Here is a 231,734-nt window from a genome sequence, read left to right as displayed (position 1 = left end):
GAATACTGTGGCAAGAAACAGGAGATAATTTAGTTATAAAAACACAACTAACTAACTATAAGAAATTATTTGTCAGCATGTCAGTATGGATGAGTGACAGTGTATGTGGAAATGGAAAGAAAGAACCCCGGCTGACAACGCTATTCAGTGGAGCCAATCAGTTACAGGCAAATATGTGATTTGCGTGCCCAGACGTGCAAACACACACTAGACACCCACGTGTCTAGTTTGCTATCCTCCAGTAAACTCCTGCAGGACAAAGTGCAGCATATCCAAAACAGACAATTAGACCCATGATTTTCTAACATTGTCAGATGAGTAACTCATCTGACAGACTGCTGCATTACACAACAATACTAAATAGGTTCATTTTCAATGTGCTATGAAGATACTAACTCAACAAATTTAAGCAATGTCCCCCCCACTGTCACCGGAAAAAGCATAAACTCAGTTACTTAGAAAACAGATAATTTTCAAATTCAATCTTTCAAATAGCTCAAATATGATCAAGCACACAAATTGTTTCTGTGCAGTTTAGCACACAATTTGCCTGCACCCTAAAGAGGCTGGAGAAGAACATCAAGCTTGAAAAACTAGAAATATAAAGGTTGGGCTCCATGTGACGTCCATGTGATTCATTTTACATTGTTTTACTCAGACATTTGATCTGTGCAGGATTTGTTGCTGATGTTGATATTTTGGTGATTTATGTACTATAAAATACAACATATTGAATGATAATAGGTTATTGAAAGACTGTGTGAGAGTACTGGACAGTTTAAACAAGTGCAGGCTAAACTGAGTAGTTAGAACTGGTGCAGGGCAGCCTGTGTGAGTAGCATTATTGTTAGATGACAATTTTGGAAAACCTGCAGGATGACGTCTGGTGTCAGAATAGTTTTAACAAAGCTGAAGTAAAAGCCAAAAAGTGTCACATGATTTGTCACATGTTCGGTGAACACAGAGGGTGCCCAGGGGAAGAAAATTTTAGGACAAATTGAACGTCATGGAGTATATTTACATCATGGTCAGTCAGCTGCGTGAAGGTGCGAGAGCCCAGGCCTTTATCCCAGCGTCCCACACACAGCTGGGGCCCTAAAAGGTAAATGAAAAACATTTTTTTACCACTATATCTTGGGTATATCAGCTGAGATTAGTGGTCACTCTCAAATTCCGCTAACTATGGCAAAGACAGTATAAAATGGGATGCCAAATGACAAACAAACAGGAATGTCTTTTTGAAAATTGCCTTTTTTTGTTCAGTAAATTCAAAATGAAAACATTAAAGGTCATTTTAAATTCACTAAGTGACTCAGTAAGATGAGATGCAAGCTAATCCAGAAAAGCTGTCTCAGCAGTTCATAGTCATAGTGGATTTATGACCTGAAACTCTGGCTGGATCTGAATGAAGAACCCAAAGGACCGCACAACAAGATGCAAGTATCCTGGAAATATTTCTGCTTTGCCTGCATATCTTTTTGATAAGGAAAAAATATTTATTCCCATCCTAAAAGTGGACACATCCCTAAAGAATGCTTTCACCAAGCTTTACTTTCACATTAATCATTGTTTTGAGACTCATCCCAGAGAGTGATACAGACATACAGAGAGAAGAGGTGCTGAGCAGAGTGTAGCTAATTGTAAAATTTGTTGGCAACTAACTGAAGCAGGGGATCTCAGACAAATGGCTGTGAAGCTTTTCCATGCCTGAATCACATGCAAGGCTGTTTTTTAACTGTGTACTTTTTGTTTGGACTCAGAGGACAAAATACAGGGAGTGCAGAATTATTAGGCAAATGAGCATTTTGTCCACATCATCCTCTTCATGCATGTTGTCTTACTCCAAGCTGTATAGGCCCGAAAGCCTACTACCAATTAAGCATATTAGGTGATGTGCATCTCTGTAATGAGAAGGGGTGTGGTCTAATGACATCAACACCCTATATCAGGTGTGCATAATTATTAGGCAACGTCCTTTCCTTTGGCAAATTGGGTCAAAAGAAGGACTTGACAGGCTCAGAAAAGTCAAAAATGGTGAGATATCTTGCAGAGGGATGCAGCAGTCTCAAAATTGCAAAGCTTCTGAAGCGTGATCATCGAACAATCAAGCGTTTCATTCAAAATAGTCAACAGGGTCGCAAGAAGCGTGTGGAAAAACCAAGGCGCAAAATAACTGCCCATGAACTGAGAAAAGTCAAGCGTGCAGCTGCCAAGATGCCACTTGCCACCAGTTTGGCCATATTTCAGAGCTGCAACATCACTGGAGTGCCCAAAAGCACAAGGTGTGCAATACTCAGAGACATGGCCAAGGTAAGAAAGGCTGAAAGACGACCACCACTGAACAAGACACACAAGCTGAAACGTCAAGACTGGGCCAAGAAATATCTCAAGACTGGTTTTTCTAAGGTTTTATGGACTGATGAAATGAGAGTGAGTCTTGATGGGCCAGATGGATGGGCCCGTGGCTGGATTGGTAAAGGGCAGAGAGCTCCAGTCCGACTCAGACGCCAGCAAGGTGGAGGTGGAGTACTGGTTTGGGCTGGTATCATCAAAGATGAGCTTGTGGGGCCTTTTCGGGTTGAGGATGGAGTCAAGCTCAACTCCCAGTCCTACTGCCAGTTTCTGGAAGACACCTTCTTCAAGCAGTGGTACAGGAAGAAGTCTGCATCCTTCAAGAAAAACATGATTTTCATGCAGGACAATGCTCCATCACACGCGTCCAAGTACTCCACAGCGTGGCTGGCAAGAAAGGGTATAAAAGAAGAAAAACTAATGACATGGCCTCCTTGTTCACCTGATCTGAACCCCATTGAGAACCTGTGGTCCATCATCAAATGTGAGATTTACAAGGAGGGAAAACAGTACACCTCTCTGAACAGTGTCTGGGAGGCTGTGGTTGCTGCTGCACGCAATGTTGATGGTGAACAGATCAAAACACTGACAGAATCCATGGATGGCAGGCTTTTGAGTGTCCTTGCAAAGAAAGGTGGCTATATTGGTCGCTGATTTGTTTTTGTTTTGTTTTTGAATGTCAGAAATGTATATTTGTGAATGTGGAGATGTTATATTGGTTTCACTGGTAAAAATAAATAATTGAAATGGGTATATATTTGTTTTTTGTTAAGTTGCCTAATAATTATGCACAGTAATAGTCACCTGCACACACAGATATCCCCCTAAAATAGCTAAAACTACAAACAAACTAAAAACTACTTCCAAAAACATTCAGCTTTGATATTAATGACTTTTTTGGGTTCATTGAAAACATGGTTGTTGTTCAATAATAAAATTATTCCTCAAAAATACAACTTGCCTAATAATTCTGCACTTCCTGTACTTGTGTTGACACTGTAAACTTGTGTAGTTCTCCTTTTCACCTCCCTCACCTGAATCAATCAGACAATCAATACAGAGTCTGACCCATAAGCAGAATCAAGGGTGCAATCAATCAGAACTTATCAGGGTCCACCCCAGTGCAGGAGTTGGTCACCCATGATGTTTTGGGGAAGTGAATGGGGTAAAGTACAGACTGAGGGGAAAAATATACATGCTTCAAGTAAAATATAGCATGCTATTGGCTGCACTGGACTGTGATAAAAATCATGTTTAAGGGTCTACTTTCTCATCACAACTGTTAGCAAGTATTGTGATTATTAGTAAACATAAAAACAGCCATTTTCAAAAAGTCTAACTGTGGTTAGATGGGAAGGAGCTCACAGTCTTTATTTTGTTGATCATTCCCCTGCTCCTCCTCCTCCTGCTGCTCTGTTTTAGTGGATTTTGAGTGTTGGGTCCAGTGCAAAGGCCAGTGATAGGATAAACCAAGTCCACCTATTTACGAGTGGTTTAATTATTTACCCAGAACCTTCTACTGACCCTGCTGAAGAAAAACTGAGAAATGCTGCAGAATTAGTCAAAGTAAAGCAAAGGAATCAAACACTAGATTATATTTGTAGTCAATTTGTAGAAACGTTTATAAAGTCAGACAGAACAACTCCTGATCAAGTTATATGTTCAACTTAATGCTTTGGAAATTGCTGTCCAATATGCATCTGTTGCTTGAAGCATAGACGCTGTTTCACTACAAATAAGATATGTTGAGGTTCAGCTTGGAGGAAGCAGTGAAGAGTGCCCAGTAGCTCTGAAAGTTATAACAACTTTTTTTTCTTAATTTAAAAATATAATATCTCTATCCTGCCTCCTTTATCTGGATTTCCGATATCCAGTAAATCTATAGGTTGCTGTTCTGTTTGGAAACAAGAAAACACTTGTGTAATAACCATATGATTATTTATATTTTTGTTTCTTATCAAGAGAACGACCCCACATAATAGCATATGTCAATACTCATACACATTAGATAATAAGCCCGAGTTGTTTGTTGGAGTGTGTTGTGTTCATATGAGTGGATGGGTGGGTGGGTGGGTTGGTAGGTGTGTGGCTGTTTGTTTCCCTGCCCCACTTCTTCCGCTGAGAGAGCAGATTGGCTCTCTGAGAGGAAACTCCTCTTTACAGACTGAATACTTGCAGTTACAAAATCAACTAACCTACAAACTCACCTCAACTGGTTCTAAGCTGACAAGTGTAGGACTTCATTTTTCCACATAGTTCAAGAGTCAAGTGTGTTGATTTAGACCAGAAATGAGTCACCAAAACCAGTTGTGGTGGATCCAAACTGTAAAAGCTGTAGTAGACCTCTGAGTCTTTACAGGACAGTCTTGGCCAGACATAACTTAAGTATAAATTACACTAAACAGTATTGAATAACGTGTGTCACTAGGATGTTTAATAGTTCTACCCACACACGTTTATTACTAATGCAATGAAAGGTTTCCCAAAATGGTTTTTAATCTCCACATATAGTTTTTCCAACATTAAAAGGCCCTTATAAAATTATGATATGAGAGGCTTAAAGTTTAAAGTTTAAAACGTTAAAAAAAAGTTTAAAAGCTTCCACTATCTCTAGCATGAGAACAGGAAGCTACAAAAACTAGGCTATAATAAATAAATGTGTAGAACAGTACATTCTCATTACTACATGCATTGCTATTTGGTGTGTCGTCATGCACAAGATGCCAACCCTTAAGTGTGACGCACAACACTTCGTGGCCAGCAGGTCAAAGACCTGTTTGTTTTAAATCTTCACCTTGTCACACACTCCGGTTCAGTCTAACTGTCTCGCATAAGTGACCTCACCGGACGCAAGCTTCTCAGTATCGGGTCATCAGCCATGATGCAGCGGGCATTGTTCAGCCGGGGCGCCCTGCTCGCCCAGCAGACATCAGCGGCCCTCGAAGGTCCGCTGGCCGCGAGGAGCGCGCCAGTGCTGCTGCGCCAGGACCGCTCCATGTCCTCCGTCACTATACCGCCGCCGGCATGCATGCTGCGACCACTGGAGGTGCCTCTTCGTTACCTGTTCGGACCGGGACCGTCGAACGTTCCTCCACGCATCTTAGCTGCAGGGTCCAGACCAATAATTGGTCACCTGCACCCAGAAATGTATGAGGTAAGTGCTTTTTGTTTGAGTTAATTTATACTGGAAATTCAAATTATTTTTATCTGGGAAATAGGAACGGCTTCCTAATGTGGTGAATCTGGACTAGCTCTGTAAGTTTGTGACCAGTGGATATTTTTGTTTTCCATCTTTGCTTTGGCAAGGCCTAATCATCATTTTTACCACTAAAATTGCTTTATTAGATTGAAATTTTTGATTTTAAGTTGTTTTTGGCACACAAATAACTCAGACCAAAAATTCTTCTCTGTCTTTTTTTCATGTTAAAATTTATTTTTAAAAACAACAACAACAAAAGACCAAATGTATCCTTAGGACATAAGCTTGTGCGTAATTACGCACAGCCCACCTGAGCGTCAACAGTGACCATTCCTGACAAATTAAACTTGAAATTATTTCCAATTTTCACTTCGTGTCACAGATCATGAATGACATCAAGAAAGGAATCCAGTATGCCTTTCAGACAGAGAACAACATGACTATAGCTATGAGCGGCTCCGGGCACGCGGCTATGGAGTGTGCGGTATTCAACACGGTGGAGCCCGGAGAGAGCGTGCTCATAGCCATCAACGGGATCTGGGGAGAGCGCGTTGCAGAAATTGCAGAGAGGATGGGTAAGCGTTTACGCACAGGTTTACGCACACTTAATAAGTACACTACATTGATACCGATTGTTTAACTATTAGCCAATTTATGTATTTATTCAGTAGCTTACAGAGAATATGTTTTTATCTGTAGGTGCCAATGTACAAAGAATGGTAAAAACGCCTGGAGGATATTTCACCAATACGGAAATTGAGCAGGTATTTAAAGATATTGTTGAAGGAGAAATTATTACTATAAAATAAAATAAAAATATCCGCCCGAGCCCATGATGCTAAAGGTGAGATTTTTAATCCTTACATATTGTTCAAGTCTTTTCTTTCTGCCCTAACTTTGATGAATATACCTAAAGCGAGTATTGTAAAATGTCAGTGTTGGTCAAATAAAGGAAAACGTTGGTTTTAGGGAATCTTGAAATTGTGAAACTGTACTTGCCAAGTGTGTGTGTTTCATGTCTGTGTGCACAAAGACACAAAAAATACACGTCTGTCTGTATTTTTGTATGGGCCAGTGGTGACAGAGTTAAAGGTTGACCATGACACTGTCCTCTGACACTGTCACCAGAATTGTCCTGCTGGTCTGTGAAGGATCGTGGAGGGGATCTCAAAACAGTGAAGTAGTAAAAACAAGCTTTGCAGTATTCAGTGATATTTTGTGCACAATTGGAAAAAAAACCTAGAGTGGTCAGAGGGTGAATTTAGACATGGTGCCTTGACACAAGATTTAAAATAGGGTGGTTAGCACTGTTGCCCCACAGAAAAAAGATTCCTGGTTTAAATCCTGGCTGGGGTGCATGTTGCATGGTCTCCTGGGTATTCTGGGATCCTCCTGCAGTCCAAAGACATCAATGTTAGGTTAACTGGTGACTCTACACTGGCCATAAGTATATGAGGTATTTGTTATAATGAATAGTTAAAGTGTAACTTTCAGTTCAAAGCACTTTGAGTGGACAGTAAGACAAACTCTAAATAATGGAAAATATGTTACATTTACACCTGCAAGCATGCCACCCATGATTATTAAAATCTATTTATTCTGCCCTAAGTGAGATTAGAACAGAGACCAAGACCAAAATAGGCCTGAAGGGCGTCATGAGATAATAAAGGCACCTGAGCTGCCATTTCAGAGAGTGTGTGAACACATGTGCAGGTCCCACGCACTCCTGTCACTGCTGTGAACAAACAGACTAGTTTGCAATAAGCACATTTTGTGTTCAAAGTTTTAATTAATGTTAAATGAATATTGTTAATATTCATTGTTATGGTATTATATAATATATGGTAGTGATTGAGATTTTTTAATCATATAGCAGTGATGAGTGTTGTAATGGTTATAAAGAGTTGTATAAGAAATCCTAGCATTTCAGGATGTTCTTACCATAGTCACTTTCAATAAAATATATTCAAATCATTATGGCTGTTAGTGTCTTCATGCCTTAGAGAAATGGTATTATGTGATAGTAGATGTTTTTTTCTACAAAAAAGGGTGCTATAAAACTTCTGAAACATTAACTAAGGTTTAATCATCTATTTATGTCAGACAGGCTATCGATACATCCTAAATAGAGCTGTACTTTAAAATTTTGTATATTGTGAGGGAAAGCCTGGCGTGGCTGAAACAAATCTGTGAAGGCATGAAATTTGAACAGTATGTAAGGGTTAAGTTGGGTAAATCACTAAGATTCACTTACACCATGCACACATGATTAAATTTGTCTTCACATCTCGCCGTAGGCCATAAAAAAGCACAAGCCTGTCCTGTTTTTCCTCACACACGGGGAGTCCTCTGCTGGTCTGTGTCACCCAGTTGATGGCATTGGAGACATCTGCAGAAAGTGAGCCTCCCACCACATCAGTCTAAAACAGCGCATAACAGATTATAGTGTCATATTTCTCACTCCTCATTGTTACATCTCGCGCAGACATGACTGCCTTTTCCTGGTCGACACAGTCGCTTCACTCGGTGCGGCACCAATCTTTATGGACAAGCAAAGTAAGGCGGTGATGAAAGATCAACTTCCTCTCCTACCATCAGATGCGCCTGTGTGGGATTTAATCCGTCTTTTATTGTGTTTCCAGATATTGATATCCTCTACTCTGGTTCTCAAAAGGCTCTGAATGCACCTCCTGGTACAGCACCCATCTCTTTTAATGACAGAGCATGGTAAGGAGGGAGACGGTGGAGTGGTTATGCATGCATCTTATCCTAAATTGTTACAAATATTTAAAATAAAAAACACACAAAAAAGCAAAAAGTAGTTCAGGCAATGCTATCTCCTCTGCACAGCCACAAGATGTTTAACAGGAAAACAAAACCAGTCTCCTACCTCTTTGATATGACACATCTGTCCAACTACTGGGGCTGCGATGGCAAACCAGCAAGGGTGTAAGTCCACAGCAGATAACTGATTACAAGCTGATTGTTGGTAGTTCCAAATACCCTCTAAACTTTAGTTTAAAGTTAAATGTTGCAGGAAAACTCCTAGAATGAGAAAAAAAAATTCAAAAATATTATTCAAGCTACTAAACCTTGAATTGTAAAAGTGTCATTGTGTCATGTGGCTTTTAGATACCACCACACCGGTCCAGTGTCTGGATTCTTCGCCCTGAGAGAGAGTCTGGCCATTCTTGCTGAGAGGGTAAAGGGATATTTCCCAACTTCTTCAGTCACATTTCTGAACAAAAAATCTGTAATTTCTAGATACTGTTATTCTTTGTATACAACACAGATTTCCAAAAAGGTTTCGGAAACTATGCAAAGTACAAATAAAAACAGAATGCAATGATTTACAGTATCATAAAGCCATTTTTCATTCACAGCAGAACACAGAAAACATATCAAGTGTTTAAACTGACAAAATGGACCATTTTATGAAAAGAGGGTAATTTTTTAATTTGATGGCAGCAACATGTCTCAACAAAATTGGGATAGGGTACTGTTTATCACTGTGTAGCATCCCTTCTTTTAAAAGCCGCCTATAAGCGTCTGACAACTAAAGAGACCAAGAGGAAGGCTGCCCCATTTTTGTCTAATATCATATTCTAGCTCCTCGACCGTCCTGGCTCTTCTTTGTCATGTCTTTTGTTTCATGATGTTTAGTCACAAGTCTGGACTGCAGGGCTCTGCTAATATGAAGCCATGGAAACATATGTTGCTCTCTAAGATGCTCTTTTTATACCCAATCATGTTACTGATCTGTTGCCAATTAATGCACAGTGCCCCAGCTTTTTGAGAACTGAGGATGTGAGTTGTCTTTTGAAATTATCTAACTGAAAAGTATGTTATACAGTCAGTATTTTAGTGAGTGAACTGCCTTCTCTTTTATGTTTGTGCTAATTAATGGAGTAAATTATGTGAGGCAAAATGTGCATGCTTCCTTTGGTAGTTACATGATCTTTTAGACTCCAGGCATCTGAGTGATCCCAGTCAAACAAAATAAATGTTATAATCGTTGTCTGTTTAGTAACCTCTGAGTTGGTATTACTGACAGGAACACTATCAATGATCAAGTCCCTACCCTTTTAGGTATTTATTTCTAAACACAATAAATCTTTGTCTCCCTCTAGGGGCTGGAGGAGTCCTGGAAGAAGCACAAGGAGGTAGCAGCCTACCTGTACAGAGGACTGGAGGATCTGGGCCTCAAGCTATTCGTCCCCGAAAGAGTGAGACAGAAATGCAAGAAAATAGCATCGTGGTGCCATGAAAACATAGATACACAGAGAGAATAAAGGGGATATTTACATGAAACAAAATAATAGAGACAAACAAAACAACACTGTACAACTTAGCTTTATATTTGTGTTGCTTTTAAACTCACTGGAGCAGTTTTCCTTGTGTTGCGACGAAAGCCATTTTTTATATGTGTCCTGCAGGATTTGAGGCTTCCCTCCGTCACCACCATTGCTATCCCTGAAGGCTACGACTGGAGGGAGATGCTGACATATATCATGAAACATCACCACATGGAGATGACAGGAGGACTGGGCCCTTCCATTGGCATGGTGAGTTAATTTTACAGTCATTATTGGTGGTAACTAATTCTGATGTGTAGTAGTAGTTTCAGGGCGTTCTAGCTTTTCAGCTTCCTGTCCTGTTGTCCTTTTCTCTTAAATTAACATGCATATCTTGTCTTGAATCAAACTAATCCAGACAAACAAAGATATAATGTTTAAGGACCATTTCCAGGTACTGTGTGACAGGTTTAATTACAATGGCTTTTTAACAACAGCAAAGTCATCACTTTGGTGTCTGAGCAGCTTTCTGAATCATCCTGCTGAATTGCTGCAGAGTATACTCATGTAATGTGCTTTCCATCTCTCATTTAATTAGGTGATGAGGATTGGATTGATGGGATACAACTGTGAGAAGACTAATGCTGACATGGCACTGCACGCCCTGGCAGATGCTCTGAAAAACTGCAAAAAAAGCAAGCCTTAAGAGCCTATATTCCTAAACCACTGACTATGTACTAATTCATTAGGGAATTTAAAGAAAAGAACACTCAGTGTCCGTATGAAGGACAGTTGGAACTGTGCATACATTTTGGGAATGCTTTTATGACTACAGGGATTTTAGAAAAACACAGTTTTTTCTTGTATAAGTAGGCTAATGATGAAATAAATAAACAGATATTATTGGGCCCATGGTGAGTGCACTGAAAATGCAGAGGTGTGGACTCGAGTCACATGACTTGGACTCGAGTCAGACTCGAGTCATTAATTTTATGACTTTAGACTTGACTTGAAATAATGTTCTAAGACTTGTGACTTGACTTGGACTTTTACACCAATGACTTGGGACTTGAATTGGACTTGAACCGGTTTACTTGAAAAGACTTGATATTTTACCCCAAATATAAAATTTAACATGCATATTATATAGAGATTGAAAATGTGACGTCATTCACGGGTAGAACCGCAAAGGATTCTGGGAACTCGTGGCAAGCGGTACTAGCGCACGCAGGCTTTCAATTAAAATCAGTCACACAGCGATAAAAAGAAACACAAAAATGTCAAGAAGCTGTTGTATTATTAACTGCAATAGCCGGTCGCATGACAGCCACGGGAAGCCGACGGGTAAAGAGATCGGTTGTTATCGGATTACGTCGTTGAAGAGAAATTGTTCGAGCCATGTTTCCGAAGTAACAAAGATGCGACTGGATTGCAGCCATTCAAAGACCAATTATAACGTCCCAGAACCCTCCAGCTCACAGGTTAGTCTGCTCCAAGCATTTCCACAAAGGTCAGTCTGCTGTTGTAGTTAATGCGTCATTTTTCTTAACATAATTGGTGATATAGGTTACAAGCAAGTCTGGCACTGAACAGAAATTGTCGCGCTATGCTCCTTTGTTTATTGTGCATAAATAGTGAATTGTCCTGACAGAATATTGTGTTTCGCTTCTGTTATTATGGTACATTGACAAAAACATATACTTTTATTCACAGGATAAAACAGGTTTTTGTATCACTAATTGTCCAGTGCGATTACAGCATACAATATTATTGTCACTGCTACATTTCTGTGATGCTACCAGAAATTATTTCCACTGCTAATTAATTACCGTTGAGCTCAAAGGTCCTATTAATAAACGGTTAACGAATGTGTATTTATGACGACGATTTGTGAGACTGGTAAACTTATGATACGTACGATGGTCTTTACTTTCTACACGGTGCATTTCAAGGTCCTGCACCCATCCGTCGGTAAACTGTACCTGGGCTTGTTGCAGTGACCGGAAGTTACTAAACTTCATGAGTGTGTGCACTCACTCCAAGAAGCGTATAATTATAAATATGCATATAAATATGCTAAGATGAGATAGCTGACTTCATCTAACTAGCAAATGTTTTCCAGGCTACGTTGGTGATGCAGTTTTTTTTTTAAATTATATTTTTTTTAAAATATCATTTATTTATGTATGATATTTTTGTCATGCGATTTTAAAGCCGGTCCTACAAGCGCATCCAAGAATAACATGCAGCTTATCTCAGAACTGTCGGTGAAAATTATTCTTGGAGCTAGGTTTAATTGAGCTGCATTTTAAAGAGGTGCAATTTCACAATTTGTGTATATTTTCTAAGTTCACTATTTTGTCATGTGTTGAGAAAAACACAGATTTAAAAATTACATGGTCTAATATTTACATTTAGCATATAACTGCAACATGCTTTTTTTCGTTTTTTTTTTAAAGACTCGAAAGGACTTGAAATTCAAAATTTCAGACTTTACTTGGACTTTTACACCAGTGACTTGAGACTCGACTCTGACTTGCCTGACATTACTTGAGACTTGACTTGAGACTTGAGGATAAAGACTTGAGACTTACTTGAGACTTGTAAAACAATGACTTGGTCCCACCTCTGTGAAAATGTCAATAAAGTGAGCTTTATTTTATCAAACACCTGTTCTGCATGGTATGCTCTGGAGAGAAGAGGAATGACAGCTGGACTGGTGTGACAGAGGAGGACGCTAGGGACAGGATGAGGTGGATTCAAATGATCCGTTGTGGCGACCCCTAAAGGGAGCAGACGAAAGAAGAAAAAGAAGGGAGTACTTCTCTGTGCATACTACGTTTCCCAGGATGCCTTGCGTAAATCTACATCATTCTGCGTCAACACCGCGCTGTGCGTGGAGTGACGTTTCTGTAGTACTGGCTAAGTTTGGCTGTTCCGAAACCGACTGTAATGGCCTGTCCTGTCAATAACACGGGTAGGTTTTTTTTTTTTTGTTTTTTTTTTTGTTTTTTTTTTAAATTGAAAAAACAACAACAACATTTTAACAGTTTAATACTGGTAGTATTATTCTCAATCGTCATCAGCTCCTGTAAGCACAAGCTAACTGTGCTGACTTTTAATGTTACTTATAAAGGCTCAGACGTTTATAAGTGTAGTATCTTTGTTTTCGTGTCATTCGAACTCTCTTTGCACTTTAACTCAAGCCAACTGCACAGTTATTTTTCTATCTTTAACTTAACCAAGCTAACTTCAAAGTTAGCCTCGTTAACAGTAAACAAACTACCACCGGAAGGACCGAGCTGGTCCTGTGACGGTCCTGCGAGGACAAGTCCTCAGTTTTATCTTTCATATCAACAGCGTTTAGATTTAAGGTTTCGATTTACATGAGAGGTTGTTGTAAAACGAAGACCTTCGTTTGCAGCAACATTACGCCACCTAGTGCAGGGCTCTAGACTTTTTTCTTAGGTGCACCAGCACAAATGTGAGGTGCATCCAAATTTTTCAACCGAATCTCTTAACCCCACAGTTTTACATGTTCACTTGAAAAAAATTCTGTCCATACAGACAATATTGATTTGTAATTCTTTATTTGGAGCACAGTTCTACCAGAAAGATAAGTTACTGAAAAAGTGCTTGTGCTTAAGTGCTTTGGCACTCTTTGGCAATATTGTAGGCAATGTCAAACGTAATCATCATCTCGGACTCCTCTGAAGGCCTGTTTGCTGCTGCCTGCTGCAAAAAGGCATGGGGAGAGGGGACACTTGGGTAGTGCATTTATCACATCATATAATGTGTTTTCAGGATACACTGTGCGTTTTTAGCGTTTCGATTTGGAACGTATTAGCAGGACTGCCATGGTCTTTCCAAACTCATGACAGTAAATGCAGTTCATCATGTTGTCAGCTTTACTGTATCTTAGCCAGGGAAACGGGTCAAACCACTCTCTTTGAAATACACTACATATACACTTTCCCCCTTTTACTTTCAGTGGGGTCTGGCTCGGAGTCGATCGTATGTGGCTCACTATCTGATGCCGTCTCCAGACCAGTGTTAGGCATAACCTGAGAGGTTGATGGTTCCGTGTCAGAGCACTGGCTGTGAATTTCACATGGATCGGGCCTTAACTTAATAAAAAAGTTATAAATCGTTCTTTTCTCATTACCCACAGCTACATCCACAGCCTAGGCTACTTACTAGGACTGGGTATTGTCAATGATTTATATAATCAGTACGATTCGATTCAATTTTGACTCTGACTGGTTTAGACCACGATATGGGCAAAATGTGTGTCTGACCACACAGAGACTTTCACAGTTTAGGATACTTTTTTTTTTCTTTTTTTATTTGAACGGCTGGTCGCACCGGTTGGACCTAGGATTTTTTTTTTTAGTTGCACCATTGAGAAATTAGGTCGCATGTGCAACCAAATTGGTCACACGCTAGAGCCCTGAGCATCCAAAATTGCTTCAGTTATCTCTCTCTTTTTCTTCCTGTGGGACACCACTTCTGCCTTCTTGCCCTCCATCATTAAACCAAATGAGCCGGTCACGCAGGGCTTTGGTTTGACCAGCGATGTAGCATATTCAGAGAAGATTCATCATGCACTTTCAAAGTCTTGTCACAGGACAGCGCAACTGTAGTGTAGGATGCAGTGTGATTTTTTTTTTATTTTTTATTTTTATTTTTTTTTAAATTATTATCATTATTATCATTATTATTATTGAAGGCTCGTTCCTCCTGGATGGAAATATATAAATGTGTTTTAAAAGCTAATAAGGCTCCCTGACTGCATTAGTGCCCTTTTATTTTCTATGACAACAGCAAAGCATTGGACAAAGAGGTGGATTTTTTTTTTGTTTTGTTTTGTTTTGTTTTGTCTTGTCTTGTTTTTTTTTGTTTTTTTTACTAAAATTTCAGCTGAGCAGCACGGTGGCATGGTGGTTAGCACTGTTGCCTCACAGCAAGAAGGTCCTGAGTTCAATTCCACCATCAGGCCGGGGTCTTTCTGTGTGGAGTTTGCATGTTCTCCCCGGGTACTCTGGCTTCCTCCCACCGTCCAAAGACATGCAGCTTGTGGGGATAGGTTAATTGGATAATCCAAATTGCCACTAGGTGTGAATGTGCGAGTGAATGTGAGTGTGAATTGTTGTCTGTCCCTGTGTGTTGGCCCTGCGACAGACTGGCGACCTGTCCAGGGTGTACCCCGCCTTTCGCCCTATGACAGCTGGGATAGGCTCCAGCGCCCCCCGCGACCCTGAAAAGGATAAGCGGAAGCGAATGGATGGAAAATTTCAGCTTCAAGAACCACCTCCTACATATAAGATTCAGTAACAGAAATCCCACAAGAAACTACTAAGGAACAGTGAGGCATAAACCCTTTATGAGAGCAGCTCCCAAATGTGGGTCACTGCTCGACCTGGATACCTCACTGTGACCTGACCTGCAGGTCTGGAGGCATTTTCGCAGGAGTGGCTCAACGAGGCCAAAGAGAATTACGCAGCAGAGCTGACCTTTAGTGCGCTGAGACGCAGCAGTGCAGCGAAGATCTGAAATAACTTTGAGGTCCTGCACACAGCTGAACGGTAAATATTTTGCAGTTTAGATGCGAGTGCTGACCATGTGTGCACAATCAAGCATGCGCTGATTAATGCATGTGGAGTTCTTTGCTCTAATGTGAGACTAAATGAATACAGCACATTTGAATCAAGATCTGTATTCAGTGCATCATTACGGCCCTATTGTTGATTACTATTGATTACATTGTTGATTACTAGCCCAGACACTGGGTTTGTTTTCGGTCATTATCTTGCTGTAGGCACATACTAGGCACATACCAAAGGGCACTGCAGAATGCTGTGGTAGCTGTTTGGGTTCAGGGTGCCTCTTACTCTGTACAAGTCACCGACCTTGGATCCAACAAAACAGCCCCAGACCATCACACTTCCTCCTCCATGTTTGACAGTTGATGCCACACACTGTGGAACCATCCTTTTGCCTACTCGAAGCTGTACAAAGATCCTGTGTGATGAAGCAAAGGTTCCAAATTTTGATTCATCAGTCCATAATACCTTCTTCCAGTCTTCAGTACTCCAATAGCGGTGTTTCATGGCCCAGGCAAGTCCCTTTGTTTTATTCTGGCATCTTAGCAATGGCTTTCTTGCTGCAACTCGTTCTCTCAAACCTGCAGTTCAAATTCATAACGGTTGTGAACAACAGGGTTGGGACCAGAGTAGATGAACTGGATGGACAACCAACTTTGTCAAGTCAGCATTTGGCTTAAGTCACTTTGCTATGTCATTAAAAAACAACATCATACAGACTGTGTCCACTAAACTAAAATCAACACTAATACCCGTTAAATGTAAATTTTAAAGGGTACTTACAAAAGTCAGTCCACCTTTACAACAAATTCAAAGAAAAAAAAAGTTGCCTTAAACCACAATTATGAACCAGTATGCACGATTGCAGCTATACACACATATGGAAGGAGACACTACATAAATATTTGTCTCAGATTGCAAAGGCAAATCACGAGAAAAACAAAAGATATCACTCTGGGTGCAGAAGTGGACCCATGAGGCACGTGTGCTACATTTTCTGCACGTTTTAAATGGTGCCGTTGAAATCCACCAAGTGAACAGGTGAAAAAACACAGAGCTGGTAAAACATAAGATCAGCTGTGAAACTATATAAGGGACTGGTAAATTTTAGAAACCAGAGAGACAAGTGGAGAAGAATCAAAGGTGTTTAAGTTGGAACACTGAGGGCAGCTAAACGGGTTCTTCAGTTCACTTAACAGAGTCTGTAGCATGGGTGTGAAGATAAATTAAATTCTATTGTTTAGGAGGAGCACTAACTCTAGCTGTGTTTTCAAATTGACGTTGCTTTAAAATAACACGTTAAATGCCTGTTGCGTTGCCGTATTTTTCTCGCACCTCTAAGGGAGGACCTAAGACACCAAGCAAGAATAATAAGAGAGGGCGTGTAGGTAAATAAAGTGATTTCGTTCAGAGACTGGTTTAACATTCATTTCTCAGAATGGGCACTGCCTACCCCAGCCACCACTTCTTGTCTCTAATGGAAAAATAGTGAATTTCTTTTGATGTGTTTACTGTTTCGCTCTCGTAGCGTGCAGCCTTAGTTGACTTTCTTCCACGCTCAGCCCTTTCCCTATGATGATACACCTCAGCTGCACTTTTAGAAGAAGATGACCTTCAAGGCTTTCTGTCCACAAAACCAGTAGGATGTCGTTTAGCTTGTTGAAAGGACATATTTTATCAAATTCCATGACCTGTTTTCTTTTTCTTTTTTTCTCCACTAAATCCTACTGAGTAGTTTAGGTACTTAAACCTGACCAGACTCACACTGCAAACTCAAAGGAAAAACAGAACTTAAAGCAGAAAGCTCCTCTATGCTTTGGCTCAGGAATTGACCTTCTTCACATTGAAGTGTCCCTGTGTGACACGTGAATGGCTCATATTGTAAGGTGCTTCGAGGTTTTAGTGAGATTGGAAATTTCCATTTACCATCTTGTTTGACTTGCCTCTGCTTTATCCAGAATGCCAATGAAAGGGACCAGATTATGTTCTCATATTGTGTTATTCATAAATGCAGCTTCACTTATTTCCAAATCATCAAAACCTTTTTTGCAGTTTATTTTACTTGATTGAGAGGTAGTGTTTTAAAATGAATTTTTATATTATTGGATCACATCACATTGTTCAATTCCTCAAATTGAAATAGCCAGTAATGGTGAAGTTTATCTTGTGATAAACTATGAGACTTTTGATTTGGTAATGTGGTACTGGAAAGTATCGTTAGTTTAAAGAAAAACTTTTTTTTTTCCACCAGGAATATTGCTTTCAGATAATTAACAGCACTATGCATGCTACCTTACTGCCACGCTTTCATTCCCTGTTGTGTAATTTCAATAGAACATGCATGTTTCTGCATAATAATTGTTGCTTAGCTGGTTTCAGGTTGTTTTGTAGGTAATGTTCCTCCAGCAGTATTGTGTTGTCCATGGATTCTTCCACTGGTTTCACCTGGTTGTAAATACCCTAAGGTATCAGAAGATGGTGGTAAACTTTAATTCTCAAAGCTCAAATAAAGAGGTGTTGTAACATCTAAAACATGGCTGAACATCACAAAGAAAATGGGAAACGGTGAGTTTATGGAAAAAGCAGCTTTGCTGTAATGCCAGAGATTTGTAGTGCGCTCGAGTCACCATGAAGAGTTCCACTATGCAGCGGATATTCCCCTTCACAAACTGGCACATTTACACTCCAGTCATTTGCCTTATAATCATCATTTTATTATTACAGCTTAAAAAGCTGTGACATTGTAAAGAGTTGGAAAATAAGGGTTACAGTTAATAAAATAATTAACAGATGTCTCCTCCTTCCTATGTGGTGACTACAATAATTTTGCTTACAGTGCATCCAGAAAGTATTTACAGCACTTCACTTATTCTACATTTTATCAAGTTACAGCCTTTTTACAACATGGATTAAATCCAGTGTTCAAAATTCTACCTGGAAAAAAAATGTGGAGAAAAAAAAAAGTTAGCTTGAGCCCCTTTGCCAGTAATTACAGCCTCAAGTCTCTGAGCTTGATGCTACAAGCTTGGCACACCTACTGTTGGGGAGTTTCTCCAATTATTCTTTGCAAAACCTCTCAGGCTCTCTCTCTCTCTCTCTCTCTCTCTCTCTCCATATAGATAGATAGATAGATAGATAGATAGATAGATAGATAGATATAGTTTTGTTTTCTTTACCCAGTCATGTTTGTTGGCGGTTTGCTTGGAGACAATGCATGCCATGTACATCATGCTTCCTAAAATTGATTAAGAGTAATTTGTGGATATTATCAGTCTCAGTAAATCTTAATTTGTTTTTAATGCTTTGTTCCACTGCATTGAATGACGTGACAAATTTAGCTCATCTTTTTTTGCTTGGGAACATTTCTCTCTGGTAAAGTCTGCCTGTCCAAGTATCTGGCTCTCTATTATACCCATTTCTCTAAATGTGACATATTTTCCTGGGATTTAGCCTCAGACTTCTTTTTCTTGCTACAAAATCTCCACATTTGTTGAAACTGGCCAAAAAGCTCCTTCTTTTAAAGCCATTTTGGATGGAAGCTACTGTTTGGCATGTAGTGTTGTGTTTTCCTTCTTCTGGTTCCCTAAAAATAGATGTATGCAAGTTTGAACGTTCCTGTCGGAGGTTTTTTCCCTGCCTCTAAATGGTCTTTGAGTCTGCACGTAGTTAAACAAAGAGCGTGGGTTATTTTACTTAACAAAGTGTGTGCAGTTTGCTTTTATCTCTGCCCATCTGATACACAAAAACGTGTTCTGTGCTTGACTTTCTGACTGTTTTTTTTAAGTAATAAGAAAAAATTCTAGTGGAAGTTTAAAGAGTTTAAAAATCCTAATCTTTTTGATTAAAGAGAGCTTCTGTTAAATATATTTGGTATTAAACATTATCATGCCATGACATTTTTCTTTTAACTGAAGATGGTTCAGATTTTAAGTCTATCTGCCCAAGGAGCAAATCAAACAAATCCAGTTTGAATCCTTCAGAAAATGATTCTGTTACATGATTACATGATGAAGCTTCTTTTTTCTTTTCTTTTTTTATAGTAATGCTGCGTAATTTGTTTGTTTGTGTCTTGTGCTTTATCTTTTTAACCATCAGTGGAGCTGAACCCCACCCTCCTCCCTCTGGAATGGCTTCTGGGCACCTGGGAGTGTGATGAACCAGGAGAGGGCTCCTTCCCCACCATAAAACTTTTCCGTTACACAGAGACGCTGCATTTCAGTCATGTAGGACAACCAGTCATCAACTTCATGTAGGTTATATGAAGAAGTGGCAAATCAAGTAATAACAGATATTTATAGATTGGAACATTTAGTCAATATAACTGCAAGGTCACTGGCTGTTCTGCACGTCAGAATATCTTACGAGTGAACTGTGTGACTTTGAGTTCAGTGTTTCAAGAGAACAGACTCATAAATTATGCTTAAGTTTAACACGCTGGAAAATGTCTTTTGTGTAAGTTTTAAGTTTGTGTATTTCATTTAAATTCAACTGGAATAAAATTAATAAAATCTGCCGATAACAAGAGCTCGTCACCGGACGTCACATGATCTTCCACTGATGTCGTGTTTTACAGGTTCAATGCATTTCATGCCGAGTCTAAGAAGCCCCTGCACAGAGAGTGCGGGTTTGTTCGAATGCAGCCGGGGACTAACAGAGTGGCCTTCATCATTGCACAGAACTCAGGTGAAATTCACGTCATTGTATTCACTTTTTTTTTTTTTCATCAGATTGGACTCTGGTTCAGTTGTAAAGGTCATGTGATGTGATGAGTCCCGATGTACCTTTTGTAAATGTGCATCAGCCTCGCTCGTCATCACCAGTAACCACCCCACAAGCCTGTAGGCCCTACAGCCTGATGGGGTGTTGTCGTCACAGGATTTTGAAACTGATACCATTGATGTGTCCACCAGGAGGCTGAGGGGTAACACTGGTCTCAGCACTGGTGGCCACCAGTATTTTTAAATGAAGGTGAACTGACAAAATGTTTAAAAATGTTATTACAGTGCTGGTAATTTTCTTTTTTTGCTCTGGATAAATCCTCTTTAGGGGACCAAAAGTGTCTCTCAGTGCAAAAAACAACACAATGTCTGGATTGCGTTTGGCTGGCTTTTCCTGATATTCAAGCTTACAGGGCCGAGTAAATGTGTTTTACTCATCTGTGTTTTCCTGCTATGACATTCAATAACCACAGGAAAGAAAACTATTTCAAACAGTATTTTTTCAAAGCTTACTGCAGTGATAAAAAGCTTTTATTAGATCACATTTGTGGCAAATTAATTATTTTTTTCCAGTGATTTACCCTTCTTTCAATACCCACACGATACCCCTTGTGTCGTCTGCTGCAGGTCTGGTGGAAATCGAGGAGGGAGAGCTGACAGGGCAGCAGCTGAGCCTGCAGTCCCTGCAACTAGCCCGAACCTCTTTTGCAAAAGAGCCTTACGTAAAGCAGGTAAAGACGCACTCACTGAGCTGCAGAAATAAGAGGATTAAATATGACACTTGGCCATCAAACCTCTTGTGATCAATAAAGTGACTCCTGCTCGCTTTCCCCTCTTTAGATTTGCAGAGTGTTTCAGCTCCGGTCTGACGGGAAGCTGGAGCAGACAGTTTCTATGGCAACAGACAACCAGCCCCTGATGCAGCACTTGCGCATCACCTACCGTCGATCGTCTTGAGCAAGCAGGAGGGCTTCTCATGCACTGAAATAAGTTTCCAGATATAAAAATATATCTGGAAACACTCGATCAATAATTCCAGCTGTGCAAGAAAAACAAACAAATCTACAGAGATATACCTCTATACTGTTATGTGGTAAAAAGGCTGTGGTATAACCTGTTGAACTGAAATAATCAAACTTAATCTTAACCACTAGTTAAACATCACAGACAATATCAGGATGTTCATGGTGTATATTTAATCTGTAAAGCTATTTCAATGTGAAGATAATAGAAGTACTATATGTGACTGTCACTGCACTATCATAAAATTGTAAGCTAAAGCAGCTGGAGACATTGCACTGTCCTTTGAATGTGGGCTTCAGGGGTTTTTTCTTTTACTGAGTGGCACTATGTAGAAAAAGAAAGGACTATTTAAGGCCACTGTTTTCACATATGTGCTCACAGACATCCATGTCTGCGTGGGGGCAGCTTCGTGTGCTGGATAAATTAAATTACTCATTTTGTCTTTGCTTGTTTGAGTCTATTAATGCGTTTCTGTCCTGATGGATGATACAAATCTGATTAGCGTGTGTTAATGCACTGCAACACACAACATCGGCGCTGGAAACACGAGAAGACACTGCAGGCTGACACACGATGACTGTTACAGCCATGGTTTTTAAATAGAAAGCGCCATATAATGTAAACAGAGCTAAGATTGTGGAGCACCTTGAGGAACCGTTAAAGCTCTGATGTCTTTAGTTGCGTGATATTATAAATCCTCGTGTAAAATTCTATTTTTCGCTCCGTTTTCTTGCCTTTGTAAGAAGAGGGACAAATTGGGTAAAGGAAGCGACTAATTCCCTGCAACAAAGGGGTCCTGTTAACACTTTTTCCACCAGTTGTCTGCCTCAGGTTTTCAAAATTATCTAAGCCGCTTCTTTTTAACCAAATCCAACTATTCCTCAATGACCCAGGCAGCAATAAACACCCTCACCTCGTCACCCTACAGGGCTGTTCTTTACCACCTCGTATTCCTCACAGCAAGGGTAAGGATGAGCCTGTTATAACAAAAGCATCACAAAAGTCCCGTCTGTGAAGGTTGAAGTTTATTATAGGTTTCATAAAAACTTTTAGACACATTTATAAGTTCACACTTAAAGTGACACCCATCACACACAATCATCCTAAACAGCTGCTGTAGTGGCGTCCTCATACTGCAGTGGTTTGAAATACAAGTCATTAAATAAAAAAATAAAATCATAAATAGACTATTTACAAATCTAAAAGGAAATCAGTGTCCACAAAAATATGCACATTCAGTATATATTACCATTCCTCGAGTTCTTTGGCCAAAAATGAGCGCAATGAGATCCAACGTTTCTCTTCATTATTTTTAAATGGATCATATTTGTAAAGAGACTCTGTGCTTTGGTGAAGTACAATAGAGTTACTCCATGAAGTGTAAACAGTTGAATCCACCTGACATTACTCTTGAGGCGTGAACTCACTTTTTCCAGACTCAAACCTCACAACAGGACCCAGCCAGCTGAGCGTCAGTTTCATCACAAACACAGTTTTCGCCTCTTTAAGTGTGAATATTCTGAGAAACACCACATTAAAACGTCTGAGTGTTTGTCTCTGGAGTATGAACAGCCTCACGTTACAACACTGGAGAAGCCTTGCTTACTACACCGGTTAAAGCAGTAAGATAATACATAGAGGCGGAGTGATATGCCCTTAAATGTCACGGTGACTACTCTTTGGATGAAGGGTAACCACTTCACGGGCTCTGCCGACACTGAGAGAACACAAACATTTGTTGGTCAAACATTTGCTGATGGCCATACACAGCAACTGAAATCTACCGGCAGGCTCAATCCCCATCAATCACAGCGACCCTCTCCACTCCAGCTTTTTATTGACAAGTCTGAGATTTTAATCCCACACATGACACCCCCACCGTCCCACCTCCCACACGCTGTTCGTTCACGGCTCCTTCATGATGTAGACATACATCGTCGTGAGGAAGCACTTGAGGGACTCAAAGGCAGAGGACAGCCAGTTTTCTTCAGGGCAAAAATCCTTTTTCACCACACATTTTGTGATCTCCACCTTAACAAAATGAGATAAAAGGGATATTTAAAAACAAACAAACAAACTTGTTAAATTTCTTGAAGTATAAATATTAAAAGGGAAACTTTGTGCTTCCATTTATTTTCTGATATATAAAAAATTTTACACATACACTTTCAGAATGCACTGCAGCAATGGTGGACACTCATATTGAACAGGAGGTGTTTGTGCAAGTAATTCCTATGAGCCAAAAAGCATCAGATGCTTTGCACACTCCATTTCAGATGAGGGTTTTTTTTTCCTACTCTTGAATCTGTATGATGTCACTGATAGCAGACTTTTGCATCAGGTCTGGCTAGTCACAATTGGGAACAGCCAATCATAAGAAAGGAAGAGAATTAGATAGCCGGCGAACTGAGGAGCTACTACGAGGACTGATCTAAGGTCAGTAAGGATTATTTTTGAACTGTGAATCATGCAAAACTACCCTGGTACAGTCCACGAATAGACATAGGAGCTGGAAAAGAGCAGACTAGATGCATTTTAGAGAAGAACAGAGTTTTTAGTACTTAAAAATCACACTTAATGTGTGATTAAATTGCAGTTATTGGAATTACCTTTAAAATCATAAACAATGCTGCGCCGTGCTACCTCATTGAACTCCTTAGTCCACATAACCCTAGGGGAGCTCTAAGATCATCAGGACAATTACTCTTAGTGCAGCCTAGATCCCAGCTAAAGACCAGAGGTGACCGTGCTTTTGCCCTGGCAGCCCCGAGCCTCTGGAACAATCTTCCTGCTGCTATCTGCGCCTCTGATTCCATCTATTCATTTAAATCTCAGTTAAAAACTGTTTGACCGAGCGTTTTCAGTTAGTGCACATTCCCTATATTATTTTACCCTCATGTTATCTTCTACTAATGTTCCACTGTATAAAAACTCCCACCTTATATTTATGAATACTCAGTAATTGTATCCTCTAAACTATGCTCTAATGTTTTATTTCTTACTTTGTACTTTTTTTGGGGGGGGGGGTACTCTCTTAGAGCCTTTTATCTTCTATCTTATGTTTTAACTTTGTTGTGAAGCACTTTGGTGTACCTTCGGTTTTAAATGTACTATATAAATAAAGTTGCATTGTATTGTTACAAATAAAATTAACTGTTTAAATGAAATTTCATATTTTATTTTCCCCAGTATGTGAGGATCTCAGTATTTTAATTCTAGTCTATAGATGTCATTAGTATTACAGTTTTTGTTTTCTACCTGAATTTGTGAGTCTGAAAGAAAGAAGTTGTAAAATTAATGTTACTGAGGAAATCAAATGAGTTAAATGTCATAATGCCTTTTTACTAGTGGCATTTCTTATTGCAATCTGTTGTCTCTTTTGTCAGTCCACTAAGAGTAAAAATACTGTCTGACTCGGAAGATGCACAGACACACATACACTAAAGTAAAATAAAACAGAGTTTGAATATTATTTAAATCAAGCATGAGAATGATCCACTTTACAGCAGAAACTTTTCATCAAATCATCCAGCAGGAAGCCAGAGTAAGCAAATAGCATCCCCATATCTCAGACTGCTGAAAGACGACTGAAAGCTGACGGAGCTTCATGCACAATCAGCATGTTTGTCATGCACAAAGCAGTGCATCAAATTCAAATCCCCACCCCACCCCTGCACACACACACACAAAACTAGCAAATGCAAATCGCTGTTGTATCTCAAATGTCAACTTTTTATGCATTTCATGTTTGCCCAAAATTTTGCTGAGGCAGAAACTTACCCATCCTCCCCGTCGCTTCAGCCAGGGAACCAGGAATTTGCGGACAAACTGTCCCAGACTGTCCACTAAGATGTGCACTGTAGCCGGATGGCCTTGTCTGACACAGTCCACTGCCAGGGCTCCAGCTACCGCAAACATGGACACCACCTTACCCCATGTTATGCCTACAGGAAAAAACAGACACCAGTGGATTATGTTTAATTATTCTATATCTGTGTATCTGTGCTTCCACAGTTCAAGCTGATCTGGATTTTGTTTATCTGCAGCCACCGAAAATCAAACTGCCATCTTTACCCCACTATAAACATCCCCTCCCACACAAAGCAACACCCATCGCTTTCCAGCCTCATATTCTGTGACCTGACAGGAAGCACAGAGGGCAGTTGGTGCACCTTGTAAATATGAAAGTCAACAAACTGGTGTTAATGCTATCGATAAGGCCACGCCAGGCTGTAAAATAAACAGGTTTAGACTGCACTGCCACTGACGCAGTTTCAGATACGGGAAGGTCAACAGGTTCAAAACTGAACTGTGAATGGAGCAGAAGCAGCGGAGCTGAAAAAGACCAAGTATTTGTCCCGTTACCCAAGAGGCACCGACCTCAAAACAGTCCAATATGATAAATGACGGCATCCGGCCACTCCAGGCAAAGTTTCCAGTGCAACGAGGGATTGTTATAACGAACGTCATTGATGCAGTGCAGGGCTTAATGGCATTGGCCCCCTTTAGCCCTGCTTGCATTGTCATGGTTGCTCCTTAGAGCTGAGCCACAGCCTCTGAGTGTGGCTATTAAAGGATAGAGCTTAAATGAGATAACTGTCCGTGGAAGCTGTCAGAGCACGTCATGTCTCCCTCCCTACTGAGAAGCGGGCCAAGAATAGAGACAAGATTGCCGGGGATAAAGCTGGAGGAGAGGAGGGCGGAAAGAGAAAGAACAGAAGTGGGAGGCAGGTGAAGATGGATGGAGGAGAGATGAGCCGTGTTGATTTTACTGAAGGCGACCACAGAACAGATGACTGTTTCCAAAGGAAGATATGTAGATATGATCCACAGATGCCATATAAATGTCATTCCTTTATGTCCACCACAAAGTAATGACTAACTAAAAGCTTAAAGGGTGGTTTTAAAACAATCTCGAGACTGCAGGAAAAACACACATGCCTTTTTTTTTTTCTTTATTTATAGTCAAGTTCCAACCCGTCCCAGAGGGCTGGGGCTGCCTGGGTTCACCAGTTTGTTGTTCTTGAGGAGGAATCCCACGCCGTTTCTAAAAACGATACCCTCGTGACGTCAAAAAGAGCAGACATTTATCCAGAACACAAGCATGAAAATGTCATTAACCAAGTCTGTGTTTGATCTTTCCTGGTCCCGCGTCAAAGTTTTACCAGACTCTCTAATCTATTCCCGAGGCGCATACAGAGGACATAAAGTCACTCTTTATTTGGATCCTTCAAAATGTCTTTCCTTCTTTGGACGGTTTACAAAACACATCTGTTGTCAAGACAACATAAATAAAAGAATTTTTAAAAAAAAGGCACAAGACCAAGACCAGCATGATCGACTTCACCCAAATAGACTCAACTAGAATTTAACCAACAGGCTTTTTGACACATTTGTTCTGCAATGTTGTCACTAGATTAGCACAAATCACTCCTAGCCAGGAATAACAGGAAGAACCACTTGGGCTGTTTATCCAGAGGTAACAACTGTGAATCAAGTAAGAAATTCCACATTCAAGCCAGAGCCAGCTGCTGTTGTCCTAAGCCATCTTCTCCTTGGTTTTAATCTAATGAACCACAGGAATAGCTGACCATATGTTTTTATTAAATAAACAAGTACATCAGAAAGGGACAGCTGAGGCAGAGCAGTTTGGTGACAACCTTGGACACATGCAGAGGAAGGATAGTGGATATACTGGGCAAAGGGTGTTGAACATGGAGCTGCCAGGCAGGAGGAAAAGGGCAAGACCGCAGAGAAGTTTCACAGATGGCACAGTGTTATTTACATGACTTAATATGGGAGAGGCTGTGACAGAGGAGGATGCTAGGGATAGGGTGAGATGGAGATGACCTGCTGTGGAGCCTCCACAGGAAGAGCAAGAAGAAGAATAGGTGCAAGGAAGAAGATGTTGCTAAGCTACATCAGCATAGATTGAGACAGGATGACATTTAGTAGAGGAAGCAGAGGATGTTTATCTGTTCCCAGCTCATTAACTTTGAGTCTTTGTTAGTTATTCCAAAGTTCACTTTTTAAAAAAAAAAAAAAAACAAACAAACAAACAACTAGATCTTATCAAAAAAAGAGTAAATAAACACAAATTAAAATAACAAAAACAACAAAAATATTTTCACCTATTGGCCAACTTATTTTAAAAATTTTGGCTGGTATCTCCTTACCTCAGTCAATGCACTCTGGACTTATAACATTTATTCCTAGAACTGGGAAACACCCTTTAGACCCAAGTGGTTAACGCCCCATATCTTTGCTTAATTCTGACCAAAAAATCTTGGCAAAGGTCTTAGCGGGTTGATTAAAAGTAGTAATGGCGAAAATAATACATGGTTTTGGTGACAATTTTATTAGGTTGATAAAGATATATGATTCGCCTTCAGCGCGAATATTGACGAATGGGCTCATATCAGATCTATTTCTTTTACAGAGATCCACAAGACAAGGCTGTCCCCTTAGCCCCGGCCTTTTTGTTATTACTATAGAGCCTTTGGCACAAAAACAGAGAAATAATGTAAATATATTTGGAATTTTGATGGATAATAATCAACATAAGCTTCTATTATATGCAGATGATATGTAGTTACTTATGACACAGCCTGGGAAGTCTATTCCAGCCCTATTAGAATGTATAGAAAGCTTTACGCTGCTTTCAGGGTATCACGTCAACTGGGATAAATCAGAGGCAATGCCTATGTCAGGACACTGCCCTCATACTTTATTTAAACAGTGGGAGTTTCGGTGGTCCGTGAATGGTTTGAGGTATTTGGGGATACAAATTACCTTGGATTACACTAAGATGGTTCGAGCAAATATGGAGCCAATGTTTGAAAGAATAAAAATGGAATTTGGTAGATGGTCCAGGGTACGTCTCACAATATGGGGTAAAATTAGCTGTATTAAGATGATGACTGCACCCATGACCTTTTATATTTTATTAAATATTCCAGATCTAGACTAAGATCTAGACTTTTTGATCCAGCAGTTTCTTTGGGGTAGCTCACCACATTGTTTAAGTATTAAGAAACTTCAAGCGAGTGCAAAACAAGGAGGTTTTTCATTGCTTAATTTCGAATGGTATTATTGGGTGATGAATGTGAAACAACTTAGAGCTTGGTTATCTACTGTTAAACCCATTTGGTCCCATATAGAGACGGAAGTTAATGGCGGTATTTCTCCTTGGAAGGAGCTGTTTGATACCAGTCATAAACTTACCCATCCTATAATTGCAAATGCGAAGACATTGTGGTGTAAATTACATAGGGCGGGTCGCTGGGACTTTATTAAATCTCCTTCGACAACCTTATGGAGTAATAAAAGAATTTTAATTGGAGGGACATCGGTTGACTGGTTACAGTGGCGTAAGGCAGGCATCATTTATGTATCAGATTTATTTGACTGTGGGACCAAATGTTTTTTAAGCTTTGATAAAATTGTGGAGTTATACAAGTTGCAGCATAATCAATTCTGAAGATAAGCTCAAATACATAGTTCATTATCGAAGTGGCTGGGAACCCCCTTGAGTTGTCCTGTGGGCAGCCCTGTGGAAGTCGTGCTCTCAAGATCATCCTTGGGTAAAGGTATCACTTCTAAGATTTATCATTTATTGCAAGAACGGTCAGCTGACCCGCTCCTTAAAGTTAAGGGCTACTGGGCCCAGGACATGGCATTGGACATATCCTTCAGTTGAACGGGATTCATGTTTTCAAAATGTTAATACTATGTATAAAGAAACAGGCAGTAGATTTATTCAACTTAAGATAATCCATAGGTGGCATCGAACACCGCAATAATTGTATAAATGGAACCTGGCCCCTACGGACGAATGTTGGAGATGTGATGGTCAAAACGCTTTGATTTTACATATCTTATGGAGCTGTTCGGCACTTCGGGATTGGTGGGAAAACATAATGGAGGTAATTTTCAGTGTTTTGAAAAGGAGATTTGGTATCTCACCAAAACTGTCCATACTTGGTATAACCACAGAACTTTCTGATGGAGATTTTTCCAGTTATACAAAAAGATGGGTTATTCAGGCTCTTACTACGACCAAACAGGTCCTGCTAAGACATTGACGGAAAAAGAACCCCCTCCCTATGAAGAGTGGCTAATGACAATGGCTAAGTTGGCGTCTTACGAAAAAGTGACTTATGGTTTATTAGATAAATTGCATCAATATGATTGTATTTGGTCCATCTTCACAAGCTGGCTTTCTGTAACTTGAAGAACAGAGGAGTAATGACAGAGTGGTGGTGTGGGGATTGGTTTGCGAAGAAAGAATAGGATAACTTCCCTTTGTTTTTGTTTTGGTTTTTTTTGTTGTTGTTTTTCTGTTTGTTTTTGTTGTTGTTGTTTTTAAAATTATTTATTTATGCATTTAAGTTCTGCTATTGAAGTTTAAAATGAAATAAATAAAAATTGTTGATGATAAAAAAAAAATTATGGCTGGTATCATCCCAGAACTCCACTTGTGTAGCCTGCAAATTTTTACATAAGGGTATTAAAGTAAGGCTGTGTCTATGTTAGACTGGATGTAATAATAATAATAATAATAATAACAACAACAACAACAACCACCAGATGAATTATTTGCCAAAAACAACACCTGAACTATGTGAGGACACAATTACAAGATTTACTCAGAGTTCAAAAATAAATAAATAAATAAATAAATCACACCACCAAAGAGCACAGCTGGAGATTGTGATTTTCTTTGTGCACAACAGCAGTTGCTTCTGTATCAGTACAAAATTTAAGAACAAAAAAAAAAAAAAATCAAGAAAATGCAGACAAAATTAAGCACCAGAATTATGTTACATATCTTATAATTGGCTAAATGATTCTTCTTTCAGCTTTAGCCTTATTTGGAAGACTTCACCACAGCGGACAGATCAGCACACCTACATCTACACTCGATAACTATCCTGAAGGAACTCACCCAGGGATTTGTGTCTCCTAGATTTTGAATCGTCTTCGTTAGCACACTATGGAGTTAGCAGCTAGCTTTCTTAGACTAACAGTGACTACAATTCAACCTCATACAGCCATCCGGCCTTCATTCTATTTTCTTAAATGCCCATCCAACCAGACTCAAGCCTGTCCCGGCTGACAGCGGGTGAGAAGCATGCTACCCCTAACGTAACATACACATTGTAGGGTTACAGAAAGAAACCAGAAGCAACATGGAGGAAAACTCAAAGATAACCTAAGAACATGTAGGCTCAGGAAGGTCAAAACTCAGAAAAGCCAAAAACCAACTAGAGAATCTAAAATCTTTTCTTAGGCAACACCATTATCCCCTGCCGCTCTGCATTAATTTTCCTTCCTGTGCATCGTTTTGAGAGGCCCAAGATTGGACATGCTGGCTTACACTTTAACACTATGCTACATTAAGCCATCCATCCATTTTCTACTGCTTATCCAGTTCAGGTTACACCCTGTGCAGGTCGCCAATCTGTCACAGGACTACTCTATATTAATTAAAGAAAAATGTTTGAGTTCTCTTAGCAAGACACGACAACGCTACCAAGAAGCCCTTTTATGTTCAGCATCCACATCCCAAACTTGGGCTCAATTTAGTAAACTAATGTCTAAACATAGAAACTTGGATGTAGGACTAATTATGTGTTTCAGATGGAGTCTCACTCCACCTACATCTGATTCGCACCCACTCACTCTGAGCCGAATGAGCCTGGTGAAAGCTGCAGAGGTTCACAGTCAGTGCCTCCATAAGCAGTCAGCAGTGAAGGTCACTTCCTGTGCTCTTTTAATTTCTACTGCGATGCATCATCATCATCAACACTGAGCTTCATAACAGCCTTGTACCTGCTGAGAAAATCTCTGTTGCTACACCGATGAAGGCATCCGAAACCATGTTCTCCATGGCAACAGAAATGTTGAGCTGCCGCGCCACGTTCCTGTACAAACTGGGCTGTATACACTCCAGCTCATCGCCTAGGTAACAGAGGGAGAGCAGAAACAAAAAAAAGAAAAGGAGAAAAGTCTGTTAGGAAGTGAATCTGAGCGAAGGAGATTAAAAACAGGTGAACGTGTACCACGTCACACATTTTAACCTGCTTGAATATTGAATTCAAACATTTCACGTGACAAGAGTTCCCTCAGATACCCGTGTGCTGAGAAAAGATAGATGTGAAGAGGAGGGCTGGACCGCTGCTGCCTGGTTTTGGTTCAAGCTGTTCTCACACATGCAGATATAATCCTCGACTCATCATTTGGTCTGAGCTCATCAGAGCTTCAAATGCTCAGTACAGGCTGTATAGACATGTGGAGTATAAGCCTAATGTGTTGCTTTAATATATTGCAAATGTAGCAAATACTCCAGACACAGGATCATAATGTAGGTGATCAGCAAATTCAGTCTCTAATCATTCGCAATTTTCTGGTTTCTTTACCATTCTCTGAAAGCAGGTGTAAATTCAATACAGCCGTTGCTACTTTCTGACATTTTATGGGCCAAACAAATAATCAATTAGTTGAGCAGCTAATCGGCAGATCGTGAAAATGGAATGCATGTTAGATTGCAAATGCATGAAATGTAATGTCAATCATTTCTGAGATGCTTAAACACAACATTTCCTTTCATTTTAAGTATGGTTGTTGGACAAGAAGAAGAAAAAACATCCCAAAGATACCCATTATCCTTTTTTTTATGTCATGCTATTTTCATGACAGCACTAATAATGAAGCAAGGCAATCATAGTTCAGAGGTCATCGATAAGGTGGCATTTATGGAAACTTACCAAGACAGAGAAGCACCATAGACACTTCAGCCAGCGCTGTGTTTGAGGGAGAAAAATGGAGTTCAGTTTTAGACCATCCCAACCCGTTTTGGTTGAGCCTCGACAAGATGTAGTCTCTGCACAGCGCCTTAGACTGGGTCACCAGCTCCTTCTCGGTCAGTGATCGGTCAAACACATCCAGGACCTCTGCAGCAAACACTGAAGACCTGCGCAGGACCTCCATGTCCTCATGCAGGGTGAGGGGGATCTGTAAGTCAGAGAGCCTCTGACCTCTTTCAATCAGCTCAGAGTTCAGTGGTGAAGATAATATGGCAGCTGTGAGGAATAGGAGTAGATGAAAAGAGGTCAGATAAGAGGAAAACGAAGCAGGTGATTAAAAATCCCTGCTGCTACTACACACTTTTTTTTTAATTCACAAGAATGGTGGGTGAGTGTATAAAGACATTTGGATTCTAAAACAGGAGCAGAAACTTACATAAGAATATGATGGAGGCGTTATTGTTGTGAGTCACATGGTGGGATAGTCAACTTATTGCTACACTTCTTGGATTATGCAACAACAAACGGCGATACCACAAAATGACTGAGGAAATATTTTGTTTCCCAGTCTCAATATAACACACACACACACGCACAAACCCATCGAGCTTTTTTCACTGCAGTCACAACTTAACCCTAATTTTAAATCCCTGAACCGCTTTAACACGCGAGAAAAAGACCACGCTTACCATCAGCATATCCACATGATGACAAACACCTGCGCCTGATGTCGCAAATGCGATTTATCCGATTTATTAATTAGCAGACGTTTCAGAGCGAATCTCTGAGGGCTTTCAAACAAAGCTGGACTGTCAGAGCAAGCGCATAAAAACTCCTCCACTGTGCAGACAAACCGGCCCAGACAATCAAGCAAACAACGGGCGAAGTTCTGCTCTCTTTTCCACGCAGCGGATAGTGGGTCCACTTGCTTCTCCGAGACGCACCGACGGAGGGGAGGGAGGCGGGTGGAGGACGCCTACCTGTTGTTCCACCTTGCCATTGGCGCGCGGTGGGTGTGCTCGTTTCAGAGCCGGGAAAAGCCCGGATAAGGAGTTTGACAGCCGCCGCCTCCCTCCCACCACAAGCAGCTTCTCACCCCGGCGGACAGAGGGAGACAATTCAACTGTAACTACTTTCATTCACAAATCTGAGGGGCGATTAGCTCGGCTTTAATAGAATAGCCAGTTCGTTTGAATTTCTTCTAATATTCAGCCTTCAACACACTGATGCAAATCACCATTATGCTGTGATTTGAGCACAGGTGTGACTCAGGAGACGATCACCTGCCAAAGTTTATGTAACTGTTCCTGAAGCCAGAATTGTGCCACTGTCAATCCCCTGCAGAGCTCCTTCACGCCGCTAGATGTCCCGCTCTGCTCGTGGGTGTTGTTTGGTAATATCTATGTAGATTTACTGCATTACATCCTGATCTTTTTATTTATTTATCTATCTAAGATAATGAGATAAGATAGGATAACTCTTTATTGTCATTGCACTGTCATACTTAGTACAAATACAAAGAAATATTTGCTACAGTCATGGAACACAAAAGAAAAAACTCTTAATGTCTTTATATTTTCTGTCATCTATTCAGTCAAAGAAGACAAGATATTTTTTGTTGTTGTTGTTTTCTGCTGTGTGTGTGTGTGTGTGTGTGTGTGTGTGTGTGTGTGTGTGTGTGTGTGTGTGTGTGTGTGTGTGTGTGGATGTGTGGATGTACTTGTTTAAACATCTTTTTGAGGACCAAAAATTAGTATCCCATTATACTTGTGGGGACAACAGTCACTTCTGGGGACATAATGCCGGTACTCACAAATTTGAAAGCGTTTTTGAGGCTCAAAAATTGTTTTTTAGGGTTAGGGTTACAATTGGGTTATGGTCAGGGTAAAGGTTAGGGTTAGGGTTAGGTATTCATTTCTGATGGTTGCAGTTTTAGTAAGGGGCTAAGGAAAGCAATGTCCTCACCAAGATATGAAAATGTGTGTGTGTGTGTGGCTTTTTTTATTTAGTTTGTTTGGCTTTTTAGAAAACAAGTACTCTAAGTAGGAATAAATATTACAATGTAAACTATATGAAAAATAACAGGTGAAAGGCATTGGTTAAATGTAAGTTTTTTTTATTTGAAAAGACTGTAAAAAAAAAATTTAAAGTATGTAAAATTAAATATTTTGTTATTTCATTTCAAACAGTCATCCTCAAAAAAGAGAAAAGAAAAACTGTTATTTGCTACTTTGCTTTTAAATTGCTCGTGTGTTTTTAAATTATAAAAACTAATCCAAAGGATTTTTTTGAACTGGCTTCATTAATTTCCCTGCAGTGTTGCTGTTTCTCCTGTGTTTTGAAGACCTGAGCCATTTATCCTCTTAAAATATCCACAACTGAGAATTACATAAAAGCAAAACAGCAATTTGTGCAAACACGGATTCAAACAATGTGGACACAGGAACTCAAGAGAAAACTGGATTTTAAGTGTAGCAAACTGAAACTGTTAAAAAAAAAAGTTGTAAAAAACAAATACAAAAATTCAGTATTGTGATAAATGTTAGTGTGAAGATGCTCTGGTTATAAAAGGGTAAACTACAGCTGGATGTGAAACTATGAACGGTCTCTTGTATCTTTGCTTTTTCTCTTTTATCATAATTCTATATTTCAATCGGTTAAAGATGTAATTTTCCTTACATGTTGACTTTTTTGTATAAGTGTAGCTGTAGTTTTAACCTACGTCCTTTCACATTTCCTTTTTCTTTTAATCCCTATAAATGAACCGAATAAAGAGAAAGATTTTATTATTTTTTATTGTAAGCAAAATGCACAGAAAGATGATTTGCAAAGTCAAATCTCAGCAGAGGATTGCAAATGAGCTCCTGCTCAAACAAGGACACCATGCCTCAGATGATCACACTACACATGCTTAATGTTTATGTAACATCTGCCAAGTTAAACTCTGACAGTATAAATATTCCAGACATGAGGACTAAATGCTCAGAGGCCAAAGGAACATCGTGTCACTGTGTTTGTCTAGACAGAAAGATTAGAGAAAGACCTCGGAGTGAAATAAAATCCCACGAGAACCAAAGTGATACAAAAAATAAACAGAAAACATTTTTTAATGCCAAAAACATAATTGCAAAACTTGACACTTGACAGACAAAAAGCAACTTGGGGACCTTTTTTTTTAGTTTGATACAGCTCTGACACATAGTCAGTCTGAATAACTTCTTGCTGCACATTATGTAATTTATTTGTTATTCTATACTCTTGTGGAAAAAAGAAACATCTTGTCCTTTAGGTCTTCAGCAGAAGGGATTGAAAACTACAGTTTCAGGAAGACAAACGCACAGTCATAAATGTACAACACACACATATTTTGAATTTCTTCTTCTTCTGTAACTCAGAAAGTAATCACACACCACTTGCACTTTTACCCCCCTTTAGACAAAAAAAATGAAATTAGGAATGACGAATGATGGCCGTTCCTCCTCAAAACCAAGCTAATAATCTGCAAACAGATTAGACTTCTGCATGGTGATTCCCTGAAAGAGTGTTTACCTCTCTTGGCATGTTGATTGCTGCTGATGCAGGCTTTATTCACATAAGGATTAGATGAAGCATTATAAAGTTAAGTCATTGTTTTCACTGGGAGTGCACTTACTTGTCCAAACTCAGGTGAATGGGAACATATGATCTCAAAAGATTTTCGGTGTGGCTTCTTGGTTCAGTCAGTTTTGCACAATAAAGTAGTTTTCAAGGCTTTAACATTTAAATGCATGATCAAAAAGAAAAAATAAATAAATACATTTATAGGGTCAGACACCTGCAATAACTTATTAAAAGTCCAACTTAAATACTTTTCTATATGTAAAGGGAATCAGAATAAGTAAAGTGAGACTATAATGTGTTTTGCAGTATTTTGTATAGTGTTTTTTTTTTCTAAATTACAACCTGTATACTGTTTACATGATCAAAATTAACTGAACAAATCCAAAACAATTAATAAATAAAACCAAGCTTGAACTCATAGCACTGAATGGATTTTTCTAGAATACCCACAATATGAAAAGGTTTTGTCAGGCTTTTGAAATTCCTCACCTAAAGCTTGCCATTGAAATGTTACTTAAGATCTCAGACTCCAGTTATCTTCCATTGCAGACAGGCACCTGTCTTAGTTATTAGCAAAACAGTTGCCAGATAAGTGATTTTATTGTAAGAAAACAGTGATAAGAAAGAAAAAACCTTTTCACACATATGATCAGTATCACAAACCTGAATTTTCACATCCATGGGGAGGGGAGAAGAAAAAGAAAAGTGCCTTTCAGCTCCAGTGTTTGGTAATGTCTCTACAGTTTTGTTTAGATGGGCTGCAAACAAGCAATGGATTAAAAATGATAATGTTGGGGTATATATACATAAACGTAATGAATTACATAACTCGGCCACTGCTAACCACATGTGAACTCGACTGTGTTTCTTCACAAACAGCACAAACTGCTCTGGAGTGCCGGCTTCCACAAATGACAGAATCACTGAAGAGAGAATGTATGAGCATGGGCAACCATATGATTTCTTAAGCAATCCTCACTGCTATTACATAAAGCACAGAGCTGAGAATTTAAAGAATCCCCCCCCACATCCATTCATTCATTTTTCCACATCCAGATGAGGCCCATCCTGCCTAATTTTCCACAATTGGCAAAGTGAGGGAAACTATTATCTGCGCTGCGCAGTGGGACTGAATGTCAGCTTGTTTGCCGGTTTGTTAGCTCATATGCGATAAACTAAAGTCAGTGTTTAACAGTCACAGGACCAAGATGGACAGGGAGTGTGCTGTATTATTTAGGAATATGGCAGCAATGGAAAACAGCTGACCACGTCGCTGGAGACAAAAACACCAAGTCTCACATTCATGTCAGCTTATGCTTAAAAAGGGCAAAAACACTCCAATAAGCAACATGTTGCTCTCACCCTGCACAGTTAGACTTGGTTTGGATGATCATTTTAAGTTCAAGGTTTTGTCACATTTCCACCAATGCATGGATGATTTAACATATAAGTGTCATTGCATAGAGTTCTGGCTGCATGTGAAACTGACAGCGCCCATGAATTTAGCATGCTTTTAGAAGAAGTCCTTCACTTTTGTAAGAGCCCTGTCTCTGGGTGAAACTGAACTGTTAATATGTTAACAAGATCAGGATATTACACTTACAATATGATGCCTACCATGAATGTGAATGGCACATTCAGGAAGCCACCTGTCGAGTTTTTAAGGGGCTCTATCTGAAACTAAAACTGCCCATGTTGGAAAGTCTTTACTTTCTGACACAATGCGTTGCATTTCCAAAAGAATTTCACTTTTTTTTTCCACTTTATGTTTTCATGCTTTCACTTGAGTGCACTTAGTGTTAAAGTGTCATACAATATGTAAACAGACAGCACTGATTGCCTCTCTCCGCTTCCTTCTCGCCCTCTTTCATGTGCATGGATGCCTTTCATTCCTGCCTCTCCGTCTAATCTTGTGGTGCCGAGTAAATTTCTAACACTATCCAGGCCTCACGCCCAGCATCGCCGGTGCTTGGGGAACAGGTCAAACCAGAGGCACCAGAGGGCCTGTCAAATAGCTGCAAGGGTTGGGCAAATCCAAATGTGTCGTTAGGTTTGTAAGTGTATTGTGTGGGTTTGCAACCTTTAACCTAAATCAAGTATGAAGGATAACATTATTACGTTATCCTCATGTACTTCTTTACTTTATTTATTTCATGGCTTTTGGGAATCTGTATTTTTATATCAGTTCACTTTTTTCACATAACTCTGTTTGTTTTCTTGCATTTTACTGAACTTATTAAGTAACAATGGAGGTAGTCGCCTTTGGCTGTAGGTGTCTTATGCAGGGGGCCTTTAACTCTTTCACCCTATCGCCTTCACCACTTATTGATGAGGCAGTCCAATCACAGGCAGTCTCAGTGTGGACAGAGAGGAGGAGCCAAGCACTGAAACAGGGTGTGGTTGTGAAACTACAAAGTAGAGCCATGGGGTTTAAATTGAGCTGAATGAGCCCAGTCCCATAGTTGTCATAGCTCTTCTGTCACTTTTACTCATCTCCCTCTCCCTCTCGGTTTCTTTATCGGTCTTTCCTTAAAGCATTTTAGCTATTGTTGGTCTGTTTTCTGTGTAATTGTGTAAATATCATACATCAGAGGACAGCTGGAGGCTTCAACCCACGGAAAATCCCTTCATGCTTCTGGTTTTTCTGCCTGATCGCTCTCACGGGTGTCGCAGATCTGTTGAATTCACTGGATTGAGTGCTGCCGGCTGTGGCTGAGGAGCTGCTTTCCTCGCATACAGGAGTGCTCAGAGGGTGAGTCACTTGTTACACCTTGTAGCTTTTCACCTTCTTGTCAAAACTGAAGAATAAGCTTGAACTAGTTCAAAACAACATAAATGATCGTGTCTCGTTCTACAATTTTACTACCTGAGCTTCATGATCTGCTCATATTTCATTCACTCATTTGGCCACATGGGCCAAGTTCTTTGCCTCACCTGTTTGACTTGCTCTGTTAGTCCCAATGAGCATTTCATTGTTTAAAACCTGTCATCTGAAATCACGTTTCACAATTCTGCCCAAAATATCTATGAAGGACTTCTTCTTTTTAAAAAGTCTGAGCTGTGAAAGAAGTTCTTAAATTCGCTCTCATTTTTTCCTTGTATATCTGTTTGAAAAATTGGAGCCGAGGGCACTCAGGGGTGTTTGTTGAGGCCATCCAGCTGTCTCCTGTTTGTTCAGTCATTGAGTCAGCAGGTTGAGCAGTCATATTATTGCTCACCTGCCCAACCAACCTCTTTCAGCTCCGCTTTATCTCTTGTTCTCTGACTCTTTGTCTTTTTGTACTGTTCGTTGTTTTTTTTTTCCAGGTGTTTTGAAAGGGTAAAGAGGAAGCTGTCACCATGCTGCAAGAGGCTATAACAAGCGTTGTTGAGTTCCACAGTTATCTACAATCAAGAACTGGTAAGTGTCTTCATTTCTCTCTTCACACCTACAATCTGCTCAAATCAGAACATTTTATTTCGTCATCATCATCAGGTGTGAAACAGCACAAAAGTATGTATGACCTGAAGTGCCGGTGGACCCACCCAGATATTCCAGTATGGAACCATGACTCAAGGACTAAAAACATGCCTGTGTTTCCTGTATGCGGTTTCCAGATGCCAGAGTCAGAGATTACCCTCTGATGCAGAGCCCCGTGCACATGACGACCATCCTCCTGGGTTACGTTGCCTTCTCCGTGTACGTGGGGCCTCGTGTGATGGCAAATCGCAAACCTTTCCACCTCAACACCGCCATGATAATCTACAATGTTTCCATGGTTCTGTTGAATGCCTACATAGTGTATGAGGTAAGACGAAAAGGTATTTGTTTGCGCTCTTTTACTACAGGTGTGATGTCAGTGCTAAAAGCTGCTGGTGTGGTTTTCTTTTTTTACACTTAGTTTATGATGTCTGGATGGGCCACCACCTTCACATGGAGATGCGACCTTATTGACCGTTCCACCAGCCCACAGGCTCTTAGGGTAAGTCAGTAAATTTTTACAGGGGAGCTTTCATTGTCTCAAGCTAATAATTAAAAATTTTTTTTTTTTTTTTGGGTCTTTTAAATGTAATTTATTTTATTTCTGATTGAGTGTCAGATATCTGACATCACAGCCCTCTTCCTTTCCACAGATGATTTGGGTGGCCTGGCTGTTTTATTTTTCCAAATTCATTGAGCTTCTTGACACAGTAGGTGCATTTTCTTTTTTTTTTTCTTTTTTTTTTTAAATCTTCCCCTTATTATTTTGGCCTTTTGATCAGTTAACTGTGACTGATCCCATGTGTGCTTTTGCAGGTATTCTTTGTGCTGAGAAAGAAACAAGGTCAGATCACATTTCTTCACGTCTTCCATCACTCCTTTATGCCCTGGACGTGGTGGTGGGGCGTCAGCCTGACACCCGGTGAGCTTACAAATGCATGTAAACGCATTGTTTGACAGTGCAAGACCAGCACAACTTTTCTGTGAGATGTTGCATCTGTACATTAACATAATATTTTATTACCCCCTTCTTAAGCTGGAGGAATGGGCTCCTTCCATGCCATGGTGAATGCAACAGTCCATGTTATCATGTACACCTACTACGCACTCTCTGCTGCAGGGCCTCGCTTCCACAAATACTTGTGGTGGAAGAAGTACATGACCGCAATCCAGCTTGTACGTTGTTTTGTATTTTCCACAGCAAAAAATTCAAATAAATGGCATATCTGATTTTTGCCTACAGCTCAACTGTTTTACAAAAACTAATGTTTGGGAGGGGTGGTTGTTTTTCAGACGCAGTTCATTCTGGTCTCCATTCACATCAGCCAATACTACTTCATGGAAAAGTGTGACTATCAAGTCCCCTTTTGGATCCACCTGATCTGGATGTATGGGGTCTTATTCTTTCTCCTGTTCTCCCACTTTTGGGTGCAGGCCTACATAAAAGGCAACAGACTTCCCCTCACGCCCGAAAAGTCGAAACAGAACGGCTCAACCAGCGAACCGTTCACTGTGGTGGCCAACGGAAAGCACCTTCAGAATGGCAACAGTCACCACTGCACCAACGGCAAAATCTTCATGGGCAAAGTCAAGGAAGTCTAACTCTGTGACCCTGCCTGGAAAATGAGAGAGACACACAGACTGTCAGTTCGAATTAACACCATTAAATTCATCATTCATATCTACTGGCATATTGGACTGACATCAATTTCAGTATGCTTCATCTAAACTGTAGTTTCTTTGTAAATCTAGTCTTTTGTGAAAGCACATCCAGTGTTCTTGGGGCGTGAATGGTGATCTCTACCTGCCCACGTTGTGTTTGTAAGTTGTAACTGTGATGAATACTGTATGAAGATTGGTGCTTATTTTTGTCACTGATAGTATTCTTCGACTCGGGCTCGACCCACACTGCTGTTTTTACTAACATGGGCTTTGTTGCTTGGGAGTACGGCACAGTTTTCACACAAGACTAGAACATGTAAATAACTGCAATTATCTGTTAGCCCCCCACAAAGAATTTCACTGTAAATGTCAAATATTTAAGGTTTTTTTTCTTATTTTATTTTTTTATTTATCTTTGAAATAAAACTAAATTTAAAGGTCTGCGTAACTTGAAAAACAGTTATGGTGTGCACTGACCGAAAAGTGTTACACCTAAACTAAATTTCAATTTTGAGAGTTGTGGGAGAGCAATGTTATACTGTATATTACAGTTTTGTGTTGTTTTTAAAGTGCACATACACTGCTGTGCATGTTCATCTGTATTAATCCAGTCTGTTTTACAACTCTGTATGGTCTGTTCTCTTTGCACACTGTGCTTGAAGTTAATAGGCTTTCTATGCTGTTGGTTGTTTCTGAATTATAACTAAAGAAGTCTGAATATACTGAAACCCATCAATGTTTGCTGCTATTGATTACTTTAACGCAGGTGTCCCCAATCCCAGCCCGCGAGGGCCGGTGTCCCTGCAGGTTTTAGATCTCACACTGGGTCAAACACACCTGAATCACATGATTAGTTCATTACCAGGCCTCTGGAGAACTTCAAGACATGTTGAGAAGGTAATTTATCCATTTAATCCAGCTGTGATGGATCAAGGACACATCTAAAACCTGCAGGGACACTGGCCCTCATGGACTGGGATTGGGGACCCGTTTTAACGTGTATGTGCCCTCTGAGGAACAGAGGTTGGGCCTGTTATGCTGGTTTTAACTCTTGGTCAATTAAAGATAACATTATGGGACCTTTCTAAAAGCCAATGATTTATAAACATGAGCTTTCATAATCTGTACTCGTAGCAGTTGCACATCAATTTAAAAAAAAAAAAAAAAAAAAAAAAAGTTGACAGCAAAAACCCAGCTTATTTTTGCAATATGACGACATACTTTTAGGAAATTCTGCATGTGAACCCAATCAGCATTCCTTTTAAATAACTTAAATGCAAGCACTCAGTTCTGAATTCAGAGTGAGCCACCTTGTGGCAATATTTGGGCATTTGTATTTACATTAAGTGGGGAAAAAAAGTTCAATGAAATACATCCTCAGGCCTTAGATACTTGAGACACATCTACAAAGTTGGTTGCATTTTATCAACAAACACTACAGAATAACAGCAGATTAAGTGATCCGTTATAATAGATCAACTTTTGTGATGTAACAAAAGCCAGCTCTAGTCTGACAATGAACAGCAGATTTAGTTCTACATCATAAGCAGGATGTATTTGAAAACAACACACCAGTAAACTTTTAAACTGGTCCTGGCAACATGAAGCAACACAAAGGGAAGCCGATATGGTGAAGTGTTTATTTATAACCCAGGTATACAGAACATCCAGATTTTAAAAGAAAAAAAAAAAAACCTAGGCTATACATTTTAAAAACTGACTGACAAAAATCACTAGTACCACACACACGGCCATTAACACTTTAAACCACCAACTGGAGCATCACAGAACACCAGGTGGTTTCCTTTATTGTGGATAAATTAAGAAAAAATATATATCACAAATAACTCAAACTCATAACAGATGTAAAATCTCATTGAAGAAAATTATCTGATGGACTGATGAATGACGCTGCTGGTTGATTTCACCATCCTCTCTTTAGCCTTCTTCTTAATGGGATCCATTTCGAAGCTCTTCCACAGGCGAATGGTCTCATCTGCAGCAACAGTAGCAACAGTCGAGCAGTCCGGACTGAGAGTCAAACTCAGAACTCTGTCGTCATGGCCTTAAAGAAAAATAAACAAATTATACCAGGAGAAAGGAGGAACAGCAGGTTCTCAGTTCACTGGATGTGCCTTTATGTGGACGGGACTTGTTTACCATTGAGCTCTGCGACTTTACTGAGAGAGGGATATTTCCAGACAACAACATTGTTGTGGGCATATCCATGAGCAGAGACCAGCTCCTTGTAGTTGGGTGCAAACACCAGGGATGAGATCTAAAAAGTTGGATTGGATGAGACATGTAGTCAAACACATTTTAGTGGGAATGACCATTAAAACCGAACTGTGTGGAACAGGGATGTCAAACAGGTGCAGGGCCAGAACCGGCCAAGCAAAGTCTCCATTTAGGCCCACTGGACAGTTCTTGAAAGTGAAAGAAATGATTTTGAACTTGAACCAGCTTTTCCTATTGATAAAGACCTTCCACATTGCCATTCATTCCACACTATAGTAGCTCAATACTATATGCACTTAAATATTAATACAGAAATGTTCATTTTAATCCTCTACAACTATTTAAATCTGTTATGCATTAACAAAAAGTGGAAATTTTGGGCGAGACCTTTATTTTACAATATAGAAAAACTGAGAAATGCTGTTGAAATTTTATTCTATATTAAGAGATTTCAGAGATTAAATGTTTAAACTTCTTTACACTGCCAGAAAACGGAGTTTTACTGATCGGGGCCATTTCAGAACAATGTGAGCTGTATGTGGCCCACAATGTAAAATTAGTTTGACATCCCTGGAAGGATGCAGTTACCTGGGACTGAGTGTCAAGCGAACTGATACAGGAGCCACTGTTTACATTCCAGATACGGATGTGGCGGTCGCTAGTACCACCTCCAGATGCAAGGATATTGGGCTGCCATGGACACCAGGCCAGAGCCTAGAACAATGGAAAGGCATACACAAGTGGCAACGAGAATATTTAAACTTCAGTCTTCATTAAATTTTCACAAGGAGCAGGAAGGGAGAGGAAACTGAAAAGGAGAAAATTAGCATATTGAACTTCTGTTTGCTGCTCACCTTGACTGCTCCCTGATGTTCGCTCCAGCAACGGATCAGCTGGCTGTCGTTGCCAGCACTGCCCCCCTGTGCACGGGGCCATATGCACACCAAGTTATCATTGCCTCCACTAGCCAAGTATCGCCCATCAGGGGACCACTTCAGGCCGCACACTTCCTGTGCGTGAGCAGTCAGGGTGCCGATGTGATGGTCTGCCACCCTCACATCATGGTGGTGGATGTGTCCAGATCTGGAGCCACTGCAGGGGGTGGTGAAAGAGGAGAACACACACTTGAGTGCAAAAATGGAAAACACCAGGGAGATATCACCACTGTCTTTGGTAGGAGAAACATTTTTACCTGGAGACAACATGGTCATTCCAGCTCAGACTTCCAACCCTTGCTGTGTGGCTGGCCATGCTGCGCAAGCGCTTCTGATTTTCAACATCCCACAACTAAATGGAAATCAATACAATTTATAAAAAATATATATATAAAACACATGTTCTGATATGTCCCATATTCATTTGGACTCAAGTGGCACGATGATCTCCACACGGACCTGAACCTTGCAGTCACTGGTGCCAACAGCTAGGTAGCTTCCCTCTTTAGTCCAGGACAGGGAGCAGATGTAGTCCTCTTCACGCTCCATCTTCATGAGAAGAAGGATGTCTCCTTGAGTGGCATCCCACAGGTAAACACTGTTATGAAGAGCAACAGCGAGAAAATTTCTACTGCTCCAATCAAGTAGATTCAAATCTAGAGGGGGGAGAAAAAAAAGCCTAAATTAATATTGCATGTTAAAGTATTCTTAATTTACTAAACTAGGATGTTTATGCAACACTGAATTTCAGTTGGGTTCCTATTTATTAAACGGGAACATATATAAACAGGAAAACAACTTGGGAATGGTGTTGCTCTGAGATAGAGATCTCTCTCTCTCTCAAATGCTGCAGCGCATTCATGACGGAGCCTTGTCGTGATCTGGATAGCGTTTATACAGCCAGTCATGGACAACAATGGAAACAAAAATGACTTGCACTGCCATCTTAGCTTATGAGGTTGGAGGGCTGCTCCAACTTTCCTAGTAAGAAGTCTGACTTAAATATTCCAGCATGCAAGTCACGAATAAGGACTTCAAACCAAACATACAAGATTTGCTCTTTTAGAATCTATTGATCAGCGTCCATTCTCTGCCTTTCTGTAAATTTGTGGCATCATTTAAAGATTCATTGCAATTAAATAAAGTCAATTGTATAGAGATGTAAAATCCTCTTAAGTGCCCAACTTACAGAAATCATTTCTAAGATCAGGAGCATCCAAGATCCTGTCAGGAGTTGAAGATATGTATCTGGACTTTTTAATAGAGGCAGGGGTTGCTGTGTGAGTGTAGAGGACTTTTAGGTTGTTTTGGTAGCCTGTAAACAAGACAGAGCGACAATGAATAAAAAGAATTGCCTTCAATACAGCAGATATTTATAAAATGCACATATTTCTACCTTCTGGTGCATTAAGTGGTTTCCCTCCAAGATGGAGGATCTTTGCATCTTCAACGTTGTATCCATTCAGTGACACAGACCACGCTTTCTGGGTTTCCTTCAGACACAGGGAGCCACACTGATTGATATCCTACTTGTACAAATAGAAGCTTAAGTGTTTGTTACACAACTTACTGATGTAACTGATGTGTTTGTGTCCGCTGGCTCATTCTCCTTTGTCAGCAGGAAAGTTGCCACATCCATTTGCTTGCTGTTTCTGATGGGAATGAAACGATCACCCCCCATCTTGGATGGGGTTTGTTTCTTGTTTTTGCCTATGACCCATAAAAAAATAAATTAAAAAAAAAAAAAAAAACTTCCCAGTGGTTAACATTTGCAAAGCTTTCCCCGACATACGAGTATAAATGCAGACAAATACATTACCTGGCGTTTTGCTTGGTGTTTTTGATGAGCTCAGGGACACATTAGCAGACTTTCCCGGCGACAAGCCGCTCAGGGCGGATGTGTTTGATGAGCTCGCCTTTCTCTGCCACCTCGCCATGGGAGCGTTTGTGATCGGCATGTCCAGCTTCAAGATGCTGTGGATGTCGTTCTCAAACCCAAACTGCGCCATTTTATCAACGTTTTCATAGACCTGGACATCACAACAGATAAACAGTAAGTCCGTATCTGATTTGAAACAGTATAAAGGCTTACTGACAGCTACGATGCTCAGACTAATGCTAGGATAGCATCTGTCAAAAATGTCTTCATTTAAAAAGTAAGTCAGGTCCGATTGAAAAACTTCGCTATGCTTCTACTCTTGTTTTGAACGTTAGCTTAACGTGACCAAGCTAAACGATTGTGTAGCATGAATCCAATGAAAGAACGCGTTAGCACCATCGCTTAACCGATTAAAAATGATTTCACGTATAAACAAAACAAACTTAAAACTAGTGATTGAATTTAAAAGTATATTTCTGCAATTTCAAAATCAACACAATGACCTCACCTCGTCGAGAAAACGTGAAATGCAGAGAAGCACAAACTCTTGTCTCTCTCTCGATTTTGAATTTCGTGCGTATGACGCCACGACGTTTAAATGCCACAGAGCGCTCATGCGATTGGTTAGTTCAAGAAGCTGCAGTAAGCTCAGCGCATTGCTATGGTGACGTTTACGAATACGTTAACGTGATTGGTCAATGATACTTTCTTTAACGTATGAAAAGAAACCTCTCCACTTAAAGGTGTCGCCCTCTATCTGTAGTTTAGGTCTGCGCTGTATGAATTTAAAGAGCGACACAAAACTAAAGACCTGTAAGACGCTTTACTTTAAAACACGAGACCGCTATCAAGTATATTTTTCTGTATTTGAAGGCTAGTAAAATAAATAAATAAATATTGGGTTTTTATTTTTTTTATTTAAGAATCTAATATTGGTAAATATTAATTTCAGGGAGAGTTTAAATATAAATATTTGCTGAGTGATTAAGCAAAAATCTTCTCATAGTCTGATAATATATTGTGTCTTTGCTCTTTGACTGATGTGTACACGTTGGTTTTCAGTCACCTTGACACACCTGTACACAGGTCTGGACCACAGCTTAAAGGAGGCACCTCAAACAAACATCTTTAGTATTGAACAAATAAAATATTTATTGTTTATTATGCACTATCATTTAGATTTAAAGTCATTTTCTTGTTTGCTTGGCATTTGGTCAATTGATTTACATCGGGGGTGTCCAACTCTACAGTTTTAGATATCACCCTGGGTCACCATACCTGAATCAAATGATTAGTTCATTACCAGGCCTTTGGAGAACTTCAAGACATTTTGAGGAGGTAATTAAGCCATTTAAATCAGCTGTGTTGGATCAAGGACACATCTAAAACCTGCAGGGACACTGGTCCTTGAGGCCTGGAGTTGGACACCCCTGATTTACATGATCAGGATTTACTTTAAATAAAGTGATAACTCTGACATCACAGGTTAATGTGAATTCCAGATTATACTTTTATTCTGCTCTCCTCTTACCTGACATGCCAACAGAAAAAAAAAACTAAATAAAGCAGTAGGAAATAAAAAAAAGTAATTTACTTAAATAATCTCATGGCCAAGGAATCCCAACAGTGTTTGGTATAAAGAGACGTGCAACTACACTGAAAGCTTTTCAAGTAAAGATGCTGCAGTCACATTTTTAGTTCAAAACAACCAGGATTTGACACTTTGATCAGTCTCTCAGTAGCAAAACAACATAACATTTAAATATTCTACATAAAACAGAGTACTGTGCAATTTTAATGCAAAAAACAAAAGCTTATGTTTCACTGGAGCCAGGAATGTTACCTAAAGCTTGAATTACACATCGCAAAGGCCTGCTGATATTCATGGAGCTACGCTATCAGTTTTCATACAGAAATATGCTGGAAATATCATCCGTTTTTTTAGTATTATTACAGTTGTGAGGTATTGTAACAGAAGACGTCTACACAATTTCCCGATCATTTTCAGTCATTTCATTCATATCTCTGTGGTAATGGACAATTGAGCCAATGACACCTGTGGGGAAAGGAAAAACACAGATTATGGTATGTGACATGTTACTGAGTTCATGAATATGTGGTTTTAATCTCTAATGATACTTTTAATGATACTATAGTTACAGTCATTTTAGACAGACCACATGACTGGGCCACAAACACCTTTGAAAAGCAAAGGGAGTCTGTTTGACTTCACTTAATATTTAACTTTCTGAATCTTTCACTAGGACTCCGAGCAGAGAAATGCATGAAAATAAAGAGAACACATGACAGTTGTAGTTTTCTTACCTCCAGGGTGCCTGAAACCTGCATAGCAAGTGTGAAAAAGACAAAACACAGGAACATAGTTTACACTTCTCTTGGGTATAAGAGTCATTAAAATCATGTGACAGTTTAAAGTTAGGGCAGAGATAAAGGTCAGCACATTCTGTTAAATGACAATGTGCAACACTGGACTGCAGTCACCTCTTAAACATGCATCTTGTTGCTACATTAAGCAGTGAACTGTGAATAAAGGATGCACAACTTCATGTGCTGACATCTAAATGGAAAGAAAGAAAAATTCTCAATGCCCACCTTTTATTTTGTAGATAACGATGCTGACCATAATTAGTACACCAAACATAATGAGCGCCAGGAGTGGGACCAGAAGATGAAGGTGAAGAATTCCTGGAACTAAGAAAATATGTTAAATTTGTAACCCGACAGTCAACAAAAAAATTTCCGCTCCAAAACACGTATGTCCTGTATGTGGAGGTGAACTCTTGTAACTGCATGAAACAAAATTGTTTTGTTTAAGTACATGCCCATTTTTCTGTTTTAGCGTCATATATAACTGTGCAAAAGTCTTGAGCTGCCCCTTATTTGTTTATATCTTGTATTTCAAGCCAGACTCTTGTCTTTTTTTACAAGTGGTCATTAACAACAGTTCAAGTCCAGACTTTCAAAGTTTTTCTTTGGACATTGGCTGCTTGACCATTTTCAGACAAATCTGTTGTATTTTTTTTATTGTTTGATAAGGCCATGTAACACTGACTTATGAATCATTTAAGCATAAACTTACCTCAAACAATAAACCGGTATTATGTTTGCTTATAGAGCACTTATAACGAACTTAGCAAAGAACCAATTTTAAATTGTGCTTTTAGGCTCTTTGTTACAAGCAGCTGTTCCCATTTTTTTTTAGCTGATTCTGAACAATACAAAAGACAACACAGTATGACAGACATAAAATAGTACCGTCTCAGTGAGTGTGTATTTGTAAAACATGCTTGAGGCTCTGTCATGGTTATGGGTTGTATTTCCACAAGTGGTGTTGGAGATCTTGTCAACAATGATGAAATTATAAATGTAGAAATTTTGAGCCACCAACCCTTAAAAAGCAGCTTAATGAGACCAGTTTCCATTTCCAGCCTAAAAATGATTCCAAAGGAGTAAAAGCACACCAAAATAGAAAAACCCACAGTGGTGCACTAGAAGAAGCCCAGAGAACTATTCCTGAATACTACTTAAAGAAATGACCGGAAAGCTTGCCTAAGAGAGTTCAGCGCGTGTTGAAGAATAAAGGTTGTCATACCAAATATTGACTTTCAAGCTTCTTACATTTGGACAAACTGGTTTTGCCTTTTTTTTTTCCGTGCACGCTTACACATGTTTGAATAAATCGTTGCACCTACTTCAAATAAATGAGGGGTGGCTCAAAACGTTTGCACAGTACTGTACTACATTCCTTTACTACTACTTTCAAAGAGGCTTTTAAAACTAAACAACTGAAATGATTATGAGATACATTATTACGCATTTTCTGCATTTTAAAAAGATTAGCATTAAATAAATAAATGTCCTGTTTCTGGATAAGGAATTTCAGCATATCCTCAAATCAAATATGACACAGTAAGGATAAATTTAAACTAACTTTATTGTTTTCTACAGTAGCAGGCTAATCAAAGTTGACAAAGTAACATCGTCTTCTTATTCTTAACAAAGTCTGCCCAACTGTGATGGAAATGTAAGTCCTTAAATGTTCATTTTTTAGGTCTGTAATCACTGCAAAGGAGTTAAAGCTATCAGCTTAGTGTTTGTTCCAGATAATGACTCACTGTGAACAAAGGAGTCAATTTTGAAGAATAGAGGTGGTCATACCAAATATTGACTTTCAAGCTTGTTAGAAGTGCACAGATTTGTAGAAATGTACATTTCATAAGTCACTGCACTTATTTCCCATTTTCCTAGAAACATATAACAATAAATGAGGGGCGGCTTGAGACTTTTGAAGAGCAGTGTATCATTCAAGTATATGTCATTGAAAATATTTTTGTTATTTTTGTATTCAGACATGAATTACTGCATATTATACTTATGGGTTGCTTAGAAAAATGTTATTACAGTTATTGCTGGAGAATCTGACAAGTTTAAAAAGGGCAGTCGGAGCAGGAGTAAAAAAGTTTCTCTAAGTTCAACACTTTATTGAACTGATTTTGTTCCGCAGCGCTTAAAGCAGGCAGGAAAACAGCCTGAAGTAAAATATACCTGACTGTTTCTCAGAAAGGTTCAAATGCTTCATCAGCTTGACGCATCCCTCCTGCAGATGGAGTCTCTCTGCTCTTGTTTGCTGCACTTCCTGGTCCCAAACCGCTTTGATGGCCACCGCCTCCTGTACGTGGGCTGTCCACATGTCATTCTGGTTGAGAGTCAGGTACAACTGGCTGTCAGCAAATACACGATCTGCCCAGCGCAGCTTAGACCCTTCCCACGTGCATTCTCGAGAACGAAGAATGGTGTGGTTACCTGTTGAGAGTTAATGGGTTGTGGCCCTGGTGACAACAATCTCACTTACACAAATGTTCAGTTGTAAAACAAGACAATTTGATTTTCTTACGTATTGAAGAGGTCTGGTTGAAACTGATAAGAGATGTTAGGAGTGTGTCATCTAATACGGCTTTGATAACTGCATTGAATTCTGGGCTTTTGCCCATTAAAGGAATTCCATTGAGAAGGACTTGCTCTTCAACCTGCTGACTTCCTGCCCTCCTCCACTGCTGGATCTGCAGTACGACGGTATCTAATGTAATATGGGCAAAAACAAAAACCAGATATAAATTTTAAAAACATAAAGAAAAAAGGAAATGCAATTGTAGCTTTATGTCAAGAGATTTATTCTAAATGACACTTCTTCAGCTGAGAGTGTCAGAGAGTGGAGACACACACGCTGCAGTTTTTACTTGCAAGGGCGGTCACAGAGCGCTCACATCAGAGTGGGGGCCCTGTGAAGTGCGCTCTGTTACCGCTCTGGTCTTTATTTATATACAAAAGTAATACAATAGTGAATACATCTGTTCATAGACAGAGGAATGTTAGTGCGTATGTATGTGCGTATGCAGGTTTATGTGTGTGTTGTGGGATTCAGAAGGGAGTGAAGATAAGAGTGGTTCAGCTCTTATTATCGCTGTGGGAAGAAACAAAGAAAGAGAACAGAACAAGTTTTTGTAGTGAACAACAGTCTAACACATCAAAAGGTCATCATGCAGTAGTCTATCATATGCTAACTTATATCATTAAAAGCTTATACTGACTACTAAGTACAATTTTCTATTGACACTTTATTTATTTCTTGTTGTCTTTTATGGAGATGGCGTGAGAGATAGAACCACACACAATAAATTATCATATTATCATGTGAGCATTATTAACAGCAAGCTTTAGTTTCCTATGGACACGTTTCACATGGTGTCACAGGAGATGAAAATGTGTGAGCTGTGAGGAAAAAAGTTTTTTCATTGGTAATATGAAAATCTACTGTAGTATATTAATCTTTTTGTGTCATTGTAGAGTCATATAACCTTGTGTTGGGGGTGTGTGGAGGGGCGGGCTTTAGCACTCAAACAAAGATAGTGCTTTGTTTGACTAATATATTGCTTTAAGGTTTGGAGATGATCCAATGGGCAAACTGTAAATGGGTGCTAAAAAGGAAGATGAAAGTCAAATGCTTAGTCAGCCTAGGTACTCGTGTCCCACAAGTATATTGTTGCAAAGTGTGAAGACAATCCATAAGAAATTGTGGGTAATATGAAGTTTTTGCTGAACCTTGATCTTGACCCAATTTTCACCTAAATGATCTCGAGCTGTTTTTGGTATCTACCATCACACAAAGTCTGAAAATGATATCCCAAAAAACTTTGGAGCACTAGATTGCAAACACAACCAATTACATAATCCCTCCCTTAGAGGGGGAATAACCAAATCACACTGAACTGATGTATCTAACTTTCACTTCACAAAAGCAAAACTGAAAGCAAAAGCTAATAGCCTTAGTAAATATTTTGCATTTACCATACTTCTGCTTTCTGGAGCAGGATAGACATTTTATGTTAATCGCATGGTGTGAAATAACAAGATGCGGTGATTTCTACATTCTGTCACACAGTGTTTATAGTTGATTAAATAACCAACACTAAATCAAGTCAAGTGCAGCTCTTTGAAATGCTTTGCAGCGTCACATCCCTCGGTATATTTTGATTGTTTTTCATCTCTCCTTCTCTCTATATATATATGCATATTTTAAAATTCACTGCATTTGTCAAATTGATGCAATAAAAGAATCATGTACTGTGCAAGTTGCCTGTTTTGTATCTGGATAACTTTATACAATTCAACATAAGACGCCCACAGATAACTTTTGTTTGGTTGTTTCAGTTTCTGATTACATGGCCAGACATTGTTTTATATTCCTAGGAGTCCTGCACATACAAATAAAACGACCTGTGAAAGAATTAAATCCAGTCAAATCCACCACCCGAAGATTAAAGAGAATAACAGAAAATGGGTGGATTCATGCACTGTTTGAAGCTGCTGAAAGCCGTCCCTGCTGTTCTGTCAAAAGAAATTAAGCAATCCTATACATTTTATTTATTTATTTAATGAATTACAGTGAAACCATTTTTTTTTAAAGACGTGATTCCTACCTGCATCGACAGGAAGACTCCGGCATACGTGAAATGATAGGATCAAAACAAAGCGCAATGAATACATTTCTACACGCGTACAGGACTGTACTGTAGCTGGCGCTCGGTGTCAGATTCAGTGTTGTTCATCTGTCAAAGAAGCACAAACTCCACAGCAGCAGTGTGCTTTAAGCCATTTCCTCATTAAAATGGTGCTCGAAGGATGACCAATCCATCAGGCTTTAACAGAAACTACTCCACAGACACAACGACAGCAATAGTCGGATAGACCAGATCCTCTAGGCGTTTACGTTTCGGTTCACCTGACTTCAGGCTTCCGCCTTGCTTTCTCTTTTGGCTGTCCGGTGAGGTGGAGTTGCTGTTGGTGTGTGTGTGTGTGTGGTGGTGGTGGTGGTGCGGGGAGCATGTGGGGCAGCCAAAGGTCATTTAAGGTAGCTTTCAAAACAGCGAAGTTAAGAAGTCAGAGCAAAGGACTCGACTGATAATTCAAAACAGCGCTGCGTAACCATGGAAACCGTAAATAATTAAAATCAGAGCCATCACGTCATCTTTATTTATTTTTTTCCATCTGTATGTAAATATTGTAACTCAACGCATTTATAGATTCATAATAGTCAAAAGTTGCCGGACTGTCTCCTAATTTAAATCCACCGGTAAGTACCGTCACCGCCTATCACGTGACGAATTCTGAACCCTGACACGACTCTGACTTATTCAAGGGCTCTAGCACCTGTATGTTTCTATTACTTTATTCTACCCTGCTTGTGTTTCTACGACAGGTATGCACTTTTGGGGGAGACGCACTAAATTTAAGGTATTTATAGAGGGATAACCCTGAGCCTGATATCCCTGAGAGCAGATTTCTCCCTTTGCTCAAATCCTGCAGTCAGTCCAGTTTAACACAGCTGCTGTCTGCTGTCAGAGATGTGTTGAAAGTGTAAACAATGAAACTCAGTTTATATGCTTAAATTGACTTTACATATAGCACTTTTCTACTCTGTGTGAGCACTCAGAGCATCTTCTTACTACGAGTGTTATTCAGCCACACACAAACATTCGTACGTGTGCTTCTTTCTATGTCTAAGAACTTTGCCTAACATTTGCACACACATACTTCAATGGATGCATCTGGGGCGACTTGGGATTTAATATCTTGCCCAAGGATACTTTGACATACATGCTGGAGGAGCCTGACCTTCCAATTAGCAATCTGATCTGATTGTGAATTATGGAGTCAGTCCGCTTAACTTCAGGCTGGGTTGTGATGTCTCTGAGTTATCGAGTTTTACCCTCAAGAGAGGAAATGAAAAAAAAAGTCAAAACAAATCAGCAGACTGAAGCAAGCACAGGAGGAAAAAAAGATGTCTGCGCTTACTACTAAAATACATTTACTCCTCTTTGTATCATGGAATAACGAGGGACCAGACAGATCCTCATCGGGCCATTAAATTGTTCTCTGCCAATTTAGCCTCTTGGGGAGAGTGCATAAGAATTGCTGTAGTACAAACAGTTAACACAATACTTTAGCAGATTACAGTATGCATAGTCTTTAATCTTAAATTTCATTTTTTTTTATCCTTTTTGCTGGTGTACTGAGGAAAAAATGACTTATGGACCCACCTGTATATTGTATATTCTGCGGTTTATATGTTTGCTGTGCCATCAACTTTCAGACAAATGTTCTAATTTTGTCATTACTCTTCTGAAGAGTTAATATTTACATTTGTGCCTTGAGTTGACTGGTCAATGATTCTGGGAGGTGCAGCTTAGAAACATATTTAGCTGCTAGTTAAGCATGAAAACAACCTTTATTCTCCTATCCTGGCGGCCACACCTCTGCTTACCCCCGATAACATGTCAAGTAAGAATTGTATGTTCCTTTTTAAAAAAAAATCATATCTAACACGTTACACAATCACACTCATGCCGTCATAACAGAAACACATTGATTAGACACCGTGGGCTCAAATCGGCAGTGTCTGCTTGTTATGTTTTTAGAAATTTTAACTATCTGGATGCTGATGTTGTAATCAGGTCTTTTGTGGACGACAGCAGTGCCTCAGTCTTATGCAAGGGAATTCTTAAGATGGGCGGTACGTAGCACGCATGGGAAGTGGTCGTATAAACAACCTGCTGTGGTACTGCAGGAAATGAGCACAGAGGCAGGGCTGTTTTATGTTACATCAGACAGAATTACTTTAAGCACCCTTTTCACCTTGTATATGTAAAGTGGTGCTGCTCACTTTAAATTGTCATCTCTCCCTCTTTTGAGTCATTAATGTGCTACATAAACATCAACATTTTTACAGTCTGCGCCAAATAATTGCTTAAAACGCAAATAAAATAACAGACCTTCCAATCACAAGATATTCAATTCAGTTCTATTCAGTTTTATTTATACAGCACCAAATCACAACAACAGTTGCCTCAACGTGCCTTATATTGTAAGGTAAAGACTCTACAATAACACAGCAAAAAAAAACCCAACAATAAAATCTGATGATGATCAATCAGATTACCCTTATGAGCTAGCAGCTGGTGACAGTGGGAAGGAAACACTCCTTTCTAACAGGAAGAAACTACCAGCTGAACCAGGGGGGCAGCCATCTGCTGTGACTGGTTGGGGGTCCACAGGGTAGACAGATAAAAGAGGTGAGTAAAGCAGAAATGCTCAATGCATCATGGGATATGCATCTGGACTTATTTTGCAGTATGCAACCTTGCAGTGGAGGGGATCCTGATAGTCATACACTTTGACCTCACTGGCGCACATGATGGCAAGGTGGGGTAATATCTCACAAAGGAGTCTTGGCACTTTAATGACCCTTGCCGTAATTCAGAATCGTGGCTCATATGACTTTTAACTAATTACATGATGACAGGATGTGTGAGTGACTCAGAACCACCTCCAACAGGACTATCCCATCTGGGACTCTCCTACTAGAAATGAAACATCTTCATAAATCAAAAAGAAATCCAGGTGCCTTCATTTCAAGCACTTGGCTACCAGGAGCTGATGACTAAGAACCTACAAAGACATACAGTGCCCTAAAAAGACATGTTTCTTCACGTTCTTTGTTTCTTTTTCCCCCCTCTTTTTTTCCGCATATTTGTCACACTTAAAAAGTTAAGATCATAAAACAAATTTCAATATTAGATAGATATAACCAGAGTAAATACAAAATTAAGTTTTTAAATGATCTCATTTATTAAGGGAAAAATGCTATCCAAGCCTACCCAGCCCTGTGTGAGAAACTAACTGCACCCTTATTAAATCATGAATTAACTGTAACTGAATTAACACATTTTTTTTTGAAAAGTGAGCTCAATTTCACTACATACCGAGGCCTGATTGATGCCAGACCTGCTGAATTGAGAATATACTTAGACAGACCCTGTCAGACAAAGTGAAGTAGGATAAGATTTCAAAAAGCAACACACTGTGTCAAACTCAAGGAAAACATCTTTAATACAGTTATTGGTTGCAATCTAAAGAAACAGCTGACAAACAAAGCTAATAACATCTATCAGTCTGAAAGGGGTTACAGTGCTCAAATTAACCAACATGTTAGGTGTCGTGCTGCTGCAGAACAGTAGTAACAACTACCAGACCTCACAGTCACAGCTGTGCTGCTGCTGCAACCACCAGCTGTGGAGAAGGAGGAAGCCACAGAGGAAGATGAGATTAACGTGGTAAGAAAATAGATGAAGGGACATAATTAGGAAGGTAGGATTCAAGGATTCAGATGAAATGAATGGCTGCTCTGATCATGAGTCATTGCTAATAGCTTTTAAATGTGTAGCTTTTAATTGTCCCATGCTGCAGGGCAACTAAGAACTACCCCTACAACAACTGTACCAACCTGATGCCAGGCCCAATTGTTTTGTCCCAGTCCAGCTCTAACTGCATGTATAACATCTGCTGAACAGATTTTTAAAAAAAGAAAAAAAAACTGCACTGTGCAGTCTAACAGTTTTATATTCAGGTGTACCGTGTGAAATCCAATAAGTTACAGAATAAGAGAGGAAATAAAAACAGCTTGCATTTGAAATTTTAAACTGAATAATGCAAGTTCAACAACGGTACTCTCTTGTCAACTAGTAGTGTTACATTTATGTCCTGAGTTATATAAACCTTACCGTATAATTTGTTGATGCTCGTTTCCAGCGGCCTTCAGCGCCCCCATGTGGCTGATGTCAGTGTATGCCTCCACTGGATTGGCTGCGCGGTTGTCAGGAATGTTTACAGGAAACATGGCTTCCCTGTCTGTTGGAGAGCTTCAAGAAATGGAAGGTGAGTAGCCAAATTTTCAATGGTGCAGCCGTGTTGTGATCGATATAGCTTGGTAGCCTGGCGGAAATTTGGATAAAAGAGTCTTTTTTCATCTGAGCACGCTCCTTGATGTTTTTCTCTTGTGACTAACCAAACCTTCATCCTTGCTTTGCTAGCTAACAGGCTAATAACAAGACGCTAGCTGACGATATTAATTTAACGTCAGTTCATGCTATCTTTATAAAGGCCATCTACTGCGGCGTTTCAGGGTATGTTGAGTACCCCATAGTCATAGACGTTTATTTGTTTCCCCGTCCATGTAACATGTTTCAGATTCAGCTCGTAAAAGCTGCTAGCTGTGATACAGTCAGCAACCTAGCTGGCTAACGTGCTTAGCAATGTGTGTGTTCAGTAGGTAACGCGCGTTCAAACTGATTTAAAAAAATGAAAATAAAGCTGGGACACATCCCGCAACATATAATACTAATAGATAAAATCCGTTGTAGTGCTTTCACATTTTTCCACGCATTTTTCCACAATTTGAGCGCGTTGCAGAGCACAGAAATGTGCACTATCACGATCTTGTCATAGTGGAGACAGAGGGTGGCTGCTCCAGATAAACCTGGGCTTGGCATCATCCAAATGTGTGTGTGTAACCAGTCGGAAGCTGTGAATCTTTGTTGAGGTTTTGAGGCTCTCTTCTGTTTGCGTACTGTAGTGGACCGGAGGGGAGAGTCTGAGGAGTCTGGTGATGATGAAACCAGGAGGAAGAGCATCAATGGCGATGTGGACCCTAATCAGCCCACTGCTACAAGTAGGTCATCATCACCTCCTACCCAGCCAATAAATGTGTTTTAGTTTACAAATTAGGCATGCTGCTTGTGTTATTTTCTCACAAAAACTTTCTTAGATAAAATCTTTATGTGACAATATGTTTGTGATTGCAGTGGATGCTTTAATTTAATTTCATTCATTCTTGCTCATATTAAAGGTAAAGAAGAGTCTCCTGTTGACATGGACACCATAACTTTGGACCCTGAGGAAGAGGTCAGTTTAAGTTTTGAAGAACTTGCCTTTCATCTCTGATGACTTGTTTTGTTTGGAGTTTAAGAAAGTGAAGATTATAGTGTTAGAGTTCATATTAACAGTGATTTTTGGGATTTACAAACTTCTGTGTGTAAATCTGTATACAGGTGCTGTACCATAATGGCTAGTAACCATAGACTGCGTGATCTCTTATGGTGTCTATATTTCTTTCTAGGATGTCGATCTTGTTCACTGTCGTATTGGAAAGATTGAAGGACTGGAGGTGCTACAGAAGGCTAAAGTAAGAATTATTTAGGTGATGCTGTTGGCAGCAGTGTCATTGGCGTCTGAGGCGTTTTATTAGCATTTTGGTTTCATCTGCATTTTTAAAAAAAATATTAATCTCTAAAATAAGGACCTGTCACATGCACTTTAATTCTGCTCTTGATGGTATCCTCTGTTATTTTTGCCTCTCCTCTCTTCACGCAGACACTCTCCTTACGGCAGAACCTCATAAAAAAGATAGAAAACCTCGACAGTTTGAGTGCCCTGCGAGAACTAGATTTCTATGACAATCAGATCCGCAAACTGGAGAACCTGCACAACCTCACAGAGTTGGAGTAAGTGTGACAAAACTGTGATTCTTACGTAAGCCTAAACAAAAGTCTAAGATATCAAGGTATATTTATTCTGAGAGGGACTGTTGTTTTGCCAACCCACAGGCAGCTTGACATGTCATTTAACGTTTTGAGGAAGGTGGAGGGTTTGGAGCAGTTGACTCGGCTGAAGAAACTTTTTCTGCTTCACAACAAAATTAGCAGCATTGCGAATCTGGAGCACCTCACAGGTCTGGAGATGCTGGAGCTCGGCTCCAATCGCATTAGGGTGAGATACGAAGGGACTGTGCTGCACTGAGAAATTGTTTTGAACTCCTTATGTAAATAATGGGTTTTGTTTGCAAAATATAAATGAAGATTTGTTGGAAAATGTAAGTTGTGATGTGATTTTAAAGTGTTGCCTCAATGTTGTTGTGTTCACAGGTCATTGAAAACCTGGATTCACTTACATCTTTGCAAAGTTTGTTTCTTGGCACTAATAAAATAACAAGGCTTCAGAATCTGGACGCTTTACACAACCTGACTGTTTTAAGCATCCAGGTATCATCACGCATATTCATCACTTGATTACAGTTGCACACGCTCCAGGCAACCAATAATCATTGGGTTTGCATTTACTTGCAGAGCAACCGGATTACGAAAATTGAGGGGCTTCAGAACCTCATCAACCTGAAGGAGCTCTATCTGAGCCACAACGGCGTTGAGATCATTGAGGGGTTAGAAAACAACGTGAGTTATAAGCTTTAAGGCACACATTTCCAAGACACATAAAAGAAAATGGGGTTCCATACTGTTGAATTGTGCAAACATGTAACAGCAATGTTTGTTTTTCCGAACAGAAAAAACTCACCACCCTCGACATCGCAGCCAATCGAGTAAAGAAAATAGAAAACATCAGCCACCTGACGGAGCTGCAGGAGTTCTGGGTACAAATAGTTTGTTTGACATGTTATTTAATGTACAGCCTCAGTACAGACAGCCCATTTTTCACTGCTGACAGTTTGACAGAAGAAGAAAAGTTTCTTAGAACATTAACAAAATTTAACGTCGGCATGCATTAAAAGACAACCATCATCAAATAATTAATTACACCTTTGCTTGTTAATAAAAATGTTGACATTGTGGGTAGAGAACCGATAGAAGAGATCCTGCTGAGGTGGAGGTATGCGCTGGAGAAAAGAGGAATGAGACACCTGGGAGATGGGTAGAAAAGTGAAGATGCAAGGAGTAGAGGCAGTGAAGGTGGATGGGTTTAATTCCCCTGGGTCAGTTATTCAAAACAACAGTGCGCAGAGAGGTGAAGAAGAGCGTGGAGGCAGGGTGGGTGGATGTAATGAAGGCGGACATCCAGAGGGCTGGTTGGACAGAGAGCAAAAATGACAAAATAAATGACAGAAAATTCAAAGTAAGACATAATTAGTTGAAGTACTCGTGTATTTGTATCGCATAATTTTTTTGTTGAGCAGCACATTTAAAATGAAACTTTCTTAAAAGTCAATTTTTGTTGCTACGTTCAGTGTGTTGCTCTTTAAACAGTGGGTCAGTACAAAAAGTTTCAAAGTGTAGTTCTTATATTGTTATGAGTTAAACTGATGGTGCACCCTCACTGCTCTTGTTGTTTTGTAATATCTCCTCAGATGAACGATAATCAGATAGATAACTGGTCTGACCTTGATGAGTTGAAGAACGCCACTTCTCTGGAGACAGTCTACCTTGAAAGAAACCCTCTACAGAAGGATCCACAGTACCGGCGAAAGATCATGCTGGCGCTGCCCAGCGTACGCCAGATCGACGCCACCTTTATCCGCTTCTAAGCTGCAGCGTACGATTTACCTGCCAGCTTCACAGTGTTCTCCCTCACCTCCCTGCCTGTCCTGCCTACACAAACAACAACCTTTGGAATCACATTGGCCTCACTCGATTATATAGCTGCGTCACACATTCCAACATATAGCACACCCACTGCTCACTCAACATACATGTATGCATGTATGCACTCATTCAAACCTTGAATCTGTACTTTTGTGTGGAAGCTTTTATTTATTAAGGTGGACCTGTGAAAATGAAAAACTACCATACACTCATTTCCACATTTTTTTTCCTCTGCACCCTTTTCCCCCCTTGTGTTGTTTTGCATTTGGGATGTGCCGTTTTCATTCATGAAGTGGAGGAAATTATGAAATCAGTCTTATTTATCACACTATTGAAGTTTCACTGTTATTATAGCAGAGGAATTCTTAACATTGGAGGCATTGTTGTATATTTAAGGGATTTTGTGAGTTTACTTCTTTCATTTGGGCGGAGAAAGGCTGGGGTTTTTTTTGGGGGGGGGGGTTGTTGAGACATTAAGTAAAAGAACAATTCAGCATTAAAGGGAACGTCTATAACATAATAGAAGCTGCTTATGTTAAACCTTGGGATATAGCTCACCATTGCATTCGGCCTCAAAACTGTTCCACACTTAGTACCAACTGTGACAGTTTGAGAAGCCTCTAAAACGAAGCTCACTGTGCCATAATGACATCATGCTGACTCAGAGCAGCGCAGTAAAGGTGCAGTTTCATCAGTCCTTTTTAAGGAAAGCGGATCCTTTACGGCTTGATTTACCATTTTAATAAACTGGTTCTATTACTGACAGAAGGGGGATTTTTATTTTATTTTTTTGATGTCCAGCAGCCTTGTCTGTTCCTTGTTCAGAGATTTTACAGCTTATAGATCCATTTGCTGATTAACAAGAGTGACCTCTGCAGTAAAATAAAACTCATGAGAATGTAAGAACAATTAATGTGTCCACAATGATGGTTTTGTAATCGGTGGTGCCGTCACTTTTTTAGTTTATTTTTATTTTTTTAGCCTTGAATGCATCACTGATTACTATGACAGCGTATTAGGGCCACATTGAGAAAAAACAAAAACGTTGTTGCTCATTTTGAGAATAAAGATGACATTTCGAGATTAAAGGCGAAATGTGGAGATTACCGTTGTTTTGAGACCAACTGCCACGGTTGCACTACCCTCTAAAAAATGCCTTGTTTACATGAGTTAGTGAAACAAATTGTGATCAAACATACATCCTCTTTATTGGACGAGAGTGTAACCACTGGTAACCTCACATCTGTCCACTGCCAGTCATTTCGTGTTGTACAAATCAGCTCTTCTGAGTTTGTGTGTTTCTGTATAAACTTTTCAACGTCCTTAAAAGAAATCATTTCCTTCCTTGTTACTCGATTTTACTAACGCAGGGGGTATAAAAACCATGATAGTTTGTCTGGAAACAACTGTAACCTCCACATTTTGACTGTTTTTCTCAAAATGATTGATAATATTTTTTTCATAATGTGGCTGTAATACTTCATAGATTAAAGCTTGGTGATTTCTTTGGCTAAAAAAAATGCTCATAAAGTTTATTTGAACCGATAAAATCTAAATGTAGATTTTTCCTTCATTTACATTCTACTGGCTGGTTTGATCTCATGATAACTAATGTAAGATAGACTATTAATGCTGCTGGTACAGACAGTCTTTATAAACTACTAAACTACATTCAGCAGATGTGTGAAGACACTGCATTGATTCATTTGGCATTTAGGATGGCTTCCAAAAAAAAAAAGAATTTCTGTGTATTTATTGACAACATTTAATACAGGATTTTCTCAGATCAAAAAATACAATGTCTGCCTGGAACCAAAGTTAATAGATTACTCTTTGGGTCTCCTGTATATAGTACTCCTGTATATGCTTGAGTGCACTTGGTTTTATCCCTGGTACAATTAAAATGCGATGCATCTTTTATATGAAATATGAACTCCCCACCTCAGGGCTTTTAAGTTCACACATGATTACAGTAGAGAAGCATCAAATTTATGTGCATTAAATGAGAAGTGCTAAACGAAGTGCTCCCTTTGCACTCATAATTATAACCTGATTTTATTTGGATTCATTGGAAACCTTTGAATCGTTAAAAGTACCCTGAGTTGGCATTTAAATCTCCCACTGTAGCCTAAAACCCACGCTGAAATGTTGGTTTCTATCGTAGAACAGCTGTTTATTATGCTTATGATCACAGCCTTTTTAAATCCAGTTGCTTGTGATCGTGAGCATAAATTAACAGTAGAACAATTATCAGACTATCAGCACTGACGTTCTTGCTTAATTGAAATGAATGTAATGTTATTTTTATATTCAGCTTGACTGAAACTGGCCAGTGGGGTTGAAAGTATCACGTTGTGTATTTGTAAATAGAGTTTGGACATGCCATGATGTAGAAAGTCAGTTCCACCATCACCTTCCCTTTGTAAAGTGACATTCTTTTTCCTCTTGTTTTGTTTTCACCCGGCAGCACAACAGATTTGTGCGAGATACTTAAGATGACATGACTCTGACTGGTCACTGAGGGAGCAGCTGTTCAGATTGCTGTTTGCTCCTTGTTGTTAGGACTGAGTCTTCAGGTTTTGGGCTTGGTTGATGCCGTTTTCAAACTGAATGTATGAAGCAAATAACAATAAAATGACACTACTTAAGAAGCGGGTTTGTTTAGTTTTAATTTCAAAGATAAAGAGTCTCATAAAGCACAGTGTGAAACTTGATTCACCGTCAAATGATTATGTACCTGGGTATTAAAGGATCCTTTATTATGACAGCTGCTTAATAAATTAGATTTGCTACATTAACAGCCAAAACAATAACAACACACTATGAAACCCCGCAGCTCATCATCTGTCTGAAACAAGCTGTTTTAGCTGCATGGCCATTTAAGCCAAACTTTGGGTCTCCTGTGTATTAGAACTCGTCCTATTGGCTGCCCCCAGCAAACAGACGGTTTAAATCACAGGTGGGTGGGGCTTGCTATGCTCACATTTTAGGGGACATCAATCGTGAGTCATCATAGAGACTCAAGAACAGGAAAATATATAAAGGGTGTGATGGGGAGCACAAAGTCTGGCCTCATAGGGACTGCTTTTGCATACGAAACGTTGGCCATGGTTATTAGCAGTATTTGTCTTTTTGCATGCATTATGTATGTATCTGACAATAAGGAAAAGCATAATGAATTTCTTTTAAGTTAAAGTTAATGGACTTTGACTTTAAACAAACTTAATTCCTTGAAAATCTAGATACACTCACCTGCCATTTCATTAGTTACACCTTAAGATACACCTTGTTAGTTCCCTGTTTTCTTTCAGATCTGCCTTAGTTATTTGTGATTCAGATTCAACATGATGCTCAAAACATCCTTTAGAAATTTTGGTCCATATTGACATGACAGCATCACACAGTTGCTGCAGATTTATCACCTGCACATCCATGATGTAAATCTCTACTTCCACCACATTTCAAAGGTGCTCTATTGGATTGAGATTTGGTGACTGTGTACGCAGTTTGAACAGAGTGAATTTATTGTCATATTCAAGAAACCAATATGAGGTGATCTAAGCTCTAGTCTTCTATTGTTCAATTTGCCCGTACGAACTCTTATCTGACAGTAGTGGCACCCGGTGTGGTCTTCTGCTGCTGTGGCTCATCTGCTTTAAGGTTTGACGTATTGTTTATTAACCCTAGAGATGGTTATGTAGGAAAATCCTAGCAGATCAGCACCTTCTTAAATATTCAGACCGGCCTGTCTAGCACCAACAACTATCCCATTTCTTCCCCATTCTGATGGCTGGTTTAATCTTCAGCAGGTAATCTTGACTTTGTCTACATGTCTAAATATGCTGAGTTGCTGCTATGGTACTGCTATTGGCTGATTTTGGTATTTGCATTGACAAGCAGTTGAACAGGTGTACATAATGAAGTGACTGGTGAGTGTAGATGAGTGTAGATATGTTTACTGAATTATGACCAGGTAAATTATGAATTATGAAATATAGCCGTCTACACACAACATTATCATATGAATAACTCTGTGTCTACAGCACAGAAAATGTAACTCAGTTTCTGAATATGAATTAAAGAAAAGTTTATATTTTTAGCAAAACAGCAGGAAAATAAAGATACATTTTATTAACTTTTATTACTAATGTAAAAGGGCATATAATATAATATAATATAATATAATATAATATAATATAATATAATATAATGTAAAAAAAACTGTATAAAATTCCAACACGTATTTTTTACATAATAAGCCATCAACGGTAATTGACTTTAGATCATTAAAACTACATGACCCAGAATGCAGCACTATTGTTACGCATGGGGTCCGCGTCGCGCCGGGCAGGGGAAAAATTACGACTTTGCGCATGCGCCTCATCTATGTTGTTGTTTGTGGCGGTAAGATGGCGGCGCTCGGAGATACCTCAGCTCCGGGGGTGAACGGGTTAATACAACAATTCACAGCAATAACAGGTAAAAATAACATTTTAATTAGCGTTTATTTCACTCAGTGGATTTTTGTGCTCATATAGGAACACTTCCCTCGCCGGGTAAATCTTGAAATCCGTGCGCAGATGAGAAAACGGGCGTTAAGTGTTGCTCTTGCTCCTGCGCTGCCAGTGGTTTGCAGAGGGGAAAAAGCACAGGCAGTTATCAGCTAAACTCAAGTGAAAGACTCGGAAAATGAACCTTAAAGCCGCCAGCTTTGAAACTTATTTTTAATCATCACTTAAAAATGTCTGTTTTTCTTATTAGTGCTCGTTAAAGACACAATCTCGCTAACCTAGAGCGGTTTGTATGCTCTTTTTTTGCGTGGCGTGTTGCTCGATAATGTGGAATGGAGGTCGGCTGTTCAACATTTCCCTTCTTCATCACCACCAGCCAGACTTCATGTTGTTGCTGTCACTATGCCTCTGACTGTGGCCCCAGACACTATTTATTGGTCACAACCTGAGGACTCCGAGTGTCATCGCAGACATTATCTATAGTTTATCAGCACTTTGACACAGTGGACGGTGTTTTTTAAGTTATTAAGCGGCAAAGAAGAGGGAGACTCTGTTAAGGGGCTGCTACTTTATACGGACATGCGCAGTGCAGACCAGAATTTCATCGTCGCCCCGCGGCACTCCGCTTATAAATCAGGTTCATTCAGATGTGGAGTGTCCAAATCACTGTCACGACGTTGTGGACTGCCGCCATGTGTGTCATTAAGGCTTTTTGCATTGTTCAGGTTTTTTCGCACATTTCCGTTTATTTACCAAACATCGCGTTGTATATGCGGAGCATTTCCGCCCACTAAACCTTTTCTGAACTGAAACTGAACTGTCATGCGGTTGTTTGGCGTTAACTCATTTCACTATAGTGATAAAGCGTTAGTTTAAGATGTGCTTTGTTTGTCCTAAAAGTTGGGGAAACTCAGTAAAACAAGTAAAGCATTTTTTCCCATTTAAAATCAAAATAAATATAAAAGGTAAAATAAATGTGTCCATTGTCAAAGTGACATGTGGTTGCTTCTGTGACCACATATACGGAAAAACAAGTAATCAAATACTAAGATATTCCAAGGTTACCAAGTACTACTAGACTGTTGTCACATGATAATAAATGGCATTTAATCCCTTGAGTGAATAAAACACGTGTGTATGTACTCATAATGTTTAGTGAGCTGGTTATAACTTTACTTTGGGCCTTATGTGGAACAGTTATAGCATATGACAGAAGTTTGAACATTTAAGAATTTTTAATGAGGTCAGTGTTGCTGTTTGCCACCCTCTGTGCTTTGCTTTCACCCAGTTATATGATTTTATTCATACTGCTGACAGTGTTGTGAAATTATTGGTGAGGTTTGCATAAAGCAGAAAAAAGACTTGATCCAGTGTAATAGAAAAAAAAAGCGGACAAAAGGTTCACTGTCACGAGTTTGATGTGATGCTGGTGACACCTTGGTGCATTGGTTAGTACCGCTTTGGAATCCATCCTTGGTACTCCAGCTTCCTCTAATAGTTCAAAGACATGCTTGTTTAATGGTGATACTAAATTAGCTCTAGGTGTGAATGTGATGGACTGGGAACATGTCCAGTGTGCCCTGCCTTTCTATGAAACTTGGGATAGGCTCTAGCCTTATGTGACTTCACAAGTAGAAGATGGATACCTAGACTGTGATATACCACTCTCAGAAAAACATGAGCATTGTAATATAGCAAGTAGGGATTAAGGAAAAATTGATAGAGCGAAGTATGATGATATTTTGTGTAGTGATGTTGTGTGAATACAGGGACGCTAAATATTGATATTGTATTAAACAAGTTTAAATACCCTGGGAATACTGCAAACAAGGGGGCTGATCTAATGCACCATCATCCCGAGATAACATTAGCCAAGCAAAATTAAACTAAATCAACTGAACTGAAAAACTATCTAACACTGGTGACACTTAGCTTGACAAAGCAACTACCTAATTCACAGCTAATGGCTAACTCAAATGAGTAAAAATAGGACAGCGGCTTCCTTGTATATAAAAATAATGGCTGTATTTCATATTTTTCTAATCTGTGACCACAACTTGTGCTAACTAAATGTTTATGGCATTGGTGATTGCACGGGTTGCCTGATAGGTGGTAACTTTTTTGCAAACAGTAACAGTCTCACCTGGACTGACTGCAGTCAGCTTCAGAGAGATTGTTGGAAGTTTATGAATAATTGCGTCTAATTTATTCTCGTAGACCGATTGCTAACATGTTGCCATCGGTCTGAATGAGTCGTCAGCACAGCTCGAGGAGGACTGAACTGGCTGATCACTGGTTGTATTCTGGTAATATTTCTCACCCCAACTGGTTGCAGCAGATGGCCGCCTGGTTCTGCTGGAGGTTTCTTCCTGTTAAAAGGGAGTTTTTCTTTCCCACTGTCGCCAAAGTGCTTGCTCATAGGGTGTCATATGATTGTTGGGTTTTTCTCTGTATGCATTGTTGTAGGGTCTATCTTACAGTATGAAGCACTTTGAGGCAACTGTTTTTGTGATATATTAATAAATTCAATTAAAGTTGAATTATGAACAGGAAGGTTGCTGAGTGTAACTGTTAAATGTTCATTTCTGTGTATATACACAGCAACAGATATGTGATTTTCAACAAATTGTCACAGGTAATTGCTGCATTAACCAAAATAGACTGCATTTAGTTAACAACTTGACCCCAATTATTCGCAGACCAAAAGCAGACTTATGGCAACATTAATGCAGTTTTTAGTGACAGTGTTGGTTTGCTTGACAGTCTTTTATAGAAAAAATTTTTTTTTTTTAAATGTTTTATCACACTAATGTAATTAGGACCTGGCCAATAAAGTTGTTTGTTTTTTTTTTAGCACAGATACCAATATTTGATTTTCAGCCAATATTTTGTTTTGTTTAGGCAGTCAAAACAAAAAAATATTTGTGATGTGTGGTTATTTATGATTCCCTACTAAGATAATATCCATCCACCCATTCGCTTCCGCTTATCCTTTTCAGGGTCACGGGGGGCGCTGGAGCCTATCCCAGCTGTCATAGGGCGAGAGGCGGGGTACACCCTGGACAGGTCACCAGTCTGTCGCAGGCCTAACACACAGGGACAGACAACCATTCGCACTCACACTCACTCGCACATTCACAGCTAGTGGCAATTGGGATTATCCAATTAACCTATCCCCACAAGCTGCATGTCTTTGAACGGTTGGAGGAAGCCAGAGTACCCGGCGGGAACCCACGCAAACACGGGGAGAACATGCAAACTCCACACAGAAAGACCCCAGCCACTAAGATGGGGGCTAAGATAATATGACGATGCATTTTAAAAATAAACTTTTATTGTCATGAGAAGTGGTAGATTGCTCCTTGTACTCTGCCCATCTCTGCTTAGATTAGCAGGTTGTTGTTTGCGGTGATTCAAAATTAAGTTGCCATCAGAAAAAAAGCAGAGTGCCCTCTAGTGGGAAAACTATGCAACATCAACACTCATAACACGGTGGAAGTGCATTTTGTTCATTTTGACTTTATTCATTTTTATTTATCAGCATCTATGAGATTTCCAATACGGATATATTAGCAAATACCTTATAGCTGCTGGTTGAAAATATCGGTCAGCTGATATTTGGCTCTGAAATACAATGTGCCACTATGAAATTCTCAATGTTATTTGTTAATCTGTAAACATTTGTGAACGCATTGTGCTCATGGTTAGTGCCTACATATCTAACTCTCTTCCAGGGGCCACAGAGAGTGTAGGAAAACATATGCTGGAAGCATGCAACAACAACCTGGAGATGGCAGTGACCATGTTCCTAGATGGAGGCGGGATTGCAGAGGAGCCCAGCACCAGCTCCAGTTCTGCAGCGTCAAGCAGCAGAGCGCCCTCTACAGAGTAAGCTGTGACTTTTCTCCACAAGCCTAGGTCAGACAAAAGTAAAACAAAACCCACAGAGTTAGTTTGTCTGTTTTGGTCATGTTTTATTTCAAAAATGGAAACTTCTCAAATTTTCTGCTGATTGTTTATCCAAGCTTAGAATCTGTGTTTACCACAAGCTGACATGAGACGAAAAATAGCATTCGTTTCATTGCTTCCTTATCATACTAAATGTTGATTGTTTGTAATATGATTACAGATCTTTTACAGCTGATTGCTTGTCTACATAAATAACTCTGTATATGTTGCCTTCATGCCTTCCTCAGTGAAGTGCGGGCTCCAATTCCTCAGAAGCAGGACATATTGGTGGAACCAGAACCCCTTTTTGGAGGTATGTTGTTGCTTTTATTTGTCAGTCCTGCTTAAGGCAAAGAAATCTTCATGTAGACTGCCAGCTGTCTGTAAAGATGATGATGATTTTTTTTATTTGTTTACTTATTTATTTTTTTATTACATATATTCAGTGCCAAAGCGAAGAAGACCTGCTCGATCAATATTTGATGGTTTCCGAGACTTTCAGACGGAAACAAGTGAGTATTTTCCAAAATGTACAAGTTAAAGCAAATAAAATGTGGTAGTGCTGTTTCCTAACAATCACCATTAAAAGTCTGTCTCATATTTCTGTTGTGGCATCTTAACTTCCAGTAATGAGTGAATGAATGTTTTTCTGTTCCTAGTCCGCCAGGAACAGGAGCTGCGTAACGGTGGAACAGTGGATAAGAAACTGAGCACCCTGGCAGACCTTTTCCGTCCTCCCATTGAGCTCATGCACAAAGGCAGCTTTGAGACGGTGAGGAGTCACTCACAGGACACTGTACCCCACACCTTTATTCAGCCTGTGTGAACTTTCAGCCAAATTTTAGATGATGACTGAGTAGGTAGATGGTGAAAACCTGCAATGTCATGCTTCCTTGCTTGTGATCGCACACCGCTAATGCAAAAACCTGTTCCCAAAAAAGTTGGGAGGACTAAAATTTGTGTAAAAGCAGATTGCAATGATTTGGCATAACACCAATTTGACTGTTTGTAGTGGAAGAAACATCAAATGCTTAAAATCAGAAATTTTCTCATCTTCTGGAAAGGACACACTATGTTTTTCTCACTAGTTTGACTGCTTTGAATGGGCAGTTACTTCAAAACAGCATGACCCCCACCTAAAGAAACACTGGGAAATGCTGGATGATATATATACAGGTTTTAGGCCAAAATATGCCACCATTAAGGGGACTTAGGGAGTTGGTGCCAAAAATAGATATTTATAATTATTTAGAATATGTACCAGTATCATTTCCTAAATGTAGGCCGATATAAACAAAGACAGTAGAATTTTTAGCATAGTTGCAAAGAAAAATTAGATTTGATAAAAGTTCGACTTTATTTGACCTTGGAGAAGAGGTCAGAGGTCAAAGTAATGTGATGTTGAGAATCCCAAAAGATCATTGCCTTTATTTTTTTTACATTGTAAATATACCAGTAAGAAACCTAGGTCGTGTCCAAATTCATGGGCTGCATCCTCCTGAGAACCTGGCATTCGCAGTCTACATGGGCCGGGTCCTCAGAAGGTCGGGTAGGCCGGAAGTAAACGGCTGTGAAATTGGACGGTCTAGCCTTCAGATTTGCGACACCGCTGTCTCGGTGGAGTCTAATTAACTCAGCTGTCTGCTCCTTGCTATCTAAAATATAACAGGACACTGGTGTAAATTCTCGACCATCTCACACGTCTGTTTAATCAGTTTTCTGTTTGACGTTTATTCAGCTGTGTGAAAACCAAGTAGGAACCCACCCGGGGAATTAATAAAGTTTTATTTTACCTAATCTAATAACTTTAATTTCAGCCAAACCGATTTACTCATGAACAAATAAAACACCGAAAAAAGCCAAACAATAACATTTTTAGGTTATCTAAGTATATTATATTATTTTTAACCTGAGTAGCGAAAGACCGTGGTGTTCTGAAAATGATGTGCCGGGAGTTTGCCGTTCTCGGCGGCTCTAGTGACCTAGCGGCTTAGCTCCCAGTTAGCTATCGAGCTGGTGGATAACAGACGTCTCCGAACACGTCAGACAACTTTTGCAAATATGTGATATCTTGATAAAGCGAGCAGATATTTGAAGTTTACACAGCTACATTCTCCCCTGAAAATATGTTAAAAGTTTGTTTTGTGACCCAGAAAGAGTAATAAGAACAATATTAAAAACTTAGTAGTGGCCGCCATTGTTGAAAACTGGAATTGGCTGGGCCGCGCTATGAATTCTGGTATATTGTGGGCGACGATGGATACACCCAACCCATCCTTCAAATTCGGAGAGAAGGAGGACACATTTGTCGGCTAAATTCGGAGGAGTCTACGAATTTGGACAGCCTTCGTCACGTCGCTGTGACGCAATTGGCCTACAAATGCGGCCTCAGGAGGGTGCACCCCATGAATTTGGACACCCCCATAGTTTTAAATATCTCTATATAGAATTATTATCACTTTGACCTTCAGATCATTCTATTGACCTTGAAGGAGAGGTCAGAGGTCAAATGTGACATATTTTAAAACTTTATAAACTTTTCTATATGTTGACAGTATTTACCACAATATTCAGAGTCACAGTCACTAAGTCTTTTAATGGATTGTTAACACGACCCCACCCCTAATTTTTTTTCATCAGAATTCATACAAAAAAATTCAATAAAAATTTCATGTACACACAGAATTACACATAACGACACACACAAGAATGAAGAACAGAATTTTTCGCTTTCAGCATTTGATTTGTAGTCTTTGAACTATTTCCAGTTGAAATTAAGGTTTCAGTTCATTGTAAATAATCTTTTTTCTTAGTTAATTTTATTATTTGTTCTCCACCAAGCAAAAGATATGTTTTGCGTTTAAATCAAAACTTGCAGACTTAATGATTTCCATCATAAAGTATATTTGTCTTTGTAAATCGTGAATTCCCTCTAATTCCATATGTCTTTCTTTACGTTTATAGGCTAAAGACTGCGGACAGATGGAAAACAAATGGCTAATGATCAACATTCAAAATGTTCAGGACTTTGCCTGCCAGTGTCTGAACAGAGATGTGTGGAGTAATGATTCAGTGAAGACCATCATCAGAGAACACTTCATATTCTGGCAGGTATGAGGTTTTAAGAGCGCAGTGTGGTGTTTTCTGTGATGCATGGCGTTATTCGTGAGGGAATTTATTTAGTCCATCCATCCATCTACAATTTGGTAGTTAGGTGTTAGCACCATCATCTCACAGCAAGAAGGTCCTGCTTTTGAATCCACTGGGTAGCTCAGGCCTTTCTGCATGGAGTTTGTATGTTCTCCTTGTGTGTGCGGGTTTCCTCTGGGTACTTGCTCCTACAGACCAAAGACATGCATTTATAAAGTTTGGGTTTTTTGTTCTACACAGGGTATAAAATGCTTTTTTAAACCTGTAGGATATACTTCTATGATGCACGTTATATTTTTCCCATGTATGGACAAAATTTAACAATGGTATAACTTCAATTGCAGCTCAGTGTGTAGCAGTGCCACAATCAACACCTCTGGTTTATGCTACCAGAGCACTTAAATACCACCCTAATTCTTGCAATGAATACAGCAAGCCAAGCCAAAAAGTACATCAAGCCTACATGTTCACTACAATAACGAACAGATGTGCCTGCTTCCGAGCAGTTGAGACCATCATGCATGTCTGCTGTGTGTAGGTGTCACTGCAGTCACATGCTGCTTATAGCAGATGGCAAACGACTGGCTCGTTCGTGGGTGGGGCGAGACAACTGCTGGCATGTCATATTGTAAGATGTGGATTATAGTCTTTAGAAAATGCAGTACTCAATGATCAAAGGTGTTTAAATTTGCCATCAGGTGAATTAGCCATCATTGAGCAAAGATGGGAATAGGGCTGCTCGATTATGGCAAAAATGATAATCACGATTATTTTCACTGAAATTGAGATCACGATTATTTGACGATATTTATTTAACCCTTTAAGACCTACTATAGAACCAAGTCCACCAGAGCTTATATTATTTTTTTTACATGCTGTAGTGCCATTTGTGGGAGCATTTCAAGTTGCTATACATCAATACAACTGTTATAGCCCATATTTTAATAATATGTATGCATTAAGTCCATAGTAACTACATAAATTGCAAAAAAGTGCAATAAACTACAAAAAAAATTGAAAATTGCTTTTGTTTTGTTTACATATATTTCTACTTGGAGAAATTTAAGAGGTTTATCCCTCAAAACTTTAAATACAATAAAGTTGCAAAAAATAGTTTCCCACCACAGGAAATTTATTTTGAGTGTCTTCATAGTTTTATTTTGGAGATACAGCAATTTTTATGTACTGCAGGAAAAACAAAAAACAATCCTATGATGCAAATTTGCAAAGAAAACAGCATGTGCATCATTTCACTGTGGGAAGTGTTACGAACAGCTGATAGGAACGGCGAAGCGTGTTTCTGGAATATTATGTTTTTGTTCCTGCAAGCGCTTTTTATGCAATTTTTGCAAAGCTATATGTGGAACGAAACCGTGACCGAGGACAAGCTGATGGCATCAGATGTAAGTACAACTCCTCCGGTTTCATATGCAAAACAAATTATTGCGCTAGCTTACACGGTTCAGGTTCTACAGGGATTTAAAAATAGTTACGCAAAACGGAGCGTGCTGCTCTGACCGGCTTTAAAGGGTTAACGATGACTTTAAAAAAATAATATAAAATAGTGTGCAACACCACTGAAGTTTTTTTTTTTAAACTCTCTTTTCAACCAACGGCAGTCACTCTCCAAATAACTTGTGCTTAGCTTTCCGAGTTTCCCTCGGGTCCTCTTAATCAGCGGTCTCCAACCTTTTTTGCGCCACGGACGGTTTATGCCCAACAATATTTTCACGGACCGGCCTTTAAGGTGTCGCGGATAAATGAGGGAGGGGCTAATAATCGGCTCAGTCATTTTTAATGATCGTTGAAAGCCCAGATCGTAATCGTGATTAAAATTCGATTAATTGAGCAGCCCTAGATGGGAAAGTGTATTTTTAGAGCTGTAAAAAACAACAAAAGACAAAAAAAAAGAAGCAGTTTTCCACGTAGAGGTAAAAGGTTGGTTGGTATTGGTGAGTGAGGCTATGCTTTTCTGTTTCTGAAGTGGGGTGTGCCTGAGTAAAAAGTAGAAAACTCTGGTCCTGTTAGCTCTAAAGGGCTTAAAGTGAGAGTAAAAGTTCAAAATAATGGGCTATGGAGAGGAGCAGCACAGTGGTGCAGCTGTTAGCCTCAAGATGGTCCCAGCTTGAGCCTTTTGGTGAAAAGTTTTCATGTTAAAATGAAACATAAATGCAGGGGTTCTTCCTTTTAAAAGGAAGTTTTTTTCTTCCTACTGTCACCAAGCACTTGCTCATAAGGGGTCATATACTGTAATAACTGTAGGATCTTTACTTTACAAAATAAAGTGTCTTCAGACGACTGTTGCTGTGAATTGGCGATATATAAATAGAAAAGAATTTAATTGAATTCCTCACACAGTCCATAGAAGACATGGATGTTAGGTTAACTGGTAAATCTAAATTGGCTGCAGGTGTGAATGTGAGTGTGTCAGTCTCTCTGTGTTAGTCCCATGGCAGACTGGCTACCTGTCCAGGGTGTACACCACCTGGGATAGGCTCGAGCCTGACTGTAACTCTGAATTGGATAAGTGGAAGAAAATGGGTGGATGATGGAGAGTTGGGGAGGGAGGTACTTTTCCAAAGCAGTCCACCCGTCTTTGCATTATGCAGTGTGGGCACACTTTAAGTTCAGTTTATATTCTATCGTTCATTTTCTCCCTCTGCAGGTATATCATGATAGTGAAGAGGGACAAAGATACATCCAGTTCTATAAGCTGAACAAGTTTCCCTACATTTCGATCCTGGATCCACGCACAGGTGAGTGTTTGTGGAGGGCTGATTGATGATGAGGGTTTGCTGATGTACGAACACACTCACACCATTGAGTTGTTTCCAGCTGATCAAGAAAACAAACAAATATGTGATTTACTGGCAAGATTAAAGTACAGCTCTCACTCTGAGAGGCTTACAAAAGCAGTTTTTATTATAAATGCACAGGAAGATGATGTCTGCATGCATCATTTTGTAAGACATTAATAGTGTTATGAAAAATAATTTAAATGTCAGTAGTCTTCAAGTAGCTTGAATAACAGTGTTCATATCAGGAAATGGGATTAAAGCAATACTAAAGCGACACAATTGGCTATTATGTCACAATAAACTGTGTAAATCTGCAGTGTTGATCCAAACTGATGTGTGCGTCTCTCTCTCTCTTTTCTTATAATTAAATACTTAATTATTTCCTGCTTTTGGTGATCGGTTCTGTTCAAACCATGTTCACATCAGGTCAAAAAATGGTGGAGTGGAACCAGCTGGATGTGGCGTCGTTCCTGGAGCAGGCAACTGGCTTCCTGGCAGAGCACGGACAGCTCGACGGGCCATCCTGCCACGCACCTCCTGCCAAACGAGCTCGCTCTGTGGGTCTCTCATCTCATGTGTCACCTCTAATTCCCTCTATGTTTTTGCTCTAATAAGAGCTCCTCGCTCCTGCTGTGGCTCTGTTGGAATTTCCTCAGTCACACCTCTGATCAGTTTCAGAGGCATCTGGGATGTTTGTTAGGATTTTGCATCAGAGCTTCAGGGTTTGGATAAATGTCATGCTATGATCAGTATCAGCATATTTTAGTGCTGTGATATTTGATGTTGTCAGTGTCACGCAGCCATCCATATTGTTTAAAGTCTTTGTGTTGCTTTACTCAGATCTTTGTTACTTTTTTTAAACAATTGTACACTATTTTATCTTTTAGGAAAGTTTAATCGATGCCAGTGAAGACAGTCAGTTGGAGGCAGCAATCCGAGCTTCTCTACAAGAGACCCACTACGAGTCCTCAAATGTCCCCGAACCCCCCGATTCTCCTCGATCAGACGATGAATCTGATGCAGAGCCTTTCTCTGACAGCGAAGGGCCTTTCTCTGTTGACGGCTCAGACAGCGAGACGCCAGCACCCCATGAAGAGAAAAGTTCGACCGGCAAACACACTGCGACCCCCTCTGCAGCCACTGCAGCCCAGCAGCGTCTTCATCCTGATAGCTCCACTTCTTCCTACAGAAAATCACCGTACAAAGAAAACAACCACAGTCACAAGAAAGAGGAGAGCAAAAAGAACCACCTGGAGCCCTCGGCTCCCGGGCCTCGTCATCCCCAGCCTGATTCAGACTCTGGTGGGAATCACTGCGCCCCACTACCTGAAAGCGCAGGAACTTCAAAGATCAGCACCACCACAACCTGTGATGTGGACTGTCCTGAGGACAATGGTACGACAAATGAAAAGTATTTTAGGTTTCATGAGTGTGCGTGTGTGTGTGTCTATATGTCTGTTTTCGATGCAATCATAATAAGGTGAGCAGCAAGTTTGCTTTAAAAAAACAAAAGTCTAAAGGCCTTTGCGGACGTGCAAACTCTTTCCGAATATTTTGTGCACTAAAAGTTAATTTTAGGGCTCATCTATTCTTCAGTGTCAACTTATTTCACTGCATGAATTTGTGACTTTTATTCACATTTGGAAAAATAAACAGATCTGCCCAGACAGACTACTGCACTGTAGTTCAAAGTGCATCAGTACTGAATATACAATGATATGGAAATCGTAAAATAATGCTGTTTAGCCACAGACACAGCGCTAGACACTGCTCCGGGTCAATCAGCTCTCTGAAATTATTTCTCTTCCTCCTCAGTTGTGGTTCCAACTCTTTCAAAAACAGCTCAAACTGTCCCGCTGACATCCTGAGATATTTACAGAAGCGGTCGTGGTGCTGCTTCAGCTCCTTGATCAAACCATGAAATTGTCCCTACTACTGTCTTCTCATGATGAATTTGATGATGTTCGTGTTTAGAAACATCAGGACCATCATCATCATCATCGCTTGATGTTAATGTCATCTTTTTCACGTCACTTTTTTTTCAGGCGAATTTTCTGCAAACTGCAATGCTTTCAGTGTGCATCTGCGTTACACCACAAGTTTGGATCCAAAAAATTAGCTTTTTTCAACGTGCTCAGGGTATTAAAGCCTTAAGGTGTCTTAAGAGCCCACTTATGCCAACACATAAGTGGGTGCTGCTGGACTGACTCCTTTTAGATCAATGATGGCCGTGAAGTCAGTCCTAGTCAGTTGAATGTAGACAGACCCTTAATCCTACTGTACTATTTGGTCCCTTTGGCTGGATTTAGCATTAGTTTTATTGCTGGAGTGTGTGTGAAGATTTCTATCAAAATGTGTACCATATATGACCAGTGAAGACTGGTACTAAGCACTAGATTTTCTGACGGTTTCTACAGTCACATCCCTTGCAGAATGTGGTGGTTGTGTGTTGTTTTTTCTTGGCGGGACCCAAGTGATAAGTATGTTAGTGGTTTCACTCATCTTGTCTAATTACAGTCTGGTGTAATATCTGTGTGCGGGTACCTTCTAGTGGTTGTAGTTCTGGAGCATAGACAGAAAAAGCAATGAATGTAGCTTCTGTGACGTCACCTATTGTTTAGTAAAGTCCTGTCATAAAACCTCAAGCCGAGCATTTTCCCCCGTTGCCACCCTCACCGCCACTCCACTAGTCCGTATACTGACGTCTCTACTGACAGCTTAATAGTGTGAAAGCGGAGCGTGACAAGGCTGCTATAGGACTGAGTCGGAGGAGTCGCCCTCTGCTGACCATTAAATAGAATGCAAGTTTAATGCAAGCGCACACAGTCGTAGCTGTTAATTCAAAGATCAATCCATTGTTTATCTATGTGATGTGTGTTTTTTATGCTTTTTGACCAGTGTGTTCTGGCATTTTTAAGTATAGTGGCTTTTCAGTTCTGACAGCATCATCTTAGTAACTGTTTTGTTTTTAATAGGTCCCAAAGCCAGGTTGATGCTCCGCTACCCTGATGGACAGAGAGAGCAAATTTCATTGTCTTCTAAAGCAAAACTTTTGGTGAGTGAACCCCAAAATCGCTGATATTCAAGTAAAATAAACAGTAGTACATGTTTATAATGCCTAATAAACATGGCAACATTTTTTTAAATCTTTTTTTCCCCTACCTTCCAAATTATACTCTCTCTTTAAGGCCCTGGTAAGACACGTCCAGTCTAAGGGTTATCCTAACGAACGCTTCGAACTCGTCACCAACTTCCCCAGAAGGAAGCTCGCCCACTTGGACTATGACATCACGCTGCAGGAGGCAGGGCTGTGTCCACAGGAGACTGTATTTGTGCAGGAGAGGAACTAGCCTTCCAGACACACTCACTTTTCGCTTGTCTGTATCTCTGGTAGACCTCACCCTTTCACCAATGATGTGGGATGATGTTACTGGCCTTGATCCCATAACCTTTTGTTCTGGAGGTGGCCCTGGTTTTTGCCAAGACAGATAAGGGTGGATGGGCTACTTTCACCGCCACTCCACTAGTCCGAATACTGACATCTCTACTGACAGCCTAATACCTTTGTAGTGCTCTACAATTGGCCAGTAAGGTTTAATGGATGCCAGCAGTCTTTAATGTTTTTAATAAACTATATACTCTGCTCTGAGGCAAGCCTCATTTAGCTTTCAACACTGAGGCATATCAGAACAGAATATATATCATATAGCTCGTCTTCAATTAAAAAATGAAAAAAGAAGAAAAAAACACAAATAATAGATCACTAATTGATGATGGGCCACAAGGGACTTGTACAAAGAGACTTTTACCTCTCAGAAAGGACATTAAATCAGTCAGAGTTTATTTTCTAGCTCTTCTTGTTATTTTCTCTACCTGGGACAGGTAAAGGGAGGCTCATTCTTGTTTATTTTGACCCAAATTTGGTCTCTCACTCGGTCATTGTTGAAACAGTTGTAATTATTTGGAAGGCAGGGGCGCTAAGAGGCCATGTCCAAAAATTACAAAGTCGTGAAAATGTGTCTTTTGATACAGAAGGGAATGAATAAAAGGTGGTACATCTCATCAGTCACACCTACACTGTACAGAGATGGCTTAGAGAGACTGATATTTCGATGTAGTCATTGTTTCCTTTCTTTTTTTATATGCTGCCAAGAAAATATGCTGATGTTGAAATATAACCACCAGAAAACAAAAAGAGAGGTTCTGCTTCATCTTTTTCTTTATTATTATTATTTTGAATCGTTTGTGTGGCTTTAATTTAAAGTTAAAACCCCAAACGCTTGAACAGCTAACAGAGTAAATAACTTCAGATTCAGCTGGAACTACTGAGAACACAAATGTGTAGTGCACCTCACTTTAAAGATTAAGCATTTTTAGTGTGTCCATACTACGTTTTGACGTGTTTTATTCCTGGAGCCTTGGTGAAACCAGTAAGAGTATTTTACATCTTATGTGTAATGCACATTTCTCAAAAAAATGACAGGAACACTTGATCATCACAGTATAACACAGATGGTTAAACTTTTCAGTTGGTAACCACAGCTCCCAATGGGGATCCATTCCACCTGGTTTGGTCCAAATGAAGTGACAACAGCTGCACTGGACAGGCAACTCCCCCCTGCGCAGGGAAGGCCACAGACTATTGCTCCTGACTGATTTTCCTCTAGTTCTCCTTTTTGGAAGTGCCCTTGCCATCAGTGGCAGCATGAAATGATACCAGTTAGTCCAGCTCTTCTGTGATACCGTATGCAAACAGGCAGTTGCAAAGTTTTCTGTCTCCTAGTACAGCCTTGAAGGTGTAAATGGGTTATTGCACAAGGAGAACTAGACAGAGCCACAGAGGGGGCATCAGCTCAGCAGCAGGACTGGTATCTGGTTCTTGATGCGAGAAGGAACTGGAGGAGCACTGCCAAAGCCCTACAAAATGACTTCCACTGGAATACTTGAGCATGTTTCTGATAGAAACACTACCTGAGGGTGGCATGAATGCCCAGCAGTTTTTAGTAGGACGTGTGCTCACAGTACAGCACCGAGCAGCTCAATTGGTGATGGCCTGACAACACCAGAGCTTGCAGGTTAGCCACTGGTGCTCTGTTCTCTTCACAGATGAGAGCAGACCACCTTTAAACAACATGAAAGAGTCTGAAGACGTTGTGGTGAATGTTTTCTGCAACATTATCTAGTATGACAGGTTGGGCAGTGGTGGTCTCAAGTGGGATTTCCTTGCATAGAGACCTCCGTGTGTTAGCCAACAGCAGTTGGGTATAGAGATGAAATCCTCAGATTCACTTTACATCTTTTGCTGGTGCAGAGTGATGCCTTGCCTCGTGTGGGCAGTGTGTAGCCATAGTGGTAAAGGCATAGGTATCATGGCCCTAGAACAATATTTATGAGTCCCACAGATTATCTAGTACCTCACTTATGCTCTGATCCAGGATCTGGGAGAAGATGAACCAGGGCATCATCCACTGTCTGACCAGGAGCGTACCCAGATGTCTGAAGTGCATGGAGGCACATTGAGGCTGTAAACATTAGTGAGCCAGATTAGTCTGATCACTCTGATATAAATTTATAGCTTTTTTGTTGTGATTTGATGATTTTGGTTTCCCCTGGCTTTTGTTACATAATTTTGTTCTCAGCAAATTACAGTGTGTATCAGTAAAAACTTTCAGCCTGAATATTTTGTCATCAAGAACCAATGTGTGATTTAAGTGTTCCTGTAACTTTTTTTTAATTTAATTTTATTTTTTTGGAGCGGTGTATTTAGATTTTTTTTTTTTTTGTGCTGAGGCTGTTAAAGACTTTTCTGTGTGTCTGTTCAGACTGAGCAGGTTTGTGTTTCTTAATATGGACAGATGGTGGTGATAACGTACCTTAAATACCAACAATTCCCCGAACGCAGGTGAAAATTCCACTAAGACCAAAAAGACACTGACACCAATATTTTATAAGCAGTGTTTTAAGTTTTAACTGTTCAGATTAAAAAAAAAAAAAGTTTTAGGAAGTATCTTGATGCATTCTCAATCATCAAGGTAAGTAAATCTCCAAAAGTTGATTCTGTTCATCTGGACGTAGCGTTTCGTCACTTGGAGTCATGCACGTGTTAACTGGTGCAGGGGTTTCTGTGGTGGAGTATGAGCTGTTTCCTTCCCAGAGATTTTTCTGTGTTTAAGTTTTTCACTCAGGCGTCCAGTCCTGGAAGAAAAGAGGTGATGTTTCTTAAAAATGTTACAGTGATCTATGTCAGTGGTAACAATCATAAGGCCAGGGGACTAGAAGCAGCCCAGCAAAGATCCACTATCTGGTCCACTGGAAGACTTTGGAAAATATGAAGGAGGGCATGAATTTTGGACTTTTAGATGGATTTATTAGATTTAGATTTCATTCATTTTTCTTGCTGATAAAGTCTCCTCCATGGCCATTCATACAACGCCAAAGTAATTAAGAGACAGATAAACAATTAAATGACAGAAAAGTTCCATCAGCTATTAAAAAAAATTGTTGTTTTTTAAAGTGGGTTCACAAAAAGCAATTTTGAAATCAAATCTTTGAATTGACAGAAGCTTTGTTTTGTAATTAGAGCACAGTCTGAGCTACCAGACGTTGTCTAATTTTGCGTATTTATTTCTTGCAGTTTAAGCCCAAACAATATTTCTTTAACATAAAGAAAAACGAAGATATACTGTTGAATTTACATGGCTGCTTTTATTAACCCTCTCGAGGCAGGCGTTGCCGATTTGCAACAGTTAAAAACTAACAACCTGGTTACCCCACATACATATTTTATGAGGGTTTTTTTTTTACTCAGAGTACCACTGCAGGACTTGGTTGTGCATTAGCAACAAAAAGTTTAATTTGAGCCTGAAAGGGTTAAGACATCACAGCCAAGTGTGTAGGTAAACTTCTTTTTACTAACTGAAATGGGAGTTTCACTGGTCTGGATAAAAAAATGGGCTGTATGTGCTGCAAATTGAATGTTGGCTTCAAATTTTGTCCAATCAATCAAAACATCTTTCTTCGCAAATAAGAAATCTCACAGTTAATACAAGACTTGATGCTCCTGCATCACTGGCATCAACTCTTTGTGTGACAGGCATTATTTCCAGTTTGATGGGTTGACATATTGTTTGTCACACCCACCTAGAAGCAGTTGTCTGGTCTTTTTAAACTAATATGTGACCACTGCTGTGACTCATAGATTAGAATGAGATCTTTCCAAAAGAAAAATCCCTGAACAACACCTGAAAATTGTTATTAACAGTGCCTGGTGTGGGGGGCAGTGGTCAGAGGTGAAAGAGTACAGTGTGCAGCTGTGCAAACAGATGAGGAGTCTTGAGTCTGTTTCACTCCCCTCGCTGTGTGGATAATACAGTATGAGACAATCATTCTTTCACCTCCTGCTTTTTGTGTAAAGGACAAGGGTGAATAAACACAGGAGGGCGAAGGGAAATTTTATTGTTGACTAAAACAGAACAGCTAAAACCATTTCCCCCCACGAAAAATCGTTAAGCCCATCAGAAGTTTCGCAAGTCTGAGATTACTGTGTGTTCCAAAGTCACATCTTCAGAGTAGGAAACTCTTTAAAACATGCATTTTCTTTTTCACTTTGTCAGTCAGTCAGAGAAATTGTGTTTTTCCCCTGCTGAATTTCTGGTACCTCCAAATAAAGGAGCAACAGTTTAAAAGCCCACATCGAGTAGCAATGACCTAAATCAATTTCACACTGAAGACGAGTTGATTAATCGGTGCTGAAATTTTAATGACACAGCAGGACAGCAGCCCTTAGGCTTTGTTTGTTCAAAGGGTTTGTCTGTTGCATAAAAGGCTGGTGACCCCAGTTGTCTGATTACCTCTTAGCTCATTCTCAGAACGAATCAATAACAGTTAATAAACAGTGAGCCATTTTTGGGTTGAGTTTAGACATAAAGTTCAGTTTGGACATCACATGAACCAGTACTCAGACTGGGATTTTAGTCTTCTGTGTCCCCTGGGGAGCTTTTTCAGAGTTTGAAAACTTTATAGGAGCTCCAGTGAAGATGCTGTTGGTGCTTGATGTGTTGACCTTTGATTTGTTCCTTAGGAGTCCCAATTTTATGACCTCCATGGAGTACCCACTAATATTTATGCATATTTGGAGAGTTTTTAGACTCTTGCAGGTTTTGCACATTTTCTTTTGTACTCTTTATGAAATGGATTTAACTCAATCAACAAAAAGTTACAAGTTACTACAACTTGACTGAAATCCATTAAGTATTGCTCATAACAGGAAGAGATGCAAATTAGCTCATATAAGATCCTTGCATGTAATTGTGTATCCCAGAATGAAAACCTAGCATGGAGGTTCAGTGGCTTTTCTGTAGACCTGCAATAGATTGTGTAAAAACACAGATTCTGGGGAAAGTATACGAATATCTGAAAATGTCCAGGAGCAAAAAGAAGCAAGGTGCCACCATAAATCTTTCAATAACTGGCCACCAGTTTCCCAAAACACACCTGAGTAACTCACTTCAGCATGATCCTCCAGTCTTCCTATCATTTCTCTACAGGTTAACCATGACATCATCTGCCCTCAGACTTGAGTGAAATCCAGATCTTTTGCCAAGTATATCATGAATTGATGAGGGAACAAGCCTCAACTTGCCATGAAAGTGCCTGTGAGTCTTAAAATCACTTATGAGCCTCTGAAAACGGGGATCTGTTTAGAAAAATCGCTGAAATTCCTAAACATCTTGATTGTTTATTTAAACTCCAGTGTGGTGACATTGCCCAAAAACTCCTGGAGTTTCCTGGAGTTGACTGTATGACAGGAATAATTCAGAATGACGGCTGTTCAGGTATCAGAGAAGCAGCTCTGAATATGTCTCCTTCCACTTTAATGTCAATCTCTACTGAAGGTGCAATTAAAGTCACCATTTCTATCAGTGACGTAATAACAGTATGAATAACTGAGGAGCCCGATGTCTCTGATCCCTGATGGAGGAGATGGATGTTTTTCTACAAACTGACACTTTCTCAAAGTGTACTCATGTGTGGGCCTCAAGATGAATCACTCCTGGCTCATGTGTCACAGTTAACTCCAGTGTTGCCTCTCACTCAAACGCCTGCCTTGAACACGCCTTCACATCTTACAGTAGCACACAGCATTTCACCTGCACCTGAAGGGGTTATTGCATGCACAGTGGAACAAAACCTTAAAAACAAAGATGACCATAAAAAATACAACAAAGCATCTGCTCTTGAAGCTCACCCGTTTATGCAGACTACAGTACTTTGTTATTCCCCTGCTGTGTGTACTCTAGGAGAACAGCCATGGATGATAAGCTTATCTCCTCTGACTCAGCACAGTCAGAATGACTTAGCGAACAATAATCTCTGATACGCAGTCCTTCGCAATAATCCTACACTTCAGAAAGTTCAGTCACAAAGCTACAAAGACAAATAATGGTGTTCAAATTCATGTTCACAGCCACATATAAAAATATAGAACTGTGTGACGATTTTATTTGGTTCTGTTTTCTGATCTTATGACAAGAAACGGTCCTGCCTGCAAAAGCTGGACAGGTATGTTACGGGATTGCCAGGTGTGTTATCAAGCACCTCAAAGTCCTTTAAAAATGGGACTGACAGCAATAATCTTCTTTGATTTTTTTATAGAGTAAATGTTTAATTCTAGTGTGTGCGGCAGGAGTTAACCACCATGATGAATTAATTTCTGTTAGGATTAATAAAGTTTTGTAGAATCAAATGAAAGACAATTCATGGCCCAAGCAGTTCTGAGTGAAGTGTCAGCAAAGATTAACAAAAGCACAACATTCAGATTGAACTGCAGACTCACAAGACAGATACTGTAACGAGGGCTAAAATCATTCAAGATCAATTCCAGACTACATACCTCAGATGCCCACAACATTCATTTGTATTTCTTCTGGTTCATCTGAGTTCTTTAGGTTCATAACACAAAACAGGGCAAGAAAATAAACAACCCTTGCAGCAAATACCCCATCAGATCAGCTGCATGAGCAATATCTGTCCAGTGTATACCTAATAGAAACACACTCCGCACCCTAGCAATAGAAAGAGATGCTTATACACAGAAATGATTAACCTGGACTCCTGTGTCTCCTCCTGGGATTTAGTCCTACAATTAATACAATCATTCCACAAAAACTGAATGGCAGCCTGGCGCTACTTGGACTTCGACCCTCTCTGTATCACTGAGTGATGGATTTTCTTACAAGGAGGCCGTCATTCACAACACCACCTCCTCCTCCACCAGTCAAACACTACAGCCGCCTTCCCCCGGCTGTGTCCTGACCCTGTTTCTGCTGTGTCACAAAGCTGGAGTATGATGGCTCAGCTGGACGTATGGGGCAATCATGATGCCAAGTTTGCATAAAACATAAAAACTCACGTACTGTGGGAAGGAAGTGAAGGAACTGAAGACCTGGAGAGAAGAAGAACTACAAAACCTCACAAATGCTTACCATGCATGCACAAACACAGCCAAAGAAAGACAGTCAACCGGTGCCAGGTTCCTGCCATGCATCTCCCACAGATGTCCAGTGAAGTGCGCTCTGAGCATCATGACCCACATCATCACACTGTTTCGTCCTGCTGATTAGAATGGGAAGTAGTCATGATTTATTAAAATAAAGTTAAATACAAAATTATAATAACGATAAATGTAACTGATAATCTAAAGCACAGAAATATGTTTGTTATCAGCGTATTACAACTATTTGATAAGGTACAACTTTATTTGGCAGGAGATCAGTTTCTACTTCATAGATAAGTCTATAAAGTAAGCTTATCTTGATTTTGAGGACTTTAATCTCTCAAAATAAAGACTTGTGTAATCTGCAGACTCACCTTTGGACACATTTCAGTTTTGCTAGTTTATCTTCCAAGTCACATATTTGTGCTGATTACCTGAAAAAAAAGAAACATTTTACAATCTGTACTTTCCCTGCTTGTATTATTTAGGGGTACTTCCTGCAAGCCCACTCTAAGGTCAGCATAACACCTTAAAAATGTGCACTCAAACTTTCCCTACTCAGAACTGTCCTCTTTGTGGAATGGGTTTATTTTAGATGTAAACATTTCTCAATACTCAGGGGTATCATATTGATTTCTCAGCTGATGGTGAATAATACTGTATCAGAGACCCTGATAAGATGGCTGGACTAATTCCTCATGTTGTAAAGTAAATTTAACCATAGCAATATTAATACTTGCAATCACCTATTCCACAATTATGTGTTATTATATCTAGAGCTGGGAGCAAAATCTGCATAAATATTTCTTTCCCTCTTATTTTGCTTTTTTTTTTTTTTTAAAGAAAGAAGCATGGAAGATATGTGCTTTTTGTTCCGATTATCAATTTTATTCATGGCTGGCCCAATTTCAAAGTTGGATGGGTCCAACCTTTATCTTTAAAATTGATATAAGGGATAATTTAGCTACTTCTGCTACTCATCATCTTCACTGGACCTTATTCTGTTATTAAAAATGATTATTTTAGGTTTCCTATTTGAAGGAAACGGTTTCCAAGGCCTAATCCGTGGATCGACTTCCTTCGAGGCGTGGACGTCTATCAGCAGAGAATGTACCTTCACCTATCAGCAGAGAATGTCCCTTAGTCTGTAACACAGTCAAATATATTCTCAAGTAATATTCAAGCATGCCATTCAGCGTGTTAGTACGAGCTCGGGAGCAGCTTGGGAGAACAAGAAAACAGAGACTGCTTTAGATTGTCTTCCCAAAGTGACTCAACTTTATTCACAAGTACAACAGTTTATATAGAGGGTAAAATTCATGAGACAGCAGATTTATCAGTTTAAACCAGTACAGACCAAGATAAGGCAGCGTCTTCCTGCCCATGGGTGAAGAAGCATCCTTTGTGTAGTTTATCAGTTCAGCTACAATTGTGATTATCTCAGCGACATATTTTCAAGGCACAAAACGAAGAGTTCTTTCATTAGTGAAATCTGAAACAAACCATTTGGCCTTCAACAGGCGTCTAAAAGATTAAGAAACTAATCTAGCTGAGGGAGTGATCTCTGTGGTATTTCAACCTTGTACCAGCTTGTGATTCTCACACATCAATTCTTGGGTCAAAGAGAAAAATAACTAAAACAAAGGGGCCTTATTGAATGACAGAGTTTTCCTGCATAATGTCACTATAAAACAATATCCAGTAAATGCTACCATGGTACTAAAATACCTAACACTATTGTTCCTTTAAGTTTTACCTGCTTCAGCCAAGTAAGACATTTAAAGTTGCAAACGGACACAGCAGCACAGAACAAAAACTGCATGAATAAAAATGAATTTGGATAATAAAACACTGCAGAAGCAAGAAAGAAAAGCAGATGATGCAAAATAAAAAAATAGATCAGTTTTCACTTACACAGGCTTTGGCTGTGGACGCAGGATGGTGTGCAGTCCTCTGCAGAGCTGTAAAAATTAGGTTAATTAGTTAACAATAATAATATTTTATTTTGATTACTTCATTGTGAGTGGTAAATTATGTCTCCTAATTCCAGAAATACTAAGTAGTTTCTAGATACAGCAAATATTCTTCTTCTTCTTATCCAATATTAAAGGATGGTGTACTACAGTAATGTTGCTACATTAAGTATTAAATCCATCCAGAATCATGTTTTGGATCTTCCAAAGTTACACCACCGAACATGCATCATTAAACATGAAATGTATTATGAGAGGTATTATGTGATATCTCTACATTTGATGGCTGAGAATAAAGGAAGCGGTCAAATGTGCAAATCAGCATGAACCTTAGTGCTTGCATTGGGTAATATTGACTCTGTAAACACAGCTCCCAAGTGGATCACACAAACTGCAACTTTTCCAAGTAAAAAAAAAAACAAAAGAAAAGTTTGCAGGTTCTGATTTTAGAGGCTGAATAATTATGAATATTGAATGAAACTTTCATGCCACTTCTGGATATAGAATAAAGACAATTATATTAAATTAAAAAACAAATTGCAAAATAAAGACATTTTCTCAAGAAATACAATATTTTGTGTGCTATATAAAGTCTGGTGGCATTTATACTTCTATTCCACGTATTTACTAAAAAATTAAAATATTTTACAGATGTTTCCACAACAAATATTTCAGGACATCCATTCTTTCCTGCAAAACATCACATGAGTATATTAAATTCTCTACTTTAAGCAGTCCAGAGTTATATTCTGAACCAAAGTTTCGATTTTTCTTTCTTTCTTTCTTTTTTAAGTTAACTTCAGCATGACTATGAAGATATTCCATTGCAGGGCTTTTTACATGTGGAGTATTTTTACATTGTGCCATATATACTTTTATTCAGACACCAAAATCCTTTTCACGTGGCTGGTTAGTCCTGAGACCAGAATGCTTTACTGCAGTAAAAACTCCAGGGGTTTTTGTTATTGTTTTGTTTTTTTACTCTTAAATGTAGTTTAGACTCTGTGCTGCAGAATGTTTTGTCCTCTGACCAAACCTTTAACCCACCTGAAAACAAAGATTTTTGGTCCTGCACGTGTATCCTAAATATGCTCATCTCTAAATATTTCTGATTTCAAATTGTGCAAACAAACTGTTTCAGATGACTAAATGTTATTTCGTATTATGTGGCAATTTCAGATTGTCCATGAAACCTAATCTCTGTCTTTTGCACACTAAAGTACACACGTGCGCCCCCACATACGCACACATTAGGAAACCTGAGCAAACTCTGGCATTTTTATCTTTTGTCCCGGTCCACTCAGGTTTGCTATAAAAGCCCGAGCAGCCTCCCAGTCTCTCTGCTCTGCTGATCCGGAGACCCCACCGCCCAACATGAAGCCCCTCCTCCTAGTGGCGCTGCTCGGACTGCTCGGTAAAAGCTTTTCAGCCCCGCACTACTATATTTAATCACACACATGACATCACATTTTCAATCCAAACTGACATCCGTGTGTTTTAACAGCCAGCGCGTTCGCCCGACCCGGCTCTCAGAAGGTGAAATGGTGCGTCAAGTCGGACCAAGAATTGCGTAAATGTTTAGATCTCGCCGCTGCGGCTCCTGCGTTCTCCTGTGTGAAAAAAGAAAACACCCTCGAGTGCATTATTGCCATTAAGGTGAGCGCTTTTTACATCCAGAGCACCAAATTAACCACAAATACTCAATAATAGACTTTGACCAGGGCAGTTGTTATAATCGCAATGTAACTGAAGTGCTTCACAGTGCTCGGCTTATTCTGAAATGTTACTTAAATAAAAATAAGTGAATGTAATGACTTCATTTTATTGTTTTTTTTTCTTCACTTTCTTCGAGTAGGTTCATACTCGAACTACTACTAAAACATATCTAAAGTAAAGATAAACTAACTGTATCTGCTGTGGAGTGTTCTAGAAAAATAGAGTCGAGTTAAAAAATAAAAAAATAAAATCCGAACCAAATGATTTGACTTTAACTATTTCAATTGTATCTAAATATTCAATTTCATTTGGTTACATAAATACAATTTAAATGTTACATTTAATGGAAGCTTGTCAAATAAAATTTATTTGATTGGCATGGATTCAGTTTATACCAAGCACATTTTCCTTGATGATTATTTAGCTCATTAAATAAACATTTGATTTTATATATTTCAGCTTTACTCACTTTACTCAAAATGATTGCATCATGTTTGCTGAGGATGAATAACTCCCCCCCCCCCTTTTAAGTATTTAATGTGGGGGAAAAACTACCAATGCCTTCAACTTATCCAGTGAAATTCTATGTAAAAATGACTTGACCTCAGTCATACAGCAAATACTCTCCGGCAGGCTGGTGAAGCAGATGCCATTACTGTGGATGGTGGGGACATTTACACTGCTGGCTTGAACAACTATGACCTCCATCCCATCATTGCTGAGGACTATGGCGCCGGTATGTCTAGTCATCAGCTGTCGTTAGTAGCCTAATGAAATAAGCTCAAGCAAGAACATGTTTAGCGTTTTATTTGAATGTGATTTAGCTGTTTCAATAATATTATATCCATTTTTTTTTCATTCATTCAGGTACGGACACCTGCTACTATGCTGTTGCTGTGGCAAAGAAGAACACTGGATTTGGCTTCAGAGATCTCAGGGGGAAGAAATCATGTCACACTGGTTTGGGGAAATCTGCAGGCTGGAACATTCCCATAGGATCTCTGGTGACCATGAATGTTATTGAGTGGGGTGGCATTGAAGACAAACCTCTGGAGGAGGGTAAAGGACTTTTTGTTTCTGGTTAGCTAATAACATTTGACAGTTTTAGTGCATGTATGGTCAAAGGACAATAAGATCAGACCTTTTTATGAGAAACTGGACACCTGAGAAACAATTAAACACACTTATTTGCTTTACTGACAAGAATTTATTGACGGGATCAAAACTACAGGAAAAGTAGAAACAGACAGGGGCTACCTAGCTTCTTTTTTTATTAGTCCTTTATTTAACCAGGGAAAAAAATCTCATTGAGATTAAAAATGTCATTTCCAAGAGAGACCTGGCTTCTGCCCAGGGATTATAAAATCCTGTGCCTGTCAGCACTTCTTATCACTTATAACACTTCCTTTTGTTAAATATAATTTACTGAAGTTCAAAAACTAGTCTGTTTAGACTAGTTAGGCCTGTTAGACAGTTGAACAAATCAATATCCATCCATCTTCTTCTTAACCAATTCCAGATCACAGGGGCTGGAGCCTGGCTCTCAGGGTGAGAGGCGCGAAAGGTTGCCAGTCTGTTAGGGGCCAGGAAAAGACAGGAAAACCACCCACACTCACATTCGTACATATGGTCAGTTTAGAATTGACAATTAACCTAACATGAAAGAAACTGGTGTATGCAGTATCCCATGCAAGGGGATGCAAACTCTGCACACACAGTATAATATGAAACTTCTAAATGATAAAAATGCATATGGGAACTTTCATATTTGTCTTTAAAGGGAGACAGTGGTGACACTCTGGCTCTATTGTCAGTGTTTTGGTTTTCTTTTCTAAATTATGACCCTGGCCTTGTTTTTTGTTATGCAGCTGTGAGCACCTTCTTCCATGCCAGCTGTGCCCCTGGGGCAGCAAGAGGCAGCAAGCTGTGTGAACTGTGCAAGGGAGACTGCTCCAGGTCCCAGAGGGAGCCTTACTATGACTACAATGGAGCCTTTCAGTCAGTGTCCACTTTTTAATGCTTCTCATTAGTGAACATAAACGTCTACACATTTAGCCAAACCTTTTATCTGTAATAATATGACTTTTGTGACAGGTGTTTGGTGGAGGGAGCTGGAGATGTGGCTTTTGTGAAGCATCTCACTGTGCCAGGTCAGTATCACAACAACCTTTATCCATTCTAACATGTAAAGAAGCACTGAATCATAGCATTGTCAGGTTTTATTTATCAAAAAAAAAAAAAGCTTTACCAAGATTAAAAGTTTCATTTTGAAAAGCGACAGGGACAAGAGGGGACCTGATGAACATGCATGACATACAAATACAACTGTTGCACACTGCACAAGTCAAGGACAAGTTGAGCAGAATTTCAAAGCAAATTTCAGAGCAATCACGTTGACCAAGAATGTCATTTTCTCCATTGATTAAAATCGTCTTAAACGCCCTGAAACTTCTACAAAATATGGGAAAGGATAACTGTGAAAAACACTGATGTAAAACCTGTGTCATATCACACTTCCAGAATCGGATAAGCCATCGTACGAGCTGCTGTGCAAGGACAACACCAGAGCACCTATTGACAACTATAAAGTCTGCTCCCTAGCCAGAGTGCCAGCTCACGCTGTTGTTACTCGCAAGGATCCACAGCTGGCCGACTTGATCTGGCAGAGCCTTGACCAAGTTCAGACTGACCACGTAGGAAGTACACTGAATAACATCTAATTTCAGCGTATTCTGATTCCTTGTGTTTCAGCAGCCTCATTGCTTTCCTAATGAATCATCTCCCTTGCTGCCTTTTCAGAGCTTTAACCTCTTCTCATCTGAAGCCTACGCACCCGCCAAGAACCTGATGTTCAAAGATTCAACAGTGAGGCTCTTGAGGGTGCCCCCAAACACAGACTCCTTCCTGTATCTGGGTGCGAACTACATGAGCATCGTCCATTCCCTTAAAAAAGGTAAAGAACACAAGCAAGACAGGCAGAAACGCAATTGTTAGTCAGGTGTCAGTCTGGCTTATGTCTAAGTCTTTCTTCCCTCTCTAGAGCAGGCATCAGACGATGCATCCCCTGCCATCAGATGGTGTGCTGTGGGCCATGCTGAGACCGCAAAGTGTGACACGTGGAGCATCAGCAGTGTGTCTGGGGACACCACCTCCATTGAATGCCAGAACGCCCCTACAGTTGAAGAGTGCCTGAAGAAGATTATGGTAAACTCTGGAGGAAATATCAAAATCTGTTAATTTATTATTTTTTGTCTCCACTCTGTGACATTCATCTCTGCTTTGAATCGCCCCGCAGCGTAAAGAGGCCGACGCAGTGGCCGTGGATGGAGGTCAGGTGTTTACGGCTGGAAAGTGTGGCCTGGTTCCTGTCATGGTGGAGCAGTATGTGCAAGGTAGATAACAAGAAGAAGAAATAACACACACACAATCCTGTGTCTTATTTCAACTTTTTTTATGAGTAATATTTGTTCATTTTGTCTCCTCTCACAGAGTTGTGCAGCCGCTCTGATGGTAGTAAACTTTCATCTTTTTCCTCTTCTTTTTATGATATGGACAAATTTTTTTAAAAAGTCTCGAAGTGCATTATTTTAATTGTAACACAACTTCAATGACCTGTTGTGCTGATGACCAGATTTGTATTTTTATCCTTGGACTCTACCACTCTACTACTACAACTATAATTTAACTAGCTTTATATGAACAACCAGTTCAAGGAATCCTTATTTATTAGTTTATCCTCTGAAACTTCTGAAGCTTTGAACAACAGGTGGATGGAGCTTGTCTTCATTATATATTAAGGATATAGTCTCTTTATGGCATTACAAACAACCAAGATTAAAAAAACAATACTAAATAAATCCCCAAATTGAGCATTTACATAAATCTGGAGACCTAGCATTTAGCTCAAAGGTATTGCTTGTACATTGTTTAAAATGTTAGTGGCTCCGGCTTTGTAAGTGTCCACCATTATAATGAAAGATGACCTTTAAAAAGTGGATTAATTTCAAATTAATCAGTGACAAACAGAGTAGATTTATATGAATGTCTCTCTGCAGTTGAATCATCTGAAATGTCTACCTCTACTTCCCGTATCCACTCTCAGTCACATCCTCCTCATACTATGCTGTTGCTGTGGTAAAGAAGGGTTCAGGGGTGACCTGGGACACTCTGAAGGGCAAGAAGTCTTGCCACACAGGAATCGGCAGAACTGCTGGCTGGAACATCCCCATGGGTCAAATCTACAAAACAGAACATGACTGTGACTTCAGTGAGTGACTGCAAGCTTCTCCTTCTTTTACCAACAGAAAGAAATTTAAAGCCACCCACAGAAATCATGCAACTCCCCTTTTTCTAAAAAAGTTTGTTTAGATGACTCACGTGATGAATCTGTATTTAAACAAAAGCCACAATCTTCCATTAACCTTGACAAAAGAGAGGTTTGCTGATTGTGGAACTCTTTCTGCATCTCTTCTTCTCATCAGCCAAGTTCTTCAGTAGTGGCTGTGCCCCCGGAGCAGAGCCCAACTCTCCGTTCTGTTCTCTGTGCGTCGGCAGCGGTAAAGCTGTGGGAGACCAGGCCAAATGCAAAGCCAGCGCTGATGAGAAGTATTACGGTTATGCTGGAGCCTTTAGGTACAGCAAGAAACAGAATGGCATCGCATACAAGTTTGTGTATAAGGAGAAAGTTAGCAAAGAGACGGGAAGCAGAGGAAAACAATCTTGCTCAATCTTGCCAGCTACTGTTATGTTTTTTTTTTTCTTATATATTTCTTTTGTAAACAGCCAAGAATGTGTCAAGAGCTGAAGCATGTTTTCCTCCTAAAACCAGAACTTTTTAATCGTTTTTAAAATTTTTGTGAACTTTAGCAGTGATAAGGTGTAATTTTTAATTGGTTAGCCATTTACCCCCAACTTCACTCTTTGTCTCCAAAGTCATGATGTATGGCATATCATTACAGGTGTCTGGTTGAGGGTGGTGGTGATGTTGCCTTCATTAAACACACAATTGTGACAGAAAACAGCAATGGTAAGAGGACTGCACTGATCTGCACTACCTGCTCCGATGACATTACAACAGCTTCTAAACTTTATTCCACCTCTCTTTATCGAAGGTAACGGTCCAGACTGGGCTCGTAATCTGAGATCTTCTGATTACCAGCTCATCTGCCCTGGGAAAGGACCAGTGGAGATCAGTGAATATGCCACTTGTAACTTGGCTCAGGTGCCTGCACACGCTGTGGTGACGCGCCCAGAAAGCCACAGTAAGGTGGTCCGCATCCTTCAGGAACAGCAGGTTTGTGATAAAGTCTAAGATAGCTACTTGAAATGAAATAAGAGCTTAAAATAAAATTGTTGTTGTTTCAAAGCACTGAATTCCCAGTGCAAAAATCTGACATCAAGGTTCAACTTCTCTAGCCGACACAGATGCTGAGTCTGAAATAGAGAAGCATCCTTTCATTACAGAAGCTGCATACAGTTTGTTTGGCATTCTGTTTTGAGCACAACAATGAATTTTTAACCGATTTTTCCAAATAGTTGCCAATTAACTCTGACAACTTTAACATTGTCCCTTTGTAGGGGCTACATCTAAGACTCTACAGGCCTCAGTTAACAAGTTAAAGCTTATGACAGCAGAATTAGAAAAATACTGAGCAAATGTGGCTTGTTTGGAAAGAAAAAGCCGCTTCTCTCTACAGAGAACATAGCAGGACAGCTATATATATTTGCAGTGTTGCATCTGAACAAACCAAGAGACTTCTGGAACAATGTTCTCTGGGCGGACGAGACCAAAGTGGAAACGTCTGGCCTTAATGTACAGGACCACGTTTGTTGAAAATCAAACATATTCGCACAAACACCTAGTAGAAACTGGTGGTGGAGGGGTGTTGATTTGGGCTTCTTTCACAGCAACGTGGCACAAACACTTCAAGTTACTGCTCCCAAAGTTGATTCTACTTGCTACTGAATCATGGAGTGTACTTAGTTTGTCACAACTGCATAGAGTCCTGCGAAAACTTTCTTTTTGATATGACTGTACTTGCACTTGATCTCAAGTGGGGGGGACCTTGGCATTTCAAAAACCAATAGTTACAAAAGTTATGATGACTTCTGTTTTTCCACATTCTGTCGGTTTCAATGAGTAAAGTAACCAGTGTAATAGAAATCTAAACTAAATAACTGCTTCAAACCTAAATTGTGTTCTTAGGCCAGATTTGGAAACACCGGAACCGATCCTTCATTCAGAATGTTCCAGTCAGAAAATGGAAAGAACCTCCTCTTCAAGGACTCCACTAAGTGTCTCCAGGAGGTACCACTGGGAACAACCTATGAGCAGTTTTTGGGAAATCCTTACATGGAAGCCATGAAGGCAGTGAGACATTGCAGCGAAACTACTCCAGGTTTGTACTACTGCAGAAATTACTTAGCATTTAAATGTTACTTTTGTACCATCTTGTACCAGATAAAATAACATTCATACTCGACATTCTCCAATTGTTTTTGTTTGCCTCTCTTCCCAACAGATCTGGAAAAATCTTGCACATTCCATACCTGCCAGCAAGGCTAATGGAGATGTACAACACAGTGATTCAGCCATCTTACCCACTTACTTCCTGCACTTACCCAAACATAGTGTTTCTCCTGTCTCCTCTTCTGATCTTACTATAGACTTGTTTTTAGAAGCACAATTGACACCAAATATCATCAGTCCTGCCAATCAACAATATGTGAAACAATCATCTCCACATATAGCTATTTTTATGCTGCTGAAACAGCATGTTACACTGCATTTGTCACTAGATCAACTATGTTTTGTTAACACACGACTGACTTTTCTCAAATAAAGAGATTTCAATGCTCTTTCACGGTGAAAGCACAATTTCTGACAACGCTGATGGTGTTTTATCTGATCTTCTCCCTTAATGATTGTTACCAAAAGAACAAAAAAGAAAAGACAATATTATCACATTTACTGCGCTCGAGTGCAGGTTTAAAGAGCTGCTGTCTGAAGGTGCATTCAATAATAATGAAACATTAGGTGAAAAAACATGTAGCAGAATGACTGTCAGTACCGGTAATGTACATTATACAATTATAATACAATAAGTATAACTGTAGACTACATTTTATTAAAATGTGATTTCACTAGCTACCTTCAAATTGTTACCAGTCTATATTTAAGCACATGGATGTACAGTTTCTAACCGTGGTAGTCAGCTGAGCTGCATTTCCACAGGCTTCGCAGGCAAATGAATAAATAAACATAATTTGAGGAAAATCTGTTTGAGTGAATCGCACAGACAATGTGGCACCATCTGCTTTTTGGATACTTTGAAGACTTTTGGATAATTTACATTCAAATCAAAATCCTGTGGCATGAACAATGTGAAGCTGTTCCATCATAGAGACTTCACAGCAGGTTGGCATGTTCTGGAAACCCCTGTTAACACTTGGCTGGTGAACAAACACATGGTTGGATTAACCTAAACATGGGAAAAGGAGCTTTGGAATATGACTCCTATTTGACACAACTTAGTTCTATTCAGATATGCAGTATATTTAGGAATATTCACCCTGTACTGTACATGACAAAAAGAAGAAAAACTACATCAGTTAATGCTAGAGCTGATTTTTTTTTCATGAATCTGCTGAATACTTTTATACTTTATATATATATATTGTCAGAAAATAGTGAAACATCCAAGTTTCAGTCCAAAGTGGTATTTTTATATCTATACAGCACTGAGCAAAAGTCTTGAGCCATTCCTTATTTCTTTATATTTCTTTTTATATATCTTTTCATTGAAAAACTAGACCAAACATCTAGTTTGTTGCCATTTGTTTGGGTGAATCCACAAAAAAGGCTAATGGCAACACTGTACGACGGGCATAAAATAAATAGTATTCTTGGCGCAACATGAAAGTTTGGCATATCTTAGTGCGGTGTGCTGTGTATCCTTAAAGAAAATCTGTGGACACTGGACAAGTGGAGGACAGAAGAATGAGTAGCAGGTCTGAAAAAAGTATCAACAACAAATGAAAAGTTTTTGAAAGTCATCTTCTGAAGAAATCTGAAAATATTCCAGAAAAGACCTGACACAGGACCCGACAGACACATCTGGCCCTCAGTTGATCCCTCTGCTGTTCACTGAAACCTCATTAGAAATGGTCTCGCTGGAGGGCCGTCTGAAACCATGCTCAAGAAATGGAAGCAATAAGAAAAGGCTGAGGTATGCAAAACTGCACAAGAACAGGTATTACAATAAAAACACAACAATGACAACAAATATTTTACCACATTAACAAATACTAAAACTAACAATTTTTATTTTATTTTAGTTAGCTGTCCAAGTTGACAAGTTAATTTTTTTCAAGGTCTAGTTTTTATTTTTAGCTGTGTTAACTAAAACGAAAACAATCTTCCCCCATACAATATCGGTTTTTAGTTTCGTTTGAGTTAACTATAATAACCTTTCCAACAGGTCAGTAATGAATCCAAATATCAATTTTTCGTCAAATCATTGTGAGTGTGCACAGAGGTCAGAAGAGAGGTACAACAGTGAGTGTACACTGCCATCAGTAAAACACAGTGGAGGCTGTGTCATGCTTTGGGCTGCATTTTAGCCAGTGGTGAAGGGACTGATCCATTGATCTACCATGCAATACCACCTGGAAAGCATTCCATTGGCATCGCCTTCATTTTCAAGCAGGACAGTGATTCTAGAGACAATGGGAATGGTATATACTCTATTTGCATGAATGCTTGCACATATTTCATACATATATCTATATATATATACACACACACATATATATATATATGAGAAATGGCTTGAGACTTTTGCTCAGTACTGTACTATATTCCCTTACTACTACTTTGTTAAACAACTCAAAATTAATATCAGATACATTAGTAATTATTTCATGGTATTAAACAGATTAACATTAAATAAATAGAAATGATCAGATTCCCAATCAAACATGATGCAGTAAAATAAAGTTAAGCTAACTTCATTATCTTCTGCAACAAGAGGCTAATCACAGTCTACTCAGCAACATCATGTCCCAGCTGTGATGGAAATGTAAGTACTCAAATGCGCTTTTTTAAAACACCGTAAAAGAATTAAAGATATCAGCTTAGTGTTGTTCCAGATAATGGCTCACTTTGAATACGGAGGCCTCGGTTGATCAAAGGAGTCAAGCTCCTGCATCACATGACCAAGGAAATTGCATCAAATTTTAATTTCCCCGGAAGTTACCCATGCGACTCGGAGGCGTACCGGCTTCGCACAGGAGAAACATCGCACTATGGCCTCTCTCTGAGCCGCATCACACGATACTTGTGTATATACCTAACCGGCAATCCATCACCATCGACGCCTTGATCATGGACCTGCGGTCCAGAGGCTTTTCTTGGGGCCATCGGAGTTGTCAATAGTATTCCCGAAGGACTATATTATTTGATTTTGAGCACTGTCACTTTTGCACGCCTGGGGGTTTAAACCGAACTGACAGTTTAGCACTCTCCCCCATCTGCCGGTTAGCTAGCTAGCTCGCTAAGTCATTAGCCAAGAAGGGCATCATTTTTCTGTTGGAGTTAAAGGACAAGGAAACAGCAGCACCACCGCTTTCATTAACAGAAGACTGAGCCGAGGCTGATTCCCCGAGTTCCTACCTTGCAACACAGTAACTGTTATAATTCCTGGTAAGAAGAAACCCGGCGGTATGCTAGTTCCCCGAGCGGGGCTGCATTTTTGTGAAAGGCACACGGGCTGAGCAGGCCCTGACCGTCCACACACACCAGCAGAGCTAGCAGGCTAATCCTCCCCTGGGTCCCGGTAAAACTACTTTATCTTAGTGTTTTCCGTCAGTTCAGTATTTTTTTTATTTAGAGCTGACGCTAACCTAAAGTTACCTAAATTAACAGCGTTGGCTGTTTTGGTTTGGTTATCTCGGTGGGCTTCGTGGGAAAGCTATGGCTAACCCTAACCTAACGCTTTTTCGGTTCTCGGTTAAAAAAATAATGAAATGAAATCAATATTTACTGCGATCTGGATCGATTTCTTTAGTTTGTCTTGAATCTAAAGTCGGTGCCCTCAGTGCCAAAATATTAGGCCACGTTAACCATGAACATCAGGTACACGGTGTCGCCGGGCCTGTAACACCCCGCTAACCGCTAGCCAATGTTAACCAACAATAGCATGACTGTAACTTAACCTAATCGCTGTCGCGTGTTGCAACATTATTGACAAAGCTAACTACTTCACTGTTCCCGGCCTTTGAGTATAAATGTGTATTCTTATAATCAGCACAGTAAAACTGTTTGACCGGGCTCTGTGTACATTAAGGTTAAATGCGGACTCAGCCACGTAGCGTAACTAAGTAAAATGTCTGTGATGGTGGGACACGTAACATTAGCCGGCTGTGGGCTAACGATCCAGCCAACCTCGCCGGGGCATTTCTGATTCGTTAGCAGGCCATAAAAAATGTTTTACGGTAAATGTCAGCTAATACAAGACCGTTTACATTTATTCGTGAATCATAAGCCCGTTAGCCATCGCTTCTGGCGCGCCATATGGAAGCATTGAAGCCCTGTCAAAAAGAAGCATGGCACCAGCTAGCATCTGACGATAGTCACTGTGTCAGCAGGTGGATGGTGTATGACACGTCTCCTGCTATTACGGCAGTTTATATTTTTTAAAAGCAATTCTATCATTTTTTTGTTTTTTAGTTTCAACCCCCCGCAGCCGTCATTTACTCATGGGAAAACGGCAGTCAGTATTGAGTTTTGTATGGTTTATTTGCACAAACGGGAGGGAGGGGGGGGGGGGGCTTAGCTTCTGTTCACACAGTAAATGAACTTTGACCTGAGGTATCCATTTTCTTAGATTCACTTAAAAACAGCGTGCGTGTGAGCTTTAATAACTGACGAATTAGCATTGGTGTCTAAGGCAGGAATTTATTTGAAAGTAATTTGAACCCTTATCTACTCAACCTAAGCTTTGAATGGAAGATAAAACACATAATTGTGTTACCAGCTGATTTAATCAAGGATGGAGGAGGGAAAGACACTAATTGCATCCTCATATGAGCTCTGTAAAAATGCAAGGGAACGAGATTGGGGAGGTGGTGGTGTTATCACAGGCGAAACTGCAGGCCACACCCTGGCTGCTTGGTTAGATGTTGCTACACTAAAGGTTCAACATGTCTCCTTACAGTGATCTTTAGTATCCAACCTCAATGGCTGTAATTAGTATTTTTAACAAAGACCTGGAATACCAGTGCCTGCTTGCAAATGTTAAAAAATCACATTTCAGCTCAAAGTAATTTCATGTTCTTCTCATTTTGACATTATTTCTTGCTCGTCTTTCCCCCCAGGAAGGCTGGCACCACATCGCCACCCTAATGCAGTACCATAAAAGAACGTGAAATGAACAAACCACCACAGCCTATAGCGGGACCCACTTCTGTCCCCAATCCTGCCCCTTCCCCTGGATTGACACAGGTGAGACCCACTAACATAGTTTGTTTATTTATTTTGGTAGTTTAGAGTTTAGTAACCTTTTCCCCCCTCTCCCTCCTCTTCTGTTCTCTCCTATTAAGGCTGCCTACGGCCCTGGACAGCCAACTTCTCTTGTTTTTGCAACCCCTCCACCTCCACAAATGAACTCTGCACCACAGCCAAGACAGGTATTGTTCACAGCATGCTTTCTGTTGTTGATATGGTTGAAAACCCCTTTCTTTCTTGCTCTTTCACAACAGTTTCTGACATAGCTTCTTCTGCTGTAAGGCTTTGCCTCGACTTGTGTGTTATAACCGCTATTTGCCGTCCTTGTCCTTGAATGTGAATCTTGACTTCTTTCCTCTCTTCTGCTGTCCTAGTTTGCTACTGGGCCCCGTACTTTACATCAACAGGTACTAACACCCCTTACTTTTCCTCACATCCCCTCTGTCTCCTTAGTGTAATGCATGCTTTCAGATACAAATTGGGAAAGAAGATAAGATGAGTGTTTAGATCTGCCCTTCTAAACATCCATTTAGATTAGTTTACTTTAAAAAAAACATTCAAATCCAAATGAGCTCTTTTGCAACATTAAATTATTATTCAAGCCCTTAGATTGTGTAATCAACATTATGTAACTTTAATGCAAGTTACGTTTTGCAAGTGAGTCTATGATGTAAATTAAAAACAGCTGAAAATTCAACTCTACGCAGTTTTCTTTTCCAGTGTCCCCCAAAGTTCTTTCCTTTTTCCTCAGTCCTTGTTTTCCCCTTTCATCTTAATTTAGTACCAAGTCAGCATATCTTGCATCAGATCGTTTTTTATTTAAATACCTGGTTTGTAGACATGAATTGTATTATTGTGAAAATTTTGAGAAATGAAAGCATTTCTGATACGGTCTAAATTGTGCAGCAGGCTGTCATTTGAAAACAGCCCACGTCTCGCCACTGTTTTGCATTGATCACCACATTTGTCCTAATCCCACAGTGATAAAGGGCCTTGTTGCCACCAGATATTAAAATGAATTAAACTGCATGTGCCTGCAGCCCTTAATGTGATTCTTTAACCTACCAGAAGTAGGGCCCTGCAGGACTAGAAGGGGATCGTGTTTCTATAATGATCTGTCCAGAATCGATTGCATGTGCGTCTGTAGTTGTTTGAGCGTACCCATCATGACTGCGAGGCACACTGCTACCTCTCATACTCCTCCCTTCTTCCTGCAAATTCAAACATCCCCCTCATTGTGTCCGGTCCTCATTTTCACCTTAATCTTACTCCCTTTCTTGCTCTTTGCTCATGTGTTGTGCGGCTGAAGGGTGGATACAGAGCATTACAGGTAACAGCTTTTCTCTTCGTCCCTCCCCTGTTAACTTGTGCTAACTTCATTGTGGCAGGAAGTCATGACTTTCAGGATAATTTAAACTCCCAAGTTACCCAGAATTGAATTTAGTGTGCACATGTGCAGTTGCTGTGAGTGCGTAGATTCCAGGTGAAGGGTATCGGCGTGTGCGTAACTCGAAGCAAACGCACAGAAAAATGTAAAAGCAAGAATTAGGAATACCGTTGTTATGAAATGCACAGGCAGAACCAGAAGTTTGCTGCTGATATGATGCAGTCTTCATCTTTTTGTTTTTGTTCTTTTAAGAGCTACTATCAGAACCGACCCACCATGGCCACCAGTGCTCCAAGGGTACCGGGAAATAGTGGCCCTCGAGCTGTTGCACCAGCTCATGTCTACCCACCCGGCTCACAAATGATGATGATATCCCAACCTTTTGCTGGCTCTCCTCAAGGCTACTTCATTCCCTCTGGACAGGTTAGTGCACACACGAGCTCTACTCTGCAGCCAGCCCAAGTAATCAATACATACTTATCACTTTTTAACACTTTTATTTGGATAACATTACCTTCTGAATGAATTGAATTTAATAGTAACATGTTGAGCTTATTGCTCTTCATTATTGTTTGTATGTTTAATGTTGGAAGGTTGCAGTATTCTTCATGTCAGTTTGGTGTCTTTAGTGTCAGATTTCATTTTAAACTTGAATTCAGTTTTATTTATTTAGCACCAAATCCCAACAGCAGTCATCTCAAGGCACTTTATATTGTAGAGTTATCCGGCAACAATGGAGAGAAAAGTCCAACAATCAAATGACCCTCTTGTTGACAGCAGAAAGGAAAAACTCCCTTTTAACAGGAAAAAACCTCTGTCGCAATCAGGCTCGGGGAGGGGCGGCCATGTGCCGTGACCAGTTGGGGGTGGTGGGAGGAAAACAGGACAAAAGACACTCTGTGCAAGAGAGCCAGAGATTAAGAATAACATGATTAAATGCATAGTGGTGTATAAACACACAAAGCCCTCTTTCACTAGTACGTACTCGGATCGACTGTTTTTAGGGTTCTCCATTAGGTGGCGCTACCAGGTACTTTTTTAGTACCTGGTACTCGGCTGGGGTTCCAAAATGCTCTCCGTTGATCCGAAAATGTGATGTCAATAGACTGCATGCCACTGTTTGACTGGTCAATAGTGTCACTGTAAGTCATGAGAGCATCTCCTTCACAAAAATCAAAATGGCCACTTTTGTAACCCGGCAACAAGGATATACCTTCACCTCGATGTCCTCCATTGTTGTGTTGTTTGTGTCGGGTACAAATAACGCTGTAGGCCCTTCGACCACGTTGATATAACGACCCTATGCACATTAGGTGGTACTCAGGTGTAATGGAAAACGACTGAAACCAAGCCGAGTCGTGCCAAGTACTTACTAGTTGAAAAAGCGCTAATAGTGAAGAACAAACACTCAGTGCTTTAGGAGTCCTTCTGATGGCTCATCCAAAGTGTCTTCTAAAGAGTTTCATTATACCCACCTTCCAGTCCTTAGCAGCCACACCCAAAACTGAAGGTGACATCACAGCCGATTCTGCAGGTTGTTCACCTCACAATTTAAACGTATTTATTTATTTTGTCATAATCTCCCACTGCTGCTGCCATCACAGCTGAGTTGAGAACACTGTATATAATTGTGTTGGTTTTTACTGTTTTAATGATAACCTTACAAAAGCTCAGAGATTCACAAATTGTACAGACGACATGTAGTAACACGAGACTTTTGTAAAAAAAAAAAAAAAAAAAAAAAAATCCAAAACTTGGCAGTTTCTTTGCTTTCGGTTTTGACTTCTCCTGTACCAGCGCTAGTGTGGAAATTCGTCTGAAGCTTGTGATCCTATGTGAGGACGGGAGAGACGCAGTTTGGAAACCTGTTACGATGAGCTACATTAATATTTGAAAGTCCTCTTAATAGAGGTTTTTGGAGTGAGGATCTCAAAACTTAATTGTTGTTTGTCTTGTTTCTACAGTACCGACCTCCATACATGCCTCCTACCCAGCAGTATCCCGTGACCAGCGGCACAGCAAACTTCTATACTGGAACTAGCCCTGCTGAATACCCTCCTTATGGTAAGGGTTTTTAACCCCAAGACTCACAACAACCAAGCCGAACCACAAACGCGTTCAGTTTAAACACAGAACTTAATGGAGAAGTTCTAACCCGTATTTAAAACCACATCCACATGCAGAATTCCTCATCTGTGAAGTATTCCTGAATGTGGGGTGGTTTTGCTTGGCTGATTGGGTTGTTTTCTTGTTTCTATTTTTTTCTGTGATGGGGGTTAATTGTCTTTGTTGCTGTAGTATGTCTGTCTCTGTGTGTGTGTTTCTTTTTCTTCGTTTTTTTTTAATATGCCTTTGAGTCCAAACACTGCTGTATGTGCATGTAGTTGGGCTTAATTCTGCTTTGGCCTGTGTTCATTTTCTGCACCTTACGCTGCCTTGTAGGTTCCATGAAATGGCTTTGAAACTGCAGTTTTCTCCTTTTTTGCATGTCTACATACAGCAGCAGAAGCGTTGTGTGGGAGCTAACGTTGCCAGAAACCCTATTTAAATATGAATGAACTGCACTTTTTAAGCAGGAAACGCAACTGCTACAAAAACTGATTTGCTTTAGTACATTTGTACTAATGCACAGATATTTTATATATACGACGTATAGATAAGTGGGGGTTTGTTGGCTCAGTTAAAACCCCCATTGTATTTACTTATAAAGACCCTTGTGTGATGGTAGTGCACTTCAAAATTTGTACTATTTGAAACTAAATATATGCCAAGAGCACAAGGTAAGTGTACAGTAGAGACATTGTTCATTTCATGGGACCTTCTTAACACCCTGCTTCCTCTGGATCCTCTCATTAACACATTCTGCATCTGTCTCTTCCTGCCCTCTCCTTCTTTCCTCCCTCTCCCGTCCCTCACTCCCTTCCTCTCCTTTGCTGCGTTGGTTCAGAGCCCTCTCTTGCCGCGAGGGAGAGGCGGGGTGGCGGGGGGAGAGGAGGCGGGCGAGAGAACGGCCGTCTCTCTCTCCACGGTGCGCCTCTCGCCTCCCAGCGCTACCCCGGTGAGTAGTGTGTGTGCTTTTGTGGTGGTCAGCAGGCTTCTGTGGCACTTCCTGTCTCTAACCGTGTCTTCCTGTCTCTGATTTCGTACGTGTAGGCCACGTACACACGACGATGGATGTTATTTAAATGTAGTTGTAGCAAATACAGAGAAAAACTTTAACTGAAACTTTTAGCTTGTAGCCTAGTGATGCCTCTGTGGTGATGACAGCTTATGGCTTTTTTTCCCTCTCCATTTGTTTCTTGTTTAAGAAGCTAAATAAATGGAATTTTGCATACAAAGCGTCAAAAACCAACTTCCGTTTGAAGTAATTTTCTGTACAGCAATACTACTTGTAAATGTTTAAATTTGGCTGGATGCTGAATCGGTGGCTCCAGCTTCTGGTGCCAGCCCATTAAATTGCTTTAAAAAGTCTGGACAGATGTGAATGTAAAGAGCAAATGGCAGTTATGCCTCCTTACACAACTGAATGTAAAGTGGGCTGTTTGAATTCATCACGTATTGTAGACAGAAGTAGTAAAGTTTTGTGTAGTAGTCAAATTCAGCCATCATTAATTCATAGACTTTGTTGTTAACTTAATATATAATGTGGATCAAAAACATAAAAAATAAGCCCACAAATTAGCCTTTAAGTACACGTTTATATCTGAAACCACACTTTGTGTACACGTACAAATGTTTGCTATTGCACCTTTACATTTTTTCCCCCCAACATTTATCAGCAATGGTAGAAAAAAAAATCTCAATCAAATGAAACAAGTACATACAGATTTTTATTTTAGTTTGAACTCTTGAAAACTCTTGTTTATTCTGAGTTGTTTTTATGATTTATTTTGTAATTTCTATTCTTTGTTTCATTTCAACTTTACAGCTGGAGCATACTATCCAACTCCGCCTCAGTATCCCCCATCTGTCCAGCCTTCAACGGTCATGCTGTCCACCCAGCAACAGCTACAAGTCCCGCCTCCTCAGCAAGCCCCTGCACAGTCACAAGGCCTAATGAAGAGAGAACGCAGACCGGTAGTATGTCCCAACAAAAGCACAGCACACCTCTTGAATGAGGTCAAAAATGTTGAATGGAGAGACACTGTATTGTGTGTTCAATGTGGAACTTTCCCTTTTAACCTGAAAACAACAATAGTATTTGTCATGATGGGGGTCAGCAGCTGTAGATCAGTAGTGGCAGGATGGTTGCACATTGTTTGTATTTTAATGTCATTTGCCTTTTCTCTAATAGATAACAATACGAGACCCCAACCAGGGTGGACGCGATATCACGCACGAGATCCTGTCGGGTGTAATGTCCTCCACCACACCGACACCACAGGTAAGACTTTACTTTGAAGTGACTGAGTTAAATAGAGTAATGATGGTGTTGTACATTTGTCTTTTATCAGAAATCTAAAGTATAGTTGGCTATCTTGTACTGACATGTGGTACTCTGTGTTTAAAGTAATACAGTAAAGCTCAGAACTTCATTATGTTTTTCTCATGTTCATTTTGTCTTCACTTCACTTCACTATTTGCTTTAGAACAAAGTAATTTTTTTTCAATGTGAAGCCAACGTTTTGCTTTATATAGACAAAACAATGGTAAGTTATAAAAAGACAACAAAAGAAGATGTTGTTAGGTGAGGATTGCTCTCACTTTTTTATTTTTATTTTTATTTCCTCTTACTTTAAAAAGGAAGGAATATGAATTTATCTGTACATAAAGGCACCGTTGTGGATTTTTTTTTTTTAAGTACATCTGCGACTGTGTTGATGTCTTTTTTTTTTTTTCTCTCTTTTTTTTGTCTTCATGGTACTTTCTAATAGTCAGCACAGCTGAGGTCAGTTTCACTAAGCAAACTATGCTGAGTCTAAGCAAATGCAAACAAAAATGCACTGATGCGTTGAGCTATTGCCAAAGTTGAAAATTGCTAGTTGGAGGGGAAACGGGCAACACAAACGAATCACTTTTTAAAAGAGTTGAGTGACACTGCAGCCTTCAAAGAAACAGGTCTGAATCAATACCACCTCAGACAATATCCACCAAATGTGAGGAGAAAAAAAACTTGTAACAAACTGCACCAAATGTGTTGATGCTCATTGTTAAAAGCCCGTCTAGTGGGTTTTCTATTTTATTTATTAAAGGCCGCTATTGCTTTGTGATTGCAGGCACCGGATGCAAGTTCTGCACAGGTCAATGGGGAAATTGCCCAGCCTGTGATTGCACAGACGAGAAGAGGTGAGAATATTTTCTTAAGTTTGACTCTGTGAAAAAGAAATGACTAAATTTTTTTCTCGTCATTTATTGTCACGTCTCTCGCTGTCCAGATGATAACACAGAGCGTCCTACTAGTGCTGAAACCCCTCCTTCTCTTGCTGCGGCAAACGCTGAGCCTGTGTTGGAGAGCAAACAGGAAGTGGACAGCCAAATAGTGCTGCCTACTGAGTTAGCTGCACAATCTGTAGCCCCCGTAGCTACTACTGAGGTGCCATCCACACTGATAAAGGACCAGCAGTCTCCTCCTTCCCTTCCTCCAGGAGCAACGTTGACCACTACTCCTACTGAGGCAGTAAATAAAGTTGGCACTACCGTTTCTGATACAGTAGATGCTCCTCATGCAACCTCACAGTCTTCAGAAGCACCAGAAGCCCCTGTGAAAATAGAGGAACTACCGGCTGCTCCAGCTCAAGCTGAGAAGGGTCCAGAAAAGGAAGAAGCAAAAACAGAGGAAGTGAAGAAGGTGGAAAAAGAAGAGCAGGTGGCCACCACAAAGTTGGAGCCTGCAGCTGAGGCTGCAGCAGCAGGTTCTTCCAATCTTGAAGAAGAAAGAAAGAATAAAGAAGAAATGGCTACAAAAACGGCAACTGAAGTCTCCCAGCCTCCCCCACCTGCACGGGAGCCTGCTGGTCCACAGACCCAGAACGCCGTTCTGCGCTCTACCCCCGAACCTGAATCCACACAAGTTGAGGCAGCAGAGCCTGTTCTCCCCAACGGCCTTCCTCAGGAGACCGAAGAACTGCCCAAGGATAATGCAATTTCAGACACTACGCCCCACAAACAGCCAGACGCTTCTCAATCTCAGGAATCCACACCTATGGCTAAAACGGCAACAGCAGCCCAGGAGGTGAAAGAGGAGGCTGAAGAGAGGGAGGAGGAGGAAGAGTGCAAGAAGAAAAGTGAGGATACCCCTCCTGCGTCTGTTAGCTGCCCAGAAGAATCTACTATGCAAGGTACAGTTAATCCCCCCCCTTGCTTCTCAGGCTGTCACATGCCTAATCTTGTTTTATCTGAATTTTAATGTCATCACTTTGTCTTTCCTTTTGAAGCTGCTACACATGTGCAAAGGAAGAAAAAGAACATGAAAGAGTTTAACAAGAAGGAGGCCATTGGGAATCTCCTGGATGCCTTCACAGAGGTTTGTGTTAAATCAGACGACAGTCCAAAGAGCTCTTAAACTGGGTGTCCATCTTTTACTCTCAATAAACAACAGATTCTTAGAAAACTTGATCTTTTCTTTCTTTTTGCAGGAACAGGGTGCCAAGCCTGCCTCTGAACCCATGCCCACTCAGGCCAACCCTCCAGCTCCAGCACCAGCTGAACTTCCTGTCGAAGTGGCAGATGAGACCTGGGAGCAAAAAGAGGACAAGCAGAATGCAGAACCTGACAAGTCTAAAGCCACACCTGAGCCAACTGAGCAGAAATACCAGTACAAACAAGGTACGCTTTGAAAGCTTAAAAGGCTAAAAAAAATCTTTAAATGTTTTAATCTTTTCCCTAAAGCTAAACTGATAAAACTCTGTACATACTTTGGTCTTAGGGCAAATATAATTTATTTCAGCATTAAATTTTAAGTCTGTTTTTTCCTTGTGCCTGCATTTATATGCTGGAAGGATGAGGCCTTGTTTGATTTAAGCACAGTGTGAAAATCTCTTTATGGTGATTTTAGTTTCTCTCATAGTTTTGCTCATGTGCCGTCATCGTTTTATTATTTTAGTTTCAAAGAATCTGCACTGACAGAGTGGATTATCACAGCCATCTTTCAGCTGTGCCTTTACTGTAGTGTGCCTTTAATCATGTGCCTTTGCATATTTCCTGTACGTTGTGCAGAAGAATGGAAGCCGATAAACCCGGAGGACAAGAAGCGGTACGACAGGGAGTTCCTCCTGGGCTGCCAGTTCATCAGCGCCAGTATGCACAAGCCTGAGGGCCTGCCTATCATCAGTGATGTGGTGCTGGATAAGGTAGGTGATGTTGAGCTTTGTGTAAAAGAACGCAGAAACGATACAAATTGAGTTGAAGAATATGGCAGTTGTTTTTTTTTTACCCCTCATCTGTAAATTTTGACCTCACATCATGAAGCGCACCACAATCTTTGAGGCGCTTCAGCCAGTCGTGCAACTCCCGATTTTTGTAACCCGATGCGTTGTCCCGGGCCGTCACAGCTTTGTTAAAGGCTGACGGGGTATTGTTGTCACTAGAGATGGCACGATACCACTTTTTTATGTCCGATACCGATATCATAAATTTGGATATCTGCCGATACCGATATGAATCCGATATAGTGTTTTTTAATCAACAAAACAGTTTTTTTTTTTTTAAATATCTTGCTGCATTTTGTATAAGTTCATACTCAAGTTTAAAACAACAACTACACTAAAGCTATTCTGTTATACCTGTATGCAAAAAAAATATTTCATAGTTCAGCAATACTGATCAATCTAATAAACTTAAACCTACACCATCCTCCCTATTCTGGTATTTTAAAGAGTACTTAGCATAAATATTAAGCAACCTAACTAATAGGGTTCCAACTCCCAGCAACAACAAAAATAAATAAATAAAAAATAGGGAACCACCCCTCACGCTCCACCTCATGATGCTTAATCGACGTAATCAACCTTAATTTGATGCAGTGTGAAAAAAATGCACAGAAATCAATTATTTTTCAATATATTAAAATATTAAATAGATTCAACATCTTTCTTCAACAAAATTGCAGACTGCACAGATGGTACCTTCCCAAAGGAAAAAGTACTATAGCTTACTAGGGTATATATATTAGACTTAATAGTTACTATATACAGTAATGGACTTCTATTCATTTTGCATCAAATTAAAACTTTGGGTGTCAGATAATTATTTATTAAAAGCTAGACATTTTAAATGAGAATAAGAAAGAAAAGTATGTCTTTGTGCCCCCTTTTCCCTGTTAATGCCCTATCGGCCCCCCTGGCTAAACTTTGCTAGATCCGCCCCTGCACAGTTACCAGCGTCAGCTACGTAGAAAAAGATCCTGGTGTAGAAAGTAATATTAAATACATTCTAACAACAGCTTATCAAGCTTAAACGTGCTGCTGTTGTTTATCCGCTGGTTTCCTCTTTCTGGTGCAAAGTGGGCCAAAAACAAACCAGAGACACGGACTCCCGACAGAAAAGCCGATCAGCTGATCATTAAGCAGTTTCATGATTGAAGTAGCAGCAGGAGAGGCAGTCGCTCCATATATCGTTTGTTAAGCTTAACGCAGGAATGCTTTACAAACATTCAGAGATGGACTTACACACTTGCTTTACTTCTCTCGGGGATAACTTTGTCGGAGATGAAATGCCGGGTTGCTAGCGAAGCTCCACATGCTATCCAGACCACGACAGGTCCCGCATGCGGCAGCCGCTCTATCACGTGATGCATACTGCTAACGTTCTGAGGCGAGTTACGGCGCGTTGCAAGTTTTGCGAGGTGCTTTCGTGATATTTAATGGATCGGATTACATTTTTTATTTTTCTCCGATATCCGATCCAGTAATTTAGGTCAGTATCGGACCGATACCGATACGTAATATCGGATCGGTCCATCTCTAGTTGTCACCACACAGAGCGAGCGAGTGGGCGGGTGTAAATGCGATAATGAGGCGATGTAGGATTTTGAAATTCACATCAGTAGGTGCATCTGCTAAAAATCTCCAAGTTTGAATTTCAGTGACCTTGTCCTAAAGTTCAAGGTCAGAGGTGAAGTTTCCTGAAAATCTTGTGAATGCAAAAACTCGAGAACAAAGTCAGGATTTTCAAACTGATACCATATGTTGATCTACTAGGAGGCTGAGGGGTAGTGCTGCCGACTGCCAGTATTTTAAACTTTGTGTGAAAACACGGGTGATTTTTCCTTTATTTATTTTTGCCTCTTTAATTGCAGGTGAACAAGACTCCACTACGACCTGCTGACCCATCTCGCCTGATGAACACTGGTCCTGATTTTACTCCCTCATATTTAGGGAACCTTGGGAGCAGATCAGTGGGAGGACCTCGTGGCCCGGTTAGCTAATTTTACAGTTTTTAAAAGACACTTTAAGCATTAACTTGCATTATAGTTAATAGGTTTACCAATTGTGTCGTCAGCACACCGTTTTTATACTTTTGCACTTGAGACGTGATGCCCTGAAGTAAAACGATCTCCCTCTGTGCCTGTCTTCCTACAACGTGCTGGAGTACTTGTCTGATGTTTTTTGAGATAAAGAGATGTATTATGAGCTGACATGACACAAAAGTGCAATGAATGCCAGCAGTTGTGATGTTACGTTTGGCAGACAAGCTGTTTGCAAAGGCAGCGATCTCTAACGTAAACTTTTTGTTTAGTGAAGTTTTTTCCTACTAGCTTTTTAAAATATTTACGCGTTTCTCTCCATTTAGCCATCCGGGCCCCGTCGCTCTCAAACCAAAAAAATTATCACCAGCATGTCGCTAAATGACGACGTGCAGCTCAGCAAGGCTGAGAAGGCCTGGAAGCCCTCTGTGAAAAAGGTCACTCGTGGCCGTGTTGATGAGCCTGAAGAGGAAGACCCAGAACAGGCCAAGACTCGAGAGCTGTTCAAGCGTCTGCGGAGCATCCTCAACAAGCTTACGCCACAGAAGTTTCAGGAGCTGATGAAACAAGTGACAGAGCTGACGATAGACACTGAGGAGAGGCTGAAGGGAGCCATCGACCTCATCTTTGAGAAGGCCATCTCAGAGCCCAACTTCTCTGTGGCCTACGCCAACATGTGCCGCTGCCTTATGGGGGTGAGTCTAGTGAAGGTTGGATGTTGTGCTTTGATCACATGCTCTAGTGATGACTTCTTTTTAGTGCCACGTGTCTGGGCCACTGAACTTTTTGTGATGGTATTGAGGAACTGAAGGAGCATACTCTCAGCTACATATTTGTTAAATGCAGTTGAATAGGAAAACGTGCGTTAAAACCCCCTGGTGACATTGAATGTTGTCTTCCACCAGCTGAAAGTCCCCACTTCAGACAAGCCAGGAGTTTTTGTGAACTTCCGCAAACTGCTGCTCAACCGCTGCCAGAAAGAGTTTGAGAAGGACCAGGATGATGATGAGATCTTTGAGAAAAAGCAAAAGGAATTGGAGGCTGCCAAAGACGTAAGAACTGTCAAAACCACCGTTCAGATTTAGAGTAAACTTGTCATATGACTCATACACTAAGAACAAACTTGTATCCGCCTGCAGGGTGAGGAGCGTGAGCGCTTCAGGGTGGAGCTGGAGGAGGCCAGAGATAAAGCTCGACGCCGCTCACTGGGCAACATAAAGTTCATTGGTGAACTGTTTAAGCTTAAGATGCTGACAGAGCCAATCATGCACGACTGTGTCGTGAAACTACTTAAGAATCATGATGAGGAGTCTCTCGAGTGTCTCTGCAGACTGCTGTCGACTATTGGTAAAGACCTGGACTTTGAGAAGGCAAAGGTAAGTAAAGCATGGACTAACACCGCTATATGTACACGTTAAGATGTCTCCTGTGATGACCTTGTTTTTGTGCCACGTGTCTGGGCCACTGATCATTAGTGATGGGTTGAGGAACTGAGGAGGCAGTTCTCGATGTATCATTAGGTACACACAGTTTGTCATTTGGTACCTGTACCTCATAAAATTCACTCTTTTCTGTGTCCCCGACAGCCTCGCATGGATCAGTATTTTAATCAGATGGACAAGATCATTAAAGAGAGAAAGACTTCATCAAGAATCCGCTTCATGCTGCAAGATGTTTTGGACCTCAGAAGGGTAACTGTTAAATCATATTCAACATTTTAGAGCAATAAAGAACTGATAGCCAGCATTTATCATGACTTGACTTAGTAGTGTATGTATCTCAGTGTTTATATACAGTACAATCTGAAGGGTTTTGTTTTGTTTTTTTACAAGGCTATCTACATAGCAGAGACCACACTCTCAAACTTGTGGTGCGCACCCAGTTGTTTTGTTCTATAAGCAGTGCTAAAATAAGACAGTGAGTACTCGGTTCAGAAAATGGCGTCAAGGGTTACTGCTGGTAGGTTTCAAAGGGGTAAAGGGTTAGTTTGAAAAAAAATTTTTTTTTTCTGTCCATGAGAACGGCATCATCAGGCATAGATTTGCCAGCAAGCAGACCCCTGACTTTTATTTTGAAAGTTTACGGTGTTCACGTTGCAAATCACCTAGGTCCAGTTCTTTCCTTCTCATATTTCCTTACCTGCTGGATATCAAGCCATGTCACTGGTGTGGTGGTTCTTGATAACATTCAGCTGCTTGCCCTTTCAGTATCTCATCTCCAACATCTTGGCCTGCAGTTGGCAACGACAATTTTTGTTCCGCTCTAGAGATTTGCTGTGAACAGGAGGAACACTGGAAAGCGGTTTATGTTGATCATACTGAAGCTGCAGAATAGAACAAGGATTTCATTTTTTCCCCTTTTTCTTTTATGTCACAAAGGGCTTAAAAATGAAAATCTTTGACGCACGTAAAACTGTGTTATTCAGGGTGGATATGCTTTCTGTCTCAGGTTCTCCTATCAGAACATTTGTACTATTACAAATGTAATCCAAAACACAGACAGGAAACACCCCAGAGTGGCTCACGGGTGTTAATTGTCTTCTGTCTCTGATCCACAGAATAACTGGGTGCCTCGTAGAGGAGACCAGGGTCCTAAGACAATTGATCAGATTCACAAGGAAGCAGAGATGGAGGAGCACAGGGAACAGATGAAAGTCCAGCAGCAGCTCATGACCAAGAAGGAAAGCAGAGACAGGTTCACGGGAAACATGGGCAGCCGAGGCCCTCACACACCAGGAGGTGGCCGGACCAGCCAGCCTCAGGATGAGGGGTGGAACACAGTCCCCATCTCCAAGAACAGACCCATTGACACCACCCGCCTAAGCAAGATCACAAAGGTAACGTCCGAAAATTCATGTGAAGGCTTGAGCTCTTTCTCAGGCCTCTTGAGAATGAATATAACTTTTTTGTTTCCCTGTAGCCTGGTGCTATGGATTTCAACAACCAGCTGTTGGCTCCGGGTGGCAAAGGCATGTGGGGCAGCTGGGGAAAAGGCAGCAGCGGAGGAACTGGAGCTAAACCAGCGAGTGGAGACCAGGGTAAGACCTTCAGCTTTCTTCTAAAGCACAGCATTGCTTAGTGGCTGTTTGTGGTTTGGCTCTTAATCTATTCATTTCCATCTTTCTAGACTCTGGGCGTCCGGGTACCAGCACTCTCAACCGCTTCTCTGCCCTACAGTCTGGGTCATTGATGTCTGCAACAGACTCTGATCGCAGAGTTCCTCAAAGGTACTCAGAAGCACCAAATATTTTCTCATTAATTGGTCTGCTTCTGCTTTAGTTGAGTACTTGATTCACAAATTTTAGTTTATCACTTGTCATAGGCACTCTTATTTTTTACTTTATGTTTATGTCACGTTTTTCAAAACACATTTTACTGGCATCTAGTTGTGAGGTTGCAGATGGCGACCACTTGAATACTAATCTTCCTCCATCTGGCCTCCCCTTTGTATACAAGAGCCTACTGCGGTCTCAAAAAATACAAAAATTTTAGTGGTACATGATTACAAATTGATTGAGTGTGTTAAAATGACCTCTTTGTGTCTCCTTTTACCATTAGGTCGAGTTCGAGCCGCGAACGTGGGAGCAACAGGGACAGGAGCGACCGCAACAGGGATCGATTTGACAGATTTGATCGCAGCGAAGGACGGGAAGCGAACCAAGTCACCAAGAGAAGCTTCAGCAGAGAGTCGCAAGAGCGCGGCGGGAGGGGAGGAGATGGCAGGTCTTCAACTGAATCTGTGCGCCGCGTCGCCAGCATGACAGACAGTCGGGACAGAGGAAGCAGGGATCGGGGAAGCAGAGACCGAGGAAGCAGAGATAGAGGAAGTCGGGACAAGGGTAGTGACTTCGTCCCAGGTATGAAATAAAGAATTAAAAAGAGTTGAATAGAGAAAGATGTGGTTTAAAGAAAAGGACATAAAGAACAATGAGCTTCAAGTTGTATTTTTACCTTTTTCTTCAGTTAAGCGTGAGAGCGCTCCCACTCCTCCTCCATCTCTCCCTAAACCTGCCTTGACTGAAGAGGAAGTGGAGAAGAAGTCGCATGCGATCATTGAAGAATACCTCCACATCAATGATGTCAAGGTGCAGACTTGCCTCTAACAATCAGAGTTGTACTTCCATGTTTAAAAGTGAACCGTGTTAACAGCATTGCTTTGTGTCACTCTGGTGCTGTAGGAGGCATTGCAGTGTGTGGTGGAGCTCAACAGCACATCACTGCTGTACGTGTTCGTGCGGAACGGCTTGGAGTCGACGCTTGAACGAAGCACCATCGCTCGGGAACACATGGGCCTGTTGCTGCACCAGCTTATAAAGGCAGGGACTTTGCCCACGCAGCAGTACTACAAAGGGTAAGCGTGTAACAGGAAGAACGCCGCCTGGTTTCAACTAAAATCTACCCTCGATGGATGTTCTCGAGCAGATGGAATTAAAGCCGATTCTTTTGCAGGCTACTAGAGATTCTGGAGGTAGCAGAAGACATGGCCATAGATATACCTCACATCTGGCTCTACCTGGCTGAGCTTATTACTCCTATGCTCCACGAGGGAGGCATCCCTATGGGACAGCTGTTCAGGTGAGAGCTTAATGTCAGCGGTCACATTTCAAATAAGTGAAAGCAAACTCGAATACTTTGACTTTAGAATATAGTCTGATGGAAATGGACGTTTTTAAACTGTAAATAGTGTTGGAATCATTTTCCAGAGATTCTTTTGTTGACGGTGTTTCTCGGAAATAAAGATTTTAAGCTAAATTTAAAACTAGGTCACTTATTTCCAGCTTTAAAATGAGATAAACTGAATTATAATCCAGCTCTAAGAAAAATGGGAGCTTAATTCAGTGCATCTGTGTCTTCAGGGAGATCTCAAAGCCTCTTGTGCCTCTGGGGAAGGCCAGCGTGCTGCTGGTACAGATCCTCAAGTTGCTTTGTAAAGAAAAGGTAACCGAACACACTCGTTTTATTACCTTGTGTTGCACATGTTTTTTGGTTTTGGTTAAAAAAAAAAGAGAGAAAGAAAAAGAAATAAAAGCCACAGATATTTGATTATCTGGCCCTTTTCTCCCCTTAAGACCCCCAATAAGGTCGGGGCTTTGTGGACAGAGGCTGGGCTAAATTGGAACGACTTCTTGCCCAAAGATGAAGACGTCAACAAGTTTGTCACCGATCAGGTACGTGCAACACGTTCAGGTTTTAGACGATAAAACACTTGTCTGCACTTTTGGAGTTTTGTTTAGTGGTCTAAAAATGTTAGGATACGTTTAAAGCAGCTATAATTGGTCTATTTTGTAACAACAAAGCTTAAAATGGTAACGAGAAAGCAGCACATCCTGCACAGCACCAAAGACAAACACAGCTGGAGTCTACCTGGTGGGCAGAGATGAAAGCAAGAGAGATTTTTGCTTGTGGGGATTTACGATTAGAAACAAGTTACTCCGTGTCTTCAGGCTTTTTTCTTTTTTTTTTATTTTTTATTTTTTTTACACATTTAATTGTGTATTTCAGAAAGTGGAGTTCACCGTGGGAGAGGAGATGGAGCCCAAAGAGGCCAGTAAGAAGAAGGTCCTCAGCGGAGAGGAGATCAGCAAACAGCTGGACAGACTCCTCCAGGACAAGGCCAACAATCAACGCATCAGAGACTGGATCGAGGTGTGTGTGAGGCAGTACAGAGTGTTTTCAGACCTGAACATTTTGTGCGTGCTCTTATTTCCCAGTGTTGTTCATGTTCCCCCTCTCCAACTGCATTTTGTTTCCTATTTTCAGGCTAACTTGGACGAGCAGCAGACTGCTTCGAACCAGTTTGTACGAGCATTGATGACATCAGTGTGCCAGTCTGCTATCATATGTAAGTATGACTAATACACCACAAGCTGCCTCTATTTCTGTGTGTGTGTCTATGATTTAGTCTTTTTTCTTTTCACAACGACCCAAGCTCAAATTCTGAAGTATGGAAAATATAGTTGTTGTTTTTTTTTTTTTTAAATAAATTAAAACGGATTTATTTTATAGTAAATTTTAATAGCGCTTACTTTTAAAAATCACACTTTCTGGTTTAAAAACTTGTTCACTTCGTTTCAGGTGACAACCCGTACAAGGTGGATGCACAGCAGATCGGCCAGAGAGCCTCTCTGCTGCAGAGATACCTGTACGACGAGCAGAAAGAGCTGCAGGCCCTGTACGCCCTCCAGGCTCTGATGGTGCACATGGAGCAGCCTGCTCGTGAGTTTCCCCACTTACAGTGAACTGTAATACTGCCGAACATACAAATCTGATTGGTTCACTTATAAATATTTAGATACTGAAGCATCTGTTAAATCCAGGCGTCAAAGTCGCCAATGATTCAAAGTGTCATTTTAATGTGGTTTCCTCAGCTGTTGCGTCTTTTTGGCAACATAAGCAAATGATCCCAAATTTCATGAAAGTCAGTGGAGACGAAACTGAACTCAAGGCTTACTGTAATGCGGTGATACTGGTTTCAGTCGTGCAGCTGGGCTGATTATAAGGTTGGGGGAACTTAAAGAAGTCACATGGATGAGTGATGTGATGCACCTCCCACTGATAATGTCGCTCAGCTTTCTGAGATTTCTTTTTTGTTTAACCTGGATTCTTGATCGTGCATCGAGACACAGCAGGAAGATACCATAAATCGGTTCAGATAATGGCACAAGATGGCAAATTTATTGGCCTTTGTAAATTATTAGTGATAAATGTTCTCTGGATGAGTCTCACTCCCTCCAAGTCTGTCTTTGAATTATTTCAGAGAAGTTTTTTTTTTTTTTTTTTTAATGTTACTAAAGTCCAGTAAGCTTGTTTAAAGAGCACAAATCAAGCAGAAATCTTTCCTGTGAGCTTGTTTCAAATTCAGCTGACAGTAGCTGTCGCTCAGAGTAATCGAGCAGGGACATGTAACGAAATCAGCTGTTTGCTGGAAATTCAATGCTTCGGTTCTTTATGTTGCTGTCTATTTTAAAAAGCCTTCACGTCACTGTAAGCAGTCTTGTTGGCATATACAAAGTTCATGTTTCCCCAAAGAAAGGAAAAAACTTAAAGTCAGTTTTTAAGCGAAAACTACAAAATCAACTGTTACAAAGTATCTTTATAGATTTGCATTATTGTATCTACTTTCTAATCAATCCAGTCCTTGTTGACCACTTGAAATAATTTTTATAGATCAGCAATGTTATGTTGTCATTTTTGCTTCCCAGATCATTCTTTAAAAATATGTTTTTAATGTTTGCGAGACTTTTTACCTGGATAAATAAAGGATCTGTAAAATTCCCTTTGCCAGACACGGATTGCTGCTTCTTAGATGTTTAATGTTTACCTCTATGTGCTGTTGGGTGCAGCTTTTGGGGGGGGGTTAAAAACAAAAACAGCTGCTGCTCTAAAGTAATGTGTAATTGGTTATGTGATGATCACAGGCATTAAAAAATGGACCTTGTTGGTTTGTCTGAAACGCAGCTCCTTATCAGAAAAGATCTGCCTGTATTTCCAGGTTGTTTTTGTTCAGGGTGAAAACAGATAAAATCATCATGTGTACAGCAGCTGTGTATTCAGGGTATCAAGATTTAAAGATGAGACTGAAGGTTTTTGTAGTGTTGCTGCTGGAGGGCCTGAGTCATTTTCCCTGAACACAGAAATGGAAGTGGTCTATTTTGGAGGAAAACACATTCTTGGGGTGATTTTTTTTTTTTTAATTTATTTTTTAAAGTGTTATGAACTGGATTGGAGGGTTGAAACAGAAAAGCCTAATCACTAAAAGAAACGTGTTAATTAGGATTTGACCTACTGATTAGCTCTTTATAGCTTTTCAAGTGTCCCTGACTCAATGCAAACAGAAACAATTTTAAAATGGAGCTGTTAATAAAGCTTCTATAATGCTCTAATTTTGTCTCTGCAGACCTGCTGCGGATGTTCTTCGACGCCTTGTATGATGAGGACGTCATTAAAGAGGAGGCCTTCTACGAATGGGAAACCAGCAAAGACCCGGCAGAGCAGACAGGCAAAGGCGTGGCCTTGAAGTCGGTCACCGGCTTCTTCACCTGGCTCCGCGAGGCCGAAGAGGAATCTGACAAGGAGTAAAATACTGAACTAAAAGCTGCCGCCAGAGCTCTGCAGGCGACCACGGAGAGTCATGGACAGTATTGCCAGAGAGGCAGACTCGAATCAATCCTCAATGAGGATAAATCTTTATTGTGTTCCTTTTTTTTCTTCTTTTTTTGGAGGGATGGACTCTGAAAAACAATCATTTCTTTTCTACCTTCCCTCTCCTGCTTCCTCATTATTTCTCCACCTGCTTGTCACAGCAAGTGTCCTCATCAAAGCAAACTTGAAAATGCAGGTTTCAGCAGGATTACTCATTAGCGAGGTGTGAAGTATCCCACATCACTACGAAACTTTCTATGTCAAAGTAAAGCAAACCAACTGGCTGCTCTTTCACCCCTCTAGACGATTCTAATGACAAACAACCTTTCTGATCTACAAGAGGAAACAGCAGGGCGTGAAGTGTAGCGGGCGGGTGGGTTGGTGGAGGGGGGTTTATCAACATGCCATAACATTTGTTCAGTCCCGACACGGCTCTTATGTCCTTGTCCTTTTCCGGAGTGTGCAGCATGACTGAAGTGTGTTCCTATTAACGATCCAGTGGACAAAACGTTACAGTGTACATGAACTAATCTTAATTTGACGGAGTTTTTAAAGCAAAGGTTGTCTATTTTCTCTCCTTTCCTATCATGATAAACTAGCAGAGGACAGAAACACAGAGGGCTGATGTTGACCTTTGACCTTGACTACTAGGGGGTGGTCTTAATGCTTCCTCTTTAAAGCCATTCTCTCCCATCCCCCAGTAGTGAACCACACTGACTGACTCTTCATCTTTTACCTCTTCTGTACTTAAACCTGAGCTGTTGTAGAGGACACTTAACGACCCAATCACCGTTAAAACTTGAAATCTACAGAAAATTGACTTGATAAAATATATAAAGTTTAAAAAAAAAAAAAAAAAAGACACAGAAATGATCCGAAAGCCTTTTCTACTTTAAGTGGAAACTAGTTTCAGGATTTCAGGAGCGTTCTGTAAATATATAATAATAATAATAATAATGATGATGATAATAAACTTTTTCAGTTTTATTTTTCAGAAACAAATTGCTGATGTAATTGCAGTGTCTCCTTATCCAGCAGAAACCGCAGTTGTCCGGATGCAGAGAGGTGCTTTAGATAATCCATTGATTATTAGTTTTATTTGAATTTTGTAAATATTTTCTTTCCTTTTTTTTTTTTTCTTTTTTTTCCGCTTTCGTTATTTAAAAAAAAAATTATTGCTTCTTTTGCATCGGAAACTGGAAAGGTAATGGAACATTGCAAATAAAGGACTTATTAAGTTGCTGAGCCGAGTTTTGGTTTTTGCCTCTGATGATGATTTTACGTTGAACTAAGGCCACTCTCATCTGAAACCAGACCAGTTTATTTTCAGTTTGTATTTTTGTTTTTGTCACGTGTAAGTTAACACAGGGTCAATGTGTGTGACAGCAAAACGTGTTTGATGAGATGAAAAACGAGTCCCTCCACTGTGGTTTTACTGATCCATATTGCAATCAGTTTCTAGTTTTGAAGATTTGTCCATGCAGACCTACAAATATGGGAAAAGTGCCTTAGTACCAACTGAGAATGACTTCAACACCACAGTCTGAGTATTGTTACTGACCGTGTTCATCCTTAGATGACCACAGTGTACCCGTCGTCCGGTCAGGGCAAGTGGCTTTATTGTCATTCCAACCATGTGCAGTACACAGTGAAACAGGACAACGGTCCTCCAAGACCATGGTGCTACGTATAACAGACAATAAACACAGGACTACATAATAAAGTGCAGGTGTGCAAAAGCTGCAAAAAACCAAAAACGGTGCAACACCAGGGACGATCTGATTTCCTCGTGTCAGCATTGTTCCCACATCATCATAATTAATGTTGTTCCAGGTTCAACATTGCAAGTGACCAATCACCTTCTTGTGACGTCATTCCTTTGCGACTTCGAAATACCCGCCTTCGAGTATTTCGAAATACAAGTGAAGAAGCGAAAAACCGCCGCCTGTCCGCCGAATTTGAAGTCAATTTAGGATACTTTCCTTTAATAAACGGTAAGCATTATACATATGTTCCTCACTTGGCTTGCTGTTTGTTTGCTAGCGATAGGCTACTTGACGACAGCATTAGCTAACCAGTGTTCTCTAGACCAGCGTTCCCCAACTTTTTGGGTGTTTCGTGGCCCGGGGGTTGGGTCAGGCAAAATTGCAGTAGCTCCCCTGATCATTTTACAAACATAAGTGAAGAGAATCTGGACTAAAAGGCCTAGACTTATGGTTGTGTGCTGAATCTATGAATCAAACTATCACCTGGAAACATAATTAACTGGTCCATAGCTGTGAAACTGGACATGAGTTCTTGATTCTATGGAGATTAACAGTAATCCAGAAATTTACAAATTTGTCCCAGGGACATCGCGTAAATGTTGTCCCTGGGACATCGCGTAAATGTTGTCCCTGGGACATCGCGTAGATGTTGTCCCTGGGACATCATGTTAAAGTTGCCAGAGACATACCATATGAAAGTTTAGCTTCTTTTAGCCCCTGTTTGTTTTATATTATTTTATATATATATATTTTTTAATATTATATTTAATATTTACATTGTATTGCAAAAAACCCCACAACAAGTTAAAATGAATTAATGAATATTGACTAATTAAACCTTCGTTATTTTTCCACCAGAAATGGACGACATAATTAGAAGAAGTGTTCTGAATGACGAAAAAAAAAGAACTGGAAAAGACACACAACTTTGTGTGCATGTGTCACAATGCCAGGAGGACCCATTCAGTGTTGTGTTAGAAAAATTGAACTCATTAACCCTTCATGGACATTATAAATGTTTAAATGTTGCCTCAGGTAAAGACAGGAAAAGAGACTATTACAAATTCAACTGCATCAGAGCTGGGAAAAAAAGTCGAAACAGCTACAGAGCAGTGGGCTGTAAGGCCTATGTTTCATTTAAAGTACTCAAATGTTGGAAAGACCACACAGTCATCGTGCAGCGTACATATGATAAGCATGATGGGCATGATCCTTCGGACCCAAAAGACGCACATTTCAACAATATTTCCAGTGATTTGAGGAGGAAGATTGAGGAACTGCTTTCCCTTGGAACTAAGCCAGCCATCATACTAACCGAATGTCATAAATGGGCCAAAGAACATGGACACAGAGATCTTCACAACAGAGAGCATTTTGTCACACCACGTGACATTGACAGTGTTAGAACCTGCATGATGAGGAAGAAGCACTTTAACTGTGGAGACAGTCAAAGTGTACATACCTTACTTAATGGAAAACATCAAGAACATGTTCTCTTCTATCAACCATACACATCTGACCAAGAACTAATGATTGTTTTGCAGACACCTGTAATGAAATCAAACATGGAGAACTATGCAAAACAGTTAGTATTTGTTGACACCACGCACTGCGTTAACCAGTATTCATTTCCCTTATTCACACTTGTTGTAAGAGATGATCATGGGCATGGAGTCCCTGTGGCCTATGCTATTGTCAGCAACGAAAGTCAGAAAACCCTGGAAACTGTTCTTGGAATAGTTTGTGAGCATTTCCCAACTTCCCCGAGGTAAATAATACATTGACAGCTATTGATTTTGAAATAATTCCTTTTCAAAAAAGTTATAACATGCCAGAATCTAATGCTATAGCTGCAGCATGGGCTGCAAAAAACTTTCCTTTCCAGTTGTTAAAGTTATTCCTATAGGCTGTATGCAGTATTTTATATATCTACTTGTGAGTTGAAATGTTTAATTTGGCATTGAAGTGGTGCTTTGAGATAGCAAAAACATTTTCATACTGTTTAATCTCATTTAGTGTTTTCTTTTTTTCTGTAGAGCATTTATGGTTGACAAAGACTTTGCGGAAATAAATGCTTTGCAGAAGGTTTTTCCAGAGTCAGCTATCCTTCTATGCTGGTACCATGTCTTGCAGGTAAACCACATTGTTTTCTTTTCACATTGTCTAAGATGCACCTGAAACACATTTTTACAACAGGGTCCTGTTGTCATGATTTGCCTCATTGTGATATTCACCTACTCAGGTTAATGAATATAAAGGGATAAAATGTTGAGTGACTATGTCCATCCATTTAAGACCACAGTGCACTCATCTTCTGGTGGCTGCTTCCCAAAGCTCTTTTTGACATTTAAAAATATGTTTGCCTGGTTGATTTCTGTAATGCACAGGTCCTCTTGTCCAGTGAGTGACAAAGTTATTTTTGGACGTCAGCTTTCTTTTATGCTTTTTGTACAGCTGCTCCTCTGTCTCTCTCTCCAGATTAACTTTTTTTCTCTTACATTCACAGGCTGTTAATCGATGGCTTTCAAAATCAGAGTCCGGGGTCCATGGGCTTTCTAACACCCAAAAGAGAAATGAAATCATTTCTTTCTTTTGTAAGCTGAAAGCTTGCACATCTGTAAGTGTAATTTGTCTATTTCACATTTTGATTTCTTGATTACACTAAGAGCATAATAACTTTCAGTTGCTAAAAAAAGTTACAGAGAGATACAAAATAGATTTTTGAAACAATTTCTAAAACTGGCTTCTTATCTTGCTTATCAAAACAAGTACTTAAGCTGTGCAGACCATCATTGTGTCACCCACTGTGCAGTAGAACTTGTGAGTGGGATTCTTTCACAGACAGATGCTGAAACCAAATATGCTTATAGGTTTAGTGTTCCTTCTTAGCCATTGTAAGGGAAGAAATAATTGCTTCTTAATACAAAAACACGACATATTATTAATAACTTAAAATTCTTAATGTTATTCAATAAAAGGAAAAGGGCTTCAATACATAATATTAAAGATTTCAATAGGTCTGTTAAATGGATTGAAATATATTCTGTTGCATCCAATTCTCTTAGGAGGACGACTTTAAAGCCACATCAGCAGAGTTCTGCCAGACATTTAAGCAATACCCTTTGGTGTGCCAGTATTTTCAGAAGCACTGGGAAGGCATTGGCCACATGTGGTGTGACTACGGCCGTCGCTTCAGTCACGCTCGTTCTGAAACAAACAATGTGATTGAAAGGTATGATTTATTATTTTGACCTCATTCAATTGTATTGCTGAAAAAAAGATATTATGCTTTAATCCAAGAGGCTAAACTGAGTAGGTTCGTCATGTCATTGCCAGAACAGGTTTTAGGCAAATCCTTTAAATTCTAGCAGCGTTTTTTATGTTATCACAACAAAAAACAGAGTAGGTGGATTTGCCTAAATCAGCTAAACCGGCACAGAGCATTCCTTTATAAAAGACGTGTGCAATAGGTATTCCAATTTTTAAAAAAATAATACAGTCTTGATTAAAACTTTAAATTCCTTCAATTACAGTTACTAATCATTTCAAATAACTGTTTTTCAGATTTTTCCACCGCCTGAAATACCAGTTTTTATCTGGCTACAAGAATAGGCGTCTGGATGATCTGATTGAAGTGCTCCTAGGGAAGGCCGACGACTACTTCTCAGTCATAAAAACCCTGCAAGATGTGGGCCGCATGAAAAACAGGTTTGCTGACCCCTTGTCTCAAGTTTCAGACTCTGCTTCAAGACTGATGGAAAGTGGTTGGGCTCTTAAAATTACAGTCAAGAACAGCCATGGAGTTAATGCATATCAAGTCCCATCTGAGTCAAGAGAAGACATGGTGTATGACGTCTGCCCTGTTGAGTCCTACTGCAACTGTACATATGGCTTACGAGGACTTCTTTGCAAGCATCTAGTGTTACTTGCAAAATTAGCAGAGGCTGACAATGACATCTATCCAAACATGGAAACAGACATTTCTACCTTGGCAAGAATTGCAGTGAAAGAAAGGCATTACTTTGTACACTGTGAGGACTTGAAAGTGATAAAAATGCCAAGTTTGTTTGGAAATCTGTGTTTTTTTGCATCGGCTGAAACACTTCAGTGCACTTGTTGTACGTTCTCTCACTATAACACATGTGCTTGCCTGAAGGTGGCTTGTAGCCATTTTAAAAAAATGAAAAACTCTCTGAAAAGTCCTCTATCAACTTTGAATGACACTCCTGTAGTTGAAAGCACAGACAAAAAATGCACAGAAGATGCAGTTGGAAAACTAAATGCTGTTTTAGACACAGTTAAACAGTGGGCATTCATTCCAGAGGGTATTACTCCAATGATAGATGAACTGCATACAAATGTCTTAAAAACAAAACAAGTAGGCAAAAGTATATGCCAGTACGAAATAAAGACGACAGAGAATGCACGCAAAATTAGGCCATTGTATTCTAGCAAGAAACGTTCGGCCAGCATCGACATTCCAACAGTCTGTGAAAATGAATGTGAACAGTCGATAACCACTGAAAGAGAGACATCCTCTGGAGAAAATGAAAACCTTTTGGAATACAAAACAAAAAAGAGAAGAGTTAAAGCTAAGTATATGCATAAGTAGACTTTTGTGTGACATTTCAAAGGGACTGCATCCATTACTTCTGTTTATTGAAACCTAAAGCTGAATAGCTGTCTTAACTTTCTGCCAAGGAACAGTTGAAAAGAAATTGTTTGGTCTCTCAAGCAGTTGTTATTTATGTGTGTTATTCATTACTTTGGCTTGGTTGCTGTTTTTGATACAAATTCATCTGTGCCCATTGTAATATTTTCATATGTTACTATTTTTATATTGCTATGCATTATAAATAAAGGATTACTTATTACTATTAAAGGTCTGCATTTGTAATTGTTGGTATTATTTATAAAATATGCGCTCTTAAGTTTTTTGCTCCATAAAACGATACCTGTCACTTTTTGGACATAGAGTATCAGCTGTTGAGAATCCTGGCTCATACAAAATAGAAGTAAAAGGTTTCAACATCCAGCCTTTTTATGATTAAATACAAAGTGTAATAACAGAGTTATTGGGGTGTGATTTTGTTAATAGTTAGTCTTAAGTATAAGTTTAATAGTAATGAGTAAGAAAATATAGCCAGAATAATGGAATGAGACTAACACCTGACCTCACACTGAGATTTGGTATGAAGTGGCATGTTTGTGCTAATGCTGACATTGGGGCTCAGAGTTCCTCTGTGTGTATATATTTGTGAACGTTAACTTGGCTAATGTCCAAGGGTTTGACTGCTTTCCTGTTGGATTGTATCACAAAGAACAGGGATAAGAGCACCAGTGGCCGTGCACACCCTCATCTCTCTCCTTCACCCGATCATTAGTGTTGGAAACCAGCATTAGCTCAGAGTAGATTAGACTTCAGTATATGCAAGTGATTTGATTTTATGATTATTTGATTCAGTTTTTTCTGTGTTCAAGCTCAATTACTTTAATAAAATATGTTGAATTCAAACAAATAAATAAACAAATAAACTGTGGACATTACCCTTTTAAACCTTTCTGAAACAAGACAGGTAAAAACCAGTGTATAAAAGTTTACATAGGTATAAATAGCTCTAACACTTTACTCCAGCCTGGCGTCCACACATGTGGACATCACATTTTGGGTTATTTAGACCAAAATACTAAATCTTGATCAACAAGTGCCTGATATACAGTTATGAGGACATTATACTGCAACTGTTCTATCGAAATTTCAAATTAATGTCCTCATATGTGGCTCTCATTTTTCTCAGAAACAAAAATTAGGTAAAAAAAACAAAACCTGGTAATTCTTTCTTTTTACATTCATCGGGTTCCAATCGGCCCAAATATCAAAGAGAAATTAAAAATGCATGCCATGGAAGATTTCGGGTCTTAGGGGGTTAAAATGACCAGACCCCTCCGGCCTGTTTTCCAGGCCACTAAATTAAACCCAGTCAATTACCAATTGAACAGAATAAAAACCTACGAGGTCCACTAATAGTCCAAAAGTCCAAATCTTTAATAGAAAAGACAGGCAGAACTCAAACAAACAATAATCCAAACGAGGAGCATATATAAACACTGGAAAGTAAATAATTATAAGTTATTAAAGCAGACTAATTAAATACAGTAAAACTAATAAGGGAAGACGAACACACGGGAAATAAAAATAACAGTGTAAACATACCAAAACTCAAAATAAAACAGGAAAGTTACTACAAACCGAGTGTGACACAATTACATTCATATTGAAACATATGTGATAATTTTCTTTCTTTGTAGCATTTTTAAGATATGTGTTAGAACAGTCATTGTGCTGTTTGGATTAGGAACCAATCATTTTTGCCAAATAGTTAACACAAACTTAGAACAACAATGAACAATTTTCAAGATTCTGATTTACAGAACAAACAAAAGTCACAAAAGGTTTCATTATTTAAGAGACAAGATCAAGTTTTTCACACAGGAATGAAATGACAGAATCCAGTGCAGCGGGGCCAAAGGTGTGTGTCAGCAAACTGAAGGTTGAGGAATCAGTCAGCTCATGTTTAAGATTGTGTTGGATTTTGAGAAGAGTCTGTCTGTTATTAGAAAGTAAGATTAACAATGTTACACCAATAACCCAAATACGGGGAAATGACAAATAATACCAAAAAAGATACAACTTTCATATTGTTTTACTAACTTACTTTGTCATATCAGCACTTGAATGGTCGATGCCTTTACAGACCATGTCTGTTGTGACATCGCAGGCCAATCTTCCGGCAAACCCGAGGGCTAGCTCCCCAGCCTCCTCTTCACTCAGAACACTAAACACTGTTACTTTAGTTTTGGCCTTCTTAGGCCTGTCAAGAATCATTGCGGGCAGTTTGGCTTTACGGCCCTAAAAAAGAAAAAGTGCAAACACCAAAAGAGCAGAGAGAGACACACACACGCGCACAAAGTTAAATGCTTTTGTTTACATGGTGTAATTGTGTATATGTTGCAGCAAATGCACAATTTCCAGCCACATTGTCACTTCATTGATACGAGTAACCCGGATTTATTTCAGGTGACATCAAAATCACGAAATGTATATCTACCCCAATCAAACCTCTGAAAACATGAACTGACATGTTCTCTGCGTTGATTCTGCGCTTGATCTCGTCTTCTGTTATTGTGTAGGTTTTCTTTTTTGAGCTTGGTACAGATAAGCGACCATGCACTCTGTAAACTGTACTAGTTCCTTCTGAATCAGTTTGGAATTCTGTATCTGCATCGATCCTGTCAACATCATCAGCAGCAGCATTATCTGTACTCAGACTTGTGCCGTATACTTCTGTTTCTTTTTCTTTGTCTTCAGTCTGTGTACCTTCATCTCTGACTGTCAGTCTTCCTATCTCACTGTTACTTGTCGATTTGCTGCAGATGTTCTCTCCCTTAGGAACTTTTCCTTTGTCATTCGCTGCCTGATGCTTTCCCTGATGACATTCTTCACTGGCTACTTCTATTGCTCCTCCTGTATAGCCACCCACTATGCTGCACAACTCCTTTCCCTCTGCTGTGCTGCACTGTGCTGTTACATAAAGAAGAATGATATAAACAGCACTATATCAATTTAATTGTGAAGAGAAATCCCCACAATACGACACAGTTATGTCTAAAATAGTTTTGTGTAAAAACTGGATCTTGAAACGTCCACTTTAATTACACAGTCCTGGTGTGCAAAGGCAAAATTACGAAAAAAAAATTCACTTTAAACATTTTTGGACATTGTTTAGTTATATTGTGACTTACTCTCACAGAAGATACAGATGCCACAAACAGACTTTGAACAACGCATGTGCTTGTATGCACCACATTTCTGGCACTGCACCTGTGAATTAAAAAAAAAAAAAGAAGAAGAAATAAACAAACAAAAAACAAATGAACAAAGTCCATTAAATAAACAATCTATATGGCTAAGGACATGTCATAGTGTACCCGGTCTTTGGCTGCAATCACACACCAGCACTGACTGCACTTCCTAGTTCGATCTGCAAAATATAATTTGTTTAAGTACAAGTTACATTTTCCAATGTTAGAGAAAAAGAAGGCAGCTAATTTTATCTTTACCTATTGAGGAAAATAAGTAGTGGCAAAGTCGGGACCTGAGCTTTGTGATTTCAGTGTTGTACTCCTCCACTTGTGTTTTACCGTCAATGAGAGATTGGGCAAACTAATAATTGACGAAGAAAAAAAAAAAAAAAAAAAAGAACAAAAAGAATTAGATTAACAAAGAAATGTTTGTTTGTTTGGTTTACATTAATTAATTTCTATAGTGTGTACAAAACAAATCAAGACCACAGACTCAACACGCACCACTAAATTTTTGGTGTTCTTTATCAGTTGGCCAAGACAGAAATGTTTTAATCTGTGTGCATTGCTTTTGAACAAGTCTTTACACAGAAAAGGTTTCAGAAAGGTATTTTTCAGGTTCTTCTGACAAGGCTTCAATTTTGGAAAATGCTGTTTGTTTATAGTGGCAACTTATAAACCCTTTGTGATAAGAACATAGTTACCACAGTCCAAGTCATACCTTCAAAAAGTATGCACTTTGTGCTCTTGTGGACCCATCCAAAATTTTTCCAGTGATTTGGCTTGGTATTGGATAAATGTGAGGGAAATTCTATAAAAATAACATAAATACACCTATGTTTTCAAATACATTACAAAAAACGTAAACATGCTATGTCATTATGATCAAACAAGCTTTTCAACATACCTCACACTGCAAATAGATTAGGCCATCTATTACCTTATAAAACAAATAAATAAATACATATAAATAAAAACAGAACTAAGGAATACGATTCATTAAGTAAATTGTACAATAAAGTGTATTTAAAGCAGAATTTAACATTAGTTTTATGACAACATAAAAGGATTTTTATGTCAAGAGGTACCTCATCTGAAATGTTAGTCTGGTCAAACAGGGATTTCAAACTTGAAATACCAATAGAGTTTGGTCCAGCTACTCCCACAAGGTAATCTGTGAGAAAGCATATGCTGTAGTCAACAGATATCATTTTCTTTTTGCATGCTGCAACCATCATCCATTTCAGTCTTCTAGGAGCTTTGTCTGGTTGTAGTTCTTTTTTCTCCTCCTCTCCCCTCATCTATTAATTAAATTGTTTTCTGACCTTCCTAACTGTTTCCGACCTGTCTTCCCAATGTGATGTTTAAGCAATATATGTATGGTCAGAAGGGGGTGAAATTTTCATTGCAGTTGTACGTGTAACATTGCATGTGATAATAAAAGGCTTGATTGGTTGATTATTCAACATGAGTTGACATTTACCTGACATTGTGAAGGAGTCACAGTTTCTGTAAGGGTGTAAGAACATAACATGTGGATTTGTTACACTTCTTTTTCACAAGTTAATAACAATCAATAATTTTCATTCCATTATTTACAAGCTATCACACGATGTCCCAGGGACAACATCTACACGATGTCCCAGGGACAACATCTACACGATGTCCCAGGGACAACATCTACGCGATATCCCAGGGACAACATTTACGCGATATCCCAGGGACAACATTTACGCGATATCCCAGGGACAACATCTACGCGATGTCCCAGGGACAACATTTACACGATGTCCCAGGGACAACATTTACACGATGTCCCAGGGACAACATTTACACGATGTCCCAGGGACAACATTTACACGATGTCCCAGGGACAACATTTACACGATGTCCCAGGGACAACATTTACGCGATGTCCCTGGGACAACATTTACGCGATGTACCAGGACAAATTTGTAAATTTCTGGATTACTGTTAATCTCCATAGAATCAAGAACTCATGTCCAGTTTCACAGCTATGGACCAGTTAATTATGTTTCCAGGTGATAGTTTGATTCATAGATTCAGCACACAACCATAAGTCTAGGCCTTTTAGTCCAGATTCTCTTCACTTATGTTTGTAAAATGATCAGGGAAGCTACTGCAATTTTGCCTGACCCAACCCCCGGGCCACGAAACACCCAAAAAGTTGGGGAACACTGGTTAGCTAATGCTGTCGTCAAGTAGCCTATCGCTAGCAAACAAACAGCAAGCCAAGTGAGGAACATATGTATAATGCTTACCGTTTATTAAAGGAAAGTATCCTAAATTGACTTCAAATTCGGCGGACAGGCGAATTGACTTCAAATTCGGCGGACAGGCGGCGATTTTTCGCTTCTTCACTTGTATTTCGAAATAATCGAAGGCGGGTATTTCGAAGTCGCAAAGGAATGACGTCACAAGAAGGTGATTGGTCACTTGCAATGTTGAACCTGGAACAACATTAATTATGATGATGTGGGAACAATGCTGACACGAGGAAATCAGATCGTCCGCAACACCAGACAGAACAGAATGAAGCAGAAACAACGGTGCAACAGAAAAGTGTGATGGCTGGTTCCAGTAGAACCACGCACAAAGCTCATATCATCACAAACTGGCTTTGTGAATGTGACGATGAGCTCGCTGTACTCAGTCACCAGATCTCAATCCAAAAGAGTACCCTTGGGATGTGGTGGATCTGGAGATTTGCATCATGGATCTGCAGCACCTCTGTGATGCCAGCATGTCAGTGCTAACCGAAATCAATGAGGAATGTTTCCAGCACTTTGAATCTGTGCCAATGTATATTTTAAAATATACATTTCCTGACTTAAACCCCGATGTTACAAATTGATTTTCAGAGTAACAGATGATGCACTTTTATTTTAAAGTGTCATCTACATAAACTATAAGAAGATATCGGGTTATATGTCGTTGTGACTATTGTCGAGGCCTTGTCCAAATCAGGATATGATGCCATATAAACACATTGTAAATGAATTATAATGCAAATGAATGGACCTTTTATTAAATGTTTAGAGAGTTCACTGTCGGAGGTTGCACGGTTTTGACCTTTAACCTCGAATCACGGTTTTAATGTTTTTCTTTTGCTCTTTTTTTTAAAAGTCTGATTTGTTCATCTTGTCGCTCACAAAACTGGACAAATAAGGTCAAACTCGTGACGGAAACCCGTTTTTTGGAACGATCACCCCCTTTTTTATTTTTACTGCAGTAAGTAAATTTCAACACATCCGTCCTGCGTGCGTACTGCTGGTGCCTTAGACGAAAGGGGATTAAAAACGTGCGGTTTCTAGGAAAGACTGAAGCTGCAGGTTGCTGTGTCTTCTTGGCTGCATGGAGGGGGGCGGGTGCAATGACACCGCCTTGCGTTGATGACGCTTGCCATCGGGAGACATTCGGACAGCCTATGTAACCCACATAGCGAGCAACAAATGGTGCGTCCGTCTGTGTCGGAGATGTAGCTGATGCTGGAGTTGGGAAGATGTTTCCGCCGTCAGCGTCGCTTTAATGCTCTACTGCAGACCCTGCAGCTGGAGGACGAACAGCGCGGTGACATCTGTTGATCGGATTGGAGACGTTACAGGCATTATGACGAGCCGCCGCGGTCCGACTTACAGGTAGGTACCGAGAGTGGCTGTGCGGGGAACGATTCCGACCACACGAACCCCGATAGAGCGGTAGAGGTGCAGATAAATGGCAGGTGCTGTTGGTGTTTACCCGATGCGGGTATGGAGCTATTGGTATGCAGATGGAGACTTCAGAGATTCCCGGGGACCTGCTGCTGCAGCATCCGCACTTCTCCTGCGTTATTTTCTGCGTAATCTGTCATCAATGGCGGGGTGATGTGTTATTCAGCCATCAGCGTTCCGCTTCTGTTGCTTGAATGCACCATTTCCAGAAGAAGAAAAAAACCCTCCTCACATATGAGCACTGCAGCTTCCTCCGAGCTGAAGATGTTTGGCTGCAGACACGCTGGCTTAGCTCGATCCCACTTGTTGGTCCCCTAAGTCACAATCAGTGTCTCTGGAGGTGTCAGACGACACATCAGCCCTGTTGTATATGTTTAGTCACGCATATGTTAATGTCAGGAAGTCGCAAACTGGTCTGCCTCTGCAGGGAGTGGACAAAACAATCCAAACACCTCGTGAGGGGGGAAAAAGGCCTAGAGCGAGTTAATTAGAAGCGCAGTTACACATGTGGCTGTTATTATCATAGGTGCTAATTAGCAGCATTTGTCAGATGTAAAAATTAAAAAAAATTAAAAAGGGGGGTGGGGGTGTGTGTTTGCGTGTGTGTGCGCGCACGCTTAAAAGCACCTCACGTAATTAACTGCTCCAGAGAGGCCAAATTATATGCAGGTGCACTGGTTGGGGGAAAAAAGAATGAAACACAAGATTTACAAATGCAAGTGTGATGTTTTTAAATCATTTATTTTCTTCTGTTATTATTATTTATTATTGAATAGAAACAAAAACGGATTTTTTTTTAAAATCACAAATAGTTGCTCATTAAGTTTATTGAAGGTTACATTTTTCTGTGGTCGCCTGTGGGCTGACGAATATTAAAATAGTAAAACTGCAGACATTTAAAGCAAATGAAGAGATGTGATCATCGTCTATTACCCTGCACCCTTTTTAGAGGTTCCCATAATAAGTTTGAGCTGATTAATGGGATAGGAAATAAGATTTAAATAAGAATAAGAGACCATATTTTGATCCCAGAATTCTACTAGAGTCGCTTTGCATGGTTCAAAATATCCCTTATTTCTCCTGCACAGTACATTCACTCTGAAACAAGTAGTTTTAGTCTTTGCCCCTCCCATTTAAGACACTTATCTATCTGCCCCTTGCAGACACAAGGTTTGAGCAGGTAGGTGAGGCGTTTGGCTCACACTCACATGTTCTGATCTGAGTTTGAAACTGTTACACTGTTACATTTCTGACAGAAATATAAGGGAACTCTTAATGAGTACCCTTTAATCTTGTTCAGACTCTTAATGTTCCCTGACAGTTTCAGTTTCTTTTAAATTATTAAAGGAAAGAAAAGATTAGGGAAAACTGCAGGACAAAAACTCACGTCACAGGCAGTTTTGGACACGTCTCCATTTGTAGTCAAGGCTTAATTTCCATATGTCCTAATCCACATTTGCAGCAGTGGCTGCCTTTGATATTCAGGTTCAAGTAAAAGCTGTAGATTTATTGTGCCTGCATGATTAAAGAGGCGAGCTGTCGGTCTCGCTGGAGGGAGCCGCTCTGAGCTGTACATGCTGGACGTGTTGTGTTTATCAGCCTTCAGCATGAGTGACGTCTCACGGGTGTTTAACAGCTGAAGCTTTCCTCTGAACAGAGCTGGTTGCACCTTCATATCACGTCCTCCCAGAGTCCCTACCCACCTGTTTGCCTCTGACACACATTTACTTTCATGGCTGACTTCAGTGTGAGCTTTTAAATGCTGTCAGGGGCCTCGTCTTTCTTAGCCGCTTTGGAGGTCAATCTGCTTAAGGATATCTGTCCACTCATGCACGTGCTCACAGTTTCCTTTCCTGCTAGTCAGATGGCCTGAAAACACAACATATTACAAATCCATCTTGTGCTCCGGCTACTGTAAGCCACATTGTAGATTTTGCTGACCCATCACATCTGCTCAGTGTGGCCATGTGTGTTTGTTGTGGAGTTAGTTAGGTAGCGCTATCATTTTAATCTGCAGCTTTGCAATGAGGAGGCCCAGCTGGAGCTGCTTACCCGTGCTGGTCACACACCATATGTTTGCTCAGACGCATGGAAACTGCCGCAATTGCGCTCGCCTCCCTCCACCCCAACCATTCTAACCGGTTGCACAGGCTTATCGTGGCTTTAGCATCTGTGCGGTAAATGTAGGCCATTGATGTTTGCTTGTCTGGCTGGTGGTTTAAACCAGTGAACGCAAGCTGTGACTTTTAGTCGTTTGTGCGCTGTGCCGTGATACCATCTCTGCACGTCCACGATGAAGCTGAGGTCCAGGAGTAGAGAAAGAATGGAGACAAAAACAGAGGAAGAGGTAGGAAAATCAAGAGGTTTTATTTCTTGAACTCGGTCTGTGCGCCAGATTTGGTGTCATCTGTAATAAAAGCTGTACAATATAAACAAGTGCGGGAATACTGAAATGGCAGACTAATTCTGAATGTGGCGCACAAATCTAGTTTTTCTTTCTAAAAACTAATAATTTTGTTTTACAGGTGAAATTTGAGGAGATTGAAATGATTCCAAAGTCCGGAAAATCTCCAGCAGACTCACGGAAATCTGCCGGCATTCATGAGTTTGCAGCGCTTGCCAGATCCTCCTTGAATGGTGATGATCTTTCTAGCACTAGCCTCGTTATCATCTATATGCTGTGAATTTAAACATGAAACCCTGGCCTTTACCTCTCCCCCGTCCAGGTATCTCTCAGGCAGTGAGAGACCACATGACAAAGCCCACCTCGCTGGCTCAGGGCCGGGTCGCTCACCTCATCGAGTGGAAAGGTTGGCCTAAACCTGCAGCTCCTTCACTGGCCGCACACTCCCAGTTCAGCTCCTACTGCAATCTGACTGAAGGGGAGAAGGAGGCTCGTTTTGCTGCAGGTACTGACTTCTTTGACCTTCTGACCTCTCGGCCAGCAGAATGTTTGATATTCAGATTAAAATGCTATTCGAGAACACACATACAGGATAATTAGCTGTAATTTTTTTTGTGTGTGTGTGTGGGAACATGCATCCTCTCATCTGGCTTTCTCTCACCTTCTGTCATGCATCTAATGCCCTAAAACTCCTGCATGTTAGCGGTTTGCTCCGCCCACCATCGTGTCTCCTGGGTGACGGCTTGTCTTGGCAGCAGATGGTGGCCTGTTAGATACTCTCCCCAATCACTTCACTGGCCACCAATGTTACAGCAGCTCCTGTTGTTTTGCTGTGACTCATCATCTGTGGCACCAGTGCCATCGGTGTGGATTGATCGAGAGAGAAAGAGAGAGAGAGAGAGGCTGACTGATATGCAGCTGCGTATGCCACACAGCGAAGCTCGCGAACTTAAACAATTAGCTGTGTTATGATAATATTAAATTGAATGAAATTATTTTCTGTAATGAATTTTTTGGGTCACTTTAAGTAAAAGCAGAAAACTATGTGTTAGTTTCTTTTTTATGGGTCATTTTTTCAAGCCGTTTGAATAGGTAACCCTGGGAATTCTGATTTGACGCTCTTATTTAAGGCTCATAGTGACACATCGGTGGCAGAGATGACTCAGACAATGTCACACTCAGGTAAATTAGCAAATAATAGGAGGATAGAAATTCACCTTTACTCCTCCCCCCTCCCTTTTGTATTGCCTGGACCATTAACATCCAGAGAAGATTGTTGCTTCCATCTGCAGTAATTTATATTTGTTGTGTTGTGGGACCTCGCTGCACTTTAACATGTGTATGTGAAAGGGCGTAGGCAGAGAGAGGCAGCAAGAATCCTGGTCATGCAAACAACTTAATAGACATGGCATGAAGAGGACCATGGGTTGCAATGTGGCTTGCAGTATGAGTATAAGCTGAGCTATCAGCTGGTCCACGTCATCACTAGAATACTCACTTTGTTTCTGTCCCGTATAAGATGTTGTGAGATAAAGATAAGCAAGATGATTCACTTTTTTTCTCACCGTATTGCAGACAACATTAGTAAATACACAGTTTAGAGTTTGAAATGACATTACAGCCACCTTAATCTAGCTTCATTTGTCGGACCTGTTTTCCTGCTAGGAGTGGCCGAGCAGTTTGCCATCGCGGAGGCTAAGCTACGTGCTTGGGCATCTGTGGATGACGATGATGAGGAAGATTTCAATGATGAAGACTCCCACATCAGCGGACAGACTCACACGGTATCCAGCCAAAACTCAGGTATCCAACTTTGCATCATTCTACATCAAACATCTCATCTTTGCACCCTGTCACCTCATCGGTGAATCCACTTCCTGGTCTTCTGACTCTTTGTTCCTCCTTCAGAAGCCACCATCTACAGTTCCACCTCTGGAGCACCGCCCGGGGTGGACCGGACTGAGACGCCACCATCCGATGGTCCCCTGGGCTCCCACAACAGCAGCCTGCCCTGTGGCAGGCTAGCAACTGAAAATGCCCCACAGTCATCACAAAGCAACTCACCCACTTTGCCCAGCGACTCCATGAGTACGTGCCTGGAGGAGGAGGAGGAAGAGGAGGAGAGGCTGGATAGCCTCGAGGAGCAGCCGGCTCCTTTGCAGGAGCACCGCAGCGAAGTGTGCATCCACAGCAAGCCCGAGTGGAGGCCGAGGTGCAGGAGCAGCAGGTTTGACTCCTGCTACTCCACCTCTCACTCCGAGTCTCCTGGAGAGGAGGACGAGGAAGACGAGGAGGAAGAGGAAGGCAGCGTGTTTCACGAGGTCCGGGTGTGGCACTGCAGCCCCAGGAGCTTTTTCTCTGACCGGGCGTCTTCCGGGGTGGCGTCATTCGATGAGGAAGAAGAAGAGAGAGAAGAAGCAGAAGGAAAAAAAGAGTATTTGATGTGATGTGTCGTCCACCTTTTTGTCCCCTTGAGTCTGTGTTGATTCTGGATATTATGCTTCATCCTTACACCTCTCCTCCTCCCCTCTTCTCCTTCCTCCTGCACTCATTCTGTCTCCTGTCTCTCATCCTCCAAGCCTTTCATACTGATCTTGCTCCACTGTTTATCGCTGCTGTAAACAGTCAATATGTTGAGAGAGTTCAATCAGAATGTAATGCTGTTGTTCACTAAGTTTTGTACGTTTATTTTTTGTGTGTGTGTGAACAGTCATGTGTTGCTATTGCATTGGTTTTCTATGGATATTTTCTAGTGTTGTTTCCTCTGGGTCACGCTGTGTCACGTGGGTTGGGCTCTGTTTGATATTGAATGCCTGAATGTCTTGCATATATAAATATGAGTTTTTGAAAGAATATACTTTGTTGTTGTTTTATTTTTTCTCCGCAATCCAAAAAGCAAGAAAGAAACACGACTGCTCGTTTACCCTTCAAATGCAGTTTTTTTTCCCCTTTAAATTTAATCATTCACTCATGTACAAAAACAAGTTCATGTCCTCTGAAAAATAACAATGGCTGTTGACTGCAAATGCATAATTCTCCTATGTACAATAGCATGTGCGTAACTCTTTCATATATATATATACAAAGCATATACAGGCCAGTGCCATATAAAGGGAGATACTACAGACTTATTGCTTAACTAGATACGCTGCAAATGAGCTTATACACTCTCTAAGTTTAACTCCTTTATAATTAATCTTATATGGCAAGCACTACTTCACATTCCTAAATGCAAACAAGAAAAAAAAGTTAAGACATTAATAAAATCTCTGCACAGATGCCTGCAAGGAGAAAAAAAAAATACTCAAACCAAAACAAAAAAAAAGGGCTGGTTGATGTGCTGCGGTGCTATCACAGGAGACTGAAATATGGCTCAAAATTGTTTCATGAAGCGAAAATACTTACATGTCATTTGAAGGTCGTAACAAGGACTCACACACACGCTTGTAGCTCTACAAGGTTTTTTTTTCCTTTTTTGGGGGGGACTTGTGGGTGTCACGGGCTTCAGACAGTAGTTACATTTCTCAACGCTGCATTAGAGGTCAGGCTGGAGTAAATGTCATAAAGACACGTGGTAACATATCGTGATGTTTAATATCTACAGGCCACGTACGGTACGGTATATGTGTGTATTATACGTATAAATGTGTGTGTGTGTGTTCTCTATACAACAGCCAGTATATTCCTGTAACTCAGAGCCAAAGCGTTGTTCCTTCATCGCTAGACACGAATGTAGAGGCAGTTCAGTCTGCATTGCCCTTATTAAGCCAGACAAGGCTACACGTGCATTAAATTATAGTCATGGTAATTACAATGTGCTTCACTGTTCTTTAGAGCCCTGTACTAAAGCTTGGTGGACATTTGGAAGCTGCCTTTGTCGATGTGTTTATAGTTCCCAGCTCATTGTGGACTACCGGGGGCTGATGCAACCAGTATTTAATAGCAGAAAAAGAAGAAGAAAAAACCCGCCCAAACCTCATGATATGCTGCAACATGAAGCTCTGACAGGACAGCAGAGTGTTATAAATAATGTAGTCTGAACCTTTACTGCATTGTTAATGTAAATTTATTGCCTATCACCGAAACACATAAAACAACACCGCAATACGTCTTAACATTATGACCCTCGGATATATAAACCCACCGCTAGTGAATAGGTAGTTGTTTGAAGTCATACCATCGTGTGCTCATTAGAAATGTTCTTTGTTTTTCTGTGCTTTCTCTTATTGTTTTGATTTTTCCACTCGCAGTTAATCGTACGTCACTCATTTCTGTCCTTGTAATGTTTGGCATCATGTTTACAGGATGTTGATTTGGCATGAAGACCCAAAAGTTACGAGTCTGATCCAGATTTGAGTGTGGCAAAGAAAGTTGCACTCTCGCACACACATACACACACACACATATATATGCACACATATCACACACACATAAAAGATAAAGCTGGAGGTGGTGTTCTGTGTTTTTGCTGTCAACAAATCCCAGAAAAAAGACCAAACTAACACCATCTTACTTGACAAAAGCAGCCTGTGGTGTTGGAAGTAGGTTAGTGGGTCTGGAAACTTAATGAACCACAGAGTTGTACTGCTGGACGTGATTCTCTATTACAATAGAGGCAGTTGTAGTTTCCACCACACGCTTCCTAATCTATCTATCAGAAACGGTACATAGCTTCTAATACGATTTCTTTATTATTCACTACGTTTTTGTAATGTTATCTAAAAACAAGCTGCGTTAGAAAACCATTCTTGCTCAGGGGGCTGGGGTGGGGGTGTTCCTCTATTATAGTCAACAGGAGTTATATCCCTCACACACCTCTCTGGCCATGTAAATGTATTTAATCCACGCTAAAAATAATCCTAACCAATAATGCACCGGCGTAACATGATGATATTACAGGATAGCAGTTTATGTGGTTTTTTTTATCAGACTACTGGTTCATGCAGTTAACCTCTGCATGTAGTGTTTGCTACTGTTGAGTTTTATCATTTACCTCATTAAAATTATTTTTACTTGAATTACAACTGGTAATTCATGTTAAATGTGACTAATTAATAGGGATGGGTATTGATAAGATTTTCACGATTCCGATTCCATTTTCGATTCTGTTTAACGATTCGATTCTTTATCGATTCTCTTATCGATTCTCTTATCGATTCTTTTTAAAAAAGGAGAACACTAAGTTCAATTAGCTTAGAACTTTGTTTTATATCTTCTCTTTGAACAAGATAGAAACTTAGGAGTAACATGGCCTTACAAACCCAACAATGACATCTTAAGAGATCCACAGCCTACGGCTCTTCAATGGGGTGTCACAGGGTCCCCAGGAAAAAAAATTGTAAATGTAAAATAATAAAATAGATATTCTTCTGTAGCAATAACAAAGTATAACATAAATGATTCTGTAGCAATTACACAAGAATATCCAGTAATGTCCTGCCTACAATTAAACACATTCACTTATCATCTGCTGTGGCAAATGGGTGCAAGCCTTTTACCACAAACTTAGCCACTGCTCTGTGACGTTCGTCTATCCTGGCCTGAAAGGAGACGCTAACGGTAGACTGCAGCGACAACTGCCAGCATCTGAGCCAGACTCTGTCTGTCTGTCTCATCATGATCACCTAAATGCGCAGTAATGGCAGGTTTTGTAACAAGGCAGATCGCGCTAACATAATATGCACTGTTAGTTGATTATTTACCTGCCGCATTAACGGGAGAGGACGTGCAAACGTTACCGCTGCTGCTGGGTTGAGATTAACGAGTCCGGAGCGGAATTAAAAACATGACATTCATTTAAGGTCATCACGTGTTTTGTGAGCAAATGCTTTTGCATATTCGTAGTGTTTCCTCCCTTAAATGAAGTATCTACTTTGCAAGTATTGCAAGTTGCCCTGTTGTCATCCGTTCTTGTAAAGTATAACCAAACTTTTGAGTGTTTGAGCCGCTTACGCGCCGTGTTTCCTGCCAGGCAAATGACGCTCCGCAACGTGGTGACTGGAATCGATAAGGGAATCGTTTCCAAAAATGGCAAACAACTCCAAGGAATTGAAACAGTGGTTTTCGATACCCATCCCTACTAATTAATGATATTTAGTGTCCACTATGTGGACAAAAGCATTGGGCCCCTACACACCACACATACAGGAGCTGCTGGTCTATGAAAACCCATGTCATGTGTCATAGTCCTGGGTGTGACCCAGTGTTTTGTATTTAATTTAGATTTTTTGATTATTTGTTATTCATGGTTTCCGTTCTCTTGAGGTTATATTTTGTTGTTCTAGTTTCAGACAGTATGCCCTCCCTGTGTCTGTGTTATGTCTTCTCTGTGCTTTTTTTTCCCCCTGTACTACAGTTCATGCCTCTGTCTCAGCCTCTGTCAAGTCCGTGTCTCTGTGTTATACTTCTTGTTTTACTTTGACAGTCTGTCTTTTGTCATTGTATTCTGCTTTGCTTCCTTTGTCTTGTTAGGCCTGATTACTCCCAGCTGTGCTCTCCTCCTGTGTCTCATTCCCTCGTTATCCCTCTGTGTATATAAGCCCTGTGTTTTCCTTTGCTCTTTCTTGCATCATATCTTCATTATGCTTTGCGTTTCCCCACCGTCTTTCCAGCCATAACCAAGTTTACAGTTTCTGGTTTGTTTTTTAATTGAAGTTTCTTGCTTCCTGTTTCTAGTTTAGTTTTGTATTTAATGTTAGTTTTTTCCAGGATAAAAGTTGCCATTTTAAGTTTATTTCTCTGTCTTGAGTCCGTCATCCTGCCTGCCACATAGCACATTGTGACACCATGAAGCTCCCAGTGCACAGTTTTTGTGCTGATCTTCCACAGCATGTCTTTATCCTGTTTTCCTTCTCTCACCCCAACCGGTCGCAGCAGATGGCCCCTCCCTGAGCCTGGTTCTGCTGGAGGTTTCTTCCTGTTAAAAGGGAGTTTTTCCTTCCCACTGTCATCAAAGTGCTTGCTCATGCTTCCTCACAATCATATAATTGTTGGGTTTTTCTCTGTGTGCATTATTGTAGGGTCTCCCTTACAATATAAAGCACCTTGAGGTGACTGTTGTTGTGATTTTGTGCTATATAAATAAATTTGAATTGAATTGAAAAATATTAATGCCAGAGGAGGACTGGAGCTCTTTGACCTCACTCTGACACTTTGGGACTGAGTTCCTGTGGTTGCTAAACACTTCCACTTTGCAATAAAACCACTTACAGTTGATTGTGGAATATCCAGGAACAGTAGCATTCTCAATCAGAGTTAAATGAAACAAAATCTGACTAATACTGTCGTCGTCGGAGCGATTCCTATGACCTGTAGATGGACAGACAGGCGGGTGACAGATGTGATGCCATAGCTAAAATAAATGAATAAATAAAGTACATTTTTGCTCCCTGATGACTTTTACTGTAATGAGGGCTGTCCATAGAGAACAACCTTAGTCCCTACTCTTCCCTACAGTCACATGTACTGACGCTGAGGCATTACATGTGAAAGCACTCTGTATCCCTTAAGCATCATTGTATTTTTGTAAATTGTGTATTTTAATCCAAAGTTGTTTTCTTTGTTTGCTTTTAGCATAAACCAAGTGTTGTTGCCTCAAACCAACAAAACACACAAAAAAAGGAAATGTTCAGCCCTAAAGGGAAGTGCAGAAGCAGCAGTCACAGATGAGACTCACCCCCCTTTTTCACGGTTTTTTTTTTCCACAAACCTTCCTAAATCTTTTTTTTCTGTGATTTCATCCTCGTCCTCATTGTACTTTGTGCAATAAAATAAGAGGAGAAAAAGGATCCTATTGGCCATTTTAATGTTTGTGTGCCTGGACTTTAATGATAAGTATGTTTGAATCTTTAAGGGATTTGGGCTAATGCAGTTTAAAGAGAGCAGCTTCAGTGTGAAATAGCACACTGACCAACTCCCCTCAAAACTCAGCTGTGCAGGGACTGAGAGATGGCCTCTGCTCTGCCATCATAGAGATAAAGTGTCTCAAGGAGGGAAACAGATCTCAAAAGGAGCAGACTGGCCTTGTGGAAGATGGGCAAAAGCAGCAAGTGAGACGACTCAGAGAAGAGCTCAAATAAAAAAGTTGAGCTCTTTTAAAGCACGAAAAAGAAAAAACAAGTATAGACTCAGTAAAGCTCTTGCTTAGACCCTTGACCACAATCAATTAGACAAGGAGCTGAGAAGGAGTAGACAACCCCAGATAAACACTTGTGATGCTCTAGAAGTGAGCTTCAAAGAGGAGGCGACAAGCCGTCATGGATTATGAAGGAGGTAAAAAAGGAGGAGAAGAGAAACACTGATTAAAAGAACTGGAGGAGTGAAAGAGGAGCTAGAGAGAGGCAAGAGAGGAAGATGAGGAGGTCAAACTCATCATCTCCAACTACAACCAGCTGCAAGTTGACAGCTGGATGCACGTATGTGTATAAACTCTTTGTCCAGCAGCTGGCATCTAACAAAAAGGAGCTGAAATAAAGAAAAGAAGAACAAGAAGGGGAGAAAAATTAAAGCCAATGCTACTGGACCATAAATCCAGCTTAACACAGCAGAAAAGACTACAAAGAGCCCTTTCATTCCTACCCCCTGAGCCCTCTAATCAGACTTGGCATTCTTTATGAAGGCCAGCAGGGGGCGACTCCTCTGGTGGCAGCAAGACCACCAGAATAGTGTAGTATAGTGTAGTCTATAGTCTATGTGAAAGTGACCCTTTCCCAAAGTTTCTGATGACTCTTTGGGTCAATTGCTAGCTACAGATTATCTATAATATAATATGAGACTCTTTTTGTAAAATATGGTCGTTATTAGCTCGGAACGGAGATTATTCAGGGTATGCTCACGGGCACCAATCTGTTACTGAGTGCTGTGTTCTTGGTTTCACATGTATGTATGTTTGTATGTTTGTATGGATGGAGAAACCAGTTTACAAATTGTGGATTCAACTTCATTGTCTTCCGCAGGCGTAGCAGAACAACATTTTAAAACCAAAAATCCTGATATTTGAATTTTATACCCTGTAAATATTGACTCTTTTGGTCAGAAAGTGCTACTTTTGGTCCTTCCAGGAGATTAGCTGTCAGCATTAAAAACATAAAACAAAACCAGCTTTATCCCTCATATATCTTTCAAGCACTCGCTCACTGTCATACCACGAGTATCTAGGCTGGACTTGGAGGTGAGTGTGACCCCAACAAATGTAAGAAACGTCAACATTCATGAGGCGACAGTGTGGATCTGATCATTCTGACTGATCCTCAGTGTGGCCTGTGCTACCCTCCCCCCCAGGTTCGGATTGGCTGTTGTTTAGAGACGGAGGCGCCTCCTCTTGCTCCATTTCGTCTGGCTCAGGAGTTTGGTTGGAGGGGTCAAAGTCACAGGCCAGCTCCGATTCCTCGGTGTGGGAGGGGCTGCAGTCAAAAGTAAACTCAGACTGATCCTCTGTGAACGAGGGGCTTTCCTGGAGCGGCAGCTCTGACGAGGGATTTGTGATGTCGCCGGGGCTGGCTTCGAACTGCACGTTTGTTTCGTCCGAAAAGTTGACAGGGATCTCTTTGTACTGGAGATCTGGCTGATCCTCCACATTTGGAGGGTTGGGTTCCCGTGGCAAAGAGAGCCCCCTGTGGCGGATGCACAGCTTGTGAAGTTCAGTTACCTCGGATACATTTGTGGTGTTCCCACTGTCACGGAAACTGGCCAGCGGAGGGCGCACTTTCACTCCAGTCACTGTCACTGAGCCTTCGATGGCCTTACGCAGCTGGAGATGCGGTCAGCCCGAAAAAAAAAGAAAGACAGGAAGGAGAGCCAAGAAAAGAGGTGAAGAAAGAGGAGAGGTGGAACATATAACATATAAATAAAACAGCTTTCATCAGACAGAATTGCAGACCTCTTTGAGAGAAACCACTCCAACCAGTCGTCCCATGCTGGTCACATAGGCGTGGTCCAGACCAAGGAGAGAGAAGATGGTGTGAGTCTGTGGAGGAGGAGAAAAGGTGGGTCATGCCCTGGATACAGACTCAAAGGGAGTTCACATGCATTTTGGATCTGGGTTATAGAAACTGCATCATGTTTCTCCCTTTTCAACATGGACACTGTGTCAGACAAGACGGTGCCCGAGTCATAAAACTGAACCAACTAACCACAGCTCGCTGTGATTTATGATGCATGACAATCACAGGTATTCGGAAAGGAGATTAAGGAATCGAAGCAACAGTCTTCAGGTAAAACCAGGTAAGCTCATGGGTGCTGTGGTTAATTTGGTATAACGCTCCTGACCTTCAAGATAAATGTGTTGGGTTGGACCATTAAAGGGCTGATTTCATGGGAGCAGCAGTTTAGAGTTTGAACTTAGCAATCAGCACACATTCATTCAAAGTGCTTTTCATTATTAAATAATAATAATCTTACTATAATAAGCTCATATACAGTGCACATAGCTGTCTTTGAGAGAGCTCATTTACTACTCAGAAGGTTGGTGGTTCGATCTCTATGTGCCATCTTTGTGCAACATGTTGATCTCGATGGGTTCATCTAAGCGTGAATGTTAGCTAGAATGCACTTAAGACAGAAAATAAAGTGCTCGGGTGATTCAGACATGTTACATAAAGCGCTTTGTGTTCGAGCAGAAGAGCACTACACAAGAACCAGCCCATTTACTTATACAATGAAAGTCCAAAAATCCAAAAGAAGAACAATAAGTCTGTATTTTTAATATTAATTTGTTTGCTGTTCATGAGAAGCCGTTTCTGCCTTCTGATTATATACAGTGATATAAGGAAGATGAAAAGAATACATAATAAATGAGCACCATACTGTCTGTGTTTTCATACAAGAGGGAAGAGAATGAGCACATCAAAAACTAGAAACTTAGATTTGTATGGAGCCTTTCAAGAAACAAGAAAAAAAGAGTGGGTTCATGGATTTTCTAACATCAGTGTTAGTGACTTGTTCTGCATATTAGTCTGTGACTAAAGGGACCATTTTCATTTTATGAGGCGTAATGAAAAAGGTCGGCCCATAAAAGGCATACCTGATTTAAACTTTATATGCCCGCAAAGGTCATCTTCTCATGCCTGTCCAGACAGCTTCTGGCACAGCTGCTATTTTTAGATCCCTTGAAGACCCATTATGACCACTTGCACGGTTTGCTTTGTTTTATTTATTTTTTTTGCATTTTTTCATTCAGTTTTCTGCGCTGTGAAACTGATCCTCCAGTGACCAATGCAAGCTTCTACTATAAAGTCCTGGTGGTGTCAGAGAAAATGTATTCAGCAGAAGTGAGCAGCATTACGACACTTACCACTGTTTGCGCAGAAGAGGAGCGAGACAAAACCAGAAGCTGGCATTAAAGGGTTGTGTTGAGCTCACACTGACGTAATATTTTAAAAGCATCGTGCTAATGCAACTGAAGGAGCATAATGTCTGCACATTTTTTGTGTGTGTGATTTATAGTTAAAATTTGTATTTTATTTGTGTTGCTAGTTGTTTGTTTATATTGCACCTTATGCAGAGATGTTTGCTCCACCAGCTGGAAGGGTGCCGGATCAATCTTGCAGTTCTTGAAATCCACCGGTTCGTCAAGCTGCTGCTCCTCCCACTCTGTTATCTGCATTAAGGAGGACACTGGAACCTCTAAACTCTGAATTCAAAGAAAGCTCATTTCATATGTTAAATCTTTTGTTAGTGTAGGGCTCACCTCTGAGGGGGTCATGCAGTCTTCCACCTCGGTAGAGTCCTAAAAAGCCAACATTCAGTTATTCATTCATTGCTTCAACAAACAGATTTATACAAAGTAAATGTTCAAAACACAACACCTGATTGAATACCTAGTATACATGTGTTTGCTTCAGTGTAGTATGGTAAAGACACAGGCTGTAAACCAGTGCAGCATTTATATCTACCAGTCTATGAGAATACGAGGCTGAAGGAAAACTTTGGTTTATTGATCTCTGTGCAGCCAGAATCCCGAAAATTACACTGACAACAACAATAAAACTCAGAGAATCAACCACCTTTAAATAAAAAACACACACACAGTCGCACAGACCAGACATTCAGACCCGAGTGAAAGCTGATGAAACACTGACAGACATTCACACCTCTCTAAAACACACACACTTTCTCTCGCTCTCTCTGCTAAAGTACTCTAATGCTCTGGTTTGTGCACCACAAATATTTTGGTCCAGCACTCACTACGTGTGTGTCGCAAGGCAACGGTTACTAAGCAACAGTCTCTAGGCGGCAGACAATCTTACCGCCATGGAGATCCTCACACGTTTGGGCTTGGGCTTTCTTTTTTCAGAAGGAGCCGGCCCAGCCGGGCTCTTCCAGCCGGGGAGAGAAGGCATCAACACAGCACAACATTAACACAGCGTCAGTGGAAGCGGACAGTTTTTCCCCTTTAACATCGCGCCACTGCAACATTGGAGCCCAGTCTGACTTCTGCTGGGAGAAGTCTTTGTGATGAGAGCACAATGTTGCTGAAAGGGTATAATTACTACACCACAGATGGAGGTGAGGGCACAGAAGCTGTACAAGAAGCCCAACGGTTAATACAATATGATGCACTGCCAGAAAAAAGGAGCTTGAACATCTTATATTTTAGTATTTTAATATCTCGTGTCATCCCTTTAGGAGCTTTGCAGCTGAGAGCAAATGTCTTATTGAATCAGCTTCTTTAATGAACAAATGGCTGCTTCTTCAAATGGTTGGATAAAAAAAAAAGAAAAGACTTTATCCCATTTTTGTGAGTTTTTGAGACTTTTACATCATCGCCATCATTTTATTTGGCAAAAAAATTGTCAGAAGATTCAATAAAGTTTTTTATTTTCAAAGTAACTTGAATTTTCTGGCAATTATTTCAGGGTTCAGATACTATGGTTACATTTGTCAACACAACCTGCCTATTAGGGCCTACATGAGTGTCAGTCAAGTGTCTCTACAAAAGGTTGTGGTTTTTTTTTTGTAATACCTGTTCTACATTTCTTTTCTTTGTCCATCCGTGCATCTGTATTTTAAATGTTTATCCGATTTAGTGTCACAGGAAGGCTGGAGCCTACCGTCTTGGTCCGAGCGGAAGGCTACAGTGTGGACAGGCTGCCAGCCTCTAAGGTGAGTAACATAATAACAAAGATATGACACTGAGGTCAGTTTTTTTCCACTTTTTGGGTTTTTTTCTGGGGGCAATGCTAATTTTTAATCTACAATCATAATTTCTAATTTTGAAATGTGCAAATCTCATACACCCAAATTTTATTCACAACACAGAAAATACATCAAATGTTTAAATTGAGGAACACTTCCCAAACAGCAAAGAAGAAGCCATATGTGGACATGATCCCAAACTGCTGCTGTCTCCTCTGAACCAAAGCTCATTTAAAATGGACTCAGACAAAGTGGAAAAAAGTGATCATACGATTTGAAATTGGAAATTATTGTTGGAAGACGTGAACCCAGCTATCAGCTCTCAATTCAAACCTCTGCATTTCTGATGGTATTGAGGTGCCTTAGAGCTGATGTACAACTCGTACATATCAAGGTGTGTACAGATTTTAGAGCAACATCTAGATGAGGGTTTGAGGGAAGGCCTTAAATATTTCAGTAATTCAATGCTCAACTGCATCCTGCATGTATTACAACTTCATAGTAGAAGAGTCTGAGTGCTGAATTGATCTGCCTGATGTCAGACAGTTAAATATGATATAGAAGATGCAGGACTGTTGAGAATCTGGAATCTTCAATCAGACACGAATGGGACAACACTTGTAAAATCGTCCTGCAGCTGATCTCCTCAGTTCCCAGATGTTTACAGACTGTTGTTAAAAGAAGAGAGGATGCTGCACAGTGGAAAACGTGACTCTGTCCCAACTTTGAGATGTGTTGCTGCCTTCAAATTCAAAATAAACCAATATTTTTATTAAAATGGTAAATTGTCTTAGTTTAAGCCTCTGATATGTTTTTGTTGAGAATAAAATATGGGATTATGAGATTTGCAAATATTTTGAATAAGGGTTGTAATTCAGCTTTGCTCTATGCTTTAAACTTCCAGGAGCGTGTTCAATATTACTTATTTTGACCAGTCCAAAACCAAAAATGTTTCATTTCCAGAACAGTAGAAACAGCTTGATCCTTTATGTGTGAACCGACTGAAATATTTAAACCCAAAACCATCAGGTTGACACGTTTTATATCTCTGATTGATCTACACCCGATTTTTAAAAAGAATTGCGCATTTGAACAGCGTTTGGCAGCACAGCAGTGGCTGAGGACTGAACTGTGCTGAAAGGTGTTGAAAAGAGATAAGAAACATTTTTTTAAACCACACTGCATGACGCCATGACCGCTTTAAATAAAACTAAAAAAAAGAAAAGAAAAAAGAAATGCTAAAATGTAGGATGTTAAAAAAAACCCGTTTGACCAGCAGTGGATGTGCTGTGCGGTGAGGGTGCAATGATTCATAGACGTTTTATACAAAAAGCTTCGACCACAGCATGAGATTACACAGGAAAACCCTGCTGTCTGTGGGTGGATCCTGCCTGTCAGCAGCAGGAGGACGACGAGGTGGACGATATATGTGAGGACTGAGAGAGCGCACACATCCCCGCTCGTACAGTGCATGTCGCACTCTTAAAGGACACTCGCACTCATGCATCTATAACATCTCTGCTTCTCCTCACCTCCAGCAGCTCCTTGTCTTGGTCAGCACAGGAAAGGGTCTGAGAGCCTCAGAGAGGGGACAAAAAAAAAGGTTTAGTACATTTGAATCTGAACTCTGATCTTTAATTTATTTGTTTTTGTAAAATACATACTGTTTGGCGTCTCTGTGTCACTGATGGCAGACACGGTTTTCAGGGCAGATTTCAGAGGAAGCTGAACATTGGAAACCACTGGGCTGAAGGATGAAGACTCCTCTGTGGAGATCTACACGGAAAATACATTAACGCAGGAAAAAAAGGACAAAAACAAAAACGAGGGAGACACACAAAGGACGAATACACATGCACGTAAACGAACAGGACAGCACAGGTAAGGGCACAGACGACAGAGACACAGAAGACACATTTTAATGTTAAAATACAAATGAAGTACATTCACACAGCTTGTAAGCACTTACCACAACAGCTGTCCAAAAACTCCATCTGTGCCTTTACCTACTGCTACATGCTTCACACATGCTGATCCACTTTTAGTCTACTGCTACAACCCCAACCCAATCCAGACTTCGCCCCAGCCCAGCCCTGGCGCCCCCGGACGCCTCACACCTGTTGAGTGCTCACCAAGAAGCGGACCGCTTGGCGAGCACTGGAATTGGTCGAGGAGTTGAGGTGGGTGTGGGTGCAGGGAGAGCTGGGGGTGCTGTCACTGGTAAGACTGGGCAGGTGATCGTGCGTGCCGTTGTCCTGCGCCAGCTGGCGGAGGTACTCCAGCCTCCGCTGGCGTGACAGCTGAAGCGAAAGCAGCGACTGGAGCTGCAAACGCTCTATGGAGCCCAGCAGGATCATGGAGTCTGAGGGAGAAGGAAGGGCACGGGATAGGCAATGGCAAGGGAGGAGTAAAATTATTAGTTAGGGGCTGTGAAAACAAACAAAAAAAGCACATATTAAAAAGAAAATCAGACAAGAGAGGTCGGTATCGTCTGGGACTTTTTAGTGCTGTAGTACTGCTGATGTGAGTTGCCTCTGGCTTAGAATAAGTCATAACTTTGTGCTGAATGCATTGACATGTCTCTTAATGGGACCTTGTAATTAATTAGGAGGCACAAGCACAGTGATGAGCTCATACCCATACTGTGTATGCTCTTACCTCTGGATTCAACCAGGGCCAGCGTTTTGAGCTGACCTGTCATTAACATCTCTTGCAGATCCCGATAGGAAGAGTTAAGAGTGATGTAGCGCACATCTCTGACCATGATGTCCTCCACACGGATATTATACTTCCTGAAACATGGAGGAGAAGATAGAGGTTAATGAGACACCTGCAAACATAAGGGAAGGAAATGAACGGGAAGATAAGCGAAAGGAAGATGAAGAGGAAATGGAATAAAAAAAGTGAAAAAAGGTGCAGAATCACTGCAAAAGAGGAAAGCAGCATCAGCATCAGCAGACTCACTCATGATGTCCCATCCCCAGCTCAGGCAGATAAGGGAGCTTCTTGATGCGAATGATGGAGTCGTACAGCGATGGTTGGAGCGCCTGGGCCACGGCGTTGGCCAGGATCACAGCGATCATCACAGGCAGGATGTGTGAGATCTGACCGGTCAGCTCGAACACTATGACCGCTGTGGATACAGTGTGGGTGACCGCTCCAGACAGAGCAGCAGCACCTGTGAATGAAGGGAAAATCTTTTATATCTGTCAGTCTCCTTGAAGCCATTTACATGGAGCAAAATGGCAAAGATGGAGTGTCTGATCCACAGAAAAAGTTTAAATTTACATGTATATACAGAATATAAGGCAAAATCTGAGTTTATACAATTCTAATGAGAGTCAATTGTAATAATGAGTCAACATTTTGTGTGAACACCTTTCTTCTTCATCATAGCCTGAACTCTCTTAGGCAAGCCTTTTGTAATTTTTAAAACAGGAACAGCTTTTAAGGCTTCCTGAAGGGCATTTAAAGCTCTTCTTTGAATGTTGGCTGCCTTTTATTTTGCTCTCTGTCAAGATGATCTCACACCATTTCTACAATGTTGAGTTCTACTGTGTGTTTTTCCATCAGGTATGATTTTATTGTACTGGCAGTGTGTTTGGGATCGTTTTCATACTAAAAAAATAAACCTGTCAGACGCAGCACTAAATCATGACAGTGCCTCCAGATGGCTTCAGACACACTGTGTTGTATCACTTTCCTGACTTTCACCATACATATATTCAAATCTGGGTTCATCACTCCATAACACCTGATTTTTCAGTAAAGTTGCTCTGTAATTTTGCATACCTCAGCCTTTTCGCTCCATTTCCTTTCCTCAAGACAGCCATCCTTCCACTGAGACCATTTCTAATGAGCCTTCAGTGAACAGCAGATGGATCACCCAAAGAGTCAGATGCATCTCTCAGGTCCTGTGACAGATGTTTGCTGGATCTTTTCCTATTTTCAGAGACTGTTCATCTGCTGTAGATTTTTTTGTGCCTGCCACTACTTCCCTTTTTTCTCAACTTGTCCAGCTTCCTTTTATGGACACACTTATGGTGAGATATGCCAAATTTTCAGGCAATAGCTCTTTGGGAATCACCCTGTTTGAGCAAAATTACTATGCTATAGCTATCAAACGCAGTTAGTTTGGGAATTTATCACGGAACTAAATAAACTAACTAAAAAAAATTGTTTTTTTCTTGTTTTCCTAGTAACAAAGTGCCTAAAGAGACAATTTAAATTTGATTCTTTGATAAATTGTCTGTTACCTTTAGACAGAAAATGAGTTCATTCATTGAGTTAGCTACTTTGTTTAACGCTTGAATGAATCATAGGTCAATGTTAAGCGAAAAAACAACCCCAAAACAATCCTCACAGTCAGGTACAAGGACTGGACTGAAAATGAGGGTAAAAGCCGAAATCCAAAGAAAAACAGAAACTTGGAGAACTATTGCTCAAGACAACTTTTTAAAAAAAATGGCATAAAAGTCTGGCTGCTGGGAAGTGAAACGTAAAGAAATGATGGGTGGCTTAAAACTTTTGCTCAGTACTGCTAATTGTACAAAAATTAAAACAGCAAATTGAAACACTCAGCAATTAATCTTTCTGCTGCTCTCCCCAACACTGGCTTTGTACGTTTCAGAACAGAGTCATAGTACAAGTAATATTAGAAACAATCTTCTGACCAAACTGATAAAGTAGTAAAAACAGTGACGACTTTTCCAGCTGTGATACATTCTAATACTACAGGATCCCCACAAAAAGAAACTATGTAATTAATCTAATTAAATCTCAAAACAAACATCGATATAGAAATAGAGTCACTCACCAACTACAGCATAACCACCAGGAACTATGGGATACACGCTGCCTGCAGCATGTATACCATCAGGAAACATGGTTGCCATGATCTCACCAACAAGTCTGCCAAAGGCTGCACCTGCACACCAATACAGCAAGAACATTAGTTTAAGGTTCACCAGGGCAGTGGAAATCATTTAAAAAAGAGAAAGAGGTTTAATTCACCAATAAGAAAAACAGGCATGAAGGCTCCGCATGGAACGGGCATGGTGGTGGCCACAGCAGACATCCAGAACTGAAAGAGGGAGACAGAGTTTTACAGACTTAACCATCTCTGAAACTCTTACAAGGCACCAAGATTAGACATACAGATGAAGTCTTGAAATACTATCATTAATTATGAAAAGAGAAAACAGTCCCACATCTGATTGTCTGACCCTCCCAGAGCCCTGATATTATCACAGAGTGAGTTCGGGATTAGACGAAGAGGCAGGAGACACTGCTGTGACCTCTGCCAAGCTCTCAATGACACTAAAGGTAATCGACAAGAACTACTTGTCACAGTAAGTTTGAAAGCGTCGCCGGTTTGATTTCAGTGCATAAAAGCCTTTCACGTCGCCTACCTTCATAACAGTGAAGAGGATGAGCGTGATGAAGACGTTGACCTGGGGGTGTTTCCAGGCATGGTGGTGGCTGATGTAGTCAAACTCCTCCGCCACACCCTGACGGCACCATGTCCGATTGTCAAACAGCGCCACTAGAGACTCGTGCTGCGTCAGCTGACAGATCGACACACGGAAACGCAAACACACACAGACATACCCAAAAAAGAAGCATCCTGAATCTGAATATCTGTTTTGGCTCTCTAACGTCAGAAGGATCTGTTTAGGAGACTCTAGCAGTCTGACAAGGTCAGCCACAAAGGCTCTGTTCGAATACAAGTCCCCTGGAAAAAGAAACGTTCAGTAACCAGGGGTCCAATTACATGTGAACCCATACTATTTGCTCTCTGTCTTAGAAAGGGCTATTTCCACCCACACAGTTCTTTCTATATTGATATAAACCTACTCATAGTACACTGGAGACTTGGCACTTGAAAGTAGTTTTGATTTTTTTCTTTCAAATTTAGGCACAAAAACTGTAGAAGAAATGATGTAGCTGTTTAAAACTTCATCTTGCAGGCTTCAAAACTGTAAGCTGTAGCAATTAATTGACTGACTACTTTTGATAACTGTGACACATCTCTTGAAACACTCCATCCATCCACCGCTTATCCAACTTAGGGTTGCGGGGAGGCATCAGAGTCTATCCCAGCAGGACGCACAGGTCGCCAGCCCATCACGAGGATAACACAGAGACAGACAACAACACACTCTCGCATTCACACCTCCTGCTTATTTAGAATCACTAGCTAACCTAACAGGCATGTCTTTGAGCCCTGGTAGGAAACCCACACAGACACAGGGAGAACATGCAAACTCCACACAGGAAGGTCCGAACCCAGTGTCTACTGGCTGCGAGGAGACGGTGTTGATCAATTTTGCTCCGTCATGTGTAAGTTTTGACATCTGTGCTTTAAATGTGCCAAATTACACCAAAGATTACACTTTTTTTCCCTTTTACACACAAAATCATCTCAATAGACTGAGAAGTAACCACAAAACTGACTCACGAGCAGTTTCATGGCCAAGTGCTGACCGTTTTTGTCATTTTTTTTATGAGGAAGGATTTTAAGGAGATTAAAGTTCTCAATGTCATTCAAAGTGCTGTGATTACATTTAGCAGCTGTTTATGGAAGCTGCACAAATGTTAGGATAGACATCCAGGTAAAAAGTCCTCCCACACAAATTCAACAGCTCTGCGTATAGAAGAGTGGTGATAGCTGTTTGGCGACTGCTGGATTAGATGTGTAACTGCTCTGTAAAATAAATGCGTGAATTGATCTGACATGACTGAATTATGAACTATTATCAGCTCTGTTTAAACTGCATACAATTGTGTGTACTTTACAGTATAAGAGAGCACATATTTGTCCCATAGTGGGTTCTCTTCATTGGCTCCCTTTTAAATCCAGAATCAATTCTAACGTCCTTCTTCTCAAAAGATCCTGAATAATCAGGCCTATCTTATCTTAGAGATATCCTATTACAATATCACCGTAAAAAAGCACTTCAGTCTCAGACAGTGGGCTTACTTGTGGCCCCTAGAATGTTTAAAAGTACAATGGGAGGTGAAACCAGCTCCCAGTTTGGATTCAGGAGACAGACACCCTCTCTACTTTTATGATTAAGCTCAAAACTGTTTTTAAAAAAGCAGATCGTTAGGCGTATGGCAACCCCGAATCCTCTCTTAGTTATGCTGCAATAGGCCTAGCCTGCTGGGGCTTCCCATGATGGACCTAGTGCTTCTTCTTCATCTCTTTTTACTCACTATGTGTTTATACATCACTTTGTATTTAATAATTATTTAATAATAATAATAATAATATGTGACTTCTACAGTGTGTCTTTTTTCCTGTCGTTCTCCTATCTCTTCCTGTAGAAAGAGAGTTTTTCCTTCCCACTGTTGCAAAGTGCTTGCTCGTAGGGGGTCTTCTGATTGTTGGGATTGTTACTTTACAATATGAAGTGCCTTGAGGCAACTGTTGTTGTGATTTGGTGCGATAAAAATGAAATAGAATTGAACTGACAGCTGCTTTTAATACTGAAGAAAAGTTCTGGAGCATCCCCACTCCACTCCCAGATACAGAGTTACACTGCTGAAATAAATAAAAAAAATTATATATAAATAAAAATTAAGATCTTGCTGCAGTCTTCCTTTTCTGATTCCCAGTGATTAGACTACATCTGTCCCCGTGCTTTGGGAATAGCCTTTAAGCCCTCTTGAAGCCTTTATGTAGGCTTCATTTAAAATGACCATCAATCATCTCACAACAGTCATCGCATGCTTCCATACTGTCAAAGGAGTGTGAAAGTATTTTTTCACCTGTCCAGCCATGAACTGTCCGAAGCCCGGAGGGAACGTGAGTGTGGAGATCAGCAGGGTGACAAGCGCAGGATACACCAGACGCCTGACAGGAAGAGATGGACTGTGGGGTCATTAATGAGTGTGCTTGACACACTGTATGTGCATACCTAGTTTCTTGGTGGTGTGGAAAGAGAGAGATAGTGTATAAATAGCTCCCGATGACGTGTGTGAAACCGACCCAATTCATACAAGAGATTTACCTACATTTCCCAGGACTACATTAGCTTTGTGACATAGAGTGTGAGGCCAATTTTAAATAGAAGCATAGGAGCACATGGGCAGGATGTTCATGATCCTTGTGTTTAGTTAGAGTTTAACCAGCTAAAATGTGTCAGTGTGTGTGGTTGTGTTTTTAGATGTGTCTTTAATATCTGACATATGCTTATTGGTTTTAAGGCAGAGTAAGATGAGAAGATCATAATACTGTTATTATTTCAGTTTGTTAAATATGAAGTTAAAGCCAACAGATGATAGCTTAACTGAGTATAAAGACTGGAAACTAAAGAGTATAATTATATATATATGACGGACAGAACAGTGCAGTCTGAAAATAAAAAAAACAACACAAAGTGCTTTTTCCCCCCCTATTTCCCACAGAGGGTTGTAAAAAAGACTAGTGGAAAATTAAGCTTGTAGTAAAATGCCTAATGAATTTATGATTTCAGTCACTAGTTTATGTCCTCTTGAATACAACATGATACTCATTTTATAGCTTCCCAGTTCCCACAGATGGTGACACCCAAAAATGCTCAGCTTGAGGCTTCCAAATGAGCCGACACTTGCCATGTCCATCTTTTACATACAGTCTATGTTGGAAACAGCTAGCCTTGCACTCAAAGCTCCTAGATTTACAAGCTTTGTCTTTATTTGGCTCCTTTGTACACAAGTCAAAACATCAACCTGAAAAGTTGCTGTTTTACAATAAGTTATTTGAAAGACTTTCTTCATATGCTGTAAAACTTTAGTTTTGTATGGATAAAAGTGAAAATAGTTGAGCGGGAAGAATGATACTTTGAGGAGATGATGAAGAAAATGAGAGTGATGAGGACGGATGGAGGAAAGGTAGTGAATTAGGAAGTGCAGAGACCAATAAAGATGAACTGACAGCAGCTTTGAAGAAGATGAAGCACGGCACTCTGGGACTATGGAGATGTCTAGAAGAGAGGGTAGTGGACCTTTTAACCAGATAAGGAGATTAAGTGTACTGGTACCTTCGTGAACAAGCAGGATGTGCAGAGCTATAGTAACTACAGTGGGAAAAAGTTGATGAGGCATACTATGAAAGTATGGCTAGGCTGAGAAGAGAGCTGACGATCAATGAGCAGCAGTATGAATTCATACAGATCCAGTGTTTGCTTTGAGGAGGTAACAGGGAATTGCACTGTGTCTTTGTGGAGTGGGAGAAAAGTATGTGAGGGTGGTGTAGGACATGTATGAGGAGGTGGGGGTGGGATTACACCGGGGATCTCCTCTGAGGCCCTTCTTGTTTGCAGTGATGTTGGATAGGTTGACAGATGAGGTCAGGCAGGACTTTCTGTGAACTCTGATGTTTGCAGATGACATTGTGTTCTGTAGTGAGAGTAAGAAGCAGCCGGAAAACTCTGGATAGGTGGAGGTATGCTCCGTAGAGAAGAGGAATGAAAGTCAGTAGAAGTAAGACAGAATATACGTATGTAGATGAGAGGGAGGCAGATGTAACTTGTGTAGCAGTGAAGCATAAGTAGTGAAGGTGGAGTTGAAATACCTGGGGTCAGCCATTCAAAGCAAAGGACTGCACACAAGAGAGACAAAGATGAGAGTGCAGGCCGGGTGGAGAGGGTGGAGATGAGTTTCAGGGGTGATTTGTGACAGAAGAACAGCAGCAAGAGTTAAAGAAAAGCTTTACAAGATGGTAGTGAGACCTGATAAAAAGACAGAGGGCTGAGCTGGAGGTGGCAGAGCTGGGAGTGAGCAGGATGGACAGAATTAGAAATGTGTAAATCAGTGGTTTGGAGACAAAGTTAGAGAGCCAAGGCTGAGATTGTTTGGACATGTGCAGATGAGGGACAGTGGACATGTCTGGTAAAGAATTCATGGATGTGGCGAAGGAGGACATGCAGAGGGTTAGTGTGACAGGATGCTAAGTGCAGGGTGAGATGGAAGCAGATGAAGTGCTTTAGAGCCTCATAAAGGGACCAGCTGAAAGAAGATGGATGAGGGAAAAAGTGTGTGTACAACTCACAGCAGGTTTGTGAGTTTGTGAGACAGTTTGTGCCTCAGAGTAAGAGCATGAAAAAAACGATGTTATACATTAGTCAGCTTTAGATGAGTTGGTTAGCTAGTTTCAGTACCCTGTGAAAGATCCACAGTCATTGTTTCCAGTCTCAGTTAAGCTAGCTTTCTGCTAGCAGTTGCAGTATTAATCGTTTCATCAAACTCTGTGAGTAATTTCCAAATATGTCAAACTGTTCCTTTAAGCTGGGCAAGGGGACGTTGGGTCTATGAATCTACAAATGTTTAATGATTTTGTGTAAGACTGGGGTGAGATACTTACTTCCTCAGCAAGAACTTGTTAATTGTCTTCTGCTTCCTCATGCACTCGACTATCAGCCGGTTCAGGTAGACAAACAGAGCTCCCCCAAAACCACACGCAATCCTACACACACACACACAGAGACACGGCTTGTTTGGCCTGTTGAAGGTAAAACAGAACAGCATTGTGGTGCAAAACAAAAGCAGCCACATGGAAAAAGAATTACCACAAATGAAACAAAGCTACAGTTTTGCTATGCCTGGTTAAGTCAGTCACAGTTGGAAGCTCTTTTCAAGGAAGCCAACCGATGTTAATTCATCGTTTCTCTCCATGAAGATACATCAAACAAATCACATTTGGCACGTTCTGATCTGGACCGAGCCTCTGCTTGTAATCAGCAGAGTAAAAAGTTAATTTCATGCCCCGTTCATCGAATACAAATCAACCTTCAGACTCTTAAAAGACTTGGGAGAACGGCAGAAAAGGAGCTCAGATCTCCTCAGTAACAGAAGCTGCTTGGGGATCAGGGCTCCGTTTAATGTGGCGCCAGTCCAGAGAAACACACTCACCCCAGTATGGCAAAGGCTGGCAGCTCCTGAAGGTCAAACGGGAAGTCCAGACGGAAACGGGTCTTAAAGAGAGCAGTGATGGTCTCTGAGAAAAAGAAGACTGTTCTCACTCTGCTATACAGCAATCTGTTATGAATGAAAACTGGCTTTTAAACTGAACCACTAAAGACAACCACTTACCTCATCACGCCTCTTAAAGATATACTTATATATACTGAATTACATTTTATATAGAGTCTCATTAAAGTAGCCACCATGTTAGGTACACCTAGTAACTTGTTAAATTGAATTGGAAAGGGGTTCCCTTTTCGATTAAGTTCACCCTTTTATATGAAAGAGATCCACTTTGGCCTTCAGAAATGCATTAATTCTTAATGGCAGAGATTTAACAAGGTGCTGGAAACACTTCGCATGACATGATAGCATCACACAGTAGCTGTGGGTTTGTCAGCTACACATCCTGATCATGTCCTGATGATCCTGATCCATCATGATGTGAATCCCCTGTTTTACCACATCCCAAAGGAGGTCATCTGAGTACAATGAACTTAGTGTCATGTTCAGGGACAATAATTTTGAGATGATTTGAGTTTTGTGACATGGTGGAAATGATCAGCAACAATGTTCAGGTCGGCCGTGGTGTCGTGCGCAAAGACAGTAGAGAAAGGACTATTACACTAGCACCACCAGCTTCAATCACTGATAAAAGGCAGGATGGAGCCATGCTTCCATGTTGTCCATGCTGAATTCTAACCCTATGATTTGAAGGTCACATCAGAAATTAAGATAAATCAGACTAGACAACATTTATCCAATCCTCTATTGTCCAGTTTTGGTGAGCCTGAGTAAATCGTAGCCTCAGTTTCCAGTTCTTAGCTGACAGAAGCAGCACCTGGTGTGGTCTTCTGCTGCTTCAGCGCTCTCTTTCAATGACTGACATGATGTAAATTTCCGAGATGCTCTTCTGTATGTCTTGGTTGTAATAAGTGTTTGTTGGGGTTTCTGTTGCTTTCCTGTCAGCTTGAAGCATTCAGGCCGTTCTCCTTTGACCTTTGACATCAACAAGGCATTTTCGCCCACAGAACTGCCTCTCACTAGATATTTTTTTGCTTTTTCAGACCATTTTCTGTAAACCCTAGAGGTAGTTGTGTGGACTGTGTAGATCAGCAGTTTCTGAAGTACTCTGAGCATCAGTCTGGAACTGACAAACATGCAACATTTAAAGTTGTTTAAATCACCTTTCTTCCCCATTCTGATGCTCCAGCAGGTCGTCTTGACCATGTTTAGATACCTAAATGCACTGAGTAGCTTCCACGTGACTGGCTGATTAGATTTATTTTAACGAGCAGTTGAATAGATGTACCTAATGAAAGGGTCGGTGAGTTTAAATTAACTCGTTTAATTGCATATTATGATATTTTTCTTGAAACAGACCTGGAAGAGTCTGTTTCTGTTTTGTACTTTACCTTCCTCCTGATTCCAGACAGCAAGCACTCTGAATATGAAGGCGCTGAAGGTGGCAGCGAAGAAGCCCCTCCAGTAGTTCCTCACAGCAAAAAATGTTGACGTGACCTCAATACTGAACAGCACCCCTGCAACGCACAAACATACATACAGAGAGTGAGCCGTTCCCAGAGCCCAACTGCAGTCAAGAAAGCAGCAAATTCTCAACTTTATTTTAATATCAGATATTCTAGCAAAGAGCTATTCTCAGGCTTTCACCTTATAATTATTTAACTATCAGATGATCTCTATAAATCGTGACCTTCCTTAACTGATTCATGTAGTCTATAACATTTTAGAAAAACACAAAAATACCACAGTAGCTGCATATTTAGCTTCAGTGACTCAGTGAATCAATTAAATACTTCAGCTCTGATCATCACGGCTATAATCTTTTGTTATTTTCTCATGGATTTTCAGCATTTTGCAAAAAACCCAACAAAGATTTCTAACTCGCAGGACCTGTTTGTTTGCTTGTTTGGAAATGCCACACAGCTACATGAATCGTGTCTCGGTGAATGTGCAGTACATACTGTACTGTTGTCAGTATGAGTTTGTCTAGTCGTTCTAAATAAATGAGACAGGGTGTCAATCACGCCCCAAAAACAAGTTCCTCTTGTCGCTTGTGGCCACAAGCATCCATTCTATATGGCTCAAATGATGCAGACGAGAAGACATTGATCAAAATAATTATAACTTAAGGTCCTCTTTACAGCTTTTATTAGTCTTGTCATTGTCATTAAGCATAGATTAAAATGCTAAAGAACATGTCACTCTATTCAAACCGCTGTGAAAGAATGGGCACCTTTATTTAGCAAGCAAATTTCAAACACAGAAGTGAATTCACACGACAATTAAAACCTTCTGAACAACCCGACTCATGAAGAACGTCAATTAAGAAAGAAGAAAATAAGGTCTAACAAAAAATCTTATAATGAAGCAGAAGATGGAAATTCACCCTAATAATCAACAATTAGAGCAAAGGTCGAGAAGTACTTGAAGTTCTCAGGGGAAAAAAATGGAAATTTTAGCATTTGCATAAGTGGGCGAGTCCATCTGTTGAAGAAGATGGTAAGATGCAGTCGAATGCAGAACAACCACCGAGTGATACCAAGTATGATTCATCATGTGAGCATCCACGGAAAACCACTTTAATCTGAGGATTTTAACGTGGCTCTAATGTGGATGATTATGATCTTCACCCTTGAGAAAACATAATCCTAATCCCCGCTGCACCACAAGTATCAACAGCCAACAGTTAAACAGGACCACTAAGACACAACGTCATCCATTTAAAGACATAAATCTAATAATCACTCTTTTTTAACCCACGTTGATCCCTATCAGCTCCTGCAGAGCAGAAGCTCCTCAGCTGCTCGAAGTCGCCAAAAGCACCACAAATTTGAGAATTATCTGTATGTTTAACGCTAAGTACAACAATTCCTCACTGTTTTCATGTTATAGTTTGGTGCATTAGTATTATAAAATATCATTTAGATCACTTTCAAAGTAATTTAAAGAGTTGATCAAGTAAAAGTTGATAACAATGCTCAAAGGGTTATCTAAAGTTACAGGAAACATTAACATTCATGGACACATGAGCATTTGGCAGCTGACAGAGTTTGCTTCTCTGAATGAAAAGCAGTTTTTAAAGTTTTAATGTAGTTTCACATGGGACTGTATATTAACCATCAGTGAATACGGTAGATTTACATTTGAACTTGAAGCCAACTTAATTTATCAGTATGAGGAAGGTTTAGTCTGCTAAAACGGTGAGAACGGAAGAGCTGAAGGTGTTAAAACTTCAGCAGTGCTGACTTCACTGTTAGAGCTGTGGCGGTCTATCAAAATAAATATGTTGCCGACAGCAGTTAAAGAGGATTGGTATTAAGTAGTAAAAAGAAAAACAAAATAAGTGATCATTCAAATACACATATAAAGCCAAAGAGGCATACATACAGTAGGTTGGGTCATATAGTCATGTGGGTTTAAGCCCATCAATCAATCAATCAATCAATCAATCAAAGTGGAGCACCTAAAAGAAGACGTGTGTACCCTCAGGACCAAATATGGTGTTACACATATCTTAATCTATATGTGGCTGTATAAGATGGGTTGTTTTGTGGTTACAACCCAATTTAAAATGCTGTGTGTAATATGGTTAATTGGGATCCTGGAGAAGACCAGAACGTGTCAGTCTACCAATTAAGTTCTCCTAACTAAATGACAAATAGAGCAAAGTTTCTGGCTCAACTTCACCCAATTAAGGAGCGCGTGAAGGAGAGGAAAAGGTCTGAAGAGGTTAAAACTCCAGCAAAGCTTGAAAAGAGCATTTGAAGAGGAGTGTTTGCAGACTTTTTTTTAGCTAGAAACGGTGTATGCCGTACACTCACTCCACTCTGTAAAAAAACAGTACAGTTCAAAGAAATCATTAAAAGGCCAAAATTAGCATGACTGTCATAGCCATGATGAGTATGTGTAAATGTCTGACCACAACTGTATTAATAAATATTTTAACCTCATGGCATGTTCACGTGTAGCCTAAAAACATGCATTTTGACATCAAGCATTAAAAGAAAAGTGCTAAAGCTGGAGAGAAGAGTTGGGCTTGTTATGTGCTGCTGTATCATAGGATGACATAAGCTGTTAATGAATGAAATGCGCAATATTCCTTCCTATGGACAGCCATTAGACTGAGAGTCAGACTTTGAGAACCTTGGATTTAGACAAATATACTGGCTAAGACTGGCATCTTCGGCTGCTAGTGGGGTAAATATTCTCTTCATCTAATTAGCTCCTGTAAATGTCTCACATAATTAAATCCAGTTCAATCAGAGGCTACAGTCGTGTTGACTTACCTCCAATAGGAGCAGCAAAGCAGCAGCCCACACCCACCGCACAGGCAGCCGACAGCATCTCCGTGTTCCTCAACTCATTCTGTCCAACAAGGGTCAGATACACGCACATACCAATACACGCAGAGCAGTGCATTCAAGCAAATACACACACATTCAAATCCCAAGAGGTGCACGTTTATTTGCAAATGCCACAAACGTACATCCAGAACCAGTTTTATTTTACAAACGCAGCAGTTTGACTGCAAAGCTGCTGTTTGCACACATTCGACAAGATTACTTATATATGATTGGAGTTTGATGGGAGGCTATAACTGAAAAACCATGATTGAGGGTTGAAATCATGAAATGAGATGTTTGTGTCGAAGCAAAAGCAACACAGAATGATGCCTCTCTGCGATGGTTCACTGAACAGAATCTAGCACAGCGCAGACAAATGGAAAGACATCAATCTGTCTCAGCTCTCAAATGGACAGCTTGAATTAATGTTGATGGGATTGGAAATAAAGAAACTATCCGAGTCATGCATTCGTACCTTGCTTCCTTCAAAGGGCTCTTCCTTTAGCAGTAAAAGTGAAAAGAGGACAGACATGTGTGAGTGTAGTGGTTACCTTTTTTTAAATGTATGTTTTTTTTTATCTTCCTCCTGGAAGACATCCAAGTTATTATTCAAAGCAAGCAGACCCAAACAAGCAGCGAATGAGCTTCAGCAAACAATCCTGATTTTACTGTGAACTGAATTAACATTTTCCCAGACTGATTAGGTTTAGTGGTCCCTGCACTATTTGAGTCGTTCTAACTGTGCTGACACGTGTTTTTCTTCCTTCACATCACTGCAGCCTATCTTCCTCCACGCTGATGTGGCTGTTGATGCAAGGAGGAGAGGCACATCACAGTATCCAGTGGAGAAATAGACAGAAGCTCAGGGTGAAGTCTCACATGAGTGGAGGTGAGAGTCCGTCCTGGGGAACGGCAGAAAGTCGAAGAAATGTCAAAGATTTTTCAAATAAAAACTGCATGTGCGTGTGTTATTCGCCCTTCACAGTGATTATACTCAAATAAGGAGGAAGGTGATAAATCATGAAATTACAGGCTTAAGGATTTACATGATTTATTCCACATTTGCCTTTATTTGCCTCCCACTTGTGTGAGTTAACGTGTATGTGCACATATCAGTGGCACTCTCAGCAAAGCGTGGTACACACTTACATGTAAGCTCTTCGTCTGCTGGTTTGAGTTTACACACAGAAATGATAAAGTAGTTTAGCTCAGTTTAGCTTTAGGCTCATTCTCGGGGACTTGGTATTGGATCAGTGCAATACTTTGTTGCATCTTGTAACTATGTAACCCACTGACTTGTGTTATATAAATGATTTTTTTTTAGAAATGAAAAAATACACCTCAAACATGCACTATGAAAATGTCTGAACCTTTTATGTTCACTGTCATTACCATTTGATTTATAGCCTATAACACATTTAAACAATAGAAGTTGACCTTCAATGACAGGCACGTTTACAGTCCAGGTTTCCAAAAAAAAGTTCCAACATACATGAAAATCTGACTGGTCTGTTTTATTGTGTTAGTTAATTACTGAAGAAAATAAAAGTCACAGTGATTTAGCTAGCATCGCACAGGTACTACTAAGAACCCCCCCACCACTTTTTTTTTTTTACTTCTCGTTCATGTTAAGCCACTACTAAAGATCATTAACTTGTGTTTTCTTTTTTTCGTAGTTTGTAATATCATCTGCTGCCCTTTCCTCAACCTGATTCTGCTGCAGGTCTCTTCCTCTTATCGGGGAGTTCTTCCTTCCCACCATTCCCAACCAATCTTATATCTTATAGTCTTTACCTTACAATTGAAAGTGGCTTAATATGACTGTTGTTATGAGTTAAAACTATATAAATAAAACTAAATATTAATTAATCCTTACTTCACTTTCTAATGTGTAATTTAACGAGTTCATTTGTAACTCATTATGCCCCTCTGAAACCCCTGCTGGTCTTGAAGTGGCAGCGTGATAAGGTGAGGGAGGGCCACCACTTCTTGTGAGAAGTTATCGAGCTCTCGTTATGCACTAAAAAGTTTAACTTAGTTAAACTAGCACCCTTTAGACTCCCTGCCTTCAAATTATGCTTCATCACTTCATCCAGGTCTCTCTTGGAAATGAGATTTTTAATCTCAATGAGATTTTTTACCTGGATAAATAAAGGATTAATAAATCCAACACATTTCAAAAGGTGCAACTTTTACTCAACTAGTGGCAAAAGCAATCACAAGGAGGGTTTTGGTGCAGCACTCTCTTTGCTACAGATAGTACCCTAGCCAATGCCTGCAACCACATCACGACCAACCAGGAAATACGCATTTTTCCCTAGCGACTGGAGGTTGCCAGGGGGGGGGTCACTGACTGGTCTTTGGCAGCAATGACCTGTAGTGACCCTTCATACAGTTTAGACCAGTGACAGTTATCTTTACAATGAATCTGTTGTTGTAGTGCTTCTGATAGTAATGTAAGGAAGTGGCTCTTTCACTTTTCCCCACTCATAAATTTGGGGAAACAAACACTCCCCAATATTGAGGCTAAAGTTAGGATCTAAACAGATCTCACTACAAATATCAGCATGTGTGACTCTGCAGCTGAATGTGAGCACAAAAGGGGTCAAATTAACAACTAGTGATGATGATTGATGAATAGAAGACAGAAATACATTTCAAAGTTTTCACACCAATTTTTCAAGCTTTTTTAAAAATTATTGTAAAGAGCCAAAAACAGCTTTCCTGTTTAATTAAAATCAGAGGCTCAATCTGACTGAAAACATTTGTGGACTTGAGCTGCAGACATACGAGAACTCATAAATTAGATTTGATCACAGACGATAACATGACACTTTTTATAGAAGTAAGCGGAAAGCCCTCAAACACAGTGCTGTGCTGCAGTCTGCTGGGACATCTGCATATCAGTTGTTCTCCATCCTCACCTTGTAAATCCCACCAAAAACAGCAGCCATAAATTTGCTCAGGAGAGCGGCGCACAGACTGGCAACATGAACGAAGGGTCCCTGTGAGGGAGGATAGAGAAAGGCAGACGTTAGAAGACAGGACACGACTAAAAGCACACTTAAAGACTAAGCAGAGCATGCTGCCTCCAAGATCAAGAGCATTATTCAAAAACCTTTGCACGATTAAACCACGCTCAGATGCAGATTCAAACTGCTTTATTACACCCTGGATGGGAAATGTAACTGCTATTAGCAGTAAATCACACTTTTATTTTGACAGCTCTGACTTTAATGAGACTAGAAGAGAGAACATTATTAAATCTTCCAGACCTACAAAAAAGCCTTTAATTCATTGGTTGTAATTTGTGAAGCCAAGAAGACTCTAATGGGTGAAGGCTAGGGGAAAAATAAACTCTCTACCTCCTTCCCCAGAGGCATTCCACTACCCAGCGCGCAGGTCAGACCAATCACTTTGGCAACAAAGGTCTTAAAAGTCAGATACTCCTTCAGGACCACCCCCCTGAGTATGGTCTTCATCTCTGGAATACCTGAACCTGAGACATGAAAAGATGCCAGGTGGGATGATGCAGTGCAGAGAAAAGATGAGTTGAAAGAAAGCAATTACACAGAGGGGGGTGGGGGAATAAATGAAGAGCAAGAGGAGACAGTAAGGGGAAAAGCTGATTGATATTCATATAGTTTTAGTATGCACATCTCATCAGAGCTATATTTAATGGATTTCCTGCAGATGCAATCACTAAGACATACAGCACATGTCCTTGGAGCCCTTATGGAGCACTACAGAGCCAATTACACAGAAATAAGACCATGAATTAGAATTTGAATATAAATACATATGTTTATGTCCACATTCTGTGTGCATGTCTTACCCACAGCCTGAGGCGCAAGTATCTGTGTGAATCCTGCAGAGAAAGTAATGAGGACTACAGGGTAGCTGATCCAGGCAATGTACTGCAGAAGCAAGTTACTGTCCAGTCCACCGTACATCCACTTCTGTGCTGCACACACACATATATAAGGAACTTCATTTCAGTATCATGCAGTACAAAACTAAACTAGTCAAAAACTATTCCCAATTAATTTTCTGTGACTCCTTTTCTCTTCTTCTTCTCTTCGACTGCTTCTCTGTGCTCTAACCTCAAATCTCTGCCTTTGATTTCCTCACCCTCAGCAACTCCTCTTTCATCCTACGAGCAAATTTACAGTTTCAAAAACAGAGGAAAAAAAACGAAAGCTACTAAACTAAGCCAGCTGTGTATTTCGCCATCTATTTTTCTTCACTCGTACCTGAAAAAAAGATCTTTTCAAAAATGTTCTGATGCTCAGAGAGGATGCGCTGGAAAACATCAGCATGGGCGGAAAAGATGGCGTGTTTGCTCAGTCATGGCTGAGTAGTGTTTTGTTAAAGTTAATGATGTGTCAACCTTTTCATTTTATTTTATTTTTTACAAGTTTTGGTTTTGTTTGAACACTTTTAGGAAAGAAATGTCAGGAAAAATAATCTGGTTTATTATAATTTATTGTGAGATTTTGGGAATTTTTTGTATCAAATACTGTATAGTTTCTATTCACATCACAGATGTTTGTAAAATCCCAGTTTGTTTGAAATGTGAATAGAAACCGTGATTTCTAAATATTATGAACCAATATTTCATCACAATTAAATTGTCTTCACAATGCACCTCTTAGCCGTTCATATGAAGCCTAACTCTTCGAGGTTTAATGCCGCCCCTGTGAGAACAGCATCACATTTGCTGTCTGTCCAGTCTTTCAAGCATCTCTCTCTCGTTTTTGGTATGCATCTCTTTCCTACCTTCTTGGCAGAAGGCGATGGCATAGTCCATCACCCAGCTGACCAGAGCCATGAGTAGCCCCAGCAGAATGAGGAAGATCCAGTCCTCCCCCACCCGTGAGATCAAGAACTTCTGGCAGCGAGATGCACACACTGAGGGCACAGAGAAACAGAGAGAGGGAATCAAAAGCAAAGAAATTCCAGGTGTGATGAGACTGCAGAGATATACTTGTTTGTATGCGACTCAAAGAAACACCAGTGTCAAGGAGAAAAGAGGAGAGGAGAAGGAAACTGAATTATAAATAATCAAACTGAATTATAAATAAGCTGAAAAAAGGAAGTCTAAATAATAAAACTTTTGAAAAAGATTCAAAACTGTGATATGATGTTGAATGGTTGAGTTAAAAAAGGTGTGAATAAAAGATTAATACACCCATTCATTTAAACGTAATAGGCATAGACATATGGCTGCTACATATACAGGCATATTAGCATATCTATATAGATATGCCTAACCAGGTTCGGGTCGCAAAACCAGAGAAGCGGTAAAAACCGGATGGATGGACATTTTTAGAGTGAAAACTGTCGGCTTCACTGTTACAAAGACTAACCAGCTTGTTAGGACTATGCTTGCCTGCCATAGCCCAGCTTTTAAAGAGGAAGTGTGACTTCTCTTTGGTAAATGTAACCTAAATTTCTTTGTGAGCTAGTTAAACCAAAAAAAAAAAAAAAAAGCTCACAAAAATTACTAATTGTCATATTTTGTTAAAGTCACATGATCACTCAACTCTACTACATATGGAAAAAATAATAACTCAGTTATATAAATAAACAACAACTAGTTGCATTCAAGGAACGTAACTTCTTTTGGTCCTACAAACTCAGTCACCCATTGGTTGCATTAATTAATATGTTTCAGCTGGCAACAAGTTATTTAACTCTAAACGGGACAGTGAGTAACTAAATTATTGGCCAGCATTAAACGATGAAAACAACTAAGGAGACTGCTGAAACTATTATAATAACAGTTCAAAGATAGTGGTAAACTATCATCTTTTAAGAAGAAATATGGAACTCACGACTATATTTCGACACATACACTGCAAAGAGATCTGAAGGGATTGGCAATAAACATCTGTGTAGACTTAAGAAAAACACTCATCAGTGAGACTAATCTGGAAAACAGGCTTCAGTTTGCCACATAAAGATTGGACCCTGGAGCAATGGAAAAAGCTCATGTGGTTTGATGATTCCAGATTTGACCTGTTTCACTGTGAAGGTTAAATCAGAGTAAGAAGAGAGCTGGATGAAGCAATGCACCCCTTGTGACTAGCGCTTGCTTTACAAGCCTGTGGTGGTGTTTTGATTTGGAGTTGCTTCAGGTGGTCAAGTTTAGGTTCAGAAACATTATTTGCCAAAAAAGGTGTTTCTACCAGTGGAGTTTTCTTTTACTGGTGGCACAGGCATATTTATAGATGACACTGCCAGGATTCACTGGGTTCAAATCGTAAAAGAGTGGTTGAGGGAGCATGAGACATCATGGGGTTGCACTAGTCTTAAAAAACAAAACAAAACTGAATACATTTTTAGGTCAGCACTGGACAAAATTTGAGTGATTTTATGTGTATTTTGATGAAGAAAACAAGAGTAAAAAGATGCAGTGAGCAGAGAGATGTTATCACGTTTGCACATGAGAGAATCACATTATCTTCATCCAGTTCAAATATGAGAATATCAAGAAAAAAAAAGCTAGGTCATGGTTATAAATTCTACTATTACATTATAATCTATAACTCTGGGTTAGGTCAGCTAAAAGAAGCATTGCTGGACTAATTTCTCCTCGCTTGTCTGCGGACACTGCCAAAGCCTGGAATTCACAAATATCCAGAGCATTCATAGATGTGCCTGTCCCCAGAGAAGCTAAAAATGTGCTACTAACACATTTGCCAGATCCACACTTCATGACAGCGTTACAGCCAAGTGAGAAACCAAAAACACTTTTTTGTTAATTGTTCAGCTTGTTTGTAGAGGAAATGGAAACGGTTGTAGAGGAAAAAGTTTGTTATTCGACACTCATTATGTGACTAATTGGAAATAAATGTTCATTACGATGCAGTTTGTGACATTTGCTCAAAGCTTAAGTACTGAGCTGTCTTATGAAATGATTTATCATTTTTAAATGAAACCAATCACATGGCAGCAACTCAATGCATTTACAGACATGGTTAAAAACAACCTGCTGAAGGTCAAACTGAGCACTGAAATTAACGTGGCATAGTTATTGGATGTTGAGTCTTTCAGAAACTGCTGATCTGCTGGGATTTTCCTACACAACCATCTCTGGGGTTTATAGAGAATGGGCTGAAAAAGAAAAAATATCCAGTGAGCAGCAGTTCTCTGGGTGAAAATACCTTATTGATGCCAAAGAGCTGGTAGGAAGACAACAGCAACTCCAGAAGAGCATCTTTGAATGCAAAACATGTCAAACCTTGAAGCAGATGGGCTACACAGCAAAAGAACACACCAGGTGCCACTCTTGTCAGCTAAGAACGGGAAACTGAGGCTATAATTGAAACAGAGTTACCAAAGTTGGACAACAGAAGATTAAAAAAAACACCGCCTGGTCTAAGTCTTGAGTTCTGATTGTAGAATTTGGGGTAAACAACATGAAAGACTCATCCTGCCTTGTATCAATGATTCAGGCTGATGGTAGTGAGCTAATGGTGTGGGGGATGTTTTCTTGGCACACTCGGTACCTCTTAGTACCAAATGAATGAACTGGTTTCTTGAACATGACAATGAGTTCACTGAGTTCACAATGAGTCACATTACTCTGCCCCCACCGTGTAATGTGATAATATTTACTATTTCACATCAAGATATCTTGTGGTTATGCTGCTTGTATAATGTTTTGATGTGGCTCAAAAAAAGAACTGCTCGTGTTAAATCTTGTTTGAATGGCATGCTGCTATTCAAAAACCAAAACAAGGAAAATGATAAATGAAAGGACTTTGCAGCAGTCTTTCTAGGCCGGGAAGCGGGTCACAATGGGATGCAGCGTCTCCTGAGGCAAATGAGGCACAACTGTGTGCGTGATGGGGCAGGCTGTCCAGCTGCCAGGCCACCTGCTGGATGGCAAACAGCCAGCATAGAACCTACACATGAACATGGGATAAGCATGCAATCTGACACATGACACAATCTCACACAGAGTCAAAAAGAAAACATGCCTCTGAAAAATATTTAGCAGATAAATCTAAGTGAACATATGAGATGACATGGTTTTCTAGATTGTGTCATTTTACTTGACAGTTCAGTTGAAACTCTTTTTAAAAAGAAAGAGGGGGTATTCTCAGAGATTCTCTGTATGTATTCCCTTTAATCTCTTTCTCACACACACACACACACACACACACACACACACACACACACACACACACACGTAATCTTTAAGAGGACATTCACTGACGTAATGCATTCCCTAGCCTCTTAACCTGCCCTTATCTATCACAACAAAGTGCGTAATCTAAACGTATTTTTAATATGAACCCTAATCATAAAAGGGCACCCGTAGTTTTATTTAATCTATATTGCTTTGCTGAGTTACCCTCTTTTTAGGGTTCTTTTGGCAGGTCCTGTTTAGCTCCATTATACTGAAGCAAAACTGGACAACTCACATAACAGCAATCTAGATGGATAAACAGCACTACAGCCAAAAGGGAAAAATTCATACGTCTAAACTGGAGTATGAAGTGTCCCTTATTTGACTTGAAACCAGCGAAAATGTCCCCATACTGATAGTCTTAGAATTTGTAGGGGTCCTCATAAAGGCAGCTATACAAGTACAACACACACACACACACACACACACACACACACACACACACACACACACACACACACACACTCTGGCACCTGCACCACCACATACTTCCATGTGCATCTTGGCTCACACTCACATCCGCAGGCTCAGTGGCGTTCACAGATGTCTTCTCCTGATCCCGCACTAAAAATCACACCCAACGCCAGACACTTTCTCCACCTCTGCGAGTCCTGCATTGCATCACCCTAATCATTAATAATGTTGAAAATGCAGGAGATCATTCACCTACAGCCCTTTTCAAAGATTTACAGTCCTCGAATGTACAGTGAAACACTAGCTGTGATATTATTCACTGAGGCTGAACCTTGGAATAACCTGCAGTCCCAGGTCTGATTAATACCTGCTACAAAAATGCACCAACATTTCACTCTGTGAGGCAAAAATAATCAGTGAGGGGAGTACATGTTTTGTAGCTCAGCAGCACAGTCTTTAGTTGCATGTGTAGGTTGCCTTGTTCAAAAACCTCCAACTACTGATACGAACCGAGGCACACACTAGTCCATCACCCACAGATATGATGTTCCCACACAGATGCATGAGAGGAAAGCACTAAAACTCCCACTTCCACCAAATCTGAAGGCTCTCTCAGCACACATTACCTAAGAATGAAAGCAGCGGTGCCTGGCCAGCCTGAGCGCCTCTCCAAAGATGAGTCTAAAAATACGAACACCTCTTGATCTATGAGCACACACGGCAGACAGTGAACACACAAATCACTCTGGCTGGCTGCTGATCTGACTGATTGTTTTAAATGGCTTCTATTACAGCCAGCAAGCAACGCTGTGCTGATATAGTGCAGCTTTCACCTATAGTGCAATCTATTGCTCTTTAATCAGATCACTAGTCACAAGGGCAAAGAGGCAGAGATGGATACTGGAAAGCCGCCACGCTGGCTCACTTACGCAAGCACGAGTAAAAACAAACACTGCCTTTCCCTCCTATTGCCTTGTCGAGAGTCATCCCTGAGAGTGATTATTTATTTTAACACTTTATTTTCTGTTATTTGGCTTACATAACTTTTTTCCCCAGTTACTAATAGAGTTCAATAAATCTGTGTCCCCTCTGAAAAACAATCGGGTAAACTGCAAGTGGAACTTTTAAGTATTTATAATGCTGTTTCCAAAAAAATGTGTAAAATAAAGACAAAAGACTGAAAAGGTATGTGATGCTAAAGCTTGTGTTGTGGGGAATATCTTGAAAGAAATTAGGTTAAGCAACAAAAACTGGGAATAATCAATCATGTTGCCTTATTAAGTCCTTATTGTTACTTATTTCATGGGTGAAGATAAGGAGGATCTGGCCACTCTAAACAGTTTGCTATACTGATAAGGAGTTTCATCTTCTGTACACAGTGGACTGACACTGGCTAACATTTACAGCTCTTTTACACTATGATCACATTTAACCATGCATTCATTCAGGCCTCTATCCACCTCACATCTATGGCCAGTTTAGAATCACCAATTAACCCATCGTCTATGTTTTGGATGGTGGGAGGAAGGCAGAGCACCAGTAATAAACCTATGCAGACACAAGGAGAACATGCAGTCCACACAGGATAGTTCTTGTTGTGAGTTAAGACCACTGCACCGCAGTGCCAGTATCATGAAAAGATTCAGAGAATTGGGAGGAACCTCTATACACGAGAAAAAGGTCTGAAAAACAGATTTTAATGGCCGTAATCTTTGAGCCACTCACAGGAACACTTAAGAGAACCATTTCTCAATACTTCCAAAAGCCGTGCCGTCTCTCTGTGACATCTTGTTAGACACACATCTGAATGCTCCAGATCCGCAAAGTGTCAAAACATCAGCTTTGACAAATATGAGTGCAAGTCGAAGTGAATTTAAAAACGTGGCCCTTGTTTGCATGTTCACACTAGGGCTGAACGATATATCGCATTTGCGATAATATCGCGACATGATCAAGTGCAATTTTCTAACCGCAAAGGCTGCGATTATACTCTGGACATGTCCAAATTCATGGGCTGCATCCTCCTGAGGCCGCATTTGTAGACCGATTACGTCACAGCGACGTGCCGAAGGCTGTCCAAATTACTACCATATCCCAGAATTCATAGCGCGGCCCAGCCAAACTCCAGTTTCCAGCAATGGCGGCCGCTACTAAGTTTTAAAATTACTCATACTAATCTTTCTGGGTCACAAAATAAACTTTTAACATATTTTCAGGCGAGAAAGTAGTTGTGTAAACATCAAATATCTGCTCGGTTTATCAAGATATCCCATATTTGCAAAAGTGCTTCGACGTTTTCAGAGGCGTCTGCTACCCACCAGCTCGACAGCTAGCCGGGAGCTCGAGGGTTACTGATGCGGCCGAGAACGGCACAACTCCCGGCACATCATTTTCAGATCACCGCGGAGTTTCGCTGCTCGGGTTAAACGTAATTATAAGTCACTTAGACAACCTAAAAATGTTATTGTTGGGCTTTTTTCAGTGTTTTGTTTGTTCGTGAGTAAATCGGTTTGGCTGAGATTAAAGTTATTAGATTAGATAAAACAAAACTTTATTAATCCCCCGGGTGGGTTCCTCCTTGGTTTTCACACAGCTGACTAAACGTCAAACAGAAAACTTATTAAACAGAAGTATGAGACAGTCGAGAATTTACGCCAGTGTCTGGTTATATTTTAGATAGCAAGAAGCAGACGGCCGAGTTTATTAAACTCCACCGAGACAGCGGTGACGCTAATCAGAACTAGACCGTCCAATTTCACGCCTTTAAACTTTAAAGGCGTGTTTGTGTGTGTGTTTATACAATTGCTATTATGTTTGCACTTTATGTGTAATGTTACTGACTGCAAAGATCAGTAAGATGTGTGTATTTTTTATTTATTAGTTTTATTTATTTAATATTATTTTTTAATTGAATGACTAGTAGTTCACAGATGTCGAAAAACTGAGTGTGGTAAAGCCACTGATTTTTTTTATGTATATTTCTGCAATCTGCACATTGTACTGACTTTCATTTTAATGTTTACACCAGGGTTCCTTGTCAGCACTTTATGCTCAGATGTTTGTAAGCTAAAAATAAACTATTGTGTATGTTCAAATATACTGTTGTGATTGAAGAAGTTAAATAAAAATGTCAGTCATCAATTCATGCATCACCTCATGTCATCATAACAGAGGTCTGTCTTCCAGGAAAGAACAGTTTAAAATTAATGTAATATAGTATTGGCCATACTATATGATGTATTACTTGTCTTTGTTTAATAATACAGAAGACAAAGACCTTAAAAAATAATCGCATATCGCATCGCAATCGCAATATTGGGGCAAAAAATCACAATTAGATTATTTTCCATAATCGTTCAGCCCTAGTTCACACTTTACCAAATTTGGAGTCTAAGCAGAAAAAAACAATTTTGACACAAACTGTAGAGAGTGGGCACAGACAGTTTTATTAAAGTTCTCCTACAGCTGCAAGTGCTGATGGTGTCAGCAATAAATGCAAATGCAGCAAAGCAAACCTTAAGAATTATTATTATCATAGGATCTTTACTCTATAATATAAACTGCTTTGGAAAAATGTATTTTATCTGATCCACAAAATCAGAAATTACAAAAATCAATAAATTGAATAATCAGATTCTTCATTTTACCAACCAAAATGCCACAGCAGAGGTCTGTACTACGAGGCATGGTTTCCTTTTATCCAGGCAACTTTCAGGTTAACCCAGGATTCCTAATACTATGAGTTGTGGATCACTTCTTACTGGGTATATTGACATCATAATATAACACGTTCTGGCTGACCTCATCTTCGACTTGCACGTAAACTAAGCCTAAGTTTGAGTACAGTTTTTATATTTGTTCTTTACTGTCAGGCTGTTAAACACCACTGAGGCTGCTGCTAAAAGAACAAAAACTAAAACTATCTTTTAAACATCAATTTAATCAAATACTCGTTATAATCTATCAGAGTCTCCCACTCTCCCTTATCTTAACGACAGAACCGTGTTATTGATAGGTCTGTTAACTCACACACTATGCTTTTTTACTGGCTTTCTTTCCTGGCTATAAATAGGCTACACTTTATTAATATAGCAGCTCTTTTCCAACCTTACTGACCAAAGCACTTAAAGTAGACACTCTTAATACAATATTACTCTAAAGTGCTTTTCCTCTCACGCAAACTCACACTGCTGATTTGTCTGCAGGAGCTGTGTTGCTGTGTTTAACCTCGTCATATTTTTCCCATAGTATAGTTTAAGTTCTTCAGCCATTCTTGTGAATGGTCAGATGCTGCCAACACCACCTCTTTCACGTGAATATGCAGGGAAACCCTGGGTTAGCTCAGTGAGATCGTTACCCTTGTGTTGCTGCCTATCCCGAATGCCTGTGTTAGGGTAAGTGAATTCAGATAACAAAAAGATCCCCTGGCTGTGTTAAACTCACTTTGTAGTACAAGGCTCTGGAAAGAAGGTCGACTCAACTTGAAGTAGACACTAAAACATTTCCTCGCTCGACAGACACTCCAGCTTTAAGATACGTATTTATCTGTAAGGTTTCGCCTGGATTGATTAAGATACGATGAGTTCATTTGTAGAGCTGTAAGCTTTGAAAAATGACAAATACAGTGTGACTTTCTGAAAAGCAATATCACAGTCATTCAAAACACATTTGGAAGATGCACGCATACACACAGAAATACACATAACACTCCATTACTGTAGAGTACATCGGTCTCAAGTGGAGCTCTCTGCTGGTGCCACTCCTTTATCTGCAGTCATCTGGGAAGACTAGACATAAAATAACCTGACAGCTCAGATCAGCGTTTTGCTCACATAAACAAACGTAAACACAAAGTGAAGCAATCGGATACACTCACACACTGACAAACACAATCTGGGCCACTGGCTGCCAGCAGAGGACGCTGTCCCTGCCTTTGACATTGAGACAGTCCTTGGTGTCTGGAGGTCGTTGCTCAGATCAGACACATTTAATTCTTCTCTTTGGGCTTCATTTATAAAGCATACAAGTCGCATGCAGGTAGCATGGTGTGAGCAGAAAAACACTCAAAATGAGCCTTTTAGAAAATCTTACTGTGACATGTAAATGATCTATTCTGTAAGGAAAGTCTAGTTTTTTAATGCAAATGATGTTTTTGTTGGTTATGTGGGGGTGTTACTCTCTAAGACGTTTATCAGCCTCAGTTCTGAGTTTTTGTCCTGATCACTGCCAGGCTGGGACTGTTAAACTGAGGAACTTTTATCGGACGTAAAAGTCCGACACCATCAGGAATACTATCAGGAAACCATAAATATGTAGGACCTTTTTTCTCCATCTTTTGTAGCTTTTGTGCTGTACTTCAAGAACTCGTCGCTTTCACACGACTTTAACGCTCAGTGGAGAGCTGAAATCACATTTTTAGGGGTGCGCACACACACGATTCACTATAGTTAATCACTACATTGGTCTGACCTTCAGGCACTACCTGCACAGTTTCTCCTTGCAAGCCTGAGTCTGAAGAGGGAGTATCAAACATTCAGCCTTACAAAGAGTTCTGCAGAGTCCAGCAGGAGAGAAGGACGGTTTTATTCTTAATCACAAAGTATTGTTGTAGCAGATCATGAGCTGACAGTGTTTGTCCAAACTCTGAAGTCTAAATCATTGTCAGTTTTAAAAACATTACCCACACTACACCATACTGATGTGTTTCTATGATTTTTTTAAATCCAGGCTTTCTGAAGGTCTTTCAAACTTCTTATATTGACATTGGCGGTTTAGTTCATTCCAGTTCTTGTAGCTGACCATTTTCAGAGGAAATTTTTTGTTTTGTTTTGTTAAGCCACTCAACACTGACCTATGAATCATTCAAGGATAAAAAGGCACCAAACTCAAGGGACGAACAAGTGTTGTATCTACACGTAGCAGACAACTTAAAAAGCACCATTGTATCTTCAGGCAGCAGTGCGGGATCATTGTGACAGAGAAGGGAACAAAAGGCAGCAAACATCCAAAGTAGAGCTCCGAATGTCCTTCAAGAAGCCTGGAGAACTATTCCTGAAGACTACTTGAAGAAATTACAAGAAAGCTTGCCTAAGAGAGTTCAGGCTATGTTGAAGAATAAATATGGTCATACCAAATATTGACTTTCAAGCTTGTTAGAAGTATACAAACTCTGTTTTTGCATGATATACTGTATTTCCAGGCACGTTTGCACGTTTTAATAAATTGCTGCACCTTTTTCCCATTTTCCCAACAAAATACAAAGAAATGAGGACTGCCTCAAGACTTTTGCACAGTACTGTACAACAGTAGCTTGTACTGCAGTGTCTTTGTGACTTGAAGTCACTGTTGTGAACTAGTGATACATAAATATCATTTAGATAAACTGAATAGGTGAAAATAGAAAAACTGGAACATTTTGTAGAAACTGTTTTACTGGTCTGGCCCACCTAAAATCAAATTTGTCTGTACGTGGTTTATGAATCAATATGTGGGTTAGGGGTTAAAAGAGTGATCGTCACTTACACTGGCACTTTGCACAAGGGTCCTTCTCATATTCCAGAAGATCAGCACGACTACGAACGCTGGCGTTCCTCCTCATGCCACCGCCATCCCGCACCCCTCCATCACGTAGGCGCGCCGCCTCCTCCTTGGCAAACACACCCAGCTCCTGGGTGTACCGCCCATACATCTGAATAGATGGAAAGGAAAAAGTTTTTACACTGGCAGTAACAGAGGAAGGCAGTGTAGAAAATGTCAGTGTGATACAGCATGTTTTCCACTTTAAAAATTAATACTGTGTTGGGTCACAATAATACATTCAGCGTAAACATGCAAAGGTTCAAGCTCTGAGTAAACAGACCCAGCTGTGGAAAATTCACTGACTGCAAATAGAAACTCCATTCACAGCTTTCCTCTTTAATTCTCCTTTAGAAATAAATAAAAAAAATCACTCAGCTTTGACTCAGCAGTCGTGTAATGACTTCTTTTCAGACAGATGAGCAGACAATAAGCTCCACCTGTCAGCTCCCAGCTGATTAACTCTGCAGGGCTGGCACACAATTGACTACTAACAATGAGAGGCGGTGTTCATAGCGAACTACACACAATCAAGCACATATAAAGACTGCATCCCAGCCATAGATGTGGTTGTTGTAGATTTGGCCAGTGTGTAGTTAGTTATTAACACCATAATGAAGTTTTTCAAGCTGCTGTTTAGTGTTGTGGTTGTTTGTGTTTGTTGTGTTACTGCGCAGCATTCCTGGAAGATTCCTCTGCAGAAACCTCAAACTTCTCATTCTTTTCAGTGGTTTCAACAACAGTCAAATGTCCCTCCAACTGCAGCTCCTCTTGATAAATGCCTGGTAGAGGAGGCTCAGAAGCTCCGGTGTGGGACTCCAGATTTGACCCCTGAACAATGTGAAAAAATGAACTGCTGCTTTGATGGGCTACGGTGCTACTATGGGAAAACAGGTATTTATGCTTCGGTGAGGTTTCTTTTCCTGTTGGTGGACATGTGAAACTGAGCAGACCTTCACCCATCTATTGTCTTGTCTCCCAGTGACTGTGCAGTGTACCAGGGATGGCCAGTTTGTGGTGGTTGTGGCTAGAGATGCCACCCTGCCACCTATAGAGCTGGACTCAATCGACCTGCTGGAGACTGACGATGTCTTCTGTACCTCTGTCGACAGCACCTCTGCCTTTGCCATCTTTCAGTTCCCTGTGACAGCATGTGGCACCACAGTTACGGTAGGTGGAGGGTTATCTAGACAGTTTTTAATATGAAAATACAATCTGATCGGATTCATCACTTGAACATAGTCATATTTTTTTCCCCCTCTTCCCACAGGAGGAGGATGGTTTTGTTGTTTATGAAAACCACATGTCGTCTTCATATGAAGTAGGAGTTGGCCTAAAAGGCTCAATCACCAGGGACAGCCATTTTGAGTGAGTCTGTCAAACGGGAATTGAGTCATTAATTGGCAAATTCTGAACACAATGACAACACAAAAGCACTGATTATTTATTTTTATTTGAGTCAACTCTATATAAAACCCCCTTTAGCTTCATGTATTGTAAACTTTTCTCCTTTGGCAGCTGCGATGTAAATGTACTGTTTCTAAAGCACTGCCAGTCAAATTTTGTTTAAATGTGCTGTAAATAAAATGACGGCCATCCCTAAAAGGTTCATACTTCTGATAGTGTATGTTTAAGGTATAATTTCCAAAAAGCTTAAGCAGTTCAGTGGGTACATGCTGGACTTGAAAGAACCTGTCGATCCTATTGGACTAATATCTAGAACCAGTGCCTCTGTTGTCGTGCCACACTACAAAGCAATTGGCCTGTAGTTGATTTCCATTCATTCTATGATTTAACTCTTAAAGGGACTGAAACTTAAGTAGGCCTTTGACTGCTTAAATAGCACAAAGTTGTGCTCTGCCAACAGGCTACTGTTCCAGTGTCAGTACGCCGGCACAGCCACAGAGGCTCTCATCCTGGAGGTGAGCCCTGTTCCTCCTCCCGTACCGGTTGCTGCTGCAGGACCTCTCAGAGTGGAGCTCAGACTGGGAAGTGGACAGTGCCGCACAAAAGGATGTGTGGAGGGTGAGTGACACAACCCCTAAGAAGCAGTACAGAAATGAACTAGTATGCACTAAAACTATTACTCTACTTGCAGAAGTGGCAGCGTACAGCTCCTTCTATGCCCCGTCAGACTACCCAATCACCAAAGTGTTACGGGAACCCGTCTATGTTGAGGTGCGCATCTTGGCAAGGTCCGACCCAAATATCATTCTGAACTTGGAGCACTGCTGGGCCACTTCCAATCCAAATCCTGACAGCCTGCCACAGTGGGACCTTCTGTTTAATGGGTATATAAAAGCAATCAGATACAACTTTGTACAGTTTTTGTATTTTGTGCTAAGGTGGATTCTTCTTGGCTGCAGGTGTCCATACCATGATGACAAATTCCTGACCACAGTGGTTCGTGTGGACGGCTCCTCTGGGCTTCAGTACCCGACGCACCACAAACGTTTTGTCATAAAGATGTTTACATTTGTGGATCCAAACGACTTCTTTCCACAGCAAGACCGGGTACAGCAGAGCTTATTTAAATTGGATTCCCTTACAGAAACTGTTTTCTTGACCAAATGTACTTTTTTTTTTTTAAAAAAAAAAAAGGTGTTCATCCACTGCACCACAGCTGTTTGCTATCCAACCAGCATGGACTCTTGTGAGCAGTACTGTCATCGACAGCGTGAGTATCTTGATTGTAGTCTAATACTTAAACTGCCTGGCATTCTGCCCTAAGTTTACAGAACTGCAGCTTTATGCAAGTTTAGCAAAACTTTCCAGAGCTTTTACACTTCAAGAAGGCAGATCACACTGAAATTGGCATTTGCAAGCTTAAATCAAAGGTAGAAAGGCTTCCCCCTGGAAGAGCTGAAATGGCATCTAGAATTTTTAGCTTTACATATTCACTTATGCACTTCTGTAAGATTTTCTTTTTCAGCACTTAAAGGAAAAAATGCCTGCCTTGCAGGAAGAGCAGTATCTGCAGCAAGGAAAGTTAGCCAGAGGGGCCTAGTCTCAAGTGGTGAAGTGATCCTGACTGAGAAGACCACAGCAGCACTGAACGCTAAACTGAAAGGATGACCTTCCACTGGCACGCCATTTCTGGCTGTCATTTTTAATAAAAAGCTTGTTAAAAGCTCATGCTGAACAACTGGGTTTTGTCTCAAATCACTGCTTGAAGGTGACTAACTTTCGCTGAGGTAGATATTCTACAAAGTCAAGCCAGTAACATGATGAAGGTGCCACCCTGTTTTCCTGATTCTTGCTGACAAGGCAGCAAGATTGCATTACAACTAGATGCTTGGAAAATCTATACTGAAATGTACAATAGCATTGTATAACACAGCAGATTTGCTTTCAGTAGTGAAAAACTGCATGTCAGGAAATGTGCTTGACTAGCAACATTAGATGTAGAGTATTAAGATTTGAGGAGTTTTTTTTTTTTGTTTTTTTTTTTTGTTTTCTCTCCTCCTACCATGTCTCATTAAGATGAGACTCATGATTCCTCAAGACCTGCTGGTAGGCTTCTTGTAGATTTCTCTATGCTACAACCTGCAACATCTCTCCTCCACTGCTCTATGCACCACCTCCCTTTTTGTGTCCCACTCAACTCCTCCTCTCATTGAGATGGGCATCACGACTCCTCCAGACTGTCTTTCTGCTCGCATGAACAGGAGGTGCAGAGGGAAAGCAGAGCAGCTGTATAGGTTCAGTCTGACGTGCAGAGAACTATGCTGTCAGATGTCCATCTTACTCTATTTTGTATTTTTTTTTTTTTTAAAAAACCTAACCTGCTGGAAATCAAACATGATGCTGCTATGTATCATATTCAGGCAGGACTGCATTTAAGTACTGCTGCAAAATTCTCAGAGGAACTGGCCCATTGGATGGCGAGCAGTAACAGCTGCTGTGGATATAAACAGAGTGGAAAATGTTTTGCCACTGGTTAAAAATGCTGTCGGGTTGATAGATTAAAAATAGGTGCAGTGTGGAATGCTAAATGTTAGAAAAACAAGGGGTGGGTGGGGGGCAGTTATGATGAAAACTATTATTTGGGGTGAAAATGGAACTGTTCATGTAAATCAATTTCTGTCCTTAATGAGAAACTCCAGCTAATGAAAGCTTTCATTTTGATAAAATACAGGATGTAAGATTGTTTTGAAAATTCATTTCCATCTGTTTCTATCGAATGAGATTAACGCTGTTCAGTCTGGAAAGTGCAATGAAGAAAAATATTCAAAAAAAACCTCGTATTCAGGTTTTGTGACACAACTTCACATCAATCTCAGCATGTCCTACAATCATGCAATAATGACATGCACGTTTTTCTCAGTCTGCATTTCAAGATCATTGGGGTGATTTGGTGTTCTGTATTATTATTTGTTTTATCATTGTAATATTTTTTCAGATAATTCTGCTTTATGAAAATGTTCCAAAAGAGTGAGGCCTTACAGACAGACAGGGAGGGCTTCTCTGAGAGCTGACCAATTTTAAACTACAGGGGGCTCCACCTGACTCCACTCACTAGTGGTTTAAGTGGCATGCATGACTCCGTTTCCAACTGTGAGTGGAGCGGATAATAAAGATTAAATATCTACTACTCTAGCCTTAACTGTGGGGGAGAGACACTTGAATAATATACCTTGTACTAGCATCACATAACTTTTTGTTTTTACTTGGCTAGCCGAAAAGCCTAGCGTGTCCAACTCTGCACTCTGTGACATGAATGGGTCGAGTCTGTATTTGGGTTTTTTTGTTGGTGTCAGCCACAGGTGAATGTACTGGGAAGGTAAATCCTTTTCAGCAACTTAACTGGAGGAACTGCAGTTTCTGCCAATTCCATATTTGCTACTTTGTTCAGCTCTGGAGGCTGGTGCTTGATTGTGACACATGAATTGTTCTTTTGGCTTTTACAATTCTTCAGTGTCCTTTGATAAGGAAGCAGCAGTGCTGTGAATCATAGCTGAGGTGCCAATGATGCTCTCAGTTACCAGCGAGAGAAACCCCACTGCTAAAAGCTTCTGATCTGCTCAGTGACGATGGAGACTTAATATTTGTTCATGCATGTGCTGAACACCTGCACTAGAAACCTCTAAAAGAACAAAGCATGAGTGTAAAGAAACAATGTGCTGCAAAAACTGACAAAATGGGGGCGGTGTGGACAGCTTCAATTTAATGTAATCAAAAAGAATCAGGGGTGTCCAGTCCAGTCCGCACACCAAAGTGTCCATGGGCAAAATACTGAACCCCGAGTTGCTGTGTACATCAGAGTATGAATCTTAGACATAAAGCATTTAGACACAGAAGATAGAAGATAAAATTCAAATAGATTAGTACCTCCCAAATTAAATGACTCATATCAGTCAAAGTCTAAAGATCTTGACCAGAAAAGTAGCGTCTCCATGTTAATCACTACACTCAGAAACTCAATTCTCTCTGACTTTTATAAGGTGGCAAATAAATTTTCATGCACCCACATGGTTGCACACAAATCCGCCATGAGCATCAGACAAACTCCCACTGGGAGTATAAACAGGGCCTGTTAGTGCTTCTTACTTCGGCCTGTGTGAAACCAATCACAGGCCATCTGGAGCACGGCCCCCTGGTGAGAGCAGCAGGTGGGACCCTGTGGGTTAAATGAGCTGTTATCTGTAACCAGCTTAACTCCTACATGGCTAACCTCTGTATCTACATCAGTCGGTTAGCATCCCACACTTGAACCCTTTAAAACCAGTTCGGCTCCTGCTTCCTGCTGATTGGTATTGACTGGTTTCTCATTGATCACAGTGCTCACAGAGAGAAAGAAGGCACGTCTCCAATGAATAAGGTGGTGTCAGTTAATTGGTTAAATAGCAGCAAAAGCCTGAGTGGAGCGGAGTAGTCAGAGGCAACTATCATGGCTGTTATGTCATATTAAAAAGTTGTTTTTTTAAACATGAACACACTCTGAACTAAAAAAACAAAACACACACCTATGATTGTAACAGAAAATCATTTATTTTAAAAGAACAGAATAGTGTTACATTTACTAATTTTTACTATTTTAAATATAACAAACACGGCTAACCAGCAGTTAGGCTGCATATATCCCATGCAGCAGATTCCTGCCTTCAGATACTGCCCTCCTCTATTTTCTGCCTCTTCTTCCTCTGTCCTTATCACAATAAAAGCAACATACCTCAAATTAAACATTATTACTATTGTATTAAAATTTAGAGTGATGCAATGAATTAAAAACAAAATTAGACGTTTTTCCCCACAAATACTCCAGCAGCAGCTTCTGATGTCAACTAGTGAGGAGACACTCAGTACTGACATTTCAATGCTGTGTCGAGTTCACAAAGTGCAGATGTTTCAAAAAAACTGCTCCAAACTCACGTCACATCACCAGAGCTCAGTGAGGTTTTTTTCACCACGGTTTTGACAGGTAGCTTACCTGCTGCTACTAGGCTTGACTGACAGAGTGTAGAGCAAACTTGATGACACCGCAAACTCCCAGAAAGCTTAAAAGCCATCATCATCACTAGCAGAAACCACAGCAAGAGACAGTTTGTGGGAATTTTTTTGACAGCCGGGTTAGAGAAGCTCATTTTACCCACAATGCAACTGGTGATCCTGCTGTAGAGGTCTAAAGATACCTCACTAATCATTTGTTCCAAGGGCATATGATCGAAACAGCATTTTGAGACAGTAATCCATGCCTTTGTTACTTCTAGGCTGGATTATTGTAACGCACTTTATTTTGGGGTTAGTGATGCGTCCATTAGGCGCCTGCAGGTTGTGCAAAATGCTGCAGCACGTCTCTTAACTGGAACAAAAAAGTTTGAGCACATTACCCCAATTTTAATTTCACTCCACTGGCTACCTGTACATTTTAGGATTGTTTTTAAAATTCTCTTATTTGCTTTTAAATCTCTTAATGGCCTGGCCCCCCCCCCCCCCCCCCCTACCTCTCGGAGCTACTACAACCATATACACTTCCCCGTTCCCTTAGGTCCGCCAATCAGCAGCTCCTTAAGGTACCAAAAACTAAGTATAAATCTAAAGGTGATCGTGCTTTTGCTGTAGTTGCTCCAAAGTTGTGGAATGATCTACCCTTGCATGTTAGGCAGGCCTCTTCTCTCTCTGAATTTAAAAGTCTTCTTAAAACATATTTATTCGCTGAAGCCTTTGGCATTGATTAGAGGGGTTGACTCAATTTGTTTTGACATGTTTCAATTTATTTTAGTTTTTTAGTTATTTATTTTATCTTATCTCATTTTAATTTTCTTTACTTATGCTTTTAGCATGTACAGCACTTTGTGAACTCTGGTTTTATGTTAAAGTGCTTTATAAATAAAGGTGGTATGGTATGGTATGGTATTAGTTTATTGGCAAGTGGATTTGTGGTATATCCATGACTTTCATCTCAGCAAAAACTACAAAATTCCTGCGTAGACTTGCAACAACTCAGTTATGTGACTTAATTTGCTAAGAGAGAAGTGAAAAACAGAAAATGAAATTTTGAATAAAAATCTGCACATATGACAAATGAAGACATTAGACATATTTTACTTGATTTTCTCTTATTGATCTTCATTTTCAGTCAGCACAATGACTCATTCATTCACACTTCAATCCACCGCACAGGACACATCTTCCACAAGGACTACGTTTAGCATACCTACAAAGAAAACGTTCATTCCCACAAAACCTGTGTGGTTATCACAACAAACATAGTGGCATTTTGTCAGGGTACTGGGTCTGTGACCCAGTGTTTTGTGTTTGTTGGTTAATTTATATTCCTTCATTATTGTTATTCAAGGTTTGGGGTCTTTTTAATGTTTTTTGCTCATGTTTATTTGTAGTTCCTAGGATTTAGGTTTCTGTTACTTTGCCTTTCCTGTGTTCCACGTCTAGTCACTCTTGTCTCCATGTTCCCTCTGTCTCCCCAGTCAGTCATGTCTCTGTGTCACGTCTGTCTTTGTGATTGTCACCTGTTTTATTTTGATAGTCCCTGTCCTGTGTGCAGTGCATCTAGTTTTGCTTCCTCTTGTCTCATTATGTCTGATTAGTCCCAGCTGTGTTTCCCTCCTGTTTCCCATTCCCTCGTTACTCCCTTTTGTATTTAAGCCCTGTGTTTTCCTTTGCCCTTTGTTGTGTCATACCGCCTTATGTTCTTTAAGTCTCTTCATGGTTCTGGTTTCTAGCTTTGTTCTGTACTACTTTCCTGGTGTTTTTTGTTCTTAGTTTCTTACTCAGGGTTTTGGGTTGTTTTGGTTTTTTTTAGTTTTTTTTTATGGAGAAGTTTTCCCAGCGAATAAAGCTGCCGTTCTAAGTTTACCTTTTTCGTGTTGAGTCCTGTATTTGGACCCACTTCCTGCCTGCCACAGCACAGCCAAAATGTAACAATAGCAAAAGACGCCAGCAGGTGTCTCTGTGGAGAAGGGTTCGAAAACGAAAACTCTATATCAGGGGTGTCAAACTTAAATACACAGTGGGCCAAAATTCAAAACTGGAACAAAGTCGCGGGCTAACATTAATATTTATTGAAGATCTAGATAAAAGAATGAATCTTTTCTTATTGACTCAAACAAGTTTTGCTGAAAAACTGAATATGGAACAAGCAAAGCTTAATACTAAACAATATATATATTAGCTGTATAATACCAGTAGGCCAGCTCTAATAGTAATTTGGTATTGGCTTCGCGGGCCAAATGCAATTAGGCTGCGGGCCAAATTTGGCCCGCGGGCCAGAGTTTGACACCTATGCTCTATATGATTCACGCATAATCCTGAACATTTCTGGGTTTCACAAAGCCTTCACTAATATTAACTGGCAGCAATAGGGTTAATGATTAAGGGTTAATTTGGCTATCCCAATTGCACTTGGTTCTACCTGGAACCTTTAAAAGACACTTGGGATGCCTGGCAATCTCCTGACCTGAACCCGCACTTCAAATATTTCATTTCAGGTAAAAGTTGAAAGTTTTATTTTCTATTGGCTTAACCAAACCTGGCAGCCCAAATAAGTATTTTGATTTCTGGATGAGACCTTCACCAGTATCTTCACCAGCACAAAACACCAATGACTAAAACATCACAATGGAGTCCAATGTTTACTCTATTGCATACTTTTGGTCGCAAACAGTTTCTATTCGTGCATCCATAGATGCCTGTTTTATGTTCCACTGTGTTCACCAGCCTGACACTATGTCTGTGCACTTGAGTTTTTGACTGATTTCAGCTGCCACTCCCGTTTATGGTAAAGAACACAAAACGTTGAGGGCATGACTCAATGTAGTCCTTTGCAAAGCTGGTTCATGTGATGACACTTGGTAGATTTGCTTCTATCAGCAACAGATTGAAACTTTGTTTAAAAATTTCAGTAGAAAGTGAAAACAGAATTTTACTGTCTAGTATCCATAATATCACGATGTGCTGACAATGTGCCAGTAAGCCTGCAGCACCGATTTAAGACATTCTCCCATCAATGTGAAAAAAGTTTGTAAGCAGAAAACACTCATTCCTTTTTTGGCATGTATTCACCATAGATTCTTTTCAATGAGTTTATGCAATATTACATTTATTCCCATTCAGAGTGCAGGAATTTTTCACCAAGCCCTTGGTGATTTGAATTGATTAGGGGAGAGTTAGACCACTGCAGCAAAATGGCTTAAAGTCTTGGCTCTGTGGTCTCGTGTGTGTGTGACCGCCCTTTTGCTATTGAGCCCAGTTAATCGTGGCACTGTCATCTTAAACATCTGAGTGTCATCAGGGGGGAAAGAAATGTCCACTGATGGAGGAAAACCTGGTCATTCAGTATGTTTCAGGTAGTCAGCTGACCTAATTTTTTGCACCCATCATGTAGCTGAACTACATACCTAAACAACTGAAACAACCTCTGATCAAACACCGGCCCTACAGACAGGAGCTGACTATCCTGATGCACCTTCATTCTGGAAGAGGATAAATCTGGACTCATCGAACCACGTGACCTTTTTCCATTTATCCAGAGTTCAATCTTTACGCTCCCTAGCAAACTGAAGACCTTTTGCTTTCCAAATTAGCGTCACCGATAATTAATTTAGTCCCAGTCCCCAGAGTTCTCTTTGGACTGTGCATGTGGAAATGTTCTTACTTTCGCTATTAAATATGAACACCAGTTGTACTGTTTTTCTAGAAACATTTAAGTAATCAATCACGACGACTCATGAGGTTTTGTTTCTTAACGTCTTCGAAGGTAATGTTTCTCCACTATCCTTCCTGGTTTTAGTAACGTGTTGGACAGTTCTTAATCCAGCTTTAGTTTCAATAATCTCTCTAGTTGTTTTTTTCCTTAAAGAAAACCAATAATTTGATGCTTCTGACACATAGGAACATCTTTTTCATAACCACAGAATATGTAATGAGAATGAAATGCGAAGCTACACACTGCATCAGTTAAGCTTAAAACCCTGTTATCAGCCAAAACAGTAATCACTGTAGTAATTATCTAATTACTACATAATCCAGGTGGTGACTTTTTTTAGCCAATTATACACAACAAAATCACCCATTAGCACTTGACTTGTGTGGCCTGACCGTAAGCGAGCATCGACAAACCTATTGTTAGTTTTACAGTTGATTTTTATAATCAGCATTAAATTTGTTAATTAATTTTTGGCTTCACCTGAAATTTAATCACCTGTGAATGGTTGTAAAAAAAAAAAAAAGCCCAAATCTGTCCTCTGAGTTACCCTAAACTGATTAACACTACAAGCAGCAAAGTTATTATACAGCCAGGCATGGTTAGCTATACTGAAATGCTGCTCTAGCACTCATGAACATCATATTTGGACTCGTGTGTGTCTGCGAACATGAATAAATGCGCTTCGTTGAGCTTTACAGTATTAAAGCAATGCTGCTAAAAAACTGAAGCCTCCTCAACTTTGATCAGTCCCTCATCGCGTCCATCACACAGCAGCAAGTGTTGGCTTCAGTCTGTAGCTTTATAATGCCCACGTCCTTTCAAATGTCTAGTAGTCAGTCTATTTTGGCAGTGTGAGCACAGCTTTTCAAATCAAGCCACCAACATTTTAACAAGAAGCGAGGACCACTTGTCCTGCGACATTCTACTGCGTAAGACCCCCTACTTTACTGTTACACCACACTCTCCCGCTCGACCCCCTACTTTACTGTTACACCACACTCTCCCGCCTTTCTAAGTCCGACCATGTGCGAGTCCAGAACAACAGATTAACTAAAACGTCCTATATGATTCAGCAATTATCAGGAGCGCTGCGAGACAATTTATTCACCATGAGGCGACACCAAGGACAAATATTTGACGCTGTAATGATGAAGGCTGGAACATCAAAAAACTTCCATCCTTGCTGCTTTTTATTAACACATATTCATGGAGTGATTTTAATTTCTTCTGTTGTGAATGACGGATGTTTTAGACCCTTAAACTCCTACATACCGACAAGGCCGTGTGATTACTTACGCGCATGCTGAGTGTGTATTGATGAGAGCAGGAGAACAACAAGAGGACTAAAGCACTCGAGCTAATCTGGACCCTGCAGCCTCCAGGGACAGGAAAATTGAATTAGAGGAGGAAGTGACACATTCAACTCACTCGACTGTCTACATTTGCATTCAGGCAGGTAGCGGAGGCTGCTTTTAGGATAGTTAACCGTGAGTCAGAGCTCCACGCAGCAGAAAACCTTTTTGTAGTCGAGCAGACTTGTGCACACGTGTGAGGAAAAAAATTACAAAATACACTTCAGTCACACCGGTGGGAAAGCAGAACACGGGATGGGAGACAGCCGAAGGACTGAGAGAGACTCAAACATCAACATACTTATTTAAGAGAGGTGTTTTTGTTTTTTGCATATGCAACTAAATGTTAAGCATTTAAATTTGATTTGTGCAATTCAAACTGTTAAAAGATACTTTTAATCAACAATGTGTGTACATTCTTTTTGTCGTTAATGGTGTTTTATACTTAAAAGCTTCTGTATACGTAGTTGACGTCATGCACACGTTGCTTAAGAGTTGAACGTGATACAACCTCAGGTCGCTAAGGACAAATATGGATTCCCTAGTGAGTGATTATTGGAGGTGAAAAACTGTCACCAGGTGAAATTGGTGCCAAAGCGGGTGCTGCACCTAAAACCTCCTCAGCAGCCAACAGATTGCTGCAGTCACCTGTAGTTTGTACGGAGGACCTTGCAAACTACTAGCTGAGTGGAAACGCGAAACGGAGTATGTTCCCCTTCAAAATAAAAGCTGTGCTTTACTGCTGCAACAAGCATGTTTCAAATGGTTACCATTTCCGTTTGGAGTCACATGTTTCGCATTTTCACTACCGCTAGGACAGAGCCATTTAATTTGAATGAAACTTTCTTGATGGCTCTGCTCTTGTAGAATAACTGGAGACCAAAACAACATACTCCATGCAAACTACAGGTGATACGTGTCAATCTTGTACTGATCAAACCAGTTGCAACCAGTCACAAAACACAATTTCCCTCACGACCAGTTGTACGATATCTTCAGGCAAACTGTAATATTGTTGCCAGGGAGTTACTGGCCTGTGTGACTGAGGCCTTATTCACTTGACCTTACATTGTCACCGTGAATGTAACATTTCCAAAACGACGGACAAGTCAGCATCATGTGGTTAGCAGTCAGGTGTCTGCAAAAATTCAATACTGCACTGTGTTTCATATATTATTTTCCCCAATGCCTCTCGTTCATCTGTTCATGGTGTACGCACACACACACACACACACACACACACACACACACACACACACACGCATGCACACACGTACACGATCCATCCAATTGGAATCATCTGGTTCCCTCGGGCCTCTCTCATATTGAACTGTCAATCCTGCAAACTTCGGTACCTCTTCAGCCAAGCCTTGATGTTGTTATTTATTTGAACTTTATTCATTTTGCTCTTTTAGATTTGATTGAAGTTCAACCCTGCAGTGACTCGACTGATTAGTCTATCAACAGATGCCTAAATGTCAGAAAATGCTGATTTCCTTTGTGTTATATGAGTCTAAATATCTTTGGGTTTTGAACTTTCAGGGGATGAAAAAGCAGGTTTTTGATTTGAATATTAGAAATCATGGAGATAATTCATATTTAGTCATGAAAATATTGCTTGAAGCTATTACTACATCCATAGATCGTACCCGGCTAAGATCTGTCACAAAGGTTTTTTTTAACCTGCCAGCTCTCTACTATAAAATCTGTATGACATTTGACGGCACTAATATAAGAACAGAGCAGTAACAGTTCAGTGATTTCACAGCAAGCAAGTGTTTGTCATGTGTGCCGCCTCCTGTACGTTCCACACAGGCGGCAATCTCTCCTAAGCCGAAAGGAAAAGGAATATATTACCAGTGACATGGGGAGTTGCAGTAGGGAGAAAATCAGGAAGTGTAAGGAAAGAGAGCAGTGGGATGACGTTAAGACAAAAAATATCCAGGTGGCCTGGAATCAGAGCTGAGGACCTGTCGTACACCCTAATCACCCACCCGTCAGCACAGTTACACATTTAGCCTGATATTGTGCTTTCAGTATTGCTCAACAGTATACAGTATAAATTAGTTAAATTAGTTAGCCACATCAACCAACTATGCCGTTATTATCATAGGATAAATGTATATTGCCTCTGACATTGACCTTTACTGCATTTTTAGTTACTGAGCACATTTACTCGTCCACCGCTTTGTTTTACACGTTGCTAATCATGAATTTTGGTTTGTCAACATTTCACTATTTGAGTTTTAAGTCACTGTCCCCTGCATCCACTTTGAAGTTGTTCCACAGAGCATGTAACCATTTAAACATTTTTAATGGCTACTATGCATTTCTTTTAATGGATACCATTTAGCTCATGAACACAGTACAATGAGCACGGGCTATTTTAAGAAGCGCCTAAAATTAGATTTTCTTCTGTCTACAGTCTCTGCAGTGGCCTGTTCAATTGTGTGCAGGTAACAGCACTATTTGGAAGTGACAGGACCTGAAATGGACTCGAGCCAGCGTCTGTGTGGGAGAACGAACAGAATGCTGACTAAGAGCAACTAAACCCCCCTGAAGAGACAGCGCTTTTATGTGTGTGTGTGTGTGTGCAAAAACAACAGAGAAAGAGGCTGAAAATATATGAATATAAATGTACACAGTGTTTGAATCCTGAAGAGATCTCATCATAGAGCGCAAAGGCAACTTTTGAAGCTAGCTGCACCAAATGGCACTGAGAGAAATGGTAACACTTTTGTTAATTCCAAAAGGCAGAAATCCTTCAGAGTGACACAAGTAAACTGCAAGCAGCATGTTCATATTTACCAACCCAACTGGTCTGTGACACTTTGCACCAAACAATACAAAAGAAAGAAGAGAGGCAATAGACTCGCACTGGTGAGTCCAGTTTTCTGTAGACAGAGCGCCTGCTCGCTGCTGATCTAGAGGCAATCTGTGCATACTAACAGGCTATGAAAATAGTGTGTTAGCACCGTATTTGTATGGATGCATGTATGAAAAAGATGCACGTAAGTTGGGTTTTTGTATTAAATAAAGGAACATTTTTGAGAAAATCTCCATAATCTATACAAGAATTTGAAATCCACATGCTAAAATTCGGTCTCGCTGGGAAAATATCAAATGGATTTCTTTCCTGGTGTGCCACTGTGTGCTCTCTTTACATAAAAATGCAGTAATGTTGCTTTATATAGTCAGCGTCCACACACACACACACACACACACACGCTGAAAGTGATTTTAAAATAGCAAGAATTGGATCGCTAAAAGGCACAAATAAAAAAAAAACACCTTGTGTAGACTTCCATACATTTTTACATACATTTACATACACATACATTTCAACATGTGTACAGTAGGTGCTGTATATTTCTGTGGCGCTGCAGTGCTCTGGTGGTGGTGTTGGTGGTGATAGTGCCGGTGGAGCGCGGCTGGCTTCTCCTTCTCAACTGGATGAGGACTTTGATCCTTGCAGCAGTGGAATGTAAAAGCCTCCTGCTGCGGGAAGGACACGAACGGGCTGTTGCTGACATCTGCTCTGACAACGACTTCACCACGCACTCGTTTAAGACTGTGTACGTAGGCAGACATATGCGTAGGTGCAGTGCATACCCTCCCACACAAACACACACTCACGTATAATCACAAACTAACTGCACATGCAGGACCTATAGAGCAAACTTGCCCACGCTTCTGAAAAGAGAAAACACACGCAAACCCAATGACACATTCAGACCTCCCACACCTCTGAGAAAGGCCTTTGAAAAAGCTTCAGATGGAAGCGGCAACACCTCGACAACCAAGTCACCACAACACCGTCTGTCTCTTTTCTTTTCAGTCTCTGACCTGCCTCTTCTTCACTTTACCTGCTCCGTTCCTCCGTCCCACGAGACAGCGGGGAGGCAGAAAGCCGCCGCACGCCGTCCCAGCATGCCACTGCACCTGACAGTTGTAGAAGCCAGTGACCCATGCACCAAATTGTTGTTTGCTTTCAAACTGTCACACGCAGATTCCTCCTGCAGAAAACAACCGCTACTGCCTAAAATGATCAAATTCATTCATGCTTCCTTCTTGTGAAAGTCTCAATGGTTATTAATAACTTATTTTTCTCAGTTTTTGCTCTTCTCTTTGGATAATAAGCTCAGAGACATCAGTGAAGACTGTGAATTCCTTCCAAAGCAATTTCCAAGAGCTAGGGTTTTGTGCAGCATCGGTGCACAATATATCAGTGGGTATTATTTACATCTCAGAAGTCAGTTTACTTTAGGGGTGGCTCTAATAAGAAATGCAAACATGGCCATCTGCAATGTAATTGTATCAATTATTCAGTTGTTAGTACCATTTATATGACAAGTTTGTAATACCCAGCACAGCTTTTCTTAATGGATTGTCACAGCAGCGCTGAGAGGCTGTAAAAGCTCCAGCTCCAACAGCAGTAATAAATTAAAGGGTTTTTTTTTTTGTCTCATTGTCTTGTAAAAACTGCTGCTCGGTGTATTAAAAGATTTTTGCCAGTATAGTGTAAATACAGGAGGGGAAAGCCTTTTTTTGGACTACAATACGTGTAAATGAAGGGATGGTGTTTCTGCGCTTCCTCATCCGGCAGAAGTTATCAAACAGATCTCCATATCGCTCTATCTGCTCCGTGTCATCTGCTCAGTCCTGCTACAGCACCCGTGTTCCTCTGCTGCCAAAATCCAAGCATTACTGAAAATCCTCTGAATCTTGCTGATGGCAAACAATAAAACACAAAAGATCCTTTTGTCAACATTAGAATCCAATTTTAGACTGCAGCCACACTTTGAAGAAACACTGCGAGCCTTTACTTATCAGATTTTTTTTATTTGTATCCATCTCTCAGTTTTCCCCGGGAGAAGCACAGATGTTTCACCTGCACGAAAGTATGTGATGAATAGCGCTGCCACTTTGTACCTATAGGAAGCATTACGAGACACACTGCACCATGGCAAGCATGTGGAGAAACACACATATCTATTTTTGGGGTAATGGACTGCTGTACGGGGAGTGAATGATAAAGCCATTGATCGCAGTCCTATGGCCAGAGGAGGTTCTGGGGATAGATGGCACGTTCCAATCCTCAGAGACACCGACTGCCATTTTACATTACTATTGATCTAAGGCACACGGCACGGCATCGATCCCCCACACAAACAAGAACAGCAAAAACACCTCTGTACCACTTAACACCTATGCCGCTGCACGAACACAGACTGACCAACAGATCTCAAGTCCACATGTGCAAATCCACGCGAGACAAAAAAAACATGTCACCAGAAGCTAAAAGACAACTGCACACCAAGGCTCACAAATCAGTGAAGGGTGACACTTTAATCCACTGCTTTGCCTGACTGACTCCCTGCCAATCTGTCTGTCTCTCTCGTTCCCTTTATCTGAATATCACTGTTTCAAGTGCTCCAGGGTATCACTGTCAGCCAAGTGAAATGACATAAGTGAGGAAAACTAGTGCACGAGGAAATTAATATTCAGAAACACTCCACTTTTAGTTCATATGTGCAAGGGGCCACTCTCACAGACAGGAGGGCTGAGAGGAAGATAAAAGAGGGGAGGGTGGGGGCATTACTGGGGACACCAAGATGTGCAGGAGAAATGGAGAAGATAAGAAAATACAGGACATGATTGGAATACAAAAGCACCCAGCAGGCTCTGATGTGCATTTCAAGGTTATTAACATCTAAATAATAAGCAATTAGGACACATATGAGGTTAATATAGATAGGCAAACATGAGATTCTGCAAGCCGAACTAATTAATCTTACGTGGTTTGGTGACATCGGAATTGACTGGGATTAATTAGGAGGGTCGGTGCAGGCAGAGGCTGAGAGTGATGCAACACCTGTGGATCAAGGTGAATGACTGGAGAGCAGCGAGTGACGTTACATATCACAGGAGGGAGAGCACACCGAAACCCTTTCTTCATATTTTAAAAGAAAAAAAAATAGATATCTTATTTGGTTTTGTATAGAAATGTTGGACACAGGAGCTGCACACTCTCCTGCTATTCTCATCCAGGACACGGCTGAACAGGCACCAGCTGCGCCCGTCCTCCAGTCAAACAAGCATCCATGAAAGCCCTCCACACGACTCAAACCGAGATCTGTGAAACTCACCAAAGTTTGCTGGTACTGAAGCGTCCTGTTTTCGGCCTTGTCCTTCACCATTGCGGCAATATCCCCATTGAAGACCCCCACAAAAAAGAAATCCGAGACTCTCAGGAGTCGCCCGCTAATCAGTCTGTGGAGGAGGAGGAGGAGGAGGAAGACTCTGTGCTGCCGCCTGCCATCTCGTGTGCAGAGAGTAACAGGTTTCTTTATCGTAAGACCTCCTGCATGGTGCAAAGCGAGGTGGGTGCACCGGATTGAGAGCCACGGCCGGCTGTAGCGTCACAGCAGCGCTGGTGAGGCTGGACTGCATACACCGCCTCCCTCCTCCACTCTCACTGTGCTGCCGCTGCCGCTGCTGTCTGTCTCTCTTTGGACTTACTGGACTTGAGGATGTTCGCATTTTATTCTGCTTTATTTTTTCGTGCTTTAGTGCGAGGGCGTCAGGTAGCCTGCGGCTCTGCCGAGATTGTTTCGGACAAACATCATGGACGACCCAGCTCTCCTTTGCTCCTGATTTGAGTCATCACTGGATTGATCAAGTGTGATGAGTAATGTAGTGGGCTTAGCTTTATGGCTCAATGAGTGTCAGAAAGAAGTCCTTACAATATCCCAGCAGGGCTGTCAGGACGAGGTGTTGTGACAAAAAAGTCATTTTTGGTGTTTTGTTGTTTTTTGTTTTGTTTTTTAAAACGGTTAATGTCCTTGTATATTTTTTTATATTTTGGGGTTAATAGGCTGTAACCAATCGAATTTTTGAAGGTGTTATACACATTTGAGTCAAATAAGTGATGCCCAACCCAGCAGGAATTCTGGCTCCAGCAGATTGGAAGGTTGGTGAGAAGGTGACAGCTGTTGGTGTGATTATTTGGAAATGGAAGAAACATATAAATGATCCAGAGAAGGTTTAGGAGAAAGTCAGATGAAACCACAATCAAGCTGTTTGGCATCTGCTCGATCCTCCGTGTTGTTTATGACCCAAAGAGCAGCATCCCCACATCAAGCACAGAGGTGGAAACATTCTGCTGTATGGCTGTTTGTCTGCTAAGGTTACAGAGCGACTTTGTTACATTGAGGGGACAAAGGACAGAGCCATGTACAACAGTGTTCATTTTACTGACCAATAATTTTGATCAGTTTTTATCAATGACCTTTTCTGCTGATAAAAACAAGACGATAACTAAATAAAAACAAATGCACCAGCACAAAAACTGGGATGGAAATGTACTGACATTTGTGTCAATGAATAAAAACAAGATGAAACTTTTCTGGAGAGATGAAATCCAATCAGAACTAATTAAGTAGTGTACAAAGGCGGGATGAGTGTGAAAGTGATCTGGTCAGAGGTAATCTCCAGGTTAGGTACGCACATTTTATCTGTGCCTGAAAAGCAGAATTGGGGGGGCTAACTACCTGGACTAAAAGTAAAAGATTGAACTTAATCAAATTTTGTTGTCAAAATTAGCACCGATGTACCATAGACCTTTGGTCGAGAGCCTGCTTCCCTCAGTCACAACACTGACGATGGGTCATAGATGGGCCGTCCAGCACGACAGTGACCCAAAACATACCACTGAGGAAACAAAGGAGTACGTTAAGAAGAAGCACATTAAGGTCATGGAGTGGCCTAGCAAGTCTCCAGACCAGCCAAGAAACCTAACAGACTTTGAAAGCTTCTGTAAAGAGAAGTGGGCTAAAATCCCTCCTGAGATGTGCACAAACCTGATGAGCAACTACAAGAAACATCTTATAGCTGTACTCACTAACAAGGGTTTCTCCATCTTGTGCTAAATCATGTTTTGCTTGGGGATCAAATACCTATTTCTCTCACTCATGTTTTTTTATCCTGTATTTTGGCCGGCTGTCTCTTTAAAAGCAGATTTTTTTTTATCTTAATGAGACGTTTTCAAGGCTATATAAAAATTACTGACTGCAGCTTCTACCTTGTGTCTCAAAATGGCTTGAAATCATTCAAGAGAGATATGTTTGAGAGATTACAGGTCAGCAAGTCATTTACATCAGTTTAAATACCAGCAATCACTTTTTGGCATAGCCTGTAGAGGATCTTGTTTGTCGGTCTATGTCACAGCATCTGACTGCATTAAATCCTTCATAGATATTTTAAAAAGATAAGTCAGCATGTGTGATAATATCTCTCAAACATGAAAAGTGAAGTGGGCAAAACTGAAGCAAGGTCAAAGTGAATTCCCATAAAGCAACTCATTAGTGTGTGTAATTGAGCCCTCCATCATTTGCGGGGTAACTACGTTGGTGTTGCACTCTTTTGTGCTAAAACCGAACATAACCCTGATGACATGATCAAAGTTGTTTTCACTGACTTTAGAAATCTCCTCTGGGAGCCACAGACAAGATGCAACTGTTTTCTCAGCCCGTTTAGCGCCTCCCATAACAATTACGCTGAGTTTCACATGAGAAATCTGTATCGTGTGGCCTTAAATTTTTAAACATTCTCGTGTTGATGCAATCTGAGCTAAAATGACAGTAACTCTCTGACTCTTTGAAGCACGAAGGCAGCACACTCTCAGGATGAAATGAGGAAAATATAAGAGATTTTTTATGTGAAAAATGTGCGAGCTGGAAATGCCTCATATTGTGCTGGAAACTAAAATGCATTTCTCTCTGCAAAGCTTTTTCATTCAAAAAGAAATCCAATCCAAAAGTAAATAAATAAATAGAAATGTTTCTTGATGTGATGTTTTAACATGCTTTGGAGTGACCTTTTCCTCTAAAGGCAGAAGTGGACTTCGGGGAAAAAAGTTAACTACTAGGACTGTACTGACTATATTTTAAGTAGTGTTTAATTTCTTCAATTATAAAATACAGAAAAATGCACAGATTTCTGTTAGGTAAAGTAACACAGGCTCATTGCCATTCCTCTGTGCAGATTAATCAACGGTCACACACAAAGGCCTATTTGAGACAGAAAACCCCGCACAAGTGTTCATGTTTTTCCTATAATTTGTCACCCATCTGTGCGTGTCTCAAGAGAGCTAGTATCCACCTCCAAACGCTCACACGAGAAGACTTGCTACACATTCAGATCATTTCCTTTTCCCACATGTGCGGTGTAATTATACTGCAAGCAGTCATCTCTCTGGGCTTTCACTGGAAGGCTTTTCAGAGGTGCTACATACTGGCAGTGAAATCTACTGCCCTGACAGATGTGCTGCCAAGTGGGCCTCACACCTAAACGATAACCACTGTTCCAGGGATTCACTGCTTCAAAAAAAAAAAAAAAAAACAAACCTTCATGTCTGCCAATATTTTTTTCTGTTTGGTTTCAGGACGTTTAAAACTTTTTTTTTAAGCCAAACCAAAGAGTCTTTTCTAAACTGCTACTTGCATTGTTAGAAAGTTTTACCACCAAATGGCGGGTTGCTAATAAATTCTTGAAATTGTGGCTCTCACATTAAAAAATTGAACCAGTCTCAGGTCATCCTGAATAAAAAACATCACAACTTCCTGTGGGGACTAGTTTGACTGGCTGACAGTCCTGCAAAAGGCTGCAGCTTATTGGCTATTGGCAAGGCAACCGGTTCAAAGCGCTGGGCCACAGGCACCAAAATGAACCAGGCCCTCAGAGACCACTGTGGCATTTTACCTAAAAACACACGCCCAGAAACACACATGTTCACAAAAAACAATTGTTCATGCTCTTCGTGTTCATATGCACCGTGGGCTTCCAACTCGGCCTTGCATTATAACCTTGAGAGCAATATGTGTCACTGGCATCATTATATCAAGGACCTGGCATTCATAAACGGGCAGAGGTATTGTGTGTATTGTGGTCCTGACAGCAGAGAAACTGGGTGCTCTGCAGCCCCAAGCACCAGCACACTGACCCACATCTCTCCATTTCTACAGGAGTTTTTAGAAATCTATCACCTGTGCACGGAGGCCAGTGTGGCACCAGCATACAGGAGGAAAAAAAACCCACAGACAGATTGATGTGTTTCTTACCCACTGATCCTCGGTGTCTACATGAGGTAAGACGCTCTTCCGTATTATATAAAAAGCCTGTCATTAGAATTAAATGAATGTTTAGGTGGTGTATACATACGGATCACTGGCAAAGTTGTTTTGTTATGGAACATTTGGCATAGATGTGTGATACAGCCACACTGCCACAAGCACCTTGAGTCATTCCTCTGCAACATGAAGATGTGCAACCACCTGTGCCCCTTCAGTTTTGTGTGCCAAGTTTCTCAGTTGTCTTTCATTCCTGTTGGCTGATACAGCTGATAGAGAATAAGAAAACTGAGAAGAAATAAAGACAAAACGAAACCTGAACACCAGCAAATACACCAAAGCCCAGTTAGACCTTCAGTTAGAATTTGCCCTTGACCCTGGAATGAGCAAACTTTGGAACATTTTGTGACATTTGATACTTTAAAAAAAAGACAGAAAAGAGACACTAATCCAGCTGTGCACTCACGTTTTTTCCCTGGGCTGCTGTCTTCCTCTCTCCCTTTTTCCCCCCTGCTCTCCGGGCTACGTATTCAAAACCGTCAGCTCTGTCCTTCCATTGCGCCTTAGCAGGATTTTGACAGAAATAAAGTGGCGCACAGCCACAGGTTGTAGCGCTCACTCAGTCGATGAGGCGATCTGATTGCAGATGACTCCCGAAAATCGCACTTTACTCCCAGGAAGGGAAATCTCAGTAGATCCCAGAGAATGGCCTGTTGCTGGTGCGCATTCCATACAGCGCCGCGCCAAAGTTGTCAGCACCGCGCGTAATTACCGGCTTTGCGCCTCCAGAACGGCGCACAGAGGAGCAGCCAGCTGTTGGCTGAATCTGGAGACCATGAGCAACAGCAGCCGGCCGCCTGAGAGCGCGGCTGCACAAGTCAAAGAAACTCTATGATAAGATGCTACAGCCTCCTCATCTGCGCCTGCTGAGGTGGGAGGGAGACAGCGGGGTACCGGGTGTCGTGTCCGTGATGCAATGCGGGTACCGTCAATGTTACAGACCGCAGTTTTCTCCTCGTGTGCAGAAATCCAGGCGCTCCGCTCATCATATGCGGATCGGCGTCGCGCATTCGTCTTAATTAACAGCGGCCGGGATCGACTGCAGAAACAGAGGGAAGCTTGGAGGGGGGAAACAGAACATAGACTGAGTGTTGATGCTCGGTCATGCTCTGCATCCCTCTCTCTCTCTCTCTTTCTCTCTCTCCCTCTCTGCTCGCATGTGGCACCACCACCACCACACGCGCGCGCAAACACTTTAAGGTCCCATATTAAGCGTCGTGCGTCTTAATCATGACACGCAAAAATAGCTCGGGTGCAGGAAGGTGAAGACAGCGGGGCTCAGTCAATGTCCAGACTGAGGTGGTAGGATGATGAGCGCGTGTGACTGAAAATGAGGATGAATGGTGCACTCCCCACGTTGTCTCCTGTCCATGTGTGTTGACAGCTAATGCGCCTCCTTTTAACCTTAACCCTCACATGGCAGCTGAACTGGAGCCTCACCGCTTCGTCCTCCAGCTGCGACCCAAAAGGTAGCGCAACCCGGTGGGTGATTGCATGCATCCGGGTGCAGACTGTTCACTTCTCCTTCTCTGTCATGTTTACAAGCTATTAAGCGATCCTCGAGTGGGTAATCACGTTGCCAGTGATGTCACCTTGTCCTGCCTGCAAAGACCGCAAGCCTGTTTAGAAGTTACAAGCTGTGTCTTTCTATAAGCTTTTGTTAAAAAAAATGAAACATTTGCAATCTGCTGGGCGTTTAGGGCGCCTCAAATTCTCTAAACACATTAAGTCACGCATGCATTATGTCATCACACACAGGTTATACACCCACGGTGCTTACACACACCCACCTGCTGGCGCCTTTAGCTCCCTAGGACAGTTTGGGGACGTTTATGTACCCTGGCTGTGACTTCTATTGGCCAGCGCTAACCTGGACGAAAAGTAAATATCTTTCAGGACAGCTGTGTCAATGGATTCTTTCACAATAATAGATCATTAACCTGTTTTCCAGCAACGATGCTGTTCCCCGAGTATTACGACAGCCAACTCAGAAGCAAAATAGTCTCGCTGATATCAATAAAATGCCACTTTCAGTTTATAACATTCTGTTGTGCTGCGCAGCAGAGAAGTTGGAGCACATCCTGCTCTCAGGCTAGATAACACTCGCACTTCCCACTACTGAATGAGAAGGTGGGAAATCAAGTGGTGAGAAGACAAACAGGACACCACAGCAGACTCTGGGCATTTTCCACATTTTCAATTTCTGGGCACATCTCTTAATGGAACAAATGTGGACTCATACGGAGAAGCCAAGCAGGGCATGGCTTTAAGCAGTGAGTACAAAAGGTTGACTTATGAGTCTTTTATTACAAACTTTATTGGGACGGCTCACTTTCAGCATGTATTTCTGACCTTATCCAGGACTTCTGCTGCTCTGTATGATAGCCTCTGAAGTGTGGGACAGTGAGACCAAGTCCACAGAGTTTGTGTGCAGTAGAGCAGCCAGAAAGGCTTTGAATATTGTGCCCGAGATGTCCAGTGCACTGGTAAGAATGTCACTGCCTTCCTCTCTGGCTTCAAGATCAATTTATTTTAAAGAAATGGGTTGTTTCACAACCTCCATCTGGATGCTGTATCTAATCCGCCTGTTGTCTGTTGTTACCTGTAGTCAGCCTGTCCACCTGTCTGTCTTGTCTCTGTCACTTGTCTCTCCCGTGTCTCCTCCGTTGCAGAGTAATTGTAATGGCTCGGCAACCCTCTCCACACAGGTTCAGCTACCCTGCACTGAGCTTCACGCAGCATCTTGGGAACACAAATCGGTAATGCTGGCACACATATGAATCCATCCTCCACCGCAGCAGATTTGAGTAAAACATTTGGTAGCACTTTGTACAACAGCCCACAGCTTATGGTGTAATTTCCCAGTATTCACAGTGTGTTTTGTCTGAATTTAGGGTGTAATGTTCAGCACAATAGGCACAACAGAACAACTTGGTATCAAATTGGAGGATTTAAACTAATTAAGGAACAAATTGCACTGTGAGCATTTAGCAGTGAACACATTTTGGGTTATTATAAAGCAGGCCCAGATTACACTGTCAATATAATATGGAGAAAGATACCTTTGGGCTATTTTAGAGGAAAAGACAAACACTGCTTCCTCATTAAGGCTGTGGGCTGCATTATGTAATATCTTAACCTCCCCTTCTTACATTACTAATAGACATTTAGGGTTCATCGTCAACTTTGGGTAATTTGGGAAACATTAGGATGCTGATATACACAAAAGGTTCACATTAAGCAAAATACTTAAAGTATAATTCGTTTATTCTTTCCTTTAAAACCTTTTTGTTCTAAGTATTTTTAGGTACTGAAAATTACTCCCTAAATCAAGAAAAATTACACATAAAACGATCGAAAATTGCACCATAAGTCATGGGCTTTATTATGAAGTGCTGCCAAACATTTTATTACCTCTCCTCCCTTTTCTGAATGTGCATGTAACTGCAGGAGCAGGAGAAGAGAGGAGAGATAGTTGCATCTTTAAGGCTTCTTGTCGAGGGTGTGAAGTCTGAAAGGAGCCTCAGACCGGCAGGATGTGGCGCTTTGCTGCTGCAGAGACTGGAGAACAACATCAACAACTACCTGCTCATCATCACCCGCCTTCAGCTGAGCGTAAGACGCACTCACAGTGACAAGTTGCATGCAAACAAGCTCAGTAAGCACCGATTTGCCGTTCAGTGTAAGTGCAAATGGTAGACTAGCTGTAAATTTGGCCACAAAATTTCTGAATGTCTTGGATTCAGATATTTTCTTTAGGTAACGTAGAATTTCAGCTCCTTAGAAGCTTTCACTGTCAAACTAAAGTCTGCATGTCTTCTCACCTGCAAATCCAAAAGCTGACTGAGTGTCTCTGTCATTCAAGCACATCAGACACATTACGACACGTGTTGTGTTGATACAAGTTCGCACATCGTGAGGGAACACATGTAACGGGGTTCTCTACCACTGGTGTGCATGTGATACAGAGGCATTATCAGCTTCCTCTGGCGTGGAAATATCCTGGTTTCTCGTAAGTCTGTGAGTCTTTCTGGAATCTCCGTGCACTGGAAGCGATGATGTTATGCTGTGTGACCCGAGCTTTCCTTCCTCAGGACATGAAGAAGATAACAGCGCATACTTTGTTAGTGAGAAAGTTGTTCTCAGAAGTCATAAGGGCAAGACCACAAACTTAAGCTCAATGTGCGTGAGCACAGGTTTGCTGTTCACCCAAAAAGAAATTATATTTGACATGAATCTCATATTTTTAATCATCCAATCAGGTGTAAAGTGAATAAAAAATTTAGTACAGCACTAACAAATATAGAAATAATTATTTTTAGTTGAAATAATAATAACATTTTGCTTTGTTTATGTCAAAGAAACGACAAAGCATGTCAAACCTTTGACAGTCTTCTTGTTAGATGTAAAAGGCTGACAGTGTATTGTCGTCACCCTGCTAGGCTGGCAGTGTGGTAACCCAAGGTTGTGAATGCGATAACTCATGAATGAGGCAACGTAGGATTTTGAGATTGGTGTATCTGCTAGAAATCTCCAAGTAGTCTGAATCCCAGTGACATTGACCTCAAGGTCAAAGTCAGTCGTTCAACTTTCCTGAAAATCATCTGCGATTTTTCCAATTTATATCATAAGTGCTAGCAGGCTGAGGAGTAGCACTGCTAGTATTTTCAATTTTCAGCGTGTTCAAGCCTCATAAAGTGCTTCTCACAAGTGTGCTGCCCGCTCAATCAGGATACTTGCCAGAGCGTTCTCACTCCCGAGGCGTAACATGTCGACGTTTTGTCACGTCCCGCGGCGTTCCTGAGGAACGCGAAAGGAGACCTTCGGCGTTCTTATGGTACGCGGCGGGTTATGGCTGGAATCCAGTGCAATGACGCTCCCGCGGGAGTAGACGTTCCAGCCCTGTATTCCAGCCCTAAACCTAACCTTATCCCTAGCCCTGACCATAACCTTATTCCTGACCTTAACCAGGACTTTAATGAAGTTAAATAGCGTGTTTCTAAGCGATTTGAATAAAAAGAGCGAACATGTGTAGATTCAGTCCAGACGGTTCTCATATTTCCTCTTTTTTCCGAGGTCGTCATTTAGGAACGTGGTGGGTAGCCGAAAACGTAATATGGTGACGATTTGTCACCTAGCGTAAAATGTTACGCTTTGGGAGTGAGAACGGGTTGTACTTGCTACCTGCTTCTTCTTTAAATAGTTTGGATCTAGTGCTCGGTCCTGTCATAGGAGCAACCTGGCTCCAACTATGCAGCATCCAGAGGACCGATAGGACTGATAGCCTTCCTTATTAAAGATTCCTTTGATCCTGTACAAATCTCCCATTTTATCATCGTATTTGTGAGCCCGTCTTTACCTTTTAGTGGACAGTCTTAGTTGGGTGTTATTTTTTAATTTACAGCTCTGCCTCCAAGACCATTATCTGGATGCTAATCTAATCTAATTTTCATTTTTATGCTGTTTAGAGTCAGTTTGTGCTTTTCTATAAAGCGAGTGGTAAACACTTTTGGTCCATTTTACAATTATAATCATCCATAAAAAAGATGGATGCTCCAGATAATGAACTAACTAAATTAAAGTTTAATTAAACAGCAGGGGAAAAAATCAGCTGTGCTACTACAATACAAAAATAGTCATCAAATAGGAAATAAAAGATCTTTTTAACTATAATATTCGGTAATATAGAATGTGGTATTAAAACACACAGAGGCTCATTAATGACAGTCATTAAACCACCTACTGTCAATAATAGCCCAGTTCAACAACAATCTCATTTCCAGGTGACTCCGAACATTTTCACAGGCTTCATGCTCTTCCCTATTTCCATTTTAAAAACTACACATCATTGCTGTGTTTCCTATTTCAACCACCAGGGGGCAGTGGTGACTCCATCGCTGTCTTGTGTTCCTCGAAGCACTCAGAGTCTGAGAACAGTCCTGATGAGTTACAACCTGCTGATCTCAGCCAAGCTGGAGTGGTTCATGGTTGGCCTGGAGCACAAGTGCACCAATTCCCGGTGACACCGGAGCAGCTTTTCACTACTGCAGCTGGGGGTCGCTCACGAAGGAGGTCCATCAAAGCAAAAACTGGATTGATCTACATTTTTTTCCGTCACCTTTTCGCAGAAGTCACTGTTATGGATGTTCTGTTTTTTATAGCCAGAAGAGAGGGAATACTTCACTATCTGTCGGTCATTAAGATAAAGCAAAGCCAGGGTAATATGAATATAAGAAAAATGAATGTATGATATTGAGGCGTTTTATGTTTGTTTGTTTTAGTTTTATCTTTGTATCATTCTGCAGGACAGTGGAGATGCTTTAAATACGACTGTAAGCCTGTAGGTCCTACAACAGGCTAAAATCTGCCATGTAGCGTTTTTATGATGCCTTCAGACAACATCTGTATTATCTAAATCCTGGTTCCAGATGTTTTTCAGCTTAATAATGTAAACAGAATGAGACTTATTCCAACATATTTGTTGCTCTTCAGCCCTGCTAATACTGCAATATCTTTTTAGGAGAAAGCAAATGTGTTTTTCTCTTTGCACTTTTAAATCTTATCTTGTTTACCCTTTGAATAAGAGCATTGCTAAAGAAGTATGCTGCTATTTTTATCAGCATTATTATTATTAATATGATTATTATTTGCTTTTCTAGTACAAGAAATCTCCGTATTGTTGGAAAATTTCTCGATAGAATTCATATATTTTGCATTTAAAGATACATTATTCAAAATAATTGTGATACAGGACTTTTATAATATAGACGAAACACAGAAAGACTGTTTTTTGTTTTTTACTAATCATTTAATTTATTTTAATTGATTGTTGTCTAATAAAAACAAAAAAGAAGCTAATTATAAGGAGACGAGACTGGACATTATTGGACGAGCCCTTGCAGGAAGCAACGTCATTTTTGTCTCCAATTAGCAAATTACCTGCCCAAGGTGAAGGGCTCGTGCAGGTGAGGCGTGGAGGTAAATGGCGGCTCTCGACGTGGATGGCACGTTTCACCATAACAACAATATAGAACTGGTCTTTTATTTAAATAAAGTTGCACTTACCTTTATTATTGATAATCTACGATGTCAGAAAAAACGCCTTTATTACACTACCGACTGACCACTAGCGGCGAGCCGTCTGATGGATCTAAACGCACCGGGGTCGGAGGAGGGGTACACCCCGGACGATCCAAGGATAGGGCGCCTCAGAAGCTCGGGGTGCTGTTTGGAGTCGTCATTCCAACTTTACTGTCCATGTTCAGCGTTGTTGTGTTCTTGCGGATTGGTGAGTATCAGCAGGAGATCTTAAAAAGACTGAAAAATAAAGTCTCTACCTCAACAAAAATGAGTCCTGACACGTGTTCAGTGGATTATTTGTAGCCAAATAAGTGGTTTTCAATCTTTCATGTCCGACTCCAGAATATGGAGATATTTTACTCCCCACACCCATTTTTTTTCCATCAGTTATGGACAATTAAAAATGAGTTTAACTTGATACTGACGATTAGTTCAGTAATATCACCGGTTAACTCTTATTTCCTCATTTTTCTCTGGACATCAACGCCTCACCTGTGCTATGGCCCTCTGTGAGGATCCACAGGTGCAAACTAGGGAATTGATTTGGTTTGGTTCTCGGCTTGTTCTCCTTTAGAAACTTTATAAAACAAAAAACTCCCATAAAGTTGTTTTATGAAACAACTTTATAAAATACCAAACGCCTCTAGGGGTTTAAACCTGAGGCATTTCACTAAAATAGCCTGGGCCTCAAGATTTTATAGGTCATCCAACTAATCATCTAGATGGTGTTTTTAATGGATATTCAGGGGAGATGTGGGCTGATTAAACTTAACCTTGTGCTAATGGTCATACCCTTCCTTGCTCATTCATCTGCTTTTACAAATGCCTGGACCTTTTTTTAAAGCAGCTGTCTGAAGACCCGTGTGTGTGTTATTATGATATATGATACACCTTTTATACAAAACAAGAAAACACAAATGTTTTTGAACTGTTTGAAAAAACTTGTTCGAAACAAAAAATGACTGAATAGGAAATCAATTGAACATAACATTTGACCGCAAACTATTTTTTTCTGTTTTTTCTGTCTTTCAATAATGCAAGAAAATAACTGTAATTTGGCAACTTAATTTTTTTTAAAGTGCTTTACTATTTTCTACTTTCTAAAGGTAATTTGAAACTTCATGGAGAACAATAATTATTTAATTTTAGTGTTTAAAATATTTCCATTAAATCGCTTGTGTAAACTGGTGGATTAACCATTACAGAAATGTAAAAGCTGATTTTGGTCATTACCAATATTGTTAATGTGGGGCAGCTGTGGCATAAACCTTACACTGGGTTGTCTACTAAGTTGGTTAAGCACTTTCAGTGATTACATTTATTAAATGCTTTCCACAGACATATAGTCATAAAGTGCTGTTCAACAAAATAAGATACAAAAAGAAAAATCGTAGTAAATAATCAAAAATGACAATAAATAACACAACCATATTTTAAAAACAAAAACACAGGTAAAAAGCAGATCCTAAAAACAGAGAGGTTAAACACAGTCACCTAAACGTAGCTGGAGTGGGAGACTATTCCCAGTCCCCCTAACTACTAAATTCAGAGCTTGTTAGCAAATCCTGCAAAAAGCAAGAATTTGAGAGTCTGGACCATAGCACTTTGTATGGTGTTGAGGTTAGTATGACTACTTGAACTCAAATTCTGAAATCAAGTGGAAGTAGGTGGAAAGTAACACAGGAATAATCTGGGCTTGCTTACTGAAACATATTAGAAGTCTGGCTGCAGCGTTTTGTATTATTTGGATGCGTAAAAAAGGTAAATCGGGAAATACGGTAATCTAGTCCCAGTGACACAAATGCAGCTGAAGTGATTATGGCTCGCTATTCAAAGATCTGTTGAATCTGAGTAGACTTCGGGCCTCCACTCTGCACTGCACGCTCACTGTTTGAGGAAAATTCTGCTTACATGTTAGAAAATAGACTGATACTGAAGCTGTGTAGTCAGGCTCTGATAGTTATCACGTCAGCCTGTAAAACAGTCCAACCCGTACTTATGAATCAGGGCGCTGAGTTTGGAGAAGTTACTACTGCAAGCTGTGAGTATTCAAACTGCAGCAAATGTTTGATATTTCTCGTCTGATAGATTTTAAACTTGTTTCAATCATTTTTATTATTATTTTTAAATGTGATGCTCAAAGGTTTAAAGTGATTTAAAAAAAAGGATGTTCAGTGAAAGATGTGCTGTTACTTGCTTATTACAGGATTTGTTGTGGGCCAAGCAGGGCTGTACCATTCTATTGCCATGTTCCTGGTGGCCTACTTCATCATCACAATGACTGTGCTCTCCATCTGTGCAATCTCCACCAATGGAGCTCTAGATGCTGGAGGTGCCTACTGTATCCTTTTATTGCTTAGAAAGGGAAGTGGCCTTTCAAATCACACCTTGTTTATGAATTCATTAACACACTTATTTTTTCCCTCTGATTTGCTTTATTGCTGTATATCCTCTAGCTGCACAGGCATCTCCTTTGTTTCTTTTCAGGTCTTTAGCTGCCTCTTAAAGGGGAAGTATTGAGACCAAGTGTTTGGCATTTTATATTTTAGAATCTGGCTGCAGTCAAAGGTCTTCTCTTGACTGTGATTGAAAATGTCTTGAGGTTATGTAAGGGAAGACGTGAAAGAGATGTCATTCATATTCAGGAAAAGATAGCTAAGAGAATGCAGCCACACTAGGCTGCTTAATTGTGTGATGGCAGCAAGTTGTCTTGAGTTGTGCACCTTTTAAAGCGTGTCATAGCTTTGGTCCATGTGTACTTTCATGCAGGCTAGATAAAAGATGGTTAAAATTCAAATAAAAAAAGACACCAGTGTCAAAAGTAAATCAGTATTATTCCTTTGAGCTTTGCTGCTCTCCTACTGGCCCACTCATGTTTTTTTTATTCTAAATGAAGAAATGATCCCTTGTAAGTCCTTCCCATTTTGGTCACAGATGCTTTCAAAATTAAATAATACATGATAATCCTAAAGCCTGCCAATAATTGATAAATTAGGTTTTAAGCGATGCAATGGCTTACCTTTAAATATTGTTTCAAACTTTATATTCTTAGTAGCCTCTTTATTAGGTACACCTGTTGAACTGCTTACGACAGCAAATAACTGTCCTGCCAATTACTTGGCAGTAACTTAACATGGTTCAGACAACCTGCTGAAGTTTAAAGCGAGCATCAGTATGGGTAACAAAATAGATTTAAGTGAGTTTGAATGTTGCATGTGTGTTGGTGGCAGACAGGCTGGTCTGAGTATTCAAAACCTGCTGCTGGGATTCTTTTATTTTTATTTTTTTTAACACAACCATCTCGAAGGTTTACGGAGGACAAAAAGAACGCAAGATCAGAAAGCGGCAACAATTTGCACAGCCTCACTAAAACTGGACAATCGAAGACTATTTAAATAAGTCCTGAGATGCAATAAAAAATACATCTTTATTAACATGATCAGTTCCAGCAGTCGTAGACCATTAGCTCTTTCTCTTTTCTTGTAATGATGGTCCACTGTATTCTTTCTCAGGAGATTAGAAGTGAAGCATTGAAGAAACTTTCATTCTAATTTAGAGCATTCATCCATGTTCATGACACTTGAACACTTTAGGTCATTTCAGTCCTTTAAGACCCCCCAGGGGAAAACTAATTATTCCACTGCCACCCTCAAGTCAGAAATTCCTCAACTTGGACCACCAGACATGATCAGCCGAGCCCTGGGTCCAGAGTTTGGTGGCAGCATTGGGATCATGTTTTTCTTTGCCAACATTTGCAGTAGTGCTCTCTACATTTTGGGTTTGGTCGAGGCTATTACATCTACCTTCGGGGTCCCAGAAGGTGAAGTCTATTGGGACAAGATGGGACATGTAGATGTTTTGGCTTGTTTATGCACTAACTCTGTTTTACTGTCACTCAGAGGGGGCTGCAGCTGCTGCAGGTCACCATCACATGCTGCCATCAGGATACTGGTGGTCTCTGCTTTATGGCACCGCCCTGCTTTTCCTGTGTTTCCTTGTGTGCCTGGTGAGATTGGAGTTTTTCATTGCCCTTCTGTTAGATATATTCTAAGATTATTGAGATATTTACTGTATTGTATGAGAGCTAAACAAATAAAGAACTGAGGAATTTGAATGTTTTAAATCAACAATTATTACTGTTCCAAATTTATTTTTTAAGCTATACTTTTCTTTTAATATTTATATCTGAATTTTTGATTCATGCATAGAAACAATGTATAGATATTTAAGTGGAGTAACTTTACCAGCTTATGATTACAGGTGGGAGCCCACATCTATGCAAAAGCCACCTTCATTATCTTCATCGTAGTCATGACGGTCCTGGCTTCGATCTTCATTAGTTTCTTCATTGTGGGGCCCACCGTGGTGACTCTGTCACACACGTCTGCAGTGAACACCACCAGCATGAGCACTGCCAATTATACAGGCTTCAGGCTGCACACGCTGGAGGGAAACCTGTTCTGTAAGCATTGGACACGTCATCAGATGTGTTGATTGGCTTTTATTTAGTTTTTGCTTTGTAAGGAGACAGAAAAATGCAATTACAGATCCAGTTTTCCAATAACGCTTTGAATTAGTAAAAAATGCTGACATTTACATTCAAACATCCTTTTTGTTTGTATAAATGACACAGTCGAGCCTCCTGTTACTCCCTCTAGCCGCCTACACGGTGGACTACACCACTGGTGCCATGATGAGTTTTACCAGAGTGTTTGCGGTCATGTTCAACGGCTGCACTGGAATCATGGCAGGGTCCAACATGTCAGGTAAAACTTCATTTAAAAAGATGAGGGAAAGCAGTGGTGGCTTTCTCTAGCTGTATGTCACTTCAGGAATGATGAAAACAACAAGTTTAACATGCTGAGTGCTATAATTCTCGCAAAAGCCATAAAAGAAAGTCCTGTCAGAGGATCCATAGGCCAGAGAGTAAGTTATTGTACTTTATTTGATATTAATCATTTGGCTTTTAAAATTTACCACTTTTTTTTTTTTTAGCTGCTGTGGTGTGTAGAAGTATTTTCCTCCCAAATTTATTTTTTTCGTTTTGTCACACAGATCATCAAATTAAGTTATTCATCAAATCTGCATGGGTCTATGTGGTATAGCATTTTTTTCTCTTAATAAAGGAAATAATTTAAACTGCATTTTGTATTTACTCTGGTTATTTTTGTCTATTGTTAAATTCTGTTTGAAATAAAACATGCGAATGTGACTCGCATGCAAGGAAATCAGTGAGGGGAAAAATACTTTTTCACAGCACTGTATTGACCAGCAACTGTTGACAGCCTGAAAGGAAAAATGGAAAAATATGCTGTGAGAGTGTACGTATTAAGCTGTAGGTAATCGCCTGCTTGCAGAGCAAAATAATGGGTTGACTAACGCATCTCTAGAACTGCAGGTTTTTCTTGGATCCAGGCGCAGATTCGGCACGCCGTGTATAATGTGGGAAAGGTCTGAGTTTGGCCAAACCTTAATGTTTCTATGTTTAAATGTGTTCAACATGGATGCTGATTTATTTTTCCTCCTTCAGGTGATCTGAAAAACCCTGGCTATTCCATCCCGAGAGGAAGTCTTGCTGCTGTTTTTACAACTTTCATCACATATAATGTGCTGAGTCTGCTGGCGGCATGGTCCTGTGACCGGTTAGACACACAACACACACAGATACTCTGAAACAAGTATAAACAACTACTCTTGTTTAAGATGTTGACAGTCACTGCTTTCAGAGTCGGATCTGTGAAAACAAAACTGTCTGTTTTACAAAAAAAAATTTTTTCCTTCCCACTGTCACTAAGTGCTTGCTCACAGGAGGTCGTCTGATTGTTTCTTTCTAATGTTATAGCATCCTTACCTTACAATATAAAGCACCTTGGGGTGACTGTTGTTGTGAATTAGAACTATATAATTAAAATTTAATAAACTTTTTAGACTTTACAACTAGTTTCACATGTCATATTTTCCCAATTTCTCCTAGTTATCTTCTCCAAAGAGACTACAGCTTCCTGGGGGACATTAATATATTGCCACCCATGGTCACAGTTGGCATTTACTCCTCGGCCCTGTCTGCAGCAATGAGTAACCTTATTGGAGCCTCCAGGGTGCTGTACGCCCTGTCCAAAGACGACCTGTTTGGTGAGATTCTTGAGCATGCGTTTTGCTGCCTGATGATTGTAATTTGGATTTCTTGTCTCTAACATTAACAATTTCCTATAAGAAGCCATCAGATGTGGATGCTAACCTTTCCTGTAATAAAAAGGAGTTAATTACTAATGATCAGGCTGTGAAGTGTTGATCTGGATTATATAAAAGCATATCCAATTCATCTGGTCTTCTGTAGCTGAGTCGACATTTTAATATTCAGCCATCTGCTGAGCTGGGTCTCCATCTCAAATGTGAGAAATTGTCACTTGTTATTAATTTCATCATGTGTCATTTTCCAAGTGGAGACATGTTAATCTGGAAAGCTTCGTTTGACAACAGATGGCACGCGGTGTTGACTTTCTCAAAAGGAAAAAAAGTCCTCGTGTGACTCAGTTATTTATTGGATTTGGGACGATGAGCGAAACAGACAGAGAGACTTTGCTTTTGTTAGTTGTCTAAATCTCTGCAGGCGGTGTTCTGGCTCTGGCAAGGAAAACCTCTCAAAGTGGAAACCCCTGGGTCTCAGTGCTTGTCTCTTGGTTGCTTGTGCAGGTAGGATATCAGTATCACATCATATGTTTGCATTTTCCTCTGTGTTTGAAGTTTAGACAGTCTCGCCTTGAAAGCAGATATCTCATTAGCTTATAGGCTGAGCCATCTTACACTGATTGTTTACACATACCCAGTAATCTAGGATACAGCAACCAATTCAAAATACCTGATGAAAATAGATGAATGGTAAAGGGCAGACACATCATCCTCCAATTCTTCTTGGTTATACTATGAAGTCCTTCCAAACACCTCAGTTCAGCATGACACACAGGTTTTCTTTCTGCAGTCTAACGTCCTCTTCAATCAGTTTCTTGCGTCAGAGATGGTCCGCCACAATACCTCTTAACATCTGTGTCCCACAGCGAGGCAGCCCCAGTTGTCACATGTTAAAGCATCACATGGCCATCATGAGGTAGTCAGTGATTGCGGGTGACACTCAAGATCTTCAGTAGGTTCCTGTAGGTGATGGGGCTCCTCCTGGAAACATTTAGGATGGCACGAAAAGACTGCTGGGTGGCAGATGTGGCTAATAACCTCTTCGTAGGACATGCTCGTTAACTACTAACTGAAAACACTGCAGAGTTCATTCACATCACCACAGACGGCAGCCTGTCTTGCAGCCTGTTCATCACTTTGAAAACTAGTTTTTGAGCTCTCTGGCAAGAAAACTGAAGAAATTTTCATATAAAGGTGCAGGAAGACCCAACACTTGGAAAATACTGCTTTCTAAAACTTCTCTCCACTGATGTTGAGGTCTGTCAGGTATAGTCCGTGTACTAACAAGAGGAAACCTCACCCTTCTTGAAGACTGCAGTTGCCATCACCCTTTCTTACAACCACCTTCTGCTCAAACTAGTACATCAGTATGATCAACATTGGCCCATATTCTGACAACGCAGAGTCCTGGAAGAGGCCACGGCCCCTGTAAGGAAGTCTGTCAATAGAAAATTGTACTTAGTAGTCAGTATAATCTTTTAATAATATAAGTTTACATATAGTAGTGATAGGATATGCGATCCTTAATAGTCTGCAAAGGCTTTGTGTGCATTCCAGAGTGCTCTGGCATTCACACCCACATCCTGGGAGCATGGGAAAGGTCGTGCCTAAACGTAGCTATGTCAGTTTTAGTCTAAGTGCCTTTTTTACATTTAGATGAACTGTTGGATTTTCCAGACCAGCAGGTTTAGGGAAGTCGTTTATGGGGTCACACACACACACACACACACACACACACACACACACACACACACACACATATATATATATATATATATATATATATATATATATATATATATATATATATATATATATATATATATATATATATATATATATATATACCTCCACATTCCAATGTAAGGAATAAACACCCACTGATGTATGAAATAAAGACCAGGGCAGTCTCAGAGTGCGAGTCCCTGAGCCCTCACTCTCGTGCGAGAGCTCAGAGCTGCCCTTGCTAAGCAACAAGTAAAACTGTGTGTTTCTCCTCTCTGATTCTCAGCTAAAGAAGTGTTTTAGAATACATCTCTTAACAAAGTCATGCTTTATTGCCTTGAAGATCAGTTGTAATATATTGTCGAAGACCCTGCTGGAGTACAGTTTCCCCCCCTACAGTCACTTGCACCTTTAAAGTTATATCATTACACTCGACACGCTTTGCAGTACTGATGGCCCCACTAAGAGAAGGTTCCCAACATGCAGCTGTTATCCTTCAGAACCTCGATTTTGCAGATAACATCTGCCTTCTTGAAGACACGATTGAAGTTGCAAAATAATTTCTGGACAGACCCAAAAGTGCTACTCAGTCTGTACCTTAACACTTTTAAGACCAATGTCATGCACATCAGTGGACCAGCTTATTGCCCATTTGCCAAGTATGGCTCTGCCATCAAACCGTAGACGCCCTCAAATGCATGAACATGTTTACAGTGGCAACTGTGACTAGGCGAAGCTTGGCGAGCTTCTTGTAGCTTTGCCAAAGTGCAGAAGGCTCAGATTCAAAGGTTAACCAGACTTAAAGTGTCCAAGTCACATTTTGAAGGGATCTTGTTCTCTTGGTCTGAATTATGGACCCTGAATAAAATTTGAGGAAACTAGTGAAAAAGTCAGTAATAGCATATTAAGAAAAGTAATTTAAAAAATAAAAGAAAATCTTTCCACTTCCACCCTGTCTTCTGTTTCTAATACAGGTGTGGAAAAAATTAATTAGGATGTGTGTAGTGATGCTGCATCAGCACTGACGTCATACACTGTTTGCTAAAGGTGCAGTGCTGTCTGCAGTTGATTGTAAATGAAAGCTGGAACAGAGGAAGGAAAAATCAAGAGCAGACAAACTGATAGCTCATTTAACTTTGCTCATTCTTCAGCCGCTGCTCAGCGATGCAAAAAGACTTTGAGCATCATTGTGCTCAGCTTCAGATTTTCGCTCATTTGTCGAGTGAAGAGGACTCACAGCTTGAAAGGTTCTGGCAGGGAGACGGAGCTGAATGTTGTCAAACTAATAAGTGAATTCTTACAGTACCATGCTGCTTAACTTCAGCTCATTAGCTCGAGTGAAAGGATTTTTCAGTAAATTCAGATACAGTGTAGCTGTTTAAATTTGTGGTGTCGAGGCAGCCGGGGGTTCAAAGCTATCATAGTTGACGTATGGTGAGTTTTATTGTTGCAAACATTGTTCTGTTGCATTTTAATGGTGCATGTCAAAGCCTGTTCACTTGGTATCATTTGACTGGATATTTTTCTGGACTAAAACAGGAGAATTTTTGGTCTCAATGGCATATCAGTTTGAGATTTTCTACTAAAGCCACTCTTAATTTTCACTAAAACCTGTTTTTTCCAATCACCTCCACTAGATGGTGCTATTTGCAGGTAAATTGAACACCATTGCTGGTATTGTAACCATCTTCTTCTTGTTGGTGTATGCTGCTGTGAACCTGGCCTGTTTGGCTCTTGAATGGGCTTCTGCACCAAACTTCAGGTACAGTGCAGCATAAGGCAGTGGCTTACCTTTCTGCTTTAGATTTTATTTGCACAGGTAAAACCAAAATTGAACATTTTCATACATGTTCTTTCATTTTTGTTTATTTCTTGTTTTATATTTAGACCCTCGTTCCGTTTCTTTACATGGCACACCTGCACTCTGGGCATCCTCGGCTGCCTGGTCATGATATTTTTGATCAATGCAATTTATGCATTTGCCAGCATAGCCTTTATGCTGGTGCTCTTGATGCTTATCCACTACCTGGGGCCCATCAGCAACTGGGGCTACATCAGCCAGGCCCTCATCTTCCACCAGGTGCATAAAGTGTTTTTCACTCACATGAATCACAAATGTGACATAAATATGCATGAATCACTTATATTTAATCATTATTTACTATTTTCTGTAATTACCAAGGTGCGTAAGTACTTGTTGATGTTGGATGTGCGAAAGGACCATGTTAAGTTCTGGAGGCCCCAGGTGCTTCTGATGGTTGCAAACCCTCGCAGCTGTACAGGCCTCATGACTTTCATTAATGATCTGAAGAAGAGCGGCCTCTATGTGCTTGGACACATAAAGCTGGGCTTGCTGGGTAAGAAATGTGTACGCTGGAGCCCGATCTAGTGGATTATTGAGTACTTTAGGTCTTAGAGGGAGATATTTGTACCTCAGTGATAGTCTTTGATGAAAAGAGCTGTTATTTCTGAGTGTAAATCAGTTTTAATGAATCCTAACGTTAACGAGATTTCACAGTGAGAGGGAAAAGTGTTAAAACAGAAGTTTGCTTGTTTTCCCTATGAAAGTCTGATTCTTGTTATATTGTGTGTGCCTCTGTGTGTGTGCAGATGAGCTGCCCTCTGATCCTTTGCAGAGTCGATATGACTCCTGGCTCTGTTTAGTGGATCATTTGAAAATCAAAGCGTTTGTCAACCTGACCCTGGCTGACTCCGTCCGACACGGCGTTCAGAATTTGCTTTTCATCTCAGGCTTTGGTAGGTGGCTTTACCTTTACTGTTGTAGGATTAGGTCCTGTCTGTCACTGAACAGTAGTTATGGCAGCATTTCCAATATAATACATCATTTTATCATTCATATTTTTCTTATTCAAAGCACAGTTGATACAAGTCTTTGATTCTAGGTGGAATGAGGCCCAACACCCTTGTCTTGGGTTTCTATGATGACTGCACTCCTCATGACCACCTCCAAGGTCATATTCTCCTGTCTACAGGCCATAGCTTTGATACGGTCTGTCCAACCAAAGTCCCTGGAGAGCAACGCTCTCCCTTCTTTCCCAGTCTGCGAGGTGCTGAGGACCCCAAAGACCTCCAGGAAGAGGAATACGTCTCTGTGATTGCTGATGCTGTAAAAATGGGAAAGAATGTGACTCTGGCTCGGTGTTTCGACCAGTTCAACCGGGACAGAGTCTTAGGGTCAGGAAGAAAGATCAGAGGTGTGGCCGGGCCATTCATTGATGTGTGGCCTATGAATCTTCTTCAGCCAGACAGCCATAGTTATGTTGGCATCTGCTCATTGTTTCTTCTCCAGCTGGCTTGTGTGCTTCACGATTCCCGTGCCTGGAACCAGGCGAGACTCCGACTCTTCTTGTGCATGGAGGCTGGCTACAGTCTGCAAGAAAAGGAGGAAGCAAAGCTCCAGGGTATGCTTAGGGATCTAAGGATCTCAGCTCAGGTGCAGATGGTGGCTTGGGATGAGGTGGTGGCGCTACACTGGCAGAGGCAAAGAGAAAGGGCTGAACAGAATGAGGAAGATGAGAGAGAAGACTGTAACCAGACATATCCCAATAATGCCTCTCAACTTACAGATGAGTACATCTGTGCCGTCAATGATATGATTTGCCGTCATGGTGTCCCTCAGCCAGCTGTGCGTTTCTTGTATTTGCCACACCCCCCAGCTGATAGAAGCCGTTACCGTGCCTACCTGCATCAGGTGGACCTGTTGAGTCGAAACCTTGGTCCGACATTGCTCGTTCACGGAGTCACTCCTGTGGTTACGACTGACATCTAGAATTTTACTAACTCTTTGTCATCGACTAGCAGAATCTAGTATCGTTCATGGACGGGGCTGTGCCTGTTGCCTCCCGATTTATTGACATGTTAGTCGTCAACCACAGTATTACAATAGATGAAAACACTGCAAATCTCAGTTTTAAACTTTAATCAAACATGAATGTTACACACACCTATTCCTCCCACTAATACACCAACAAACATGAATGCTTGAGGGAACTGAGGCTATCCCTTTGAAACTGAGATTAGGCCATAGTGACATTAAGAAAATTAATCTGCACTTTTTTGTGTGAGAGGAGATGATTGTATTAGTAGAAAGCTGATTGGATGTTAATGTATTAGATTCTCATTTATTTGCTAAAATATTGCTGCCACAGTTGGGTGCCATCTTGCTATTGTGTGCTTTAAATTTTGCACAGATTTATAGAAAAATAAACGATTGTATTACCTGAATGGCCTGTTTATAGTTAGTAATTGTTAGCTACTACAAAAAAAGTTACACCTGAGTGTTTCCTGTTGAACCTGCAGAGGGCGATATTTGCCTAGCAAACTGCCCACAATCACAGCTATACAAGTAAGAATTTACAAGGCTCTTAGTGCACCACAATGGTGCAAATACCATGTAACTGAATGTGTACTACAAATAAGCTAACATAGACTGATCTGCTCATTCAGAACTCTCCACGTGGTCGGTCTGTTTATGATCGGCTTTCTTGCCAAGATAAAGAATGCAGTTCCCAGAAAAACGGTTGAAAACTTTTCAGGGCTGACAGGATCTCCTTCTGAGTTGTAATTATGGACCAAGGCAGTCTTACTAAACTAATAATAGAGTCCTATGTGTTCCAAATTAAACTTGGAGTCAAGTGTTTTCATTATTATTTTGGATATGACTTCTAGGAGGATTATGTTTGCTGTATACAAACAGCAAAGCACCATTGGCTTAGCACTGAGGGAGCTAAAATTAAATCAAGAAATATTAGGGGCGAATGTCAGGGCGCTATGCTACAGACTGGGTCATCCAACATGACATTGACCTGGGGTGCACAAATAAATGAACAGATGGTTTAAAGAAAAAGAAACAACAATTTTGGTCTGTAACCACCTTGAGATGCTGTGGTGTGAGCTGAGCAAGGCTGGACAATCAAGAAATCCCCCAAATACTCATTGTGCACTTCTTATCAGCATCTCCAGGAAATGATGCTGTTGTTAGAGAAGTTTCTTTGAACTACTAAATTCAAGACTTAACTTAGTTTTTCCAGCCTGAGCTGTGAGTGATTACTGAACACGATCATTAAAGACATGACTGTTTTATCCAGTCAGACTGTGTTGTACTATCATTATTTTATAATGGAATTTTTACTTGTAGTGCAACTTTTTGCCCCTCGGAATAAAGCCAGTGTGCAGATGTCGTATCTTTAAGTGTTTTTATGCCACAGGATAGTTTTAAAATAAGAATATGATGTAGATTGCTTGATAACAAGGCAAACTCATCTGTTGCTTTAAAAGATAATTAAAATACAGTGAAGATTTTCTGAATGACACTATTGTTTGGCACATGTATGCTGTGGTGGGTAAGGCGGCGCATACTGAATAGGAGCCAGCGGCATGTCGCATTTAGAGAAATTCTAATGGGTTTACAGCAGAAAACAACACCCACCTACACATTACTGTCAAACAGTATGTGGGAGGGAATTTGTTCACAGATGGCAGCAGATCCAAGGACACCGAGGCACCTTTTTCTCCACTTTTCTAATGAGTGCATTTACTTAGAAGTCACAAAGAAGCAATAGTGCACCAGCACACGGTGACTCCTGTGATCTGACAGTGTGGGCGCACATCGAGTCTGGCCCATCTTTTATATTTAAGGTTTTAAGCTGAAGGTCGGACTCGCTTCAGCGCCGCTGGGAGAACTGCTGGTGCAGTAAAAGTGTAATAAAAACACTTCCGGGCTGTGATACTTTTAAATACAGATTGCTGTAGTCCATGAACAAAAAAGTAAGAAAGTACTGTTGTTCTGACATAGTGTGAAATACTGGGTATGAATACATTTTTTTAGAGCTTGTAACGGCTTAATCTTGAGCTCCAAACACTCGCAGAAGTAAAGATGCTTGATTAGGTAGACTCCAAGCTATATTAGTGACTAAAATTATTGCTTAAATTATAAATTGCTTAAAATACAAAGGAGTACAATGCTGTTTGTTCTTGTCTGTGATTGATTTAATGATGTTGGGATTGGTCTACAGCAGGGGTGGAGAACTCCGGGCCTCGAGGGCCGGTGTCCTGCAGGTTTTAGTCATCCATCCATGTCAACACGCCTGAATCAAATGATTAGTTCATTACCAGGCCTCTGGAGAACTTGAAGACATGTTGAGGAGGTAATTTAGCCATTTAAATCAGCTGTGTTGTCAAGGACACATCTAAAACCTGCAGGACACCGACCCTTGAAGCCTGGAGTTCCCCACCCCTGGTCTACAGGCTTCTGGTGCAGTAAATCTTTCCATTTTAGGGCTGTTAGCCTTGCTTATGGTAGAACATTACAATGTTTGACGGTTAGGCGTGAAATATTACTAAATTAAAGACTAGAAATCTTAAAAATCTATATATATTTTTAGGATTATAAATCTGCACACATTTCCTTGACACATCAGTGTCCAAAATGACAAATAAGAGCCAGTCAGGGGTTATAAGAAAAGCAAGAAAAATGCTCCTAACATAACAATTATGTTTACTGACTGTTTTTTTTAGAAATGAAAACATCTTCTAGTATCCACCCCTGAACATAAATCTTTCCAAACAATCAGACTCTCCTCGTCTGTGTGTGTGTGATTCCTGGTCCAGTCTCCAGGAGCAGTGAATGAGATGAGCAGCCACAAAAAGAACAGACGGTTTCTTGAATGTAATTATAAAAAAGCCAGGTTAAATACACACAGAGTCTAACTCTCTACTTAGCTGCTCTTTTAAACATGCAGAGTAATTATATGCGCAGCTTGATTTGAGTGGGGAACAAGTCCAGTGGGCATTGGCAGTCAGGCAGAGGACAGAGGAAGAGATGACAAAAAGACAATTGGAGGTCTCATTGCTGGGCAAGGATTTAAACACAGCAGTTAAATGGAGAGAAATCACACTCAGAGGATTAGTCAGAATGAAAGACAAATACTGAGGGCCCCACTTCAGCACCAAACAGCTGTGTATCCACCCAGCATCACCAACTTTGTTCCACTTTCAAAATGTTAATGAGCACCTGATCTCAGTCATTCGAGCTGACCGGGGAGCTGCAAAGCTTATAAAGAGTTTATAAAGAGATAAAGTGAATAATGAGCAGAAACAAGTTTATTGCTGCGGTCTTCCACAACAGTCCCAGTCCCTCAGTGTGGCTCCCATGGGGAAAATTAGTTGCCCACCAGTTTGGCATGACACTGAGCTGGCTGATGCAATTTGCCAACAGCAGATTTAGTGATTGTGGGCAACAGCTATAATGCATCTTGTGACGAAAAGACGGTGCCAACTGTTGCATACGTCACATTTGCTGCAGAGCTGCATATCTTTCGTATAAGTGTATCGACACCCGCCTACACCTCACTGACAAACTGCGTGTGGGAGGGAGCACGTTCACAGGCGGAGGCAGCCTGGGCTCTGAGCACTATAAGGGGATGCCACGTTTACAGTCATAAGAGTAACTCGGAGTGTTCAACTATTTTGGACTGGATACAACGTGCAGTAGTCCTACATGCCTCCTACGAGGAGAAGACTTTTTGCTTTTAGCGCGTATTTCTCGTGCAGCACTGGGGACTGGTTTGAGGGGGATTCCTTCATGCCCACAGGTTGACTCACTTCCGACTGACCAGCTGTAGAATGGAGAAGTGCTGATGTATGAAAAGTATAAAGAAGGATCAGTAATGAAAGAAAAAAAAACTGGACCTGCCTTTAGTCTTTAATTAGTGTACCAAAAACAAAATACTATAGACAGTTTGAGAGAAGGGGATAGATTAATGCCCTCCTGGCAAAAAGTTTAAATTAGGTCCAAAACCTTACATATAATTCAGGTGGTCAAATCAAATTTTTAACCTCCAACTTACCATAAATGGTATGAGAAACATCAGAGAAGCAGATTGTAGATATGGCAGCAAAAATGGTAATGACTAAAAATAGTTAAGCTGCTCATATGTTGCTGCTGGGATGACGATATATTTGCTAAATTTCTGTTCAGAAATCTGTTTGCTTGGATTTGAGATGGTCGGACTGCTCGTCTTCCTGTTGGTTCGATTCCCTGCTTCATGCCAGCCCAAAAGTTTGTATGCTGTTTCTACAGCCGTAAGTAGCGTTCCAAAGGATGTATTGTATAAATGATAAGTGAAAGCAAATCAAATGCTTCTGCATATCATCCTCTACAAGCAGTATGACAACGATTTTTGATTCTTTCACTTTGTCTTTGAACAACAGTCTGTGACAAAGAACGGCAAATTTGCAACCTGCCATTAATATACAAAGAGCAGTCTGGGAAATGAAGTATATTTCATGTATAAATTCACATGCCATTTCAGTAGGCACACCTTGCTAGTACTGGGTTTGACCACCCTTTTCTTTCAGAGCTGCATTAAGTAATTGTTTCACAGTTTCAATAAGGTGCTGGAAACAGTCCTCAGAGATTTTGTTCCTTATTAACGTGATTGCATCACACAGTTACTGTCGATTTATCAGCTGCACATCCATGATCCAAATCTCCTGTTCCACAACACCCAAAAGGTGCTGTATTATTCTGTGATCTGGTGACTGTTTCTGTGTCACGCTCAAGAAACCAGACTGAGGTCATTGGAGCTTTGGGACATGCAGGAAGCAGCAATTAGAAAATGTATACACTGTTGTTGTAAAAGTATAGACATGGACAGCAGCAATACTCGTGTAGGCTGATGTGTGTTTAAATGATGCTCATTTGGAACTAAGGGGCCCAAAGTGTGCCAACACAATATCCCCTATGAAGAAGGCATTTCCACTCAGCTAATTCCCTGGATAATTTTTGTTTTTCTGATCACTCTCTGTAAACCCTAGAGATGACTGTGTGGGAAAATCCCAGTAGATCAGCAGTATTCACTCAGAGCAGCCCGTCTGGCACCAACAACGATGCCATGTTTATCATCTTTCTTTCAAAATTCTGATGCTTGGTTTGAATTTCAGCAGGTCATCTTGACCATGTCTCCATGTCTAAATGGAGTAAATTGCTGCCATGTGATTGACTCATCAGATATTTACGTGAAAGAGCAGTTGAATGGGTGTACCTAATGAAGTGGCAGTGGGTGTAATTCACCAGCTGATAGATGACGGTGTGTTTTTGTCACAAGTGTCCTCACGTGTCTTCAAGCATTGCGGTATTATCAAGTCTTTTCCGAATTTCCTTCTCTGACATCTCCTCTGTAGTCTTGTCATTATTAAACCTCTGAAAAGACACATCTATAAGTTCTGATTAACCATCAGCTGCATTTTCTTAAAGTATCAGGACCACTCAAGTGAAAAATAGTGTGAGTGGGAGCTGGCCGCATAGTGCTGCCAATATATGTACGCTGATGTAAAATTTTCCCACATCATCTGCCTCTACTCTCTGGATCTGCACTAGTGACGTAGTTCAAACTGCTGTTACTGTGGAAATAGCTCCACTTCATGTGAGAGTGGGCGGACTGGGAGGATATGTCGACAGTTTAGTCCTGTGGAAGTGTACGATTCTTTCTCCTCCTGCTGCCACAGCATCCATAGGCCTAGTTCAGGTTGAGATTTTACTAGAATCTTTCATGCAAAATAAACACTTGATCTTAAAAGTTTCACTTCCTGGTTAAATACATGTTAATAAATAATCAATTCCTAGCATATTATTTAGTTTGTAACTGGGGGATAAACAAAAGAAGGCTTTATGAGTTTGTCCTGTCAGTTAAATAGACAGATTTTTGTCAGATGTGGTCATGACTTAAAGGAGTAAGTGACTCGTTTTAGATGCATTTGTGTCTCCATTTACTGCCCTACATTAAGCAAATATAACTGTTATCAATTGAGACCACAGCAGGACCTTGGGCACAGTGTCAATAAAAATACTGATAGCTTTGGTGTATGTTTGCTTTCAACTTATTCACTGCTTTTATTTGATAGTCGTTTACTGTATCACATTGCTTTATTCTTTGCACACAGGTGGCTAAACTGGGGCACTTGGTCGAACCTGATGCAGCTTTGCCTGAATAAACTTTCCTTCATGAAGGTTATAATGTCCATTTTTAACCCTCTTGGAGAACTGGTCTAATTTCAGACTTAAATTTAAGGTGCTGCTGAAGTGTAGCTCATTACATGGATGGTCCTTTTGATAACAGAAACACCTCTCTGTATAATACAGTGCAGTTAAAAAGCAACACAACCTGTCGCCTTCAAAGACTGACATGGAGTGGCATTTCAAGTCTGATGGTAAGCGTTAAACTATTCCGTCATACAGCACTTTATTCTGCTGAGCTGTCTTTGGACTGTAGTAAGAAGCAAATGGAGAAACTCCACACAGGCGCAGTGGAAACATGGAAATGTCATAAAGAGATGCCTTAGCTAAAGTTTGAACCAGGAACCTTTTTAATGCGATGCGGCAGAGCTCACCAAAGTGAACACAAAGTTTAGGAAGCACTATCAGATGATTTTAGAACTAATAAAAAAAGAAAACAACAACCTTCTTGAAAGGCAATTGTGTCAGTGAGGTGTCCCTAATAAATTGACAACCCAATTTCAATTGCCACATAAATGTTTAGCATATGCTCAACATTAATACATACATACATGCATACATACATACATACATACATACATACATAAAACTTCACCCTCAATAAACTCAAAATAACAATTTTATTTAACATGCAAGTCAAATATTTAAAATCAAAGGTTAATTAATTCAAACAATTCATTATTAAGGTAAATGTGCTCGGTTTAAACTGAATGTATATGAATCAAGGAAGTTTCAGTTGACCGGATTTCATCAAATTTAGCATTTTATGTTGTGTTTATGTAACAAAATAACCTGCTTAAATTTACAGTCTGTGTGTTTTCCAGCATCGTGGAACACCATGTCATCATGGGGGCACGAATGACACCACAGAGGCTCGGAGATCTGCAAAATAATATCTCAGACCGGAAAACTACCCAGATCTTAATGGGACCAAGGATCAGGGGTTAATCATTGAACTGTGATCAGCTTGGAGCGTTGATATGGCAGGAATGGATCTCCACAGAGAACTACAGGGGTTACAAAGAAGAGTCAGCACTGTAAATCCTGACTCTCTGCATATACTTGATTTATTTACCAATAAAAGTCTTTGAAATTTAAAAAACAAAACATGACCTCGGGTCTCAGCATCTTCCACAGGCTCAGCTAGAAGTTTATTAGCCACTTTTGACCATAGGAGCTCAGGAAGTTGCCACTGTCAGACTTCATTTCTTGACCTTATCAGGATTCCTTTAGATCACTTTATGTAATAGAATATTATCACATGCCTACAACAGTAACTTGTATGATCCTAAATTACTCACTGTTTGCCTTGAGTGATTGTGATGGTCATGCAGTGGCTGTCTCACACCACCCCCACATAGCGGGGATGCCCTTGTTTTTATGGAGGCCTTGACAGCACCGTGGACCGATGGTCTGATTTGCGTCAGTCTCACTCTTTTACATCCAGGGATCAAACAAGGGAGCTGCTTATGTTGCATCATGATGTCTCATAATGTTTGTCAGCCATCAGCGGTTTACATGGGTATTACTAATCCCAGTTCAGTGAAATATTAGGATGCCTGCGTCACTGATTGCGTAGCAGTGGATTAGTAGGTTTACGTTTAGGAGCTCTGCAGCAGTGGCACTGGAAGCACTTTAATCATCCATCCATCTATTTTCTTCCATCTTCCTAATGCAGGATTGTGGGGAGTCTATCTGAGTTTTCACAGGGTCACTTTACTTTTACTTTACTTTTTGTTACTTTCAATCTTTAGTTTATACTGTATGGATTAAATGGAAAGACTTTCTCTCTGAATAGCTTCTTTCTTCGTAAATATAAATCGACCTTCTGTCTTTTTACATTCGTCATGCACGAATGTGTGAATGAAAGAGGATGTGACTGGAGTCTGGGTGTCATCTTTGTTTTTGGGAGGTTGCACATGTCTGGCACGCCCACTTTCTCGCCTTTTCGCATTGCCCGGCTCAGCCTTCTGCACAGCACAAACCACGCGGCACAAGCCAAATCTGACTAGTTCTTTCTGCCATCTGTTGCTCTCTTCCTTATATGGAAACAGTTTTTCTGTGTAAGCACAGACAGATGATCTGTGGACCCAGATAATGGTGAACTGAATGATACCGGAAGTTAGACCACAACTATTTTGATTTGGTTTCAGTAAAAGTTTAGAAGTATACCTCAAAAAACTTTTATGTGCTCTATTGGTTTTTATTTAAAGGGTTTAGACCAGGCTGGCTCATTTGGAAATGTGTGCACCACGCAATCATTTTACAAATCTTGAGATCAATGATGTCCAACAATCATAGATGTTCAAAACCTTCTTGATTGTATTTGTGAATACAAAACAACATAACTTTCAGATTTTAAATTGTGATGGGATGAGATCTTCTACAGTGCTTCCTTATTTATACCTTGTGCTATCACCAACTTGGTGCTTCACATTACGTCTCTGAATCGGTGATCAGAGGTCAGAATAGTGCATGAGGTGCGGCGTTTGTTGACCAGTAGGATTTTTAGCACTAGCACTGTGACAGTGAAGCTGCGGGAGCAGAGGCAGTGAAGGTGGAGGGGTTTAAATACCTGGGGCCAACCATTCAAAACACCAGACAGCACAGAAGAGAGGTAAAAAAAGATAGTGGAGTGGGTGGAGATGAGTGTCAGGGGTGATTTGTGACAGGAGGATAGCAGAAAGGGAATGTTTACAAACTGCTATGATGTATGGTTTGGAGATAGTGGCACTGATAAAAAGACAGGTGGCAGAATTTGATGGGAATCAGCGGGACTCAGTCATTTTGAGACAAAGTTATATGGTTTGGACATGAGCAGAGGGGGGATAGTGGATACCCGGGACACGTTATGGAGCTGCCAGGCAAGTGAAAAAAAGGATGATAAAAGAGGAGGTTCATGGATGCTGTGAAGGAGGACATGCAGAGGGTTAGTGTGACAGAAGAGGATGCTAGGGAAAGGGTGAGATGCCAGAGGGCAGATCATCCTCTGTGGCGACCCCTAGAGGGAGCAGCTGATAAAGGCAAAATATGACTTTGTATTGCATTTTACCTGCGACAGTGAATGCATGTATGATCAGTGGCCTTCTAGCTTAAATTGTACTACAAAAGGAATATGAGGGAGTGCTGCGTGGTAGCTTTATGGTTAGCCACTCTGTGTGAAAAGATGAGCAGCACGTGTCACCCTTTGTCTGTGTGGGCTTCCTCCAGCTGCTTCTGTTTCCAGAAGTGCAGGCCAGGTGGAGACTACAGACCACTTGTAGGTGTGTGTAATGTGTCTGTCTGTCTTCATGCTGAGGTTAGCTGGGATATGCTCCAGCCTCTTACACATGATGAGAAGTTCAGTGTAGGATGAGAGATAGCTTCACATAAATCAGTTGGATTAGTTCACTGAAACATAATCGGTTGTCGATATCACACACAGGAGCAAACTGTAGAAAAACAAACTGGCTGTACATAAATATGGGCCATAGGCAACATACTCTACTCTCATGGCAAGCATACTGCAAAATGAATAATGTGCAAGTAACAAAAAATGCGGGTAAATTCATGCAACCTAGTTTGAGATCTCAGTATTAATCACAGAGCTGTTTGATACACCCACAGACAGTTAACACAAAAGACTTCCAATATGTCACCAAGCTTCACTAAGAAGAATGTGGGAAGCCACTATGTGACTGATTTTTTCCTGCCTCTAGTCAAGTGAACACACACAACTTAGTGGCAACTGGAACAAATGTAAGTGCCTGCTACACCAGCTACTCCAATGCTACACATTTAAAACTTGGCACTGCCTCACACAGTCAACCTGTGATATGTTACTGTAAACACAGAACAGGAAGAAATAATATCACAGTGCAAGCATCAACACAACCACAAAATGTGTTTAACTGTAAGGATTTACAAGTTAAATTATAATGTAACTGGAGCAAAAGCGAAGGGTAAACATGAATGTTGGTCTCGACCACTAAGACTTTGGGGCAAAAGACAAGTCAACAACCACAAGCGATGTACAAAAGAGACCCCTGAAGGGACATTTTAACTTTGATGATTTTGAATTGCTTCCTCCTGACTGTGCTAAGAGTTGTTACTGGGCAATATGAACATTTTATGCATTTATGTATGTAAAATTTGAATCATGTCTTGCTGTATAATGGACTAATTACTATGTAAGAACCAGTATATAGATATACTTTATTTACAAGAGTCTTTTCAGCATGAGTACAAGCTACACGTACCACCAGTTTGTTCACCTTTCTAGTACTGGGCTGGACCTCCTTTTACCTCCAGAAAATCCCCATTTCTTGATGGTGCAGATTTCCTATGGTTGCTGGAACATTCCTCAGAGATTTTGATTCATAAAGATGTGATAGCGCCACTCAGTTGCTGCAGATTTGTTTGCTGCACATCCAAGAGATTAATTTCCTGTTCCTACTTATCCTAAAGGTGATCTGTTGGATATGACTGTCATATTAAATAAACCAGTTTTAGATGTGTTGAGCTTTGTGACATGGTGTGCTACCTGTTGGAAGTAGCCATCAAAAGATGGTTAACGACAATACGCAGATTGGCTGTGGAGTGCATCCCACACACCATCACACCGCTACCAGTCTGAATCAGTGATACAAAGCAGGATGGGTCCATGTTTTCATGTTGCTTATGCCAAATTCTGAATGTTCATACTATTCTTCGTCTGGCTGTTGCATCAGAAATCGAGATCACCAATGTTTTTCCAGTCTTCTGTTTTGTGACGTGTAGCCTCAGTTTCTTGTTCATAGCTGACAGAAGACCCAGACAGCAGACCCAGACTTCTGCTGCTTTAGTCCATCTGCTTTAAGGCTGGACATGCTGTTCATTCAGAGAATGCTCTTCTGCATACTTTGGTTCTAACATGTCTGTGCTTGAGTTTCTGTTGCCTTCCTGTCAACTTGTAGCAGTCTGGCTATTCCTCTCTAACCTCTGACATCAGCAGGAAATTTTCACGCAGCTGCCACTCACTGGAAATGTTCTCTTTTTCACACCATTCTCTGTAAACCCTAGGGATGTGTGGAAAAAAACCAGGAAAATCAGAGTTTCTGAAATACTTAGAGTAGGTCATCTGCTGCCAGCAACCATCCCATGTTTAAAAGTCACTTAGATCACCTTTCTTCCACATTCTGATGCTCAGTTTGAACTTCAGCAGGTCATCCTGAACATGTCCACATGCTTTAAATGTGCTCAGTTGCATGACTGAGATACTTATGTTAACAAGCAGTTGAATGGGTGTATCTAATAAAATGGCTGGTGAAAAATGAGGACTTGTAAAATGTTTAGGTGCATTATTATTAAATAAGAAATAAACTGGTTCCTATATAGCACTGTTCTATTCTAACTGAGCACACAAAGCACTTTTTTATATAAATCATGCCACATTCCCTTGTTTCTATGCTTTCTATCTACCATTCATACAAATTCACATCAGAGAGAGACTTGGAGTTAGTATGTTGCTCAAGGATATTTGGCACTGGAGAAGACAAGGAGTGAACCCCCAGCCTTCAGCTTAATAGGTGACCTGCCCTATCTCCTGAGCCACCTCAACACTTATTATTATTATTATTATTATTATTATTATTATTATTATTATTATTATTCCATCCACCTATTCGCTTCCGCTTATCCTTTTCAGGGTCGCGGGGGGCGCTGGAGCCTATCCCAGCTGTCATAGGGCGAGAGGCAGGGTACACCCTGGACAGGTCGCCAGTCTGTCGCAGGGCCAACACACAGGGACAGACAACCATATTATTATTATTATTATTATTATTATTATTATTATTATTATTATTATTATTATTATTATTATTATTATTGTTGTTGTTGTTGTTGTTGTTGTTGTTCTTTTATTATTATTTTTTTTCTTTTTCTTTTTTTTCCCCTATAGCTCAGTATCCAAGTCCACGATATCTAAAAAAAAATTTTTTTAAAAAGGCAGAAAAAACCTACATTCAGCCACAAGAGGGACAGGTCGTCCTG

The 231,734-nt window shown here is 40.4% G+C and overlaps 17 protein-coding genes and 2 long non-coding RNA genes across 33 annotated transcripts; 12 read left to right on the top strand and 7 right to left on the bottom strand.

Moving 5' to 3' along the window:
• The first annotated feature begins 5,133 nt into the window (after positions 1-5,133).
• agxtb (alanine--glyoxylate and serine--pyruvate aminotransferase b) lies at positions 5,134-10,749 on the top strand. The gene is made up of 11 exons (XM_082514506.1): positions 5,134-5,506; positions 5,934-6,126; positions 6,251-6,315; positions 7,849-7,949; positions 8,037-8,107; positions 8,194-8,278; positions 8,402-8,500; positions 8,684-8,753; positions 9,682-9,777; positions 9,988-10,116; positions 10,445-10,749. Exons 1-11 carry the CDS (start codon positions 5,231-5,233, stop codon positions 10,550-10,552), a joined length of 1,293 nt encoding a protein of 430 aa, XP_082370632.1. The 5' UTR covers positions 5,134-5,230; the 3' UTR covers positions 10,553-10,749.
• A 1,956-nt stretch (positions 10,750-12,705) lies between these two features.
• Positions 12,706-21,632, top strand: thap4 (THAP domain containing 4). Its single transcript, XM_082514149.1, has 5 exons — positions 12,706-12,823; positions 19,545-19,698; positions 20,023-20,132; positions 20,795-20,898; positions 21,008-21,632. The coding sequence occupies exons 1-5, from the start codon at positions 12,799-12,801 to the stop codon at positions 21,122-21,124; spliced, it is 510 nt and encodes a 169-aa protein (XP_082370275.1). The 5' UTR covers positions 12,706-12,798; the 3' UTR covers positions 21,125-21,632.
• A 561-nt stretch (positions 21,633-22,193) lies between these two features.
• On the bottom strand, positions 22,194-33,094 carry bokb (BCL2 family apoptosis regulator BOK b). 2 transcript variants are annotated; one of them, XM_082514147.1, is made up of 5 exons: positions 32,688-33,094; positions 31,960-32,274; positions 31,025-31,153; positions 24,971-25,134; positions 22,194-23,221 (listed from the first exon to the last, which is right to left on the bottom strand). In XM_082514147.1, the coding sequence occupies exons 2-5, from the start codon at positions 32,180-32,182 to the stop codon at positions 23,096-23,098; spliced, it is 642 nt and encodes a 213-aa protein (XP_082370273.1). In that variant the 5' UTR covers positions 32,183-32,274; positions 32,688-33,094; the 3' UTR covers positions 22,194-23,095. The 2 variants fall into 2 exon arrangements, with proteins under 2 accessions (XP_082370273.1, XP_082370274.1); XM_082514148.1 differs by lacking the exon at positions 32,688-33,094 and adding an exon at positions 32,435-32,658.
• A 4,883-nt stretch (positions 33,095-37,977) lies between these two features.
• On the top strand, positions 37,978-41,452 carry elovl1a (ELOVL fatty acid elongase 1a). Its single transcript, XM_082513432.1, has 8 exons — positions 37,978-38,350; positions 38,905-38,998; positions 39,196-39,386; positions 39,480-39,560; positions 39,712-39,768; positions 39,875-39,980; positions 40,095-40,234; positions 40,352-41,452. Exons 2-8 carry the CDS (start codon positions 38,938-38,940, stop codon positions 40,658-40,660), a joined length of 945 nt encoding a protein of 314 aa, XP_082369558.1. The 5' UTR covers positions 37,978-38,350; positions 38,905-38,937; the 3' UTR covers positions 40,661-41,452.
• Positions 41,453-42,346: 894 nt separating this feature from the next.
• cdc20 (cell division cycle 20 homolog) lies at positions 42,347-46,383 on the bottom strand. Its single transcript, XM_082513343.1, has 11 exons — positions 46,281-46,383; positions 45,713-45,923; positions 45,464-45,603; positions 45,290-45,386; positions 45,083-45,208; positions 44,353-44,549; positions 44,151-44,245; positions 43,813-44,050; positions 43,547-43,672; positions 42,881-42,998; positions 42,347-42,785 (listed from the first exon to the last, which is right to left on the bottom strand). The coding sequence occupies exons 2-11, from the start codon at positions 45,900-45,902 to the stop codon at positions 42,607-42,609; spliced, it is 1,506 nt and encodes a 501-aa protein (XP_082369469.1). The 5' UTR covers positions 45,903-45,923; positions 46,281-46,383; the 3' UTR covers positions 42,347-42,606.
• Positions 46,384-47,258: 875 nt separating this feature from the next.
• Positions 47,259-53,154, bottom strand: LOC309693796 (uncharacterized protein). Its single transcript, XM_082513344.1, has 6 exons — positions 52,771-53,154; positions 50,688-50,870; positions 50,339-50,596; positions 48,386-48,484; positions 48,098-48,115; positions 47,259-47,828 (listed from the first exon to the last, which is right to left on the bottom strand). Exons 1-6 carry the CDS (start codon positions 52,835-52,837, stop codon positions 47,755-47,757), a joined length of 699 nt encoding a protein of 232 aa, XP_082369470.1. The 5' UTR covers positions 52,838-53,154; the 3' UTR covers positions 47,259-47,754.
• A 3,803-nt stretch (positions 53,155-56,957) lies between these two features.
• On the top strand, positions 56,958-63,209 carry ppp1r7 (protein phosphatase 1, regulatory (inhibitor) subunit 7). The gene is made up of 10 exons (XM_082512383.1): positions 56,958-57,064; positions 57,762-57,857; positions 58,035-58,090; positions 58,305-58,370; positions 58,559-58,689; positions 58,792-58,954; positions 59,110-59,226; positions 59,311-59,415; positions 59,526-59,612; positions 60,324-63,209. The coding sequence occupies exons 1-10, from the start codon at positions 56,965-56,967 to the stop codon at positions 60,498-60,500; spliced, it is 1,098 nt and encodes a 365-aa protein (XP_082368509.1). The 5' UTR covers positions 56,958-56,964; the 3' UTR covers positions 60,501-63,209.
• A 1,720-nt stretch (positions 63,210-64,929) lies between these two features.
• ubxn7 (UBX domain protein 7) lies at positions 64,930-79,135 on the top strand. Its single transcript, XM_082512166.1, has 11 exons — positions 64,930-65,037; positions 68,804-68,957; positions 69,266-69,330; positions 69,464-69,529; positions 69,677-69,789; positions 71,982-72,128; positions 74,833-74,923; positions 75,392-75,522; positions 75,853-76,360; positions 77,941-78,020; positions 78,154-79,135. The coding sequence occupies exons 1-11, from the start codon at positions 64,932-64,934 to the stop codon at positions 78,313-78,315; spliced, it is 1,623 nt and encodes a 540-aa protein (XP_082368292.1). The 5' UTR covers positions 64,930-64,931; the 3' UTR covers positions 78,316-79,135.
• A 1,794-nt stretch (positions 79,136-80,929) lies between these two features.
• LOC309693162 lies at positions 80,930-87,189 on the bottom strand. 2 transcript variants are annotated; one of them, XR_014272587.1, is made up of 3 exons: positions 85,835-87,189; positions 85,450-85,579; positions 80,930-81,160 (listed from the first exon to the last, which is right to left on the bottom strand). It is a non-coding gene; the product is annotated as an uncharacterized lncRNA (long non-coding RNA). The 2 variants fall into 2 exon arrangements; XR_014272588.1 differs by having other exon boundaries at positions 85,450-85,576.
• Positions 87,190-88,732: 1,543 nt separating this feature from the next.
• tfa (transferrin-a) lies at positions 88,733-96,007 on the top strand. The gene is made up of 17 exons (XM_082513144.1): positions 88,733-88,847; positions 88,938-89,089; positions 89,783-89,885; positions 90,017-90,208; positions 91,018-91,147; positions 91,244-91,299; positions 91,670-91,842; positions 91,949-92,102; positions 92,190-92,353; positions 92,445-92,541; positions 92,639-92,659; positions 93,252-93,416; positions 93,631-93,781; positions 94,108-94,175; positions 94,261-94,442; positions 95,355-95,547; positions 95,671-96,007. Exons 1-17 carry the CDS (start codon positions 88,808-88,810, stop codon positions 95,712-95,714), a joined length of 2,085 nt encoding a protein of 694 aa, XP_082369270.1. The 5' UTR covers positions 88,733-88,807; the 3' UTR covers positions 95,715-96,007.
• Positions 96,008-98,326: 2,319 nt separating this feature from the next.
• On the top strand, positions 98,327-120,831 carry eif4g1a (eukaryotic translation initiation factor 4 gamma, 1a). 8 transcript variants are annotated; one of them, XM_082512865.1, is made up of 32 exons: positions 98,327-98,852; positions 100,530-100,652; positions 100,751-100,837; positions 101,030-101,062; positions 101,965-101,985; positions 102,295-102,465; positions 104,007-104,106; positions 105,971-106,122; positions 106,337-106,426; positions 107,259-107,328; positions 107,418-108,320; positions 108,417-108,505; positions 108,618-108,807; positions 109,198-109,331; positions 111,278-111,397; positions 111,772-112,140; positions 112,351-112,497; positions 112,585-112,821; positions 113,032-113,136; positions 114,003-114,281; positions 114,365-114,482; positions 114,572-114,671; positions 115,003-115,301; positions 115,408-115,529; positions 115,623-115,795; positions 115,894-116,019; positions 116,301-116,382; positions 116,514-116,612; positions 116,947-117,090; positions 117,205-117,286; positions 117,520-117,660; positions 119,342-120,831. In XM_082512865.1, exons 2-32 carry the CDS (start codon positions 100,578-100,580, stop codon positions 119,521-119,523), a joined length of 5,040 nt encoding a protein of 1,679 aa, XP_082368991.1. In that variant the 5' UTR covers positions 98,327-98,852; positions 100,530-100,577; the 3' UTR covers positions 119,524-120,831. The 8 variants fall into 8 exon arrangements, with proteins under 8 accessions (XP_082368991.1, XP_082368992.1, XP_082368989.1 ...); XM_082512866.1 differs by having other exon boundaries at positions 100,526-100,652; positions 105,971-106,119; XM_082512863.1 differs by having other exon boundaries at positions 100,526-100,652.
• Positions 120,832-121,435: 604 nt separating this feature from the next.
• On the top strand, positions 121,436-126,732 carry LOC309693406 (uncharacterized protein). Its single transcript, XM_082512561.1, has 6 exons — positions 121,436-121,580; positions 122,211-123,120; positions 123,389-123,485; positions 123,859-123,969; positions 124,418-124,584; positions 124,917-126,732. Exons 2-6 carry the CDS (start codon positions 122,213-122,215, stop codon positions 125,962-125,964), a joined length of 2,331 nt encoding a protein of 776 aa, XP_082368687.1. The 5' UTR covers positions 121,436-121,580; positions 122,211-122,212; the 3' UTR covers positions 125,965-126,732.
• A 748-nt stretch (positions 126,733-127,480) lies between these two features.
• Positions 127,481-131,742, bottom strand: LOC309693407 (uncharacterized protein). 3 transcript variants are annotated; one of them, XM_082512562.1, is made up of 11 exons: positions 131,498-131,742; positions 130,699-130,724; positions 130,304-130,389; positions 130,123-130,155; positions 129,937-130,026; positions 129,474-129,576; positions 129,342-129,394; positions 129,156-129,234; positions 128,462-128,934; positions 128,069-128,262; positions 127,481-127,960 (listed from the first exon to the last, which is right to left on the bottom strand). In XM_082512562.1, exons 2-11 carry the CDS (start codon positions 130,703-130,705, stop codon positions 127,816-127,818), a joined length of 1,263 nt encoding a protein of 420 aa, XP_082368688.1. In that variant the 5' UTR covers positions 130,706-130,724; positions 131,498-131,742; the 3' UTR covers positions 127,481-127,815. The 3 variants fall into 3 exon arrangements, with proteins under 3 accessions (XP_082368688.1, XP_082368689.1, XP_082368690.1); XM_082512563.1 differs by lacking the exon at positions 127,481-127,960 and having other exon boundaries at positions 128,128-128,262; positions 128,493-128,934; XM_082512564.1 differs by lacking the exon at positions 127,481-127,960 and having other exon boundaries at positions 128,175-128,262; positions 128,731-128,934.
• A 756-nt stretch (positions 131,743-132,498) lies between these two features.
• Positions 132,499-138,210, top strand: fam131aa (family with sequence similarity 131 member Aa). 2 transcript variants are annotated; one of them, XM_082512382.1, is made up of 5 exons: positions 132,499-132,874; positions 135,472-135,583; positions 135,673-135,855; positions 137,016-137,153; positions 137,259-138,209. In XM_082512382.1, exons 2-5 carry the CDS (start codon positions 135,493-135,495, stop codon positions 137,795-137,797), a joined length of 951 nt encoding a protein of 316 aa, XP_082368508.1. In that variant the 5' UTR covers positions 132,499-132,874; positions 135,472-135,492; the 3' UTR covers positions 137,798-138,209. The 2 variants fall into 2 exon arrangements, with proteins under 2 accessions (XP_082368508.1, XP_082368507.1); XM_082512381.1 differs by lacking the exon at positions 132,499-132,874 and adding an exon at positions 134,245-135,293 and having other exon boundaries at positions 137,259-138,210.
• A 74-nt stretch (positions 138,211-138,284) lies between these two features.
• clcn2a (chloride channel, voltage-sensitive 2a) lies at positions 138,285-198,668 on the bottom strand. Its single transcript, XM_082512163.1, has 25 exons — positions 196,655-198,668; positions 178,935-179,100; positions 168,578-168,709; positions 167,634-167,762; positions 167,164-167,297; positions 166,723-166,803; positions 164,274-164,297; positions 163,742-163,820; positions 160,847-160,972; positions 159,381-159,465; positions 158,833-158,934; positions 156,258-156,342; positions 153,896-154,051; positions 153,498-153,567; positions 153,301-153,411; positions 151,449-151,662; positions 151,143-151,276; positions 150,617-150,846; positions 150,149-150,260; positions 150,017-150,063; positions 147,596-147,664; positions 147,037-147,075; positions 146,842-146,946; positions 145,228-145,314; positions 138,285-145,098 (listed from the first exon to the last, which is right to left on the bottom strand). Exons 1-25 carry the CDS (start codon positions 196,703-196,705, stop codon positions 144,583-144,585), a joined length of 3,084 nt encoding a protein of 1,027 aa, XP_082368289.1. The 5' UTR covers positions 196,706-198,668; the 3' UTR covers positions 138,285-144,582.
• On the top strand, positions 179,519-182,133 carry LOC309693146 (zona pellucida sperm-binding protein 4-like). The gene is made up of 8 exons (XM_082512150.1): positions 179,519-179,882; positions 179,971-180,158; positions 180,259-180,356; positions 180,856-181,013; positions 181,087-181,279; positions 181,355-181,502; positions 181,590-181,665; positions 181,951-182,133. Exons 1-8 carry the CDS (start codon positions 179,603-179,605, stop codon positions 182,061-182,063), a joined length of 1,254 nt encoding a protein of 417 aa, XP_082368276.1. The 5' UTR covers positions 179,519-179,602; the 3' UTR covers positions 182,064-182,133.
• Positions 198,669-200,099: 1,431 nt separating the features above from the next.
• Positions 200,100-207,459, top strand: thpo (thrombopoietin). Of its 3 annotated transcripts, XM_082512160.1 has the most exons (6): positions 200,100-200,652; positions 202,760-202,968; positions 203,057-203,181; positions 203,368-203,454; positions 204,146-204,310; positions 206,572-207,459. In XM_082512160.1, exons 2-6 carry the CDS (start codon positions 202,956-202,958, stop codon positions 206,716-206,718), a joined length of 537 nt encoding a protein of 178 aa, XP_082368286.1. In that variant the 5' UTR covers positions 200,100-200,652; positions 202,760-202,955; the 3' UTR covers positions 206,719-207,459. The 3 variants fall into 3 exon arrangements, with proteins under 3 accessions (XP_082368286.1, XP_082368288.1, XP_082368287.1); XM_082512162.1 differs by lacking the exon at positions 202,760-202,968; XM_082512161.1 differs by lacking the exon at positions 200,100-200,652 and having other exon boundaries at positions 202,754-202,968.
• LOC309693160 lies at positions 200,732-202,508 on the bottom strand. The gene is made up of 3 exons (XR_014272586.1): positions 202,486-202,508; positions 201,102-202,297; positions 200,732-200,904 (listed from the first exon to the last, which is right to left on the bottom strand). It is a non-coding gene; the product is annotated as an uncharacterized lncRNA (long non-coding RNA).
• Positions 207,460-207,595: 136 nt separating the features above from the next.
• Positions 207,596-220,788, top strand: LOC309693144 (solute carrier family 12 member 9-like). The gene is made up of 14 exons (XM_082512144.1): positions 207,596-207,983; positions 209,982-210,116; positions 211,458-211,595; positions 211,675-211,781; positions 212,036-212,237; positions 212,434-212,541; positions 213,306-213,417; positions 213,750-213,907; positions 214,386-214,468; positions 217,327-217,451; positions 217,577-217,769; positions 217,872-218,046; positions 218,300-218,446; positions 218,593-220,788. Exons 1-14 carry the CDS (start codon positions 207,782-207,784, stop codon positions 219,477-219,479), a joined length of 2,772 nt encoding a protein of 923 aa, XP_082368270.1. The 5' UTR covers positions 207,596-207,781; the 3' UTR covers positions 219,480-220,788.
• Positions 220,789-231,734: the final 10,946 nt, after the last annotated feature.

Source organism: Aulonocara stuartgranti (assembly GCF_965226115.1).
Source record: "Aulonocara stuartgranti genome assembly, chromosome: 18".
Classification (NCBI taxonomy): domain Eukaryota; kingdom Metazoa; phylum Chordata; class Actinopteri; order Cichliformes; family Cichlidae; genus Aulonocara; species Aulonocara stuartgranti.
The sequence above is the reverse complement of the archived record's forward strand: the minus strand, read 5'-3'. Positions and strand labels throughout refer to the sequence as shown.

What these genes read in the sequence shown, in the direction of transcription:
- thap4 (XM_082514149.1), top strand. Translation starts at nt 12,799, where the DNA reads ATGGCCTGTCCTGTCAATAACACGG. An exon ending in CAACCAGTCATCAACTTCAT is followed by an intron (nt 19,699 to 20,022) that starts GTAGGTTATATG and finishes CGTGTTTTACAG; the next exon opens with GTTCAATGCATTTCATGCCG. An exon ending in AAGAGCCTTACGTAAAGCAG is followed by an intron (nt 20,899 to 21,007) that starts GTAAAGACGCAC and finishes TCCCCTCTTTAG; the next exon opens with ATTTGCAGAGTGTTTCAGCT.
- bokb (XM_082514147.1), bottom strand. Translation starts at nt 32,182, where the DNA reads ATGGAGGTCCTGCGCAGGTCTTCAGTGTTTGCTGCAGAGGTCCTGGAT. An exon ending in TATGGTGCTTCTCTGTCTTG is followed by an intron (nt 31,154 to 31,959) that starts GTAAGTTTCCAT and finishes TCTGTTACCTAG; the next exon opens with GCGATGAGCTGGAGTGTATA. An exon ending in TGAAGCGACGGGGAGGATGG is followed by an intron (nt 23,222 to 24,970) that starts GTAAGTTTCTGC and finishes CATTTTGTTAAG; the next exon opens with GTGGAGATCACAAAATGTGT.
- LOC309693407 (XM_082512562.1), bottom strand. An exon ending in AAAGTGCATACTTTTTGAAG is followed by an intron (nt 129,577 to 129,936) that starts GTATGACTTGGA and finishes GTCAATTATTAG; the next exon opens with TTTGCCCAATCTCTCATTGA. An exon ending in TTTTCAGAGGTTTGATTGGG is followed by an intron (nt 128,263 to 128,461) that starts GTAGATATACAT and finishes TTTCTTTTTTAG; the next exon opens with GGCCGTAAAGCCAAACTGCC.
- LOC309693144 (XM_082512144.1), top strand. Translation starts at nt 207,782, where the DNA reads ATGTCAGAAAAAACGCCTTTATTACACTACCGACTGACCACTAGCGGC. An exon ending in TGTGTTTCCTTGTGTGCCTG is followed by an intron (nt 211,782 to 212,035) that starts GTGAGATTGGAG and finishes TTATGATTACAG; the next exon opens with GTGGGAGCCCACATCTATGC. An exon ending in GCGGCATGGTCCTGTGACCG is followed by an intron (nt 213,418 to 213,749) that starts GTTAGACACACA and finishes AATTTCTCCTAG; the next exon opens with TTATCTTCTCCAAAGAGACT.
- ppp1r7 (XM_082512383.1), top strand. Translation starts at nt 56,965, where the DNA reads ATGTCAGTGTATGCCTCCACTGGATTGGCTGCGCGGTTGTCAGGAATG. An exon ending in AGGTGCTACAGAAGGCTAAA is followed by an intron (nt 58,371 to 58,558) that starts GTAAGAATTATT and finishes CTCTTCACGCAG; the next exon opens with ACACTCTCCTTACGGCAGAA. An exon ending in TGACTGTTTTAAGCATCCAG is followed by an intron (nt 59,227 to 59,310) that starts GTATCATCACGC and finishes ATTTACTTGCAG; the next exon opens with AGCAACCGGATTACGAAAAT.
- thpo (XM_082512160.1), top strand. An exon ending in CCGAGATGTCCAGTGCACTG is followed by an intron (nt 203,182 to 203,367) that starts GTAAGAATGTCA and finishes CCTCCGTTGCAG; the next exon opens with AGTAATTGTAATGGCTCGGC. An exon ending in TCACCCGCCTTCAGCTGAGC is followed by an intron (nt 204,311 to 206,571) that starts GTAAGACGCACT and finishes TTCAACCACCAG; the next exon opens with GGGGCAGTGGTGACTCCATC.
- cdc20 (XM_082513343.1), bottom strand. Translation starts at nt 45,902, where the DNA reads ATGGCGCAGTTTGGGTTTGAGAACGACATCCACAGCATCTTGAAGCTG. An exon ending in CAAACACATCAGTTACATCA is followed by an intron (nt 45,387 to 45,463) that starts GTAAGTTGTGTA and finishes CTGTGTCTGAAG; the next exon opens with GAAACCCAGAAAGCGTGGTC. An exon ending in TAAAGTCGCAGAGCTCAATG is followed by an intron (nt 42,786 to 42,880) that starts GTAAACAAGTCC and finishes TTTTTCTTTAAG; the next exon opens with GCCATGACGACAGAGTTCTG.
- clcn2a (XM_082512163.1), bottom strand. Translation starts at nt 196,705, where the DNA reads ATGGTGAAGGACAAGGCCGAAAACAGGACGCTTCAGTACCAGCAAACT. An exon ending in CCAGCCTTTGCCATACTGGG is followed by an intron (nt 158,935 to 159,380) that starts GTGAGTGTGTTT and finishes GTGTGTGTGTAG; the next exon opens with GATTGCGTGTGGTTTTGGGG. An exon ending in GCCAAGCGGTCCGCTTCTTG is followed by an intron (nt 150,261 to 150,616) that starts GTGAGCACTCAA and finishes TTTTCCGTGTAG; the next exon opens with ATCTCCACAGAGGAGTCTTC.
- eif4g1a (XM_082512865.1), top strand. Translation starts at nt 100,578, where the DNA reads ATGAACAAACCACCACAGCCTATAGCGGGACCCACTTCTGTCCCCAAT. An exon ending in CCCGTACTTTACATCAACAG is followed by an intron (nt 101,063 to 101,964) that starts GTACTAACACCC and finishes GTGCGGCTGAAG; the next exon opens with GGTGGATACAGAGCATTACA. An exon ending in ACAAGTTTGTCACCGATCAG is followed by an intron (nt 116,613 to 116,946) that starts GTACGTGCAACA and finishes TGTGTATTTCAG; the next exon opens with AAAGTGGAGTTCACCGTGGG.
- LOC309693406 (XM_082512561.1), top strand. Translation starts at nt 122,213, where the DNA reads ATGGACGACATAATTAGAAGAAGTGTTCTGAATGACGAAAAAAAAAGA. An exon ending in GCTGGTACCATGTCTTGCAG is followed by an intron (nt 123,486 to 123,858) that starts GTAAACCACATT and finishes TTACATTCACAG; the next exon opens with GCTGTTAATCGATGGCTTTC. An exon ending in ACAAACAATGTGATTGAAAG is followed by an intron (nt 124,585 to 124,916) that starts GTATGATTTATT and finishes ACTGTTTTTCAG; the next exon opens with ATTTTTCCACCGCCTGAAAT.
- agxtb (XM_082514506.1), top strand. Translation starts at nt 5,231, where the DNA reads ATGATGCAGCGGGCATTGTTCAGCCGGGGCGCCCTGCTCGCCCAGCAG. An exon ending in AGAAATTGCAGAGAGGATGG is followed by an intron (nt 6,127 to 6,250) that starts GTAAGCGTTTAC and finishes TTTTATCTGTAG; the next exon opens with GTGCCAATGTACAAAGAATG. An exon ending in AATCTTTATGGACAAGCAAA is followed by an intron (nt 8,108 to 8,193) that starts GTAAGGCGGTGA and finishes TTGTGTTTCCAG; the next exon opens with ATATTGATATCCTCTACTCT.
- fam131aa (XM_082512381.1), top strand. Translation starts at nt 135,240, where the DNA reads ATGAAGCTGAGGTCCAGGAGTAGAGAAAGAATGGAGACAAAAACAGAG. An exon ending in AGACAAAAACAGAGGAAGAG is followed by an intron (nt 135,294 to 135,471) that starts GTAGGAAAATCA and finishes TTTGTTTTACAG; the next exon opens with GTGAAATTTGAGGAGATTGA. An exon ending in GGAGGCTCGTTTTGCTGCAG is followed by an intron (nt 135,856 to 137,015) that starts GTACTGACTTCT and finishes TTTTCCTGCTAG; the next exon opens with GAGTGGCCGAGCAGTTTGCC.
- elovl1a (XM_082513432.1), top strand. Translation starts at nt 38,938, where the DNA reads ATGCTGCAAGAGGCTATAACAAGCGTTGTTGAGTTCCACAGTTATCTA. An exon ending in TTATCTACAATCAAGAACTG is followed by an intron (nt 38,999 to 39,195) that starts GTAAGTGTCTTC and finishes TGCGGTTTCCAG; the next exon opens with ATGCCAGAGTCAGAGATTAC. An exon ending in ACATGACCGCAATCCAGCTT is followed by an intron (nt 40,235 to 40,351) that starts GTACGTTGTTTT and finishes GTTGTTTTTCAG; the next exon opens with ACGCAGTTCATTCTGGTCTC.
- LOC309693796 (XM_082513344.1), bottom strand. Translation starts at nt 52,837, where the DNA reads ATGTATTCATTGCGCTTTGTTTTGATCCTATCATTTCACGTATGCCGG. An exon ending in GAGTCTTCCTGTCGATGCAG is followed by an intron (nt 50,871 to 52,770) that starts GTAGGAATCACG and finishes ATATTACATTAG; the next exon opens with ATACCGTCGTACTGCAGATC. An exon ending in CAACCAGACCTCTTCAATAC is followed by an intron (nt 50,597 to 50,687) that starts GTAAGAAAATCA and finishes AACTCTCAACAG; the next exon opens with GTAACCACACCATTCTTCGT.
- ubxn7 (XM_082512166.1), top strand. Translation starts at nt 64,932, where the DNA reads ATGCGCCTCATCTATGTTGTTGTTTGTGGCGGTAAGATGGCGGCGCTC. An exon ending in ACAATTCACAGCAATAACAG is followed by an intron (nt 65,038 to 68,803) that starts GTAAAAATAACA and finishes ACTCTCTTCCAG; the next exon opens with GGGCCACAGAGAGTGTAGGA. An exon ending in AGACTTTCAGACGGAAACAA is followed by an intron (nt 69,530 to 69,676) that starts GTGAGTATTTTC and finishes TTCTGTTCCTAG; the next exon opens with TCCGCCAGGAACAGGAGCTG.
- tfa (XM_082513144.1), top strand. Translation starts at nt 88,808, where the DNA reads ATGAAGCCCCTCCTCCTAGTGGCGCTGCTCGGACTGCTCG. An exon ending in AGACAAACCTCTGGAGGAGG is followed by an intron (nt 90,209 to 91,017) that starts GTAAAGGACTTT and finishes TTTGTTATGCAG; the next exon opens with CTGTGAGCACCTTCTTCCAT. An exon ending in GGTGGAGCAGTATGTGCAAG is followed by an intron (nt 92,542 to 92,638) that starts GTAGATAACAAG and finishes CTCCTCTCACAG; the next exon opens with AGTTGTGCAGCCGCTCTGAT.
- LOC309693146 (XM_082512150.1), top strand. Translation starts at nt 179,603, where the DNA reads ATGAAGTTTTTCAAGCTGCTGTTTAGTGTTGTGGTTGTTTGTGTTTGT. An exon ending in CATGTGGCACCACAGTTACG is followed by an intron (nt 180,159 to 180,258) that starts GTAGGTGGAGGG and finishes CTCTTCCCACAG; the next exon opens with GAGGAGGATGGTTTTGTTGT. An exon ending in CACAAAAGGATGTGTGGAGG is followed by an intron (nt 181,014 to 181,086) that starts GTGAGTGACACA and finishes CTCTACTTGCAG; the next exon opens with AAGTGGCAGCGTACAGCTCC.